The sequence below is a fragment of the Nelumbo nucifera genome, chromosome 8 (genome assembly GCF_055504915.1).
Source record: "Nelumbo nucifera cultivar China Antique chromosome 8, China Antique-T2T, whole genome shotgun sequence".
Classification (NCBI taxonomy): domain Eukaryota; kingdom Viridiplantae; phylum Streptophyta; class Magnoliopsida; order Proteales; family Nelumbonaceae; genus Nelumbo; species Nelumbo nucifera.
This window is the reverse complement of record NC_142656.1, coordinates 23,136,290-23,385,966: the sequence shown is the minus strand read 5'-3', so window position 1 is coordinate 23,385,966 and position 249,677 is coordinate 23,136,290. Positions and strand designations below refer to the sequence as shown.

Genomic DNA, 249,677 nt, shown 5'->3' with positions numbered 1-249,677 from the left:
AGGGAGTACATGTTCGTTTTAATACCACTTATTTTACCTTGTTCTTGTAGATTTAAAATAAGAAAGGGGATAAGAAGTCCTCTTGTAGGATTAATTTCCACCATGGGGGAGGCCTTAACCAAAACCCTGAAAGAAATAGAAGAAATTTATTGCCGAATCCAGCCTCTCCAAATGTCTCTAATCCCCTTCCTAATCATAATCTTATCAAAAAAATTCCGCTCCACCCTTGTAGGCCTTTGACATGTTCAATTTTAAAGCCATATATCACTTATTACTAATTGTATCATTAAGAACAATCTTCAATAGTATTTAGTATTTTCATTCTCGCTTTGCCAATTAACTGATGCATAGGCTCTATCAAGCCTTTCCTCGACAAGACCATTTCCACAGACATTAGCCCGGGTGTAAAGCCCAATTCAGCTAGGTTACACTATCGTACATCGTTTGAGCTTTCATTAGGCTTCTTTGAGAGGGGGTCAAGCCCCTTTTTTGTCCACTTGGGAGGTGATGCAATTCTAGTCCTCTATACACAGAATGGGCTTGTCCAAATTGGAAAACACCGTTTCCACGAAATTGTAAGAATCCCATCTGCTATTGTGATCAGGTTCTCCATAAGCCCAAAAGCATAGCCAAGCTTTATTATTTTCATCCTCAATCTCAGTCAAAATACCGTATTTATGATCAGAAATTACTCTTACCTTTACCCTGGGCCATGGGCTATGTCGGGTCGACTCCTAAGTTATCCCAGGGGAGGGCGGTATGGCACGGCCCACACAAAGTGCGGGCCACTCACGGGTCATGCTATGTCAGCCCAGCAAGGCCCGTTTTACACCTCTAATATTAGGTTACTTAAATTAAATTTAACAAGTTACTAGTTTAGAAATTTTTATTTAGTTAAAAAATCAGCCAAAATAATGCACATTACCTCTATTTTATATTTTATGTTATTTTAAATCTAAAACTACTTTATGGGTCTCACTTGACATTATTTTATAAAATTTGGACATATATGAAATTTTCTTTTATAAAATGGTTGTTGAGCCCTACGTAAAAAATTTTGGACATAATTTGTGGGTTTTATATGAAATTGAAGGTTTATTATCTAACATTTTTCTATATTAACATGAATAGATATTTTAAAATACATATGATATGTCACCACATTTCTTTTAAAAATGAAGATATATGAAAAATGTTTTCAAAAAACTAGTGGGCCCTATATAAGAAATTTGAACATAAATAATGAGTTTCACATGGAGATAAAGGCCTATTATCTAATGTTTTTATTAATATGAATAAGTATTCCAAAATATGAAAACATGTTACCACACTGGATTAACAAGTGGGCCAAAATCCTTACTCGTTTTTTGATACAAATTAAACAGCTTTCTATCTTAAATATCATTTTGGCACATTCATGCCCTATCTTGGAAAGAATGTACTAAATAGATCAATAAGCATTACATATGTATTTTGACTAAAATCATGTTTGGAATGATTTTAATACAAATATTTATACTTATATTGGGTTATGCAAGAACCACTTTTAGAGGAAATACCATCTAAACATTTCTTGTTGAAGATGTATTTTGTCATATGTGGCATTTAATGACAATTAGTGCTCTCATATGAATTAAAAGCTGACATACCATTTAAACATTCCCCATCTCCTAGTTCCTCCTCTTCACAGTATATAAAAGGTTCAGTTTGGAATGAGTACAAATATAAATGTATATGGTGCAAATACATACAAAATAATACAAAATACAAGGCTTAGAGTACAAATACAAATACGTAGAGTGAAAAACCTAGTATTTTGTATTATTTTGAATGTATTTGCATTGTACATTTTTGTATTTGTATTCCTTCCAAACTGAGCCTAAATGAAAATGAAGTTACAACAATGAAAGGTTAACATGTTATCCCAAGCAGGACGGACAGTTTTGATCAAAACTACCCTTGATGCTGTTCCCATGTGTCCATTGCAAACCGGTTTTCTATCCAAAAGCACATGTAATGAAATCAATGCCATCTGACGTGACTTTTGGTGTAAGAAGGAAAAAGGAAAGGGAGCCTATGTGAAAGCTTTGAGTACTTAGGCCATGTTTGGGAGTGCTTATTTAAATTAAGTGTTTATTTGGGCCATTAAGCAATTATTGGTATTTGGAAAATAAGCCTGATATAAGTGCTTATTTTAAAAATAAGGACTTATTTTTTAAGTCCAAATTTTCAGCTTTTTTTAAGTGTTAATATAATAAACACTTATTTAAGTTTTTTCTTTCAAAATTATTCCTAGTTGAATTTTAAAATACCACTTATAAAATTATCCCTAGTTGAATTTTATAAAAATACTTTTATGAAAGCACCTTTATAAAAGCACTTTTAAAAAATACTTTTATGAAAGCACTTTTACAAAAGTACCTTTATGAAAGTTTTTTTAAATGCACTTTTATAAAAATACCACTTATAAAATTATCCCTAGTTGAATTTTATAAAAGTATTTATGAAAGCACTTTTACGAAAGTACTTTTATAAAAATGCTTTCATAAAAGTACTTTCATAAAAGTACTTTTATAAAAGTGTTTTTGTAAAAATTCTTTCATAAAAGTACAAGTGCTTTTATAAAAGTACTTTCTTAAAAGTATTTTTATAAAAGTACTTTTATAAAAGTTCTTTGAAAGGGTATATTTTGAAAATTTGAAAGAAAATGAAGGACAGATAGTCATAAATGCTTATTTAAGTGCTTACTAGAGAAAAAGAATACCAAACGCCCAATAAAAAGTTGGATGTCAAATGCAAATAAGTGCTTATTTGAATAAACATTTGTTTTTAAGCACTTATTTTTAACTTAAGTACTCCCAAACATGGCCTTAATTTTCTAAAACCAAAGGATAGTGGGGGTTTTGGTATGGTTGACATAGAATGGAGGAACATTGCACTCATGATGAAGCTGGTTTGATGTTTCTGCACCCAGCCCCAATTTCTCTGGTGTAAAGTACTCTTGCAAGCAAAATATATACCTTAACATTGGGTACTTCTAGGAGCCTAATGTGAAAGGTAATCTCTCATACACGTGGAAATGTATCCTGAAATGTAAGGAACTCTTCTCTGGGAGATCAGCTTCGGTGCTCACAAGACCATGTTCACATCATTCATATATCCTTTTACACCATGCATTGGAAATACCTCCCTACTTGTAGTTATATGTTACTTTTCGTAGTGAGATATTCCCAATGCAAGGCTGCAAAGGACTGTATGAACAACGGTGTAAGCACTTAAGCTAATTTCCTCTTTTCCAAGGTTGTACATGGCTTATAGGAAACGGATGGTTTGTTCATGCTCTCTCTGATCATTGGGTACTGAATCACAAAGAATTATAGTATAGGTAGATTGATAACCCAGCACAATATAGGGTTGCCCACTTTATTATCAATCATGATTCCATGACATGAAGACTTGAGGCTCTTCATCAGATGTTCAATGTCCAAACAGTCACTAAGATTCTAAGCATTCAGCTTCCAGTCTAGGGGAGTCAATTTGACTGGATTTGGTCCAACCCAATCCAGTCCAATGTGAGTCCATTACAAATGGATCATGTCCAATCCAATCTAATGATATTTTGGACCAGTGCAATTCAATATCTAGACCGTCCAGTCTGTTCAAATATGTTTTAATTTAGATTGGTTGTATCCAAACCTGATCCATTGACACCCATATTTATCAATGGGCTAAATATCGGCTCAATCCAACCCAATCCAATATAAATTCATTATGGATGGACCAGGTTCAATCCAATCCAATAAACACTTTGGACCATTAAGCTTAAACTGGTCCAGTTCAATATGCCTTGTTGGTCCATCCAAATTGATTTGGTTTGGATGGGTCCAATCCAAAACCGGTCCATTGACACCCTTATTTTCATCCACAGCCCAGGATGTCCTTCCAATGACAAGCTGGTATGGCACCTTACCCCACAGAGAAAATATACAACATCATCAGGCTTGAAGATGTTGACTTAAGCATGGTGGGAGCACCCAGTTATCCCTCTCCACATTAAAATGTTCATTTGAAGAGCTATTGAATGGTTGATGATCCATATTGTAGTCTTTGTGGGGATGCTATTGAAACAATTGATCACCTCTTCCTATATCCTGCCCTTGTGTATGTCCAACCTTTCTGGTTTGAAGCATCTTGAATATCCATATGGACCAGCACCAAGGTATGAACCTGAGAGACTGGATATAGTTAATTGGTGGTCAATTGATGATGAAAGACCTCATTCAACTTATATATTTTGCTTTTGGGCACCATGATGATGTGGTTCATTTAGTACTTCAGAAACACAAATTAAAGATTTTTGTCACAAAAAGTTTGGTCCAACCTCAGGCGTTTTGCAATCTAAAGCTCATGCTGACACAGTGCTCCTCCATGCTAGATGATCAGCAACACCTCTGAGAATTTTGGCAACCAATAATCCCACCCAAAATCCTCGATCGTTGGACCAGATCTCACCACCAGTCGGTTAAAATTAACGTTGATAGTGTTGTTGGTCCAAATACAGTTGGTGTTACAGTTTGTGATTTTAAGGAGGTTGTTGACTTCTTTATCATTAATTATATATATACAATAACATCACATTTACTTTCTTATTTTTTGTTTTCTTCTCTTACATTATTATACACTATTTAAGGAGAAATTAGACTTAAATCAATAAAATCAATAAAAAATGATTATATATTAAAGGCCTATTTGGTGTGTCTTTTTGGAAAGATATTTTGGTAGTTTTGACAGTTAAAAGATGTATTGAGCTTTTATATAAAGCTTTGAGCAGCCTGAAGCACATTTGACAGACATGCATCTTTCCACATCTTTCCGCACGAGAATAAAACATGAAAGACACGAGAAGCTTCATTTGAAACTTCCCGAAATCAGCCCAAAATGAACTTTTTGCGTTTTTTTAACGTTACGTCATTTCGGTCTTCCCAATTTATAAACAATCAAAAGACCGCGTGAAAAGACATGCCAAACGGGCCCTAATTATATGAGGCAACTATGCTTAATTTATCGTTTTGTTTGAGATTCACCATTTATTCAATATTTTTAATTTGGGTTCTTTATTTATTTAATTAAATCAAATTCAATATCAAAGTGATAACCTATATCCTAAAAGATTAAGACCCTCCACATCATTTTAAGTCTTTATAACGATTTTTTTTATTTAAATTAGGAAATTAAATTAAAAATATTAATTCAGACCCATATCTTTTGAAATGTGTGCTGTTTTATAGGTAGATAGTACCTTTTTTTAATGTGAAGTTAACTACTTTTAGTTTTTCTAAGAGAGGGTATACACGTGGTTGAAGTTAGGAAAGAATAAGTTTTCACGGATCTACCACCAGTTTCGGGGCATGTGGAGAGACGGAGTGAGTGTTAGAGTTAAGTTTAGCGGGGGTTTAGATCGTAAAACCAAGTAGAAGGAATTATTGTTGATACCCGACCTAAACGCCGACCATCTCCATTAATGGTGGAAAGATATAATTTTTTTTTATTAAATTCTATGTGCTTTTTGTTATTACAACGACAACGATACATAGCCTCTTGTTCTTCTTCCTATTCAATTGAAAAATTCACCAATAGATGACACGGAGGGATTAGTTCCAAATCCATAATCCAAGGGAAGGTTTTGATCTTTGAAGCGGAGCCGAACAAAACAAAGAGATCGATTACAGATACAACGACCAATTTGAAGAATTATGTTATGTAAATTGCGGATCAATTTGAAGAATGAAGATTGATCACGATCTTGTAGGAGGAACCAAAAGAGCAGATCGAGCTTTGGTAGATGTATAGAATGAAGGTTTGAATATTAGGATCGAGAATTAGAGACGTATAGGAGATTGAGAGATTGTAGATGATTGAAGAGAATTAGTAGCAATTTCTTTTTCAAGGTTCAAAGTTAGGCCGAGATTTTGAGGTAGAATAAAGGATTGATCAAGAGAAAGATAGAGTGTTGAAATGAGTGGTGTCAAGCCAATGAAATTTGATGATGAACAACTTGCTGAATTAAGGGAGATATTCCGATCATTTGATCGGAACAATGATGGTAGTTTAACCGAACTTGAGCTTGGGTCGCTACTGAGATCGCTAGGCCTGAAACCAAGTCAAGACCAACTTGACAGTTTAATCCAGAAGGCTGATATGAACAGCAATGGCCTTATCGAATTCTCTGAGTTTGTGGCCCTAGTATCACCCGACCTGCTCTGTACAAAATCTCCATATACTGAGGAGCAACTCCAAAAGTTATTCCAAATATTCGACCGTGATGGCAATGGATACATTACAGCAGCAGAATTGGCACACTCCATGGCCAAGCTTGGTCATGCTCTAACAGTAGAGGAGCTGACAGGAATGATCAAGGAAGCGGACACCGATGGAGATGGTCGAATTAATTTCCAAGAATTTGCTCAGGCCATTACCTCTGCAGCATTTGACAACGCATGGAATTGAAAATGTTGGATATTACTGGTTTGTCTTCTTTTCATCCTTTTTTTTTCTCTTTTCACTGTTTTACACAACTTTTTTAGTTTCTTTGCATTGTTTGTTTCTAGTGTACTATCATATGAACACACTACCTAGAATTAATCAAAAGTCAATCAATTGTTTTAGAGAATGGATTGTAAGGAGTTGTGCAAATTCATTTTTAAAGTTTAGATGTTGATTTCAAAGATTATCTTATATATATCTAGAAGAAAATCTTGGTAAGGCAAAGATCTAATTTGTCAATCCATTTCCCTTATGTTGCACAAAAAAAAAAAAAAACATGTCTAAGAAAGAATGATACTATTGGAAAGTAAAAGCATCTACTTAAATACTTTTTCTTAATAAAAATAATATGCTATTTATGTCTTTATAAATAGAATTGTGGATACTCATAGGAAAAAATTATCAAAATAAAAAAGAGATATTGTATCAAGTAGAGAACAATAATTTTTGTCTATATCGTAAAGTATTTTAGTGTAAAAGCAAGTGAAAATAAATAACACTATTAATCATAAATAATATATGGTATTTGGATTATTATTTGTATATTAGAAAATAATGATAGATGGAAAAAAACTATTAGAATATATCCAAGGGAGGTATTATATTATTAAGTGAGAGTTTTGTAAATAAACTAATTAAAATTTATAAGGTGGGGTAAAGTGAAGATTTATCCAACTTTTATGAGTTCTATAAAAACCTAGGCAAGTATATGCTTTGTGAAGTATATATTTTCATTCAAAAAAACAAATAAAAATAAGTTAATTAACAAACATATAATATACAATATGTCTTCCTAAAAAAATTTCATTAATCTTACATATGAAAACATACATTTACACAATTGACTATGATAAAAAATGCATCGTTCATTTTTGATAAATTATTTACACGAATAAGTGTTTCCTAGGTAACACTTTTTCGAGTAAATATATTTATCTATATTCATTTAATTTAACTATAAAGTTTGTTAATATAAATTGGTTAATTCACCATATTTACCCATATATTCTATTTTTATAAGGGATAATTTTATCTTACTAGTGTGTTTCTAATTTTCCACTTAAGTGAAAAAGTAATTTATCAATCTATGAAAAGGGTATCACTTACTTGGAAATGTAATACACGTCAAATACCATTTAAGTGCACTTACCCAAATAAGTTGCTCATGTTTTTTCTGTTCCCGCATACAATAACTTTTTTATTCATAAAAAACTCATTATTAGAATGGGCAAATTTGTCTCATTATTTTTATCAATTTTTCCACAAAGTGGAAATGTTAATTATCCACATATGAGATGAGTAATACTTAGGAAAAGAATTTTAGTGTAAGGTCCAAAACTTAGCTAAAAATTTAACACAAAAATTTTGGTTAATGAGAACCACTTTTCTATTGGGATAAACATTATAAATCAAATGAATGCGAAAAATTAGTCAAAATTTTCATCAATTAACTTCTCCCTTAACCTATTAAAACCAAGCCCAATCCTAATTCTTTCCACAATAGTGTGTATTCGTTTATCTACATTATTGTGTTGTGTCTTAAAAATTAATTGTTTAATTCTAATGTCATGACTCATATAATACTCATTCAAAGGACTAATGTATTTACTTTTATTATTTATACTAATATATTTAAAAGTTTTCCTAGTTTATTTTAACTTGTATTAAATTCTTTAAATATTTTTAAGCATCATTCTTATATTTCATACTATATGTCTACATAATTCTAAAAGCATCATTTTTAAAAATGTATAACGATATAATGCCACATTTAGGAGTGTTTCTCTAACTACTTTTTTGTGCTTTTTCATGCTATGAAAGTCAAAATCTAGTAAAAAAACAGTTGATGAAAAAATCAAAATAGAATTTTTGCATAAAAACTCATTTGAGAAAGAAAAAACTATGATTTAGCTTTCAAATTTGCAAGAAAATATTTTGAAAAAAAAATATAGTAATTAGTTAAAGATAAAAATACTTCTTTCTTTCAAAATATTTAAAAAAAAAAACTATTCAGGTAAAAAATAAGTCCCAAATACAGTTTAGGAAGCATATGTTGCATGTATCGTGATGTATTAGAAATGGAATACTCAATGGCGGATCTATGTAAAACTCAGTGTGGGCAATTTCCCCGATTGAGATTTGAAAAAAGGTTTGATATAATTATAAAAATTATGAAGAAATTTATTTTTTTCACAATTGGCCCTAGTCAAATAAAATAATACAGAGTCAAATAAAATTTGTCTTCATAATGGGGGTCATTTTTTAAAAGGTGAATAGGTAAAAAAAGGGAAAATTCTCGATTAGTACCCTGTACTTTGGCTCAAGTGATAATTTGGTCCCCGAACCTTAAAATGCGACAATTCAATACCCGAACTTTCAAAATGTGACAATCTAGTACATACCGTTAACCAATCCGTTAATCAGCCGTTAAGTGACATTTGAAAAGTCAAAAATGCCCTTCGAATGCCATCTAATTCTCTTTATCAACCATCCAAACGTTGACAAAAAACTAAACAGTCTCAAATCCTAGCCTCTTCAATTCAAAAAAGTTGGTGACTATTTAGAAGAATCTAGAATTTGAGACTGTTCATTTTATTGTCAATGTTTTTATGGTTGATAAAGAGAATTAGATGGCATTCTTAGGGCATTTTTGACTTTTCAAATGTCATTTAACGACTGATTAACGGGCTGGTTAACGACAGGTACTGGATTGTCACATTTTGAAAGTTCAAGTACTGAATTGTTGCATTTTAACGTTCGAGGACAAAATTGTCACTCGAGCCAAAGTACAAGGTACTGATCAGGAACTTTCCCTTATAAAGAAAACGTATACAAGAATGACACATCTCTATTTCATATTGACCAAGTTATGAGGTTTGGGATCTAAGATTTTAACTTATATGTTTTTATGTCCTTTGCTTTTTTGTCAATTAACATCCCTCAACAACTCAATCTCATCTCTACTTCATTTCCTCTAACCTAGAGATGATAATTTTCCTTGTCCTCATTGGGTACCCATGGGCCCATTTTTGAAACCGAACCAGTATTACCAGTTTCTGGAAAATCTGTAATTGAAATCGAACCGAAGTCAATCGGTTAACCGATTGACCGATTTGGTTTGTTGGTTGTTTGGTTTTCTTATATTTACAAGATATATTATAAAAATATATAAATATATATATTTGTATATAACGCATATTTATTAATTTATAATATATAGAAAATATACAATATATATAAATATATATATATATAGTATACATAAAGATAAATAAAATATATAGAAATACATGTATATCAGTTAATTCGGTTAACCATCGGTTTTTTATATTGGTTAATTGAAACCGAACCGGTACTTTTAGTTTTTTAAAAATACCAAACTGATCGGTTCGATTAACCGGATTTTCGATTCGATTTGATTTTTTTTCTTGCTCACCCCTACCTAGAGATGACAATTTTCCTTGTCTTCATTGGGTACCTATCCTCCCTACTAGATACCCTGCCCCCACTGATCAAAGGTCCTAGATCTGCCGCTACATGTCTAATGTAATTTTTCTTGAAATATTCTTCAAATAGATCAATGTATTTACTTTTATGATCAATACAAATACATTTAAAGGGTTTTCATATCTTCCTACCTTTAGAATAAAATTGTTTTAGTTTTTTTCCAAAACATCTTTATATTTAATAGCATACCCACACTTTTTTATAAGTACTATCTATGAAGGTAATAATATAAGAAATATTACTAAGTGTTTTAACATTCTTAAGATCATTCACAATAGAATAAATTAATTCTAACACATTAATTTTTTTGGAAAGTTATTTCACTTTTATTATTAACTAAAAATGCAAAGTAATGATAATGAACTATGTCTAATGAAACAAATACAGAACACAACAATACCACTGCACAACAAAGTTTTGAATGTAAAAATCCCCTCAAAGTAAGGGTGAAACCATGTGATTGAAATCCAAAAATTTTCTACTATCAATGTGAACAATATAGTTATAATCTCTCTAATTTTCTTCTAGCCCCAAACTTTACTCCAAGTGTAGGGGTAGCCACCTTATAATTTTATTAAAAAACCACTATGACATGAATATATATATGGACCTCGCCTTACCCCAAACCAGAGATACAAAAGCTTTCTCTAACATTCTTAAGCCTACCCAAGGAAAAGAAAACACACTTATGCATTACTTGGAATAAGAAAACCATTACAATCATTGACCTTTGACCAAGTTTTTAAAGGCAAATCATTGATGTCCAAGAAAAAGAAATCGAAGGCTAAGCCAGTTCTCCAATTGGCAAGCAAATTAACTAGTCTATTTTCTTCTCTGTAGATGTAATGAAACATCACATTAAGTTGCGAAACTAGTTGCCCAATTTCATAAACCAAATACAGAACATTCCAAGGATGAGACTTGCCCGAATTGAGAAGATTAACTAAAGCAACATTGTCACATAGGGGTGGTCATGGGTCGGGCCGAGCATAGCACCAATGATAAGAGCTTTAAGCTAAGACCAGGCTCGGCCCAATCCACACCTTGGGCCTAGATTGCATGCCCAAGCCTGGTCCTACATAGGCTCGAGCCAGGCTTAGGAGCTTTCCAAGCCTAGCGAGTAATGACTTTGAGCCCATGACATCAAATAATAAATTTAATTTTTTTAATTTTTTAAATTAAATAATATGTAAATGTAATAGATACAAAAAAATAACACAAGCCAAAGCTAAATTGGGCTTGACTAGGCTTGGGTTATCTATCCTTTTATAGATGAAGGCAAGGCCCTCATTCCTATTTTTGATCAATGTGGGATTGGAACAACACTAAATAGTTAGTACAACCATTTCCCAAGTCTCATGTTGCTTAGGAATGAGAGTGAAGGCTTTGCCTTTATCTATAAAAGGCCTTAGGAGGACAATTCTTGTACTTGGATTGACTAGAGTGTTAACATGTTTTAATTCATAAATATTTATTTATATGTTAAAATAAAACTTAAAACTGTTATATTTAATACAAAATAAAAATAAAAAAACATTTATACATACATACATACATATGGGCTTGAAGTATTAGGCCCAAGCCCGACCTTGAATTTTATTGACTTGATGTGGGTCCGAGCCTGGGCCGGGCTATACACAAATATTTGGGCCCAGGCCTGGACATTTGCAGGCTGGACCAGATCGAGTTTCTTGGCTAAGCCAAGACTGATCACCCCAAGATTCCCCTGCCACCTCCAAGCCTTGGATTTTCTCTACAGGTTCCATTAGTATTTAGTTTAAAAAAAAAAAGGTAAAAGACTTAAACCTCCCTTGACTTTTCTCCTAAATGCTAAGACCTCCCCCCTCTTTTCATGATGGACTAAGACCTTCCGTGTTAAATGCATCAGCCATTATGTCCAACAAGAGTTAAAAGGTCTAATACCCCTTCTAATCAAATATCACAATAAAGAGAGAACCCATCGGCAATACAACAAACACCTACAAGAAACATTCTCAAAGCTGAAGTAGTTGTCAACTAGTCATTATGCAATTGTTAAGGGATGGCATTGCTCTTTGTGATAGGAATGGTGTTCCTATTCATCGGGATATAAGCTGAATAGTGTATTTTGGGATCGATGAGGGGGATCATTGAGACTTCATACCACACAGTGCTGGAGGTGCATTCGGGAAGGGATTACAATAAGAAAATCGATGTGTAGAGGTGCAGGGGCTATTACATGCATAATGTTAACTGGAATCATGTTGTTGTACTGTGAGTCTGCAGCAAAGATATTCAAGGCGGTGCTTCATGACAATGTCCACATTCCAACTCAAAGATGTTCAACTCAATTTCCTCGGTGGCTAAGGATCTTTTACAGAGGATGCTTTGCACTTTGCAGGGACGTTTCGTTTCAAGATTCTCTACAGAGCAAGTCTTAAGTGTTTTCTCGTTTCAACTTCTTGGCTGCTGGTTTACCATGAAAACACATAAATCTAACCAGCATATCATCTATCTCCTCCTGTTTTCAAATTTCACCCTTCAATTTATCTCAATTGATCATTGTTGTTCTTACTTAAAATTCCTACTGAGTATTTTCATAGGCATTCTACTTTTTGTTATTATTTTTTGGCAATTTTTTTGTTTATTTTCTGTCTCTCTTTGGTTTAAATTTGATCCTTAAATCTTGATAGACTTAAAACTTCTTATATGGTGCCTCTTTTTGAGATGTTATTTCTTTCTTTGGGCTTTCTGTCTCGTTGTTAGCTAGCTTTCCATCAGTTTGAGTGTGGTGTTTCATGGATCTTTACAACTGAAATCTTGCTCGAAGACTGATGAGCAATTTTTTTGTTTATTTTCTGTCTCTCTTTAATTTAAATTTGATCCTTAAATCTTGATACTTAAAACTTCTTATATGGTGTCTCTTTTTGAGATGTTATTTCCTCTTTCTTTGGGTTTTCTGTCTCGTTGTTAACTAGCTTTCCATCAGTTTGAGTGTGGTGTTTCATGGATCTTTACAACTGAAATCTTGCTAGAAGACTGATGATCTCCATGTGCTGTTATTTTTCTCATTCATTAATGGGAGATTTTGTGTTACAGATTGATTTCTGTTTTGTTTGGCTATTTCAGAACCAATCTCCATTTATTGTTATTTTGTCCATTCTAATGGGATTTTGTATTAAAGATTGAGATTTGTTTTGTTTGGTTACAGCTGAACCATATTACAAATTTTAATGGAAAAGCTTCTGTCGGGAGGTCTTCATTCAACGTAGTGATTACACACAGGGAAACTAAAGTGGTAATGTTGGCTTTTTGAAAATATTTGACCAAATGTGTGATCACATCCCACAGGATTTTGATGGATTCATAAAGGAGGGAAGGTTTTTGTTTGGTGACATCATCTAACAAGGGAGGTCTTAGTCCATTTTGAAAAAGGAGGGGAAGTCTTAGTATTTAGGACAAAAATCAAAGGGAGGTTTTAAGTCTCTTACCCTTAAAAAATTGTGGTGGATTGCCAATCTCATTTGATTCTTTGAAGGTAACCATTTTGATAGGAACATGGAGGCTCAAGGCCCATCTGTCAGTATTGTAATTGACATGAGGGGAGGACATTAGATTGTTAAGCTCATAGAGCCAATATTTATTTCAAAGAATTACTTGACTTGAAGCAATAGCTTTCCCCTCATAAATTCTTCTACATCTCTCATCAAGCCAAATTTCCCACAAAATGATAGATGGAACAATCCTCAAAATCTGATTTCTTTGACAGTGTGAAATACACAACCTCCACCATTGTATGACACGATCATGAATGTTCTAAGACCTATAATATGAATTTCAAAAATAGAGGCTAAGAAATTCCTAGGAGTACAAATACAAATATTTAGAGTGCAAAACCTTGCATTTTGTATTATTTTGTACTGTACATATTTGTATTTGTACTCTTTCAAAACTAAGCCTTTTGTACTCCTTCCAAACTGAGCCTTATAAGAAAAAAATAAAAAAGAAGATCAAACATCTTCTGGTGGGGCATCTACAATAAACATTTTGATGCCAAAAAAATTCCCTTAGGCTGTGTTTGTTTGCAATGCAAATGCAAATATGTACACTACATATTTACCCATTTTTTGGTTCATGAATGCAAACACGGTTCACATTTTAAACCATTTTTGCATTCATCCTGTTTGTTTGAAATTGGTGCAAAGGTGTGGGCTCATCATTAATTGCTCCAACTATCTTATGCTTCAATGCCTCAACTTTGGTCAAAAAGTTAATTATCAAATGAATACAAATTTGTATCCAAAAAATAGGTACAGTAATGCTCTCTTTTTAGAGTACAAAAGTGTTAGAAAATGCAATTTTACTTTGATAATCATTACTTTTTTACGTTTCAAACAAACACTCGAAACGCGAACCGCGGTGCATAAATACCCCAGTTTAGTGTTTGTATCGCAAACAAACACAGCCTTATTGTTTATAATGTGATCATCCACCGGAAGGAGATAGAACATAAATCTCCACATAAAAATTGAAATCTTGATAGGAAGACCCACCCTCCAAACATTCTTACTCCAATTGGCGCTGTTAGTAAGTGATCTTATTAAGTCCTAAGGCTGTGTTTGGTTGCAATGCAAATTTATTTGCACTGATGCAAAACTGTGATAGTGCAAATGGTTTGGGTCCAAATTCTGATTTATTTTTGTTTCAAATTTTACCTTATTTCTTTTGTTTCAGTATAAATGAAGTAAAAGAAAACCTGAAATATAATAAAGTGAAACCCAAAACAAGGTTTGCATTCTTTTCATTTGCACTCCCACATATTTGTATTAATGTAAATAAAATTGTGTCGCAACCAAACACAGCCTAAGCTAAAAATAATATAAAGTTTTCACTAGAGTTTACATGTCCAAATCAGCCGATCATTGTTACCTGTAATCTTCATATTAGAGGAGGAAGCCAACAACTTTATATCTTCTTTGACATTAATTAAGATGTGTTGGAATGTTTCAACAGCCTTTACTATTCAAAACTTCATTCAACTTAAAGTCAATTAAATTATCAACGTGAGTTTCATTACAAAGAGGGCCTACACCTTGCCAATTGTAAACCCAAAAAGACAAACTGTCATTACCAATCAGCCACCTGCTATTAGATAGAGAAAAATGCATGTTACCATTGGGTTAGATCTAAGATATCTTGAATGGAAAAGTTTAGCCCATAAACTTGCATTTTCAATTAACTAAAAACAAGCTTTAATTCTAAAAGATTTAGCAATATAATAGAGGGATCGAATCCCCAAACCACCTTCTTCATGGGGTTTACAAAGCAAATCCCAACTTAGCCAATGATGCTTGGGGCTGAACTATAAAGAACCCTAAAAAAATTGAGCAAACAATTTTGGAATAGCCACTGAATATAAAATATGTATGGGCATGCTTTGGAGTCTGGAGGACATGCTTAATCAACATCCCAGCAATGTGTAAAGAAAAGGGTTCGACTATGATATGGAAAAGATATGATATCCGTAAAACATCTCACCAATCAACTGACCGGAATCATGGACTTGATAGTGAATCAGGTGTTAATTATCAAAATTCATGGGTGGATTTTGATTGGTCAGAACTCTTTCCATATCATAGATTATGATTTTCCCTTTTTTCAAAATGTGGTATTTCCACGAAAGCTATATTATCATCATCATCATCATCACCAATAATCTGAGGAATGCAATCCAATAAGTATTCAAGTATTCATGCATGGTTCAAAATGCCTTCATCTAAAAATAAGCTTTTAAAAAACTGCACTGCATAGTCTTGAATTTAGCTAGTATCATTAGTTTCATTATCGTTGATATGCATTTCTTATGAGAGAATGATTATTCCTGGCAACCTTCATAGAGGTATGAAAGAAACAAGAATTTTTTATCTCCCTTTTTAAGCCACCTCTCTCTTAGATTATTTCTGACAAAGAAAAATCTCTTCTTGAAACAAAGTTTGATTAAGAGTTTCAATGGCGTTTAGAAGCAATTGCTGATTAGTAAAAGAATCATCCTCTATCACTACATTTTCAGCCTCAAATAGTGCTTGTTTAGCTTGATAAACATTAAGGAACACTTCTATGAATTTCTCCTTGTTTCATGTTTTAAGCATTTATTTAAGTAGCTTGAGTTTGGTTGAAAAAACTATTGGGCCTTGAGGGGGGGTCACAAACCATGAAGAGTTGCCAAAATCAGGGGCTTCGTACACATACACACGCATTAAACTTGTACACAAGAGATGGACACCACTTACAACCCAAAAGCCTAAGTTATTGGGTTATGGGCCACTCTTGTATATAAGCCTCTTGCACTTCTTGTGTCTTTCCAATGTGGGATTCTCTTTCATTCATCATTCCATACACCTGCTCACATGTGCATCCCAACAACAATACTTATTAGAGAATTGCCCTCAAAATAGGTTTTCCAAACCTCAACAATGTCCATGAAATTTGGGTGGATGGTCCATACATCCATTGGAACCTGAAAGGCTTAGGGACTTCCAAATAGTTGTTAACAATTTGTAAGAGAGGAGCATGATCTGGAGTTGATTTAGGTGATGTTTGGCATTAATGTTGTTGCTCTAGAAAACGGTGACACATCAGCACCACGTTGGAAAAATTGATGCTCCAAAAAACGGTAACATGTTTGGAACCATTTTTCCATAAAAAATTGTGCTCCAAACCACGCCTTGAAAATCGAGAAGGCATAGTCTGGGGAAACACCGAATTCGACGTTTTCTCAATTTCATTCAATTTTCTGATTTTCATATTTTATTCTATATTTTTCCATGTCTAGAATTTTTCTATATTAATGTATGATTTTTTTTGTTTGTTTTCATGTAATTTTCAGATTTTTTGCCATTTTCCTCATGATTTCCATAATTTCTTTTTTTATAGTCTATTCAAAAATTGGGACCATAGGATGAAATAGGTGTTTTTTTCCACCATTGGATGTAAGATCATATAAACATAGTAGAAGCACTGGATAACAGGTACCAATGCTGAAAACAAATACAGAGCACTAGTACCAAACAAAAGGTGGTGTTGTTGCCCTAGGAAATGTCCTACCTGGCAGAAACGTATCCAAACAAAAAAGAAAAGACATTGTTTTCTCAGAAAACAATGCTTCCAACCCACACAAATGGTGTTGTATATGCAACATCGATGCCAAACACATACTTAGATGATCAACCACATAACTGGGGAAACACTCCAACCAATCCATGATAGCTAATAACTAGTCCATTCTAGACCATGAAGGGTCATTCAACCAGGTAAAATCTGAGCCATTATCACCAAAATCAATTTATCCTGCCACATTAATAAAATTACTAAATTCTTGCATTGCCAGGGGATTGTAATTGGAGGCACCATATCTGTTAATAATCCTTTCAAAGTAATAGATTAACATTAAAAACACCCCAATGAGCCAGGTGGTTATAAGTCGTAGCTGCAAAAGATTCAAAAGGTTAGTCCACAAATCACCACTTTTAATACATGGCAAAAGACTTAAACCTCCCATGAGGTTGCTCATAAATACTAAAATGGTGTTTGGTATGGATGTAGCTTTTTGGAGCAACGGTGCCAGCTCAGCACCATAGATTCATTTAATAGAAAAATGCCAAAAAAGGTTGTTAGTTGAGTCATTTATCATATAAACGTCTCTCAATTTGGTGAGATCCACTTATAAAGAGGGTGTTTGGTTCTGTGGGAATTCATTCAATAAATGCTGCCACATAGGCACCACTTCAACAGTTCCCCTCTCATGCATCGAGAATAGCAAAAGGTGACTTCAGTTTCTATGCATGCCTACCATTTTGGGAAGTTATTTTTTAAAACTTCCTCAAATGGTTAGGTGTTTTTTCACTGTTATGCTGATGTGGTGCCTAGTGGCACCTAGTTGTCATAAACAGTTGTAATTATTACCTTTCTCAGTTTAACGAACAAATAAAGTACAAATGTTGAATGGAAAAACGTAAAGGGAATCAAACACATGCAAAAAAAAGCCAAATTATAACATTTTTCATTTTCAATGCCGTTTTTTTTTACTGTTTGGCTTATATGACGCCCAATGGCATCTAGTGGTGTCTAATGGTGTTGTGTGTCAAAAATGTTTAAAGTAGATTTTTCTCATTTTTCAAGACAAAATCATACAAAACATTTATAAAATAAATGTCATTGATACCAAACATCCTTTAAGACCTTTTTTATTTTCAAATTGGACTAGAACTTACATTGTGGATGATGTCATCTGACAAAGACCCCCCTTCCATTAGAAATTCATGAAGACCTGTTTATACACATCGTTATATTTTGTTAACTTTTTTTTTTTTTGAATTCAATTTTTTACCCATTTGTGTCCTCAGAAAAGGGCTTTCTTCTTTTTACCTATGGCATCAGTGCAATGACCAAAGAAGCCCCAAAATGTGAGATTTTCTCTGGATGCTATAAAAAATGCAATGGATATTTTGTCTTTTTGCTTCTACTGAAGTCTATAACAAGGTTCAAAGTATCGATACGTATCGGCCGATACATATCATGTCGGTGGCTTCCCGATATGCCCTTACAGGGGTTGTATCGGGTTAAACCATGGTTCAGACGATAGCCAAAACTTAAACCAACCCCTCTGAACCAGTTTTGAAAAAATAAATAAAACATAAAAAACCACTGATATAGGCTGATGCGCCCTACCAGTGTATCGACCTATGTCGATACTTTGAAACTTGGGCTATAAAAGGTTGGATGAGGAAGGAAGAAAAGATAGTTCCTCTCCCAAAGGAGTTTTCAAGGACTGCACAAGGAGCATATGATCAAAAACATATTAGACTCTAAAACATAATCACTTATCAAAGTAACTTGTCATTGGCATGATTTCTGACTACTAAAACACATCGAACAACTACACCACATGCCAATTTTACATTTCACAAGTAATAGTGTGATTGAAGCAAATTGTTGTTGATGATTAAGGGGCAAAAATCCTTATCAATAACTGGAGGAAATTAATGACTTCAATTTTCATAAAATCTTCTAATGTCTTTATCTATAATTGAAAACTCAATGAATCACACACTTAATTTTGTGTAAAAAATAATTCAAAAGCTATTCCCATACAAGCAGATGTTGTAGTCCAGGTTCTCAAATTAGTTTCACCATCGATCGCAATAGTCTCAACATAGCAATCACCTTGTGGTTCAAAAGCACCATGTAAAACGAGATCACATAGTATGATACTCCATCTTCTCACCAAGCCACCATATATTACCAACATGAATGTCTTGAGCTTGAATATCACTTTCAAGGTGTTTGCTTTTAGGTCTAGTAGACACCAATTTGCAGTCATCCCATAACTATTTTGATGGTGAGACTATAAAGATTAATAGAAAAAAACCCCAACATACTTGCAAGATGTATTGGATAATAAGGGGCCATAGTTGAAGGCATATAATAAGCAGAAAATATTGTTGGTTCATGAACCTACAAAATTATTTCTATATATTTTTCATTAAAAATTGTACAGTATATTTTTTTGTTTGATATTTAGTTTTATAGTAAAGATCTTGAGATAAATCATTGTTGTTGTCAATAACACACATTTTATTTTTATTCAGATTAATTTTGATCAAATGTTCTTCCAAGTTTACAACACCATCTAGAAAAGGAGAGGTGGCCATCCAAACGCATCATCGTAGAATATCTTCTAGACTTTACCCTTTTAGGTCTCCATTGTTCCACCACTATTGTAACCATGAAACCTTCATCAGTCTAGTGATCAAAGACTCTTAGATAGTTGTTGGGTTTTCTAAAGATTTAAAGGTCCAGAAGTAAGAGGTTGAAGAGATATTTAAGATTTATTAGTTGAGACTGAATGATTATATTAGATGTTTTGAAGGGTATATTAGACTTTTTAGTTTCCTCATTAGGCTTGGCAATTAAATGTTATGACTAGGGATGGCAATTTTCCCCATTTCCCCGATCCCCGTCCCATGAGACCCCTGCTAATATATATGTACATATGTATAGATACATCTATGTATGTATGTATGTATGTACGTCTAAATATGGTTGAATACTTATGATTATATTTGAATCTTTTTATTAGGATTGTAAACTTTAACTGTTTTACTTTTGAATTTTTTAATAAAATAAAAAACAAAATCAAAATGGTTGACATTATAAAAAATCACGAGGTGTGGGGACCCCCGTGGGGGACAGGGATGGGATAAATATGAAAGGAGGTTTAAGTCTTTTACCCTTTAATATAATCATATCTTGTGAATGTGGATGAAAGAAAGCAAGAAAATTTTGAGCCAGGAAAAGAAATTTCCATCATCAAGCATTTAGAAAAAGAGTTAACAATCCTAATATGAAACACAATCTTCCAAACTACCCAAGTTTTGGAAATTCCATCATGCTAATCCTATTCTTAATAGACAAAATATTGACAACATCATTCATGGATTCAAATAAAGCAACAAAGGGTAAGCTATAAATTTGGATTAATTTCCTTAATCATTGAGAAGATTTCTTGTTTTTTACCAGTCTAGGTTAGGTGGGCACATTCCAAGAAAAAAAAACCTTTGATCATTTTAGAAAGTTAGGGAATTGTCCTGCTCATCCTAATCAGGTATTGTGGCCTTCCTATTGCATCTAGAGTTAATTTGTAGGAAAATTGTTGACTAGTACCTTGTACTTTGGGTATGGTCTCACTTTGGTCCCTAAACTTCAAAAAGTGTCAATTTAATACCTAAACTTTCAAAAAACACCAACTTAGTACCTATCATTAACCAGTCGTTAAGCGGCATGTAAAAAGACATAAATGCCCTTTGGGTGTCATCTAATTTTCTTTATCAACCATCTCTTTCCAACCAGAAATCACAACTTTCATTTACAACAAATTTTGCTAGGACTCCCGGTGCTTTTCAACCAAAAACCCAAAGGTGTAAAGGTCCAAACTCGAGCACTCTTTCTGTTCTAGATGTCGAACGGTGACCGTTTTCCTAGTGAGCCATGAACGCTTCTCCGAAAAGAGATCTTAACCATCTGATTCATTGATCAATTCCCAAAGTGTCTCGATAGAAAACAAAGACTGTAAAGTCAGAGCGCATAACCCTTTCCCTTGTCTATTTAAAGAAATTGCCCACAAGTTTCCTGCAAATAGAGAAGTTAACGACTTAAAGCCCCTATAGATTTCATTTTTTCATTCAAAGAAAACCATTAAAAGTGATAGAAACATGAGGTCTTCAATCAATTGTCCCCAACTCCAAAAGCAGAGGAATATCAAGAAAAAGAGCATACTCTTCAAGAAATCATTAACACAAGCTTCAGTTCTTGATTCTGTAAAGGAAAAGATATGGGACCTAGCTGTCATTTAGAATTGCACTTCTACTTGGGTGAACTGTCTGGTGTATGCTTAAGTAACGGCATGCATGAGAAAGGAAACAAATACCTTGCTACAAAAATTTGAAAGAACATATGGAAATGCAATAGTGGGCCTCCTACACTTCCCTCCTCTTCGTTTCAGTGTGTGATAAACAAGTGTAAAGAAATAAACAACAAACCAGGAGAAGGATTCAAAACAATATGCATGACTCTTCCATAACATTTATTTTTTTGGTAATATTTTCCTTCCAAAATTCAAAATTCGAACTAGTAAGGACTCATCACCATCTCTTCATATCTCTTACTCTGCTTGTGTATTTCCTTCTACTAATAAGCATCTAATACTTTTTTTTTCCTTTTGTGGTTCTTTTGTTACTTTTTCTAATAGCTAATGCTCGTGTAGGCTTGCTCTTAATGGCGGGTAAGAAAAAACCCTGTTAATGTTTCAAATAAAAGAGTTGCATGAAAAAAAAATAAGCATTAAAAATTAGAGAAAAGAGAGGTCAACAGTTAATGGTAGTAAAGATTGCAAAGTTTATTATTTATACTCAAGCCATCAATCTAATATACGGACCCTCTATGAGGAGAAAATATGAATTCAAAGAGCCATGGCTTAGGGCTTTCAACACATTGATGTTTGGTCATTAGCCTCTTTCTATTATTTTTCCACACAAATACAATGTACAACCACCTTTCTTTTCAATTTAACAATTAGTGTGGGATTTTGTTAATAGCAAATTTAGAAAGGCACTGACCATTTGGCTAAGTGACTCTCTTTGGAGGATATGGAGATTCTTCTGAAGCTAAGGTCAATAAATTGAAACATGTGCTCTATTTCATCTTCTAGAGGAAGAAGATGGTGAACAATGTTTTTGAAGGGGAATTTTGACATTTACAAAAGTTTTAAGTCACACATGATGTTGCATGATACACATAAATAATGGATAGTTAAAGGTAGGTACTAAGTTGGCACATTTAGGAAGTTTAGGTGCTAGATTTTGAAGTTCAGGGACCAAAGTGAGACTTTGCCCAAAGTACATGGTATTAATATGCAATTTTCCCTTAATTTGTAAATGCCACAAAACACCTACAAAATCTGGTTTAATCTTTGGTTCATGCATTAGCCACCTTGGGTCTGAACTAATCTCCTTTGTGATTTCCAACAAATCTTTCTTACAAACCAAAGACTCAGGGACCACCACATCTTTGAAATCATTCTCTTCCACTCTAGTGGTGGAGGCTCTTTCAATATCTTTTGCAATATAGTTCTCTAGACCCTTTTGGAATTCTTTTAGAGATGACATAGTGTCATACAATAACTCATTCATAAACTTGTTACATTCATCAACAGAGTGATGAGGACGAAGATCACTTTTGGTTGTCAAGGGAAAGATAAAAATTTTGTTAAGGGCCTCCTCAATTGTCGATTAGATATCTTGAGTAGCTATCTCATTCCCACAAGTGATGATAATTTGCAGCTGGGTAGTAGAAACTTCAATTAGTTTATTTGGAGCTAGATGTCCAAAGCAATTCAATTCACCCCGATCTCCACTCAGTTCTGATCTACTTACAATCCTTCTTTGTAGCACCAACAACTTAAACGTTCTTCTCATTTTGAAAAAAAGGACCCCTTAAAAGGGTTTTCAAAGTTATTCCCAATCTTATCTAACTTATTAGCAAATGAATCACCAAGATGGTTAACCTTTGTTGTAGCACCACCATCCTCTACAACACGGGTCAGTTTCCTAGTTTATTTCATAAATTTCTTACAAACACTTTCGTTGTGACCTACTTTATGGCACCCATTGCAAAAAAAATGGGAATTTTCTCATAATACACCTTATAAAATAAGCACCCTTCCTTGCCTAAACCAATCCAAATTTTATCTTGACATGGCTTGGTGATATCAAGTTCCATGCAAACCTAAGCTAGCTTCTATTTCAAACGTACAATATAACATTGCTAAGGGCACCTTCAAGACTCTTCATTCCCAATTGGCAACGTTGGAATGGATGAGGGTTTCACCATAAAGGAAGATAGGAAGTTTGAGGAAGCTAATCCAAATAGAGAGAACTGAAGGATCTTCTCCCAATCTAAAATTCGATGACCATCTGAAAATAATGAAAAATAAATCCTTTAATGTAAATGATTTCCTTTAACCAAATGAGAAGAAAACCTTCTTCACTCTAGAAATGAAAGAGAAAGATGAGTATAGCCAATAGCAAAGATCATAAAATCTTTTTTTTTAAGGTAGAACGATTTAAGAGCAATGAGTTCACCTCTAGAATCAGTAGCTAACCATAAGAGCACTTTGCAACAAGAGAAAGCCAAAACAACTCACAAGCTTTAGATATTTCACCAAAGGTAAAGAATCAGGTCGGTTCACCTAACTAAGTAAAAGAAGGAGGCTTTATCTCAACTTAGAATTGTTCAAGGGCACAGGACTCATCAACTATAGCAATGAAAGACTTTCTAAAACCTAGCAACGAAGGATTGGAGGGTTGTAAAGAGATTCCTATTATACATCTTAGTTTCTAAAATAATTATGGAAATCTCCCTAGAATCAAATAAAGGATAACAACATCAATAGATATGAACCTCTTTACACAATCACCATTATAAAATATAGTGCAATCAATAAGATGGAAAAAAAAACCTTATTAAAGAATGATGCAAAACTCTTTCTAGAATAATCATCGAAGAGCCAATAAAACCTATTATGAACTTATTAAAATGACCTCAAAACTAGAAGGGGATTTAAAAAAAAACTTGATCCCCCTATGCCCTAAAATCTCCACTTATATTATATATGGTCCCCCCCATATAAGTTTATTTTCCTCCCTTTATTCATGTTATTGTCATCCAAAAAAATAAATAAATCCTCGCCCCACCCTTATACAAAACCATAGCCAAAATGTTGATCAAAGTAATGCTTTAACCTTGTAAAAATGATAAAATTTCTTATTTTCTTATAAGAAGAATAGCTTTCTAACACTTTTTACTAACATATAGAATAAGAATACCAAAATTGCCTTTTTACTCATAAAGGCTTCATTCTTTTCGGAACAAGGGGAAAGTTAGTTAATGGGAAAGTTGATAAACTTTCCCTCATTCTTTTGTACAAAAATATATGGTCCATGAAAAATGTATATTCCCTTAAGTAAATTTTTAGGTAACTTCTTAAAGTAAATGTATTCCTTTTTCCAAGTGATAAACCACTTTCCCATGGTAAGTGTATACACATTATACATGTGTGTAAAAATGGTAAGAGAGAAAAAAAAAACTAACTTACTTTAAACAATAATTTGTGAAAAAGAACATGGGTAAGGAAAATTATCTCACTTACTTAAATAAACCTTTTAACAAAAGAACATGAGTAAATGCATTTACCTGAGAAAGTATTATCTAGGTAAAATGTTATAGACAAAAGAGACTTGTAGAAAAAAAAAACAAGAGTAATGGATAAGAGTTAGATTATGAGACTCACAAAACATGTTCTAACACACACTTCCTACATTATTTATATGTGCACATCTCAAACATGTTTCATACTCATTAATGGGGTCATACGAAACATATTTGAAATGTGCTAACTTTAAATCATGTTAGAACATGTTTTGTTCGGAACAAATCCAAACTCAATGGAAAGTGATCCCTACTTTCTATTAACATAAAGTTAAGACAATATATATTTCTTTTGTTTCTTTTTCATTAAAGAGAAAACCCTAAGAGACATATAACTTTTTCCTTTTCTATTTAATATTTGTTTTAGCATTCAAATGATGAGTAAGAATCCATCACATAAGTGAGTTCTACCCACTTATAAGAAGAAAAACCCAACATTTATTAGATAACGTTACCATTAAGGCACATTTGGTTTTTAGTAACTCACATATCTAGGTAAATGGAGGGGGGAAGTTGTTCCTATTGAACAACAATTTCATGTTCATTTTTTAATAATTATGGATTAAAACATTATAGGACAAAATTGTCCTTTTAATAATGAAATTTTTTTGGTAAAATTGGTTAATTGTTTAACTTACTTGGAACACACCTTTAAACAAAAGAACATGAGTAAGTGCATTTACTCAAGTAAATAACCCACTAAAAAACAAATGGATCTAATGAAGTTTACTCGGGTAAGTTCATTTTGTATTAGCATTTTTTACGAAAAAAAATTATAACATTTAATCTTCACTCGACAAAGTTCATTTACCCAAGTAGGAGATGTAATACCCATGGAAAATGTGCTTATCAATGAAATCCACTATATTACCAATAAATAAGCATATGATTGTTGATCAATTTTCCCTCCATTTATCGAAAAGCACATGGAGCCTAAGTTTTACAAAACTAAACAAGATGCTTAATCCAAAGGTAAGAGGATCTTATTTGGCTTTCTGACAACTTGATTGTTCAAAATAATCAAAAAAGAACTATGAATATCTAACACAGTTGTCAAGGCGGGCACCTAGGTGACAAGGCGCCCTTGGAGTCTCGCCTTGTTTAATTGCCAAACAGTTTTCTATAGCGTGTTATAACAAACTTTTATATTCTTAACTTTTTTGAGGTTATAATTATAAAATAGACATTTTTAAACTAAAATATTCATTTTATGTGTTTATATACTAATTTTTTTTCATTATTTTCTTATTTATTAGAGTTTAATCAACACAAACATTGCTAAGTGTTTTATTGAACCCTCAAAAACTTCAAAACCTAAACCAATAAGTAATAAAGAGCATAAAATGTTACCCGATCAACACATTTTCTTCTTTTTCTTTTCTAATTTTGTGTTTTCATATACTATTATTCTTCTTTTTCTTCTTCTTATTCTTCTTCTTCTTCCACCTTTTCTTTCACTTTTTCTTTTCTTCTTTTCCTATAACTGAAATAGGGGCCCAGTCCTTATATTTTTCGAATTTTATTTTCTTTCTTCTTTTTCTTCTCATGAATATGTTGGAATATGTTGATTTTCTATACTTTAACACAGTTTATACTTTTCTTATGAAAATTATAGATATTTATTAAGGAAATATGATTATGGAACCTAGGGAACTACCCTAGGTTACATGTTTTTAATTAAAAAAAAAATCCATCGCTTAAGCAACTAGGCGATTAGACGCCCCCCGTTGCCTAGCCTCGCCTTGGCGCCTTGAAAACTAGGATAGCTATCTCATTAGACTATGCCTGTGTTTAGTCAACAAGACAATAAGAGGGAAGAAGCTATATTTGTCAAATCTATATCTATATATTAAAGTAATATAGTACACACTAAAGGTCCTTCCCTTGCTCCATTTCTCCATCTAAAGTTTTTCTTTTTTGGTTATTTTCATTTTTCTCAAATAATTTTCACCAACATATGTCTCTTATTAATTCATAATTATTTCTTTTTTATAAAGTTTAATTTCTTGAATTGTTTTCTAATTTTAAGAGAACCACAACATCTCATAAAGAAACACTGGGTTCTAATTTTCTTCGGATAATCATTTCAAATTTACTTTAATTTATCATTTCCTCAAAATCCCCTCTTCCACATCCCTACAATCTTTCCTCTTTTTTACTTTTTTTTTAATTTTTAAAAAAATTGCATCTCATATAGAAAAATAAATTTCAGATTATCTTACTTTCCTCATAATAACCTGAGGTCCACTTTACGAGCTGTTTTGTATTGTGGATGAAGCCATAGACAGCTCATCTCGGTCCACACCACACCTTTATTGGCATTCTTTAAGACTATAACATGGACTAGTCCATACTACACAATGGATTAGTCTACACTATCTTGCAATTTCTCATTAATGCTTACATATCATACATCAACCTGCACCATGATATATTCAAACATTTGTATAAAATTTTGTAATAAATGATTAAGTTTTTTTTTTTGTTAACAACACATTTACACCATGATAAAGATTGCTAGAAATATGGAATATGGTGCAATTTCAACTAGAGGTGGAGAGATGGAATTCAATGGAGCCATAGTCCCCATATGCTCCAAAGTTCTCCACTTATATTATGAATATAATAGACTAATTGTCTTTATGGTGGTCCCCATTCAAAATACAATTTGGTGATTGCATGTAAATATAGTTTGGTTGCTTCTAAAGTAATATATATATATATAACATATTCAATCACATGCAAAGTAAAAAAGTAACCATCCAATGTTTTGATATCTACCCATATGACTTCATTTATAGTTTAAAAGTTCTTTTTCAACTTCTTTCAAAGACCCAAGCAAAAGTTAAAATGAAACAAATGGCAAACCAACAAACCATTTTTCTCATTTACTTTATAGCAACTTATAAGATTTTGAATGTGAATTCCAAATGACAACATCATAGCAATTTGACAACTAGCAACAATCCAAGGAGGTTTTAGCAAGTGGACTAATCCTTGTTTTTAGGTATTTTTTATTTATTTTAAATTTTTGTTACTTTTGTCATAGAATTAGGATATTTTTTAGTTTTATTTTTACATTTTCCTTTGGAATTGAATTTATTAATATGTAAGATTAAAATGTTATTAGATTACTTTGTAAAATCTAAATTAATTAAGTAGTGTTGTTGTAATTATAAAGTTATAGTTTTATTTCAATATTACTTCTCATAGTATAAATCCAATATTTCAATCATAAAAGTTTAGTAACTAATTGATTTATAGTTTTTTATATTAAAACATGCTCAAAAGAAATATTGATTCATTCTTAAAGAGAAATGGAAAGAAATAATTTGTTGATCAACAAGAAAGGAAAGAAATATTAATAATTCATAACCTATTCGACCATTCTTCATTTAATATAAATACAATTCTTGAGCAACCTACTTAAAGTGATGACTATCTATAACAATTTCTTTGAATTTTTCAACAAGTGGATATTGAAATCTAGAGACAAATGATGAAGTTGATTCGAACAAGGTATGATAAGATTAGCAAGGATAGGGTCCAGTTTCTCCAAATATCAAGAAGTCGGAACATCTACAAACAATTGCTAGAAATTGTTTTCCTATACACGCTATTCAATCCAACTTTGATGTTGACTTTTTTAATAAAAGATTTATAATGAACTTACATGCAAAAACCTATAGTTGCAAGGAATGGACATTAACAAGATTGTCTTGTTGCCATGACATTTTATGTATTCAAATGCAGAAGGGCAGAATTTATAACTATGTAGAGTCATTATATACAAAACAAACGAGATGTGCTTAAAAGCATATGCCACATTATCACTCCTGTGCCCATGAAACCCAAAGTTAACAATTGATAGTATCTCAATTTCAACACTACCATTTTAAAAGCAACTTGAAAGACCAAAGAAAGCAAGGAAGGGCCCCAATAAAGCCAATAACGGGATCCATGTACGTAGAAGGTATAAAAGGATGAAGTGTATGGTTTGTGGGAAAGAAGCGGACGATAGAAGGGGATGCAAAGGTCAAGATTGAGGGAATCAAAGGTAGTACTATTGGATGACCATTTTCAGTTGGAAGGGGTAGAGTAATAGTACCACCAACTCAGCCATTGGAATTTCATTCCTAAGTTTTTCATTTCCATGCTTGCTTCTTTATTATGATGCTCAATTGCTTATTACCCAAAAATTGAGTAAAGGTAGGGCAACACCATCTCATCTAAGTAGGGGTGGGGTAGGAGTGGTGCCACCTACTCACATAACAAAAATTCATTCTTAAGTATCTAAGTTCCCTTTTTATATAATTATCTTGATAAATGGTTAAAATGTGAAGTTGGAGAAACTAACAATGATAATTATTTTGATTTTCTTACATACTAGTAAAGATGTTGTATTTGTATAAGAAAATCAGTCAAGCGTAGTTTTGCATGATAGGGGTAGGAATAGATCTTAAACATAATTAATATCACCACCTCAATCATCACAAGTTCATCCCAAGGAATCTATATATTCTAAGTTCCCTTTTTTATCTTATCTATAAGATCTCTTATTAATTAGTATCTTATACTTATTAAATTTTCATATTTACAGGACAATATACTGGTCACACCATCTTAGCAATATGCAACTATGCAAGTGACTGAAACTAACCATCTTAACTAACTTGACTTAAACTAGTTAGTCATTTTCTACTTAACACTTTAGCAACACTATGTTTAAGTTCACTTTGTTGCACTAGTAATTAAGCACATGCATTGCATGTGAGAAAATTTTCTTCATATTAATCACTTGAATTTGAGATATATCATAGTTAAGATAGTATTTGAAAATTAACAAAAGTAACAATATGATTAAAAGTAAAATTAAATATTTATTATTCAATTATGACATCATGGGTTTCGTTGAAAAGTTGGATCACTGACCCACCATCTAGATAAGAAAATAACTTTGCATTTGGATTAGTTTTATTAGGGAAAATTATAGTCGGAGTTGGTTGTACATTTAAAATTAGGCTACAAGTTGGTCCACAAACCAACAAAACTCTGACAACTGGCTCTACATTTCAAATTATAAAATCCCTCGCCATGTCATCGGAGGCTTATGTGGCTACTGCCAATATGAGAATCTTAATTAGACTTGTTCATGGGCTTCAACCTATTCTGGTTGGGAATCTTATTTTTGTGATTCTTTGTATTTTCTATTATTAAAAATTTTATTATTTGACTATGGCATCATTTCATTTCTAGGTAGATTTTGAATTTAACATTCCATTTTCATCATTAATAAAAATACTTCTTACATTTCATAGTTATTTATTTTAAATTTTTATTATTTAATTATGGCATTATTTATTAATCCATTTAACCCCAAATGATCAAATTGCTTACCCACCACCAGGAGGCAAGAAAATGGTTTTGTTTTCAAATTACTTTTCAAAATATTTATTTTTATACTATTAAAATTAATATTGTGGAATTAATTATAAGAATTTAATGATATAAAAAATATATCTTAAATATAGGATTTAATAAGAGAGAATAGGAAAATATTTTTATTTTCAATTGGTTTTAAGTTTTACATTCCATTTCCATCATTAATAAAAATATTTCTTATTTATCATCCTTATTATTGTTTAATATGTATGTTAAAAATGTTCCTTTTTTAATTAATAGAACTTAATGATGAGAAGAAACAAAAATGACTTAAATATATGATTCAATGAACATAAATGCAAGTTAATAACTTAAATGTTGGATTTAATGAGAGAGAATTAAATGCATTGAATATCTTTAAATTACCTCTTTTCAACTTATTTAATATCAAGAACTGACTGCCTATTTTCCCTCATTTTTTTAACAATAAATTTAAATATAGAAGGGTAAATTTTGTCCTTAGAAAATTCCAAAAATATTATTGAGGTCAATCGTGCTTTTTAAAGTAGTATAGATGTTGTTAACCAAGCTTCTACATTAGATAGATTAGTGTTGAGGAAGCAAATAAGTTAGTTAGACAAGTGGAAGCAAACCAAGTAATTAGATAGGTTTTAATGATTTTTTAAGTAACCAACCCAATACAACTTCAATTATTAGCATGGTTTTCAAAACCGGACCAAAAAAACCGAGAACCGGTCAGGTGATCGGTTCCATTTTTCCCCAAAACTGGATTTTTGCCAAAAAATGTTGATTTGGTCAACAAACCACTGACCCGGGTGGTTGAAATGTTTGAACCGTTCAACGGTTTTGACCTTTTTTAATTTTTTTTTATTTTTTGTCAGAACAGACTGACCATTCGACCCCGGAACCGGACCCCTGACCGGTTCATTGTCCGGGTCAGTTTTAAAAACCTTGATTATTAGCATGCTTTCATTTTTGTAACAGATCAACCATTTGGTTCTATAATTGAATTGAATAGGAAGTTTTAATCTTAAATTTTTTTTTTAATAAATGTGCAATAGAAGCACCTTTTTATGTTGTATCTTTATGTAATTATAGTGTGGTAGTAAATTGAACCATGTTATACAAATTCCAAATTGTAATCTCCAAAGTTAGATCACATAAATGTAAAGGTATACAAGAATCCATTGATTTCTTAGTCCTATAACCTGATAATACATTGGTTTCATTACAAAATCCCAAACTTAAATCCTTTGTATTACATTAGAACACAAAAATGATTTTATTATATATTTTTAAAGCACAAAATCAAATAAAATCCTATAACTTAATCGTATGAATTAGCCATGAATTTATAAAAGTCAAACCTTCAAGATGGAAGAGGCTTTAATGAGAGATAAAATATATATCCAACTAGAGAATGAGAAAGTTGTATGTAGTATAATCTTCTTTTATTCTATAAGTCTAACAACTCTGACTACCTATCAACTAATGAATTAGGCTCTCTGAGTCTAGCTAAATATCTATGCTTGGTTGGTGAAAAGTTTTGTGACTGCTGATCAATTTTAATGGACACTTAGTTCTACATTTATATATTCCTTAGACATGAGAGGTTACATAAATGGAGACTTGGTCCATGCTTATATATCACTGGAACTGTACATGCTTATATATCTCACCTAGTTCTCAATTATATTCTTGCTCTTAAACATGAAATCACATATTTCACTCATCTAAACTAACAATTGGTCCTTTTGTAAATTGGTGTAAGAGACGTCTTATGGAACTTCAGTTTTCTTTGCAAAGGAGTCATTGAAGTAAACATTTGGATCTTTGGGGTTGATCCCAAACTTACTTGATGGCCTTATGTTTTTTTTTTGGGTTTTGCAAGGCCTTATTTTGCCCTTTTTAATGAATTGTTCAAAGTTTATATTACCTCATTTTTTGTTGGTTTGCAAGGCCTATAATACCTTCTATTTTGTTAGTTTGTTTAAGTACTTATGGGAATTTGCATTTCATTAAGAGATTATGTATAATGGCCACAATAATAACATAGATTGTTAATAGAATTTGAATCTTCCTATTTCAAAAAGTTGTAGTATCATCTTTGAGCGTAGCATATATTCATTATCAATTGTTCCAATTGGAGACTACAAGGCTTTTGCTAGAAAAATAAATACATTAAGGTCTAAGCATTTGAAGCACAATTAATCTATTGTTAAAACTGTAAGAAGAAACGAATTCTTGCATTTAGCTCTTGAGCAGATGTGGAAGATATCAATTACCAGGCAAAGTTGGTATTGTAGGACATGAAAAATATTAATCACTTTTCTGAAATGATACCAATTGCCAAATTCCTACATTTTTTTGGTCCACTTTTTTATTCAAATTTCTATTTCAAAAAAACAAGGATATGTGCCAAAAAAATGCTAATAAATGCCATTTCAATCTAATAACAAAACTTGTAAAAGCATTTAATATGCTTAGCCCACTTTTGAAGAGTTGAATAACCATTCTCACCCCACAATAGGTTGGCACTCAACTCCTTTCTACTATAAAGAAGAATAGCATGAAAATAGATAAATCCTATTTCACCATGAGAGTTTTCATGAGTCCTATTGCAATTTTATCAATTTGAATCATTCCAAGTTCTAGTACATAATTTGAGGACTTTATTATATGCAATAAAAGCTTTCAAATAGTCAAATTCATCACTAGAATTTAAGTAAAGTTCAAAATAAGAAATCTACAACACCCACCTATATGTTACTTGTTAAATGCATATAATATAAGAAACCCAATTACAAATATAATTTTCAACATGTGCATAGTTTGCAATATTCCTTCAACAAATATTTGCTGATAATACTTCAGGACTTTGATAAGCGTTTTAATGATTTAGCATGCTTCTCCAAATCAACTACTAGCTTCTTGAGTTCTCTATCATCATTTTCTTGTATTTATTCCTGCTTCTATGATGAAGTACTTTCATTTGAATAATTGATTGGAAAAAAATTACATTGATTTCCCTACATACATGAAGATATGAAATTCAAGATAACTAACAAGGATAAATTATCTTGACCAATTATATAACAAATGAGGATATTGTGTGATACTTACAAAATTACTGGGGCAGGTACAAAATAACCTATTATGTAGATTAGCAGGTTTCTCAAAAAGTTTAATTGCACATTTCTTCCCATACAAAAAATATTTTACCGCATACTAAGATTGCAAGATGAAGTATATTCACACGTAGATTGTGAATTCATTGTTACCAATAATAAGAAGGGTATACATTAAAAAATCAAATGCAAAGTTGCTATGCAATAACTTTACCGATTTAAGGTTTTTTGAGATAACTATGCAAGAAATTGTGTGAATTCGTAAAAACACCCAAATCTACCAAGTTAGGACTTTCTTGAACAACAGTCTTAAGAATTACGTGTTAAGTTTTTTTTTTTGAATAATTGTGCAAGAAATTGTGTGAAAGCAGAAAATAACTCAAATTTACCAAGTTAATTTTTTTCTTGAATAATTGTGTGAGAAATTACATGAATTCAAACAATAACCCAAATATACTAAATTAGGGTTTTCTTGGATAATTATATTCAGATATGAATCTACCAAGTCGAGCTACCATTTAATTATTTTTGCTATGAATTTAGAAAATCACTTTAATAATAATACAAGCCATGTACATGTAGCAACATTACTATGCTTAGAGGGAAAAAGGGAATACACTTTAAGAAATAAGAGAAAAAAAAATGTGGCTCTCTGTTTATTATTTGAAGGAGAAGAGGAAGTAAGAAGTGTTTTTTTTTTCACAAAAATGTTAGGGAAAATACATGTCTTTAATTCCACTTGTTGGCAAACAAATGCATGTTAGGGAAAAAAGAAACTTCCATTCGATGGCAAAAATATAAAAGAGAGACATACCTATTGATCATTGAGGAAGAAAACTTTGAAAGAATGAGAGATCATTGGGCGTTGAGGGTTCAAAAGTGACGAAGAAGGCTTTGAAAGAAAGAGAGATGTGGAACATTAAATATATACACTGAAAGGGAAAAATGATCCAAAAAATAACAAGTGTATTTTCACAATTAAGAATTGTTTAACAAGCACATTCCAGTCAAATGGGAATCTTTTTTTTTACAGAACACTAACAGAAGGGGGTCTTTGTCACAAATGAAAGTTCAGAGGGTCTTTGTCACTGGTCTCAGAGTATAGGGTAGTATTCTGTAGTTTACCCTTAATTGCAAGAGTAAAATGATAAATTTAATGTGTAAGAAATATAGCTTCTTATTCCAGGTACAACTTTGGATCCTAAAGATGGCTATAAATTTTTCAAATCTGATGATATATGTAATTTGATCAAGAAGTTTTATCTTCTATATTTTTCTAGTCAAGAAAAAAATCATTTAAAATATCAATTGCTACACTATATTCATGATGTGCCCAAATTTATCTACCATTGATGATTTATGATGAGGATTGGTGGAAACCGGAAACTCAAAAGTTTATTCTTATATTAATAGATTGATTCAACTTATTCTAACTCTTTTGTTTCAACAACAACTACTAAGTGAGTTTTTTTTTAGCTATGAAAATTGTTAAAAGTAGACTTTGCAATAGAGTAAAGGATGACTTTTTTTACAGATTACTTGATGTGGAATTAAAAAGTTGAAAATAAGTTGAAGAAAAAATAAAATAAAATAAAATTTTGGGATGGTTAAATGATCTTTGGTGTTTATCATTTTTAGAATATATATTTCAAAGGAACGATCAAGATTTATTAGTAAAAGTATTTTGGTAAAACAATTATTTTGTCTCTTCAATTAACAAACCCATGATGGTTTGCGGTCAAAGATGATATAAATTATTAGGTAAACCTAAGGGGGAGCCTCATCATTTAATAGAAACCCTTGGAGAGATATAAGTACTTTTCCAAAAAAAAAAAAATAGTATTAGTCGCAAAAGATAATACATTCAGTAATATATGTTGAATTGGTGAAGATTGACCATCATGTTGTGTTTGGTTTTGAAAATGGACTTGTTTGTGGACTTCACCTAACAATTCAATTGTTTATGTGTACGTGAGACTAGAGTCTGGAGATATTATGGTTGTGGGGGCACCAAGGACCTTAGCATGCTTTACTATGCTTCTGAGGCTAGCTAAAATGAACATTCTTTGTATTATCCCAAATGATGGTTTCTGTGAATGACCATGGATTAGGCTGGTCTAAGTTTTCATAGGGTTATAAAAGCAAATACAATTGCATGGCCCAATCCAAACTTGCACCATGAGTAAGGATGGTCATGGGCTGGGTTTAGCATCTATACTAATGGGCTATATGGTTGGGGATTGGTTTGGGTTATAAGTCTATGATTTTAAATATAAAATGTGTAAAATATTTTATAATGTACTATATAAATAACACACACAGACAACCTAGGCCTAAGCCTAAGAAATTTTAGGTTGGGCTAGAAATGATCATCCCCCACTATTGTTTTCTCATTTTATAAGCAAAAAAAATGAGTTTAGGGGGAAGGGGGTGCAAATTTCATATAAGGTTTTCGAATGCAAAATTTAAACCACCTATAAATGCATATGAAACATAAAGAGCAATTTTTTCATCAAATAGGAATTTAGTACATAAAGTCAAGGTTCAAAGTATCAATGCTCTAGATAAGCAAAATTGTGTATCTAGAGTTTTAAACCATACTTTGCATATACTTTGCATATGCATCTCTCTCTCTCTCATTGGTAATTCAAATATAGATATGACAACACGAATATTTATGTTTAAACATATTAAAAGGATCTAAAATTCAGTATTTGTCATATTAGTGGCTATGAAAACTGATACATATACTTTGCACATGTCATAAAACAATGGATACAAATCTCAACAAGGTGTACCAACTAGCTGCATGGTTGGTAAAGTCTCTTCTTGGTTGTAGCAAAGACTTAGAATTGAACCCCACCTTCACTAAGGTTGGGCGGTTTATAGGTTTGGGGGATGTGTTGACATTTCTCTCCACTAGCATCTTTAATGCATCAAGCAATATCCCAAATCCTTATAAAAACAAGCAAAAAAAATCCTTATTATAAAAAAGTGTTCCCAGATGAGTCAGGTTTGATACAAGTTTGTCTTTACCCCAAGTAACCCAACCCTCCAATGCACTTCTAAAGTTCTACTTGAACCTCACCCTACCTAACTTAATAACATGCAGTTTATGAATTTACCTTGATGCTATAGGATTAAACCTTACCTATAGCTTTTAAATTGAGTTTTTTTATAACACAATTTGAAAATCCAAGAGCTATTAATTTAAGTTGAAATTTGGTTAACGGGTTTCAAGATGTCACTTCCTCCATAGTTAAAGAAGAAAATCCAAGACAAGTATAAAAGGAAATCTAAATCCCAAACATCAAGGGATATTGAAACCCAAGCTCATCTTAGGTTGGAGTGCTGAAACCCTAATTTGACATTCCTTCGTGCAAGATTTCAATGGATATTAACAAAATTGGAACAAGCTTAATGTTGCTTAGTAGTGTGATCTCCATGGGTCTAGCCTTATTAGTTAGGAGACTGGACTATTAAAATCAAGGAGTTTCCTTTGATCAAATGGCTAGTGCTTCATTTGCACTAGTGCAAAAGTATGGAAGTGTAAATACAAGAATATGGAAGTGGAAATGAGTTGAGTGCAAGTTCTATCTGCAGAAAAAAGAACTTTGATTCATTTTTGTTTTAAAATGAAAGGGAAAGAAACTTTATTTTTTATTATTTAATTCTATTTTGGTTTATTCATTGCCAAAAAATAAAGAAATTTGGTTTTATTTTTGTTTTATTCCTTGCATATAAAACATAGGGTTAATTACTTTATTACCTTGTACATTTTAGAAACTACTATATATATCTTGAACATTTAAAAACAACTTATATGTACCTTGTTGACCTTTTCAAGGTCAAATCTAACAGATAAAATGTAAAAGACAAAAATATCATTAATGGTTCATTAAGTTTTCAAAATATGCCATTTTTTCTTTCTTTTTCTTCTATATTTTCTCACTCATTCACTCACACTCTCTCTCCTCCTTATTATCGAAAAAATAAAAAATATTCAAACAATCAAATAATAACAATAACAAAAATAATAATAGATATACATATTTCTTTTTAGGGCTTGAAGCTCTGAGTCCCTCTCCATGTATATGAAAAAAAAATTATGGTTCTTAAATGCAATCACATGAGTGCCACCAACAGTTTCTTCAACACTTCTCCCAATTAAAAGCTACACGAATAGATATACATATATTTTATTTTTCTTTTGTACCAACATTCCCCCTTGTTTAAGCTTTTCTTAATCTTCAACTTCTAACAAAATTTGTCGACTTTCTTCTATTTATCGATTATTAACCTCAAACTACAAGAGAGTCGGCTTTTTGTCAACAAATGGTAGATAAAGGGGCTTTTGTGTGCATTGTAGGGATGAAGCCCTTGTACAAAATGCCATGGCCCCTGTGTGCTCTTTTCACTACTTACACTTGGGTTTTGAAGATAAAAGTTGTTTTTGAGTTTTGGGTTTTCTTCTCTCTCTCCCTCCCTCCCCCCTTCAGAAATTTATGTGTTGTGGTTTGAAAAGAAAAGAAAAAGAAAATGATTTGATGCTCTAGTTCGTTTGGGACAATGAGGAGAGAGGATATGATTTGTTCAACATTTTGAACATTTAGGGACAACTCTGGCATTATAAGTTTTTGGCGTAAGCTATTAACGACTCTAAAAACTAAATGGTGCAATGGCAAAGGACCTATTTGTGTTATGTGGGGCTAGTGAAAAACAAAAGTAAACTTGAATTTGCACTCTTATATACTTTTTATGTATTTGTACAAGTGCAAATGAAATTGCATTGCAAAAGAATATATAAAATTAATTTTTCTTTCTTTCCTTATACTAAATAAAAAGGGAAAATTTCTTAAAACCCTTATGTATTTTGACATACCCTCATTGTTTACATATTGTCTTAGAGTACCCTTATGTATTCTGACAATTGTTTAAAACCTCCCCTATTGTTAACTTTCCGTCACATAACATCATATGACCAATAGTTTTTGCAAAAATTCTGAAAATACCCTTTGGACGCATTGGTCCTCTCCCTCTCTCTCACAACACACACACACTCTCTCTTTCTCTCTCTCTCCTCATCTCCTTTGCACACAATCGACTATCAATGAAGTCGCCGCCGCCGCTGCAACCTTTGAAAGCAATGGTTCTTCTCCATAGCCAACTCGAGATGCCAATAAGTATCTCAGCAATGGCCATGCGAGCCGGTTGGCACAGGTCCGGTTCTTCTCTGCTGTCACCGCTGCAACCTTTTCTCTTTTCTTTGTTGTCCGTGGAGAGGCCAGAGACGATATTGGTCTCTTAAGAATCTATTCTTTATACTCTCATCCTTTCTGCTATATTATTACAGGAGAAACCTTCAATAATCTTCATCATTTCTGTAAAGTGCCCTTTTGTGCATTTTGTTTTAACTTTAACCCAAGTATTATTGCTTGTGGAGAGAACTAATGTGCCTAATCCAAACCAACTTTTGTCTCATGGAACAATTCAGGTTGGTCATGTGGATAGTTCATCCCCTTGGGCCCTACGCCTTAGCCAGTTAGCCTGCACTGGATTTGGACTAATTGTATTCTATTTTTCAATTCTTATATATAGGAAATAAAAGAGCTAGAAGTCTCTTTTTTCGACTTGTAGCATTAGTTTGTTAGGTTGAATCTTGGCATACTAGAGTGGCAAAAATGTGCACACCCACCCCATTTTGATTTTGATCTACCACCTGATGAGCTACTATATCACATGTAAACTGTAAAGAATCCCACGAGCATGTCAATGTTGTCTTATTATCTCAGGTGGCAACCCAGAATGTATTTACCTGTTTTCCATGTTACGCGATATGTTAGATTTTCAGTTTCACATCCATGTCTTACCTGGGAGAGCAACAACTCCATTTTCAGTGTGATAACATGGAACTAGACGTGGGTGTGGCTGATCTTGACAGCCCCTCATTACATTAATGGTGGATGTGTCCGTATTTTATTGGGGGCACAATTAGGAATGGCAACGGGGCGGGGATTATATTCCCCATTCCCTACCCTGACCCCCAAATCATCTGCCGGAGCTCGTTGGAAATCCAAATTCCCACGGACTGAGAGATTGAGACAGAGAAATTGAGATTGAGAGAGAAAAAGAGAGAGAGGACCATTGGGAGAGTTAAAGTTGGCGACGAGAGAGAGTCCGATGGGCGATGGCGATCAACGACGATAAATGAAGGTTAGAAGGACTGATGACTGAAACTCCTCTTTGAGTATCTCTTCTCTATCACTCGAGAAGGCACAGAAAGCTAGGGTTCTGAGTCTTCTGACGGCGATGGCGGTCGGTGAATCAATGAATCAGTGACGAAGAGTCGAAGATGAAGGAAGATGAAGGCACACAAGAAGCTAGGGTTCACTGGCTTAGCTGTTCCAAAGGTAGAGTTGAGAGTTCTCGACTTCTCTCTTCTCTTGGTCGAGTGTCGAGGGTTTTAGTTTAGTGTTTTACACTTTTATTGTTTTTAAAGTTTTAATAATTAATACTTTAAAAATGAATAATATTATATATATAAATATATAATATGTATACATTATATATATATATATATATATATTAAGCGGGGACAGGGATTGCATTCCCCGTCCCCGATCCCCGACCCCGTCAGGTTGGGGAGCCCGAATACCCGTGGGGGGACGGAGAAAATTACCACCTGTGACAATTCCGCAAGTTAATAAATAGAGGATTGAAGCAACATTAATGTTTCATTTAAAAAATTTAAAAGAGAATAATAGATAAAATAGTCATTTTAATATTTCTTTTGACGAATATACAACATAAAATATATCGCATAAAAATTTAAAGGAGAACAATGAGGTTTTAGGCAATACTTAAGGGCATTCTAAGTCAATATAAGTAATATGTAAACAGTAACAGTAGAATTGATCAATTAGCTAAACGTAATTTTAGAAATTTGCCCAATAAAACAGGCAACATAAAATCAGAAAAAAAAATAAGGCGATTTGTTGAAAATTGGCAAGAAAAAATCGGCTCGAATTGAAATTCCCGATTTTCTCCTTTCGGGATCTTTATTATTTATTATATTTGAATGCTGACGTGGAACGTTATTATTGGTTAAAATTGCCAAGATGTCTAGCAAATGCAGCCAATACCGCAATACGGAATAAAAGAGATTAAAAGCAAAAATTCGAATAAAGCGAATAAAAAACTGCGCGAATAATCGGCGAGGAATTGATCTACGCATTTGTTTTGGCGTAGGAAGAAAATGGCTAAAGCGATGAAGGGTGTGCATATGGATGGGGCATTGGAGATGCAGCAGCAATAGTTGCAGTGCTGGTGTGAATGTGGCGGCGGCGGCCGTGGCATCAGCATCTCTAGTCTCCTCCTCCCTCTCATCTCTCGTTTCTTCGAATAGAGCTTGCAGCAAACTTCTCGCCAGGGTTAGGGCTTGTTCGGGGACCCACTTAAGCTTCTTCTCTACTGCATCCGTGTTCCCTTCGTCGTTGTCGTCGAGCACCATCGCTGCCGCCTCTGCCATGCCGGGAGTGCAATCTCAAACGGTGGAGTGGCCTGCGAGCCGAGTCAGGGACACCTTTCTCAGCTTCTTCGAAGGGAAAGGCCATGTTAACTGGAATTCCAGCCCTGTTGTCCCTCTCAACGACCCCACTTTGCTATTCGCTAATGCTGGTTCGTTAAATTGTTTTCCCCTAACTTCATTTCTCAGTCTCTGTTATGATTCTGTTTGTTGATTGAATTCGATGAATTGGATGTATCGATTTTATAATCGATACTGTATTTTTTCTCTTTTTTTTCTGTTTAATCTATAATATATAGTTTCAAAGTTTTGATTTTTACGGGTAAAATTGCATTTTCTTTTGCGTACTGTACAAAAACAACACTAAACAATGTACAGAAGTTTGGGCTCTAGAGAGGAATGTAACTTGAAATTTGATGGTTGATGTAACTCTCCCATATTGTTACTTCCTTTGGTGTAGACAGATTCGAGGTCAGACATATGAAGTAGTAAACTTTGGTATTAAATAATGAGATTGCCATAGAAATGCTTTAAACTCAGTTGCTTGAAATTCTAGCAGATAGTTCCATATATTTTTCTATTTATGCATACAAATAAGTCCAACTGCTTTGGTACTGCACCGTGTTTTTTTTTTTTTTTTTGTAGTTTCAGCATCCTCTTGCAGAAGGAATGTTATGAAGGTGATTGGAATCCTGCCCCTTGTTTCCTGCCTAGTACTTCAGTCTTCAGTTTTATTTCCACAAGAGGAAGATAAAAGTGGTCCCTTGAGGAGAAAAAGTGGAAAACAAAATAAAGCTAAATTACTAGAAATGATTTCGATCTGTAAATATTTTCAAAGACTGCACTTGGTCTTCTGATTCACATATAAGCCATTTATTGTCTTTCAATTATCTTCTGAGGAATTGATAATTGCATTTGAATTTCCTTTTCATATCAAAGAAAATTTCTTCCTCTGTCCAAAAACAATAACTTATTTAAGTTTGAATGTGCTTCTTGTTTTTCATTGGCTTTAGATCCTTCTAAGGAGCATGATAATCCAGACTGGAATATTTTATTTTATTTTTGCAGGCATGAACCAGTTCAAACCAATCTTTTTAGGAACTGTTGATCCAAATACATCGTTGAGTAAACTCACTCGTGCTTGTAACACCCAAAAGTGCATTCGAGCTGGGGGAAAACACAATGATCTTGATGATGTAGGGAAAGACACTTACCACCATACCTTTTTTGAGATGCTTGGCAACTGGTCATTTGGAGACTACTTCAAAAGGGAGGCCATTGGATGGGCATGGGAGCTTCTTACACAGGTTAGAGGAGGTTAATTGGATGTTTTTATCTCTTCTTGCTTCAGTTTTCTTTTGACTTCAATTAGCACTTCTAACTACATAAACAAGTTGGAAATGACATTCTTCATAATTTGCTGAAGATTAAAACCCTCACCTGCTTGTACAAATGGATTGAGCATGGACTTTTTTTTTCCAAAGCCTGTTTTTTCTTTATGATAATGGGAACGATTTATTTTTACTTGATTTTTCTTGGTCTGATAATTACTTTTACTTCTTGATTTTGTCATCATTTATTTATAGGTGTATAAGTTACCTGCTGATCGGATCTATGCTACCTATTTTGGTGGTGATGAAAAGTCTGGCCTTTCCGCTGATGATGAAGCTAAGGAATTATGGCTGAAATTTTTGCCACCTGAACGTGTATTGCCTTTTGGTTCTAAGGTATGCCATTCTTGATTCTTTCTTTCCCTTATCCCAGTTCTGGTAACATTTCCCCATGCATCTGGAACATTTTAGAAACTTTTCTCCATTTTGTTTGCATATATGGTGAGATCATGCAACGTTTGAACAAGGCATGTAGACAACAACCATATTACTCTGCAGATTATACTGATGACCAACATGTGCTTTTATTTTTTCCTGTTAACATGAAAAAGGAGTCTGAATTTAGGTTGGGGGTAATTGATAATAAAAAAATTAGGTTGGGGGTAATTGATCAAAAAAAAAAGGTTGGGGGTAGGTCATAGGTGCTATTAAAATTTTTATTAAATAAGAAGAGGAAAAGAGGATACAAGATAAACAGGGACTGAAAAGAAGCCTACACCTTCCGCCCTATAAGGCGCTTTCCTTGTGAGGTGTCTCTGATTTGATATTTGCAGAATGGTTGTCAAGACGTTAGGCAATTCTGTGTGCATGTGATGTAGTTTTAGTAATAATATTACAATAAAGCATGCAATTTATGATTTTTGTCACCTATTAAGCATCTTGTCACCAAGTTCTGTGCCTGGTCCCCTAGATGATATTTTTTAAATATATAAAGTCATGACATTCAGTATAGATGCTGCACCAAGAGTGTCTTATTGCTTAGGTGGTGCTTTGATAACTATGATATGCAGCTGGAGCAAGAGAAAACATGATAGCACAGCTTGGTAGCTTACTCTCATGGTTGTACTTGACCTGCCTCTAGCCATATCCCAAATATTCTTGAAACTTGTTGGCCAATCCAGGCATGCTAGAGCATAACTGATGAAAAAAAAAAGATGAGTTGAAGTGCCAACAGCATTTTTCAAAAGGATTAACTTAGATTGTTTTAGGCTCATGTACACGATTTACACCTATTCAGCATAAAGAGATACCAAATAGTGTTTTGCCAATCATTAGAAAAATGGTGAAATTTAAATCCCGAAACTCACAAGCTTGATGGCCAAGTACTTATCTTCTCCACTTTTCCTTGGAAATTCCAACTTTGCCAAGATACCTGGACACTCGTAGAAGAGTACCATATCATGTTGTATACTTAATTTATAGTTTTGGTTCTTATTTCTGAAACAACATCTTGCCCAGCTGTGTCCTTGCCACATCTGGGTAACCTAGCAACTTGGGGCAACTTTTTCCATGCAAAAGACATGACTGTTTCTTTCTTTTCGTTTTTCACAAACTTATCATCCTTTGGTGAACCATTCATAGGACATGCATTTAAGTGATTCACTATCCCATGGTCTCATTCATTCTCACTGCGAAAGGCTTGTTGATGTGGAATAAAACCTTATATTAATACCCACAATGAAGAAGGAAGTATCGTATGATATTGATTCTTCCTTATTGTTTCTGATCATGGATGAATTCATGTCCAAAGTAGAGGCTTCTGATAAAGGGGGAAAAATCTAGACACTAAATGAGATGTTAGTATTTTTTTTAATCCAAAACCTGAGAGCTTGAAGAAACACATTATTGTGAAAGGCCTCCCAACATTGGGCTGATGGGGTTCCAAAAAGTAAGGTTGCTGGAGACTTGAGAAACCCCTGTTTGGGTCACATACTGCAGTTGAGCCTGAACAATAAAAAAAGGAATCTTTCTCCAATTCGATTTTTTTAATGAATTAAGTGAAAAATGTATTAATATATAAGGGAAATAGTAGGGAAAGGATACACCTTTAGGGCTTTAGGGAACCCAAATATTGAGCCATGATTTTTTTTTTTTTGATAAGTAATATAAAGCCATGGTTTTTTCCTTCTCCATTTCTGAAAACCCCTCCAATACCAGCCAAACATGGGTTTCGATGGCTGCAACCATCGGAGTTCAGCTTCACATTGCCTTGGTGACCATTTGATGAGGAGTGGAGCTTTAGTTGAGGAGGAATCAGCCTTCTATCGGTGCTGTTTATGAAGATATTGAGTTGGGACGTAAGGGGGTTGGGAGGGAAGATGAAGAGTTGAGGAGGAATCAGCCACTGCCTTCCAGTTTCTTATAATCAATGTTTTAAAATGTGGAGGCGTGATGCGAGGCGTTCCACTACCTAGAGGTGTGGGGCGTAGTTCAGAATGTAAGAGGTGTAAGCCTCCCGAACACAAGGAGGCTTACGCCTCCTTAAGAGGAGAGGGGTCAAGAGGAAGAAGGAAGAGGAAGGGGAGGAGGAAGAAGAGGAAGGGGGGATCTCATTTTTTCTTTATTTTTAATAAAATTCTTTTATATTAAGAAGAATAAAGATGCACGACACTAGTTGAAGGGGGGGGGAGGGTCTTGTCGAAGGGGCCAGGGGCAGACCACTTTCTTTCCCCTTATCTTTTCTTCCCTTCACTTTCCTTTTCTATCTTTTTTTTTTTTCCTTCTCTTTCTTTCCTTTCCTTTTCTTTCCCTTCCCTTAATTTTCTTTTCCTTTTCTTTTCTTTTCTTTTCTTTCCTTTTTTTTTCTTTTTTCTTTCTTTTTCAGTCTTTTTATATGAGGTGTGTATGAGGCACATGAGGCGTATACCTCCCACGCCTTTTAAAACACTGCTTATAATATCATCTATTAAGAAAGGAAAAAATCTCGATTATCTTCACATCTATCACCTCTTCGGTAATACAGCAAAAGCATCTGTGTGACATGGATTACTGTGATTTAAATTTATTTTGGTTATGCAAGTTGCAAGGTTAAAATTTCATTATATTGTATATGATGATTTTCTTCTTCACTTGCAACTTAACTCTATAGGGATAGTGCCTACAAATATTGTACTGCATATCATATTTTCTTGCGTAGATGTGGGTTATTAAATTGGCATTTGGCCTTTGTTCGTTTCTATTTTTATCCATATTTGTTCTAATTTCTGTTATCCTGTCATTGGCATATAGTATTGAGTTAATGGAAGAACATCCCTTTTAGTTTATATGGTTTCTGATGAAAAAAGGAAGGGCATCCTTTATCTAATTGCCCTATATTTTTTGTCTTTTAGGACAACTTCTGGGAGATGGGCGATACTGGTCCTTGCGGGCCTTGCACTGAAATCCATTATGATAGAATTGGTAACCGAGATGCTGCATCACTGGTCAACAATGATGATCCTACATGCATTGAGATCTGGAATCTTGTGTTCATTCAGGCATGCATTTCCCAATTTTGTATTATGATTTCTTATGTTTATTGGTGGTCCTTATGGTTTCTATCTATCATGGTATTTATTTTTTTTGCATCAGATTTTGACTGATCTATGGCCTGATTTTTCTTCTGCAGTTCAACAGGGAAAGTGATGGTTCCTTGAAACCTCTGCCGGCAAAACATGTTGACACTGGCATGGGTTTTGAACGATTGACCTCAGTTCTTCAAAACAAACTCAGTAATTATGATACTGATGTTTTCTTGCCCATATTTGATGCAATCCAAAAGGTACAAAATGTTTTAGGATATGTTCTTTACAACAATATAGTTGTCTCTGCTATGCACTGAATCAGATACAATTCATGTTGTATTTTGATGGGATTTAGGCCTTAGAAAAGGTTTTGATACTTATACCTACAGTTTTTTATCTGCTGAATTCTTTGGAAAGAGTTTATTTGGTTCCCTTTGATTCTGACTGCAAAATATGGTCTCATGGATATTCAGGCTCCTTATCTTGTTCTTCTTCTTTTTTCTGAAGAATAAAGAAAAAGAGGCTTTCATTAAGAATAAAAAGTAGTATGTTCTTGTTCCACTTCCTTTAAAGCCTTATCCTCTCCTTGTGCAGTACTCACTTTTCCTGCAAAGGAGGTGTGGATTGAACTGTAGGGCGGCGTGCATGTTGGGTTGATGTCAACCTTAATCCAATCTTATTTGTAGAACCCCTAACCCTCCTAAACCTAATCCAACCTGATGACTTCAGTTTGACCTGATTTCTTTAATTTTTTTTACTAAAAATGTTCTTATTTATTGGACTTGAGATTAGTGAACTAAGGTTAACTGACTTTAGCATTATTATATGAATAAGTAGGGCTGGCAATTTTCAAGTCAACTCGCTGAACCTGCCCAATCTGTGCCATTTATAACCTATCCAAACTTGCCCATATACTTAGCTGGTTGGAGATGATTTGAATGATCCAGTGTGTAGAGTTAAATGGGTTGGGTTGTTGGTACCCATTCAACCTGGAAAAAAAACCACCTTCATTCAGGTGGTGGGCCAACTATTCATCTATTCATGTTGAACAAGCCAACCTGTGATGTCATCATTAAATTAAAAAATACAAAAAAGGGTAAAATGCAAAAGTTACAGAAAATTTTAGGAAATCTATTAAAAAATGGGCATGTCTCTAATACTGTATATTCATCATATTAAACAAAATTTAGTGTGAAAAAAGTTATTTTTGTTAATGATGGAAATGGAAAAAAATATAATCAAATATCTAATTTGTGAACCACTAATTTAGTAAAATGGTTCAGTGCTTCAACTGGCTGTTTTATAGGGCAGTTGACAAGGTTAACTGGCCTAACCAGCTGGTCCAGCATGTGATTAGTATCAGTTTAGTCCACCAGATGGGTCACTAAGATGGTGTGGGAGTTGAATGGTCTGAACTCTCTGATTTGCTGAACCATTGGCAAGGTTAGTCAGTCTAGTCAACCAGTTGAATACGAACCAGCCAGTTTAGCATGTGTTCAGCATTGGACCAGTCCAACTGGATGGTCACTAAGATAGTGATGGAATTGAGTGGTGCAAACCAACTAGTTCATTGATCTGTTGGCAAGGTTGGCCAGCCCAGCCACGGGTTGAAAGCACACCTCTTCTAATGCTTGAGCTTAACTCCATTTAAGTTCCCTGTGTAAAAATTAATGCTCATAATGTGACTTTAACTTCCAATAAAAAACGTGACTTTAACCCAAAACACCAAAATGAAAGACAATCATTTTTATTATTAAGAATAACTGAATAAGATGGTTTTCAGAAACCTTTCCAAGAGGCCCCACCCCTTTCAGATTTGAAAACATGTGGCTCACACACCCAAATTTTGTGCGGGAAGTGGAGGGTTGGTGGAGGGAGGATTTAAGGGGGGTGAAGTGGAAAGGAGTGAGATTTCATAAGAAACTAAAAAGTTTGACAGAGAAAATTAAGGAATGGAACAAGGATAATTTCGGGAGAATAGAGGAACAAAAGGTCATTTTGATGTCCAAGATAGAGGAGTTAGATGAGAGGGAAGCTGAAGGAACCTTGATAGAAGAGGAAAGAGGATTGAGGTTTAGGATTAAGAAAGATTTGGAAGAAGATTTTCGTAAGGGAAGAGATCAGTTGGAGACAAAAGTCAAGGTGTAAGTGGTTGAAAGGTGATGATAACACAAAATTTTTGCATACTTTGGCAAATGGGGGGAGGAAAAATTTTGTGACCAGATTGGAGGTAGAAGGGCAAGAGATAACAAATCAAGATGAAATTGCTAGGATCTTTGTGGGCCACTTCAAATCAATTTTCAGGAGGCCCTTGGATCATAGATTATGATTGGAAGATTTTGAGTGGCCCCAAGTGGGGACTGAAGTAGCACAATGGCTAGAGAGAGACTTTGTAGAAGAGGAAATAAGGAAGGCAATTTTCTCAATGAATGGATCGAAAGCCCCGAGGCCAGATAGATTTATTATGGCTTTCTATCAAGACCATTGGGACATTGTAAAAGATGATCTTTGTGAGTTTTTCAATGAATTTGCAGAGAGGTTTATTGTGAGCTGAGGGGTGAACACAACCTTTCTTACTCTTATTCCAAAGAGCACTGATGCTAGTCATCCAAAGGACTTTAGACCCATAAGCCTAGTAACAAGCATCTACAAGATCTTGGCTAAGGTTCTCTCTTTGAGATTAAAAGTAATACTTCCTACCATAATCAGTCAAAATGAAGGGCCTTTATCCAAGGGAGACAAATAACTAATCAAATTCTTATCGCTAATGAATATGTGGAGGATATGAAAAGATCAAGGAAGAAAGGTTTTGTATTCAAATTGGATATGGAAAAAGCCTATGATTTGGTAGATTGGACTTTCCTTATTGAGGTAATGAAGAATTGTGGGTTTGGGGAGAGATGGTGTTATTGGATTTTTGGTTGCATTAATTCATGTCACTATTCTCTTTTGATTAATGGCATTGTGAGAGACTTCTTTCTAGCTTGTTGGGGTTTAAGGCAAGGTGATCCTCTTTCACCTTTTTTGTTCACCATAGTACTTGATGTGTTTAGTAGAATGATCTCGAAGGCGGATAAGGAGAATGTAATAAAAGGGTGGAAGATCGGAAGGGATATGGTTTTAGTGACACATTTGCAATTTGCAGATTGTTTCGACTTCTGCTACAGTAACCCGAACCCGTAAGAGGAAGAAGAAGAAGAGGAAGAAGAAGAGAAGAAGAAGGAAAAGAATGGACTGTCGAATCTAATGGGTAAACCCTATCAGTCGACCCCTTAATAGTAATTAGTCTCTAATTAAATTCTACAAAGACTAAACTGCCCTTACTTAAGTGTGGGGCAGAGTGTCTCTAATAAAACTGCCACATAAGCATACAACTTAACAAAGATATGATGACTAAACTACCCTTATTCGGCTCACTTTAACACTCCCCCTCAAGCTGGAGAATATATGTCATATAATCCCAGCTTGTTACATAGATAGTTCACTTTTCCTGAGCTTAGAGCTTTTGTAAACAAATCTGCCCACTGATCATTCGAGCCCACATGTTCTATGTTTATCTCTCCAGCAAGAACCTTCTCCCTCACAAAGTGACAATCAACCTCTATGTGCTTCGTTCTCTCATGAAAAACAGGGTTGGATGAGATATGGAGTGCGGCTTGATTGTCATAGTACAATTTCATAGGTTTATCCATGCGGAACTCAATTTCTTGTAGGAGATTCCTCAACCACACTTATTCACAGGTAGTGTGTGCCATGGCCCTATACTCGGCTTCAACACTTCTTCTAGCCACAACCGTCTGCTTTTTACTCTTCCACGTCACAAGATTTCCTCCAAGAAATGTGCAATAGCCTGTAGTAGATCTTCTGTCATTCACTGAGCCTGCTCAGTCTGCATTTGTGTACCCAACTACTTCAAGTTTTCCTCTTGGTTTATACAATAGTCCACGGCCTGGAGCTCCTTTCAGATATCTTACAATTCTAAGAACTGCATCCCAGTGAGATATACGGGGGTTTTGCATGAATTGGCTCATCACACTGACTGCAAAGGAGATGTCGGGTCTCGTGATAGTCAGATAGTTCAGCTTCCCAACTAGTCGTCTATACCTTCCAGGATCTTCAAATACTTCCCCTGTATCACTGCTCAACTTAACATTTGGTTCCATAGGGTTCTCAGCCGGTTTTGCACCTAACATGCCTGTTTCTTCCAGAAGATCAAGAACATATTTTCTTTGGCACAGATTTACACCTTGTTTTGACCTGACAACTTCTATGCCCAAGAAATACTTCAATGTCCCAAGGTCTTTTGTTTGAAAATGATTTTGCAGAAATACCTTTAGTTTGTCAATCCCCAATTTGTCACTGCCAGTAATAACAATATCATCCACATAGACGACTAATAAAATCTTTCCAGCCTCTGGGTCATAGCTGAACACTGAGTGATTAACCTAGCATTGCTTCATTCCAAAACTCTTCACCACTTCACTAAACTTCCCGAACCAAGCACGCGGTGATTGTTTCAACCCATAAGTTGCCTTCTTCAGTCTGCACACCTTACCATCCTCCCCCTGAGCAACAAACCCAGGTGGTTGCTCCATATATACCTCCTCTACGAGGTCACCATGAAGGAAAGCATTTTTGATGTCAAGCTGAAACAGAGGCCAATCATACATAACTGCCAGGGAGATTAGCACACGAACAGAGCCAATCTTAGCCACCGGAGAGAATGTCTTCATGTAGTCCACTCCATGCAACTGTGAGTAACCTTTAGCAACGAGTCTGGCCTTCAAACGCTCCACACTACCATCTGGCAAGTATTTAACAGTATACACCCAATTACAGCCCACAACATGCTTACCAAGTGGGAGAGTAGTGAGCTCCCACGTTTGAGTATGTTGAAGAGCAGAGAGTTCCTCCTCCATTGCTTGCCACCACCCAGGTGAATTAAGAGTTTCTTGGACATTGTTAGGTATGAAAATAGATGACAAAAGTGAAACAAACTGATGATGTGAGGCGGAAAGGTGAGATAATGAAACAAAATTAGAAATGGGATGGAGAGTAGAACTGCGTTTACCTTTCCGTAAGGCAATGGGTAGGTCAAGTTCTGAGGGTTCAGCAACAGGAGACATGACAGGATCCGCAGATAAGGTAGAAGCTGGAGGAGGGGCCGGTGTCGTTCAACGTGTATACACTTGCCGGATCGATGGTCGTTCAGTAGTGATCTGCACTGGATGAGGTGATAACAGGAACATCCGAAACTGGATCACTGACAGGAAGAGGAAGAGGAAGTAAGGGTGGAGACGAAGGTGCTTCAGGTTCTGAGAAGAAGGGGACAAACTCAAAAAAGGTGACATCGGGACAGACATAGCACTTTCGAGTAATGGGATTATAACACTTGTACCCTTTTTGAGTCCGAGAGTAGCCAAGAAAGACACATTTAATGGAGCGTGCATCTGGCTTGTCTATTCCAGGACTCAAATTGTGGACAAAGCACACACAACCAAAGACACGAGGAGTTAATGGAAATGGAGATAAAGTAGGGAACAAGATAGAGAAGGGGGACCGACCATGAAGAATGAAGGAGGGCATCCGATTAATGAGGAAACATGCAGTGAGTACAACATCACTCCAAAACCGTTTAGGAACAGTCATATGATGAAGAATAGATCGAGCAGTTTCAAGGAGCTGACGGTTCTTTCGTTTAGCCCCCCCATTTTGTTGAGGAGTGGATGCACATGAGGTTTGATGAATAATGCCATGCTGTTCTAAATACTGTTGAAATGAAGTAAGAAAGTATTCACGACCATTATCTGAACGAAGGACTTTGATTGGAACACCAAATTGTGTACGTATTTCAGCATGAAATTTTTGAAAAATGGAAAATAATTCACTTCTTTCTTTCATTAAGTAAATCCATGTCATCCTTGAACAATCATCAATAAAAGAGACACAATACTTGTACCCATTATAAGACTCTATTTTGATTGGGCCCTAAACATCGAAATGAACCAAAGAAAAAAGACTTAACATACGACTTTCAACTTTAGGACTGAAGGAAACACGACGAGGTTTCCCAAACTAACATGACTCACACTGTAAAACTGACAAATGACTCAAAGACGGAACTAATATCTTGAGTGCCTTGAGAGAAGGATGTCCCATTTGGTAATGCCACTGTAGAGGAGTAAGTGAAGTCTGAAGAGCAATTAAGGATCCACCACCATCAAGATAAAACAATCTACTAGCTTCATGCCCCCCACCAATCTTCTTCCCCGTCTTGAGATCCTGAAAAACACAAGAGGAAGGAAGGAAGGTAACAAAACAATTAAGAGTCTTGGTTAATTTACTAACAGACATAAGATTGAATGGAAACTTAGGTACATATAGAACAGATGATAAAGGAAGAGAAGCCATGCCAACATTACCAACACCACAAATGGGAGATGAGGAGCCATTGGCAAGTGTAACAGTTTGTGATGTGGAAATTTCAGAAAGAGAAGAGAACACACCTGGAGTTCCGGTCATGTGATCAGAGGCTCCAGAGTCAATAATCCAGGGAGAGGTTTTAGATGACATGCAAGCAATACCTGAGTGGGCAAGAGTAGCAGTGGTATGTTGTGAAGTGGTTTGAAGGAACCGTTCATACTCATCACGCGGTACACTCACCATCTCCCTCCCATAAGCAAATGTAGATGTGGAAGGAGTTAGGTCTGCCTGTTTACTGTCACTGATATCAACCTCACCAGCTACAACATGATTAGCCCATTTAGAGGGTGGGCCATGTAGATCATAACAGAAATTCACCGTGTGTCCTTCCCTACCACAATGAGTACACTTCCTTGCAGAGTTACTCTTTCCTTTGCCACGACCTCCCCCTGAGTCACGACCACCACCCCGACCAAACATGGAACTGCCACGGCTTCCTCGGGAGGCATATCCTCCCCCTCTTGTACCATGTCCACTTCCTCTAACTGTCACAAGTGCTGATCTATCAGACTGTGTGGGATTCTCTGTCTGTCCCAAAGAAATCCTACGAAGCCGTGCAAATACTTCCTCAAGAGTAGGAAGGGTAGAGCTCCCTAATATTTGGGCTCTAATTGGTTCATACTTCGATTTCAACCCCACTAAGAATCTTGTAACATCTAGTTGTTCCCTCTGCTGTTGTTGAATTTTAACATCTAGAGTGAGGGGATGATAAACATTGAGTTCATTCCTTATATTCTTCATGCAGGCATAGTACTCTTCTAGGGTTTTGTTTCCTTGTTGCAAATCAAAGTATTCCTGATAAAGTTGATATACCCTTGTAGTATTATCTTGTCCAGAATACAGCTTCTTAGCATGTTCCCATATATCCTCAGCCGTATCTAGGAACATGAAGTTGGCACTAATTTTGGGTTCCATACTATTTCATAGCCAGGTCATGATTTGAGCATCCTCTTGTTCCCAATCATCAAGCCCTGGAGAGTCAGCCGGTGGTTTATCTTCTTTTACATGCTTCACTTTCCTCTTTGCCTTGAGGAAAACTTCCACTAATTTGGCCCATGGAACATAGTTCTCTCCATTCAGTTTAATTGAGGTCATCTGTACACCTAAGTAGTCGGAGGGAACCACCACACTAGGTTTCTGATCATTATATCCATCTCCCATTTCTGCCATGGTACTCTTTCACCGTTGCCTCTAACCTGTATTCTTAGCTACAAACTGAGTGTTGTTATTAGGAGTTTGATGTTCCAGCACCTATAGCAGCCCCCAAACACAATAATAGGTACACAAGCCTTGTTCTTATTCACACTAGTACTGATTTCACACCTCCACGAACCACATAAACATCAATTCAACACTTACTAATCACATGCAAGCCCTCTTACAACCACTCAATAAAAATTGTGCATCACAAGCACCACCACATAGTCATATCTGTTACACCCGGTACAGACCTGTTTAACACCTTTAAGAGGGCACTACACGACCACAAGGAACTCGGCTAGGTCACTGCATTACACTTTACACCACTCGGCCACTTACAGCAGCCCTTACACCACCCTGCAACTTACAGCAGTCCCTACACCATTCGACTACTGTACACACAGCCCGTTCTTGGGATTTTCTCCAAGAACTAGGACAACAGTAAACCTAGTTCTCTAGGTTCAGATCAGTACTAGCAGGTTCTTGAAGATTTTCTACCCAGAAATACCAGCAGCACAAGGAGAAGAAATAACCGACCTTCTTTTGAGAGGCTCAACCAACCATTCACTGCTGAGGTCGTTTTTCTTAATGAAAAAGGTTATGCGCAGCAGAGAGAGACGAGCTGAGATGTTTCAGACCTAGGACGAACCAGTTTTCTCCATTGACAGCCCAGAAACGAAGAAAGAGAGGTCACGAACACTGCTGAGATGTTTCACGAACTGAAGTAGGTCAGGAACATGGCTCTGATACCATGTTTCGACTTCTGCTACAGTAACCCGAACCAGCAAGAGGAAGAAGAAGAGGAAGAAGAAGAGAAGAAGAAGGAAAAGAAGGGACTGTCGAATCTGATGGGTAAACCCTATCAGTCAACCCCTTAATAGTAATTAGTCTCTAATTAATTTCTACAAAGACTAAACTACCCTTAAGTGTGGGGCAGAGTGTCTCTAATAAAACTGCCACATAAGCATACAACTTAACAAAGATAAGATGACTAAACTACCCTTATTCGGCTCACTTTAACACAGATGATATCATAATTTTTTGCGAAGGGGGTGGGCATGGTGTGGTGAGGAACTTGAAGGAAGTGGTGAGGAAATTTGAGTTAGCTTCTAATTTGAAAATTGATCTTGAAAAGAGTTGTGTAGCAGGAATCAACTTGGAGGAAGGGGAACTAAACTTTGTTGCCTACACCTAGACTGTTTCACAGCTAGCTGGCCCTTGACCTACCTTGGCCTACCTTTAGGAGCAAACCCTAGAGAAAGAATGTTTTGGAATCCAATTGTTGAGAGGTGTGCAAAGAAGTTGGTAGATTGGAAGAGAAATTATGTCTTTGGGAGGAAGAATTACTTTGATAAAACCCACTCTTGCCAATCTACCAATTTATTTTCTATGCCTTCAAGATTCCCCAAAAGGAGGCTAAAAGAATTGAGAAGGTAATGAGAGATTTCCTATGAGAGCCGAGTGATGGAAAGAAAGATCATTTGATTAAATGGGAGGTTGTGTATAGAAGTCTACAAGAAGGTGGCTTGGGCATTGGAAATATAGATAAAAAGAACTCAGCTCTATTAGGCAAATGGATATGGAGATGGTCGGAGGAAAGAGATAGATTGTGGCATAAAGTAATAGCAAGCATACATGGGAGGTTGGGATGCAAGAGTATCTATTAGGGCTACATTGGCCTCTCCATGGAAAGCCATCTATCGCACTATGCCTCTTCTACTTCGGTTTGTCAGGTATGATGTTTGCTCTGGGCTTCTGTTAAATTTTGGGAGGATACTTGGGTTGGTTCTTGTTCATTGAAGGATCTCTTTCCTACCTTATATTTGGTATCCCTGTATAAAAATGAATGTGTGTCAAATTTTATTGTTCCTCTCTCACTCCCTATGGGTCCCAAATGGGACTTTGGCTTCCGCAGAGGTCTCGGAGAGAATGAAGTCTCAGCTTGTTTAGACCTTTTGCAAATCCTTCAAAACGTCAGCTTAGACCCTGAAAAACCTGATAAGTGTATTTGGGCCCCTCATCCCAAGGGTTTGTTCTCTTGTGCCTTTTTGTTTAAGACTTTGTTCATCTCATCAGACCCTCCTTCCTTTCCCTTTAAAGAATTCTGGTGTAGACCCATTCCACACAAAGTAAGACCTTTTTGTTGGGAAGGAGTGCATGGGAAGAGTAATACTCTGGATATGTTACAATTTACAAAAGAGAAAGCCTAATTCCTGTCTCCCTCCTAATTGGTGCATACTGTGTAAATCTAATAATGAGAGTTGCTATCACCTACTGATCTCTTGTCCCTTTGCTGCAGAGATTTGGATTTGGTTCTTCTCTTTGTTTGGGTGCAGGTGGACTTTACCATTTGAGGTCAATATGCTATTCAACCCTTTTTTGTTTTCGTGCCCAAAAAAGGGGAAGAGTAATGTGGAGATGTGTTAGAGCAGCCGTGTTGTGGACTATATGGGAAGAAAGGAATGCTAGAATTTTCTCAGAAAAAGAGAAGCAAAGAAGCTGTTAGGGATTGTGCAATGGTCAGGGTGGTCCATTGGATAAGGACGTTGGAGTTGTTCTCCCAATTTTCCTTAGATGATGTTTGAAGAATTGAGCAGTAATTGCCAAAAGCTCTTCAAGAAAGGAATGTGTGGAGATGCAATGGTGACCTCCAATGGAAGGCTTTGTTAAACTTAATTTTGATGGAAGCAATCAAGGAAATCTAGACTCCTCGGGTATAGGAGGGGTATTGAAGATTCAGAAGGTAAACTTGTAGCTTTGTTCTCCAACCTTGTGGGCTTGGGTGACTCTATCAAAGCAGAGTTGCTGGCAGCAATACAAGGGGTGCAAATTGCCAATGAGTTACAGTTAGCAAATGTGGTGATAGAAAGGGATTCAAAAGTGGTGGTGGGTTGGCTGAAGGACCTAGACTGTACAACTTGGTGCTACAGAAATGAAATGAAGAAGTTTTAGTGGATTACTAGGAACATGAATCTCAGAATACAGTGGGTGAGGAGATCTGCAAATGGGATGGCTGTTTTGGGCTCCTTTGTAATTTTCTTTGCTTTTTATTGAAAGGTAGCATCTCGTGCCTCTCTAAGGGATGCTTGTAAAGTTTTATCTTAAAGTTTAATAAAAGATCATCTTATTTATAAAAAAACTTTTAAGCCATATTTTTGTAAATTTAAAATTGTTAAAATGTTAAATGGTAGGGTCATGCCGTTAAGGTGTCTTTGGGTTGAACCCTACCCATTTAATTTTATTTAAATGGGTCATTAACGAGTTGGCATATTAGATGGATGAGTTGAAAGTTGAAACCAATGTTTTAAAACACAGAGGCATGATGCGAGGCGTTCCACTACCTGGAGGCATGAGGCATAGTTCAAAATGTAAGGAGGTGTAAGCCTCCTTAAGAGGAGGGGGTGAGGAGGAACAAGGAGGAGGAGGAGGAGGAAGAAGAGGAAGGAGGATCTTATTTTTCTTTGTTTTCAATAAAAATCTTTTATATTAAGAAGAATGAATTCCTCTCATCTTTCCTTCCCTTCCCTTCTCTTTTCTTTTCTTTCTTTTTCTTTCCCTTCCCTTTCTTTTCTATATTCTTTCTTTTTTTTTTCTTTTTTTCTCCTCTCGCTCTCTCTCTCTCTCTCTTTGTATGAGGTGTTCATGAGGTGCATGGCGTGTGTGCCTCTAGCACGCCTCATGAAAAAGGTGCATGAGGCGTACACCTCTTGCACTTGAGGCATACACCTCAGAGGTATCAATGTCTTGGGCATACACCTTAGGGTGTTTGGGGGCACCTCACATGGAGGTGCGCCTTTAGGCATATGCCTCCCACGCCTTTTAAAACAATGGTTGAAACTCAATCTGAACCCCACCCACCCAATTGCCACCTCTAGTACAAGGAGAAGTTGTGGTGCTTTAGGAGTACTGTACTTATCACAATAGAAAATTTATGCATTTGAACTTAAATTATTCTTACAAATATGTAGATTTGTATACTGATCAAAAAAATATATGTAGATTTGTATATTCACAGAATCATTGTTGCATGCATGCATACACACATACATGTATGTACAAACAAACAAATCTATTTATTTTAGGGTAATTGTCCAAAACCCACCATCACTTTTTCTGAATTCTCTTAAACTCACCACAACTTTTTCAAAATGTCCAAAACTCACCATGTCAGTGAGATAACGGTAACTTGACTAATAGACATTGTTAATTTACCATTTTACCCTTCATTATATTCGGTCCATTTTGAAATATACCAAAATTGCCCCTGTCATTCTTCAACCCAAAACCCAAGCATTAGCCATTACTTTCTTCCTCCATCGGCTGCTGCTTCCCCTTCGTTTGAGAACTTGAAGAACAAGATGCGTCTGAGAAGAAGAACAGTCCACTTCTCACCGGTCGCTGCTTCTCTCATACCTTCGTCTGAGAAGAAGAATGGTCGAACTGTCTGAACCAAAACCCTAACTGTTTGAGAAAACCACCGGCCGAGAATGGTCAAATGGTTGAACGATCGAACAGTCCACAACTTCTCACCAGTCGCTGCTTCTCTCATATTAGTATTGTATATATCAAGACTAATCCAGTATTAGAATTTCAACCGATGAATATGAATGTGATTAAAAATTTTCCGTATGGTATTGGCTGAAACCATCTTCAAAAGAGTCTCTTAAAGGTCAAACTGGTTGAGTTTGACAACCAGTTTGCGATAAAACAACCCAAACCGCAGAGCTGGGCAGATTTGATGGGTTTGTTATTGATTGGTGAATACAATATTAACATCTAAAAAGAGGGGATACTTTGGTTTTGGTGTAAAACAGGTGTTATTCATCAAAATCCTTTTGAACTTGGAAGTAGTTTGGGGATGAGATGCTAGAAATTGGTCATGGTAGAGCAAACCTCTTAAGACTTCCCGTTTGGAGCAAGAAAGACTCTCAGTGAGGAACCCTTCCTTGGACATTGAGAGGAAGAAGACCCTACCTTGGACGCTGAGAGCAAGAAGACCCTTCCTTTGATGTTGAACTCTGGGTTGAGAGCAAGAACACTCTGGGTTGAGAGCGAGAAAGACTCAGTAATGAATCTATAATATGAAATAGGATTGGGCACTTAAGGGCATTTCGGTCAAAAAAATTATTTAACAGGCCAACTCACCATTCAGGGGCAGTTTAGTCATGAAATATGCATTTAGGCTGACATGGACAACTTGGGTCATTCAACTTTAACGGTGTTATAACGGATGTTGAGTTTTAGAAAATAAAATCTCACTAACATAGTGAGTTTTGGACGTTTTGAAAAATTGTGGTGAGTTCAAGATAATTCAGAAAAAGTGATGGTGGGTTTTGGACAATTATGTATGAAAATAAACAAATAAGAATGGAATGGCCAAACAGGACTCATGCAACCAACCTCATATAGTTGGGACAAGGCTTAGATGATGACGACAATGATGATCATATACAAATAAGAAGACACATTGGGTTTGGGTTGGGTTGGGTTGCTCAAAGCTTGAACCCTTTCAAATCTAACCCTAACCCAAACTTCAACCCCAATCCAATTGGGCTAACCTGATCCAAGTTGCACCCCTAGTGGACTATCTCACCAATATTAGGGCCTCTTGTTGAAATCCCTATCATTCGAGCATCAATATATGTGAAACTCAAGGGAGAAGACCGAATTGGTGCCTCTTTCTACATGTTTGTTCTTATGTTATGTCTTGGAAGTGGAGAAATCTTTGGAGCTTTTCATAGATTACACTGTGGATGACATGTTGAGGAAGTGGGGTGAAATTGCAGGTTGCACACAAACTAAGTCAGCAATGAGTGTGGCTTGGACCCCTCCACCTAGTGGATTCGTGAAACTAAACTTTGATGGGTGTAGCAGGGGAAATCCGGGACAATCGGGGATTGGGGGTGTTTTTAGGGATGGAAATGGGGTCATTTATGCCATGTTCTCAGGCCCAATTGGAGTGGGTGACTCCCTTAGAGCTGAGATCTTTGCAGTTATGGAAGGAGTCCAAAAAGCTAAGGAGTTGAACATCAGGAAACTCTTAATTGAAGGGGATTCAGAGGTGGTGATAGGGTGGCTGCTTAAAGATCACAATGGCTTATGGAAGTACAATAATGAGAGGAGGAAATTCAAGTGGCTGGTGCGGGAGATGGAAGTTAAGATATGTTGGGTTAAAAGATCGGCTAATTCCCTAGCTGACAGTTTAGCTAAACAAGGGGCAGAAAGGGATTCACTTTTTTGGGCCAAGCTGTAACTTTAGTGTGTTTTCTTTCTTTTTTCCTTTTCTTGAGGTTCTTTGTTGCTCTTGGAAGATAAGCGTGTTTGTCTTCCTTTTGTAAATCTTCTATTGATGAATTAATGAAAGTGTTATTGATCAAAAAAAAAAAAGTGGAGAAGCTACTTACCACATGTTAATTTCCCACCTCATCATGGTAGATATAGCATATGGGAATAGTTCTTTTCTCTTTTTGGGAATGGATGAAATCTGCCTGATTTGGAGAGCCTTTTCAAATTTTCATTCTTTGCTTTACCAAGGAGAAGAGGGAAGATTATGTGAAACTACAAAGGGACAGCCATATTATGAACATTTAAGATGAGAGGCCTAGAGGGATGAACGAATTTTTAAGGGGAGGATGTGGTGTAGAAGTGTAACCCTTGAAGCAGCATGATCATGGTGACTCATATGATTTAAACATTGCAACTATTTAAAAATACATCTTTGGAGACTTCTCTAGACAATGGCAACACAGATGGGGGGATTCTTAAACTCTAGATCTTGCATTTCTTCTCAATGGAGATCACCTGAATCAAATCAGATCAAGCTGAACTTAAATGGCAGTAGCATGGGCAATCAGGGTTTGTATCCCTCAGGGTCTAGGAGGGATCTTCAGAGATAGTAATAGCTCAACCCTAGCTTTATACTTGGAACAGAATGGACATAGAGACTCCACTTTAGCAGAATTGATGGCTGTTCTTCAGGGCCTAAGAATGACAAGATCAGTGAATTATTCTAAGGTGGTGGTGAATCGGTTAAGGGACAACAGTAGAGTCGCCTGGTAACATCAGTTTATCACGGAGCCATGGATGAAAAACATTACTTTGGGAGGGGGAGGAGAAGCATTGTAATTGGGTACATCGGCTAGCTATATGTGTGGCTGGTGCATTATATAGACAGTGTAAACAGAACTTAGTTGTTTTTGGGACAGCTGAGAGATTTTGAGTTTAGTGAGAAAGGGAATGGAGAGTGTTGGCTTAGTTGAGTATGGTGCTGAGGGTTATTTTTTGTCCTTTAAGGATTATATTTCAGATTTGGTGCTGAGGGTTATTTGATGAGGAATATCCTTGAAGCTTTCAGTACTGATAGCCAAGAATATATAATACCCAACACTCTTCTGATCAGCTAATCCAAAGAGCTGCTCTTGTTCTCCAAAAAATTCTGAGGTTTCTCTCTACCAGAATTGTTCTTCAAAAGTCCTCTGCCCCTCCTGCTTTTGTTCTTCAATTGACACCAGCAGAGGTTTAGAACTCTGTAAAAGTAATTATATGCTTATTTTGTCTTCCCTGTGTAAGACACAATATACTTCATGGAGACTAAGTCCCATTTTTTCTAGGCTATCTCTTGTCAAACATTCATCCTGCACAGCTGTCCAAAGCAAGAATGGTACTTTGGATGGAATTTGAGGAAGCCAGATCTCTTTTGTGAGAGTTCTGGTTCTGCTACAGTGTTCAGTCTTTTAAAGAAAGACCTAACAGAAAAGTTACCCATTTTGTCCCTTCTCCCATCTCTTATCAAACATTTATCCAGCACAGTTATTTTTTCTCATCTAAGAGACAAAGACCCCCTTCTACTAAGACAGATGATGACTGACGGCCAGAGACTATTGGCCAACGGCACAATGGTTGACGATCAACGTCAGCTAAAGGGAAGGAGAGTGGATGATAGGTGACGCCTACGGACCAACCATCAAAGGCAGCGAGGCTTCCAGAAGACAGAAGAAAGGCAAAGGGGAAGAAGGACCTAATTCTTTTGCCGTTGGTCGGAGGGGGGGCAAGTTAGAATGAAGGCGAACAATAAATCCTTCTTCCTGGAAGTGGAAGGGGGGGAAAGGTGAAGGAGAGGTTGTTTTTTCTACAATCATGCCTGGTGGGTATGTTCAACTGGAAGGGTTTGGAGGTAGAGGAAGTTCAGGTGTGGGTAGACAAGGTTTGGAATTGCTCGAAGGGTGTTGAGGTGAGAAGGCTGGATGGGGATAGATGGCTTTTCTTCCTATCCTCCAAGGAGGAAGCTAGAAGAATCTTGAACATGGGTGAGATGTTGTAAAGGCATGCTACTTCATCTGGAGCCTTGGTTAGAAGAAACAGGAGTGTAGCAGAAAGCGGAGGATGTCCAAGGTTACCTCTGGATCAGAATTTACGGTTTGTCGCTGCATTTATGCAGTAGAGAACTCGTTAAAAGGAAAGGGGACTTGTGCGGGGGATTCGGAGAAGATAAGAAAGTTTATCTTCCTCTCTGTAATTCTTCTGTGATTAAGTAATGAAATGTTGTTATTGATAAAAAAAAATGACAATAAAATCTACAGAGAATCCTTTGAATGTGTATGAATCAAGGTGCATTGGAATGGGGTGCCACATCAAGCGGTTAATATAGTGGTGGAGGGAGAAATGTTTGTGGTCACACTTTGGCCTGAAATCAAGACAGAGAAAATGAAGACACTGTCAGATTTTAAGGATGCGGTGCTAATAGGTCTGACTTTTGTGCAACAGGTGTTAGCAGGGAAACCACCTGCAGGCAAAGGTAGAACACAATCGGATACTCTAGCAAGAGAGGGTAGATCATTTGGTACTATTGCAGTTGCAGTATAGGGGAGTGAGCAGATGGTGGAGTGGAGACCACAATCGTCGGAACCTCTGAGGAGGGGGGCTGGACTATAGTTGAACAAAGGAAAGGTAGAAGATGACTTCACAACCGTAGATTGACTGGGAGATCTAACGACCAGAAAAGGGATTTGTCAAAGGAGGGGCAGAGGTCAGCCCTTTTTTTTTTTTCAAATTTCAAATCCTTCGATCCCCAATCTGGTCGATGTGGTGCTTTTAGATAAGTTAGCCGAGGCGGTTGCCTTACGGCTGAAGCCAAACTGGGCCGGATCTCTAATGGTCTTAGAGGACCGCAGTAATAGTAGTAAGACCCACTTCCTAACTCAAAACAAACCAGGCCCAGTACGGTTTAAAAGCCTAGTGAGGAAAAGTGGTGTTGGGCTGAAGTTAGACTGGGTGGAAGGTAGAGGGAAAGGCAAGGCACTGGTGGAGGTCACTTCTGAATCTTTGATTGATTTTGAAGACTTAGTAGGAGGGGAAAGCTTGAGTTTCCTAGACACATGGGGTGAAGAAGGGCATAGGGCTTATGAGAGGGTCTCGAAGATGCACTCAGGGGACAAGGTGCAACCAATACTATTGTAGAGGGACAGGAGCGGGGATGGGGAGTCTTCACTATTTCCAAGTTGAGAAATAGGGGGGTCCATTGGCAGTCGAAGCGGTGCCTGCTTCAATCGGAGAGGGAGCACCGAATCAGGTTTCTGTGAAAGAGATTAACCAGTCGACACCTACACCAGTTCTCTCTCCCATAGACAGGCAAACATTTGGAGTTGCCGGTGATGACTGAAATGGCAGAAACCAATTTAGAGTTATCTGGTTTCCCCGCTCTTGCAGAAGCCTAGTTGCAGACGGCACTAGAACCACTAGCTGTTATTCTTCCGACCAAGGAGGGCCAGCAGATGTGATCTCTTCAGGTGAACTTAAGGTACGCAGAAGATAGTGAAATCTCTAATTGGGTTTTGTCTAAATTTCTCAGTTTTGGGGAGTTTTTGGGGGTTGCTTTTAAGGGCCTGGAAGAGGAAACAAAAGCCCTCTTCGTGGCCATTGAAAACCGGTTCTTAGTTGAGAAGGGGAAGAAAAATAGAAAGCAGTCTAAGGAATTGCTGAGACTTGCTTGGGGTCTAAATGACAGCGCAGGAAGTGCGGGGAAAAGTTTTAACTCCTCAAAAACTTTTTAATGGAAAGCTTAAAATTAATTTCTTGGGATGTTCGAGGGCTCAGCTCAGGGAGAAGAAGAATGGTAGTTGGGGGTTTTTTGAAAGAAAAGAAACCAGATTTTTTGCTGTTACAGGAGACAAAGCTTCAAAGCTGTCTTTCAGAGTAGTGAGAAGTGTTTGGTTTCGGTCCTTGTGATTGGCTCAAAATCCCTGCTGTGAACATTGCGGGAGGAGTAGCTCTGATCTGGAACAACAGCACTTTCAAGCTGATAGACAAATTTGTGTGGACCTCTTCAATTTCTGCCAAGTTTCTCTGGGTCTGGGAGGCTAAGAATGTGCAATTTATAGTGACAGGGGTGTATGGGCCGGTTGACTATAACTTAAAGGATGCTCTTTGGGATGAATTAGATTATGTCAGAGGAATATGGGAAGGTCCTTGGGTGCTAGGGGGAGATTTTAATGCAATTCTCAGCCCTGTAGACAAAAGGGTTGTTACAGACTGAACAGAGGTATGAGAAATTTTAGGGACTTCATCCAAAGGTGGGAACTGATAAACTTGCCACTAGTAGGAGCAAAGTATACCTGGACCAACAATCAGGAAAACCCATCTTTAGTCAGACTGGACAGATTTCTGATTTCGCCTGAATGGGATGAAATCTTTCCATTCACAAATCAGGAAGCACTGACAAGGGTAGTTTCTGATCACATCCCCCTGATCCTGAGTACGGGAGGCTTGAAAAAGAACCCCCATCCCTTCAACCAGCGAGTTGAATTTCTTGATTCATTCTTTTAACAGCACACAACATCCTTGGGGTTCTTCAACCAGCCCACCACTACCTCGGAGTCCCCTTCAAAAGAAGCAAGTAGTTGTTCCCTAACAGAATCTCCAAATCCAAGGGGACCCGAATAAATAAGAACTACCTCTCCAAGCTCATTTCTCAGAACCCCTCTCAGACCCCCTCCCCCCATTCCAGAGGGCCATGGATTGCCCAAGCTGCCCCCATCAAAATTCAACTTCAGTGAGCCTTTAGATGGGTGAGACCACCTTATAACTGCCTTATTCTTAATAGAGGAGCAGCTTGCTACTGCTGATCAGTTCCTCCAAAAATCATTAAAGGAGAGTTGATGGAAAAGTTTCAAGGTCTTTAACCAATATTGTTGGTATTTCAACTCCATACCTTGGATCACCAAGGTTTCTTCAACAAGTTAGGGAGGGTGATTGGTGGTGGTGGTGTAGGTACTGTAACACGTATTTAGGGTTGATCATTTCTGTCTAGACCCTGCCATCGCCCAACCATATGCCATCACAAATTCTTAAAGCAAGTAGTATGAATATAGCAAAATAAAAGCATGTTTGTGATAAATAGAAATAATAAAGCTTTAAAATAAATTTGTGGTTGACTAGGTCAACTAGTCATTAGTGACTAATTACTAACATACCTAGTTGATTCTTAATTGCCCTAGGCAATGGGGATTCATTAGTTGGCTAAACTACCTAGTCAATGGACTAGTTGACTACTGGTTGACACTTCTGTAACAATGCTAAGTTTAATGAGATTCATCCTCCCTATCTTTGTTTTGTCTATTTGTAGGCAACAGGGGCTCGGCCGTACTCAGGGAAAGTTGGCCTGGATGACGTGGACAAAGTTGATATGGCTTACAGGGTTGTAGCTGATCATATAAGAACTCTTTCATTTGCAATTGCTGATGGTTCTTGTCCAGGTAGGATTCTAAGTGATTTAACTTCAATTACATCTGCTTTTTGCTCTTTGAGATTTGTTTTTCATGAATCCCTTACATGCAACAAAAAAGGTAAAAGGAATCCAAATTCCACGAGCATTTTTCAAACATCCATAATAAGATCTTTATTCCACTTGGCAAAGGAAAGAAGAGAAGTAAATGTTGTTGTACATGGGTAATGGGAATTTCTTTTACTTGAGCTTAGCTCTGCCCATAGATTTATGTGTAAGAGAGACAAGTCATCAAATCCTTCTATTTCTTAAAGCATAATGAGTTGTTTTCTGAAAGTTGGATGAGGGGTTGGATTGGATAGAGTCAGAGTGTAACTGCAAGCATGATAAGATGATAGACACAGTTAATCACTTGTTTGAATTGAAGAAAACAATGACACAGTTAATCACTCTTCAACAGAGTGGAAGAACATGATGGATAGCTAGTGTTGGAGTCATATTCAACAGAGTGTCCTGCACTACAATGACTCTATTTATAGACTCAATTTATGAATTTGGATGGCCCTTTACAGACTCCAGTTGTTTTAAAATTGACCCAAATCAACCCCTAATTGCTTTAGAACTAAGACAAACCCATAGGGACACTAAAATAATGAATCCAACTCCTAAACATTTCTAATAACACTTTCCTAATCCTACTAACATTAATGTAAAGACACCATAAATTACTGAAGTAGTAAATTGCAAGTTTACTAAAAATAGTAATTTTGAAATAACAGTAAATTTCTGAAAAATTTTTAATCCTTCTTAAGATACTTGAAATTCAATAAAAGAATTGCATCTTTAAGAGTCTCCACTTGTAGTTTTGTCAATTCTCCCATGAAATTCCTTCAAGAAGAGAATGAGGCCAGAAGACTTTTTCAGGCCGTTTCTTCCTTATCTTCATATCTATTAGTTTTTTTTTTTTTTTGGGGGGGGGGAGGGGGGCTTCCAAAGAGGTTCAAATTGATCTAACCAAGTACACAGTACTGCATCAGAGAGGGCAATAAGGATTTTTTATCAACTTATCCCTATTTTTTCTCTTCTCAAAATCCATGGATGTTTTATATTTCAATATTTAAACCTTAAAACAAAACATACTAATAATAATATAAAATGCAGCCATAATAATAATGTTATAGTTAGGTGCTTTCTTGTGAGTTTTTCACCTAGGCAGATGCCTAGTTCTCTAGATGGGCACCTTTCTATCATAAAGCATTCTGACTAGGCACTGTCTTGACAACCATGGGAGTTTCTTGTCCACTACCAGAAAATGGCTTAGAATTACTTTTCATTGACAACTGTATTTGATAGCTGTGAAATTAAAGGAGCTTGTTTTTCTACATGGTCAGGTTTCCTTTGGGCTTCACTGTGTTTAAATTTCTATTTCTTTTTTATTTTTTGAAATTGTTGTCTAGCTTGCCATTCTTGTTCTTGGTGCTGTTCATTAAGGGTTTTGTCCTTTCAGTACCTTACTGTCTATTTTTAATTCTTATAATGATTTTCCCATTTCCACCAACTATGGTATTAGGAAAAACTCAACTTGTGCTTATGACATGATCCTGTTTTCATGTATAGGCAATGAAGGTCGGGAATATGTTCTTAGACGTATTCTTAGGAGAGCTGTTCGCTATGGAAATGAAGTTCTAAAAGCTCAAGAAGGGTTTTTCAGTGGGTAGGAATGATAAGTTGTTTTTTTATATTTCTTTTTTTTTTCTTATATTCCTCTAGTATTTAAGAGTACCATCTTGTCCTATTGAGATTTTCGTGGACAAGGAATGTATAAACCAAAATGTTATTGCCAATTATCTTTATTATAACTGATTCTAATAATTGTATCATACTACTGTCTAGGCTTGTCGATGTTGTGGTGAAAGTGATGGGAGATGTCTTCCCAGAATTGAAGCAACATGAAGTCAATATCAGAGACATTATTGCAGCAGAGGAGATAAGCTTTGGAAAGACATTACTTAAGGTAACAATTGTGATACATTAGTATGAATTATCAAGTTACATATTTGTTTTATTTGTAAGTAACAAATTTGTCTTTTTTCTTATTTGAATTTGTGACCATACTCTGGAACTACGTGGAGATTTCTCACTAATCTATCTATTTCTTTTGATTTCTCTATTTTCTTGTTATGCATTGTCTTTAGGATGTGGCCTGATTAGAGTCAAACCATGTGGGCATATTTGTAAATATTTCTTTTCCGGGGGCCTATTTGTATCTTTCTCTATATTCTTAATAACATTACCTTACCTTTTTCAAAAAAAAACAAAAAAAAAAACTATGTGGGGGTGCAAAACAGGTGGAGGTGGGGCCAACCTAACCCAACAAATCCAGTCCACGCTATATGTCAGGTTGAGCATGCAACTTACAACCTTATGTTGGGCTAATCCCAACCATGCGTGGGCTAATCCCAACATGTTACCAAATCAAACCTATATCTTTTTTTTATCAATAACAGTAAATTTCATTAAAGAGGAATAAACTTTTACAGAGGAGGGGAGCTAAAATAGCTTAACTCCCCAAAAATGTTGAGACACTCAAATTGAAAAAGAATAATTACAACTGAGTCCAGAAAACAATATTCCTATTCACCCCTTACCTAGCGAATCCATCTGCAAATGAATTTGCACTTCTCTTCACCCATGTGCATCGAACTTCAAGGTCTTTAGTTAGCCATTTAAATTTCCTCTTTTCATTGCTGTAGTTCCAGTGCCTAGAGTTGTATTCTTTTGACCAGCTCACTACAGTCTCAGAGTCTCCTTCTATAGTCAAGTTATTGACATTCATGTCTTTAGCCCTTTGTGTCCCTTCCAAAGCTGCTAATACCTCAGCCCTCAAAGAATCTCCTACTTCAATTGGGCCAGAGAACAATGCTGTCACATTCCCTTTTTTCATTCCTTAGAACTCCCTCAATACCTGAGGGCCCTGGATTTCCCATCCTACTACCATCAAAATTCAATTTGATAAATTTGAGAGGTGGAGGGTTCCAGTAGTGACTTGAGGCCTTGTTCACTGAGGCTGAACTTGCAATTTCTTTCCATTTTCTTAGCAAATCATCAATTGAGAATTCTGTAAACATATCCAATGTTTTAAGCCAATGTATTACCCTTATATGAGTCACTTCTAGCACAACTTCCAGGCTTCTCTCTCTTTATGAGAAACTCCTTGAATTTCTCTCTTCCCATATAGTCTAGCAAACAGCAGCCCTGACACATCTCGACATGATCATTGCCCTTTTTGTTATCCAGTCGAAGGGAGAAGAAGTAAACAAGCTTTGTACATTCATTGGGGAAGTCCACCTTCCCAAATAGATTTTGCAAAATGACATGGAATTAGTAAGTGGTATCCAAACTCATCATCAGCTTTACAAAGAACACACCAGTGAGGAGACAAACATCTATCGGGCCTTTTTCTATGAAGCAAATCACTTGTGTTAACTATTTCGAGGAAAGCTTCTCAACAGAAACTCCCAACCTTTGGAGGGATAGGTTGATTCTTTCCAGGAAATCAAACCTATATCTTATAATGGGCTTAACTGAATTGTATTTGGACTGTTAGATAGTGTATCACTGATTAGGTTGGGACTTGGGGTTACGCCTTGTAGACCCTAACACACCAAATTGAACCTTAGTTCAAAGTGCAAATCCTAGTTGTTCCAGGTTTCATCCTCGGTATCTCATATGACTATTGGCATTTGAGGATGAGAATATGGCACTAAACAGAACAGAATGGCTAAACAGGATTCATGTAACTGACCCCATATAGTTAGGATAAGGCTTAGATAATGATGATGATGACATTTGACTGACCATCTGTCTCCAGGGAATCGAGCAATTTAAGAAGGCTTCTCAGGATGTTCAGGGGAAGATATTGAGTGGACAGGTAAGCGAATTTCTATTGCATGGCTTATTCTTGTGTTGCTCCTATGTTATGGACATGCGACTTGCTCAGTACTTATTTTTTAATTTTTATTCAGTCAATGTATATATAAAAATGAGTCCATGCTATATACATTCTGTTTCCCTCTGTACAGCTTCTCATTGTATTTAACATGTTTATTTACATGTTATATACCAAGTATTTCTTATAAGTTTGGTCTAAGAGTGAATTGATACTCCTTGGACTTCTTTCAAATGGATGTATCTGATTCAATGCATTTTTTTTTTTAATTTGTACATAGTACCCACTGATAACACATCACAGTTCTTTGAAATGCTTTGTCTTTTTTCCTTGGGGTGCGAAGAGTGGCTTTTTTGGTAATAAAATAAAAGGTTTTATTGAAATAAATAAGAGTACAAGGGAAGGTGACCAGTAGTCACCTGAGAAAACACACACACACACACACACACACACACACACACTACAACTCCTACAGAATCAGCCTGAACCTAACCAAGCAAAACCATGCCTTCCTCACACATAAAATAAACCCACAGAAACACTCACCTAAAACAAATCCTGCACCCAATATGATAGAATGCATCTACAAAAGCTTTCTTTCATAAAACACACCCCTCAGCAATTACAATAAACTCCAACACCCCAACCAGCTACAACCCCAAACAAAACTCTGAAGTAGTCTTTTTCTCATTCATTGGTACCTCAACTCTAATTCCTGAAATAACTGTCTTGTAGCATCTTCCCCACCTAGAACCAATAAGGTCAGCTGCTTGCAAACTTGGGCTCCAGTCTCAACAGTCTTATCCACATCCACTTTTTTTTGTTTATTTTTTTCGATTGTTCTAACTCTATCAAGAACCATCTCTTCTCCTTCCCACTCTCCTTTCAGTTTCATCCTTTGAATCATCCTCCTCCCACAACCACACCTCCTCTTTTGGCACAGCTTCTTCAGGATGAGCTTCAGAGGTAGAGACTGTGTTGCATTACAACAGTCTGAAATTTGGGTTGAGGGCGTCTCTCCAATTTGCACTTTCTTCAAAAAAGTCTTTCATTCCGTTCCTCCTATGCACCCTTTTAAATTTACCACTTGAACCTGCACTAATGAGGCCATTTTTCAGTCTAGAAAAAAACCTTAGTGATATGAATCAACTGTTCAATATTAGGCCCTGTTTGGCAACGTTCTGTTAGAGCGTTTCTGCTGTTCCTGGCATTCTTGTGGAGCAGAAACATGTTTGGAAAGAAAATGAAAGAAACAAGGCATTCCCACATGAGAACAGCACCCAAAGAATGTGTTCTTTAGGAGTGACAAATTGATGCTCTCAAAGAACACGTTCTCTGGGAATGCGCGGTTCCCACAACATCCATGTCTAATAACGAACACGTGTGGAACGTTCTCACGTGAGATAAGGAATGCTATTGTCATTTCACGCAAAATATAAACTCAAGCCCTATATAGCAGTCCTCATTCGTTCAACCTCACTGCCGCTGCACAACCCAGAAGAGAGCTGAACTCCTGTGTCAAGAACTGGACGGCAATCGATAGGCACATCTCCGGTGAGGCAGCAAAAGGGGTTGCCGAACCTAAGTTGGAGAGGCTGCCTGAGAACGAGCAGCAAGTCAGCAGCAGCCGTTGAGTCTCTGTTGTCGGCCATCATTGGTTTCCTATGTTCAGCAGTCATTGAGTATCGATTGTTGGCCACCAACAGGTCAGCAACAGCAGGTCATCAGCAGCCATTGTTGTCATTCAACCCATCAATGTCGGAACCCATCATAAAGATCCGATCTTGGTTTCCTTCACCTTGAAGAGTTGCTATGCATGGGGATGATTTCAATCTGCTATCAGCAATGGAGGTCATTACCACCCAGAATTTGTTGTCACCATCGCAGGACAATCCTTGACACTCGTCCCTCTCCTCCACCAATGCAGAATGTTCTTCTAGATGTCATGTCTTCCTGCCACGTGACACATGTTTTTTTTTTGTTAATTTTAGGTTTAATGCAGATGGATTTGCAGAACTGATGTTAAGAAATAGTTTCATTATCCAAACACTGTTTCTGTTTATATAGAACAAAAATCCGTTCTCAAAGAACAATTTGCCAAACACCTCTACTATTCTTGAAGAACAAGAAATAAATATCTTGCTCTAGTACAGGAATTTCTAAAAGAATAGGAACAGGTGGGAGTGTTGCCAACCAGGCCCTTAGTGTCCTGTTTTTTTGGAGTTACTAGGACTTTGGGAATAGGCTCGTCCTGCCTCACCGAAACTTCCTTTTTCTGATTCCTGCCTCTTTCTACCGAATTCTGATTAGCTGAACGCGATGGCTGTTCAGCGGGCTGTGGAACCAATGATGAAGTTCCATGCCAGTAATAAATTCATGGGCCCCATTGTGAAAGGTGCAGGTCCCATGTATTTTATTACTGGCATGGAACCTAATCATTGGTTCCACAGCCTGCTGAACAGTCACTGCGTTCAGCTAAACCTTGCTCCTTTCTACCCAGATCTTCTCTCACCTTCCCCACAAGAACATCTGAAAAAAAAATGTCTTTTCCCCTACATCCTTGCTATTTTGAGTACCTCCATGAATGCACTCACAAGGTCTGCAGTGTGCGTCCTTGAGATTTTCAGCTCTTTCTTTTTCTTTAATCCTTATTCATCTCAGTCCCTTCAAAATATAACACTGCCACATGTTCTCCACCATAAGAGCAACAACAGTCTCTTGTTGAGATTTGAGTAAACCCATAAACCTGGAATAAATCTTCCTTTCCTTTGATGCCTCAATACCCCAACCTGTTTTCCAGGAAATGGGATTCAGTCAGTGCAAAGCCCGTTCAAACAACTATCATAGCCTTGCATTGGGAATATCTCCCCCATGAAATAAAGCATAGAAGTACGGAGATGTTCCCAATGCAAGGCTGTAAAGGCTGTTCGAACAGTGTCCAAACGGGCCTTACACTGATTGAAGCCGATCTCGTTTTCCAGACCGTTGAGCCAAGAATTCATTAACCTGAGCCTTTCCTTGGTGTCTTCTGAGGAGAGATCCTATCCAGGGCATCATTCTTTACCCTCTCTTCCAAGAGTGGTCTGGGTCATATGTTAATTTCACTGTGGCAACATTTCTCTTTTCCTGCTTGACAGTTATGGCCTAAACCAAAGTACATCTTTCTTTGTTTATAAAATGCTATGATAGTAGTAATCACCAAAGTGCAGCTTTCTTGTTTTCTTTTTATTTGTCAATTATGTAATAGTGATAACTTCTGTTGCAAAATAATCATCATTTTTTTGTTGGTACAAACACAAGCATCGTAATTATTATCACTACCACTATAGTTCTTTCTCTATCGGGCTTGTAAGTTGTAATTTGTAAATAGTTCCTTGCTTTGAATCACAATGGAGTATTTTGTGTATGATCAAAAAATGGCTGCAGTTGCAATGTGGCTTTATCCATAACTTGGCATGTGTTGTACCATAGAAAATCAATGCCCACTATTCTCTCTCTCTCTCTCTCTCCAATTCCTTTCAAAATCAATCCTGTTATATCCTTGAACCCACTCTGCTTCTATGACCCAGTGTTTTAAAAGCGAAAAGCGCACAAAAAGTGACAGGTTCTAAATGTGCCTGAGGTGCAAGGCGAGGTGCTTGCCTTTTTAAAAAAGGCGCACAAAATTAAATAAAAAATAAAAAAATAGAAAAGTCATGTAGAAATTCTAAGAAATCAGGAAAATTTCAAAAAACAAAGTTAATTACTTAATTGTTAGCTCAATTGGTTAGATACTTAGATTATTAGACATTACTCATTACTCATTAGAGGTAAAGTATGCAATCAGCTTGTCAGCAATCTGAAGTTAATCAGGAAAATATGCAATCATCAATGATCAATCTTGAATCTACAGAAATAAAAATTAGAGATAAACTGATAAAGTATGCAATCAGCATTAAATATAAAAGAATTATAGAATATGCAATCCACATTAAATATAAAAGAATTAAAGAATATACAATCAGCAATGATTCAATTGGTTAATCAGGAAAATATGCAATAAATCAATAGGCCTAAAATTCAAAGTGGGGGATGGTGGGAAATTGCGGTTTTGGTTGGACCCTTGGTGTGGGGATAGTGCTCTAAAAGATGATTTCCTGGCTCTATTTTCAGTGGCTGCAGATCAATCGGCATTAATAGCTGACTCTTATGTGGTGGGAAATAATGTGGTCACTTGGTCACCAGCTTTTAGGAGAGACTTCAATGACTGGGAGTTGGATATGGTAGCACATTTGCTTGAAGTCCTTCAAAATCATCAGCTGAATCTGCAAACCCAAGATGATTCAAGATGCTGGAAGTGGACAAGGTCTGGGGAATTCTCTGTTAAATCCTTCTATGTGTGACTTGCAGGAGAAGCATGGGATGTGTTCCCCAGTAAATCCATTTGGATAATAGTGGCCCCTTCTAAAGTAAAATTTTTCCTCTGGGTAGCTGTGTTGGACAAATGTTTGACAAAGACCATGCTAGTGAAGATGGGCTTCAATGCCTCTGGGTAGCTGGAGACATCCAGTCATTTGTTCTTGCACTGCAATTTCAGTGCTTCAATATGGAACTATATCCTTGCTACTCTAAACCTGAGTTGGTGTGCTCCAGGGTCAGTGAAGAACCTGCTAAAAGGATGGCCGGTCCAGGGTATGTCAAGGAAAGGGAAGCTGTGTTGGTCATCTGTCCCGGCTGCAACCTTATTGGATCATCTGGCTGGAAAGAAATAGCTGAATTTTTTATCAGAAACTTGTTCAGAAGCAGTGGTGATTAATGCTGCAGTAGGGTTCTTAAAGAGTTGGTTGGCTGCAGTGATTTAAAAGGTGCACCTCAAGCGTGCCTAGGCGCACAGGCGAGGCACATTTTGGGGTATGCGCCTCGCCCAGGTCCTAGGTGCACCTCTTTCAAAAGGCGCACGCCTGGTGTGCCTAGGCGTGCGCCTTTTGAAAATTTTGCGCTTTTTTCTTTTTTTTTTGCCCCCGGACCCCCGACCACGCCCCTCGATGCAAGCCCGAACAAGTCTGTGTTAGGGTGTGAAATTCTTATTTCTCACATAAAAGATAATGATTTTACAACTTTCATTGCCTTTTAAGAAGATAATTTTATTGCAATGAATGAATGAACAACATAGCACGCCCCCGGACCCCCTATTTGCTTATGTTGTTCATTCATTCATTGCAATAAAATATCTTCTTAAAAGGCAATGAAAGTTGTAAAATCATTATTTTTTATGTGAGAAATAAGAATTTCAGACCCTAACATAGACTTGTTCGAGATTGCCTCGAGGGGCATGCTACAAAGGCGACTCATAGAATCAAGAATGCAATATGTTTTACATCACATTAACTACTTGAAGCAATGCAATTAAGGATTTGAATACACTTTACATGTTATGTTTGTGTATTTTAATTTTAGATAATAGGTTTTTTAAATCATTTATTTTAAAATTTAAGTTTATATTTTTATTAACATTATGTTTAATATTTTTTAATTTTTTTGCATTTTTTTTTAATTTTTTGGCATTTCTTTGGAATTTTCTGACTTTTTTTATTTTTTAGCCTTTTTTTTGTAATTTTGCACCTTTCTTAAAAAGGCGTGCGCCTCGCCTTGCGCCTTGCACCTCAGGCACAAATTGGCCCTTGCGCTTTTTTTGCGCCTTGTGCTTTTAAAACACTGGTTGGCTGTTCATAATGTATTTAGAAATGATATTTTTTTTTCTTCCTTTTTGAGGGTGGACTTTTTTGGGGGTCCATTTTGGGTAGTCTTGTACAGTTTCTCGTTGTACAAAGGACCTTGATCAGGTTTTATTTCAATATACTATACTTTGCCTTTTTCAAAAAAAAAATGCAATAAGTACAGAATTAAGAAATCATCATTAAATAATTAAAGGAGACTAGACAACAAAAAAAATAATAACAGAACAGTATAACACATTCAATGGTTCAATATAAAAATATAAAATATAAATATAAAAGAATTAAAGAATATGATTATGAGGACAACCTATACAACATTAAATAATCAGCATTAACGAATTTAAAAGACACTTACCTCTTGGTATCAGTATCCTCTCCATGGCTCACACTGTCACACTCACACGTAACAAAATCAATATAAAAATTAATCATTTATTGTAATAAGCAAGTAAGGAATCAGATTTGAAAAATATTTCAAAAAACAAGCTATATATTAAGTATTTAAATATGCAATATCAATTTTCTAATGTAAAAAAAAGGTTCTTTCATCAATCATCACATCATTCACAAAGCACAACCTATACAAAAAGCAAGTTTACTGCCTATACAAAAACCTCAAAATCATATCTCATATGTCCATTGACTCCATTCGTCCATTCTTGATTCTTCTTTCCTCAAGATTCCAGCATTCATTCTTCCTAATCATTTTCCTCTTCATTTGGAAATTCCATATCATCTTCATACTCATCAGATTTGTAATCATTGATATTCTCTTCTTCTGTTTCTTCTTCTATGTCAAATTTATCTTCATCTTCCAAATGAAGTTGGGAATTTGATGTGCTAGGTCTTCTGGAATTGGTTGCCTTGGGCCACTTGGCTCGTAACTGTGAAGTTGAGCTTGAGCCTCTAGATCTTGGATATCTTAGTGGCTCTTCTACTCCATAAGCACGAGCAACATCTCCCCATGTCAGTGAATTACTATCAAACACCAAATCATCATCAACCCCATCCATCTCTCCCAATAACCACTCATTACTCTCATCAATATCTTTTAGAGAGATGGGATCGGTGTAACTGCGTGAATCAAAAACTCTCTTTCAGCATCTGGTTGAACTTAATAAACCCCAAATCATTTAATCGCTTTTGATCCAAGCGATTCCTCTTTTAGTATGAATCTGTGAATTCATAAAATAGCATTGAATTACTAAAAAATTTGAAATTTAAATGTAGAATATAAATATAAGATAAATTATTACACAAGTAAATTTATTAAAGACATACATGCTCAAACACACTCCAGTTTCGCTTGCAACCAGATGCACTGCATGTTAAACTAAGAATTTTGATAGCAATTTTTTGTAGATTTGGAGTTGAAGCACCAAATGCTGTCCACCAATCAGCTGAAAAATATAAATATTAACTAAATTAGAAAATTGGCTAAATAAAAATAGCAATTATTAAAAAAACTAAACACAAATATTAATTGACTATTTATAGCTAAACAAGGGGCTTCTCGGGTTTCTTTGTATTGGGCTACTTTATAAACTGCAATCTGATAAGAGTTTGGGTTTGGAATCATCCTTGAGGGAAGGTAAAGTATTTCATTAAAGAAGAGAAGGAATACAGGGAGCCTGCACAGCAAAGATGCTGAGCAGGAAATCAAAAAAAAAAAAAAAAAACTTTATACATCCCAATGGTGATTGTACCATTTCTAACCCCCTTTAATAAAAACATCATTCATTTATCAAAAAAAAAATCAACGAATAAAAAAACAGAAAGAATGCACAAATTTTCAAAAGGTGCATGCCTGGGCTGAAGCACAAGGTGCACCAGGCGACCTTTTGAAAGTGTTGTGCCTAGGACCTAGGTGAGGCGCATACCCTCAAATGCACCTTGCCTTGCACCTAGGCACACCTTTTAAATCACTGGGCTATTAGCAGACTTTGGGGGTCCACTTATAGCTTGTTTTCAACTCCTCTGCCGATTATATTATCTTCCTTATTGATGCGCCTATATATCCAAGAGCCTGCATTGTTTTTGTTAGCCAACACAACTGTTTTAGAGTTTCCTTCTACTGTTTTCTAACTCTACAAAGAGAATATGGATACTCTTGGTCCATATCCCTTGAAATAAGATGCTCAAAAGTGAGAGTTTTGTCCACTTTTCTGGCCACATGGAGATATTTCACCCCCCCTTTCATTTTAATTATATTGTTTTCCTTAAAGCTGATAAGATCATTATACTATTATTTATTGTAACGAGTAATTTTCATAGAACTGAAAGATACAGATTAGGAGATGTTTTAGTTTATCAAACTTGTTCAATTAACCCATATAGAGATGTACAGTCACTCACTGTATGGGGAATTTCCTCCTCTTTTACCACAGAAATATAGTTGTCATTTGCCTTTTCTCAAAAAAAAAACAGTATCATTAATTCTGAGTTTCTTCTGTACCTGACTATGCTAATCTATTAATTTCAGGATGCATTTGTCTTATGGGACACCTATGGATTTCCACTGGATCTGACTCAGGTATGTGGAGTACAACCATTTCTCTTGTTATACCTTTTCCTTGGGCTTGTATGGGTGTGAGTCTGTCACTTTCATATCTACTTACTCTTCTTTTCATCAGCTGATGGCAGAGGAAAGAGGTCTTACAGTAGATGTGGAGGGTTTTAATACTGCCATGGAAGAAGCAAGAAAAAGATCTAGGAGTGCACAGAATAAGGTATGGAATCATTACCTAATTAGTCTCTTCTCTATATTTGTTTTACCTTAAAAACTTTGGACTAGACTGATCTTTAGATGCTTTCAGATGGCATGGTATGTTATGCTATTACATAAGCAGGGTATCATTACCTCATTAGTCTCTTCTCTATGTTCATTTTACCTTAAAAACATTGGACTAGACTGGTATATTTTCCTAAAATACCAGGGAATGAATTCATAGTCAACTTATTTGGTTTGGTTAAATCTCTTTTTTTTTTGGGTTTTTTTTTTATGCTGTTTGTTGTTACATCAATTACTTGCAGCAAGCTGGTGGTGCAATTGTAATGGATGCTGATGCCACCTCTCAGTTGCACAAGAAAGGAATATCTCCAACTGATGACAGCAGCAAGTTTATATGGTTCCAGGTTAGTGAAAATACATGGTTGTGGATTTTACCTACAGGAATATAGGGAAATTGAGTCAACCTATCTGTACATATAATCAATGTTAACTTTCATCAATTTGGTTTGAGTCATTTTAATTGTCTTGGTTGGACAATTTAATGTTGTCTTGATGTCTTCCATGGCTAAGGTTTCTTGTGTTTAATGAAATGTTTGCTTTGACATGGATAATTCATCCCTTGAGCACAACTTAAGTTTGTCTTTTTTGAAATTCAGGATCATGAAAGTGTGATAAAAGCCATTTATACTGGAGCAGAATTTGTGGAGAGTGCCACTGCAGGTGACGAAGTTGGTGTTATTCTAGAAACCACAAGTTTCTATGCTGAACAAGGTGGACAGGTACTGTACGCCCTACCATGTAACCCTGTTTTGAAAAATAATGTGTTAGTTTAATCTACCCTGATATATGGTAAATAAGGATGTATATTGCAGAAGAGAGATGTGTGTGTATACATACATATGAGTATATATATATATATAACCATAGACATTTACTATGTACACATTCGCATCATTAGAACCAAATTGGAAATCCTTCAATGAGACCAATGTTTTAAAACACGGAGGCATGACGCGAGGCGTTCCACTACCTAGAGGCGTGAGGCATAGTTCAGAACGCAAGAGGTGTAAGCCTCCTTAAGAGGAGGGGGGTTAGGATGAGGATGAAGAGGAAGGGGGATCTCATTTTTTCTTTATTTTTAATAAAAATCTTTTATATTAAGAAGAATAAAGATGTGCATAACAAATTGGGCTCCATCAAAAAGGGGGCAGGCGGGTCTGGGGGGCAGGGGACAAAGTGGCAAAGGCAAACCACTTTCTTTCCCCTTGTCTTTTCTTCCCTTTCCTTTTCTCTTTTTTTCTTCTCTTTCTTTTTCTTTCCCTTCCCTTTCTTTTCCTTTCTTTTTTTCTCTTTTTTTTTCTGTCCCTTTATATAAGATGTGCATGAGGCATACACCTCTAGCACGCCTCATGAAAAAAGCGCAAGAGGCGTACACCTCTTGCACCGGAGGCATACGCCTCAGGACGTTTTGGGAGCGCCTCCAGGTGTACGCCTCCCATGCCTTTTAAAACACTGATGAGACATATAAGTTGGCAAGGGCATCCAGGGGACATTAAAATAGGAACAAAGATGAACAACCTGACACATGTAAAATAATTGGTATAGATATGTATGCCAAAGGTGAGGGTGGGCCTTGGTGCAACTGTTGGGTTACTCCATTGTGACCTGGGTGACCAGGGTTCAAAGGAAACAACCTCTCTGTATGTGCAGGGGGTAAGACTGCGTACTTCTGTCCCGCCCCAGACCCCACATTGGCGGAGCCTTGTGCACTGGGCTGCCCTTTTTTATATGTACGCCAAAGGTAAAGAATGATACAAATGAAAAAGATTTTGAGTTCGATTTCTGTTTTTTGAGTGTTCTTTTGGTTATTCTTCTGTGAATTCCTATTTTTAAAGAAGATAGTGTGCAGACAACACTGTCACTACGTGAAAATTACTTGATTGTAGAAGATAGTGTTTACTCTTATTATGCTCCTTCCTTTCTGAATGACTTTGGATGTTTTCTTTAACTCTTCATAATTTTTGTGAATTCTGAGGACCTAATGTCAGTTACCAATAATTTTAATATGAGAAGATTCAGGAATTTCCTTCTGAAGGACATGTTATTGTTCACTAGTTAGTTATGGCCATCTTTACTATATTCCTTTTACCCCTGCATCTTTGTCCTTTTACCCTGCTGACATATTGACTTGTGCAATATGCCTCAACAATCTGCCTTTGATATGTGTTGATTTGTTTTCAGATATTCGACACCGGATCACTTGAAGGGTCCTTTGGATCATTTCAAGTTCTTAATGTTCAAATTTTTGGAGGTTTTGTCCTCCACATTGGTTCTATTGCTGGAGGAACTGGCAGGTTCACTGTGGGTGATAAAGTAGTCTGTAAGGTGAAACATTCTATTCATCCTAGCTATCCTATTTTAAGTTTTCTTTTCTTTGGTTGTTGTAGTTGTCACCATCTGCAGTGCTTGATGACATGACCAGGTAGACTATGACCGGCGGACTCTTATTGCCCCTAATCATACCTGTACCCACATGCTGAACTTTGCCCTCAGGGTATGCCACAATCACTTCAATACGTGCATCTGAACTTTGGTTATCTGTTTGTATTTGATTCTCTACATTTTCTATGCTACGAATGCAGGAAGTGCTTGGTGATCATGTTGACCAGAAGGGATCTATTGTTCTTCCTGAAAAATTGCGATTTGATTTTTCCCATGGTAATAGTTTATTCCATCATATGGATCCATTCTAGTGCATAGACTTATTTCTGAAGCACCCTCAATATTTTTAACAGGCAAGCCTGTTCATCCTGATGATTTGAGAAAGGTTGAGTCAATTGTGAACAAACAAATAAGAGATGAATTAAATGTGTTTGCCAAGGAGGTAAACCTTGCTGATGCTAAACGTATAGCTGGTTTACGAGCTGTATTTGGGGAAGTAAGTTCCTTTTTTCCTCTCATCATTGTCCTGTTGAATTTGGCAAGAAACAAGTTAGCATTAGCATATCAGATCTAATTATTGATTGGTCTATCTATTTATTTCTGCTATGTGCTGATGTAGGTATATCCTGACCCAGTCAGGGTTGTGGCAATTGGTGGAAAAGTGGAGGATCTTCTTGCTAATCCAGATAATAAAGAATGGTTATCAATCTCAACAGAACTTTGCGGAGGTTAATGCCATTTCATAACATAATCTTCCTTTCATGTGATACTTTTTATTGCTCTTCATGGCATTTTTTGATGCATGTCAAACTCTTCACTTGGTGCTAGTGTCCTACAGGACTAAACTTGTCATTCTGTTGTTTTTTCCCTGTACACATGCATACAAGTTTGTAGTTGTGGAACCTTCGTACTGTGTAGTGAATTCCTTTTAATGTTATTTTGGAACCTGATTATGTGGAGATATCCAGGGACCCATATATCAAATACACGAGAGGCTAAAGCTTTTGCTCTTTTATCTGAGGAGGGAATTGCTAAGGGTGTCCGAAGAATAACTGCTGTTACAACTGATTGTGCTTTTAAGGCAATAGAATCAGCACGTTCACTAGAGCAGGAGATCAGTGATGCAGCTAAATTAGATGTAAGCCAGATGGAGAAGGTAGCCACCGAATTCCTTTTCACCCTAGAATGATATAACTATGCATTGCGGAACATTTTAGCCACTGAAATTCCTTTTTATCATGGAAAATATATAACTATACAGTTATAACTGTATGCTGTATTTCAATGTGCATTTTTCCTTTTTATCTTGTGTGGGCAGCATGTCATGTTTCACAATTCGCAAGAATCCAATTGATGAATTCTATTATTTCCTTTTTTTTTGAAGTTGATATCGAATTATCATGCAAACAGTCGAGATAAACCAACCTTAATACATTTTGAGATGTTCCTATGAAAATTTTATGGGATCTGTGTGGTCCACGATGATTCAGTGGAAGATGGATATAGATATAAGGAACTTGTAAGTATGCTACTAGTTGAAAAAATTAAGGCCAAATTTTAAAATTTTAGTGTCAATGGAACTACTGTTCATCTAAGAATAGGAAACATGGTTGAAATATCAGAACTGTTGCATAGAAATACACTTAGAAGTTATAGAAATATTGAAAACAATGTAAATCCTTGCAAATATTCTGTGATATTTTAAATTTTTAATAGATGATAAAATGTACAGTTATGAGAATTGTTTCTTAGAAACATTTTCTGTTAAAATATATTTAGTAATATCATATTTTCTGTTAAAAGTTTGTTTGGGGTGTAAGCTGGTAATCTAGGGCTCTAAGTATGCAGTTTCTTACTGTATAGGAGTGGGACAGACCTAATTTTGGGGGCCATGCTTATTGTATTCTCCCCGTCTTTCATTAATATGTTGCTTTTTTCAATTGAAATTGAAAAAAAAAAAAAAACAAATGACAACAGAAGCATAAATGCACACTTTTAAATTATAGTGTTATCATCAAGTATAATATAAAAACTAGGAATATAATGTAAATAGACAAAAGTATATTCTATTGGATAATCCAACTAAATACATATTTTGACAACAAATCACCAATTATGTGAATTTATACTAAATTAACTGAAGTAATGGAAGATTAGTTGTATAACAAAAAAATAATGGTAGATGTTGTTCCAATGTAAATAATAATGCCAGAATATACGTTTAAACGTATATTTATATGATGACCTTTACTAATCCACTCGTGTCTATTTATTTTGAAGTTTGTCAATAGGGCTTGAAACTGAAATATGTCAATCAACATTTCCAGCATATTTCAATGCTTGTACCCATGATTAAGGCCAATATTTTTCTACATGGAACTTTGAGAAGCCAAGCTTCTTTTGACCCATTGAAGATGACTTTGCTGTATGTTTCCTGTGTAAAGTCATGGCAGTTGATAGAACTAGATCACTTTTTATGTTTGGATGTATGGATCAACAAAAACCTGCCATATAATTTTATTCGTCCACTGTGTCCAACTCAAGGTGGAGTAAGTGAAAAACTTTTACAAAGAAGAGCTCATAGAGAAGATAAAGAGAAAAGTGAAGAGAAAGGAAATTCTCATATTTCACTTGACTCAGCACAAAAATAAAACCCTGAGTATGCAATTCATTGTACATATCCCACATTAAAAAGAAAAGAAAGGGATCTTTAACTACTACTAATTGTCTTTAAAAAATTCTTAATTGGATTTGAATATTTCACTTGTAATTTGAATAAAGAATCTAAATAGAGTTGGAATTTTCAACCTAGCTTAGGTGCCAAAATTGTAGCATTGTGGCATGATTTTATATTGTTGATATATTTATCAATAAAAGGAAGAGTATGTATTTAAGTCTCATCCAATATATCATTTTCCTAGCTAATACTTCCTACGGTAACTTGCAAAATTTCTTTTTCCTGTCAATTCAATGGATTTTTTAATGTTTGCAAATTTTAATGGTGAAATTTGTTATAATATACCATTTTTTCTGTCCACAGAATATATGAAGAAATTGGTAGGATATACTGTATGTAGCTAGAAGCTTCTGTGCGCAGTTTGTGCTGTTGGCAGTGTCAGAGCATGTAATATAGTAGGATTAGGATGGTGAAGCATTTTGAATGGTGGGAGACTGGGAGTTTCATGATGCCATTAGCAACATGGGCACAAAACTCACAATTTCCATTTTCCAATATATTAATGGGCTATTTTTGTTTCATCAATGTTTTACTTACACCATTGCCCCTTTTGTGTATACGTAAAGTGGATCCATATGAAGCCTCATTTAAGTGATAGGCCTCAATGGAGACTAAAACTCCTGTAGTTGACAAAGAAAAGTCATTCCATCCACATGAACTTGTTAAAAAGGCCACTAGTCACTAGAAAATACTTGTTTTTTTTTCTGAATATTCAAAAATGTCATGGACTATCATTAAGAAGTTCTTGATTACAAATAAATTGGACATTGGATTTTGCTACAGTTACCTTAATTTTGCTCCTATAAGAATGACAAAAATTTGCTTCTATCAGAACTAAAGGATCTATTTAGATGCAATTTTTTATTGATACCAGTCTTTAACTAGGCTAAGTTTCAAATTTTCTTCTCTGTGGACAACATTATGTATTCTTTGAAAATGCAGTCTGATTTGAATGTTTTCATGTTGCCAGAAAGTTGCTTCTTTGAAAAGTCGTGTACAATCGGCAGCTATTCCAGCAACCATGAAAGCAGATCTTGGAGCCAAAATTTCTCAACTTCAAGTAAATTTTCCCTTAAAATACTGCACTAGTTTCTCTTTCAGAGAGAATTTCTCTAGTGTCAGAACTCAGAACATCTTTAATTGCTAACTTTAAATCTTGGGTTAAAGGAAACTGTTTTTTTTTCCTTTTTTTTTATTTCAGGATCAAGTTAGAAAGGCAACAAAGAAGATTGCACAAGAAAATATTCAAAAAGCTACAAAAACAGCTGCTGAAATGGCAGATATTGCTGCTACTAATGGAAAAGCCTTCTGCATCTGTCGTGTCAATGTTGGTCTGGATGCAGCTGCAATTCGTGAAGCAGTTATCAAAACTATGGACCAGAAGGTTCTTGTTTGCAGCTTATGACTTTTCCATTATTTTTTGTAGAATTATTTTCAAAGATTGTCAGTGAAAAAAGCTAGGTTCGTTCTGAAAAGGTTGGAGAATACAAAGTCTTTTCCCTATTCTCATCAACCTTTACCACCAACAAATGTGTGGATGCATGCATGCACATGCACCAGTGGCATGTGGGAACCCCCCTTCCTCCAGCTGCTTGCTAGAAATAAAACAACTAAATGGAAACATGGTTATTCGATTCACAAGCATGTCTTAGGTTTATTGACTCCAATTTACTATCTTTGGATGCACAGGGTATGTCAGTTATGATATTCAGTACAGATGAGACCACGAACAAAGCTGTGGTGTGTGCTGGGGTTTCTGAGAATGGTAGTAAGAGCAAGGATTTAGATTTGTTAGAGTGGTTTACAGCTGCAATGGAGCCTCTCAAAGGACGAGGTGGTAAAGGAAGTGTTGGCAAACGTTTCTATGCTCAAGGACAGGTAAGTTCTTTCATATGGTTTAGGGTCCAATTTCTTGGGAAACATCATTTTTTTCACTTATGGTAAAAGGGATTTCTTCTATAGCTCCTGTCCTCGTTATTTCTGCCAATCTAACTGTATTGATGACTTTGTTTCAGGGGACAGATGCATCACAAGTTCAGCAGGCCATTGAAATTGCAACAGCCTTTGCATCAATGAAATTGAAATAACAAACACTAGTCATTCTGCTCTTGCCAGCAAAACTAGAAGTTCCTTTCATTATACTTGATGCTGATTGATAGTGAATCAGAAATTTGAAGCAATAGGGGAAAAGGGACCATAATGAAGAAAAAAAGTGAAAAAGAAAATATGAATTGTTTTATCTTGAATGATTATTATTTTTTCCTTGAATAGATTGTGAAAGTAAATATTCATGTGAACAGATGATAGCTTATATTTACAAAGATTTTGTTTTGCTAGAATTTTGAACTTAATTTACTGATTGGCTTTGATAATGAAGAACTGTGAATATTCTGTCAGGGAAATTAACTATAAATAGGAATAGATTTGTTCAGCACTTGGAGCTTGGAAAAAATGGCAACGAACTTAATTTACTGATTGGTTTTGATAATGAACTGTGAATATTCTGTCAGGGAAATTAACTATAAATAGGAATAGATTTGTTCAGCACTTGGAGCTTGGAAAAAATGGCAACGAACTTAATTTACTGATTGGTTTTGATAATGAACTGTGAATATTCTGTCAGGGAAATTAATTGTAAACAGGAATAGATTTGTTCAGCACTTGAGAGCTTGGAAAAAATAGCAAGTCACTGTATTTTCATGTTCGGTATTGTTGATATGTTGATATGCAGGTTGTTGATTTGGGGCATGCAATTTAAAATCGAACAAATATGGCCTTTGGATTGGGAAACAGTATTTCTGTAGTGGAGCCTGTAATGCTTAATAAACTAGTTTATTGATTGTAGAAGATCAAGTTATTGGTAGGAAGTCCTACCAAGACTGTTTTAAACGTGGATGGGGAAGTCTTACATGGCATAAGCCGGGGGGGAGAAGTCAAAATCTGAGCTATGTTTTGTAGCAACTGCTGAAAATGGCTTAATTGGATGACTTCTGATGGACATCTTAGTTTCAATAGATTTGCAATGGCACCTTTATGTCAGGTATATAACTTGTAAGTTCAATCAAATACAAAACTGAGTACAATCAAATAGAGTGAACAAAATCTCTCTTTGGAGTTCTAAATTCCCTCTCTGGTAGTTCCATTATTTTTTTTTTGTCCACATCAGAATGTACATAGACCTAAAGATTCAGAAAAGAAAACAAAGATCTCAACAATTGATCCCGCATTGCTTAGTGTCAGGGCCCTTAGCTTTTACCACAAATGGGTCAATTCGGACCCAGAGCAAAGAGAATATGGAAGCTAAAAGCACTGACCAGATGACAACAATAGTAGGAGTCCGGTTCTGGCGCCCCATGAGACCTTTGAGGAATGGGTAGAGATGGACAATCACCCAGAAGGCGAAGAAGAGCTTTCCAAAGAGTGGCCCCCATGACTGGTACCCATTGTTTATGGCGTCTGATATACCTGCAACTACCCCAACCAGGTTGATGATTAGGAGAGTTGTAGGAGGGATCAACAGGGTGGTCCATTTGAAGGTGTAGAGCTCTCCAAACTCTTCATCGTCTGAAGCCTTGGAAGTGACAGTGAAGTTGGTGTCAATTCCAGCCAAGATCTTGAGAAGACCTTGTACCACGGCGAAGAGGTGGGCTGAGACACCACCAATGACCCAGAACTGCTCGTTCCTCCACCATTCCTCAATGCTTACTCCACTCCATCTCAGCTCCAGAATGCCCGTTGCAAAGATTGAAATGAAGAGTGCAATGAAGAATAGACTCGCAAATGTACTTATCTGGATCACACAGAAAACAGATTAAGAATTTTGTTGCACTACTACAAATGAATGTATGATGATGTGAACAGTGAAATTGTTACCGTAGGCATGATGAATTTTCCGGTGAGCAAGCAAATGGCCGGGAGGGTACAGTAAGCGAGCAGAGGTAAGGAGGTGAATGGGTAGACAGTGGTGTTGATGTACGCAAAGCGCTCAAGAAACTTCAAGTTTCCACCCTTGTAGCCATACCAGAGAGGACTGTGGCGACTGAAGAAGATCTCAACAGAGCCAAGAGCCCATCGGAGAACTTGGTTGAGACGGTCAGACAAGTTGATGGGTGCAGAGCCCTTGAATGCAGGTCTCTTGGGCATGCAGTATATTGACCTCCAACCCCGGCAATGCATCTTGAAGCCTGTAAGAATGTCCTCTGTGATAGACCCATAAATCCAGCCCAGCTGCACATTCAAAACCAACCAAGAAGATTTATAATAAATCAAACAACCAATCCTATCCTGTCCTCTTTCTGCCTAGAAAATTCCAAGCAAAATGCCAAAACTTCTGGCCATGGACTCATGGGCATTACCTCGGTACCCCATTCTGTCTTGTCCTCATAGCCACAGCTAATAACATGAATGGCTTCCTTCAGAAGCGCTGCTGGACTTGAAGAGGGAGGGACACCACCTTCCTCCATCAGAGTTGAAGTCACAAATGCTGCCGACTGTCCAAATCTTTTCTCGAAATTCATTTGAGACATCAACAGTGCCGTGTCTTCCTCCAATCCTGATGAAAAGAAAACAAGTCATTCAATTGAACAGAAACTAGGATACAGGGGTTTCATTAAGAGGGCAAATGTCCTCAAGATTACCTTGTGCAGACCCTTCTCCACTCGTACCGCCATGCTTGGAATACTTGGGGAGCTTCTTCCGACGTCCGAAACATGGGCAGCAGTCACAGCTTACCATCTTGGGACGCTTTGGACCCTTTGGAGGCTCATATCCATACAAAGCTTGTCTTCTGAAGACACATCCGGTACCCACATAAACTGGACCCTGAAGTCCATCTAGACCTTTCATGTTAATCTGCAGAAACCAGGAACATGATCTTACTGATTTACTTCTTGGCTTCAGGTGGACTACAAAATGCAGTACTAAGAGTGTAGCCCAAAGGTTGGATTTGGAATGGGACTTACATCAAAGAAGACAGTGTTTCTGTTGGCATATCGATCATGCTTGTCAATGCCATCGAACCTCTGAGGAAACTGTACATAACAAACCTTCCTTCCAACCTGGGGATCCATCAAGAAACACATTGCCTCCCTGACGGCCTTGCTGTTGTTCACGTAGTGGTCACAGTCCAAGTTCAGCATGAAAGGAGCATTGGTAAGCACTGCAGAAACTCGAACCTGCAAAAAATCCAATGAGAGTTCTCACTGTATGTAATGGTGCAAAGTAGAAAAATCCAAAATCCAACAGCTTAAATCATTGATACCCACTTCAAGTTACTCAACGCAGAATTTTATTTCTTATGGAATTTGAACATAATCAGGGATAACTGTGTTGGATCCTTACCAGGGCATTGGTGCAAAGTAGAAAAATCCAAAATCCAACAGCTTAAATCATTGATACCCACTTCAAGTTACTCAACGCAGAATTTTATTTCTTATGGAATTTGAACATAATCAGGGATAACTGTGTTGGATCCTTACCAGGGCATTCATGGCTCCAGCTTTCTTGTGATGCTGAAAGCCAGGCCTCTTCTCACGAGAGACATAAACAAGGCGAGGTAGCTCATTGCCTTCAGAATCAAGACCTCCACTGTGACCAAGGAAGACTTGAATCATACCAGGATGATCTTTGATATTGTTTCCTGGCCATGGCGTTCCGTCCTGCATGATCCACCCTTCTGGAGGAACCTTCATGGCCTTAGCAACCAGAGCATTTATCCTGACCTTAAATTCTTCATATTCTCTCTGTCAAACAAGAAGAAATAGTGCAATTTCAGCACAAAAAATGATGGGTTTGAGCAAAATGCAGGCAGATTGTAAGAAAGTGAGAGTTGTCAACCTTCATGGCTCGACGCTCCTTGACGAATGTAGGCTGGACTTTGTCCTTGAGGTAGTCCACCTTTTGAGAGAAGTACATCTCTGGAGCTCTGGGCTCAATGGCGAATTTCTTGCAGAAGGGTACCCATTTCCGAGCAAACTCAGCAGTTTCAGAGAGTGATTCAAATGTAAGCATGGAGGCTCCATCATCAGAGACATAGCAAGAGATCTTGTCAACTGGGTAGTCCATGGCCAAGATTGAAAGCACTGTGTTAGCTGTAACCAGGGGAGGTTCCTTCAATGGGTCCACTGTACTCACAAATATATCCACCGGAGATAACATGGATGGTTCACCTTCTCTCTCATACCTGCATTATGAAACACAACCCAGGAACAGAAGTTCAATCTTAGCTGTTTCTATGACAGAATTACAACTAAAGAAGTCCGATTGAAGAACCAGGCAATCAACCAAGAACTATGAGAACTGTCATTCCTGGTTCAAATGGCTGACCATCTGGTCTGGTCCAAGTCTGAAATCACTCATGTGAAGTGCTCTGCTTCCGTGTAAGACTACTGTACCTTAGAGAAAGACGATCGAGGTAGGTCTCACGATCAATGGGGAACCATTTGGGGAATTGATCAAGGATCCAAGAGAAGGCAAACCAGATCTCACATATGACAGAGGTGAGCCATAGCCCAATGGCATCATGAACTGGGTTTAGAATTCGATAGCGAAGGAAGAATGCAAGGACAACCAGCCGGGTCACGATCACCATACGATATGGGTTGACCTTGCTTGATGCAATGGGTACTTTTCTTGAAAGTGGTTGCCTAGCTTCATCCATCCTGCAACGTGGAGCACAATAACATTGTCACATCTTACAAGTTACACTACAACAAGGGTAGATTTGTGAGGTAACTTGAGTGGGTCACTGTAATGTGGGCCCATCACCCAGTCTTTTCCAGTGAAATTTGAGGGAAAAATCATTGGTGGGCCCATCTTCTTGGGATCCTTAGCAATCATGGCATTCTTTATACCTTTTTTCCTATATCATTGTAACACTGAATCAGTGTAACAGTCTCAATTTCATCTTTATTGCCTTCTTGGTGACATTGAGACCAGAAAGTGGAAACCTAGAGTTGGGTCAGGTTAGCATGGAACTGGTTCTGCACAAGAATTGGGTTGAATTGATTGGGTCATTCAATCTGATTGGTTGGAATGAGTCATTCCTAATCCAACTGTTTGGTTGGGCTGAATCAGAATTTGATTCTCATTCTAACTAGGGGATGTTTGGAACCGTGGCCGTTTTTCAAAAAAATGGTGTCATGTCGGATCCACATAGGCGTTTCAACAAATGCCCATGTATCTCATTGTTTGGTTCAGCCGATTATTAAAAAATTGGGCATGTCTAGAAAATCGGGACCCCACCAATGCATGAAACACTAAATTTGGCGTTTCATGCATCGGTGAACCATTTCCCCCGACGGTTGACTGATGTGTATCCCATATGGTGCTTATCTGTCAGTACATACATGAAAAACGGTGATGAAAATTACCTTACCAAACAGCATAGTATTGCTCACTGCCTACGTGGCAGAAGCGTTTTCTTGTAAAAACGGGTCTTGGAAGCATAGACGTTTTTTTTTGTAAATCGATCCCAAAAAATGCCCATACTTCCAAACACCATATAGGATAGGAGATCACATTAACACTCTATGAGGGCGCCCCACATGTACATCTCAGTATCTCACTATGCATTGGAAACATTTTCCATACTTATCATGGGGAGATATTCTCAATACACGGGTGAGAGGTGTTTCCTCCCCCTATCTTGGGAATGAGAACTCGATTCTAGTTAATTCTAATATTGATTTCAATTCCCGTTATCCTGTATGAACCAAACCAAACAGGTGGAAGAGAATAGATCATTCCAATTCTGATTCCGAGGGATTTAGATTCTATTTCCGAGTGCAAAGCAAATAGACGCGGATTGGGATCAACTAATCCAGCCTTTGTGATTCTGTAGCTAGACCCATTGGTCCAACCAAATAGAATCGACCCAGATCCTTTTCCGGTCCATAGGACTCCTAAGTGCTGCAGGTTTGGACAAAATAACACATACAAAGGCATGTCCGGGTCGACCACATCGTCCGGGTCAGGACCCAAATTTCCTTGCTGCTTCAGTTTCCAGTCATCCATTCTCTCTTTCCAACCTCCCTTATCATCCCATCTCGTGCTTCCTGTGTATCAAAATTATCAAACAAAAAGAACAATCAATTCTCTGAAACTGGCTTTTCACATATATGAGGTTCCATGGAAATCAATCCCAGAATGATTTCTTACCAGGCTCAGAAGCTGGGTAAGGATGTATACGTTTATGGAGGGCAGATGACAGCATCTCTCCATAGGCGTGCCCAACCGGGAACTCCCCACTCACCTGCTTTCATGAAAATTGTATTATTAGACTTCATTCCAGAATTTCAAGGAACATTTGTTAGCTTTTCAAGTTTCCAGGTTTCCGGATTACTCACCGGCCGGGATCTCACACCGGCGATAACGGGTGGGTACTGAGTGCTCTCGTCGACGTCGGGTCCCCTCCCGTAGCTCATCTTCCCGTAAAGCATTGCTTCTGTGAGATGTTTCTGCTTGTTTTGCTCATCTTCGATATTGAACTCGTGCTCCAGATCATCCACGTCTTCTTCATCCTCATCTCCTTCAACCCTCGGGCTCCCTTCATTTATCAAAAGATAACAGACGTACAAATTAAGGACTAATTAATTAATGAACTCTGTGTATGCTTGTTTAATTTCTTCTGAAAATCCAGATAAATAAGCTTGATGAAGATGCTTTCTGCAAACTAAGTAGTCGAGAGACAGAGAAACTGAGAAAGAAGAAATTGTTGATTAATTACATTACCTTTGAGACGCTTGTATCTGGTTTTGCACTGGGGACACTGTTGGCTCCCTTCTCTCCTCTCATACTCATAACAAGGCCGGCACACCGGAAAACCACACTCGTTACAAGCCACAAACAGGTCGCCTTCGGCCGTGATTCCCACCTCATCCCCACATATCTCACAGACCTGACCATTTAATGACTTCAATTGCTTTGGCTGAAATGAGACAGAAACCGAAAAGGTTAGTATTGCAAATACATATTTGTATGGAATTTTCTTTGTTTTCTACATCTGAACTCTGATTGTATTTGTTTTCTTTTACCTCTTCATGGCCATGGATGACAACGAGTTCATTCCGGTTGTGAGATCCGGCAACCAGTCCAGCACTCGCCTCCATCGTCGTTCTCCGATGGATAAGTCCAGGGTCTCGGAGAATGCAGGTAGACTTCTCTGGTTGTTCTTTTTATTGGTGGAGGTAAGCTCTCTATCTCACTCAAAGTTTCTACGGCTGGCGCTGTTGGTTGCAGAGTCGCCATTGCCGTGAAGTCAAGCTACGTCCATTCAACCACCATGCATTCTCTCCTGAGCTTTCTCCAACGACCATTTTGACGAAATTACCCCTTATTTTTCTTACAATAGCCACCTAGTCCTTTAACCAAATAATTGATCTTTTAACTGTCTAGAGCCTTTTAGGGCACTCATTGCTCTTTTTTTTAGTGGATAAATAGGGGACGTTTGATAATGGATGAATTGAGTGACTTATTATTGCTCTGTGAGAACTTTTCTGAATAAGTGGGCTTCCATTGTGATAAACTTTTGCTTTGCAAAAAGTGTTTACAGATAGTAAGAATTAACTGCTTTTACAAATAACGCAAAACACTTATAAGCCCCGCACCACAACAACTAAAATTGAGTAATGGGTTTTGTGCTTTGGGGCTTTAAAGGCACAAATCAATGAAGGATATCCAAACACAGCCTTAGTTTCAGCCATTAAAGAACTCACAAGTCACAACCACAATTAATATTCAGACAAAGCAATAATTCACACTTAGAAAAACGACTTCTTATTTGTACCAAAAAAACAATAAATGGCTTCTTAATCTTAAACGAGGGTCCCTATGTGGTAAAATCTGATCCCTACAACTGGCATATAGAACTGGGGTTGAAAGCTGGAATCTAGGCTTCTTTGGGTCTCACCTAAAGCAAATCTTACGCCCAAAGTAAATCCAATTGGATTGTTTTCAACCAATTGACTTTAACCCGTTACCCTAGTTCCCATCTAGAAGATCCTTGACTCCAGAAGTTAGTTGCACGGATGGCTTTCTTTCCTTTTCTGACGGTTTAGATTGTGGTTACGGTACATAAGACTCATCAAAATTTGGAAAACGTGGTGTCGGTAGTATAGTATCGACCTCAGGGTAGGAGATCAGATGATGTAATTGTGATCCGGTTTATCTGTGAACTAAACTGATTGCGATGTGTGATATCGGGAGGAATTCTCCTCTTAATGAGCAACCAATGGCGTATTGCTGTGTTTTAGTAAAAATGTAGAATATTGATTGGTTTGATGGCTTGGTGGGTATGGAATGGAGAGGGGAGGATAAGGTGTCATATGAGAAAGAGACGCTTTGGATGGAAGGACTTATTAACGAAGTTGTGGAAAACGTTAGGTTGGTAAGTTGGGGCTTCCCCATCACCTCTCCACCTCACCTGGAGTGGACACAAACTGCCTTATTCCAAGTTTCCAACCTAGTTCTCACTAGTCCGAAGCTCTGCTTGGTTTATCAGAAATAAGAGTAATAGAAAGTTGAGGGAAAGCCATTAGGAAATAGGCAAGATTTATGGTGCATCGGCTATACCATATAGCAAAAGACGTGATTGATCGAGGCTGGATTCATCCGTGTATTGGGAACATTTTCATACTTTCTTTTTATTCATGGGAGATATTCTCAATACATGGCTGAAAAAGGGGTGTGAGAACAGTATGAGCACAATTCTGTGAGGATCAAATCCAATTTCTGATTGGTCAAATGTGATGGTAAATATATCTTACTAAAGGTAAAAGTTACTTGGACATGATTGGTTGAGTTCTAGATTTAAACTGCAGCTAATATTAGTGAATGCTCCATGGTTGAACTCTAAGAAATTATCATACAAGTCTTCAATAACTTCCCCTCAACTTTCTGTTTTCTCTTTAAGCCAAACACAGCCTAGAAGAACCTTTGGTGTTTGACCCAACTGATATTTACTTCCAGCCATCTGAATTTTCTTCTTTTTCTGTTCTCTCTCTCTCTCTTGTTTCCTCTCTTGGGGCTCATGCGTTGGAAGATAAGAAAGTTTGTCTTCCTCTATAATTAATGAATTGTGTTATTGATCAAAAAAATACTTATTGTTTGACCTTACTACATTATTTGAAGCATGTCCATCCATATAATATAAAGGAACCACTGAATCAGAATTCAGAAATCAAGAAAATGGATTGTATTGCCCACTTTTGTTCTTAAGAAGCTTCAATCATGTACTGGAAATTCCATCCACCTGGCTATTATTGTCATAGAAAAGCCCATCATTCATCAATTTAGAGATTTTGTGAATGGTTGGTCTATGGTCTGATACCACCTAGAGAGGAAAAAGATTGTCCATGTAGCAGAATATCAGAGAGCACTGACCAGACACTGTCTTAATCCTTTCAGCCGTGCCCAAAACAAAATTGACCTACTGATTACAACAACTTGGACTTTTTTGATATATGATTTTCACTTATGACCAGACAACATGAAATAATAGGATGATGGGGATTATCAATAATATACATTAATGAGTAGTGGCCATAAGGCCATTGAGATCGCTTTCCAAGTCAAGTTACCCATCAAAAAGTACAAGGAAAAGAATTCCGAATTTCATTTGGTAAGTAGGGGAATATGGTAGCTACTGTGTATATAGAAAGGCTTCTTCTGATATTATGGTAAAATAATACAATGTGGTTCCAAGGAAGATGTATTACAATAATATGATATACATATGGATTTCTACCCCCCTTGAAGAATAAAATGAAATTTACCAGCTCCCTCCAGAAACTATTCCTATGAAACATTGACTATGCTTGAACACCAGCCGAAACTTCAGTTACTGCTGGTTTTTCTCTTTTCTTTGGCTGTTCCTGAATTTTCTGTATAAGTGCTTTATTTGGAACCAAAACAATGAATATGTTTCTCTCACTGAAGTTTTTGCTTTCCTCTGTTGCAAGCTGCAAATGCCATGTCTATTAGATTGTAAACTTAAACAAGAGATAGATATAAGCTGTAAGATCCTAGATGAGTAATTTTCTGTTTTACGTCCAAATTGGAATGTGTATATGTTGTTTTATATTGTTATGTACAAATCCAAGATTCAGGTGACATCTAGTCACCATGAGCACAGAGCAGGTATGCATAAGATGGTCTTCCTGAAAGCTAAGGAGATTACCTTCGTTATTCTCAAAGATATGAGTGATTTCCTTTCCTATTACAATGGCACTCAGAGCAATTTGGCAAATGGACAAAGGGATTGGAAAAAATTGGTGCCTCATGATGTTGGTGTTATATATAGGTGGTGGAATCCAGAGTATTACTAATAAGATGGCATCTAAGATTAGCCTCTTGGGTCATGGAGGTTTTCATTCCAGAACCTGGTCTTGCTTGCCACCCTTCTAAGAAGGAAGGGTTGGTATAGCAGCAGTTGAGATGGCAGTCCTCCCTGATAATTTAAGACCAGAAATGAAAAGAACAGAGTCCAGATCGAGAAATAAAGTTGAACATAAGCTGATGCAGAAAGTGGCTCAGATGCATATCAAGATTAGAATGTAAAGATTAGGAAACAAGAATAGGAATCAGCACACAAGGAAAACTGGGAATAGCTATTGTGATAAAAAAAAAATACTAGCAGAGGGGCCCTGCTTCGCAGGGGCTGGAATGGAACTGTCGACCCGGTCCCTGACCAAAAACTGTTGAATTGGTCAATGGCCCATTGACCCGAGCGGTCGAACCATCGATCCGTTGATCCGTTCAATGGTTTTTGGCCGTTTTTATTTTTTTAATTGGGAACCATCCAGGCAAACAGTTCCATTTTATCCTAATCTCAGTCCCTGGCCAAAAATCATTGAATCGGTCAATGACCCATTGACCTAGGTGGTCGAACTATTGACTCGTTCAATGGTTTTTGGTTGTTTTTTTTTTTATTTTGTTGTCAGAACGGGCCATCCGTTTGAACCGAACAGTCAAACCGTCGACCCAAAAATGGGTGGCCAGAACAGTTCCGTTTTCAGGTCGTATGAGTCACACGCTCGAATGACATAACACGTATGGTACTGCTTAATGGACCTCTCACACAATTTTTTGCTTGTAATTTTTGTTGTCAGAACGGGTTGTCCGTTTTTTTTATTTTTTTAATTGGTAACCGTCCAGGCAACCAGTTCCGTTCTACCCCAATCCCGGTCCCTGGCCAAAAACCGTTGAATCGGTCAACGACCCATTGACCCGAGTGGTTGAGCCATTAGCCCATTGACCTGTTCAGTGGTTTTTGGCCGTTTTTTTATTTTTTTTAATTTTGTTGTCAAAACAGGCCATCCGTTGAAACCGGACGGTCAAACCATTGACCCGAAAACCAGTGGCCTGAACGGTTCCATTTTGGGGTTGTATGAGTCACACGCTCGAATGACATAACATCATGGTTTTTAAAACCGAACCGGTCAAGGGTCCGGTTACCGGATCAAACGGTCCGACTGTTTGAACCGAACAGTCGGCCTATTCTGACAAAAATAAATAAAAATAAATAAAGAAATTAAAAAAATAAAAAATGGTCAAAACCATTCGAATGGTTTGATATCTAGTTATTAACAATATTTATAATAACTATTATATATTTATATAATTAGATAATTATATATATATATATCTAATTATCTAACAATATTTATATAATTAGATATAATAGGTAATTAGGGTAATTAAATAATTAGATATAATAGGAAATGGGTTGCTCTCACGTGGCAATCTACTCGCACGAGTAGATTCCATTTCCTGCACGGAGAGAGAACCCCTATCCTATATATATATATATATATATATATATATATATATATATATATATATATATATATATACATATATAAAGATGGGATGATCCAGTCAATGGACAATCAAATCAATGAAGAGACAAATTGAGGACTTTAAAAGGAGAAGCATATGGGTGACTAGCATGAATTATTATCAAAAGGAGTAATGGGAGAACATCTGAAAACACATGCTTTTGATGGAAGAATCCAAGGCCGTTACCCAATGTTTTTCCCAGCTATTCAAGGTCTTGGGAGGGGTGGACTGGGTAAAGACCTAACTTTTGGCATATTTTGCACGAAGTGGCTGCTCTCAGACTCGAACTTATGTTATTATGCTTGTCAGCCTAAGATTATACTGTTACACCAAGCTTTGGTGGAAGAGTCTAATGATGACAACAGGATCCAAATAGTTGATTCCAGAAACTCAGGAGAAGATACTAATGATGACAATGTATAATAGTGCAGACTTAAAAATAATCCCCAACGTGTAGAATAATTGGATATAATTATCAACAGACCATTATACTACTGTAATGTCTGTCTCTCAGTTCATGAAAAACACAAGCATGTGATCAATACCTCCCCAATGTCATTCTGGAAACACCTGATAAGCTCAATGGCAATGTTCCTGAACGCATTCTCACGGCCTTTCAAATTCACTATGACCTTAACCTGCAGGAATTGACCTACTAATCACAGATTTGTAGTGACGAGACAAACTAGACCATATATGCATTAATAGTTGTACAATATGAGAAAGTTCTAGTAAACCTTGTCCCCATCTCTGAGAAATTTCTGAGCCGATTTCAATCGTACAGAATAATCATGTGAATCAATGTTGTACCTATCAAAAAGAAAAGCAAATAAATTTCCTACCCAAAATGTTATAGTATAAATTATAAATAGCATGGTAGGACTTCTGGAAAAAATATATATATACTTTATTCTCCGATGTATCCCTTCATCTTGTTCTGGTTGAGAGTATGGTTAAAAGAATAGCATTTTAGTACAGTAATGGATCTAAGGAATTATACAAGGATTATAATCTTACTGGTATAGCAATGCATAGATTATGAAACCAGCTCCAACCATATACAGTGTCTCAAATAAGATAAAATAGTTATCATGTAAGATACTTATTTTTCTGATATGTCATGAAAGATAGATCTTCTTAATTATATTTATGCCTTCATTGCCAACCACAAAATCCTATTTATATTCTATACTATCAGCATAAGTTCCCAATTTTTAATGAACTAAACCATCAACTTATGACAAAAGACTGAAAATTTACAAATGAAGCATTTGAATTATGGCTTTATCTATGATGCCAGAAAGGTATGATACTAGAAAAACTTTGACCAATCAAACCCCCCACATGGCGGATTTTGATGAATATGTGCTGATTGGTTACCACTTTTATTATATGCTTGATTGGTTATAAGTTTTTTAGATACAATGTCATTCTGGTATATAGTTGGACTCTTGAATTATAGGTGTGTATGGATGACGAACCTGCCAATTTGCTTTTCTCGAATGAGGCTGGCTAATCTAAGTATCTGGTCAGGTTTTCCCAACCTAGTCATAACCAAACAAACCAGATTTGTCTTACTAACACACCCAGTTTCCAAAGTTCCAGAAGAGAAATCTTGAACTCAAATTGCGTCAGATTCTGATTGACCTTGTCTCAACTTGAACCCAATCTGACCTAACTGACATCACACCCTAACAAAACAAAGCTTTTGTACAGCATGGAGGTTATAAAGGAATGCAAAAAACTATTTGAGACACTAAAACATTTCTCTTCAAAGGAAAAAAAAAGATAAAAACATGTTTACGTGTAAATGTGAAAAAGAATAAAGAAACATATAATAATAAGCTGAAAAGCAAAAGAAAAGTACCCAGATAACACTTTACAGGATGTGAAAATCCAATAAACTACTCTAATAGTTACCAAATCAGTAATATCTTTTGCTTCTATATTCTTGTGATTAAACAATCTAGGGTTCTTTTCCATCAATAAACTCCAGACTAGTTCAAGATCTGTGTTAACCAGGTGCATGGCAGAGATGTCAAGTGTTACTCCAGATATGCTATAAACAGGGTGTACAATGGGCTATGAAACCCAATCAAGAGTAAACATGCCAAGAATTTGTCCATCTGGCAACTATACAGATCACTGATATGTTCATTTATTATCGGGTTACATAGACCATTGTACATGTATTGTTTGTAGCAGATCCCAACCCGTCAAGTATCTCAGTTGCATAGGTACATGGCAAAGTTGCAAGTATCCAATAGGGATGTCAAGGGAAGCAGGTTAATTAGGATACCTGCCCTCCCTACATTTATAAGGACAAGTTTGTTATGTCCTTCAATCGGGCTTGGATTGGATTCGGGTTGTAGAATGGCAACTAAAACAGGTTAGGTCATGATTTGTTCTATTTCTATATCACCATGCCATATAGATTACAACTGGTTCTGTCTATTTTCCTCATTGTTTCTTTACATATTCTTTTTTTTCTATTAACATTTTCAATCTCTTATCCCATCCCACCTGATCCCACTTCATGCCCTAACCCTGCGTGGCCTGCTTAGTGCTCCATTCACAGGGTAGTGCAAGTTCAGATTGGGATGTAGTCAACTCAATTTGGTTTCAGGTTTGGCCAACTTCATACTGACCCCAGCCAGTTGACATCCTTAGTATCCACATATTCATGTTTGTCCAGCATGGCAATATCTAAATTTCAAAGCATGACATAGAAGTATAGAACCACATCAAAATTTTAAGACCAGAAACCAGAGTGCAAGTCAGGTACCAGATTTGAAGAATATTGGGCTTGAACCCTTAGGACAGGCCCATTCAAATTTTAACAAATGCTCAACCCAAGCCTAACCAAGTTGCACTCCTACCAGAATATAGTTCAATCTCTAAATAAAGGCACAAGAAGATAAAGAGAAACAAGGATGCTGTTGAGGAGAGGCATGAAAAATTAAATAGATAGTATTAATAATTAAGAAAATCATACCCCATTTTGAGTTCCTTCAAATCCATGCGATTTTCTGCACATATGGGAATATGTTAATATCACTTTCTTTTTGGAATACATGTTACACCTCAATCAAGTTACACACAGCAAAACACTAGAGAGAGAAGACATTCACCTGCACTTTTTTTCTGCTGTCCTCTTTTCTTCTTTTGTTGTTCATAACTGTATTTTCTGCAAGAGTAGGAAAATAAAATATAAATACACTTTTTTTTCTGGATATAGACCGAAAAATGCCAATACGAAGGAAAACAGTTTTTTTTAAGAAAAGATAAGGTAATTTTATTTGAAATAAAATATATTATAACAGGAACAGCAAGGGATCAGACAAACCCTGCATCAACCACCATCAGGCCACCCACAACATTACATTCTGCAACACTCCCCCCCCCCATCCCAACATTACAAAGGATAACAGATTAGTAAACTTCCAAAAAAGAAAATGTCAAAATGACAACATGACAGCCAAGTATATAGAAGTGGTTAAGAAAGTTACATAGAGACAGATATGAACATTAAAGAACCCTCCTGATAAGACAGCCCAGACTATGAAAGCATTGCCAAGATGCCACTGCATTTACTAAAAAAAGCCTAAATGGAGTTGTATATTTGACACATTAATCAGGATTTCAAAGTTTCAAGCACATTAATGGAAACCAAGAAATACTACTTATAATATATCCATGCAATCTTCCCCGGATATGGTACCTTATTTCACAAAGGGAAAGCAAAAATAAAAATTTATTTAAAGATTAAATTGTAAATCATAAATTTTTCTTTTATTGGGGGAGGGTTGTAAACTGTGCCATTATAATACTGATAAAAAATGGGCACTATTATGGTTGTTGATTCAGAAGCCTCAAACATTTATAAATAGAAAAAGATGCTAGGAAGGTTCTTGAATAATATTGAAAAAGATAACAGGAACAAATTTTAAACTTCTAAACAAGCAAATAAATACTACAGGGGATTAAAATAAGTCATACTTGTAATCCATTATTCAGACAACTGGTGGATCTGCATCTGGTGACAATATTACCTGCAAAGAAGGATATTTAAATGCCAAATTGAGTCCTCTAAAAGAAATAAACAGTGCCTTCCAAATAAAAGTGAAACTTAGTAGCCAAAGTTCAATACTCCTAACAATGTTAGTCATGTACTAGACAAAATAAAGCAGGTCTAGAAAAATTACTATAGCAACCAACTTCTTCTGTGATGTATCCTTTATAGACAAGAAAAGTAGGATGGACAAGGACCTAATAATTCCTTGTTCCTACATCAATCAAGATCATTTCTTTTGGGTGGTACTTATTTGGGAGTACTCTCAACTATGGCAAAATGTTAGTTGAGCTGCAACTAAGATTGGAGAATATTGAACAACATGATTAAAGGTGTTATGGCATAATGCCATCTTAAGCTTTTGCCTCTTGGAACATCTTGAAATTTGTTCATTTATTTATTTCCTTTTACAATGTTTATTATATAAGGCAGTTCAAGATATGCAAGTAGCAAATGACATTCAGATGGAGATATCATGCATCATTAGAAAACTCAGTTATGTGAAATCCTCTCTTGGTTTTTTAATGTAGCTAGTGATTTAGGGGATTCTCTCACCAAGCAGGAGGTCTTAATGGATTCAATGCTGCCTCAGCAACGCTGTGTAAGGTCTTGCTTTCTCCCCTCTCCTCTACCAGAGCTAAGGTTCCCTTGAATTTCTCCTTTTGCTTCCTAGTATAAAGTTATGCCATCTTAACTGTAAGAAGAAAAAGAATCAGCAGAGCATTTTGGATTCTTTGAGTTATGTTTTAGTTTCCCATCCACTTATTAGTTCAAGTCAGATAAAAAACTTCCCTATCCTCTTAATTTTGGTGAATAAGTGTAGGGTTAGGCAGATTCTTCTTACATCTTCCACAGACAATAATAAATTACTCCAGGAAGCAACATGCAAAATCACTAGCATCTTTGAACCATATTTTAGTGAAGAACACAAGGAATTCCATCACAAAGTACAACAGAGTATTATTAACTATTAAGATATAAAATGATGCAACATAAGCTGTTGTTTGATTAATTACCAGTAAGCACAGAGGATCTCGCATCTAACATAGTAATGCTAAAAGTAAGGTGTCAGATTAAAAAAAAAAAAGCATTCTTATTTTCTATAATGCACCTTCCAGATTGTTGATATTTTGGACCTCAAGCCTAGTGTCTTTACATTTTGCATACTGGACTCTCTAGGAAGCTTTAGAACACTACCAATAGCAGATCGAGACCTTGAGAAAGATTAAAAAAAGAAAAAATCAGCTTTTCCTTTTTTATAATGCAAAGCATCTCCATCATAATGATCCATCACGGCTGAGAATTGAATCTGATTTGAAAGAATCCATCAGTAATGACCTAGGGTTCTCAACCACAAGTCGGTATCAATTTCCTAGTAGCTATCAAGTTTTGGAGTCAAAACAGCCTTACCCTTGTTAGCCTGCAAACTTCTCCAGCTCCAATAATCTCCCTTAAAGAGCCATGGATTGTGAGTGTTCATTCACTTCCATTTGGGATGCTCCAGGATTTAGGATAAAAGGTAATACAAAATCCCAGCTTCTGAAGAGTCCAGTGAGAATGGAGAGTCTGTGAGTTTTCACATAGCAGTAGGAACCACTTTGAAGTAATCCATTTCTAGCATGCTTAACGTATTTAACAGTCTTGTTGATCAACCTAAAACAAATGCTTCTAGGTAAGTTGCAACTGCTTAGAGTGTCATACAACCAACAGAACTTGAAATCAAACAACTAAAGCAACTCAAAAATTGGTTCTTATGGAATCATACTGGTTCTTCACAAACTAAAACTACTAGAATGGGAAGGGAATAAATTATTTATGGGAAGTAAACCAGACCTATTAAAGGAATGGAACTAAATAAGCTACATCAAACAGGTGATTTCCCCTATTAGGTTTCCTTCTTTTCAGCAGAAATTTTTTTAAAGGTTCCCTTCTCTGTCCTTTTCAATACTTTTGTATATGACCATGGTGTTTGAAGCCTCAGGCTATCCTTCTTACTAGGTTACTTGAAGTTCCTTCATAACATCTGGCCCTAACCCTTTTGCCAGAAGGGTATCCCTTTATCCCATGGTATTTCGAAATAAAATCCTAAAGCTTGATTGTCATAACTACCTTTCTATCTTGGTCAGAAGGTTACTTTAACACCATTATCCTTCTCTCATTGGGTATTGTATTGATAACAACAAGAGGACTTCGCAGGAGATTGTCCAGACAACCCAAGACTTGTTGCACTCTCTTTAGTATAAAACCCTGAAATCCATTTTATGTTTTTAACCACAAAGGTGACCTGTGCTTCAAGACAATATTAATGCGATCCATGGACATTTAACAAAGACTATGACCTAGACAGAGAGGAATGGCACAGCAAGAGTATTGTTTCTCATCCAAATAGTTGGAATAAGGTTTCCCTAGAGTTCATTTATGTCAAATGGAAGGGAAAGTAGCAGAAAAAGAAAAAGAAAATTTTCGAAAATTAAATAGATAGGTGAAATTTTGATAAAAATAAATGTAGCAATCTATATGCAATTTGTCTAATAAAACATCGTCAGTAGAATTAAATTACAAGAACAAAAAACATTTACTTAAAAGAAAAATGGTATACCAGGTCAAGTTCAGCATCTTCGGCCATCTGAAGAGCTTCGCTTTTAGACACCACACCAACCTGGAAGAACATTAGTTGTAACAGAAACAGAATTAATTGAACTTATCAAAGACTTAACAACGTTGAATCCAAACCGTGAAAATTATAAAACTAACCATATTCTGCTGTTCATCTATAAGTCTTACGGAAGGCGACCTGATCCAAATCATTACAAGAACAAACAGACTCAGTGGACGTCTCTCACTGAATTCAAGTGGAAACTTGAATATAATACAGATTAATTTGCACGCAACAATACCTGATACTTGAGATATCAAGTGCGGAATCGGCTTCGAACTCGGCCTTCCGGTTGCCTCTTGGCCTCCTCGTCTCGCCGGAACTCCAGTATCCGCTTGACCGAGCGGTTATAGAGACCTGCGGAGCAACGGAAGACGAGCGGCTGCAATCGATTTTGGCCAAGTAAAGGTTACATAAGCGGATTCCACATAACTTGGACTCAAGCGAGGAGAGAAAGAGAATAGAAGGAGTCGTTCTTTCAGAGACGAGTGTTTTGAAAGGTAGACTACTGGTAATCCCAGCCATGGAGGACGCGTAGTTTAAGCACCCTACACTCCTTGTTGTGTTGATCTGGTTCTTGTTATTATTGGTGCTGTTCAGATTATGCAACCAGGGCGTATAATAGATGAGGTTGGAAGGGTTTTTAACTTTTTATATTCACAGCGACTCAGCGCAGCGAGGTGGACGATGAGATGACTGGACCTTATCCACACACGTGTTTGATGATGCGGACTTGCAGAGTAAGGAAGTTAGTTATGATTGGCACCAATGCCATTAAGGTTGTGTTTGGACTTTGGACTTTGAAAAAGCTTTTGCTTTGTGTTTTTGAGCAGCAAAAATGTGATTAAAGTCTTCTGATTTGCACTTGCATGCATTTGTATTGGTACAGATTACACAGTAACCAGGGGTGGGACATAGCAGGATATACGTGTCATAATTATGGCTAGGGTGTTATATGGTCTCTACTTTTGACTGAACTTAAGGAAACTGGAGGGGAGAATGACGGTTCAGCCCAACGTACAATTGGATAGATGCCAGCTCGAAATTGATGCTAATACATGGGCGGGTATTGATGCATAGGGTAGGGGTGTTTGACATTTTCAATTATTGTATGTTTACAGTAAAATTCAGAATTATGTAGTGAACTGCAGGGTATTTTTCCACAAATTGAAATTGGCGGTGGTTGGGTGCTACCATATCAGCATTAATGCATCATATTCCATTAGAACTCGATAGTTAAGTATGCTTGGGCAAGAATAGTACTAAAATGGGTAACCTCCTAGATAGTCCTCATGCTGCATCCCAATTTTTATTTGGGTGTAATTATATTAATACTAATGCTTTGAATCCCATCAGAACTCCGAAATTAAACATGCTTAGGCAAGAGTAGTACTGAGTGCAATTATACTAATACTAATGCTCGATATTGCACCCCAATTTTTGCTGCCTTAGACATGTATAGCACCTTTCTGTTTGAAAAAAAAATGGCAATTTGGTCTAGTCTTAACTTTCTAAATTCCACCACAATAAAATGGCCTAAACCTTATTAGAAACTGAGTCAAATCATAAAAAAATACTTTGATTTAAGATATTTTCCAAACCGAACCAAATTGGATTGTGTGTAAAGAGCCTATGGTTCTGTGGATTTGATCCCATAGGCTTCTGTACAACCATCTGGACTACTATTAGGTTGCTCATAAAAAAATACTTTGGTTTAAGATATTTTCCAAACCGAACCAAATTGGATTGTGTGTAAAGAGCCTATGGTTCTGTGGATTTGATCCCATAGGCTTCTGTACAACCATCTGGACTACTATTAGGTTGCTAGAGTATTGGCTATTACTTTTATGATACCTACTGATTGGTTATAAGTTTTTCCTGGTATCATGTTTTCAGTAACAATTTTTACTTTGAAGAAGCATGTTAAGAGAAATAGTACCTGATTGATAGGGATTTCATGCAATGGCTTTTGGCTTTGCAAAGTTGGGCCCACATAAAAAATCCTAAAAACTTTGCGAGATGATCCCACATGGAAAGCTTAGAATACTTCCATTGAGCTTGACTTTTTGGTGAAGCTAGTTCCTATAGCTTCTTCAATGGAAAATAGGATCTCATGAAAGCAAACCCATGTACACACCCAAAGAGCATAACATCTATTTGTACATAGCTTCTCATGAATTAAATGGTATTCCTAATGTGTGATTGGATGCCAAGATATCTATACTCTTTTCAATGTGGCTTAGTGCCCATTTGGGAATGCTTTCACACAACTTTTGATGCAACATAGGCTTTACATATAAAGTTGTGAAGCTTAGACCTGTTCATGGGTCGGGCCGGGCGTTTACTCTTCATGAGAAATTTGTTAGGCCCAAGCCCGAGTCTGGCCCGACCAACGGACCTACAACTTGGGCCCGAGCCCGGCCTTGATAAAAAGCCCGAAGCCCAAGCCCGGGCTTTTACTCACCGCCGGTGACTATGTTCGCTGGAGCTGAGTTCGCGGTGAGCTGCGATTTTAATAGTGAAAAGTGTGTCAGTTCACGTTAGAGAGAGAGAGAGAGAACTCACCGCCGCCGCCGGTGCCTATATTCGCCGTCTCGCCGGTGTTTGAGATTTGAAAGAGAAGTGAGAAGAGGAACGAGAGAGAGAAAGAAAGAGAGAGAAAGAGAGAGAGAGAGAGAGAGAGAGAGAGAGAGAAGGAGAGGACTCACTACCGGAATTGTTGCACCGGTGAATGTTCGCCGCCTCGCTGGTTGTGTGGTTGCTTGAGAGTGTGAGGACTGAGGAGGATGTGAAGAGAAGAGAGGTTCGGCTAAGGGGAAAGAGGTGAAAGAGAAGAGAGGTTCGGCTTAGGGTTTTTTAAGTTTAGTCTATAGGTCGGGCCGGGCTGGGCTATTTTGGCAAATCTCGAGCCCGGCTTGAATTTATTGCGGGCCAGGCTTTTTGGCCCGAGGTTAAACCTGCGGGCTCATTTGCATGTTCAAGCCCATCCCCCCGTCGGGCCACTCGGCCCATGAACAGGTCTAGGACTGAAGCTATGTGTGGTGAAAACCCCAAAAAATGCTTACATTGAGTTGAGAAATTGACTTTCTAATGAAGCTAATTTTGGTCGCTTCTTCAAAGCATCTTAGTGAAAGTAGTTGAAACCCTCCCAAGAGGGTTCATATTTTTGTTTTTTCTTTTGGGTAGAAAAATAGCTTCATTTAAAAAAAGATAAGAGACTACAAGCAAAACACAAATTGAGACAACAATAGATCGACCAAAGGGTAAACAACTAAAGGCCAGCAACAAGAGAGTAATATAAACAATACAGCCAAACAAAACCTATTGAAAACCAAAGAAAAAATAGAAAATAACATTAGCCTAAAAAAGACACAATAAACAAAAAACACAAAAAGGGAAACTATCAACCATCCAGCAGGTTGAAACATAACCACACTAAGACAACCTATGAGGTGCAACATTGGCTTCCCGTGGAATCTACTTGAACCCAACTTTCAAACCGTCACACCTTCAAAAAATCCTCCTTGATAAAGCCTAAATCTTGATGACAGTTATCCACCGTACCATTAAAAAAAGAAATCAACTGGAGGCAATCCATTTCTGCTTCCAAACATGAAATGCCAAGTCTTCTAATCATCTTCACTGCTTTAAAAAGTGCAAGAGCTTCAGCCAATAATGGAGAAAGAGCAACATTAAACTTGCATCCAACCCACCAATAAAATACTTTCATTGTCTCTTGCCAAAAGTTTGAACAATGCTTTATAGGGAGACAAAAATCTACCATCCGTGTTTAGCTTCAGAGTTCTAGTCCAAACTTGCTTCTATGATCTCTACCTTTATTAGAGGAGCTTTCCCACCCCTAATGTAAGGGCACAAATATCTTTGCTATCAACCTAGCAATTCCATGAATGGCCATATAAGTATTATCATTTTTAGTTTTAAAATAGAAATCATTTACATCCTTACAAACTTCCCAAAAAACAAATAGCAATTATCTTTGCTAGAGCCTCGCTAGCCTCTAAAATAGGGTAAATTGTATATTAGTACCTTATACTTTGGGGTGGTCTTACTTTAGTACTTGAACTTTTGGAAGTGCCTTTTTAGTCCAACACTAAGAAAGTTATTAAGGCTTAGTTTGAAAAGAGCACAAATACAATTTACCCTAAATTACTCATTTGCTTCTTCTTCTTCTTCTTCTTCTTCTTCTTCTATGACTATTAACAAATAAAAATTTCAAAGATGATAGTGCAAGAGAGTACTGGAGACCACAAGAAATGTGCTCTCCTATTATTTGCTTGACCCACTTGCTACTCCGATGACCTAAAGTGAGTTGAACGGAGATGAAAATAGATCAAAGCACACATTCTCTCCTACCTCTTCTCCATCCCTTATTTAAGTGAGGTTGCAACTTCTCTAGTGACTCAAACGATTCCAACATAGGTGGAGATAGCCAAGAAAAGCATAGTATTCAACGATTTAAATGATGAAAAAAAACATTAACAATGTATAAGTATAAAAGACCTACTACTATAGTACATAATGCCACTTGAAGGCAAGCTGTAACTTACATAGGAAATTTGATTTTGCTTAGAACTTAGATAGCTTCAAATAACCTCCGATTCTAACCTCAAGTCAACTTGGTTCAACACCATTTAACCAAGTCATTATTTCATAACCAATGATCAGGTGAGACTTGAGGCATCTCGTTCTTTATTGTTTATCAAATCATTTTCTTCATGCGGGTATGGTCATGTGGTCTCAAACGCCATTCATGAGGACAATACAAGGTTTTTGGTTTGCTGTTGGTGCAAGAATTGCTGCCCAGGATAGCTCAGGTTTTATTTTGTTTTTATTTCCTCCCATTTAAATCGAAATGCTTAGCTCACAACGATCAATTGGGTAAGTTAGAAGACAAGTTTTTGTTTCATCTAGTTCTTGTTTGTATTAACAAATTTCGTATCTGAATCTAGTTTGATTTATGAGGTGTAGAATCGATTGTTTTTTATTGATTTTGGCCTTGGATTTCTTGGGTTGTCTTAGAAATTTGTTGTGATCACATATTTTATGAATTGAGAGTCCATATGGCACCTTTGATGTCTAATTAGGTTTAGTTCGTTGACTTGCACTCAAACTGGTTTTTTGTTTACATTGTTAGTTAGTGTCCTATACTTTGGGGGCAATCTCACTTTAGTACTCAAACTTTAAATCGTGCCACTATAGTACATAAACTCTAAAAAATTGTTAATTCAGTCCCTGCTATTAATAGTATGTTAGTTATTTGTATCACGTGATGACATATGCAATTTAACACTCTTAAAAATGTCAAAACTACCCTTCAAAAAGAAGGCATTGTTTATCGTCTTCTTCCTTGAGATTGAATCAGAATAACAATTATCTTTCTTTCTTTCCTTCTTCCTTCCTTCTTCTTCTTATATGGCCATTAACAAATAAAAAATTTTGTGATGAGAGATAACATCATCCGTTAACTTAGGCCTTATTATTCCATGTGCTTATAGTTTTTTCCAATCTTTTAGGCCATTGCTTGATGTTCTTGAAGTCATTAGTGGAGGCCCTATTGCTTGAACATGACAAAAATTTGCATGCAAATGATGCTTTGCCCAATTCGGTCATGATGCAATTGTAGAAACTTCTACCCATGCTCTCTCAGAGTTATTGAGGATTTTATGCTTTAAGGTGAATGCCACTCTATAGCTGTATACGTGCATTAACAAATTTAGAAGAAGAAGAAGAAGCTCTTAGTGCATAGATAACGTACGAGCGAAGGGAAACGACAATGCGTTCATCATATCATGGTTGGGGAATTTGGTTTGCATTCTAGCTTCTAATGTAATGATGGAAACCATGATTGAAAATTTGAAAATAATGGTGGAAATTATTGATGTAAAGGGTAGTTTGGTAATTTTATTTCTACACTAAAATATTCATTAACAAACTAACAATAGGGGACTAAACTAGTAATTTTCAGGAGTTTAGATATTGCAATGACACAAGTATTCAAGTAAGAGTACCCCTAAAGTATAGGGTACTAATTTGAACACTGAAATTGGCTTCTATTATGGAACATGTTGAAATATAGAGAAAGACATTGCCCTAGTTCCATTGCTCTAATTTAGCCTTGAGGAAGGAAACAATGAACAATGTTTTCTTTTGAAGGGTAGTTTTGGGATTTTAAAATGTTCTAAATTGTACATGACATCATCACATACATCAAATAACTAGAGTTGTAATGTGGGTTGGACTAGCACGGCCCAACACGACAAGGGTCGTGTTTGGCACAACACGGTCGCTACAATACCATGCTATGTCGAGCCTAGGCTACGGAGGAGACCAAGCCTCCTAGGCACAACTCGACTCGACACTACCCATAGGACCAGCCTGACATGGATACCAAAATGACACGAGTGCGGGCCATGCAACTTGCCTCAATAACTATAAACTGCCACTAGGGGCATTTATGTATTTTGGATCATGGTGGGGCATAAATGACTTAAATGCCCCTTAAGGCCTTAATAGCTACCATAAACAACTAGTTTTGGAGTGTATTTTGGCCAAATTAGTCCCCTAATTCCTATAATCCCTACTCTCTCTCATTCTCACCACAACAACTCTCATGCTCTCTTACATACTCATATACTCTATCACTCTCTATAATGGCCAACTTTTCCTGAAATCCATTTCCTTTTGTTGATGAAATCCAATTCAATAATACCAGGTCCCACAATAGGAACAGAAGGAGCGAATTCTGGACTATGTTTGAAACTGTGGAAATCTTTAGAAAGGGAAGAAGAGCAACTTGCAATTAGACATGATTTCAGTTACTGGAACGATAATGGTGGCACTAGCCATTTGTTTAAACACATTGTCATGGGACTAGTCAACAAGGCCTCGTGCAGTGCTTGATTGGGTCGAGTAAGCCTATGAATGCAAGCAATAACACACAAAAAGCAACAAGAAGGAACATAAATTAGTAAAAAGGCACTTTATATTGCATTAAATATTGGCAAGCACAAGCACACAAGTTTGTGTTGAGGGGACCTTGTGCTTAACCTTTACATGATATTGGCACCACTTAACTACCTACCTCATCTCAAAGATTAAGTTAAGCTTTTGGGGGAGTGACAGAAAAAAACATCAAAATGGTGAAAAATCATATTAAGTATTTACAATAATGCCATTGACATTCCCCTCGTCCACACAAAATACATAGATAGCCCACCCATGACACACATAATGACATTCCAAAGGCATGTTGAAGGCACGGTGGATGGTGCATGTTAGCACGGTGAAAGAGTCACTTGTTACAGTTTCTCCCACACAATTCGATCTACGTCCTCAGAGATCAGCTTCAATTGGTCCCTTGGAGTTGCTGGAATGAAAGGAGGATTCTTCGACTCTTCCACAAACATGCTGGCGTCTAAGGCCTAGGTATGTACTTGGGTGGTTTGGTTGAAGTGGCTTGTGTTTGGGAATCCTATGGCTAAGTCCTTTCCTAACTACCTCAAGGTATGACAATGGATGGTTCATCTTTGTTATAGGTGGGCAGGTCAAGGTTAGAATGATGTTTTGGATTATTGGGGAATTGGGTCCCATGATTTTTTTCCCAAGGGTGACTACTCATAGGGCTACTATGTGGTTTGGCTTAAAGAATGGCACGAAAGTGGTCCCTAAATGGCTTGGGTGGTACTTACTTTCCCCTTGGGTCTTCTTCTTTGCTTGATGGCTGATGGTGGGTGTGAACGTTGCTACTGGAGTGTTGGGGACGGCTCAATGGGCTAATGTTTCATGCTGGCATCGATGTTAGCTTTAGAAGTGGCTTCTTCAGTTGTGGGTGTGGAGGTCTTCTCTGTTGCATACTTGTTGGCTTCGAATAGGGCTTCATCATGGAAAAGTTGTAATGATAATACTTGCTTCCTATGGACCCTAGTGAAAGTCAGGACTAGTACCCTGCATGGGGGGCATTTGACTAAGATGCATAATGTATTGATGTGAGGCATGAGGGCTGCTTTCGCCTACATCAAGAAATCTATTCCAAAACAACTTGAAAATCATCTAAGGTACCACTGATAACTTAATTTTGCTTGTCCAAGGTACAACTTGGAGATCAACCCCACAGGCCATGCCTTTAATAGCCTTGGCACCAGAGTTTACAGCCTTGAGCCACCTTGTCTCCTTGGCAATGTTCAGGTTAAGTCGCCTGGCCTCGATGACCAAAATGAAGCTATGGGAGGCCCCTATATCAATGAGGGCCTGAGTCGACTTTCCACCAAGGATAATGTCTACATATTCAGCCCCTTTTGGGCTTTCTTAGGCCGTTTAGGATTGACCTCTTTCTTCACCATGGTGTTAAAAAGTTAATGGGTGCCCACTCTTGGCGCCTACTCAGATTTTTCCTCATTATCATTGAGCTTGGTAACAAGGTCATTGATCTTCTTCCTTGTTGGGCAGTCACGAACATAATGCTTTTCTCCATAGATAAAGAAAGAACATGGGGGCGGGTCCAGTGGTTCTAGGCATGTAGTTGTGTTGGTGACCTTGATCTTCTTGTGGCTTTTTCCTATAGTCTTGGCTGGCTGGATTATTGAAGTTTGAGTTGTCATGAGGAGGGCATGATTGATTTGCTCCCCCACTCGAGTTCAAGGCACGTAGGCTAGTTGGCTTGGGGACTTCTTTGTTTGACAAGCTTATCTCGGTGAGTTGCTCTACCACAACCATTGCGGTGGCAAGGTTACGGCGTTGGAGCTCCAATTCTGTCCATAGCTTCAGTCCATCCATGAAGTTGAATAATAAATCCTTGTCGGACATGTCCGAGATCTCCAGGGTAAGGGCTGAAAACTCTCTGACGTATTCATGGAATGAGTCTCTGTGCTTGAGTCTCTTCAACTTTTTTCAGGTTAGGTACTCAATGTTCTCTGGATAAAATTGCCGCTTCAGTTCTCTCTTGAAATCAGCCCATGAGTTAATGGTACACATGCCTCATTCAATGTCTTGGCATCACCTACGCCACTACAAAATAACAATATCAGTCAAATACATGGTTATAGTACGAACTTGAGCCGTATCATCATTAATGCCAATAACAAGGCAATATTGCTCCATTTGCCACAAGAAGTTGTCAAGTTCTTGAGCATCTCGGGAACTGGCATAGGGTGTGGGCTCTTGAATCTTCACGCAAGCAAGGCCCAATGTTGTGGAGGGGCTAGGAGTATTGGCCATTGCTCTCTTTAGGAGTGTCATATCTCCTCTTATGTCATCTAGTTGTGCCTGGAAGTCCATAGGAGTGGCCATGGGAGCTTTCATGGCCACCCTCTCTTTCTTGATTTCTTCTAATTGTGCTTGAATGGCTATAGGAGTAGGCATGGCTCCCTTCCATGTTGACCACTTAGCTTTCATCTCATCAAGTTGGTCTTGTATGCTGAATTGTCGGGAGTTCCCTTCTTGTTGGGATGATGTGTCAAGAACTTCCTTGAGGGTGCCATTTAATATGTCTTGGACATCGTTTAAGATGCCATTCAAGCGTAGTTCTAGCTCCACCATGGAGCTCTCGATAGTCTCAACATTAAGGTGGATTTCTTCTACACGATTACACATTTCCTAAACTGTAAACTCACAATGAAGGATGCAGGCGTCAAAGGCAGCAAGCTTGTTAACCAATTTATCATGCTTGCTTGATTTGGATATGTGGCCCTTTGGGGCCTTCTCTACAATGGCTTCATTGCTTGGTGCCTCATCAGTCTCTTGGGCCTGGGTAAGGCCATGTTGTATCTCATTGGTGAGTTCTCGACTATACTTCATTGTGCCACCACTAGTGTCGTTGTGCAAGGGTCACAATGTGTTGAAGAGCAACCGGTTTTGGTACCAACTGTCATGGGGATAGTCGATGAGGCTTTGTGCGGTGTTCGATTGAGTCGAGTAAGCCTACGAATGCAAGCAACAACACACAAAAGGCACACACATTAGTCCAAAGAGTGAATTAAGCTTTTGGGGGAGTGACAGAAAGAAACATCAAAATGGTGACAAATCATATTAAATAATTACAATAATGTCATTGGCATTCCCCCTGCCCATACAAATACATAGATAGCCCACCCATGACACACACACAATGATGCTTTGAAGGCATGATAAGGGCATGATGGATGGTGCATGTTGGTGCATTGAAGGAATCACTTGTGACTACATGGCATTTAACCTAAAACAAGGAAGAGGAAGAAAGTAGCATGAATGATCAAATAAAGTAGGCCCGACCTGAGTTGACCTGCCATAGCCTGGTTCCCTAGGCTTAGCCCGACACAACCTAGCACAACTAGGAACCAGGCCTAATCTAAGGAGGGGGATCGTGCTACCCAAGCACGACCCACCAAGGCCGAGGCCCAACATAGCACGGCATGGATGGCGTTCAAGCTGCCTACAATTTATGTTGTGCTAGATGAAACAACCCACATTAAAAGTCTACAAATGACGGAATAATAGAAGCTGGACTAAAGTCACACTTTTTGAAAGTTCAAATTGTTTAAAAATCAGTTCTTAGGCCCAACCTAAAACCATATGCATTTGACCCTATCATAGAAAAATGAAGCATGGACAAGAGTTTCATTACTACTCTCACATCTAAAACAACAATGGGATTGAACAATATTTCTTTTAAAAAGATTTCCCTTAATTGAAAATGTAGCCTTTTTTTTACAAAACCAAGAAGGGTTACATAAGACAAAGGGTATCACATCCCCACAAATTAGAGAAACAAATAAAAGCTAAATTCCAAGGAAGCTTACTAAGATTGAGACAAACAGATCCTTGACGTGAAGAAAGAGTTTGATTGGTAAGCCAGCTCGCTGTTTGATAGGTTTTGTAATTTACCACTCTTCCAAAAAATTTCTTGCAATGACCGCAAATTTTGATGTTTCTAATTTTTGGAGGTTGCCACAAGATATACTTCCACATCTTTTGTTGATTGTCTTTAGTGGGTTTCATGCTAACTTCAAATGTTTCCATGTAAGATGATTGAGTTCTATGTATCACCACTTGGATAGGGGTTGACACATTGTTCAAAGTTTTCTCGTTTTTACTTTTTCGGGTATTCCATAGTATGAAAACACACTTTTCCCTCTCATTGCATTCTCCAATCAAGTTCTTACAAAATTTCATCCACCACTCCTCAAGAGAAGAATCTAAATTTTTTGGCCCTTTAACAGTGGGATTAATCACACCCCAAATTTGTTTTGCTACTATACAATTTTTAAATATATGATCTAAGTCCTCATTTTTCCTGCAAAAAACTATAACCTCCATCAACATTAAGTCCTCTATTCCGAAGGTGAATTTTTTGTTGGGAGTCTTTTATTAAGAAGAATATAAAGGAATACCTTCAATTTAGGGGGGTAGTTTAACTTCCAAACATTCAAATTCCACTTCATGGTCATCCCTTCATGTAAAAACATGCTACATTTCAAGTTATAATCTGACTTGATTGAGAACTTTCCGTTAGAGTTTAGTCTCCAAAGAATTTTATCCATTTTGGTCAAAAGGGATAAAAATTGATTTTATTTTCCCCCTAAATATTTAAAGGGATTAGGTTACATATTTTATTTCCCATCCATACTTTCCTATTCTAATCTATAACCTCACTAATAAGGAGATTATCATTATCAATCCTATCTGGGGGATGATTTGATCCAAGGGAACATCTATATCCCATCTATCCTTCCAGAATCTTATAGATTTTCCATTATCTATTTCCCAACCTAATCTCTTATTTAGAAGATCTCTACCCTTAAGGATTCCTCTTCATGTCCAAGATATGCCTTTCTTCTCTTTTACATTCCAAAAATACTTTGCTTTAATAGCCTTAATCCAGAGATTATCACTCTCAACTAAAATTTTCCAACCCAACTTAGTTAAGTTAGCCTCATTGACCCATTGAAGAGTCTTTAGCCCTAGCCCCCCTAGCATTTTGGAGTGCATACCCTTTTCCAACCAATCAAATGGATCGGCTTTCTTTAATTGGAATTTGTCTATAGGAAGTCTCTTCGACTTTTATCTAATTAATCTATGATGTTTTGGGGAAGTTTGAACGATCTCATAAGGAATTGATGCATCATATTTGTAATAGCATTCAAAAGTGTTAATCTACCTGCCAAGGAGAGAGTGTTCCTCTTCCAACTTGCTAGCTTATTGTTAACCTTTTCCTTCATATTCAAGAATGTGTTCTTTGTAACTTTGCCATTTATTATAGGGGACCCCAAACCCAAATAAATATCTAATTTTGCTTGAATTGGAATCTTCAAAATTTTAGCCAAAATTTTTTGGAAGCTATTTAGAGTATTTTTGGAGAATTGGAGTTTTGACCTATTGCAAATGTAGCTTTGACCTTTGAGGGGTATACCGTATATGACAAGATGATCATGGGCCGGGCTGGGCTTGTATAGTTTAAGGAGCTTAACCTAGGCCCGGAGGCCCAACCTCTACCATTTCATGCTCAGGTAATTCTCACATGGCAGTTACATCGCAGAAGATTCGGGGCGTACGGCGGCACGGGCAGCTTCTGTTTCGTCGTCGATGATCCATCTTTGAACTGAACGCTCTTTCAGAGCCGGCTCTTTTGAAACTCTCTTTATCTCAACCCTCCCTCCTAACAGCTATTACCAGAGATTTTGAAAACATTAAGCTCAACGTCGGCTTCTATCTTGAAGGTCAGTTTCTGTTCGTATAAAACCCCTCCACCTCTGGTTTGCTCTTTCCTGTATGTGCGAAACCCCTATTTACTACCGAACAGCGTCATTATCATAAAGGGCTTATCCAACTTCCATTGTAAAACCCCTGATTTGGCTTAGTTTCAGAAAGTTCATTCTTTCTTTTTCCCTGTGTAATGAGGCTAAATTATTTTCTAATTTATTGTATTTCGTTTTTCCTCATTTAATTTCTTCTCGGGTTCTTAGTTTGCCGTTATTTGAACTCCATTACTATTGAACTGGACCTCGACAGCTCTCCTGTTTGTAGTAAGCTGAACTTCATCAAATGCTTTCGAACTGTTTGAAGCAATGAATTTTAGAGGAATTCCAACCTTGTATTTTTAGCGCTGCCGCATTAAGTAGATATCATACTTGTTCTTTTCATTCTTATATGCAAATTGGTAAAATACAAATCCATAACCACTTAAAACTGGAAGAAACATGTGGACGTAGCAGAAAATTCTGTCAGATGGATTTTTTATTATGCCCTCAAATTCCAGGACTTGTGAATTGGTTCCGTTACACCATATATATCGTGACGGTTGAATATGAATTTTTTCTTTGTCATTCTGTATTCTATTCTCATTCATGTTTATGGTTTTTCATTGTAGTTGCTGTTTATAATGCCCAACAAGTGCTTTTCACATGTCGGGCCTGACTAGTGTTCACAAAAGAAAGGGAAGGGAATCTACATTGCACGGAATTTATTGCTCTTACTAGTTGCTACTTCACTCTGCTCACCCGCTTCATTCATCTAAATTTCAAACTTTTACAGTCATGGCATCAATTACATCAAAGTTGTATTCAGGTCTGTCTCTCTTTCTCTTCCTCCCTACATCCCTCCATTCTTCCATAAATTTCCCTTGTATTGTCTCTCTCGTCAGAAAAATTATCTTATCTTTTGTTTTTGTAGATGACGTTAGTCTTCTTGTGGTTCTACTCGACACCAACCCTTTTCTCTGGAGCGGGGAAAACACCACCACCAATTCGCTTTCCTTCCCCAAATTCCTCACTCATGTAAGATTTTTACGTTCCACTTAAAAGAAAAAAGATCTAATTTTTCTCCTTAAAAACCCTAAAAACTTTTTTTTAATATTTCTGTGAGCAGGTCTTTTCATTTCTGAATTCCATTCTCCTCCTCAATCAACTCAATCAAGTGGTAGTTATTGCCACTGGGCTCAATTCTTGTGACTACATTTATGATTCCTCATCATCGCCCACAACTGTAGAGAGTTTGGAGAATGGGAGAATGCCTGCACTTTGCTCCAAGTTGCTGCAGAACTTGGAGGAATTTCTGGCTAGAGATCAAGAGTTGAACAAAGACGAGTCACCACCTGGGATTGCATCCTCATTGCTGTCAGGATCATTGTCTCTGGCCCTTTGTTGTATCCTTTATGATGGTTAACTTTTCTTTTTGGTCTGTGTTCTAATATTAATGCACATCTGAGTGTGTTGGATTGACTTGTTGAATAGATATACAGAAGGTGTTCCGTTCTGGACCGCTTCATCCTCAGCCTAGGGTGAGGTTTCTATCTTATGCTACAATTGATGCAAAGACCTTCATGTTGTGGGCTTTGAACGTATTGAATTGCTAATACTTTATCCAGCATTTCTTTAACATGATACTTTGCACAGAAATCATTAATGAAAACCCAAAACTAGAAATAGAATATCATAGATGGTGCTTAGTTGGAATAAATCACTTCCTGTTAACATTGAAAAAATGGTCTTTTATGTTTGGCACTCTAAAACTTCAGGTTTGGATAAGTTTCTCATCCTATTCTATAAAATTTCTGGATCTGGTGGGGGAGGATGCTGTACAGGCAACATAGGCATAATTTCAGTTCGAATATTGGCTTTGAAAAGATCAACCATGCTAAGTGATTGGGATTGCATCTTTCTTCCGGCATCATAGTTGAACCCCATAGGGTTATTTGCGGCAGATAACCTCTGGAAAGAGGTTATCTCAATAGAGCCACTGTTAAGAGTCCCCATCTCCTCTATGCTGTCAACCTTGTCCCTTTATCCATGCCAGTAATCTCAATCACCATTTTAGTTATTCATATAAGTAAGATTTTTTCTGAATTTTTGTGGAATTCACCATCTCATTATTGTGCATCCACTCAGTTCTTCCTCTAACATGGAACTTACTTCCTACCAAACTATTTTATATCCTGAAACTAAAAGTTCTGCCCCCTTTGCCATCATTTCAATATATTATTGGTTATGCTAAAATATTCCCTCATCCCACCTTATGATGTAGGATGGTCTTAGAATGATTAATCCACCGAAATTATAATAATGAAAAAATAGAAAATCAAAAGTGCAGTATAAAAGAAGGTAGTTAGAGGAGTTAAACCTTTCTTCCGGAATCAAGTATGGAATCACTTCAGATTCAATATGAGGTCTTTATGGAGTCACACTAAAGATACCGATAAAAGAAATGGAGTCACACAGAAGGGAAAAAAAATTGAGCATCACAACTAAAAACCAAAAGGCATACTTTTATTCTCAATCTCATCATTCTCCTTATAAACAGTATTATGGGCCTTTACAGACTTATTTTCCTAATCTAATGACTCCTAATCATTTTCTAACTCATACCTACAGTTGGAACCACTTCAAAGTTGACCAAAACTCCTAGAACACTTTCTAATACTTGATGTTTTGACCCATTGTAAGTTTGGAATGAATTTTTGATGAGGAAACAACTATAAAACAAATACCCACCAAAATGAATCTTAAAACTATTAAAATATTAATTAAAAAACTTGAATAATCCAAAAAATTAAGATCTCACCACAGACTTGTTAGTTGCTTGTAAATCAACCATAAGTCCCTGAGTTGATATCCAAATTTGTCCAAATGTGGTCTTGTTATAGGTTATTAAATAACTTACCTAATGAGATCAAAATTAAGTAATGGACAAGTTTTGACCCTTCAAATTTAGGCTGCAACTTGAGTGACAAACCTGAGATAGTTCTCTTTGGTTTTGAGTTGAAGCCTAAGTAAATCATAACTTTGAATATCACTCCCTTAGCATCCCACATCACCTTAGTTAGCATCAAGTATGTTGGCTGAAATATTGTGAGCAAATTACTAGTTCTTTTGAAGGTTTTGAAGGTGTCTCCTTCATCCTTTACTCATTTATGCTGTTCTAGATAGTGTCACTCAATGATAGGGGATACTTCGTGAACCCACAAAACAAATTGTGCCATGAGAAAGAGTGCCTTTCATCCTTGCCAATTTGAATTATATGTAGCTGTTGAGATGCTTCCTATGGTTGTGTTCCTTGAGATCTGGTCCTCTTGTCACCTATAGGCATGGAAACCCAACCTCTTCCAAGAACATTTACTAATGTTTGCTCACCAAGTCGCCATCTTCCCTACTGATTTTTTATCTGAGTTGCATCAATTGGTGGCAGTGTTTTAAAAGCGCAAGGGGCATTTTGCGCCTGAGGCATAAGGGACTCTTTGGACTGTGTAAATGTAAAATTAGCTTGGATTCCTAGGGAACTAAATCATATAGCAGATGGCTTAGCCAAATGTGGTGTGTTTTTGGACCAATTATACAGCGACAAGCTTCCTCCACCTCTTCTTTCTTTAATAAAATCAGGTTAAATTCTTCTAAAAAAAAGGTGTAAGGCGAGGTGTGCCTTTTTGAAGCAAGGTGCAAAGATGCAAAAAAATAAAAAAATAAAAAAATAAAAAATAAAAAATAAAAATGCAAAAAATATTGAACATAATATTAATTAAAAATATAAACTTAAATTTTAAAATAAATGTTTAAAAAAACATATTATCTCTAATTATAATACATAAACATAACGTATAAAACATATTCAAAATGAAAATTTAGAAATAAAATCAAACATAACATATAAAACATATTTAAGCATGTAAAACTTTCAATCTCTATATTTTTTTTCCAATTGCATTATTTCAAATAGCTAATGTGATTTTTTTTTTGGTAGAAAATAGCTAATGTGATTTAGAACATATAAAACATATTCCACGAGTTGCTTTTGTACCAAGCTCCTTGAGGCAAGTCCAAATAAGTCCATGTTAGGGTCTTACATTCTTAATCCCTACAAAGAAAAAAATGATTTTATTTAATTGTCTTTTAAAAATATCTTTTATTGGAGCTATTTGCTAATGTTGTTCATTCATTTATCCTAATAAAAGATATTTTTAAACATTCATAAAAAATAAAAGATATTTTTAAAAGACAATTAAAATTATAAAATTGTTTTTCTTGTAGGGAGTAAGAATGTAAGACCCTAATATGGACTTATTTGGGCTTGCCTCAAGGGGCTTGGTCAGGGGTTTGGGAGTGGAGCTTCCGGTCCAGACACTAGGCTTAAAAAAGAGAAAAATGTACAAATTTTGAAAAGGTTCATGCCTGGCTGAAGTGTTGGGTGCACCAGATGCACGCCTTTTGAAAGTGCCGTACCTATGTGCTTAGGTGTGTGCCTTTTATATCATTGATTTGTGGTATTCTTGGACTTGATGTTTCCACATGATTTAAAGTGTAAGTCAATCTCTTCTATGTTATTTGCTATATGGAATAAAAGGAGATAAAGCTAACCCATGGTTTTTACATATACATTACAACTTACAAATCATTGTATACCTTTTATTTGATTAGAATAGCTGTAACTATTTCTTCTAGGTGATATATTATTAGAAATTTAGAATAACTTTAGCTATATGTGGCAAGTGAAAACATTATAACTTGTTTTCTGTATTTAATTCTGAATTGATGATCAATGCCTGTAGTTTAACCATTGTCAACCCTTTTCCTAACATGCAAAGACAGATTTTATGCCTGCAGGGATCCTCAGATGGACCTGAACAGTACGTTGTACTCGATTGTGTTATGGACCATTTTCAGCTTTATTTTTCAGTTGAGCTTGTCTGAATTTTGAACGAAAAATCTTGGCAGATATGTTGCAATAATGAATGCAATATTCTCGGCCCAACGTTCCATGGTATTGTATACATGATGAGGACTTGGTTATATTGGACACTCTATTGATATATTTCAGTTTTAGCTGAACTTAGGAAGCTAGAATTGTTTTGAGTTCAATTTTTCTGTTTTTTTTTTTTTTTTAATGTTCTACAATTTTTTCTTTTGAGGATTTGCACTTGACAGCTTATTTTTCCCCCTTGGGTAGATGGATCCAACTCTTAAGACATACTCTACCCAATACCCACATCCCTAGCTTTGTGACATGGTATGAATGTAAGAATCTAATGGGTGGATTTTGAGGACCTTATTTTTTGGTAAAATATTCTGAGGACCTGACATTGTAAGTTTTTTGGTGGGGATTGTTTTATGCTTGGAAACCTGGTGAAGAGAACAACCATAGGAATTCAATAAGTAGGCAAAGATTATTTGATTTTAGTGGGTTATATACCTATAGACAAGGGTGAGACGGGTATATAAGTGTGACTATGTTGTTTCTGCCACCTTAAAACTTCCCATTGGTTTGAGACAAACTATTCTTTATGTTTAACTTTAACATATATCGACAAGGCAAGAAAAGTACATAAGAAAATCCAGAAGTGTTGCACCATAATCTGTGGGATATTTGAACTAGAAATATGTGCAACATGGAGCTTCTTTTTAGTAGAAGAGTCCATGCAGCATAACCATGGACTTGTTCATCTCTACTGAAGCTGCAATATACACAGATTTTTTATCATTGATAAAGTCCTCTCTTGGTTGTGAAAATTTACCAGGCACATTTGTTTATGGACATTTTCTTCAAATTGTATCTACATCTCTTTTCTCAATCTGCAGGTTCCTATTGATGCATGTGTTATAGGGGCCCAACATTCTGCCTTTCTGCAGCAGGTGGTTATGTGAAAACTATTTTTTGTTTGTTTTGTGTGTTGTGTGTCTCTGGTCTTTATTGACAACTTTTGATGGGCATTATTGCAATAGGCTTCTTACATAACAGGGGGCGTCTATCTGAAGCCCCCACAACTGGATGGATTGTTTCAGTATCTTTCGGTATGTCTTTCGGGTTTTATGCTTCTAGTTGCCTATCTAGTTTTTATGGTGCTTACTTTTCCCCCCTTTTCTACAATTTGTTGATGTTGAAACTATTGTTTTGTTATATACAGACTGTATTCAGCACTGATTTACAGTCCCGCAGCTTCTTACAACTTCCCAAGCCTGTGGGAGTGGACTTTCGTGCCTCGTGAGTTGCTCTTCACCTCTTCTGTGATAATATTTTCTCCTTTTGGATTTCATGCATGTGGATTTCCTTGTTTCTTCATTATCTTTTAGTTAGGGAAATTAGGGGTGGGGCAGAGCAGGGTGCATCTGAGGTCCACTGATCATACCACAGAGAGCCTACAGTTATGTGAATTTGATCCTGTGCCTCCTATTTGGAGGGGTGCCAAGTGAGCATCTTGACAACTGGGTCATCAGTGGTTTGGATTTGATCCAACAGATTTTATCTTTGAGTCTGGATTTTATGCTCCTTATAGTCATATCTACTCATGCTTTCCATGGGACTGTAAAGGAGAACCTGTGGAGGAGAATCATATGTTGCAACTATGAAAGGACTACACTTGATTGGGAGACATTACTGTCCCACAACACCTATGTGTCAAACATTTGGAGGGGCATTATGCAAAACAGAAAATTGTTCTCTCAATACATCAATTTCAAACCAGGGAGTGACAAGCATTATTTTCTCTGGATTGACATTTGGTGTGACAAGGCCTCTGAATGCGGCATATCCTGCACTTGTACATTGCTCAAAACAAGCAGGCTGCAATAAAGGAATGTTATGAAGTTAGGGTGGACAGATTGGATACCTTATTTGAAATGTAATTTAAATGTATTGATAAAAAATGTAATTTCCATGATAAGGAAGCAGATTCCCTAATCACTTTCAGAAAATCTAAACAATTATCTTATCTAGAGAAAGGACAAGTAGGGGGATCTGTTTTGGGTGGCTTTGTAAGGGTTTATTTCAGATTGTTAGGGAAAACTTGTCTTAAATTTATCCTTTGTAATTCTTATGTATTAATTAATGAAAGTTATTTTTTCTTATAAAAAAAAAGAAAAAAAAAACTAGACAGGTATTATGTCAAAGTGGATATCCAAGATGAGAGATTTTGGTAGACAAATAGGTTACATGCATTCTTTATTTGATCTTTTTGTGAATCTTTGGAGGGCCCAGCAGAAGATGCCCTTGCAGGTGGATATGAAAGGTCCATGTTCCCTCCAAAGTCTTCTACTTTGGATAAGTTTTTTTTTTTTTTTTTTTTTTATAAGAAACAGTAACTTTCATTAGATAATTGAAAAGATTACAGGCTTACCACCTACAAAATGGATGGAAAAGAAAATAAAAAACTTACAAACAGGCCCAAAACAAAGCCTCCCTAGTAATTCCTTGCTTAGCTAAAGTGTCAGCCATTCCATTTGCCGATCTTCTTACCCAATTAAAATGCACTCCAATCTCCCTTGCTAAGTTAATAACCTCTCTTAGAGGCTGTCTAAGAGACACACTCTCAGGTTTCCAGTTCGCATCCACCCTATTACCAGCTTGGAGTCTCCTTCCACTTCTAATTGCTGCATTCCCCATTGTTTCACCAGTTTCAAACCTTGAAGTAAGGCCATTATTTCTGCCCTTAATGAATCTCTCACCCCAATTGGGTCCAAGTAAAGGGCCAAGACTTTTCCTTCCTCGTTTCTGTACACACCCCCAACTCTTGACTGACCTGGATACCTAAGGAGCTTCCATCAAAGTTTAGCTTCACCCTGAATTGAGGCGGTGGTACCCAACAAACTTGTACCATAGGGGAGGAAGGCTAGGAAATAGCTATAGCACTGCAATTTCTAATTAAGTCCACTGAGGAGAAATCCTTGAAGAGATGATGTACTTTCAGCCAGTGCATAACCTTGATGGTGACAACCTCCACAAGTGCTTCCTTGGATTTTTCTTGCCCTAGGAAGATCCTATTGTTTCTCTCTTCCCAAATTGACCATAGGATGGCAGCTCTTGTTATTCTCCACATTACCCTGCCCCTTTTCCTTGGTTGTTGGAAGAAGTTAGAGTCAAAAAGGTTCAGCACACCCGGAGGGGGGATCCATCTGTAACCAAACAAAGAAGAGAACCAATCCCACAAATAATAAGCAAAAGGACAAGAAATCAAAAGATGAGTCACCATCTCACCATTTCTTAAGCAAAGGTAACAAACATGTGGGGAAAGGCTCTAGTTTGGCCTTTTTCTTTGAAGTACATCCATAGTTCCATAGTATTGATCTTTTGAAGAGCCACTTCCCAGCAAAAAGCCCTAACCTTTGGCAGCACAAGAGAATACCAGATTTCTTTAGCAGGAAAAGAGACAGACACAGAAGAAGACTGAACTAAGGTGTTGAAAAAAGATGAACAAGAGAAAGTCTCTGAAGAGGACTCTTTCCAAATTCTACTATCTGGGCAGGAAAGATCTAGGAAAACTGAATTCAACACAGTGGTTAACTCATCTGCAAAAGCCAATTCCGAATCCCTTAACCCTCTTCTCAAACCCAAATCCCAAGTCCCCTCAGACACATGAAGTGAGGAGATGGTTTTGAATTTATTTAGGGAAAGAGAATACATTACCGGGAATCTATCCTTAAGGGGGTATTCCCAAGCCAAAGGTCCTCCAAAACAAAATTTTATTACTTGAGCACACATCAAATCTGATGAAAGGCTGAAAGGAAGATAAGACTCCAGCAATTGCTTTCTAAGGGGAGAAATGAGAAGCCCTAGGGTCGACGTCAGCATCCCATGCATTGGCTTCCATCCCATGAATGCTTTCCACCACCAAGTGCCACAAACTATCCTGTTCCAAAGGAAATCTCCACGACCACTTTCTTAACAAAGCTACATTTCTTAATCTGATATTGCCAATGCCTAGACCCCTAGCTTCCTTTTTCCTAGAAACTACTTTCCTCTTCATAAATGGTCATTTTTTTAGTCATTCGGTTCCCACAAAAAATCTCTCATGAGCTTTTCTAACTTATTGGCAACCTTGGTAGGAAGCTTAAAAGTAGATAGAAAATACATCGGAAGGTTGGCCAAAGTGGACTTGATTAAAGTGATTCTACCCCCTAGTGAGATATAATTTCTCTTCCACCTTGCTAGCTTCTTGGTGAATCTTTCTAAAACTGGGTACCAAAAGTTTTCTGTTCTAGGATTTCCCCCCAGGGGCAGACCTAAATATACTAGAGGCCAACCACTTACCTCACAACCTAATGCCTTAGCCACCAACTGCACTTCATCATCCTGTAAATTCACCCCCGTTACACAATTCTTGTTCCAATTGATTTTTAGATTGGAGTTCTCTCTAAATGCATCACAACCAATCTCAAACTGTCCATCTCCTCAATTTCCCCTTGACAAAAGAGAATGATATCATCCGCAAATTGTAGGTGAGTGACAATCACTTGTTGCCTCCCAACTCTCCATCCTTTCAGACTCTACACAACTCTCCATACTTTGGATAAGTTTCTCACTATTGATCACCTTTTCAGACTCTACACAAAAGAGATGGTTGTTGACCGCCTTTGCTTCCTTTATAGGCAGATCATTAAGTCAGTCCAGCATCTGCATCTTCACATATGGAGCATGGGCTCAATTTATGAACTTTGAAGCTATTTAATCAACAATGGAAAACTTTGGAAAACATTCCCAGGGTGATTTTATCATGGTCTGTAAAGGGTTATGAAAATTCTGTGGAATTTGTTACCATTTGGACTATGTTGGATAATTTGGACAGAGTGAAATACCAGGATTTTATTTTGTGCTTGGAAGGTGTTTTTCTTAATGTCTCTACCTCTAATTCTCAGGGGTTGATGCTCCTTTTTTTTGTGTGTTTTCTCATGTGCTTCACTGCTTCTTTCTTTAACTTCTTGACCTTTTTTAATCCAGTTTCTTGGGGTTTCCTGACCAAATCCATTTGGAATAGACCCATAGCACAAAAAATTTTGGCCTTTTTGGAAAGTAATTTATTTGGTGATAAACTCTTATGGAACATTGCAAAAGAGGACACCTAATTGGTATTTGTCACTAGGGATGATCATTTTCAGCGTGGCCGGGAAATTCCAGAATTGGACCTAGGTTTTGTGTTCAGGTGAGGCCTGACCCACAATATGTATAAATCCAGACTGTTTACCAAAGAAGTCATAGGTCCATAATTGTTTTTTTTCTCACAGAGAATCCATTTGACATTTAAATCTGCAACAATGGAAGATATTAGGGTTCTGTAGAGATTTGAGTTCTATGGCAGTCAAATTACACTCCTCTTAGCAAATACCTTGAAGAACAGTAAGTGCAATTGCATCAGCCACTTCTTCCATGGGACTGTTAGTGCATGTGTAGTAGTAGTGATGTTCTCCAAGTCTTTATTTGCAGAAAAGTTGAAAGATGGGGATTTGATTAATAATGGAGATTATTGGTTGCAGCAGGGGGAGGACAAATCAGGGCTTTGTTTCCATCAATTGGATTGCAGAGGCATTTGAGTTGGAATAGCTTTGGGGAGAGTTCATTGTCAAGGGATTATTACAACCAGCAGCTGAGGAGATTTACCAGTTGCAAGAAGATGGGTTTATGATTGGTGGCAGAGAGTTGAGGTTGAAAGCAATGGAAGCAGAAGGGGGGGGGGGGGGGATGTACATGAGGAGATGTATAAGAGAGCAAAAAGACCCCAAACCAAAAATGCAAGTATTACAGGGGTAAAGTACTAGCAACTATACAAAAAAAATCCCTATTCGCCCCATATTTGGGAAGTGATCAACCACTGAACTCATTCCTCTTGGGATCCATCTAAAGGAGCAACTCAGTGTAGATGAGAGATCATGAATCTCATGAAGAAAGTGAGTCAATCTCCCTGGACCAAAATTCCTATTAACTGCCCAACTCTCATGAAGGATTGGGTCTTTTTTCTCTCTTTGGTTGTAGGTGGTTTTGTCTTAGTGATATTGAATCCACCTTCAAAACCTCCTTTTGCAATCCAAGAAACAAAAGGGGGTTTTTTTTGAGGTGTATCAGGACTGCTACAATCTGGGAAGAAAGAAATGCTAGCATTTTTAGCATTAAGAGATCATTCAAGGAGACTATCATTAAAAGATTTTTTATTAGATCTGTTATTGAGTTGGTGTCTGGCTGGGCTTAGTGAGAGTATGTTTGGAAGGTTGTTCCTGCTGCAGTGGTTAGGACTGTGTGGACAGAAAGAAATAGCAGACTATTTAGCAACAGAAAAAGGAATATTGAAGTAGGGTCTTGGGTTTCTGTGGTTAAAGAATTCAAGCACCAGTATATGTTTCTGCTGCTGAACTTCAAAAGCTGTGGGATTTGTAATGTGGTACTTTGCCAGTTTGACAGGGTAGGGGCCCTCCTGTTCTCGGGGCTTGTTGACTATGTTCTGTGTTTTTTTGTAACAAAATTCTTGCCTTTACTCAAAAAAAAAAAAAAAACTCCATTTCCCAGAGATGGGCAATATGTGGCAAATTCTTCAACCTCAAGAACAACTAGACAAGAGAGTGGATCTATCTGACCATTGTTAAATCAAGTAAAACTTATTTTTTTTTACCAGAAATGGTAACTTCATTAATGAGATTTAAAATTCTGAAATACAGAAATCAACCCCTATTAGAATAGGTTGGGCCAATAGACATGAAATTACAGCAATGCCCAGTACAAACTCTCCCTTACAGTCCCTTGTTTTGCTAAGGTATCAGCTAAATCATTTTCTGATCTCCTTACCCACTTAAAACAAACACCCACCTCCCTTGTTATGTTAAAAATTTTCCTAATCAGCTGTCTATGTTGCCAAATTGCCAAATGCCCTGATTGTATCCACTCAATTACCAATTTGGAGTCCCTCTCTCTCTCCATCTGCTGTAGCCCCAATTGTTTGGCCAATCTTACTCCTTGATGTAGAGCCAAGATTTCTTCTCTTAAGGAATCTCCAACTCCTACTGAACCTGAATAAAGAGCCATTATCTTACCTTCATCATCTCTGAAAAACCTATTCCAGAAGGGCCCAGATTACCTATAGAGCTTCCATCAAATTTTAGTTTTACCCTTTGTTGTGCCAGTGGGGACCAAATTTCCTGTACCACAGGTTTGGATATAGTTGTGGTTGCCACAGCACCCCGATTTCTGTAAATGTCTTCAGCTGAGAAATTTTTAAACAGATCACATGATTTCAACCAATGGATGACCTTAATGGTTACTCCTTCCACTACCTTTTCCTTGGATCTAAACACACTTCACACCTTTGAAGATCCTATTGTTTCTTTCCTCCCATACTAACCATAACATAGCTGCTCTTGTGGCTCTCCACATAGCTCTTCCATGCACCTTTGGTTGCATGCAAAAAGATGGATCAAAGAGGCTCACCATACTTGGGAGGGGGGGAGTCCACCTACAACCAAAGAGAGAAGAGAACCAGGACCAAATAAAGCACACAAAGGGACATGAGATTAGTAAGTGTGAGATTGTCTCACCAGAACCCAAGAAGAGACTACAAACATGGGGGGAGAGGCACATGTTTGGCCTCTTTTTTTTGGCAATAAATCCAATGTATTGATTTTTTGGAGTACCACTTCCCAGCAAAAAGCCTGAAATTTTGGAGGTATAGTGCTACACACCTCCTTTGAAGGAAAATTCCCTGCATGGTTAGAGATCTAAAGAAGAATATTGTCAAAAGAAGAGCAATTGAAAAAACTAGAAGGGGAAGATTTCCAAATTCTGCTATCCCTACAAGATTGATAGACTGATCCAGAAAGACTACCCCTAATTGAGTATTGTTTCATCAACCATCCCCATTTCTGAATCCCTTAGACCTCTCCTCAAGCCCAAATCCCAAGAATTATCAACAAACACTGATGAGATAACTTTGCTTCAGGTGTCAAGATGACACCTAACTCAAAGCAAAACATACATCAAGAGCTTCAGTTCAGACTGAGCTGATTCACATTACAACTTTGAATCTCTAAAGTATTCCAAAAGTTTTCCACACAGTCTGAGGGACTAGATTGCTCAAATTCTGGAAGACACATAATCCAACTGGTGATGAGTTTGCCAACTGAAGCCACAATCTCTTCAGTACTCCTTTCCTTTCCTTAAAATAGCCTCCTATTTCTTTCCCCCCACAGAATCCAGCATACCACAAAAGGAATGCAGCTCCAGAGCATAGTTGTTAAGGCGACATCTAGGCGATAAGGCACCCTTTGAGGCTTGCCTCACCTAATCGCCAAGCAGTTTTGTACTATGCATTATAAAATACTTTTTTATTCTTTATTTTTTGACATTATAATTATAAAATAGGCACTGTTAAACTAAATTATTCATTTTGTGTGTTTATATACTAATTTCTTTTTATTACTTTCTTATTTGCTAGGATTTAATCAATACAAACATTGCTAAATACTGTATTGAACCCTCAAAGACTTTAAAACCTGAACCAATAAGGAGGAGCTTAAAATTTTGTCTAATCAACACATACTTTTTCTTTTTTTCTTTTCCTATAACAAAAATAAGGGTTCATCTCAAGTAAGAGACTTTTTGGTAGAGCCTAGCTCTAAGAGCATGGAAGGTTTTGTGGAGGCGACAAGGTGGAGGAAATCCTTGAAAGTGGAGGGTAAAGACTTTATCTTCAAAGAACTAAGAATTAAAGGGTGTTACAGCTTGAAGATAAGGGAGGTGAAAAAGGCTACAGTTTTGGTGGAAGGCTTAGAGATAATAGAATGGTTGAAGGACTTTGTGCAAGACGTAGCAACAAAAGGAAAACAGATATGCTGGAAGGAAAATAACACAAAATCGGGCAGAAGATGTGTGGTGGAAAGTAAACAGAATGCTAAAGGTACATTCATCTCTCTTTCAGAGTTCTTTGAAAAAGGGAAGAAACAGATGGTCTATTTTCCTGCTGGGAAAAACAGTCAAGGATGGCGAAAGTGATTGCGATCTTGACTGGCTTCATAGCTCAAAGGAACTCAGAGATGAAGAAGATGGTTGAAGCTGCAGAAGTAGATACGGGTTTTTCTGGGGGGAAGTCATCAGTGATGGAGGGGGAGACTCCTAACCAGGATTTTCTAGCCATGGCAAACAGTAAGAGTAATCCAAAACTGAATGCACATCCCAGCAAAAGCTGCTGGAACAATATGTTAGTGATTGAAGCAAAGAATCTGATTATAGATTGGAGGAGGGTTGCAGATATGTTGATTAGTAACTTGGGACTAAGGAAAACATTCATATCAACTCCGACAAAATGAAGGCAGTGCTAGATCCTCTTGAAAACACGCTGAATGTTGAAGCTCTAAGCATTCAAGAGGGCAAGGAGATCTTCACTGTATGCAGATGGTCTTCCTCTTCCAATTCAAAAACTTTTGCCATTGAAGGAGTGATAGTCAGGGTGATTGGGTTGTCGTTCCATCTTTGGAAACATGAAGTTGCAGCCTCCATTGCTTTGTTGTGTGGAGCTTGTCTGGTCTGGTGGGGGAGTTCTGGGGAGATTTTGAGATCTGCTGCTTTGATGTTAGATGGAGTCAAACCAGAGGAGATACCTAGGAAGATCACTCTTCAGGTTGAAGGACTGTCGTTACAGGTGTGGTTAGCTTCCTCCATTGAAGCTTCTCTATGGTCAGAGGCTAGACAGGAAGAAGATGTACGGGTGGAAGAACAGGCCCTACATGGCTCGCTAGGATTGGAGAATCAGAAGAAGACAGAAAGTTGCACTAAAAATAGGCAAGCAAAATTTCGGCTACTTAAAAGATAAGGTTAATTACGTGGGACACGAGGCTAGGGATTGACAGTAAAAAGATCTTTTGCTCAGGTGCTAATTTCTGGCGCCAAAAGTTCAAATGAGCTAGACCACTTAGTTTCAAAAGGAAAAACCAGACTGGCCAAGGAAACGGAACCGGTTCTTCAGCAAGCTGAACCGTCAGGTCAAGTCGTAGGGGGTGCCGGGTGGCCCTTTAAAAAACACGTGACTAAGCATTTAAGTGGGGCTGGGCCTATTATTTCATTTGAGCCCTCTCAGTCTCTTATTGGGCTGAAGGAAGCTGGCCCATGTTTTAAGTCCTCACATGCCTCTTTAAGAAGGCACGTGACTGAGGGGGGATCTATGTTAGACAAACCTAATCGTCTAGCATTGTCTCCATCGTCCTCTTCCATGGCTGCGAAGAAGTCGAACCAGTTATCAAGGTCGTTACAATGGGTTCCCTCGAAGACACTTCCCGACTCTCCAAAGACCGACGCAATCCAAGATCAGTTTGAAGAAGCGACCTTGAAAACTGTGAAGCAGATCTGTCATCTGAAGCTGAAAGCGACTCAAACTCAGATACAGACGATACGATCAGTATAGGGAGCGTGAATCTGCAAGATTCAAAGGATTTGTGGGAGGAAGAAAGTTTAAATACTGCTATTCTGTTCCCAGAGGAGGAATTATGTGCTTCCGAAGAACGTGGAAAAGGGGAGGAGCGGAATATGGTGGAAGAGTCAGAAGACAAGGCTGAAAAGCTAAAGACTCCAACTGATGCGCCACACACGGATGAGGGGAACTTAGCAGCAGCTATAGAGGATGATCAGGGTACATCTCTCCTTGCAAACAAATCCTTTCCAGAAAGCAGACAGGTAAATATGTTCAGTTTGGAGGGGCAGGATTCTACTCTAAAGGTTTACAAGAAAACACCCAAAAAGGAAAATGACCAAAGATTTCTTCGGTTGTAGGGACTAAAAAGGTTTTGATTGAACCAATTTTACCCCAACAACCAAATCAGACAGAGGGAAGGAGCTCTGGTCAGAATTCTATTACTGATATCCTAACATAACTTGTTGACCATTTCTCTCCTACTAGGCCAGGTATATTTGTCCATTCGGGTTTTGTTACTAATCTGGGTTTTGTGCCTGAAACAGGCACCTTGGCATCACAGCTAGAGAGAACAGCTGGAGGTGAGGAAGTAGAAATTGAAAGGGTGAGAGTGGAAGATCTGGATTGGCCAAGTCTATAGTCGTTGAGGTGGGTTGGCTGGAAAGGAACTTTGAAGAGGAGGAGATAAGGCAAGCTGTTTTCTCTATGGACAGGTTAAAGGCTCCTGGACCAAATGGTTTTACTATGGCTTTCTATCAAGAGTGTTGGGACACTATCAAAGAAGATTTGTTTGAGGTTTTTAGGGAGTGTGAAAACAGCCATGCGATTAGTCGTGGAGTTAATGCCACATTCTTAGCTCTCATCCCGAAGAGATTAGATGCCAAACACCCTAAAGATTTCAGACCGATTAATTTGGTGACTAGCATCTATAAGATTGTGGCAAAAGTGCTTTCTTTAAGGATTAAAATGGCCCTTCTCTCTCTCAATACTCAAGCCCAAGGAGCCTTTGTACAAGATAGGCAGATTGTAGATCAGATCCTTATAGCAAATGAATGTGTGGAGGAAATGAAGAGATCAAGCAATCAAGGTTTCATTTGTAAGTTGGACATTGAGAAGACCTACAACTCGGTGGATTGGAATTTTCTATTAGAAGTGTTAAGAAAATGGGGATTTGGGGATAGATGGTGTAGGTGGGTGAGTGGTTGCATAACCTCTTGTCATTTTTCAGTTCTAGTTAATGGAGGGGTCAAGGATTTTTTCCCAACATGTAGAGGGCTTAAGCAAGGAGACCCTCTTTCACCTTTCTTGTTCACACTTGTGGTAGATGCGTTCAGTTGAATGATTTCTAAAGCAGACAGGGAAGGGCTGATAAGTTGGTGGAGGATAGGTAGGAATAATGTCTTAGTGACTCATCTTCAGTTTGTTGACGATATTATCATTTTTTGTGAAGGAGGAGACTTGGGGAGAGTGAGAAACCTAAAAGATCTTATTAAATCCTTTGAGTTTGCTTAAACCTGAAAATTAACTTTGACAAAAGTTGTGTGGTTGGAATCAATTTGGAAGGTTGGGAGACAGAGGTTGTAGCAAGTTGTCTAGAGTGTTCTATGTCGGATTTGCCTTTAACCTACTTGGGTCTTTTGTTAGGAGCTAACCCAAAAGAAAGTCAGTTTTGGTATCCAATTATGGAAAAGTTTGAAAAGAGGTTAGCTTCTTGGAAGAAAAGTTACATTTTGATAGGGGGTAGAGTGACCTTGATTAGAGCGACTCTTGTTAGTCTTTTGGTTTATTTTCTCTCGGTGTTTAGGATACCCTCAAGGGAAGCTAAGAAGCTAGAAAAGGTGATGAGGGGCTTCTTGTGGGAGCCAGGGGAAGAGAAGAAGGATCATCTGATTAGGTGGGAGATAGTCAACAGAAGTAAGGATCAAGGGGGATTAGGATTAGGTAACCTAGTTCTTAAGAATGATGCTCTACTAGGGAAGTGGCACAAGGTGGTGAGTAGTATTCATGGTTGTTTGCAAAATGGTTGGGATGCCGGGGTATCTCGACGGGCAACTCTTGCAACACCCTAGAAGGCTATATGTAGAATCCTTCCCCATTTTCTCAATCTGATCAGGTATGATGTTAATTCTAGAAACAATGTCCTTTTTTGGGAAGACATTTGGGTAGGCAACAAACCTTTTAAAGACCTTTTTTCCCTCTCTTTACTCTCTTTCCCTTTATAAGAAAGAGCCAGTTTCCAGTTTTATTTCCTCCCTAGCTTTTTCTTTGGCCTTAAACTGGGATTTTGGGTTCCTAAGAGAGTTACGTGATGATGAAAGTGCTAGTGTTTTTGAACTATTGTCTTCACTTGAGTCTATTTGCTTAGATCCCCTCAAACCTAACACAAGAATTTGGACCCCTAACCCGAAAGGCTTTTTCACCTTCTCTTCTTTCTTCAAGTCCCTCTGATCCACTTTTGCACCTTAGAACTTCCCAGTTAAAGAATTTTGGATTAGACCCATTACCCCAAAGATTATTGTTTTTTGTTGGGAAGTTTTTTATGGTAAGATTAATACCTTGGAAAACCTGCAAAAGAGGAGACCAAAATGGTGCTTATCCCCTAATTGGTGTGTTCATTGTAAAACTCAGAATGAGGACTGTCACCCCTTATATCTCTTGCTCCTTTGTTGCAGCTTTATGGAATTGGATTTTTATGTTGTTTGAGTGTAGGTGGAACCTGTCATCTGATACTATCTTGTTGTTTAGTCTGTTTACCTTTATATGGCATACAAAGAGAGGGTGAATTATGTGGAAGTTCATAAGAGCAGCTTTGTTGTGTACTGTTTGGGAAGAAAGGAACACCAGAATTTTTTGTGAAAAAGAAAGGAGTTCCTCGGAAGTTACAGAATATATTTTGACAATGCAATTCAGTGGCTGAAAACTCTAAATCTCTTTGATGCATACTCTTTCGATGACCTATGGAGAAACTGGTTAGCAGTGGCTAACACTAATACTAGGAAGGACAGATATGTGGTTGAATGGATGCCACCTGGGGAGGAGTTTGTTAAGCTGAACTTTGATGGGAGTAGCCGAGGTTACCTTGGACCTTCAGGTATAGGAGGAGTGCTGAGAAACAAAGACAGTAGTATTATATCTTTGTATTCAGGTCCTGTGGGTGTGGGAGACTCTATAAGGGCCAAATTACTTGCTGTTGTGCAAGGAATCCAGATCTCAAACCAGCTAGGAATAGAGCATCTGATTATTGAAGGGGACTCCCAGGTGATTGTGGGTTGGTTGCAGGATCCAGACTCTGTGATCTGGGCCTATAGAGATCTTCTCAAAAAGGTTAAATGGATAACAAGGAATATGACAATCAGAATTCAGTGGATAGGCAGATCAGAAAACTCAATGGCTGATTCACTTGCAAAACAGGGGGTTTCTTGGGCTACTTTATTTTGGGCTTTTGTGTAATTTCTTTTGAACTTATAATTCTCTAACTAGTTTTAAAGGAAAGGTTGCACTTCGTGCCTTTCCATGGGTTGCCTATACCTCTTATTTGCTGGTTTAATAAAATCTTATTCATAAAAAAAAAGGGTTCAGCCCCTATATTTCTTGAATTTTCTTTTCCTTCTTTTCTTCTCCTGAATATGTTCATTTTCTACTTTAACATGAACTATATACTTTTCTTATGAAAATTATGAATAATTATTAAGGAAATATGGTTATAGTACCTAGGGAACTACCCTAGGATTTATGTTTTCTACATAAAAAAAATCCATCGCCTAGGTGACGCCTAGGCGACTAGGCGACAAGGCACCCCCTATCGCCTAGCCTCGCCTTGGTGCCTTGAAAACTACGCTCCAGACAAATTTAGCTCTCAAGCTGCCTCTTAATTTTGGCCATAAGGAGAAGGTTTGTGCTGAAGAAGAATGTTGAAAGGTGGGCATCCCAAATAGGAAATAGTAGAATCTCCAAATGAAATTTGCTAAGTGGCAGGAGAAAGCATAAGAGGCAAAATACCATTAATAGCTTTCCAAGGAGAACACTGAGAAGCCCTAAGATTGAGTCCTGCATCCCAGTCGTTATCTACCATTCCATGAATACTAACAATCACTCTTGACCATAATCTGTCATGTTCCGTCGACAATCTCCAAATCCATTTCCCTAGTAGGGCCGTATTCCTTAATCATATATTTCCTATTCCTAGGCCTCCATCATCCCTACTCCCAGAAACCACCTCTCACTTCACTAGGTGATCCTTCTTAGTGTCCCCTGGTTCCCACAAGAAATCCCTCATTAACTTCTCTTGTTGGTTTGCTACTTTCACTGATACTCTAAAGGTAGAAAGGTAATGAATCGACAAGTTGGCCAATGTTGACTTAATTATGGTTATCCTACCCCCTAGAGAGATGTAATTCCTCTTCCAATTTGCTAACCTCTTAGAAAATCTTTCAATCACAGGGTACCAAAAGCTATCTTCCATTGGGTTCCCTCCCAGTGGTAGCCCCAAATATTGTGATGACCAATCCCCCACTTCACACCCCAGTATTCTAGCTAGGGAACCCACCCCCTCACTTCACACCCTAGTACTCCTGCCACACAACTTATGCCCCAATTCACTTTAAGATTGGACTTCTTTTTAAACCATTAAAACTTAATTTTAATGGTTAAAATCTTGAAGTTCAGGATCGCCGGTAATAGGAGTTGAGGGACAGCTTAGGTCACTCTCTTTCTATCTACTCAGGGTCAATAGGAGGAGATTTGACATGTACCAAATTGAATGCTATTGTTGTAGAGGATGGATCTAGAGGAGTGGTGGGATGGATGAGAACATGGTTCAAAGTATTGATACATATCATACCATATTGTACAATATGCATTGGTTTTTAGGGGGGTTGGTACTTCAAATAATGAGATTTCAAGAGAGTTTAAATATTCAGATGTTAATATTGTACAGCAGTATTGATTATTAGAATAAACTACCACATAAAAGTTTAAAGTAGAAAAAATATTGAGGCTTTTACACACTCAATATTTTGCCTTTTGCTCTATCAAGAGTCATGTTTTCTGTCAAATTATAAGTTAAATCCTACTTATTTTGATAATGATGGGGTGTCAGTCAACCATGGGATTTACTTATATACTATAGTATATTTTGGAGTTGTTTTTGGCTTGTATAGTTGCAGTAGGATTAGTAGAATGTCATCAAAGTTATTTTAGGAGCTAGAATTCTTATTTTAGTGACCCAATGAGTTACCTATTGAGTTTCCTTTGTACTGAAGTGGTTAGAGGTTGTTATAGGTCAATTTTTGAGTTTAAATTGGAGTCTGTAATGGGAGATCCGAGTCCTTATTTGTAATCTATAAATAAATTCATTGCAATTGAAATTTTAGAGTTGAATGAATGGAATGGAAGTTTATCTTGAGGTTACCTGCAGGTAAGTTTGTGATCTTCATTTTCTCTCTTTCTCTATCTTTTTCTTCCTAAGGTACAACCTTTCTTCTCTATTTTGGAGATGGATCTTTTTTTCCTCATAATTCATATCCTTTATTTCTGTCTTCGTGTCACCACATTCATCCTAGTAGGACTTCCTCCTTCCTAACTTACATCAGCTGGGCTTGGGTTGAGTTGGTTGGCCAATTCAAGCTTTGGGTTGGGCCAGATCCAAGCCTTGGGTTCAAGTCTTAGGTTTGGCCTGGGTAGGCTGCAAACCCACCTCAACCTGTCCAAGTTGCACAATACCAAGAGATGCTATTCAAGTTAATATATCACACATTCCATGCCTTCAGTCCTTAACAGTGTTTTTTTGTGGACCCATATATCACCATGTGCTGAAATGTAGATAATCATGTTATAATTGGTGAATGCAGTATCTGGTAGTTGAGCCTATCATCACTATGATTATGACTGAAAAATGGGAGTCTGAGCTCTTGGTTGAGTGTAAGGGCACTCATTGTATAACCAAGTACATTTTTCCCTTTCAGATCAGGCTTTCCAAATGATGCATAAGCAACTCTCATTTACTCTACCTCACCAAACAGTCAAACTTTGTTGGCTCTTCCTCTCCCCTTTGTCTCTTTCTCCAAGTTCACTTCACTTTTCTCTCCATGTCCATAAAGTATGAGGTGATGTTAGAATCTATTCTTGCCAAAAGCACAACTAGAGAGATGATAAAACTGTATTCTGTTAGAATCTATTCTTGCCCAAAGCACAACTAGAGAGATGATAAAACTGTATTCTTTCCTTAAGTGATTGCGGAGAGAGGAGGAGAAGGGGAAGGGGTGCATGGTGATCCCTTATTTTCATATATGATATTAAGGGATTTGCTTTCAGTTGCAATTTATCACCGTCAACAACAACCTGTCAGGAAGGGGATCTGAAAACCAAAACTTATGAACATTTATCTTTTTGTTCATGCATGTTTAAGCCAAGTTTGACTGATCAACCTATTTACTAGGTTGAGTTTTCAGTCAGTTGACGTGGACAAGGTCAACCTTTCCAGGGGCTGACCCTGCCAGGTCCTTGGTCAACTTAATCTGGATCTGGTGATCCATGACCAGGATCATTGAGTTTTGAAAAACTGTCGATGTCTAGTTCATTACCTTTGTAAAAGTGGGGAAATCCTTCGCTTTTTTCAGTACAAATTCAAGGGAGGAAGATGAATGCAACAGCAAATGTTCTAGGTGTTTAGTTAGGTTGATTGTGGATAGGGATCTTTTGTATGGTGAAAGCTCAATGCTTTATGAGTTCTTGTCAGAGGTTTGGGCTGTTCAGGCATATGTTTTGTAAGAGGACTGAGCAATATAGTCATACTTTTGGATGTACCACTTACCTTCTAATAGATGTTACCATTGTTTTGTTTGGTTTTAGGATGTATACTTGATGCTTTATATACAGTCTCCTATGGTTTTAGCCTGAAAATTTTTTTCATGCATTTTTTACTTGTCTCAAAAACTTGTGTATTTTGTTTCTATTTGGTGTTTTTAAGTTTTCCTTTCGTTCCTGTTTTCTATTGCATTCTAACTCGTAAAAGCCTTGAAACTTGCAGGTGTTTTTGCCATAAAAAGACCATTGACATGGGCTACATCTGTTCAGTTTGCTTATCTATATTCTGTAAGCATCACAAGAAATGTTCAACGTGTGGGTGAGTAATTTCCATAGATACTGCTTCCATGTAATGTCACATCATAATTTGTACATTGAGTTATTTTATTATATTCACGTTAAGGCTTTATGGTGGGTTTTTGCTAAGCTTGTCAGTTTTTGGTCTTGCTTTTTTATAAAATGTTTCTACATCTCGTTCCAAAAAATAGGGTTTTCTATAGGGACAACACTTCAGGAGAAACATGGTAGCATTCAGAAGCTTGATTTTTCTTGCACATGCTTCAATGTCATATCAGCATCTTGTGAGAGAACTTTTTTCTATAACATTCCATGTTTCATTAATGCAAAACAGGGGTTGTTTCTTGAAAGATTCTCTCCTCTTGAACTAAAAAAAGAGCCTTGAGAATGGGTTTCCCCATTTTTACTTATGTGGCATAAATAAAATCTTGCAAAACACTCCCTAAGTTGTTTGAAAGTGTTAAACCTTTTCTGCAGATTCTTTGTGCTCTTTGATCCAATCACATATAACATTCGTTCATGTTTTTTTCCTGTTTTTTATGAATAACAAAATCTTCTAGTGCTGAAATGTTTATAATATTGTTTCATGTTGAGGAGGTCCTTTCGTATGCCACAACTTTATTTCATTCTGCGTTCATAGATTTCTAATTAGACTGCAGTTATGGCTGGCAATACATTTTAATTTCCTTGGGGCCTTTGACTTAACATTTATGAGCAATACATTTTTTGTATTTCATTAGGGGCCATTACTTGGTGTCATGTAAAATCTCAGGCTTTCAAGTGTGAGAATCCAGGTTCAAGTATGAGGGAAGCTGCTTTGTGCAAAAATATGTTGAAGGTTAGGACTATACCTAGTGTTCTTCTCCTAAGACCCCAGACATCTAGGGCCAATATTGGGTTATGACCTTTTGTGTTTTTTGTATTTCACTAGCAAATGTGCATGTGCTTTTGCATTTGGCAACTATACATGATGATGATGATAGTAAAAATATGTTTCCAAATTTTTGTACAATTTTTTATATTTCTCTGTGTATAAAAATAATTCTTATTTATCACACTTATTTTTGTTTAATTTGATGAATATATGATATTTGAGATGTATCCAAATGCTTTCTACAAAATTTTTGTAATGTTTTGTGTTTTATCCTTTTAATTTATATTATTTAATTATGACATGAAGGGTTGACACATTTGTTTGACTAAAAAGGTTGGAGTGTTGACCCACCACTAAACAGGAAAACAATTCCATTTTTAGGTTTAAATTTTGTATTTTATTTCCATCATCAATAAAAACAATTCTTCTTTTAATATGGTCATTATAACAATGTTAGAGATCTGCCCAAATATTTTCTACAAAATTTATGCATTTTTGCAATTTTTTGTGCTTTTATCTTTCTTTAATTTTTATTTTTTAATTATGACATCAAAGATTGTCATATTTGGCCTGAAAGGTTGAACTGTTTACCTGCCACCGAACAGGAAAACAACTTCAGTTTTGGGTTAGTTTTAGATTTTTTTTTTTCATTTCCACAATCGATTAAAACAATTCTTTTTTATCAGACCTAATTTTTTTAATATGATTGGTATTACATATTAGAGATGTGCCAAATGTTTTCATAATTTTTTGTGCTTTTTATCCTTTTTTTTTATTAAATTATGATATCAAGGTTGACACATTTGACCTGAAAGGTCAAACTATTGGCCCAACACCAAATAGGAAAGCAATTTCATTTTTGGGTTGGTTTTAAATTTTGTATTTTATTTCCATCATCAATAAAAACAATTATAGTTTATCAAACTTATTTTTCTTTATTATTATGATTAACATAAAATATTAGTGATTTTCTGTATTCTTTCGTATTTCTATGTTTTTATTTTTCAAGTTTTTATTATTTATTTTGACCTCAAAGGTTCACACATTTGACCCAAAAGGTTGATTGTTTACTCACCACCAAATAAGGAAATGATTTTATTTTTGGGCCAGTTTTTTTTTTTGTAGTCTTTTCCAACAAAAATAAAACAATTGTTATTTATCACACTTATTTTTCTTTAATACGATTGTTGATTAATATAAAGTATTAGGGGTGTGCCCAATTTTTTACAATTTTTTATTTTTATAATTTTTGTATTTATTTTTATTTTAAAAGTTTTATTAATTAACTATGACATTATGGGTTGACCCATTTGACCTGGATGGTTGAATTGCTTACCTGCCACCAAGATGGAAGAATGGTGTTTTTTTAGGTTGGTTTTAGAAAAACATGAGTTTTCTATTGTTAAAAGTATTAGATATAGATCTAATTGGTAGAATATATTGGTGAGGAAAAATTAGATTAAATATAGGATTTAATGAGAGAAGGAATTGAATGAGGTGAAAAATAGGGACCAAATTCAAAAATAGGGGTATTTTAATCAAGAATAGGATTGAAGATAGTGGGAGTTAATACCTAAAATATAAGGCTTAATAAGAGGGATTGAATGAGATGAAAAGTAGTAGTTCAAATTACATTTTTGGTCAACTAAAAGTTTCACATTATGGATTCCTGATTTTTATAAAAGTGCAATTTCTGGTGTAGGTTATTGATAAAAAAAAGGCAATTTCTGGTGTATTTTTTCTTTGATTTAATTGCAAGGGGAAGGGGAGTAATTCATGAATATTTTTAGCTCTGAGCTGGCATTGTAGGGAATAGGGGTGAGGATCAAAATATCATATGCACCGTTACCAAAAGTTGGGTATTGGCGCGTATTGATAGACTGATACTCTTGTTTATTTTTTATCTTATCAGCCTGAGAGTGATATATTTGTCATCCCAAACTTTTAAAACCCCCACACCCTGTATAAATTGGTGCATGCATGACCTTGGATATGGACATGATATGCTCAATATGGGGCATATCGTATTGATATTTTGATCCTTGAGTAGGGGCAAAGATATGCAGCTTATTAAGTACAATGGATGCCATATATTACAGTAAGTATGATGAGAAAGGCCCTTGGTTGATGACATTTCATGATCAGCATAACCAGAACCCAAGAGGATTGGCCAATTAGATTGGAAAAGCCTAATTGCCGGTTCCACTTGCCTACAGATACAGAATAACTTCTCAAAGCCAAGCTAGGGGCATCCCTACCTGATAGGTGGCAAGATGAAGCATATATGGTTTGTCATTATGCATATATAATCTTATATGTAATCAGCATTTTGAAAATTTAAATACTATTGCTAAGCAATATAAGGTACTGAATCAAATGGTTAAATCTGTTTTGTTTGTTTTATCAGATGAAGCATATATGTTTTCTCTTTCTAATTGGTTTACATATAACTAGTTGGGTAGGAGATAAGTAGAATGGGGGGAGAGAGGAGTAGAATGGACTAAAGTTTTGGGGTGATTTTTTTGATGTGAGGCCAATGCAAGTATTGGCATTATATTGTAAAGATATAAGTTCTTAAGTTAGTTATGGCCAATATTACCAAATAAAAAGAACTATTACCAACATGTTTACCTTTTCTGCACCATAAGCCATAGACATCATAAGTTTAAATGAAAAATGAATCCACTCATACATTGGTTCTTTAGCTCATTCACTAATGGTAAAAATAGAAATTGTCAGAAGCATGATTCCAATGTAATGAAAGCCCATCCTCTTAGCCCAGTGCATCTGTGTTTATTTTTGATAAATGTTGAAGAAAAATTGAATTGGGGGATGGGGGGAAGTTCAAAGATGTGTAAGAACATGGACATCTCCAAAAGAAGATTGAAACACAAGTATAAGGTGAAGATGATCATGTCATTTATCAAGGAAGAGAAGGCTTTACAATTATATGATCATTTTGAGGGCATTTGAGAGATGTGATAAAACCCAATTTGAATCTCACTGAATTACAGAGGAAGATTCCCCCGATTACTTGATTACAAGGAAAGAATGAAGAAAATGCAGGGAAAGAGAAAGGAAAGAGAGAGAAGGGGAAAGGAAGAAGAAGAGAAGTGAGAGGAAACTCAGATCTGGTTCTGTTATTCTTTGGCTAGCTATTTATACTCTCCCTTACAATGCATGACTCGTGAATGAGGCTTCTAATTAATTGAGCTGATGTGGCCTCCTGGAATATGCAAATCTGAGTGGTGGAGTTAGGTGCCTAATTCCTCCCTGGGCTGCAGCTAATTCCTTTGTAGCATGGGCCTCCCTTGTAGTCTGGGCCTGGACTGAGTTCTCTGGGCCTGGGTCAGAATGAGAGCTTCAGTTCCTATCAAGGTGTCTGATTGGTTTTACAGACCATGGAGGATTTGTAGAAAGTTGAACCATATCTAGTGTAGAGTGCAAAAGAAGCTAGGTTGTAGAAGGGTTTTAAAGATTTTGGAGGCTATTATATTTCTTACAAGAAAATGGATATAGGGCTTTCTCATGACTCTAGGCATTTACTCCTATGCAAAGGGGATTTATGGATGAAACATTTAAATGCAAGAGAAAATTGAGATCTATGCTTCTTTCTTTCTTTTCTTTTCTTTTCTTTTTTTTTTCAATGTTTCTAAGAATTCAAAGGAAAATGAGGATATTTTTGCATCAATTAGCCAAATTGTAAGATTTCATGATTTATTTCATTATTGTCCTAGTTATTATCTAACATGATGTCTGGTTCAGTTCTTAATTACTTCCAATGAATAAATTGGAAGTGTGCATGGCATCTTTGCCAACATATATAGAACAGTTTTATGGTTTATTAATCGACTTTTTGCGAGCTAGACCATACACCTTAACTAGAGGTTGAAAATTAGGGTTGAATGAAAAAGTTGTGTGGTTTAAGGAAAATGATCAAATTATTTCACTCTTTTATAGATGCATATGCTTACCTTTTACTGAATATCTGAGAGTTTTGACAATTGAATAATCAATATGTTCCAGTCATCTGTACGTAAGGTATTCAATTCTAGTTTATGCACAAAATTCATGAATCTTTTAATGGTGTCTTTCTTAATCAATCCCTCCACACCCCACACTGATGGTATTTTGAACAGAATTTCATCATCTTCAAGTCATATCCAATCTGTCATCTCAAATAATATATGTAGGGAATAAAAAAAAAAATTGGGCTTCTAGTGAATCTAGAGAAAGAATTGAAACAATGCTTCTGTAAGATTTGATTGCTGAGTGATAGTTATCTCCTGTTCTTATGGGAAGGCAACGGTTCTGTTTGTGCAAGTTTTGTCATGAAGCAATGTTGGCAAAAACATCTCACTTGGCACCCTTACAAGTGAGTCCAGGTCATTGGGCTGGTCCTCAGGGATCAGCTGCTGGAACTGGCTGATTGAATGGGTAAACTGATTTGTCGACATGGAAGAAGTGTTAAAAGGAGTTGACCAACATGAAGAAGTGGTGAACCATGACCTATGTTACTGACTTACTGATAAGAAAAAAAAAGTGTGACATCTGTTGGTGCATAAAGGAAGTGTCCACTAGAACAAGTGGTTTGGAGGTTGAGGATATATTTGGTGGTAGATCCTGCAAAATAGGGCAAAAAAAAAACATTATCTCAGTAACTAATGGAGGTTGTTATCACCTTATAATGACAAACATCACATACCTGCCCAGGAAGCAGAGTTTACATGGGGCTCAGTTTCAGTTTGTTTGTAGTGCGAATTTTGTTTGCACTTGTGTAAATGAATAGGAGTGCAAATAGGCCAAGTGTAAATTCTGGTTTTCTTTTGCTTCAGATTTGACTATCTTGCTTGTTTGAAAGAAAATGTTGTGGTCACTACCTTATACGAAAGGGAATGGAAGTAGGACTTGGGAGAAGGTTATTTGTTTGGGAGTGAGGTTGGAAGCAAGATATGGGTTCCCACTTTATATGAGATAGAATTGGAGGAAAGTGGTGCAAAGTTTGTATCTGTTTTTGGGATGCAAAATTTGCACTACCTGGTGAGGTGAGACAAAAAGTGCAAATTTTGTATCAGGTAGGAGTGCAATTCATAGTTGCAAACAAATGGATTCTAAACTGAACTGTGTGAAATTTGCATTCGGTTTAGTTTTGCATTGCCAGCAGAGCCAACTTTCAGACAGTGAGTGAAGTGAGATAATATTGGCTCAAAAGTAACACCTACCCACATCATAACAAAAGGCTAAAACCAGCGCCTTGCCTCAACCCCACAGGAAGCATGGCTGCTGGCATGAAGAATAAGAATCTTCCTTTCGGTAGTCTTGTTGATAGTCAGGTTTTAACTTGATTTCTGAAAAATGGAATAACATGCAATAGACATGGAACTCCTACTCACTGTGACTTAGGAAGTAAGGATCTTAAGATTTTTCTGAAAGAAGTATTTGTTACCTTCACACAAAATTGCCTATCTCGTTCCCTAAATCTTCATTTTCTTTGAAGTTTATTAGAAACATTGTCACATAAGGAACCTCTCTGAACAAGTCATTTCAAAACCAAACAAGAGTTCTATAAACCACCTCAACTAAATCAAACTTTGACCCTATCCTAGAAGGTGACCCAGCATGATGGTGTATCAACTGAAAAGCAACCTCAAAATACTCACCCAGAATCCCAATGACAATGAGATCCGATATTTTGTCCTTGTCATGCCAAACTCACTTACTGGTAACTGGTGCTAGACATGAACTAGTTCTTGGCATTGAGCAATTGCATAGTATTTTTTTTCTTCAGCAATATTCCAAAATGGTTCACCCCGAACTGACTTTTAGGTGCTGGATAGACTTGGACCAAAACTAGAATTGGATAGGAAAGACACTTGAATCTTTTCCAGTTCCGTACTGAATAGTCTGATTCTTCTACTGTCTCCAATTTATTTACTAATGCTAGGTTTTGATATCAGATGTTGGTGTCCATGATGCAGGTCTGTCTTTGGTCAGGCTCACTCTAGTGCTACTACAACTTCAGACAGGAAGAGGAAGACTACAGAATCCTAGTTCTATCTTGGATTAGGGGTATTGATCTTCCAGTTATTTATTAGCTTATGTTTAAAGTTCAATATTTTCTTTTTGGTAATTAAAGTTCAATTTATTTATTAATCCTTGTTTTTAATCTCCATGGCTGTCTCACGAGTTCCTCTGTTTCAACATAAACACTCACACTAGTTTGATTCAATTTGTGCAGCATAACAGGGTGAACTCCATGGAAAAAGGTGGCATATATATTTAATTACGTGGACTTCAAGTATCAATGGCCAGAGGAGTTTGACGAGTTTTGTGACCTCTGGCATCTTACGTGGCAAGATTTTAAATTGGAAACTCGTTCTCACGCATACATATATACCTAGCTGCAATATAACAGGAAAATAATGTTCATGGGTGATGTGATGTGGATTATAGCTGTGTCCTTTGTGCTTTTATGCCTTCTACAAAACATTCCTTTACCTTGGTATTTTGCCCTCTGTATAGCCACTTTTAATGCAGAGCACTGAAAACATGAGGTCACAAACCAGGCCTGTAATAAACGGTAAGGGCCCTTTTTTCCCAGTCCTAGCCTGTGAAATGAAGAACAGTGCTTCATATGACAAGAGAAACCTCAGCGGCTTAGCCCTTAGCCCCCTTTGGGTAAAACTATTAGAGGTTAGGTGTCAGACCCTTATCATTTTGACCCCGTGACATTAGGGATGTAAGGGAAATCTTTGCCATTAAGGAGGGTTATAGCAGGTCATTTTTGTTCCCCAACTTATGAGTCATATCTTTGAAATGCTATGGTTCTATGCAGGGTTCAAAGAATCAAACCATCGATATGTATTTGTTATGAGGATCATTGATATGCTAAATACAAGGATTTATAACAAGTGGCCTTATTTAACCGTTAATGCCCTACCCGGAGATGGCATGGTTCAGAGCTTGAAAGCTGAAAGCCTGATACAATTTCAATACGAGTATTGTGAATATTGATGTTTTGAAGTTCGAACTACTTTATGTATGTTTTTGGATCCATTAAGGATAAATTTTCTTTGGTGGCAAACCTAAAACCTAAGCCTAGTCAGGAGTGTTCACCAATGTGCATTTTATTTTCTGAAAGACAAACAAAACGAGCTGCTGCAAGAGCTAAAACAATACAAGTCAGTAGATAATTCGATTTGTTATCCCCTGGCCTGGGCAGTCGGATAATCAACCCCAGGTTCTCTTTGAAGATCATATTTTTTATGACAATTTTTCCCAATTTCCTGATCCCCGTGGGGATTTGTCTTACATAGAGTAGGGATGGGGATGGAGATAATTTTGTCCCTGTTAGCGAAGATGGAGATGAGAATGAGAGAGGCTTTTTATTCCCACCCTACCCCATTGCCATTCCTAAATTTTCCAAACCTGATGTGGGGCTTATTATATGAATTATCAATGAATTGGGTTTTAGCTAGAACCATGTGTCCTTATAACCCAATAGCTAAGTTGATCACTCGGTGTGGACTGTGGAGGCATGGGATTAAACCCGTGCGGTTGCAGCCTCTGGGGTAAGGTCATCGCATTTCCTCGTGCGTCTTGCTTTGTCTTATACAGAGGAATGGTCTCTTAGATGTTGATATTTAGTGATATGTCCCCAATCCCCCATAGGGTCCGTTTGGAATTTGGCCTCTTAGATGTTGGCATTTGGTGATATACAAGGGGATGGATTCAACCAGCATACTGCAATCGTCAAGGATTGAGATAATGGTAATAAACCGCGGAGGAGTATAGTTTTCCTCCAACAGGGATTTGATAATAGGGGATTTTACAGTTGGGGATAGGTGCCAGCTTAGAATTGATGCTAATTCACGGGTGGGTATGAGTGTTAATAGGGAATTGTTTATAATTTTGAGTTGTTGTAGATCTGCAGTTCAAATCAAAATTCTGAGGTAGAGTGCAGTCTAAAAATCCCTTGATAATATTAAGGGAGTCTCCCTCAAGAACTACATTTGAAAGGCCTAACTGTAAAGCCAATTATAAACCTTCCAAACAAGCCAATGCCTCTATTTCCTCAACTGAAACCCAAGGTAATCAATCCTCTTCTTACCCGGACCTACCACAAAACTAACTTTATAGTCTCTAATAACCACACCTGTTCCAAAGTAAGAAAGGTGTAGAGCCATCAACATTTATATATATAAGCCGTGAGGTCAAAAATCGACACGCATCATACAATATGCACCTATGGCTGAGTTTGGAAGGAGTACAAATGCAAATATGTGCAAAACCTTATATTTTGTATTATTTTATTTGTATTTATGCTGTACATATTTGTTTTTGTACTCTTTCCAAACTATATGTTTCAAGATTTTTAACCTTGATAAACATTAAAAATAAAAATAAACACAAATGGTGTTATAACTTTGATGGGAATGCACAATTTGTCACTGATCTACCTCATTTTTTAATAAAAGGGAAAATTCCCGATTAGTACCCTGTACTTTGGGCCTAGTGCCACTTTTGGTCCCCAAACTTTAAAATGCGACAACTTAGTACCCGATTCAAAACATGGCAATCCAATACCTGTAGTTAACTAGCTGTTAACCAGCCGTTAAGTGACATTTGAAAAAGATACATGCCCTTTGAATGTCATCTAATTTTCTTTATCAACCATCCAAACATTGACAAAAAATTAAGTCTCAAATCCTTGCCTCTTCTATTCAAGAAAGTTGGGATCACTAGAATGCTCATTCAAACATGACCCCAACTTTCTTGAATGGAAAAGACAAAGATTTGAGACCGTTAATTTTTTTGTCAACATTTAGATGGTTGATAAAGAAAATTAAAGGGATAATAGCATATAAGGGCAACTTTTGGGCCCTAATATTAGTAAAAGTATTATTTAAAAAAAATAATAAAAATATGTTAACTTTTGAAAAATAATATCAATTAAGGAGAAAAACATTATTCATCTTCTTCCTCTTGCAATCTATTCATCAGTGCCGCCACCCACCTTCATCCGCCATGCCTCTTGCAATGCCTCTGCCTATCTCCACCCACCTCTGCCTCCACCTTCATTAACATTGTTAGAGGTGGGCGGCGGCGGCACTGGTGATCATTCCTCTACCCAACGTCGCCACCTCCGTCCACCAGCGCCGCCGTCATCGCCTTTATCTCCACCCACCTCCAACAACATTGCCGGAGGTGAAGGCGGAAGTGGGTGGAGGTGGCGGCAGACGGCAACACTGGTGAATAGATTGCAAGAGAAAGAAGATGAATAGTTCTTTTACCCTTAATTGATATTATTTTTAAAAATTTAACTTACTTTTGAAATGTTTTTAAAAATATTACTTTTACTGATATTAAGGCCCAAAAGTTGTCTTTATGTGCTATTATCCTAAAATTAAATAACACTTGAAGGACATTTATATTTTTTCAAATACCACTTAACGACTGATTAACAACTGTAGGTAATAGATTGTCATGTTTTAAAAGTTTGAATACTTAATTTTCGCATTTTAAAGTTTGGAGAACCAAGTGACAGTAGCCCAAATTACACGATACTAATCAGAAAATTTCCTTAAAACGGAATCAGTTCGGTTCAAACACCGGCCCAAGTCATTTGTAGCCTCGTCAACCTTGCAGGATTCATTCAATTTTATGGTTGACAAAACTATATACCACGTGGCGAGTCATAACTCTTTAGTGGTAAATGTGATCTATACAGTACAACAAATAATCAAGTAATCAAGCAGTTAATGTAGGTTCAGATTTAATACTATTTGACACGTGTTCTTTATGAAGTAAGCAGGAACGAGATTTTCATTTCTAAGATAAGACCAAAAACTGTGGGCCCATCTTGACAGGCTGATAGACACGTTGACTCTGCACAAGCCCACTTTGACCCAGGTTCAGGAAACGTGTCAACTCCAAGCATCACCCCTGGCCCACCTCTCCACCTGTCCGGCTGTCCCTCCATTCTCCCCACCGCTTTAACTGCTACTCTATTCCCAAAGTTCTTTCTAGAATTGAAAAAAAAAAGGAAACCACAATATTCCCAAAATATCCTCCAATGAGATCAACCAAGCCACACGTAAACCGGGAATCTCAAAGCATCTCACATCACCTGCCTTCCATTGGCATCTTCGTAAATATCACGTAATTCAAAGGCTTTTACAAAAGTTTAAAGTTCCATGATGTACTCTCCAGAACTCTCTAGCTGAATCATCTCTTCTGTTTTCGACTCTGTTTTCTTTCCTTTCTCTCTGGTTTTTACAATCTTCCACTCAAATCTCGAACATTCTTGGCTAAACCTCCTTAACCCACCTATAAAAGTCTCACCTTTCTCCGATGAGTTTTGTGGAAAAATTACACATTAATCACCCAAGTAAGCTCTTTAGCTTCTGCTTTTGATCTCTGTTTCTCGCTTTCTTCTGGTTTCGACGTTGGATTCAGCAAGCTAGCGCCAGTAATGGCTAAAACAGAAGGCAAAGCGATTGGTATCGATTTGGGTACCACGTACAGTTGCGTCGGAGTGTGGCAGAATGACAGGGTTGAGATCATCGCCAATGACCAGGGTAACCGGACGACTCCCTCTTATGTCGCCTTCACAGATACCGAGAGGTTGATCGGTGATGCGGCCAAGAACCAGGTCGCCATGAACCCGTCCAACACTGTCTTCGACGCTAAGCGACTCATTGGTCGGAGATTTTCTGACCCATCTGTGCAGAGTGACATGAAGCTATGGCCTTTCAAGGTTATTTCCGGGCCCGGTGACAAGCCGATGATCGTTGTTCACTACAAGGGAGAGGAGAAGCATTTCTCTGCTGAGGAGATTTCTTCGATGGTGCTGATCAAAATGAAGGAAATTGCCGAGGCGTTCTTGGGTCAGACCATCAAGAACGCTGTGGTCACCGTGCCGGCCTACTTCAACGATTCGCAGAGGCAGGCCACGAAAGATGCTGGTGCGATCTCTGGGCTTAATGTGATGAGGATTATTAACGAACCCACTGCAGCTGCGATTGCTTATGGATTGGACAAGAAGTCGTCGAGGTCCGGCGAGCACAACGTTCTTATCTTCGATTTGGGTGGTGGGACTTTCGATGTTTCACTGTTGACGATCGAAGAAGGTATCTTCGAAGTAAAGGCCACCGCTGGAGACACTCATCTGGGTGGAGAGGACTTCGACAACCGCCTTGTCAACCACTTCGTTGCAGAGTTCAAGAGGAAGCATAAGAAGGACATCAGCGGCAACGCGAGGTCTCTCAGACGGTTGAGGACTGCATGTGAGAGGGCCAAGCGAACTCTGTCTTCGACTACGCAGACGACCATTGAGATTGATTCTCTCTACGAAGGTATCGACTTCTATTCTACGATTACTCGTGCTCGGTTCGAGGAACTGAACATGGATATGTTCAGAAAGTGCATGGAACCGGTGGAGAAGTGTCTTCGGGATGCGAAGATCGACAAAAGCCAAGTTCATGAGGTCGTTCTAGTTGGTGGGTCGACTCGAATTCCCAAAGTCCAGCAACTGCTTCAAGATTTCTTCAATGGCAAAGAGCTCTGCAAAAGCATCAACCCCGACGAGGCTGTGGCGTATGGGGCTGCTGTTCAGGCTGCAATTTTGAGCGGTGAGGGCAATGAGAGGGTCCAGGATCTGTTGTTGCTGGATGTCACGCCTCTGAGTCTGGGTCTAGAGACCGCCGGTGGTGTCATGACAGTCTTGATTCCGAGAAACACCACCATCCCCACCAAGAAAGAGCAGATATTCTCCACTTACTCCGACAACCAGCCCGGCGTCCTCATTCAGGTCTACGAGGGTGAGCGTGCTCGAACCAAGGACAACAACCTGCTCGGCAAATTCGAACTATCCGGCATTCCACCGGCACCCAGAGGAGTCCCACAAATCAATGTCTGCTTCGACATTGATGCAAATGGTATTCTGAATGTGACTGCAGAGGACAAGACGGCCGGAGTGAAGAACAAGATTACGATCACAAATGACAAGGGTAGGCTGAGCAAGGACGAGATTGACAAAATGGTTAAGGATGCGGAAAGATACAAGGCAGAGGATGAAGATGTGAAGAAGAAGGTAGAGGCCAAGAATGCATTGGAGAATTACGCTTATAACATGAGGAATACTGTGAAAGACGAGAAGTTCGCCGGGAAATTAAACCCAGCAGACAAGGAGAAGATTGAGAAGGCGGTTGATGATACGCTGCATTGGTTGGAAGCAAACCAGTTGGCAGAGGTAGAGGAGTTCGAAGATAAATTGAAGGAATTGGAGGGGTTGTGTAACCCGATCATAGCAAAGATGTATCAAGGAGCTGGTGGAGATGTGCCCATGGGAGGTGATGACGCTGGGTATAAGGGTGGCTCTGGTACTGGTGCTGGGCCAAAGATTGAAGAGGTTGACTAGGGCGGAGTCTGGAGTTGGGAGGTCTTTAGGTTGTGGGTGCTCTGTTTCAGGAATTTGGTTGCTTTGATATTGATCTTGCCTGTTAGGAGTTAGGATTTGATCTTTGTTCAGCTTTAATTCACTGAGTTTGTTCTGCTTTGGTTTAAAATATAATTAGCATCAACATATGCCAATGTTTCTCATATAATTCACTGAGTTTGATCTTTGTTCTGCTTTGGTTTAAAATATAATTAGCATCAACATATGCCAATGTTTCTCATATAATTCACTGAGTTTGATCTTTGTTCTGCTTTGGTTTAAAATATAATTAGCATCAACATATGCCAATGTTTCTCATATAATTCACTGAGTTTGATCTTTGATCATGCTTCCGTGCTCCACATTGAAATAGGGCGATCATTTTCAGGTTGCCCGGCCCAATAATTATGGGCTTGGGCTTAAGTTTATGTTCAGGCTTAGAACCTACATTAAGCCCATAAATATCTGGTCCATCATGTAATGGATTTAATTACTTAGATCCAAAGCCCGGTTCGGCCCATGGTCACCCTTGCATCGAATTCTGAAAGGTAAAATAGTGAGGGATGGTCGGCCCATTTCGGGGAATCCGGATCTCCTGCACAGCGTCACATGAGTGAAAGATTTGTGTGTGCAAAGTGTTTAAAAGATGGCTTAGCCGACAATGCACAGTTGTGTGGATTCTGAATTTTAAGAGGTTATTTTGTACTTATCATTTCTTATCCTCATTAACCCTGAACACCATTGTTCTCACGTATAAATTTCAATAATGTTTAATATTAAATTATTTAAAGATTTTTATTTAAACACGTGATAAAAGGTTTTTTGCTTCAAATTTTGACTAGTGCTGTAATTTGGGCTTAGGCCCAACCTGAGGAGAGACGATTTCATCTATTGGCCATGAATTAAATTTGGGTTGGGCTTACGAAATCTGTATATATTTAAGGGAAAATTTATAAAGACATCTCCGTTACTACAATTAAAAGCTTTGTTCTTTGTGTAAGGATCCAGCAACGCCCATAACATATCTAATGCTCTGCGTTCATATCCGCATTTGATGCATCTCTTCTAAGCAACTTTTGTACTTGGAACCTCAACGATATATCCTCGTGCTTCAGATGGTTGCATAGACGTAGAGCATCTCAATTACGTTCATCAAGCTAGAGAATCCAAAGATATGCCCAGAACGGTGGATTAACCAAGGTTTTCGGTCCGAATGGAAAAAAAAATTAAAAAACCCAAAAAATGGTTAGAAATTGTTCTCGGGCTGAATGGTTTGACAGTCCGATTGCCTTGTTGGGATCGATCAAATCAACCCTTCCTTCTTCTACACCTCTTCCAAGAAGATTTCCTCCAAAGTATAGTGAAAATTGAGGATGTTTAACCTGGGGAGATCCTCGTGGAAGGGGAGATTGTGGGGTTCAATCTTATCAAAGGACACGAAGGGGCTGACATAGTGCTTGAGGCCAATCTAGAGGTAGAATTGCTGGAACTACCCAGCACGAGAGTGGCAACGATAACCCCTAACTGTGAACATCCTTCCTCGTGACTATGAACTAGCGGCAACAATAACCCCCTCCACCTCCGACCCCTCTTTCTCTCTCTATCCCATTTTTCCTTTCCCCTCATTCTCTCTCTATCCCTTTTCTTGTATCGTCACTGCTGTTGCAACGACAAATTTGGATTGATGGTAACCGGTGGCAATTGACATGTTATCTATAAAGTGGTTTCAATCATGGGCGGTGATTCTTGCCTGACTTATAAAAGAGGAACGAGGGGCGAGGGGTTATATTGAGTTTTTAAATTATTTTATATGTCGCATGGTGGGATACTAATGATAGGGATAAATTTAGTCAATTGTCAAAAATAATAAAGCTGGTTTAAAACAATAATTAAATAATAAGAATATAGTTTATGAAGGTAATTTAAGAAATTAAATTTGCCATTTATAATTCAAAACGTTAGCCAAAACTATCAAGACAGGTTACAGGTTATGTAAGATGACAGTACTATTAAGATTCGTTTAAAGCCCTCTTGTCATCACCAACATAGCGTAAGACTGTATCTTCTGCAAATTTGCGATTATTATCATTTAGTGAAGGAGGTAAATAATCCAAAACAATTTGTGTTTGGTTGTAATGCAAATAAATTTATATTGGTGCCAAACCATGGCAGTTGCAAATGATTTGAATATAAATTTTAACCTATTTTTTCATTTGAGTGCAGTACAAATGAAGTAATTAAGACATAAATAAGAATAAAGTATAGTCCAAAACAAAATTAAATAAGAATTTGCATTTTTTACATTTACATACTCATACATTTGTACTGCAACCAAACAGAGTCATAAAAACGAAAAATGACAAGACTTACCAAAACAAAAGAATGGTTTTCAAAATTCGAAGATGAAACATCAACATGACCGCATAGCGCAGTGGATTAGCGCGTTTGACTTCGGATCAAAAGGTCGTGGGTTCGACTCCCACTGTGGTCGATTCGATTCTACGTTCATATTTAAAATTAAAAATATTTTTCCTACCTACACCCCATGCAGCCCCAAACAGTGGACATCTCGAATAGATTCTCCTAATTGCTGTCTTCATGTTTTGCTGCCCTGTAAGGGGCCATTTGGTAACGGCTTCGATGGACGAAGTAAACAACTTCTTACTTTGCTTTTAGTGGATAAAATAATTAAATGATAAATTTTTTTAGTAATAAAGAAAGAACTTATATTATTTACCCAAAAAATTAAAAAATGAAAAATTTATGTTGGTAAATGATAAGAAGTATAGGTTTCACTTGCAAGCACTTCAAAATCCTATGTAAGAGAAAGAGGTGGCTGAAGTTTGATGTCTAAAAAGTCAAGAAGCTATTATTCAGGTCTAAAGTCTAAAAAGAAGAAATTATTTTCTACTTTTTAAAGGCCCTAAACAAGATAAGATCGTTTGAGTTCGAGCAATTCTTTAACATATGAAATATTATTATTTATTTACATTAAAATGATATCATTTATTATTTTACAATAATAATTATTATTATTACTAATATTGTTAAATAAATATTATCACTGATATTATTATTTATTAAATAAAGAAATAATAATATTTATTAATTAATACTAAATATTTATAACAATATTGATTTATTATAATTAAACCATATTAATTAGATTATTAATAAACATATTATTATTAAATAGATGACAATAATGAGCACATTGATGTCATTTTATCATGTCTGAAAGGCATCTGATTTTGGTAAGACATGAAACCAGATCTTACCATTTTAGATTTGAATTTGTGTTTTAGATCCTCTAATTAAACATACACCCAAATACCAATGGGGTTTGAAAAGCAAAATTTTCAAACCTTAAATGTTTGAAAAGTGTTATCAAACACCACCTAAGAAAATGCTAATCTCATTGTTGCCTAATAGTAAGTTGATAGAATTGCAACGATATTTGCAAATCTCAATTAACAATTAACAAATCTCAATATCAGTTTACCTAATTTGGAGCGTTTATTGATTGAAATATCTTGGAAAAGGTTCTTTTTGAGGTGAATAGCAATCCAATATTGTCAACATTTTTCAGTGATGAAAGGCGAAATTTTCTTTGGCCTATAGTGAATCAATGGTGTTGGGGTGATCCAGAGATTGGGATCAATGAAAATGTATAATTCCTATTTTGTCTAGAAATGATTTTTGGTCATGTAGCCACTCTCACAAAGAAAGGTGATTATGTTATTAGAATCTAGTTGGAGATACTTCCAAAGAAAAAATGGTTCTAATAAAAAATAGGTGATAGTGGAAAACAAGAGGAAGAACAAGAATTCCAAATCCAGTTGGAGTACAAAAAATCGTTTTTGGTAAACAAAAGTGGAGCTATTTCAAGAGAGAAAGAAACAATAGGATATATAATGCGAGCTCCTACATGGGTGTCACGGTACCATGCCTTTAAATTATGATTTTTTTATCTGATTGGCGTGAGGACTTTATCATTGGTTCCACAACCCATTAAAGCTATTGTGTCTAGCTAATCCTTACTCAAATGACAAATGATAAATCTCTAAGTACAATTGAAAACTATGTAGGGTTTGGTTGTACTACTCAACCATGTTAGTACATGAGCTAACAAATGAGAAATAAAATTAATAGTCTCTCTCTATATAGTTAAATATAGATATCCAATTCAGAATGTTCATCAAATGGGGCCTTTTGGATTGCCTTTGTGTTGTCTTACTTATCATGTTGTTATTCATTCCATTGACAAATTTTCAAATATGTTGTTTGTTATGTTTGTTATATTTGAGATTGGGATTAGCATGAGGATTGGTCTATTTTCTTTTACTAATCTTCTTATTTTAGACATTCAATTATCTTTCAGATCTAGGAGTAGAATCAAATAACCTAGGTTCAACCTCTAGAGATTGGGATGGTTCAGCTCATTGAGTATTTGGCAAGAATGAATGGTGACCACGGAGGTAGCCATCAGTATGAGACTCCATTCACTGGAGTTCATCTTGGTCATGAGTAGAATATATACAAATATAAATGAAGTTAATAAAAAAAAGGTGAGGAATGGCCATTCAAGATATCGAGGTGTTCTCACAAGATACAGAACCAAATTGAGAAGAGTGATTGATTAAAAGAATAAATTAACCTAATTATAAAAGTGAAAAAAATAATAATAAAGAAATAACAAAGAAAAAATACAGAGATCTTAACTCAACTCGATAGCTATCTTAATAACACCCACATCAGTCGTTCAGATCAATGTTTTAGAGACTAAATTGGTTTAGATAAAGTTTGTCCCCCTGTCTAAGTCAATATAAAACTTAATAAAGAGATCTATCAGATAAAAAGAGAAATAAACAATTAGAGATCATCAATTGGAAATGAATCACCAAGTACATAAAGGGCCCGATCCAGCATAATGTATACAAGCAACCATAGATTTAATTTCCAACACTCCCAACTATGATGTGCTGGATGGACATAAACTGACTGTAAGGAAAAAGACTAGAGGTAGTCCTTTTACAACTTAACTGAAATAAACAATTATATTTCAAGAGCATGTTTTAATTTTTATTGATGTGGCAATTTGCAAAACAAATGGAAACAAAAACATTTGAAACATGGCATTAATTCTCAACTCCAAAAGCATTAATTTTTTATCATTAAAGAATGGTCCCAACTTCTTATTCTCCACTTCTTTCTTCACCAAGTCCAAAATACTACTACTTGTAGCAGATTCACCAAATCCACCTACCATCACCTCGGCATTCTACACCTCACCTGCAATTATAGTAAACTTCCCTTCATTTTTAGTGACTTTAATATCGCAAACAACATCTTGGGATTCCTATGCCGAACCTTCATCAATTTGAGAATGATTTGATTACTCCCTCAAGAATTCAGCCGCAAGCTATAGGCTGACTCATCTTAGCCTCCAAACTATTTTATCCAACATTTCTTCCCCCTTCACTGACCAAGAATCTTTCCCCATTGAAACTATTTTATCCAACAACACGTTGAGTGTCAACCTATGTTATCCATCTACCCCTATCATTTTTCTTCCTTGTTTTTATTAGTTTTTCTTTCTAGTATAGATTAAATCACATTAATCAGAAGAATACAACATGTAAATAAACCTGAAGTGGGTTGCATGTTTAGAACAATGATTACAACACAATATATTAAATCAAAAGTAGAAAAACCTGAAGTGGCTGAAATAAGAACCACGAGATTGGCAGGGGCGAGGCAGGGTTATGGAGTTGGCCGGAATACAGCACCGGCGAGGGATGCAGTGGCAAGGAGAGTTCTTGATGTGGCCAGAGTACAACAGTGTGTCGATGGAGAGAGAGAAGAACTACAAGAGAGAAACTTGAAGTGGTTTGCAGCGGTGAGGAGGGCTCCTAATGTGGTCGAAGTACAACAGCATGTCAGTGGGAAGAGAGAAGAACCACGAGAAAGAAACTTGAAGTGGCTTACAGGGACGAGGAGGGTTATTGATGTGGTTAGAGTACAACAGCATGTCAATGGGGAGAGAGAGAGAGAGAAGAATTGCGTGAGAGAGAAGAATTGCGTGAGAGTACAACAGCATGTCAAAAAATTAGTCTCTTGCGCCAGATATTCATTAACACCCCAAAAGAGTCACTTATAGAGAGCTGAAGTATGCACGTGTTTTGTATAAAGGGAAGCAAAAAAAACAAAAAGCTACAAGAAAGATGAACCAATGATTGAGATGACAAGAAAAATCAAGTAAAATTATTGAAAGCCCAAAACAAAACAACCAGCAATTATACAATGGAGTTAGTTATAGTAAGGTGGTAATTGAAAATATTCTAAGAACCACGAGCTTCTTTCCACTTCCTATGATCTCTATTTCTCAGCGAATTGGACACGTAAAGACGAAGTGTCAGTCTTCAAGAAAACAGAGTCAACTCCTTCTCCCTCACAATCTCATCCTACACCAGACCCCAACCCTTCATCATCTCCTCCAATCTCAGTCCGCCTTCCTCCAATTCCTCACATTCCTCTACTTTGAATTACTCCCCCAACACCCTCCACAAATGTTTCCACTTGAACACATCTTCATTACTACAATTGAAAACTTTGTTCTTTGTGTAACGATCTACCAATGCCCAGATCTGATGCTCTGCGTTCATATCCGCATTTGATGCATCTCTTGCAAGCAACTCTTGTACTTGGAACCTCAACGGCATACCCTCGTGCTTCAGATGGTCGCATAGACGCAGAGCATCCCAATTACGTTCATCAAGCTATAAGGAGAGGATCCAAAGATATGCCCAGGACGGTGGATTAACCAAGGATTTTAAAACCGGAATGGATAGGGAACCATTCTGGGGTCTAGTTCCCGGGTCAAACAGTCCGAACGGGCAACCCGCTCTGATAGAAAAAATAAAAAAAAAAATTTAAAACTCAAAAAACGACCAGAAACCGTTCTCGGGTCGAATGGTTTGACGGTCCAACTGTCTAGGTTTGACGGTCCAAAAAGCAGTTTTGGAGTTAAACGGAACCATTCAAGTGATCAGTTCCCGATTTTTTTGGTCTGACTGTTCAATTTGATTTGATTTTGAAAACATTTGGATCAATCACATCAACCCTTCCTACTTCTACACCTCTTCCAAGAAAATTTCCTCCAAAGTATAGTAGAAATTGGGGATGTTTAACCTGGGGAGATCCTCTTGGAAGGGGGGATCGTGGGGTTCAATCTTACCAAAAGGAAGGTAGATATGTTAGAACTACCCAGCACAAGAGTGGCAACGATAACCCCCGACTGTGAACTAGCGACAACAATAACCCCCTCCACCTCCGATCCCCCCCCCCCCTCTCTCTCTCTCTCTATCCCATTTTTCCTCTCCCCCTCATTCTCTCTCTCCCTTTTCTTGTATCATCACCGCCGTTGCAACGACAAATTTGGATCTGATGGTAACTGGTGGCAGTTAACTTGTTATCTATGAAAAGGTTCCAATAATGGACGGTGATTCTTACCTGACTTACAGAAGAGGAACTAGGGGCGAGGGGTAATATTAGGTTTTTAAATCATTTTATTTGTCATATGGTGTCACATGTATATAAATTTTGACGGAATGCTAATAATAGGGGTAGAGCTAGTCAAAATTGTCAAAAACAATAGGAGTGATTTAAGACAATAGTTGATAAGGATATAGTTTGTCAAGGTAATTTACGAAATTAAATTTTCCCTTTATATTTCAAAACGTTAGCCAAAACTATCAAGATAGGTTACAGGTTATGTGAGATGACAGTACTGTTAAGACTCGGTTTAAAGCCCTTGTCATCACCAATATAGCGTAAGACTGTATCTTCTGCAAATTTGCGATTATCATCATTTAGTGAAGGAGGTAAATAATCCAAAACAATTTGTGTTTGGTTGTAATGCAAATAAATTTATACTGGAGCCAAACCATGGCAGTTGCAAATGATTTGAATATAAATTTTAACCTATTTTTTGTTTTAAATTTTAGCTTATTTCATTTGATTGCAGTACAAATGAAGTAATTAAGACATAAATAAGAATAAAGTATAGTCCAAAACAAAATTAAATAAGAATTTGCATTTTTTACATTTACATACTCGTACATTTGTATTGGTGAAAATAAATTTGCACTGCAACCAAACAGCGTCATAAAAACGAAAAATGACAAGACTTACCAAAACAAAAGAATAGTTTCCAAAATTCGAAGATGAAACATCAACATGACCGCATAGCGCAGTGGATTAGCGCGTTTGACTTCGGATCAAAAGGTCGTGGGTTCGACTCCCACTGTGGTCGATTCTATTCTACGGTTACAAGTAAAATTAAAAGTACTTTTTCTACCTACACCCCATGCAGCCCCAAACAGTGGACATCTCGAATAGATTCCATTTGGTAACAGTTCCGATGGATGAAGTAAACAACTTCTTACTTTGCTTTTGGTGGATAAAATATTTTTAATAATAAATAAAGAACTTATATTATTTACCCAAAAACTAAAAAATTAAAAACTTATATTGGTAAATGGTAAGAAGTATAGGTTTCACTTGCAAACACTTCAAAATCCTACATAAGAGAATGAGGTGGCTGAAGTTTGTTGTTTGAAAAGGCAAAAAGCTATAATTCAGGTCTAAAATCTAAAAAGAACTTATTTTCTATTTTTTAAATGCTCTAAAAAAGATAAGATCATTTGAGTTCGAGCAATTATCTAGCATATGAAATTGTAAAATTTATCATTTTATCTTTAAAAATAGACTATTTGATAGTATTATAAATAATAAAATGAATATTAAATAAAATAGTATTCTATTAACAAAAATATATTACGATTTGTTAAAATAAATAAGTATTAGAGTAAATTACAAAGACCCCCTATACTATGGGGTCTGTGACAAAGGCCCCCCCTTATACTTTGTTTTATAACAAACACTTCACTTGTACTATGACAGTGAGACAAAACCCCCCTACCATTAGTCTTTCGTTCAAATAAACTGTTACAATATTTTTTTAATCTCCATATTACCTTCCAACGAGAAAAACACCGTCCATCTCCCCGATTGAAATCCAGAGTGCACTGTTCATGATACACTAACAGATCTGGAGGATAAAAATCCAGAGTGCAGTGGCATGAATGACTACAAGAACCACTCGGAATTCCCGACAGAACAGCAATTTGTCTGACACAACGAACTCAGCAAGAACCACTCGGAATTTTGGCTCCAATTCTGGCGGAACCTCCAGATCTATTTCTATGTTCTCACTAACAACCCTAAGAATCTCTTCTATCCTCCATTGCAAAGATTTGGATCAACGTGGCCGGTTGCAAAGATTTGCTTCGCTTAAGAGATCGTTATTTAATTGGGGATGGGAATGAGGTGAGAATCCTCCATGAACCTTGGCTACCTCATCCCGTAGAACTTCAACAAGTGGCGGATTTAGACTCTCAAACCACGGTGGACTCCCTCATCAGGTAGTTGGAAAACTGATGAACTAAACCTCCTCTTTGTCCCTCACACCGTGACCATTATATCCATGATTCCATTGTAGTCTCAGATTGTTGGAGTTAGGGATCGACTTGTGTGGACCTTAAACCCATCAGATTTGTTCCCACCACTAGCCAGTTGTTAAGAGTTCCATTAGCACTCCTGGCCCATTGTGTCGATAGACACCCCCACCTGGAAATTTTCTGAAAATTAATGTAGATGGTGGTTCTTCGAATGTGAAGTCAAGAGTCAGTGGATGTCGGCTACGATGAAGTCGGTGTCATCGGCTATGGACGAGAAAAACACCAGATCTGTGTATGGTGGTTCGAGGATGTCGGCTACGAGGAAAACACCAGTCGGTGTCACCGTTTTTCGTCTACGGTGATGTCAGCCTGGCGCTTGACGAGAAAAACACCAGATGTGCGTTAGCTTTGTATCACCTCTCATTGGGAAGGGTAAGAAGAGAGATAGGGGGAGAGGGAGAGAGAGAAAAGAGAGAGGGAGAGAGAAATTTGAAGAAATCTGAGGTAAATGAGATTAGTGCCATTACTGTTAGTGTATGGTGAGGTCGGGGAAGATGAACAATGTTTTTCTCTTTGAGGGTAATATAAGGATTAAAAAATATTGTAACGATTTTTTTGGATGGAAGGCTAACGGAAGGGGGTCTTTGTCTCACGGTCATAGTACAAGGAGGTGTTTGTTGCAAAACAAAATATAGGGGGGGTTTTGTCACAAACCCCATAGTACACGGGATCTTTATAATTTACCCTAAGTATTATTATTTATTTATTATTAACTAATAATAAATAAATATATTTCAATTATTATTAATATTCTTATTACTACATAAATTTTAATACCAAAACCTACCTAGAACTATTTTATATTATATAATATAATATATAATAATATAATATAATATGATATAATATACATTAGCATATATTAACAATTTTATATGTATTATGTTATATAATATAGTTTGGGCGAGGTAGACAAATACCGTTCCCATTCCATTCCTGACCCCTAGAGTTTTGGGTTTTCCCCAAACCTTGAACAGTGGTCCAAAAAACTGCCACGACCAAGGCAGGGCCCCACGGGAATGGGTCAAATTGCAATCTCTAGGTCCGTGAAATGACTCAATCAGAAGTTGTTCGCAGGTCATCTAGACTAAAGTGTTTTTTTTTTTTTTTTTGAGCTTTAGTGCCCCGTGCTTACTTCAAGGGTAAGGTCTCATGCCCCCTCCCCCTTTTGCTATTACTAAATTCCCCTTTTATTCTTAAATAGAAAAGGCAATTCCAATATTATCATCCATGAGCAAAATAGGAATTTCGAAGTGTTCAAAAGCATTTTATTATAATGTTTGTGTTAAGTTCTTTGTGCCAAATTAATGGAAGGGTATATTAGTAATTTTTTATATGTAAAATGCTGAGGGAGAAATTTTGAGAGGTAGGGGTGGTTAAAATAATTTTCATAAAACACAATGCAAGTTTAAGTAATTTGCACTTTAATAGATATATTTATAACATTTTATATTATATAATGTATTATAAAATAAAGTTTATGCATATATTATATCGTCATCATCATTATCCAAGTTTTATCTTAAGGTTGGCTTCATGAATCCTATGTCCGCATGTCTTTTTTTCTAAGACATTCTATTAAATGTCATATCTGTTGTTAAATTATTGACACTTAAATCTTTTTCTTAGACATCTACCCATGCACCTTTTGGGTTATCCTTTGCCATTGTAGTCCCTTCAACTTGTAAGAAATTATTTTTTTTTATAAGTATTGTTGATAGTCTTTTATACATGACCAAACCATCTTAATATATTTTATTTCATTTTATTCACTGTTGGAGTTACTCCGAAGTTCCTATGAATGATTTCATTTTTTATCCTATATTTTATAATTTTTCCATTAATCTATCTCAGCATGGACCCAATTCTACAATACTCATTACCTATACAATTAAATAGCCTTCCAACTGTTTTATAGATTTAAAAACCCAATACTTTGCTACATACAAAAATATTTGCCTTGCCTGTTCAGCACCTGAATGATGTGTAAATCATGGTTTTAAAAAATAACTCGGAAATAGAATCATTCTGACCGTCGGTTTTTAGGTTAATGGTTCAATCGTTCAATTTGAACGAATGGCCTATTTTGACAAAAAAAACGGTTAAAAATCGTTGAACGGATCAACTGCTTAGGTCAATGAATCGTTGACTAATTCAATAATTTTTTGCTAGAAACCAGATTTAAAATAAAACAGAACCAATTGACTGAATGATTTCTGGGCCAAACGGTCCGACAGTTCGGATCAACGACGGTTCAAAAACCATGGTGTGAATCGAACTGAATTACCTATGGAGACAAAGCTGCAAAAAAAAAAAGACGCAAAGCTCGTTTATTGGAGACGAAGCTGCATGTACGGCATAGGAAGCCACGAGATGGGCCGATACCGATACGTCCGGTGAAAGAAGAATCAAGAAGTGGCTAAAGCGGTTCGATGGGTCGTCGACATGCCCGGTTTCATACGGTTCAACCGGAAACCCTGGTGGAGCGAGATTTTCCGGCTTCTTTCGATAAATGGTATGTAGTAGACAGAACTCTGCAACGGTGTGCCGCACTGCCGCCCAAGGGCAAAACCTAAGAAAGTCTAATCTGCAAGAGAAAAATCGCAGTGGGTAGGATCAAACTTCAAAGAACGTATCTGAAGTTTCAAACTTTCACGTATGTATTTCTTCTTCTTCATTTAGTCTTCAGTTACATAGATTTTCTCTCTCCTGGGTGATTGGCATGGAGTCTTCTTTTCTCTTTCTCTCTCTCAAAGTTTTAATCTCTCATACCTGTTATTCTGATCCCCTCTACCTATCTCTGTTCTACTATTTTTCTTTTAACTTTTTCTCCCGTGAACTATTTGAATAAAGGTTACAGAATGTTAGAACTTGGAACCGGTTTTTTCCTCTTCATAATACAATTTCTGTTACAAATCAACAAATTTTCTTTGGTATGAATAATTGATTTGTTAACAAGCATGTTTTTAGATTGCAAATCGAGTAATTGATGAATTCTGTTAAGGGACTTGTTAAAGGTTAAATCAATTGGCTTGTGAACTGTGAATTTTTTAACATTTCCTCAATAGTATTTGCCTTGTGAACTGTAAATTTGTGATATGTTCATATTTATTTTTTTCTTCTTTATAGAAAGATGTTTTCTAGTTCGTATCATCCATAACGCCAGCAATGGTAACTTAACTGATATTGGATGGAAACATCAAACCTAGTTCTTTCGGTGGAAGTTGAAAATACAGAAGTTCTGCTCATGTTCGACCTAAAATAGATACTCAAAAGTCATCACAAATGCCTCAAGCCCCTAGTTTTCCTCTGCTTTTCATTCGTTAAGCTAATAGGTAAATATTGTATTATTATATCACACGAAAGTAAGGACTCCCTTCCCAAACTTTGTATTCCTGTAGGTTGTATTACTGAAACCCCAAAAACCTGAGTGATTAAATAGTGTATTGTGTTCTATTACTCCTCTGTTTCTCATTAAGATAGAAGTATAAAACATAGTTTGAGAATGATGTACTCCATCAACACCCTGAAGTTAGTAGGTAATGAAAAAGTTTAAATATTAGAAATGTACAAAAATGAGTGGTTTTCTGATAGTTTTAGATAAAACTAAGTAGATACTTCTGCATAAATGGTCTTTTACTAGGGGATTTGGGGTGTTTCATCCAGTTGCTTCCACATTGAGGAAAAATTGAATGTCTTAAAACCATTTTATAATGACCATGCTGAAGTAAAGGGGCATACTGTAAAGTCTTTTGTTAGTGAAGCTGGGGAATATAAAGAAAAAAATTACATATGCATTTGAAGGGTGGTTACTATCCCTCTTCAAATAACTCAACCCTGTGACATTTATCTCTTAATAAGATCAAGACTCAAGAGAACTGGGAATATTGTTCTGGTTGTTTGAAGGAGGTGGAATGTTGGTTTCTATACCTTATGGAAAGTGTGAATATTTTCTAGCCTGTTGCAGGATAAGATTGAAAAAAGGGTAGATTAGTTGTTAGAAAGAGAAATTTATCCTAATATGCTATTTTGTGGTCCATGATAATGTCTCAATTAGAAGTGCAAAGATTTTTAATCCACTGCAGAATTCAAAGGCATAAAGAGAGATATGATGTCAGAAAATGAACTATCTTAATGTGTTATTTTGTGTTATAAATTCTACATGTTTATATTTGTATTTGTTTTTTGAAAACGGAGAATCACTTATTATCCAAAACATAGTGGGCCTCAAACATTTAAAGCAATTGAACACAAGGTCTTTCTTTCTTTCTTTCTTTCTTTCTTTCTTCTTGGGGATTAGTCTCATTAGAAGATTACATGATATCATCCTTCTAATTTACATTCTTTAAAAATATATTTACTTTTCTTATTTGCCTGGTTTATAGGTTTTTGCTTATAATGGAAGCCAAATTTTTTCGCTTTCTTAAAATTGTGGGGGTTGGGTTCAAAGCCAGAGCCGAATCTGAAGGTCGCCTCTTGTATCTGAAATTGGGTTACAGCCATGAGGTTGAACTCACTGTTCCACCAGCTGTACGTGTATTCTGCTTTAAACCAAACATCGTATGCTGCACAGGAATAGACAAGCAAAGAGTTCACCAGTTTGCTGCTGCTGTTCGCAGTTGTAAACCTCCTGAAGTTTACAAAGGAAAAGGTATAATGTACATTGATGAAGTTATAAAGAAGAAGCAAGGAAAGAAGTCCAAATGATTTCAGCAGTGTAAAAGGACCTTGTTGGTTCTAATGGAAGACAAACTGCAATTCAATTTGTTTTCAGCAGTCCAACTTGTATGCTTAAAGATGTTAATTTATGGAAATTACTGAGAAGGCTTTTATCAATTCAATTTGTTCTCGAACTAAATACCACTTTCTACATTCAGAATTTTCTGCTGCAGCCTCAATGGTTATGTTGTGTGCACTGTAATCTCAAGGATTTTTATGTATATATTTTGCTGCATGTTTATCACCCTATATACCTGATGAGTTGGGTTGGAATTTGGAAATCTTCTATAGCTTCTAGATCATCATCATCATCATCACCTAAGCTTAGGTTACATGGATGACATTCCGTCCTGTTCAGCTTTGTTAAATAATAATGGTGTACCATAGAATCAATTCTCACTGTTTTAACCCATATCCTTTTTGGCTTGTCCCTACCCTAACTCTTCCAAGCTCCAACCCTTTCAACCTGTAATGGATCACTTTTAACCCCCCGTGGACACTGTTCCATGGATTTTCTTCTCTGCACATGCCCAAACTATCATAGATTTCTGGGATAAGTGGACTGCAATCCACCTCAGAATCTGAAGTTGTAGCCCCGCCTTTTGACCGTTAGCGTTATGCTTGCTTCCCCTGGTCGAAGTGTTTGAATCACATTCATGGGTGCACAGAACGCAGACTCGATTTATAGTCTCCTCTCTCTTTTGATCACCAATGACTTCTGAACGATGATCTTTTCTTATTCAATCAAGAGATATGTTGTATGGTTCTGCTTTCATTATTAAGGGTAATTACACCTTACTGTTGGGTCTAACAGTAACTAACTTAAGGTCAGTAAAGGCTCTGTTTGTTTGCAATGCAAATCTGAATCAGATACAAATTTGCACCTGTTGAATTTTATATCTATTTGTTAGTAATCATGATATGCATTACTGCCTAATGCAAAATTTATACTTTTGTCTCATTTGTACTCACTGGTAGTGCAACTTTTGCATCAGCCTTAGGGACTATTCCGTTTTTCTCACAAACAAACAAGGCCATGTCAAATATAAAAGAAAGTAAATCAGAATTTACAGTCTATTTGTATTTCTATATATTTACACCAGTGCAAATAAAATTCACAGCGCAAACAAACTGAGCTTAATAAAGATGGGCCAATGACTTATCCATCTTAGGAGACCTTCTTTGTTAATGTTGACCATTGTAATCATCCATAGTTTGGTGGTTTGGTCTCCTCATCAAAAGGATTGCATACGGTTTGAAGAGATACATATCAAAATGGGCATCATCTGAAGACATAAACCTATTTAAGTTCAGTGGCAGAATTTTTTTGTACTACATGAGATTGTGCCTCATAATCACACTGAAGTTAAATAGACTGACATGAATAGATAGATCTATTTTCCACGAATACTTTCTTCCATGAATTCCACAGGCCCTGTTCTTGACATTGCATGGTTTATTGCCAGTCACCTCAGATAATTCCACACCAAGCTCCAAACAGAGCCCTACAATACAACTCTAGCTAGACAATTGACAAAAAAAATGCTCACAGAACTATTTGAAAAAGAAACTAAATCCTTCCCTTTATTATGTGCATTACATATTTGATATTTCAAATGATAGGCCAGAGCAAAGCTCACTGCATCCAACCCACAACTCCACAAGCCTACTTTGACTCTGGGTGCCTCTACACTCAACAGAATTACAGAAATATATCTCAAATATACAAAAAGAAAGTCCAACCCAGAAGACAAAACGAAAAACAACTAATCATCTCAACAAAATCCAAGACCTAAGTAACTCAACTGCATTCAATCAACCTCCTCGATTTTAGGCCCAGCTCCTGTACCAGTCCCACCGTTGCTTTGGCCATAGCCATACCCTCCACCCGGCATGTTGGCACCACCACCCATACCTCCAGGCATGTCACCGCCACTCCCCTGGTACATCTTCGCTACGATCGGATTGCACAAACCCTCCAACTCCTTCTGTTTGTACTCCAACTCATCCACCTCCGCCAACTGATTCTTGTCAAGCCAGTCCATCGTCTCATCAATTGCCTTCTCCATCTTCTGCTTATCTGCGGGGTTCAATTTCCCAGCAAACTTCTCATCCCTGATCGTATTCCTCATGCTATACGCATAATTCTCAAATGAATTCTTTGCCTCCACCTTCTTCTTCACTTGCTCGTCCTCTGCCTTGTAGCGCTCGGCATCCTTCACCATCTTGTCTATCTCCTCTTTGCTCAACCTCCCCTTGTCGTTGGTGATTGTGATCTTGTTCTTCACTCCAGCAGTCTTGTCCTCAGCCGAGACGTTTAGAATTCCATTGGCGTCAATGTCGAAGCACACATTAATCTGTGGAACGCCTCTTGGAGCCGGGGGGATTCCTTTCAGCTCGAATTTGCCGAGGAGGTTGTTGTCCTTGGTCATTGGGCGCTCACCTTCGTAGACCTGAATTAGGACTCCGGGCTGATTGTCGGCATAGGTCGAGAATATCTGCTCCTTCTTCGTTGGAATGGTTGTGTTTCTGGGAATCAAAACGGTCATCACACCTCCGGCAGTCTCGATACCGAGGCTGAGAGGAGTGACATCGAGCAGCAGCAGGTCTTGGACCTTCTGGTCGCCTTCTCCGCTAAGAATTGCAGCCTGGACGGCAGCTCCATATGCCACGGCCTCATCTGGGTTGATACTCTTGCAGAGCTCTTTCCCATTGAAGAAATCTTGTAAAAGCTGCTGCACCTTAGGAATCCTGGTTGACCCACCAACAAGGACGATGTCATCGACCTGACTCTTGTCAATCTTAGAGTCCCGGAGGCACTTCTCCACCGGTTCCATGCACTTCCTGAACAGGTCCATGTTCAATTCTTCAAACCGGGCTCGAGTGATCGTTGCATAGAAGTCGATACCCTCGTACAGAGAATCGATTTCTATGGTTGTCTGTGTGGTGGAAGACAGAGTCCGCTTTGCCCTCTCACAGGCCGTCCTCAACCGCCGCAGAGCCCTCGCATTGCTGCTGATGTCTTTCTTGTGCTTTCTCTTGAACTCAGCAACGAAGTGGTTGACAAGACGGTTGTCGAAGTCCTCACCCCCGAGATGGGTATCTCCGGCAGTGGCCTTCACCTCGAAAATTCCTTCCTCGATGGTCAGCAGGGAAACGTCGAAGGTTCCACCACCCAAATCAAAGATGAGAACGTTCTTTTCACCAGACCTCGAAGCCTTCTTATCCAAACCATAAGCAATAGCAGCTGCCGTGGGCTCATTGATAATCCTCATCACGTTAAGCCCAGATATGGCTCCGGCATCCTTCGTCGCCTGCCTCTGCGAATCATTGAAATAGGCCGGCACAGTGATGACAGCGTTCTTGACTGTCTGACCCAGATACGCCTCGGCAATCTCCCTCATCTTGATCAAGACCATGGACGAAATCTCCTCAGCGGAGAAATGTTTCTCTTTGCCCTTGAATTGAACAACGATCATGGGCTTATCACCGGGGCCAGGAATAACCTTGAAGGGCCAGAGCTTCATGTCACTCTGTACAGACGGATCAGAAACCCTCCGACCAATGAGTCGCTTGGCATCAAACACTGTGTTGGAGGGGTTCATGGCAACTTGGTTCTTGGCAGCATCACCAATTAACCTCTCGGTATCGGTGAATGCGACATACGAAGGCGTAGTCCTATTACCCTGATCATTGGCGATGATCTCGACCCTGTCATTCTGCCACACTCCGACGCAGCTGTAGGTGGTACCCAAATCAATACCAATCGCCTTGCCTTCAGTTTTAGCCACCATCGTCGAAACTTATAGCCTTGAAATGGAAATGCGCTAGATGAATTGCTTGTCTCTACTAAGGATCAACAGACAAACAGAGGGATTCAGAAGCAAACTACGAAAATTTACAGAGCGCTTGTGCTTTGGAGTTCTTGATTTCGGTCTGAATTTGATAGAAAGATTGCGAGGAATTTATAAGCCTGTCATGGAGATTGTGCCGTTAATGTTGAATGTTCAAGAATTTTATGGAAAAGACTAGAACAAGAGTCGACTGAGGAGCGCCTCTGTAAATGTAAGGAGTTTCGAGAATGGATGTTGGGGAAGGGACCCACTGGACTCCGGAGACTTCAAATCTCTAGAACTTTAGAAAATGATCGTATTCGTTACTAGTGGTGGATCTAGGCCCACGATTTAGCTCCAGTCATCCTGTCAGGCCCATGAGCTCAATGACTTATTGGCTATAGTTAGATGTTGAACTCTTGGTTGGGGATCTAGGCCCACGGTTTGGCTGCAAACTATCGTATATCCCTTGACTTTCAATATATTTCGTAATTCTAGACTGTTGGATTTGGACTAGTAAGTGCCGGTTTGAAAGGCCCACCAGCTCATTGGCTATGGTTAGGCGCAATAATTTAAAATACGACTCGGAGCAGGAATCGCTCTAGTCACCGGTTTTTAGGTTGGTGGTTTGACCGTTCGATTCAAATAGATGGTTTATTCTAAAAAAATTAAAAATAAAAAATACAACTAAAATCATTGAATGGGTCAACAGTTTGGCCGCCCAGGTTAATGAATCAATGATTGATTCAGTGGTTTTTGGCCAGAGACTAGGTTTGGAGTAAAATGGAATCGATTGTCTAGACAATTTTCGGAATGAATGGTCTGACCGTCCAGTTCCATAACAGTTCGAAAACCGTGGTTAAGCATTACTTTTCTGAAGGCTGACTTTGCAAATTAGTTAAATAGTTCAATTAAAGCTGAAGCCCTCCCAAACGACTTCTTTGATTAGGGCCCGTTTGCCAAATAACAAGGCCATCAAGGTAGGGCAGGGTTACATATGCTACCATTGGGCTTGAAACTTACGAAAGGCCCATTAAGATGGGCCTCCCAATGTGGACCAATATATGGGCACCAATTTTTTCCTTCCAGTGGCCATTGATGGATTTTTGCACGCACGCACACACTGAGGAAGATAATGTCCTAGTTTTCTTTTTGGTAATACAAGGTATACTTGAAGAGCCTACTATTTCTCTTTAATTGGACGGTATAATAAATAAATAATAATGAGGAATTAATTAATAATTTATTTATTTTTATAAAAAAATATATTATCTACATCAAGTAGCAACTTTGCCCACGATTTAGTTTCATTAATATCATTTTTTTTTCATGTTGTATTATTGGACCCACACCAAGTGGGCTGGACCACTATGGCCAAACTCCGGATTGAGTAGGGGTGCAACTCGAGTTAGCCCAAGTTAACATCTTACACTGTTCCATGCTCGGGCTTAGGGTCAGGCCCATTCATATTCTGTCAAAATTCCAACCTTAACCCACCCAACTTGCATCCCTAAGATTAAGAGTTTGGATTCTAGGCCTAACAAAATGGATGGTACCTAAAAAAAAATTAAAAATAAATAAATGGGTGGTGGCTGGTGGCTGTTTTAATTTGATGGTTTGCTCAGTTTTTTTTTTTTTTTTTATCTTTTTCGTGCACTGGTGTAAAATGTAAATGCATAGGAGTTCATATAGGTTAGAAAGAGGAAAGAAGGGAGGTGAAGGGTCCATCCGTCCAAGGTCCTTTCAACTCTCATCACAAATCTCACATGGACCTCCTTCTCCACTTATTTTCCATACATGTGATTATTTACTTTTAGACAAAATGATTAAAAAATATAAAAAATCAAAATAAAAAACTCTTACTCTCATCAATAAGATCGTTCTTAAAATTCTCTCTCTTTCTCTCTTTCACACATACACACACACAACAACAACAACAATTAGATGGATTGGATCAGGCTAAGGGCCAAACCAATACCTTACCCTCAATCCAACTTGTCACCAAAAACTTAAATTTGCCAACCAAAATCTAATTTCTATTAGTTCACGCATTGCATTGGTTTGCTTGACTTTTGCCGATTTTATATGAAAGAGAATGGAAATTTATTTATTTGGGATTGAGGTATGAAGAAAGATGATGTGGTCCCAACTTTATATGAGAGAGAATTGTAGGAGGAAGGTGGTGAAAAGTTTGCATCAATTTTTCAGCTACAAAACTGCCAATGAGTGCAAATGAGATAAAAAGTAAAAAGTTTTGTATCAGGTAATACTATGGTGTAAATCATAGTTACAAACAAACAGATGCCAAATTGAACTCGATGCAAAATTTGAATCCAATTCAAATTTGTACCACAAACAAGCAACAGGTGGTCCTCAACAAAAACTGAACTGAACTGAGGAAACCAAACAAAAAAAATCGGTTTGTCAAACTGATCGATTCGATTTCAATTCATTGTTTTGCAAAAGCCAATGGTCTTGGTTCGGTTTTTGGTTAACCTAAGAGAATAACCGTTGGTTAATGGAACCAACTAATATATATATATATTTATATATGTTATATATTTTTAATTTATATTATATATAAATATAAATATATATTATATATACTTACAATATTTATAATATAATATATTGTATATATTTATAGTATTTATATTATATATTTATACATAATTTTTATAATATATATTGAAAATATAAAAAACCGAGAAACCGAAGAACCAAATTTGTCAAACCTATCAACTGGTTAACTGATTGATTTCAGTTTGGTTTTGGTTCACGGTTTTTCAAAAATTGATGGTACCAATCTGGTTTCAAAAAATAGCTAACCGAACTGTGTACATCCCTAACAAGCAGGGCAAAGATCCAAATTCCTTTTTATTTAATTTATTATTAATGTGTTATTAAAAGAGTTTTTTTTTACAAGCTTGCAACTATCTCATGGTAATATTGCACTAGCCTATTTTTAATAGGCTAATCAAGGGCCAAGCTTGGGCTGAGTTGAGTTTTGGGCATAAGTAACAAAATAAATTTTATGTATAGTATTTTATATTATACTAGCAGGTCCCCATGCAATGCACGAATATCTAATATGATGATGAGAGACAAAAAACCAAGTAGTCGTGATTTTAACATATTTATTCAATAGACGAAATTTTCAATTTTGTATCAATCTATTTATTATTTTATTAGTACTTTGTTAGTATTATTTTTTAGTATTTAATAGCTAATATCTTAGTATTTATTATTAATTTATTAATATCTTATTAATATTAGGGTTTGGGTTTTTTTTTTTGTCATGAGTTCTTTACTTTTTTACAAACTCTAGAATGGGAATCCCATTCCCATAAGGGGAGCTTGGAATAGAATTCTAATTTCCATTCTTGGCAGAATGAGATTCCAAACAAACAGTTGGAATTAGAACGGCCATTCCAATTCCAATTCTAGGCACCTATTCCAATGAACAAAATGGGCCTTTGGTTTGTTTGGTTTTGTATTGATAAATTTTGCATTATTATAAAATGTCTTTGGTTGTGCTGGGTACAAATACAAATCTAAAACTGAAATCTACCTTTAATTCTTCTTTAAAATGACCAACTTTGACATTGTAAGCAAACTTAGTTCCCATTTTGAATGCAAACATATCATAAAAAACAAATTTGTTATCATTTTCAATACAATTAAAGGAAAACATATTCTCACCAAATGCCTACAAAGTTGAATCAGAGTGCAAATTCACTTTGATTCAGCATTACCAAATGCAATAACAGAGGCTTACCAAATGCCTGCTATTAAAATCCCAAGTTGGTTTAGGAAAAGAAAAAGAACCCGACCATATAATCAATAGGTGGATTTTTTATGACCAATTCCTGATTCGTTAGAAGGATAGCCTAGCACTCTAAGATGGAGAAATTTTTTGAGCCAACATAAATTATGTTAAATGGAGTCTCAATCAAATCCAAAATCATTTGCCAACAAAATACATTCTAACACTCTCCTAACATATCTCACACCATACATCTCATACCCAAAAATTATACTTTTATGATGGATCCCAATCCCATGGTTTGGAAGGGTATTGGATCGTGTTTTGTTGACAAGTGATCCCATGTCAATCAACTTTGAAGTCTATACTTGTGCATTTTGACTCAGCTTATTTACTTTAGGGCACCCCTTGTAAATGCTCTTTCTTATTCTCTTCCTTTTCCACATGTGCAAAGCCTTTTTTTCAAATAGCCTAAACAGAAATACCAGCACCATAAATAAGAAAACAAAGAATAAGAATATATAAACCACTTGGGTTGTTGTTCTTTGTTGATCCCTCTTGATAAAATACAGCTCAAGGGAATATAAAAGACAGAAAATGGGCCCATTAAAGAACAATCCTAAAGGAATTCCAGATCTCTCTATATACTCCATTCGATAATTTCTTTCTCAACCAATATATTAAACTCATGTTTTTATTTGGTGAAGCATGATGCGTATGAGACTTTATTAGCTTTCTCATTTGTTTTAGTCTATGTTTTTAAGGTGTGACCGAGTATGGGGCCACAAAGTTGCTAGTTGGTGGTAGGGGTGAAAGTTGGGCGGGTTGGGCCAGGTTTATTGTCAACCCTGGCCCAGTCCTAAAATTTGGGTTTAAGACTTGAGCCCGAGGTCAAGTCTGATTTTTCCAATCCAAGCCCAGCCCGTACTGTAATTTGATGAACTCGGGTTAGACTCGAGCACAGGCCAGGCTTGAGTTGGTCAATGAACCTACTCTAAAGTTATATATATATGTGTGTGTGTGTGTGTGTGTATAGTTGAGTCGGGCTCGGGCTGGGTTCAGACTATCTAAGGGTTAGGCCCGGGTCTGGCCTGAAAATTAGAAATGTCCGATTTCTTAGGCTTGAGCCTAGTCCAAGGACCAAAAATCTAAGCCTAACTCATGTAAAATTTTATGTTGGGCCGGTTCGGGCTCAAATTCGCCCAAGTTGCACCACTAGTTGGTAGGCTTCATAAATTTCCTCATGGCACATATTCAGATAATCAGGAGCTAAACTAATTTTCATGTTATCTTTATAGCTATTCTTGGAGTAAATATATAACTTTTGAGTTTTGATCATGGCAACAATTTTTCTTTAAGTGCTTGTTTGGAAGTGTTTTAGTGTCGTGAGCTAGTGGCTTCTACCTTTACAAGGTGAGCCTTATCCGGACAACCCAAAAACAATGTTAGGTGAAAATCCCAAAATGACTTTTAAGCAATAAACGGGGCTTTATGTTGAAGCTTCTTATAAGAGTCTATATCTAGTGACCACAAGGTGATGTGCACAATACCCTATAGCCATACACTGCCAACATTCTCTTCTATTATTTATTTTCATTTATGCATGGGAGATGTTTTCAATGTGTAGTTTGTTATATATAGTGTCTTGTATACAAGATTTGGTTATTATTTGAAAATTAAGTGCTTATTCTAATAAGCACTTATAAATGTTTGGTGAAAATACTTATTTTAAACAGGGCTAGTATAGATACTTTCAAAATGATGTGGTGGGTCAAGATAGGCTAGAAAGGGAATAAACACTTAAAAATAAGCCTAAAAATTGAGCTTCTCCTAAGTGATGTTTGGCCTATTAGTCTTCATGTGAGACTCATTTGAATGGTGGATCCCATCCATGATAATGCAGGACAAATGGCAAGTTATGTTGCCTTAAACTGGTCACAGGTCTCTACCAATACCCTAGCCTTTGCATTGCTTTCAACTCCTCTACTACTAAAAGACAAAAAACCGTAACTTATCATGAAAGTAGCACAGAGCAGATTATGTTTGGTATAACCAAATTCAAACAAAGTAATCTAATTGCTTCACTTTGGGTTAATTTCAAATAGGTAGAATGGTTAGACCATCTGATCTGGTCTGCTTTTACAAGTCCAAACTCTCAAGCGAATGGAAAAAAAAAAAGATGGAATCTCCTAAAAGCAAAATTTGTGCACACACCTTGAGAGCATACATAGAGAGTATCTCCCTTGAATTTAATGCACAAGTACATGAAGTATTCCTGATGTGTGGCTAAGGCTGTGCTTAGAAACAACATAAATGTCGGTTTGGTGCATTACTGCAAATTTCGGTCCTGATTTGCACATGTTTGGAAATGATGTGAAATACCCTTAAAATCGGAATAAACTTGCAAACTCATCAGAATTTACTTTGATCTTGGGGTGAAAAATTACTAGTTTCACAAAATAAATATTCACACCCTTCTTCCATCGAGGGAAACATGTTTTACATCATTAATTGTTAAACGAAAAGAATGTAAAATAAGGTAAAAAAACCCGATCCCACTTTGCATGCACCTGAACCGGAGGTGTATACATGATTTGTTGCTTTTAAAATATCCCATCTCAAGGAAAGATGCCAATATTTGAAAATGACCAAGGGTGAGAGCATCCAAACACACCACCTCAGCCTTAAAACTCTCATGCATGTGAACCTTACCTGAGTGACATCAAATTACATTCTCCATCCGATAGATAATTACCACATAAAGTAATGTTGGAGTTAGGGTTATTCTTTTCTATCTTGGCCACATTGGTCAAGCGAGTTATGATGCAAAAGTAAGGTGGCTTCATACCATACTTTCATAAAATGGCCAAAACAAGTGATTAGTTTGAATAAAGTATATAGCACCGACCCAGGCTAGTCAAATGACTGAATGATTATTCCTTTGTCGAGGGCCATGTCCCAGAGTTGCACTTCTAGTCCAAGGTCATAAATCAAAGGAATGTTTCGGCATTAGAAAGGATGCACCAAAATACACAATTAATGGCTTCAAAGAAAAAAAAAAAAAAAAAACATAATTAATAGGGCTTGTTTGGGAGGGCTGAGACGCTTTCAACAAGTTAGTGAAGAGGCTTTTGAACTATGGATTTCAATGGGTCGGGTTTAGAAGGGTTTGGCTCAACTCAAATCCAACGCAACTAATCAAAGAAGAGATGCCATACCCAACCCAATCCAACCCCTCCCACATCACATATAGTGCACCTACAACCTACACTCGAACAAGGCTATATATGCAAATGCTTTAATGTTGTAATGTCAATCGGTTAGATATGATATGGGTTTGCTTTAAACTGAAGTTCGATTAAGGCTAACGCATCTTGGCGGTGCAAATGGATCAGATATCCAAAGTCCGAACATATTTTGTTGGATTCAGATATTCCCATTTCAGACTTTCAGTTCGGATCCAATCACCTCTATCCAATCTGAATGGATTTGGTATATATATGTATGTGTGTGTTATTTATTTATAAATTTGTTATTTATATTGTATTTTTTTTAATTTTTTATATTATTTATTGTTTTAATAAAAACACATATATATATATATATATATGACGAAAATACTTGAATAAATTCTTGTCGTTTTTGTTTTTTCTTTATTTAAAATGTTATATGGTTATCTTTTTAATAATTTTTTTAAAAAAATAAATCAGAATCAAATCAGATTAGATATCCAACATCATTATTGGATTCAAATTTGAATCAATATTTATGAGATTCCATCAGATTGGATCAACTCAGATATACCCTGATTTGAATCCAATCGGACCCATTTGCATCCTTAACCAATCTTTAGCCTACAAGGGTTTGGTCAATGAGAATTTACCACTTAACCTTATCCATTGATACATGGAATACTAGTTAAATTGCTACTAGGATGGAAAGGTATCTAGCTTAATCTAATTTTTGAGCCCTTTTGAAGCTTTGAATGAGTTACTTTCACTAAGTACCAGTTTGAGACGACTTTTGGCTTTGTGATATGCCCCATTTATACAACCCAAAGCCATGTTTGGTGAAAGTCTATCTCCACTGAAGCTTCTCTAAAGCAATTAAGTGAAAGCAGCTCAACCAATGGTTCAACCCTTCCAAACGAGCTTAAACCACTTTGAATAAGCTACTAAAAAGTTCAGCAGAAAGCCAATTTTTCTTCTAAAAGTGTAATCCTACTTTCTAAGATATTCACCAAGCATAGCCTGTAGGTTGTGTGGGGTCTACTTCACAAAGCCATAAGTGGCAATGTGAAAAGCCCTCTCAAATGGACACAGGACCCGATTGAGAGGGCTTCAATTTTGATTGAGCTACTTTCAACAAATCCCTTTGAATACATTACTAAAACCAATTTCACCAAAAAACGATTTCTTAATTGGATGAAAGTATATGTAAACTTTCCTGATTTTTTACCAAACATAGCTAAGCTTTTCGTGCAGGGTCCATCTTACATAACTATAACTAAAAGCCGCTGTGAGAAAGCCCTCTCAAACGGGTACCGAGTGGATGGTTGGATGGAAAGCCAAGGTTACAGTGATGAAGGCTTGTGTAGTTGTGTATACGGCACATGTTTATAAACTACACTATTGGCCGATCTTTGAAGGAAAGGTAGCACATCCACTTCAATAGGCGCACTGGGTTCTTGTCTCTTACAAGATCAGATGAAGCAGAGTACAAAGTTACCAATTTTGTACACATCTAAATCATTAGTATCAACGGTGTTGAACGAAAGGGCAACAACTTTTTACCTCTAAAAGGGAAAATATCACACCAAAGGACTATTCCAAACCATGCGTAAAAGAGAACTTGGAAGGTTACGTATGACACGTGGCAAATCAATGCAAGTCTTTTTCACGCTAAAGATTATGGGCTTACCACACTGGAACAGTAAAAGAAGTTGAAAAGTGAGAGACACGTTGACGTTGAAGACGCCGCTCTTGTTGGTGAATGGTGGGTGGCCTCTACTTGACGGTGTCATGAGTTCGTCGTACCTTGACAAGGGGCGGTCTGGTCTGGGACCCACGGTCACATATTTTTTTGGTAGAAACTAACAAGTTAAAGTTCATTAATAAAAACAAAGAGTACAAAACAAAGCATACGTTAAGGTTTAATTAATTCTTGGTTTCCCAAATCTTGGATTCACTAGGTAGATCATGGACAAACAATCCAAATTCTTTTAGACCTTTCATAGCTAGCATATGTTCAACAGATCTATTTACATGATTAAAAGATATTGCTAAATCTTTAGTTAGTAACTTAATATTTATGCACAAAAATTTTGCATCCCAAGCCATATCCAAATTTCCTGTCATCAGAACCTGCACCAAGGTTTGGCAGTCAGATTCCATAGCTATATCGTCCTTCTTGTACATACTCAAAACATCTAGACTATTGAGGATCGCCATAGCTTCTGCCTAGATGGGAGACGAAACTGTTGATTTACCAAAAACTGCAGCTATTACTGTTCCTACATCATTCCTTAGAATTGCATCAAAACCTGAATTTCCAAGACACAAGAAGCTCTCATCTACATTCATCTTGAGTTTCCCTGCTCTTAGTGCTTCCCAAAAAGAACATATCAGCTCACTCAGGCTTGGGTGTTGAGGAGAAGAATCTCGTAATTTGGCTTGGAAAATCATCACTCTCTCTCTCCACTTCCTGTAAGAAATAGCAAGGGTAACTCTAGGAATCGGGTCTACATTCTCAAAAATTTTACCATTCTTAGCCTTCCAAATATTCCATAGTAAAAGAAAAGAGAAAGAAACAAGTTCATCTTTTTTGTCTCTGTCTTTTAAGCACAAGCCCAACCAAGATGAGAGCCGATGATTGAAAGAAATAAAAGGTCCACCCCTTAAACCCAGAAAATTCATGTGGGAACCAAACCAAGTTGCTTTGGCATGTTCACAATCAAATAAGCAGTGTATGATGGTTTCAGTTTGTTGATCACAAATTGAATAGATGCTGTCATTAGAAAGTTTTCATTTATAAAGATTTTCTTTCACTGCTAGAGCATTTTGTGAGCATTTCCAAATAAAGTTCTTTATTTTTGGGTCAATTTTTGCTTTCCAGACTTCAGCTCGCTGCTTTTTTCCCATATCTACTGCAATGACAGGGTTTGAGGTCTCAATGGCTGATTTACTTTTATGTAATACTAAGGCATAGTACCCAATTTTAACGATGTATAACCCACTTGGATGATAGGTCCATTTAAGTTTATCCTCCTAGTTTCCTCTAGCTAAATTTAGCAATAGCCTCCCCAAAATTTTCTTAAACCAATCTTGTGTTCCATCTTCTACTATCTTCTACCATGAGGTCCTTAACCCAGATCAATTCTAAGTTATTTGTCTTGGGCCCCATAATTCTAAAAGACTCAATCTGGTTTAACCAAGGGTCATCCCATATTCTAACCTTAGTACCAGAATTCACAGCCCAACAAGCTCCTTTCTGGAGGACCTCTCTTGCTGCCACCATACTTTGCCAACCCCAGGAACCCCTAGTAAGCAATTTGTCAATCAAGAAACTTCTTCTCTTTAGGTATTTGGCCTTTATAATCTTAACCCATAAATTATTTTCTTCATTGCATAATCTCCAAGCTTGCTTTGCTAACAAGGCTAGGTTAAAATTATAAGGATCCCTAAACTCTAACCCTCCTGCACACTTATTTTTGCTAAGAACCTCCCAACAAACCAAGTGTGTTTTCCTCTGATCCTTTGTCCCCCCCCCCACCCCACCAAAACCTAGTTTGGATTTTCTTTAGTTCACTACTCTTCCTTTAAGGAGAAAACAAGACATTGTGTAATTTGGGATTGCATTGGTCACTGCTTTAATCAAAACTTCTTTCCCAGCTTGAGATAGTAAGGATTCATGCCATTTAGGTAGCAATTTTCCAACTCTTTCAATTAAGAAGTTGAAGAGGGTTTTCTTTGATTTACCGATCTTTGTGGGAAGCCCTAAATATATAGAAGGAGATTCTATTCTTTTCATTTTTAGAAAATTTTCCAATAGCCTTTGCAGTCTATGATGCAAATTTCTACTAAAAAACCTCTGATTTAGAGAAATTTACTTGCTGCCATGAGGCATCTTCATAAGATTTGAGAGCATCCAGTATACTTTGCCTTCCCCCATCTTTGGTTTAGAAAATATGTAATTGTCATTTGCCAAAAACAAATGAGAAAACAGTTGGATAGTTTCTGGTAATTGAAATGCCATTTATTTTCTTTTGGGAAGCAAGCTCTGTGAGCTTTGCAGACAAAGTTTCAAAGCAAAGTAAAAAGAGATAGGGGGACAGAGGGTCTCCCTGCCTCAGCCCCCTTTCTGGGGACAAACTTTTGTCCAGAGTTCATTGACTATGATCCTATAAGAGATAGTAGACACACATTTCATGACCCAGTTTACCCACTTTGCTCCAAATCCCATCTTTATCATAGTTTACTCCAAGAAATTCCACTCCACCCTATCATAGGCTTTGCTCATATCAAGTTTAATTGCCATCCAAGGGGTTCTCCCTCTGGCATTTTTCATAAAATGTATAATATCATGAGCTACCAGGATGTTATCATATATGTATCTGCCTAGGGTGAAGGCACTTTGATTTTCACTTACCAAACTTCCTAGTAATGGCTTGATCCTATTAGCTAGAACTTTTGCTATGATTTTATAAATAGAATTGCATAGGCTAATAGGTTTGAAATGAGCAGCTTCCTTTGGGTTTTTTATTTTTGGAATCAATGCTATATAAGTTTCATTAAACTCTCTAAGCAAATATCTGGACTCAAAAAAAACTTTAACAGCCTTAATCACATCATCCCCTACAGTTCCCCACAACTTCTGGAAAAAAAAAGATTTGGGAACCCATCAGATCTTGGGGCTTTCCTAGGAGCCATTTGAAATAGAACCTCCTTTATCTCTTCATCTGTGGCTTCTCTTTCTAAGAGATCTTTCTCATGCTCACTCAATTTTGTTGTTACACAACTGAGAAAATCCTCTTGCCGCTGTCTTCAAAGAGATGAAAATATTCTTGAAATGGTTTTCTAATTCCCTAGAAATTTCCTCTTTTGTAGATAACCATTCCCCATTTGCAGTTTTGAGAGTTGTTATTATATTCTTACCACTCATTCATTTTGCTACTGAGTGAAAGAATTTGGTGTTTTTGTCCCCAGCTTGCAGCCATGTCACTCTAGATTTTTGCAACCACATTAGTTCCTCCCCTCAACCAAGAATTAAGACTTGCTTCTAGGGAGTTTACTTTGTTTTGGTTAAATTCTTTCCCTCCCTTATTCATCTCCTCACTAAGTAGATCTTTGATTTCCTGAATTTTCTTTCTCACATTGCCAAAAGTTTATCATATTCCACACTTTGATCTAGTCCTTTAGAGCTCTACACTTTAATCCTAACTTCATTTGGTTGGATCCCCTACTACTTCTCCCCCAACTATTCTCCAACAGACCTTGGAACTCCTCACGGTCTATCCACATTTCCTCAAACCTGAAAACTTTCCTCCTTGTATTGTTATCGGAGTTAATTTTTAACATGATTGGGAGATAATCTGAACCTAATGTAAAGTTTTAACCCTGCAATTTGCAAACTGGTTTTACCATTGAGAGTTATAGACCACCTTGTCAAGTCTGGCTCTAATAAGCCTATTTCCTTCCCTTTTATTTGACCAAGTGAAAGGTTGGACCCTCACTATGAACTTCCTGCAACCCACAGTTTTCTAAGAAAGTCCTAAATTTCAGAAGTTGGGATTCGTTGTAGGTTCTACCACCCTCTTTTTTATAACCATGCAAAATAAAATTAAGATCCCCAATGCAAGTCCAAGGGCCTGTAACAAGCTTTTCTAGGTTGCTCCATTTATTTAGGAAAAAAGTTTCTTTAGACTTTTTTTGGTTCCCCATAAATGAAGGAGCAGTGCCATATCAGCCCCCTTTGGGTAGTAAATTCAACATGTATTATGTTTTTGTCAGCATATAGAACCTTTCCTTTAACTTCTTTTTTCCAAAAAAGAGTCAGACCTCCACTGAGGCCTATAGAATCCACCCCAACCTTTCCAATCTTTGACCCACCTAGCAGTTTTTTTTACATTTGAGGTATGTCGTCTTTGTTTCCATTAAAAAGATTACATCTACTTCAGAAATAGTGCAGGTCTCTCTAAGAGCTTGAATTGTCAGGGCCGACCCCAAACCTTGACAATTCCAACTTAAAATTTTAATTTTCCACTTGGGGCCTGTTGCGGGACAGGTCCCCAAACCCACTTATTTTCTTTATTTGTTAGTTTTGAAGACACTCCTGCTACTAAACCATGGTGGGCTTCCCCCTTGGTTCTGAAGGACCAGGCAGCCCAGCTTGTTGCATTCAGTTTAAATTTGTGACCCCTTACTTCTACTCTAATTCTTTGGGTCAGCCAGTTCATTAGAATTGTTCTATTTTTTCTGATAGTAGTCTCTTTCACCCTAAGAGCCACCAATTACTAGCACCTATTAAGTTCCCTTCATAATTTTTCAAGTGATTCTTAATCAATCTTCTCCTATTATCGGATTCAGAAATAATATTTTTAATTCTACTATTCCTTAGTCTGCCCTAGATTTTTTTGAACACTTCTATTGCAAAGGTCCAAGAAGAAGTCAGCCTTAATTTAACTCTGGTTCCAGTCAGAAGTACCACAAAATTAGCACCTTGAACTAAAGAAATTACAGGGAGAGAACGGGAAGTTACCTCTTCACCTTGCAGGTCGCCATGTCCCATCCTTCTTTTGACGTAGCTCATAGCATCCAAGTCCATATCAGCTGATGCCGCCTCCTTTTCATACTCATCATCTCCTTTAAAACCTTGCTCCTCTATATTATCGACCAACAAGTCATCAAAGTCACAGTCTTCTTCTTCCTCCCATTCCTCAGAGGCTTGTTGATTTCCCCATTCCACTTTCATCCTGTCCCAGTCTCCTTTCCTTGTTAACTTCAGTCTCTTTGTCATTCTAGCCGATTGTAGATCTGAATCAGAGTTTGAATCTTCTATCTCTCTGATCACCACCCCTTTCGTTCCTCTTTTCCTTGAATAAACTAAAAAACTTTTCATTTTCGGGGATCCTCATTAAAGCCTTACCTTTGCCTTTCTTTTTTCCTCCCATACTTGTCCCGCCCAAGTCATCATTGGCATGTATTTCATTTCCTTTAATGAAGTTTGCCACATCATCGCCCGGGTCCTTGTTCGTTGTGTGCCCGAAGCCATTCGCTCTGTGACTGATGCACCCCTATCTGTAGTAACCCACCTCTCGAGCTCCCCCCTGTCAATCGTCCCATCCTCATCATTACCTTCCTTCTTATCCGTCATCGGTTGCCGGCATGGCTTCCTTGGAGAAACAATTACAGTAAAGATCCCCTCCACCAGGAAAATGTTACAGCTCCCTGGATTGGTACCTATGTCCTCCTAGAACAAGCTCTTCTGGCATGATCCGCTCAAATTTGATCTCTCACTATGGTTTTTGACATGCTTGAGAGAAACTTCCCCAACCATAGTGAGTCCCAAGTTTGAGCGAATCCGATCTGATTCCGCTCTTGGAAACCTCATTTGTCCACCTGCATGCAGATCTACAGATGGCATGTTTGTGTTGCCTTGCTCAGCCAACTTACTCAGTTTATGAACTTAAACTCCTTGTCTAGCGATGCTCTGAGAGAAGGCCCATACCCAACCAGACCCCCTTGATTGCTTAGGTTTTCCTCCGCTAATCTTCCTGCAAGCTCCTCCATCATCTACATGTTGGAAACATTTTGGTAGACATGTTCCTCATGGCCAATAATCTTGCATCTGTAGCAGAACTTTGACAATTTCTCATATTGTAAACTATACCACACCTTGTTCCCCTCCCCATCCTCATCGAAGTTCCCAATCGCAAAGGGTTTACTAACATTTATTCTTACTCAGATTCTCAGAAACCTATCCCACATTGGCTCCACTCCGTCCAGAGCTTCCTCATTTGAGCTTTCGTCGCCGTCCGCCTCCTTCAGTGGTTCCCTCGCTACTGAGACCATCTTCGCGCCCCACTCCCAGCACCTTTTATCCACTGGTGCCTTCAGTATGTGAATCGTAATACACATTTCCACAAAACTTACTTGGTCTAAAGGAATGTTTGGACTCCATGTCTCAGTAGTAGTGGGTATCCATGTACAAGCCAGGGTTCCTGGTGTAGGAATCTCTTCGCCTCCTCCTTCTTGAAACTTATCCACAATAAATCTCCTTCTGGTCATTTCACCTTGTAGCTGCCATTTATCCAGAAGTTCCTAACTTTCTGAATGATTCCATGTGCATTCATCCTTCTATCTGCCACCACTTTACCATATAATGCTCTCCTGCATCTACTTTGAAGTGCTTTTAGACGCTTTTCTATACTACTCTTTTCCTAGTTGCAGGACTCCCCTCGTTCCATTTGTATGAAAGCCTCTCTATTGAGTTATTTAAAATCTCCTCGCCAAATAGACCTACTAACACTCTTCTGATCAAGAAAACGCTCTCAACTAAGAGCAACGCGACCAAGATTTGAATCCATGGTCACATATTGGGTATAAGATATTTTATTTTGATCTTTATCTTAAGAAAAATTGAATCATCGTTTTCTCATCAAGGGATCAAAAAATCATTGTTGTTTTGGTTTTCCTTTTTGTTATTTTTTAAGCTTTTTGCAAAATAAATAATAAAGCCTTTTGGGTTAAAAAAAATTAGTAATGCCTGAAAAATGTATTATAATTAATAAATGAAAAAAAAACTACAAATAAAATTGCACTTAATAATGACAAGGACATAAAGATTAGAATATTGATACGATATTTATATGATTTTTTTCCCAAAAAAAGAAGCAACTCCATTGATAGTTGGTGGTCCTATTGTAGGATATACCTATCTTTCTTTTGCAAGCTACATACGCTAGGATATGAGTGGCTTGATTAGCAAGCCTATTTACATGAACAAAAGAGGTAGAGTTGAAATTTAGAAGCAGTTTTGTCATGTGGTGCCCATAGAGATGCTTTATCCATTCACAAGGCTTCCTATTGCAAGACAAGAAATCTACTAAGCTTTTTGAGCCACTATGAACTGTGATACTGGGTATGTCCATGTGCAAAGCTGCTTTGAGCCCCACCACTAAAGACTTTATTTCTACGTCATAACTAGATGCTGCCCAGCAAGGTGCACCTTCTGCAAGGGTTTCTCCTGTGGAGAGTTTGATGATGAATGCCCTTCTTGCATTACCTGTGCACGAGTCCAAAGATCCATCAATATGTAAAGTGTGGATGGTTGTGGATGCAGTGCTTGGCCCCATGGTTGTAGATGGGATTTGACTTTGCATTGACTCACTATATTGGTCAACTTTTGTTAACACTTCTTGTAAATTCCATAAGGTATTCTTGAATATATATATTTATTTCTGGCTTTCCATAAAAAGTAGAAGATGAGGCAGCTTTTCTCAAATAGATGGAGACTTGTTGGCTTATTTGTTGTTTCTTTTAATGTGTTTAGCCACTCTATGATGATTTTATGGACTGGCTTGGGCCTTGCTCTCTTTGGGTTAAGTCCAATTTGTGCATGGCACCAAATTGATTTGGCATAGGCGCAAGTGAAGAATAGATGATTTGTTGTCTCCGCTTCTTGTTTACATAGTGCACATTTTAGCTCATCCTTAGGAAGCCAGGCTTTACATTTCTCCTTTGTGAAGACCCCATCCCATAGTAGTTTCCATGTAAAGGTTTGGAAGCGGGGTGGTATTTTCGTTTTCCATAATAGCTTCCACTTGAAGTGAGGGGAAGATGATGTGGGGGAGTTGGCTATTAATTGTCTGTAGCATGAACTTACTTTTGAATCCCTTGATGGAGTTTTCTTCCAAATAATCTTGTTAGAATCCAGTTCTGGGTTAGTCTGTATCTCCATGATTTTTTGGGCATCATTGGGGTTGAAGAACAGTTTCAGCTTTTTTTTATTCCAAGAGTTTTCCTCTGTTAGGAAGTCTTTTACCTTAATGTGTTGGTTTGCTAGAGAGACTTCGTTTTGGGGTGTGGGGGTTCCTTCATGGATTGATGGGATCCATGGGTCTTCTAAAGCATGGATGTTCACCCTGTATTTGATAATACACACCAAGTTTGGTTTTAGCTCTCTTAACAAACCATGTGCATGCTTCCACCATGAAGAGTTGTTGTTCCCTTTTCTTGCTCCAAATACACTGGAATTTGGGAAGTACCTTTCCTTCACATCATGAGTCTCCAAATTTGCTTACTGAATAGGGCTTTATTTATCTATAGACTGTCTTAGCCCCATACCACTCACTTGCTTTGGAAAACATAATTTGCTCCAAGCTAGTATGTGGAGATTTTCTCTTAGTGTTGTGCCACCAATAGTTTTTAGTAAGTCTTTAAAGCTCCTTGTGGGTCTGTTTGGAAAGAATGGTGGTTAACATGGTATAGACTATAATTGATTGAACCACTGATTTAACTAGGAATGCTCGACCTACTTGCGATAGAAGCTTGGAGCTCCATGAGTTTATTTTCCCTTCTATTTGCTCTAATAGGTCTTTGTGAGGGCACAGGTTTGCTCCTTGATTCCTATTTTTTCCCCTAGATATTTTGAGCCAGCAAGAGATTTTTTGATATGGAGAATGTTGGTAAGAAATTTTTGGTGATACCTTGGGACATTCTTGCTATTCGAGCTGATTTCCCATAGTTTACTTTTTATCCTGAAATGGCTTCAAAATTCTTTAGAATTTTAACCATTGCCCAAACTTGAGGGGGCTTTGCCTTTCAAAATAGAATCACATCATCTGTGAAGAGGAGATGGGTGATTGTTAGTCCATTTTTGCTTAGTGAAACTCCCTGAATGAGGCGGCCTTCATTACTTGCCTTGTTCAAGATGAGATTAGATTCATTCCTCACAAGACCATCATTACACCGTTTTCACTGCCTTTTTACAGCCATGCATTGGAAATATCTCTATATACTTGTATGCCTTTTTTCATAGAGAATTATTCCTAATGCAAGGCTGCAAGGGACTGTGATGGTCTTATGAAGGCCAAATCTCATTTCATTCAAGATACACCCATACATTCAAGATTTTTTTTTTTTTTTTTTTTGGGGGGGGGGGGAGGTAAATGCTTATGCCAATCTCATTTGATAGACCAATTGATCTCCCCTTTAAACAAGAAATACTTTTTTGTAGGACAAACATAAAGGCCCAATTATGATTCTCAATAGATAAAATGGGATATGGCTTTTACCTTTGGAAGAGAGAATGGTTCAAAGGTAGGAGATGAGAGTACCAATGACTCAATGATAGAGCTTCATAACCCATCTCACAAAGGTAAGAGATTTTTTGGCATGTTGCCTCGTTGGGGTAGCCAAGCTTGATATGCATCAAATTGATAGATTTCTAGCACCAAGACCTATCTATCATATTTTTCAGTTACTATAAAGTTGGCTAGTGTTGCTAATTCACTCCTTGAAATTGGAATTATTTATTCCCATAGTCTGTTTGGGTTAGACATGAATTGGAATTGGAATTTAAATAAGCTGGAATGAGATTTCATTCCCAAGGGAGGGGGAGGGAAATTCCAGCAGGAATGGGAATGGGATTCTCTCCACCCATCCAAACAGTTGGAATTGAAATGATCCATTCCGATTCTGATTCCATACCCCTATTCCCATGAACCAAACGGGCCCTTAAATCATTTCTTATTATTTTCATCCTAGTTCTTTTCGGTTTGATGATAATAATAATAATAATAATGATGATGATGATGATGATGATGATGATGATGATAACAATAACAACAACAACAACAATAATAATAATAATAATTAAATATTTCTCATCTCTCGAGAATCTACAAAACTCAAATTCAAACAAAATCGACTTTGAATTTGTAATCATCTTGTTGTTATTTGTTTTTAAAGATTCAAGCTCAAAACTCTAAAAGCTAACAGATTTTTGAGACAAATCGAAATGCAATTATATGGGTTTCCTTTGGGGGTATTTCTAATGGTGTTTTGCACATTTATTTGATGTAGCTTTAATTTGGTTTAGCCGTGGTTGTTGATGAGATTTTGTTTACAAATAACTGGTTGCTTTGGCTCTAGTTTTATATTTTTTGCATTCAACTTATGATTTGTTTGTCTTCTTTTTGGTTAGGAGTTTATGTGCTTCATTCTCAAGGGTAATTTTGTCTAACAAAGAAAATGTATACCTTGTCCCTTCCATTGATTTGAGTATTATTTTTCAAACGCCATTGATGCTGCCAATTCAACAAACTTTCACTATTCATATGTAAATGGTTATTGTATTTTTTATCTTAATGGTACAAATTCGTATTACCATTGAAGGTAAGCTGGTCATTAACATTGATAATTGTGTTCAAAATCTACTCATAGTTGCGGGCTCTTGATGGCCCAACTCTATTAATAATAAGGGTCTGTTTGGATTTTAGGATTAGGGGTCCAGAATCGGAAGCATAACGGTCTCAACTGTTTGGTTAGGCGGAATTGGAATCCCATTCTCATTACTGGTGTAATGGTATTTTCCCATATGAGGGAATGGTCATTCCCCATGAGTCCCTCCCCCTCCCATGGGAATGAGTATCCATTTTAGCCAATTTTGATTCTGATTTCGATTCTGGATTGAACCAAACAAGTGAAGGGAATAGACCATTCCGAATAGAATAGAATAGAATGGTGAGGATTCATGTAGCCACGTAGCTGACCCTATATAGTTGGAACAAGGCTTAGATTAAGGTTTTAAAAACCATCCCTAAACTGGAACGGTGGAACCACTTTTACTTATAGTTTCTCGATTAGTAGTTCAACTTATAGTTAATTGATTTGACCTTTGGCATCATAAAATAATGGGTTTCTTGTAGATAAGGGCAACTTTTTGCCCTTAATATCAATAAAAAGAAATATTTTTATATAATAACTAAAATAGGGTAATTTTTTTGAAAAAAATATCAAGAAAGGGCACTGCAGTTCGTCTTTCTCCTTTGCTCTCTATTCATGCGAATGATCATAACATTCCGACGCTCCACTAAACCCATTGTAGCCCTCCAAGTTCGCCTTCATGAACAGCACGAACGACACAAATACTCCCGACATGGCCTTCCGATAGTTAATACCATCTTCTTGATGCCTTCCATGACAAACCAAAAGGAGTGCATGCCAAGCGGAAGAGGGTCTATGTGCGGATTTAAGTCCAAAAGACTTTGTCATGCAGGTAGAGTGTGATAGCGGCATTAGTCGCGATGTTTTTTAGCCTTGCCTTGGTCCAGGCCATAGGCAGATCAGATGACTCCCGCTTAAAGATTGACAGGCGTGCTCCGATTCTGATTTGCTTGTGCGCCTGAGGGTCACGCTTCCGGCTTATCCAAAGAAGCCAACCTTGTGTTGTTTCGAGTTTCCGTTGTCTCCTACGCCATGGCCGTAGAGCTTTGCTTCTGAGTTCTTACTTCTTAGAGACGACTGTCACTGCTATTGTTGGTTTTTGATAAGGAAGTGAGGGAGTGATACTATTAACTACACCGACTGTCCACTGCTGTTTTGGGTTTCCGTTGTCTCGTCCGTGGGCATAGTTGTTGCTGGCGACCTTAACCTCCTACGAATACAGAGGCAGAGGAGGAAGATGAGCAATGCCCTTTTTTGATATTTTTCTAAAAAATTTACCCTATTTTTAGTTATTATATAAAAATATTATATTTTTTTGATATTAAAGGCAAAAAGTTGCCTTTATCTTATAGAACCCCTAAAATAAAATCATACATGAAATAGTACTGCCACTTGGGGGATTGATGGGAGAAAAAGAAATAAAAAGGAAGAACTAGAGAGTTAATATTAACAATCTCAAGTAAAGGAATATTTGCTCATTTTCTTCCTGTTCACTAAGGAAGTCTCAAAATCCATGGTAAAAATGAATGGAAAAAGAAAACATGAGAGAATTGAGGAATTTAATTTACCCCTCCCTTAATCCAACCTAAATCCTTGGGGTTGGCTACACGAAACAGTATTGTCACAACAATATGATGTGGTTGTAGAGACCTGTTCATGGCTCGGGGTCAGGCCAAGCTTTGTCTCTATATTAACATAATACAGTTGCATGAGCTCGAGCCCAACCCACCCATTGGGCCTAGGTCTTGAGTTCGAGCCTGACCCTCATTTATAACTTGAAGCCCTGCTAGAAAATTGAAAAAAATGGATTTTTCTTTTTTTTTTACTCAACAAAAAACTAATTTATTTATATTAGAAGACCCCAAACCCAAAAATAATAAAAGATCTCATTATGACTTAAAAAATGAGAAGAGTAACAAAGAAAAGAACATATTATATGTATATTTTTATTATATAAAATACGTTTGTTGCTACATAATATATTATCAAGTCGGGCTTGGTCTAGGCATTTTTGAGAATGCTCGAGCCCGACCTGAAAAAAAAAAGTAAAACCTAGTATTTTGGGCCTGAGCCTGAGGCCATGAACCTAAATTCATGTCCAAGCCCAACTTAGAATGGGTTGGTTCGAGCCAACCCACGAACAAGTCTAATCGTACATAGGTTGATTTGTTTTCCATTGCAACAATTGAGGTTTGATACTTTGAAGAAAGAGAGGATAGAAGAGGAGTTGGGAAGGAGAAAAGAAAAGTACTTGCATAATGACACAAATGAAAAATGAATAGAAAATAAGAAACCCTAATTATTTCTCTAATGGGTCATTTAGGATACAAATGAAAATAATTGTACAAATGAAACATGGTTGACATGAATTGCCGACTGTATAATAAAATTAAGAGTTAGGACAAAATATCAATAATAAAATTATGCTTAAAGTTCCATAGTCATTGATTTTTTTTTCAGTATCCTACACTTTGAGGTAGTCTCACTTTACTGCTTGAAGTTTCAAATGTGCCACTCCTGAACATTTAAGTCCAATTCCATTCAACTATAGTTATAATGAGAAATAAAATTACAAAAATGTCCATATTTTAATTCTCTTTCTCTCATTTTTCTACTTTAGGACTTCAAACACAATTTGGAGTTGATAAAGTCTCAATTCAATTGCTCTTTGACCATAGATTAAGAAAACCTCACTATTGGTTTGCATTCAGAGTAGAGAAGAAGATGAAGAGTGAGAGAAAGTGCAAACACCAAGTAAGATTTCTATTTGCGATTTACCTTTTTTTTGTTTTTTTTTTTTCATTTAAGTCACAATGTCAATGACAATGTAATAAATTATAGTGTGCATGGTGTTAGTATTGAAGGCCACGAATACAATACATGATAAACAATTTTTTCTGGTGTCGTGCATGCCGAAATTTTAAATGGTTTCCTCTTTATTTGTGTGTAATGCAATTTCATTTACACTCGTTCAGTTTGGAAGGAGTAAAAATGCAAATATGTAGAGTGTAAATTCTTTTAATTTGTATTATTTTTTATGTATTTATGTTACGCATATTTGTATTTGTAATCTTTCTAAATTGAACCATTGGTGCAAAACACATGGAAGTGCAAATAAATTGACAACATATTTTGACTTAATTTTATCACAACCTTTACTTTAATTTCTTGTTTACACTACAAGTAAAATGAAATGTGAGACAAAATATGTAAAACTCAAAACTAAATAAACCAAAATTTGCATTCTTTTTCAATTTTCACTAGGCTAAGTTTGGAAGGAGTACGAGTACAAATGTATAATGTGCAAAACCTGATATTTTGTATCTATTTGCTTTATATATATTTGTATTGTATTTGTACTCCTTGGAAGCTGAGTCTTATGCTCCATTTGGAACGAATAAGTACAAATACATACAAAATCTTATATCTTGTATTTCTAAATCTATATTTATATGGTACCAAACTGAGCCTTGTACTCGTTACTTACATGCTTAAAATCCTAATATCAATCGCATGGCATAGATTGGATGCTTTGCACCTTTCGAAAACAAGATATTTGGTTGGAGAATTTGCATCCAACGAGAAAAAGAATTAGGGTTTGTCGAAATTTTGATATAGGGAAAAACTGAAAGAGGTCAACATTATCATTTAAAAATTCCAATTCGTGTCAAACTCGAAAGGAGGGACATAAATTTAAGAAGTACAAGGACATGGACGTAATTTTACAAGTGCTGGAATATACTAATGGCAAAAGTGACGATAAATTGATAATAAACAAGAAATAGATAGAAATAAAAAATAAAATAATAATTTATACAGTCACCAAAGAAGCCATCAAGACATAAAAAGGGTTTTTCTCTCTCGGCCTCACCTCTCTTCCCCTTTCTTTTCTCTTTGCAGCAGCGAAGAGAGGTAGAGAGATTGAGAGAGAGAGAAACACGGGCCCTCTCTCTCTGCACAACGCTCCCTCCTTCTACCCTCCCCATTATTCAATAATTTGCGCTTCTGGGTCCCCTCGATTCGGCGTCTCACGTCGCCGGCTACCTGTGTTCCCTCACCCTTCTCTGTGATCCGGACGGCGGCGATTCTCCAGATAGAGAGTCAAGAGTGAGTTATGCAGCAGGCAGATCAGACAGTGATTAGCTTGAGGCCTGGTGGTGGAGGAAACCGAGGCAGCAGAATCCTTGCACCTCGTTTCGACTCTGCTTTTGGCAATTCCGGCGGTGGCGGTCTTGGTGGTTCTTCCGCGACATCTGTTTCGTCTTCCTCCGATCTCCATCTCCTCCGGCCTTATGGCGGCGCCCCTCCCACTTCGTCTTTCAAGGTCCGCTTAGAGCATGCTGGCTTCTTGGATCTAGGGTTTTCTTGCTCACCTTTGTCTTGTCTGTAGTTTCTTTGTGATGTTAATGTTAATTTAACTTTAATATTGAGCTAAAATTCTTAAAAGTTGGATCTTTTTCGATTTTGTGTATCGTTTCGTTCGCTTTTTGGGATCTTTCCTGATGCGAGATTGGGCGATTTCTTTAGATGGTTTGCCTTTTTTTGGTTCTTTTATTGGATTCAGATATTACTGCAATACTACTTCATCGATTACTCATGACATCTGATCCTTTGTAGATGGGTGGCATACCAATTTCTGGTATTCCATTGATCCTTTGTAGAGATATCATTGGTATCTCTATGGAGTTCCTGCGGAAAGGTTGATGTTAATATGCTCATAACTAAGATTAACGGTTTCCAGTTTCTAATTTCCCCCTTTCTTTTGATTGATATGATATAGCGATTCTTATCTTTCTTTTGTAATCTCAATGCTAAGATTTGTAAAAGGAGAAATAAAGCTTCTATGCAGAAAAAAGGTCGTCTTTTTTGGCTTTCCCCCCTGACTCTCTCAAAAGCTAAATTGAATAATGGTTATGAATATGATATTTTCTACCCCGGACTGGAACATAATCAATTGGAAGGAAGTTCATTAGAGATACATGTCCTAATTCTTGGTGGGTTGCTTGAGGATGCATTCCTGCTGTAAATATGGACAAACAGCAATTTATAAGCTTTTAGGTGGGCATGCTGTGAATACTAGGATGCCCGTAAAGAATTTTCATACATGGAGATTCCAACAGAGTAGACTTGTTTAAAAAGGAAATGTAATATATATTTTTTGGTAATTGAGTGAAATTATTATTTGTCATCCTCAATTTCCAACTGTTTCTATGGTCAGTTTGCCTGTAACCTGGGCAGAACGAAATGAATGCAGAATGCCACCTCTTGGATGGGGCATCGCTTGTGGACTGGTAGTCCTATTTTAAAGGATAAGTGTATTAGTGATTGTAGATCCAGTTTTCTACTTGTTAAGTTCTTTAAAATTTCTTTTTCCCCAAAACTAAAAATGAGAACTGGGAAGAATGATTTGAAAAGGCAAAAGAAATCCAAATCAATATTTACAAGTAACTGTCAAAATGCTAGGTCAATCTTCTCAAGACATAGTATCAACATCTTATCTGATATCCTTAACATTATTCTCATACATTAGTATTTAATCACCAATTGCATGCATACACAGAAGTGTATGCTTTCAGTTTATCTCCGATAGATTTTTTTTTTTTATTTAGATTATTTATTTAGCTTTTGCATTGAACAAATAAGGCATAGAAATGTCTTGAGTGATTCTGTTAAAAAAAAGTCTTTCTTGCTTTGAGTGGCAGCACTACATAGATGCCTAACATCAGAAGTTTTATTGGAGAAAGGATGGCATTAGAAAATCAGTTTGTGTTTTCTGTAATTGATGTACAGAATCAGCAAGTTACCTCTTTCATCATTGCAGCTTTGCCTCCAATCTATGGACTTGGGTACTAGGGACTTTTGGAGCACAGGGCTGTTTCCCAGAATCAACAGAGTTTCTGGAGGCCTGGCAGATTAGGGGTTTGAGCAGAAGAGGCAAGGTAGTATGGGGAATTATACGAACTGCAGGTTTTTTGGGCCATCTGGGGTGGGGGGAGGGAATATTTGTATCTTTGGAAACAAGCAAGCCAGAAGATGATGGTTGCTAGGAAGATTAAAGGAATGCTATCACTCATGGTTGGTCACACATAACTTGTTCAAGGGAAGATCCTACAATTCCTTTTTATTTTTGATCCAGACTATTTTTTTAATCATCTATATACTCTTTTTATATAGTATTCAATGTACAGTCCGTTGTTGTACATGGGTGATTGCCTTTCTCATTAATACAATGTTTTATGAGTTTCTCGGAAAAGAAAAAAAAAGAGACATAGAAATATAGGATATGGGGATGCCACCTTCCTGTGGGTTACCACCTCCGCATTTTGATATCAATCTCTATGTGTTTCACTTTATGTTATTAATTCTCGTTTCAATTGTGTCCCTTGCTTGAACCTGTAGGTTTTATTAATTACTGTTTGAATTATCTGATATTATATTTGTATTTTGTACATTTTCCCCAACTTTGGGTGGTTATGACAATGCCTTTGGCTTGCATGTGAACTACTGGTTTTGCACTAGCAATTTGTTCCTGAGCTCCAGTAGATGTTTAGTGTCAGAAAAAAATTATGTGCCAACTGATTCCCAAATAGAAGAAAAAAAGTTGGTGGGGACGTGGGGTGGGAAAATGCAGTACTCAAATATTTTTGAAGAGTTTCTAATCTTTTTACTTCGTCAAGTTTTGGGTTCTGGCTCTTCTAGATGATTCCATTGCTGCTAATGTCAATTTAATGCTGTCTTGGACTGCTAATTTCATATTCCATATAGAAGGAAGTTTACCTGATATTCTTTCCAAATTAAGTGACAAGGCTTTCCTTTCGGGTGCTTTCTTGCTTGTTTTTGTCTGAAATTGTTTGCATGAATAGGTGTTGGAATGGAAGTTTGTTCTTTATTCTTCTGTACATAAGCAACCTATTGTTTCCACTCGTGACCATTGCAGTGATAAACATCACAATACCTCTTTGTAGGCATTGTTATCTTGATATCTTAGAGACAAAAGACAAATTGTGTTGGTGAATTTTCATTATTGATGTATTGCTTTGGTATTGTTTACATACCTGGTATCATCTTATGATTGAGTGACATAGTGGTTGATGTATAGAATGGTTGGACATCTATTGACTCCTGTCTACTACTATTCTCTTGTTTTAGACTGGTGACTTGCGGTTTGAAGGTCGTGAGCGTGTTTGTTACACTCGAGACCAGCTGTTACAATTAAGAGAGGTAATTCTTTGCATTATAATTTCCTCCTCTGTGTGCATTGCAAAGCTTAATAATACTATTTGGCCTATGGAGGAAGGTACCCTATTTTTTTTTGTACTGTCCCCTCTTTTTTTTGATTGCTAAACAAGGAAATATCCTCAAGAGTTTTTGAACGTGTATCTGATGTCAGGGAATGCTTGCTTGCCTGTGTACAGGCCTGCACAAAGGAGATGCCCGACAGTTTCTTCATTCTCTTCTGCTCGAAAAATAATAGTAGAATAAGTTAAGGAAAAAACCTGAAAGGAAATGAGGAAGAGGTGGTTGAGAGACCACTTTCAGTTAGCACAGAGTGGACCTTGTTACATCAGTTGAAGTATCCACTCATTTCTATCACTGATACATCTTGGAAATGGAAAAAAGAATTATAGCTTTTATTCTTTTCTTAGTTGATCAAGATTTTAGGTTTTCCTTGTTTGTCTTGTATGGTGTGTTGCATGAATTATTTGACCATGTATTGAGAAAAAGGTTAGTATGACATTCTTTAAACAAAAGGGTTGGTGGTTGTTACTCATATGTAAACAAAATTTAGTATCATTTACACTGTGGAAAGGATTAGTTGGTGCACCATATATTAGCAAAGTTATGGTATCAATTTAGCATCAATATAATGCTGTTCCCTTTTCTATATTTTGGGATATTGCTAGTCGACTACTGGAGGCAGGTGCACTTGCTATTTAGGCATAGTTGACAGAGACTGTCCAATTCAGTAAAGTGTGCGTATGGCCATATCTGACTAGGTTCATGTCCACAGATCTTGGTACTGAAATTATACAAGTGGTGGGGAAAGATGGAGAGAGAGATTCTTATCGAAATGGCAAATGAATCATGCAGGGCATGCTCTGTACTGTGGTGTGTTCCAGGTCATTGGGCTCCACCATGGCATGTTTGAAATTGTAAGTTTTGGAACACACAACACCCCTTGTGATGCTCTGTACTGTGGTGGTGTGGTGTGTTCCAAGACAGGGATTTGAAAAATAGATTTTTGTACTAAACCAGAGTATAAAAAGTGTGATGTATTCTGGAACATGAGAAATAAGCATGTTCCAGAATTTGCAATATTTTGCATTCTGGAACCAGCTTCAGCCGATTCTAGAATATGTCATGGATTAAAAGGATGCATGGCCTCCATGGCGTGTTCTGGGACTGACTTAAATGAGTTTTGAACACGGTACTGAAAATTCTCTTAATAGCCATGCTTTGTTTCTTTCATTGTATTACCACCCTCTGGTTGGTTATCAGCATGCTGCAATATATTTCTATTGGAAACACAAAATCGCTCTCAGTATAACAATCAGGACAAGAATAACCATCAAAATGACCTCTTCATTGCTTTTGTTAGATATAAGGTGGGAAACAGAAACAAGATAAAACTTTGGTCTGATCTTTGCTCTTTGGTGGGGTGAGAGTGCCCTAGATAACACTTACCCTAGAATTTTAAACCTCTCCCAAACCTAAGAAGCCACGGTTTCTTTGTGTCTTCTTTCTTCAACCGCAGAAACCAATTGGAAACTAAACCTCAGAAGGCCCTTGAGAGAGGTAGAGATTTCTGAAATTGCAGACCTGTTAAACTCTCTTAGAGAGTTTACATCTCTCCTGCTACCCCTGACCAATGGATCTGGAATCTTAGTTCTGCTGGCAAGTTCTCATCTAAATCCTTTTTCAAGGCCCTAGTGTCGGATGAGCAGTGATCAAACTTCCCGCTTAAGAAGGTTTATCACACATCCCTCCTAGAGTCTCCTTTTTTGTGTGGGAGGTGTGTCCAAGGAAAATAGACACTTGTGACCTGCTTTAGAAGAAGAATAAAGGCAGACTGTATTTTCCCTCACGTTTACACTCTTTGTCTCAGTAATGGTGAGATGGCTGAGCACCTCCTATGACAATGGCAAGCAGAGGCTTATGAAGAACAGGAAAAATTTATGTAACTTTTGGGGTGTGTTGGAAGAAAGAAACAATAGATCTTTGAAAACAAAGTGAGGAATGTTGAAGATCCGATCTCCTTCATTACCATTTTATGTAACTTTTGAGCAGTTAATTCTCGAGAATTCAACTTTATCTCCTTGAATGATCTTCAAAGAAATGTAGTAGAAGTCCTCTACGCTTCCCCAGGGTGTGTTCTTACCCACAAACATTATTAAAGGGAAGAGTGTGATGAGACTAAACTTTGATGGGAATGCCCGAGGGACTACTGGTGCCGTGGGAATTGTTGGTGTAACAGGGGAGATAGGGGAATATCTGTTGGGCTTTCAGTGGTCCAATAGGGAATGCTGATTCTACAAAGGCAGAGATATTGGCTGCACTCACAGGGCTTCACGGCTTCATTTTGCTAAAGTGTTAGGTTTGTCCTCCCTACCAATTGAAGGCAATTCTGTCAATACTATAAACTGGCTAGGGGAAAAGGATGGTGGGCCTTGGAGGTTGGCTCACTTTTTGGACAAGGCTAGAGATATCATGGACTCAATGACTGTGAAGCTGACTTGGATTCCCAGGGAAATAAATGCTGTTGCTGACAGCTTAGCTAAATCTGGTGTTCACAGAGAAATTATGTTTTGTGATAGATCTTTGCTTATGTAATTTTGTCTCTGCCCTCTCTTGCTTATGATGTACATCTTCTCATGTATCTCTCTTATGAATAAATTCTCAGTTATTTTTTCTAAAAAGTGATTACAGTTACTACTTTCTCCTTGATGCCCAGAGGGGAACCAAATGCAAGATACTTATTTTAGAACATATTCTTTCTGCTTCTTTTAAAGGGTCATACTTTATATTTTTTACATTTTAATATAAATTGCAGCTATGTTTTAAGTTTTAATGGTTACTGTTAATGTTATATATCTATATTTCCTCTTACATTTCCTTAATTATTTATTAGTTTGTTTCTTAACATTTGAAAATCTTCATCTGTTCTCTGAGGTTTTTTTTTTGTAGATATTAGCATCTTATCCTTGTTATTTTTCACTCGTAGATTGCTGATGTCCCTGAAGATATCCTAAAAATCAAATGTGACATTGAAGCTGAATTTTTGGGCGATGATCAGAACTGGGTTCATGGAGATACTAATGTGAGTCTGCTTATTCATGTTGGTGATTTTTCTGCAGTTAATTGGTTATAGTAGTTTGGAAGGCTTTTTCCTTATGCAATATTTTGGATATGATATAATTTTGTTGTTTTCTGCGCACAGAACTTGCATATCACAAAATATATATTTTTTTCCTGTTTTCCATAGGTGCAACCTCAAACTCAAAGTCGTTATTCGGAGCCAGATAACCGTGATTGGCGTGGTCGATCAGCACAGCTGCCTAGCTCTGGAGAAGAAAGATCCTGGGAAACTCTTCGAGATAATAAAGAGCTTGCAGCAAGTCGATTAGATTCAAGACAGCAGGATCAATTTAATCGGCAAGACCAACTAAATACCCAGTTTTCAAGGGCTCAAATTTCATCTAACCAAGGGGTATTAATTTCTTTCCAGTGCTTATAGTTATTATGTCTTTAACTTCCTTTCTAGTTTCTTATTTGTTTTTGTGACATTGTCAGTCAAAATGATGTTTATGTTGTTTAGAGGCACTTTCAATATTTGGAATTAAATGGATTTGTTTGATGTCTACATTTTTTGAAGGGACTTCTAATGTTTGGAATTAAATATATTTTATGGTGGCTATTTAACATAAAATAATCTGAATGATTATCAATATTTAACTACAAATGTTTGATAGAGTAGAGGAAAATTGTTAGGTTTTGTTTGGTTCATAGGAATAGGGGTCTGGAATCGGAATCAGAATGGTCCCTTCCTATTCCAACTGTTTGGTTGGGCAGAATCGGAATCCCATGCCCATTCCTGGTGGAAAATAGGGAAAGTATATATGAATTGGAAAATGTGGAAATATATGAATAACTTGAACTGTTTAAATTGTTCATGGTTCAATGTCAATTCAACCTGGTTTTTAGACAAGGTCAACAATTTTAGTAGTAACCCAACAGGGTCATATTTGGGTCTAGGGATCAATAAAAACATCCTGTTCCAATTCAACCTGGCTGGTCCTGTCTGTATTGTTGATATTTGTTTGGGTGATACTTGAGTAGAGCTGTGAATGGGTTGGATATAGATTATTAATTGGTTTCTTATGACAGACCTAGAACTGTCCCATTTTTGAATTGGGACAATCGGGTTTGACCTCTGACCTGATTACACCCAATTATACTTGAAATCTATAATTACCTATGATAATAACATTTTAAAACATTATTTTTGATAGGTTGACCTTGACAAAAATGATTATGTTGATAAATCAAGTGTTTTAACCAAAATTATCTTAGATGCAATCCATGGAATGCCCTTTTGGACATAAAGCTTAACAAAAATTACAAGAAAACGAGGAGGCCTTTATATATGTTTTTAATAAATACAATTCATTAAATTTCAGTAGAAGTGAAGGATAAAAGTTTGTTACAAGCATCCCAATGGGAGGTGTGAGGTGCAGCCTCACTCTTTAACAAAGTAATAAGACAAATTTACAAATGGGCCCAGTGCATCTGATCCCTAGTTACCCCTTACTTAGCTAGTGAATCAGCAAGTGCATTAGCCTCCCTTCCTACCCATTGCATAGTTAAATTCATCTGTTGTGTTAGTCTGTTACCATTGAATTTCTTCATTTCATTTCTGTAACACTAAATCACTGAATCTGGGTCTTTAAGCCAACCCACCACCACCTTGGAGTCTCCTTCTATTACCAATTTCTCCACACCTAACTCTTTTGCAATCTGGGTGCCTTGTAGGGCTGCATATAGTTCTTCCTTTAAAGAGTGTTCATTTCCCATTGGTCCTGAAAGATGGCTTTTAAATTTCCTTCATTGTCTTTATAGCCCCTCCTATTCCAGATGGACTTGGGTTGCCATGACTTCTCCCATCGAAGTTTAGATTCAAACAATCTTCAATGGGAGGTGTCCAAACCATCCTGCACTGAGCTAGAAGCTACCAAAATCCAAATCCTTCAAATATCATCAAAGGAGAAAGTTTTGAACAGGTCTAGAGTTTGTAGCCAATATATAACCCTGGTCATTACACATTCCATAATTTGTTGTTTACTTGTTTCCTTCTCTTGGAAGATTCTGGCATTTCTTTCTTCCCATAATGTTTAGACTTCAGACTACTGCTGCTCTAGTGCACCTCCACATTATTCTTCCCCTTCTCTTCGGCAAAACAAAGGTAGATGGATCAAACAGCATGTTAAATTCCATTGGCATATTCCACCTGCACCCAAACATAGAGAAAAACCAATCCCAGATTTCTTTGGCAAATGAGCAGGAGATTAGTAAGTGGTAACAAGATTCACCATCAGATTTACATAGAGTGCACCAATTCAGGGAAATACACAGAGAAGGTCTTTTCTTTTGCAAGGAATCCAGAGTGTTAATTTTCCCAACAGCCACTTCCCATAAAAAAGCCTTAATTTTTGGGGGAATTGGCTGAATCCAAATTCTTTCCCAAGAGGCCTTTATATATTATTAATTATATAACCGATTCAGGTTTGAATCAGTTCGGAACAGCAAGAACCTGTCTGATCCAATTATTAATCAGGACAAAATTACAAAACCTGAACTGACATAATTGGTTCGGTTCTGTCATGTAGATCCAATCCATTGACAGCCCTTTACTTGAGAACATTGCAAAGAGGTTGTAGTCTGAGTTTCTTGTTTTCTGCATCAAATGACACAGTTACCATCTGGGTAACAATTGTTGCTTTGACTGGAGCATACTGAAAGTACTCTTTATAATGCTATTTATACTGTTTTTGTTTGACATCTTGACAATGTATATTATGAATTTATGATGCATGTGTTTCAATTCTGTAGCATAAATAAATGTTTGAAATCCTCAATTGACTTGGATGATGAGGTGTCTCAACCTGGAATAGTTCTTCATTTAGCTGTTTATGTATTTTTGTTGGATACCAAGATCAAATTATGAAAATAATAATAGTACAAGTTCCATCATTGTGAGGTCAGGGAGGACCAAACTGGGCTTGGCTTACACACACTAGAAATAGAGAAAAAGTACCTTCACTAGCCACCAGAAGGGGTCACCCATTTTTATGCGAATCTTACTACTCACTCCCTAGATAGGGTATTGTGCAGGAGTAAACTGATGAAATGTTCTGTACAAACAAGTTTCCTGGTTCAAACGACCAAGTGTCCATTCTATTATTGGAATTGCCATGGCCCATCCGTATAAAAAAGCATCCATTCTATGATAAATCAGGACCACTTTCTTCTGCCCACACTTTCTCTAGGCTATACAATATGCCTGCTCTTGTTCCCTGTAGTAGAGCCATGATCTCTGCCCTGATAGGGTCCAAAATCTACAGGATCAGAAGAATTTCTAGGAGTCTATCGTGGGCTAGTTTGTACTCATAAAAAAAGTGGTGGCTTTGGATGTGAGCTATGTACTGCTACTTAATATCTTAAAGTTCTAATTATTTTAAGTTACCAGTTACCTATAAAAAAACCTTCTATTTGTTTCCCTTCTCTGATTTCTATGCTCCCCCAACTCAAGATGGTCTATTTTGTCCAAAGGACAACTACAAAGTAGGCTGCATTATCCCCTGAGAAGGAGACTGCTCCTCTTTTTTTTTTTTTTTTTCTTTTATGAAGTAAAGTCAACTTGTGACTTGATTTGAGGCAATGGTTCAACCTGCATTTATTTGATAAACTCCACTTGCTGATTTATATGGGGGTTCAGATATTGTTTGTTTTCTTTTTTAAGGGTCATATGTAAGATGAAAGAAATATGAGGGAGGGATCAGCAGGAAAGACTCGGAAGCTGTATAGTCTGTTTTGATAGGTAGATTTTTCAACATGTGTTATTGTATGTACATAGTAAGACAGGATACCAATATTGCATGCTAACTTCTAGTATTTTCCCAAATTCTTAATGGTTCTCATATTTATTTTCTCAAAGAAATGTGTAAGTGAAATATATAACCAAATGCAAATTCTAGTAGGCCCCGTTCATTTTTAAAGAGGCCACTTGGGTAACTGCACTTACCAGGTAAATGTTTTCTGGGTAATACTTACTCGGGTTAGTTCACTTTCCCATGTTGTTTTGATTCCCAGGTAAGATATACAATAACTTTTTTTTTTTTACATAAAAATCCATTGTTGGAATGGGCAAACTTGTCTGATTATGTTTTGAAAATTTCCCCCCAGGTGGGGAAGTTACCCACCTGGGAGATGGGTGCCATAGGGAAAATAACTTCACTTTGGGGCCCACAGCTTACCAAAGTTAAAACATCAGCACCCATGTGCAAGAAAGTACTTTACAATGAAACCAATGTACAGAAAAGTCTCTTTTTTCATCCTTGGAAAAGGTTCACTATTGAACATTTTTTAACTTGTTTTGATTCTTTAGGCCAACTAAACATCTTAATTTGACAATGCAACTTGATAATTGGTTGATTACTCCAATACCCAAAGTAAAAACATTGGAACCACTTTTTATGCAAAATTCTTAGATACTCATGCTCAAATAATTGGCATCTTTATTTCTATCAAGTAATGATCTTGTGTAATTGACAGCTTGTTCAAGTGTCCCTACAGGAAGGTCTGGCTGCTATTTCTTTTGATTTTTTCTATTGGCATCTAATCTTTTGTAGTTCATATAGGTGCAATTGGTAGCTTTATGGTCTTGGTTTTGATATTTTGTGATGCCTATTAAATTTCAAATGTTAGTTGATATGCCTACTTCCAAATTCTGACATGACATGTGGATATAATTAATTTAGGGGGTTCTCACCAATATGTATGATAGAATTTTTCAGAAGAGATATAACTGCTATATCAGCAGAAAATATTATTTTGTTCTTGAAAGCAAAAACAACTGCACATCAGTAAAACCATGTTTTTGCTGATTTGCCATTTTTGTTTTGAAAAAAAACCATACATATTTGCAAACACGCCCTTGGTTCTTTTGTTTATTGCTTTTTCTTGGTTATGGATTTTATTTGTTGTTTTATTACATGGTTTGATGTTTGCTTGCATTACTCCAGTTTGACATTAATTTCGAGCTTCTATTTGTTGACATTTGAATCAGGGGCCTGCTCCTGCTCTTATCAAGGCTGAGGTGCCATGGTCAGTTCGAAGAGGGAACCTTACTGAGAAAGAACGTGTCTTGAAGACAGTGAAAGGGTAATTAATAATGAGCATCTCTACTTTAATCTAATAACATTTGGCTTCTGCTTTGTTGCAGAATTTGTATCTTCAATGGTAGCCGTCAAGTCAAACCGTCTTCTATTAGGAATTCTAGTTTGACGTTTTTAACCAAAAATGTTAATTGTTCTTTTCAACCCATTGGACCATTATTGTTGTTGCTTATCTCTGCCTATTGCAGTCAGCAAAAATTAATCCTTAATTTGTTTGCAGCATATTGAACAAGCTGACACCAGAGAAATTTGATGTCCTAAAAGGCCAACTGATCAACTCCGGAATCACAACTCAAGATATCTTAAAGGTTTTCATGCTTTAGTGATGTTTCATGTGATTTGTTAGAGTCCTTGCTTTCCAGCTGCTAATGGAACTTAGAGATTTGCTTGCCTTGCAGGGTGTCATCTCTTTGATATTTGAGAAAGCTGTGCTGGAGCCCACGTTTTGTCCTATGTATGCTCTTCTTTGTTCTGATCTTAACGAAAAGCTGCCACCATTCCCTTCTGATGAGCCTGGTGGGAAAGAAATCACGTTCAAGCGTATTCTGTTGAATAATTGCCAGGAGGCATTTGAAGGTGCTGACAATCTCAGGGCAGAAATTAGGCAGATGACTGCCCCTGAGCAAGAATTGGAACGTAGAGATAAAGAAAGAATGGTGAAACTGCGCACCCTTGGAAATATCCGCCTTATTGGTGAACTTCTAAAGCAGAAGATGGTGCCTGAGATAATTGTTCATCACATTGTTCAGGTTCATTTTCAAGCTTCATTCTACTATATCTCTTTGAAACTTCTAGATGGTTTGACTACCTTGGGAATCAATCACGTTTTCCTTTTGCAAAACAGGAGCTTTTAGGACACGATGGCAAGTCTTGCCCAGATGAGGAGAATGTTGAGGCTATATGCCAATTCTTCAATACCATTGGTAAGCAGCTGAATGAGAGCCAAAAATCCCGTCGTATCAATGACATGTACTTCAACAGATTGAAGGAGCTGACAACAAACCAGCACTTGGCACCACGGTTGAGGTTCATGGTCCGTGATGTTCTGGAACTGCGGGCCAATAATTGGGTCCCAAGGCGTGAAGAGGTATTTGCAAAGGTTTATCCTCTAAACATGTTTGAATTCTAGTTGCCATTGATTTTCAACCAGCCATTTTTTCTTTCCAGGTGAAAGCGAAGACCATCACTGAGATCCATTCGGAGGCGGAGAAGAACCTTGGGTTACGTCCTGGTGCAACAGCAAACATGAGAAATGGCCGTGGTGCTGGTGCTTCAGGAGGTATTGGCCCTGGAGGTTTCCGACCTGGCTCTGGGGGGATGATGCCTGGAATGCCTGGAATGAGGAAGATGCCTGGTATGCCAGGGATTGACAATGATAATTGGGAGGTTCCTCGAACCCGGTCAATGCCAAGGGGTGATGGTTTAATATCTATGCAGTCTTCTGGACGTGTTCAGACCCCACTTGTCAGCAAGTCAACATCCATCAACTCCAAGCTGTTGCCTCAGGGCAGTGGTGGTCTGATGACTGGTAAGACCAGTGCATTATTACAGGGTAGCGTTCCTCCTGCACGTCCATCGAGCCTTGTTTCAGGCATGGATCCTGTAGCTCAGAGCCCTGCATCTGCACGGCCGGTAGTGTCAGCACCATCTACAGTGCCTGTTCCCGTGAGACCAGCTGCTTCTGTCACAAGATCAAACCCTGCTGAACTTGAGAAGAAAACAATCTCTCTTTTGGATGAGTACTTTGAGATACGTGATCTAGATGAAGCATTCAGGTGTGTGGAGGAGCTGAAGGATACTAGCTTCTATCCAGAGGTTGTCAAGGAAACAATCTCCCGTTCGCTGGATAGGAGGGTCCCATGTGTAGATCTAGCTCTGAAGCTCCTGGACTTCTTGTTTGCTAGGAAGCTTCTTTCGGCCAGAGACATGGGGACTGGCTGTCTTCTGTACGCGTCAATGTTGGATGACATTGGCATCGATCTGCCGAAAGCACCAAGCAATTTTGGAGATGTCACTGGGAAGCTGGTCTTGTCTGGGGCTCTAGATTTTAAGGTGATCAAGGAGATTCTGAAGAAGGTGGAGGATACCTATTTCAGGAAACTCATCTTTGATGCTGCTATGAGCAGTCTCGATTCTGACCCTTCTGGCCAGAAAATATTGAGTGTTAACGGTGCTGAAATCCAGACCTTCCAGAGCATGCTTTCCTGATCGGGTCAAAGCCATTCTTAGTAGTCAGTAGGTTTTGAATTTCTGTAATCATGAAAAATCAAACATTTCTGTTGTTTTCTTTTATTTATATTTTTTTAATTTCCTCCTTTTACCCATTCCTGAGGCAAGCAACATGTGTTACAATTTGTGATAAAAGTCGAGCTGCGAAAAACTGGTAAATCTATTGAGTTTGTATATTTTTCGAGGTCATACGAGTGTGTTGAAGCGATAAATGAACAAAAAAAAAAAAAACATGCGATGAATGTTTCACTCTCGGCCGTGCCTAACTAATTTTGCCCCTAGATGATGCTCATCATGAACCAGGCTATATGATCCATTTATTATCTATGTTTAATCAGTTTTGGTGAAAGCCCACTTTATAGTTTTTCTCTTAGTTAGTTAAGCTTTGATTCTTTTTCGTCTCGTCAGGTTGGTTTAAGTTGACAATGTGGGATGATTGCCTGTGCTCTTTTGGGGTCATTGCAAACTGGGTCAACGATCCTTCTGTGGTGATTGAACTAGCAGACGTGCACTCCCTAGGTGGACGTGGAAGCACATAAAAGCCTCTTCAACTGAAGTGTTTGAATGCCATGATCCATGGGCTAATGGATTTTCACTTAACAATGCTTATGGTCTGATCTGATGACAGGATGGACGTATGACTGGCGACATTGTCTTGCACATGGTTTTCAAAACCGGACCAGCCTGGACGGTTAGACAGGAAAAACTGCCGGTTCTCGCCAAAACTGTATTTTGGCCAAAAACGTTGATTTGGTCAGCAAATCATTGATCCGGGCGGTTGAATTGTTTGAACTGTTCAACGGTTTTAACTGTTTTTTAATTTTTTAAATTTTGTCAGAATGGGCTGACTGTTTGACCCGGAAACAGGACCCCTAACCGGTTCGATCTCGGGGTTAGTTTTAAAAACCTTGGTCTTGCATAGTCCTACTGCATCTAGTCATGTGGGCAACCAGGTGTTTGTCTGCATGCAGCAGTAATGCATGGAGTGCTGTTGGTGGCTTGGTGCATTGACTCCTTGTCTCCTTCCAGTACAGTATAATTGTCGTTTGGTTGCATGCTGTTTGGCCAACTGAACTGACCTAATCGGATCGGGTTGGGGAGTTGGTTACTCAAAATTGACCGTTCATTTGTTAAAATTGGCCATCTTAGGTTGTATTAATTTGGGCTGATTTTTGGTTCAAAAGATATAAATTTTTATAAAACTAAATGTAAATTTAAAAAATTACAGTGGTATTATTAAAGAACAAATTAAAATTTATAATACAACACATTTTAAACTAGAAAGTATGAGAAATTTCTCACTTTTTCATATTAAAAATTTAAATTTAAAATATAAAATATTAATATATCAATAATCGATTTGGTTAAGTTTACAAATGACTAAACCGAAACCAACCTGACCTGATTAGGTTGGAAAATTGTAGAACCAAAGCCGATTGGAAATATAAAAACCCGACCAACTCAGGTTGAGTTAGCTTGGCCGGTTTCCTTAATTTGATGAACAACCCTAGTGTTTTGCATACGTAGTGCTTGTGTGGTTCCTGATTACTGTTAATTGGATGGGTATCTAAGCTTATCCTTTGACAAGGTCAGTTGTCTCTGAGCTTAGGGACAGGCTCAGTTTGTAATGCGTATTGCATTAGTACTGATGGAAGTACATGAGAGTGAAAATAGGCTGAGTCTGAATGTAAATTTTGGTTACTTTTGCTTTTAATATTTGGCTTTATATTATTTGTTTGTGAGAAGTAAAATGATATAGTTCCCATCTTGAAAGAGAATGGAGATATGAAAGGGCTATTTGTTTTTAGGAGTGGTGGGAAGCAAGATAATGTGATCCCTACTTCATATGGGAGAGAATTGAGACAGGAAAAGTGTGGTACAAATTAGGGGTGCCAAGTTGTCTGGGCTGGGTCGGGTTTATGCTCGACAAAAGTCCAACCCTAAGAGTTGGGCCTTAGGCCTGGGCCTGTACTTAGTCGGGGTCAAACCCGATCTAACCAATTGGGGCCCAGTCCACATTTGATGCACCCGGGTTGAATGGCAGCTAGCCGTGTGTGTTTATAAAAAAAACATGCATACAAATATGGGTCTTCTATGCATACATGTATATATAGTTGGGCTGGGCTGAGTTTGGCCAATTGGCCCTACCCAAAATATTAAAACCGAAACTTCAAACTTTTGGCTTCTGGTGCAGTCCAAGTAAGGGTGTCAATGGACCGGTTTTGGATTGGACCCCGTCCACTCCATAATCAATTTGGACGGATTGGATGGGCCAAAATATTTATTAGATTGGATTGGACCTGGTCTGTCCGTAATAAATTTATATTGGATTGGATTGGGTTAAGCCAATATCTGATCCGTTGATATAAGATAAGAATATATGTGTCAATGGATCAGATTTGGATTGAAACCAATCTAAATCAAAATGAATTTGAACAGATTGGATGGTCTAGACATCGAATTGGACCAGTCCAAAGTGGTCCATAACATTCATTGGATTGGATCTGGTCCATTCATAATGGATTCACATTGGACTGGATTGGATTGGACCAAATCCAGTCCAATTGACACCCCTAAGCCCAAGGACTGAAAATCCAGTGTAAAATTTGGAAGGCAAAATTTGCATTACCAGCAAGTGCAAATGAGAACAAAAAAAAAAAAAAAATGCACTGGTTCTAAGGTAAGCGTGTAAATCATAACTACAAATAAATAGATGCCAAACTGAACTAACAAAATTTGTATGGTTCTTATTTGCACTGCAAACCAATAGAGCGTAGAAGGCACTGGGATCAAACTTGAAACCGTTTTGGTCATTAGGTAATGGGTCAAACGGTCCAACCATATGGCTTACTCGTACAAATAAAAGAAGGTAAAAAAGTGTAAAAAAAATAAAAAAAATGCTTGTCTACGTATTTGAGATTAAACCAATATGCAAAATGGAAACACATTGCATCTCTGGATTTAACATAAATGGGCTAAATGGTTTAAAATGGGGCATCCAAAGGGTTGTACATGGGCAGATCCACCCTAGTCTAGATCCACATCCGAATTTAGAAACGGGTTCAACTACTTATGACTTTATGAGACATTGAGATGGACCCTACCTGATCTATTTTACGCATTTGGGTCGGATTACAGCTGGATCCTCTGGAAGAGTTCATATGAGGATTAAGGAGGGGTCGGGGTTGACCTCAATCTAACTTAACCCGGCCCGACTTGCCCCCTAATAAGAAGCCTAACTCAGACCGGCCATTACTCTGGCCGTGGTTGTCCGGTCCGCCCGAGTTACCGCTCCTCGTGAAACTGAAAAGGTTCGCGCCTTTTTCAGTTTTCTTGAAATACGCACTCTGAACTCTGAAGAACCATGGAGAAAACACAGAAGGAGATCATGGAGTCGGATCAGTCGCTGAAACTTGCTGTAGCAATCGCACTCGTCCGATCGAAGCTACTCGGGAAGTCATCTTCTGATTTATCTTCTTCTAATTCGGAACCCGACGCTCAACGATGGAAGCGAAAGGTTTCTTGGAATTCATTTGGTTCATTCCTCCTCTATCGCTTCAGTTTGATCAAATAAAACCTTAATCTCGTCTCCGTTTCTGGAGTTTCAGGCGAAAGAAAGAAAATGGGAACTTTTGAGGCTCAAGGAAGAACTTAAAGAACTTGAAGGTTTCGTTTAAATATCTAGCTCTTTGTTCTCCATCGTAGCTCTTTCAGTGGAAATAGGAGAGCATTGGCTTTGGAAGTTTCTCTTCTCTTTGTTTCAGATGGAATACAGTACGATTTGTTCCCGCAGAGTGCGTCATGTAAATGCTATTTCTTTGATAAATTGGGGGAATTGAATCCTAAGCGATTGCATTTGGAATATGACTCCGATCAACGAGTCAATGAGGTTTTGCGTCGGAGATTTCTAAGACAAGGTTTTGTTATTTTTTTACCCTTTCCTTCAGTTATCTTCTTCTTCTGAGATGCTTACCTTGAATTTTCTTTTCCTTCTATTTCTTCAGTGCGTTTGAACGAAAGGAGGAGAAAACCAGATGACTCTGTACGCATACGACGTATTTTGGGTACAAGAACATGACATTCCATGAATTCAACTAGTAATTGTTTTCCCTCCTGCATTTTTGACATAGCATTTCTTAGGAGTTGGGATTAGTGAATACCTTTTAGATAATTTCCTTTTATGTGGTTTCTGGTGATAACTGTAGACTCAAACAGTGGAGATGAGATAGAGCAGCTAAGTACTTCAGTTGATTTTCTGGTGGAGCTCTGCGACTCTGTTTCCCCTGTCAGTGTGCATAAGTTTTGTTTAATATACTTTTCTTCCACTAATCACGTATGTCCATGAAATATTGTCTTGTTTTCCTCCCTTTATGTTGTCCTCAGTCTTCAGTTTTGTTTTGCAGCTAAATGACACCTCCTTCGCTAATTTGTCACATCAAGCTGTAGACTTCATTTTAGGTAGTGTTCTGGTTAATAATACTCCAATTTCTAATTTGAATTTAACAATTTTGTGAAATATGCTGAAGTTGCATAATCTATTCCACTAACAGTTTATGAAATTTATATAGAGTAAATAATTAAATAGTTGGGGTTGTGCAGTTAGCTCTAGCATTAGAATTACACAACCAATAGTATCTAGTAAAAACATAGTAGATATGCAATCAACCACAAGTCAAACTAATTTCCTTTTTCTGTCAACATGAGATGCTTGATTGTAAAACAAAAGCTGGTTTAAGGGGTCTTGGTTAAAATTGATTATAAAGGAACTTTATTTCTCACATTAAGTAGTTAAAGGAGGTCTTTCAGAAGTTCTTTTATCATCTACTCAACTGAACCAAACTCTCTATTAACAATTTGAGGATAGCTAAGCATATTTTTCTTAGCTGGCAACTTCTTTCTAAGGCCATTTCTTTTTTAAACCATAGGTTCTCATTTCTCTTCTTGGCTTTCACATTTTAGAGCTTTAAACTTAGTACATATTACTGATTTTCACTGGTACAATCAACCCTTAATTGGTCTTTTGATACACATGACAGAACCATGTAAGTTTGGTTTTTCCTCATATTGCCACCTATTGAAGCTAGCCTTAGATTCCCATGACTCCATGAATGTATTCTTTCCTCATATTGTCACCTATTGAAGCTAGCCTTAGATTCCCATGATTCCATGAATGTATTTTTCCCTCACATCCATTTCAACATACCTAATCTTAGGTTATGCTTAGTCTATGCATGGTATTTGTTAACTTCACCATACCCCATGCAATTTTCTGGTTATTATCTGTCTTGTATCTTTGTTTTGTATTTATTAGTCATACAAGGCTTTAGATGCACTTCTCTACATTGTTCACATTCTCTTAATAAGCTAAGACTTATGCTTTCTAGACTTGTCAATCGACATCATCAACGACAATATATGCCATGGGGCTTCAACAATTATACCCACTTATAGATTGGGTTTGGGCCTATTGTGTCTTGTAACCGGGTACCTTTATGGTGATTGGAAGCTTTCTTATGTGTCTCATTGAGGTACTCTGTGCTGGTCAGTGCCTCATTATTGGTTCTTAGTCGAATCAACCTATCTTCATTTAACTCTTTCCTTACGAGAAAACCCTCCATGTTATCTCTTTGGGTTCCCTTTCTATGCCTATTACCAGATAACTCAGTCTTCGTGACATAAAGCCAAAGTCATTTTTCTTACTAGCTACTATGTTTTATCTTCTTAAGCTAAATTATCTTATCGTCATTTTTCTACTTTTTCCTTTTAACAGATAAAATCTTTTTGATAGATTTTTTTAATTATTCATAAATTTATAATTTTTTACCAGAATTTTGACAAGTAACCAAAGAAGACCTTGGGGATAATCTTGGGAAAGTGTTGGGGATTCAAATGTCTAATCTGGATTGTTTTGTTTGGATATGTAATTGAGTCGTTTTTGACATATTACCTGGTCCGTGAATGTTGCCTTAACACCTGGATAGGATGTAACATTTTTCTTTTCTAATGAAATTTTATTTTACTATAGAAAATTATAATTCTTTTGTTATGCTTTTGTATAAACAAAAGATTCATAGAAAACCAGGATTAGAATCTATAAATTTCATTAGTTCCGGCTTGATTGGCTATAAAATTTTCAGCTTATATTTATATTGACCATATTATGATAGTGTGAGAATTATCACCATACAATTTTCCTGTCCATTTCTTTAGTGGGATGCATGTTAGAGTTCATTTTTTACTACATATTCAAACTTATCATTAATTCATTACCTAGTGAAAGGCCATAAGGTGCACATAAAGTTATATTTTATAAGAATTGAATCCTTACTATCTTGGCTTGGCTCCATGGACATTATTACTGTTTTAATTACGAGCTTGGCAAGTTTGAAATGCATCTTGTGTCGTTATTTATTTGTATATACTTTTTGGATTGCATCCATGTGTAAGCATATACCTATCATATTTGGTGTTTTAAAAGGTGTTCGTTCTTTGGCTCAAAGGTCCGCAAGACTTATTTTGTTGGGTGTCTCGCCTAAACCCAGGTGTACTTCACCTGACTTATTACAATGTTGCTATCTTATAATGAATTATTATTGATTTGATGTTGAGTATGTAAGCTGCTACTTGTAGGTTGTATCTATTATGCTTAGAGTTTAAACAGTTTAGCCTATGTAGGACTTGAAAGATGAATGTACAAGGCTACTACGTTCATGTTAGTAACACCAATAAATATATTAGCTTTTTTGAACTATTTTGTTTTCTTTTGTAAATTAGATTTTCATATTTTTGTTCATCTATCTTTTTTCTTTTGTTTTTGTTTTTCCTAAAAGTGAACCCACCTTATTCAGGTTTATGCCTCACCTTGCATCTTAGGCTTTAGAAATCCCTTGCACCTTAGCTCTACACTTGCGCATCTTTTAGAACAGAGGTTATAGTCAGATATTGTCAAGGACACTGCTGGATTTCATACACAAAATTGCATTAAAATTGAAGTATCCAACCCAAGTGGGCATTGATGCAGAGGTATCTAGGTACTATAGGTGTGAAGTTCTGTAAATTATTTACTACAGATTCATGCTGTAAAGTATGTGTTCACTTCTAATGAGAAAAAAGTTCAGATTTTTTCTTCTTAGCAAGTTAGCCCCTAAAATTTTATCCATTTCATTCCTCTTCACGTTTATAAAGGCATCTTAGTTAATCTTGTTCAAGGGCTTGTCAAGGTATTTTCTTGTTTTCATAGACTTGCAGGGGTGCTATATTGGATCTTGTATTCATAATTGTATATCTACAATTGCATTCTTTCATACTATAATTTTTAAACCTTCAGATTTTTATCAAGTATCTTTTATACTTGATTCATGAATTTATCTTTTCTTAATATCTATTTTTTTCTTTTGAAGCTTCACTAGAGATTTTGCTATCCAAAGGAAACAATAAAGAAGCTATTGAAGGGATTATCAATAAATTGATTATGCGATTGGTCAGAAGAATGGGTGACCCCTCACAGAAAGATGGTAAATATACTTAAATTAATGGCATTTTCACATTCCTATGTGTGCATATTTGAAGTAATGACTATATTATGACTTGTTAGTTATTTGAACAGAGATGAAACTCAGATATTGCAAGGACAATGCTGCATATTTACCACAACTCTCCCTGGTGTGGTGCTCAGCACCATTATCTATCTGTATTCTAGAAGCGAATATGTTTACCATAGTTTTTCATACTAAGCCTTTAATAGACCATATTTTAATTTATTCTTGCTTCTTGGAGAGACATCCGTGATTTGTCTGACAAATACTAAATTACTTGGTAAATACATCTGTGAAGATATCTGACTGGGGGACTTAACCGTATTCAAAGAGACAAAATGAACTGCTTATTTACTCTTGCCAGCTGGTTAGCATCTCTTAATGGATAAAGTTGTTCATGTCTTTTGACTATCTGGATTTCCTTAAATTATCTCTTTTGGTAACCGTGGTCGGATCCATACTTCTTCAAATACTCATTTTAGTTTGATTAATCTTTGGAGAGTTTCATATTTCATTGTTGCTACTATTTTGAGCTTGTACTGTAGTATTTCTGTATTTGCACTATTTTTTTCCATTTCATTTCTTTTTATTCATTGTGTTTTAAATTGTTTGATTACAGAATCATCTAATTCTGGTTCTTATCTGCAATTCTATGTTCAACACTTAATTCGTAAGGTTGGACGGAAGTCATACATTGGCCAACGTGCAATGCTTATGGTTTCTCAGAGGATTTCTGTACTGGCGGACACTTTGCTTTGCATGGATCCATTTGATGGTGCTTTCCCTAATATGCACAGCTGTATGTTTATGATGTAAGTACCCTAAAAATTGATTATATCAACAGTGAGTTACTTGTGTGAACACTTGTGGATATTTAATTAATCTTTTGGCAGTTGAATTTTTTGGTGATGCCTGTATTAAAAACTTAGCTGCGTAGCTGAATTAAAGACATGACTAATTTTGTTTCTTGTGATCAGTTGTGAGGGATCCAACTGGTTACTTCATATATCAGATCCCCTATTTAGGGCTTTGCTAGCTGAGCAATACTGGTTACTAATAAAATAAATTTACTGCATCTGACACCTTGACACTGTTGAGTGTATGCATGGCATTATTTTATAGAAGGGTGTTTCTTGTTTTCTCTGGAAAAGTGCCCTACAGATGTGTTTTGGCCCCACCACTTTCCATGTTTCTCATGAAGATTGGAATGGAGGTGCTGGGTTGCCCAATTTGGAGAATTTCAGCTAAATAGGGCGTGGGTTTGGGGTTGGGCCTATTCAAAATTAAACAAATACTCAACCCAACCTGACCCATGTTGCACTGAAGCTACTATCAAATGGCTCCGACCTAATAGATTGCCCACGCCAAGATTTGTAGCTATCTGATTGATGCACCAGTTTGGAGCTTGTTGGGTTGTCAATACTTTCTTCCCGACTGTTAGATTAAGTATGGTAAGGATATTTATTTTGCCTAATATAGAACTCTTTTTTTTTTTTTTTGCAAGAAAAGAAAAAGAGCAGCTTAATTTATTTACTGAGAACTTTACATAAGTTAATACATAGATCATGGAAAAAATGAATACGGAACAAAGCATTAGCATGTCTTAAGTTCTAAAGGTCTTTACCATGTTCATAAATGCTAGTTAAAAGAGCTAGCAAATTTAGCAGAGCATTGATATTGGTGATTTAATGTATAACCCTTTAGGTAATATGTTACATGTATACACAAGATATCACGTACCATCAAGGTTCAAAGCATATTGATATTGGTGATTAGGGTAATATATTACATGTATACACAAGATATCAAGTACGATTAAGGTTCAAAGTATCGATACACTTGATACGCACGAACATGCGTATATCAGATGTTTTTATACTCTTAAACACTTTTTTTTTTTTTTTTTTTTTTACTTTTTTATTCTTATATTTTCATTGGGGGGGTGGGTGGGTGGTGGGGTGGGGGTCGGTTTTAAGGGTATCACTTGATAAACCAAGTTACTAGAAAAACCTTAAAAAAGGTGTTTCGGTCAGTAAAAGTTACGATACGTATGTGCATCTTGTTATTCTTGTATCGATCAATAGAGAACTTGTGTTTATCAATGCTAACTGGGAATATACTCATATGTAGTGGAGAGAATCTGAGTCTCCACTTTTGGTCAATAGAAGAATTGGGTCCAATTGATAGGCCTTTTCCAAAAGATCTATCTAGAATTCTTCCCATTTAATGAGGCGTAGTAGGGGTAATTGCCTGGAATTATGCTAAAAAAATATCTATAGCTGAAATCAAAGGACCTCTAATCCACTTACTGAAGTTTCTATAAATTCTATAATGGGTGCTGGCGTTTATTTCTGCTTTGCTTTGTTGGTCTGTTTCCTGAATGGATGTATTAAGTTATCAGCCAGAAGAAAATATTTGCTAATTCTCCATATAGTTAGGATAAGGCTTGGGTGATGAATCAGCACTTAACTATTTAAATGACCATTCACAATGTTGCTAAGTTTAGAGTGATTAATTTCCTCATTGTATGCATTTATGCATGTATTTGGCCTTGTTAGAAACACAAATCATGTATGATATAATAAATTGGGTTGAACTTGTGGTATTAGCTGGCATGTGTGCTTGATTTAGGAATTATTAGGTTAGACTTTTTTTAACACAATGAAGTGGCTACTTGTGCCAAACTCTGTCGGTGTCATTTGGAGTTATAAAGTATAAATTGGATTACCAAGTAATAGGACTTGCAGTTGGAAATTTAAAATGTTTCCATACTTGCAAGGATGCTTTATACTTGATGTTTGAAATCATTTTGGATGCTTTGACCGGGAAGGTTGATCTCTGTCCTTGAAACTACTTTAATCATACAGACCACTTCACCATATAGGAAGCTTACTAGGAGTCTCAATGCTTTTAAACTCTATGAGATAATACAATATATTTCACCTCAGTATTTGGTAGGACAGATTCATTGCAATCTGAATACTGTGCATTACCTTTTGCCTGATTTATCTATGTGGATGGCAGGATCCAGCTTACTGAGTTTCTGATATCGGATTATACCCAGACATGGACAACTGATGAAGGTTTTGAAAACAGTAAGTTCTGTGCTTTAAACTTTACTCTTAATTAGATGATCCATCTCAAATTTATATTTAGCAGTTCATAAGATCCATTTTGTCATGAATCTATATCATGTGACCCACCTTATAGCTTCTACCTTTAGACCCAGTCAAACCTGTTGGCGGTCTTGTCACCCATTTCAAAAAGGTTTTAGAAGTGGATAAGGTCTGATCTGGAAAGGGTTCTCTTATGTCATCTAGTTTCTATATTATGTGGAATGCATTCAACTCGGATAACCCATACACTCAAGTACCATACGAATTTTCCTGATATTTTATCATTACGTGAATCTCTTTACTATCTCATATACTATTTTACATTTGGTGAGACAGAACTGTTTGAAGAATGGGTGAGGTCAGTTATTCACGCCCGTAAGGCATTAGAACTCTTGGAAAGTAGGAATGGGCTTTACATGCTGTACATGGATCGAGTAACTGGTGAGTTGGTTAAACAAGTTGGCCGGGTTTCTTTTCTCCCGGAACTGGATCCAGATATTCTTGATGGTCTGGTCCGCTGACTGTTGTTTGCAAAATAATCGAGTTAGAAGCAGTTGTTTCTGTTCACTTTCATTAAACTGATGAAGTTGCAGATTTGCAAAAGTTTAGATTTTCACTCTCTCTCTCTCTCTCTCTCTCTCTCTCTCTCTCTTTCTTTCTCTCTCTCTCTCTCTGTCAATATTCTGAAGTCCAGATGGATGTTGAACAGTGTTAGTTCGGATCTGCCAAATTGAGAATAAAAAGGAAAAATGACAAAAAAAAAGAATTTAAATAAAGGCAAAATCTATGGTGCATGAACTTCATACCTTGTAAAAATTTGATTTTATGTGCAGTAAATATTTCAAATTTAACATAGTTGGACTCTTAAATATCTAATAGGAGTATATGCACATCTGTCTTTCGAGTGTTTTTTTTTTTTTTTTAGGTTCCCTTGAATTTTCTGCACAATGCTCAGTTGTCTGGTCGTAAAATATGCAAAATTCAACCAAACCAACTGCAAACACAACTAGAGGAACATTGGTAAACTCAGTTAGCTATTCGATCATGGTTCACGTGGTTTAACCATCTGATTCCCAGACTTGGAAATCAGCTGTTGAAGCAGTAGAGTACTTATCTACTCAACTATCCAACCTGATGATTGGTCCATCCTTTTTTAGGTCCTCACATAGAGCTGTAATGTGGGTTGTGCCTGCTTCCATTGTAGCGGGCCGTGCCTACTTGGCATGAATGTGCAAAGAGGGAAGCTTGGTAGGGGCCCAGTTGAAGGGATGAGAGATCCATCATATGGATAGCCGAACCCTCTAGGAAGATAGGGCGAAATTTCAAAAATTTCTCTCTCCCATGTGGAAATCATATTCATTGTTTTAGAAAATTACATTTTCAATGATCAGTTTTGAACTCTAAATTGAACCGAATCTAAAATCAAAAGGTAGGAGAGAGATATACCTGATACAGAGTAGTAGTAACTTCCAATGAAGGTGTTCACGCCCAATGAGATCTCCAAAGACTGTTCCCACTGAAGATGACACAGTGTAGGGTGGAGCAGAATCAGTAGGGTGGTTCTTCAGCAAGAACCTGATTCTTCACTAAGAATCTGATGGAGGGCGAATGAGCACAACTTCAGATCAGTTTTTCTCAAAAAACTGATATCAAAAACACTTCTTGATCACTCCTACTGGTGGAGAACGAACTAGCAATGGTGGCAGCAATAGAGGGAGGCAAGAGCAGAAGAAGGCGTCAGTCTTATTGGAGTTGTCTTCTCTCTTGGATCTGAGATCTTGTTGGGTTTAAGTAGGGTTCGCCCTCCTCCTCTATTTATAGCCTTAAAGAGAGCAACTCCTAATCTCATTAGGAGTTTCCTAATCCAAATATGTATTTGGATCTGGACTCTCTTTAAGAGATAAGGATAAGCCCTTACCTTATCTGCAGATTAAGATCAACCCTCCTAATCTAATTAGGAGTTTCCTAATCCAAATCATTATTTGAATCTGGACTCTCTAAGTGGATAGGGATAACTCCCTATCCTATCTGCTGATCTAAATCCTAGAACCGCCCATCTTTAATTAATCAAATTAAACCAGTTCAATTTAGGCTTTAGGCCCATTAAGTCCATGTGCTCATTCAACCTCCAAACTGCTGCCCAGTTGGGTATTCTTGTATGGCGTGGGACCCAAACATTGATCTACACATCAGCCACATGGGTTCAGCCCAGTCTCTATTACAAGGCCTGGCCAAATTCACTGTAGGAAACAATGAACCCCTGAGCCCATCACCATGGGCTCTTTATAAAAACCCAAGGACTGTGGGCAGATGCAAGATTAGCCCATCAGGTATTACCCTCAATGGTTTTACACTTAACCTCTCAGCCCATAATGATCAAACACTACCAGAGGACCTCTCCCTCGGCTACAAGGAACAGTGCTGCACTCTCTACTCACATGGATCCCGGGAATTAAAACATTTTGCAAACATTTTGAAACCATAATATATATATATATATATTATATATATATATATATATATATATATAAATATATTTTGCAAAACAAATTTCAATGATTGAAATCGGCTGCCGACAGTTTTGGTTTCCATCAGAGAGAGTGCATCCCCGATCATTACCTTTGTTCAATAAAGGGGCTGATCCTGTCACTATGATCACCCAATCGGATGAATTCTCAGACTGTCCCAACATACCTAGGTTTTGACCCCTCTAAGGATCTCACTGATTGACATATCAAAGACAATCCAATCCGACACCTAGTGCAGTATCATTTGAGATTTAACATTTATAATTGATCATTGGACTTGTCCATGGGTTGGGCTTGAACTTGGCTTTTGCCAAAATTTGAATGGCCTGGCTTGAAGCTGGCCTAAAGCCATGTAAATTTGGGCTTGAAGCCCAGTTCGTGAACAGTAGTGAACAAATCTATTGATCATATATGAAATAATAAAATTAAATTAAAAAGGAATTACAATGTAATTAGAATAAAATAGTATAATAACATTGAAATTAAAAGTTTGCAATGAGATTGGAAAACATCACAAACAACTTTTAAATAAAACTAAAACTCAAAATTTATAATAATATTAAAATATTATATAATTATTAAATATTCAAAAAAATATTGGCTTCAAATTTTTCTTTAAGTTCTACCTCCATCTCTCTTTGCTCTATATCTTTTAATGATCTATTAGTTGAAGTATCATGTCTTTTTCAATCTTGTAGTATGTCTTCATCATCAAACCAATCATTTAGGCATATGCACATCTCTAGAGTTTCATCATTCATGCAACTTCTTCTAATATTATATTACTTGCATTAAAACAAGATTTTGGTGGAACTATGAATATGAGAGGGGTTAGTAGATAATGTGCCTTAGTGGTAAGTACATTACATCTATAGGATGTAATTATCTAACATACACAGTGTGGAATTCCACATGTGTTGATCCCATATAAATCTTTTATATTTTTATATTGATGATATAATTTTTTAAATTATTGTTTTCTTCTATTAGAAGTCTAATATATAATACAATTTCTAATTTTTGAAATATGTGGTGAAATAATATTTAAAGTTTCTTGTATACGTTTTAAAATATGACATGTAATATGAAATAATTTTCTACTTAAAATTGGTTTTAACTGAGATTTTGAAATATTTATAGAAAAATCATTGTTATTAGTATTATCGAATAAAATATGACATGTAATATGAAGCAAATTTCCACTTAAAACTGGTTTCAACTAAGATTTTGAAATATTTATAGAAGAATCATTGTTATTAGTATTATCGAAACTAATAGAAAAATTTTATTTTCAATATCATAAATATGTAAAGTATTTAAAATACTTTCTATAATTGCTAAGCCAATATGTGGCCATTCAAGTTTTGTGAAACTTATTATTATTATTATTATTATTATTATTATTATTATTATTATTATTATTATTATTATTATCATTATTATTATTTGCAAAAACCATGATTCATCAATAAAATGCCCATTAGCGTAAATATAACTAATATTGCATTTTGAAGTGAAATATTATAAGTAAGGGCAGTTTTAGAATTAAGATTTGAAAGAGTAAAATTTAAATTTTATTTATATGAAAGAAAAAAATTTAAAGCATTCATTTTTTGTAATAGTTGTAGAAACTTTTTAAATTGAGGATTTATAAATTGTTGTAAAGTGTAAACATCTTTTTTTTTTGGTAAATGAAAATCTATTAAAGGGAACTGATAAAAACATTAAGGATACATTACTATCCCCACATAAGATCTGTGGGCTCTTGCTATTCTAGCTATATGGTGAGCTTTCATGACCACAGGTCTATTAACAAAAATCAGTTCAATGTTAACATAAAAAGAAAGTAAATGTTTGATGTGTTCCTGAAGGGCCTGGACATTCCCATTAATGTTTGCTCCGGTTCCTTTTAGAGATGAAAGACTAGCTTTGGCATTAGAGAGAAGGGTCGCTGTGGTAATGCTCTGCTTTAGTAGATATCTTAGTCCTCTTGCAATTGCCCACATATCCGCTACAGCTGGGGAAGCGGCCAGGCATGGTTGTCCTTCTGCAAAAGAGTGATTCAAAGTATGAGAAATGAAATAAAGTCTTGTGGAGGTTTTCATAGTGTTCGGATTCCAAGATGTATCAACCAATATAAAATCTTCATGCACATCAAAAAGATTAATTAAGTTCAGCTCCTAGCCTGGAGTTTATTGTTCTAATGGGTCAGCACACTACGACTTGTAGTATTGGTTGGCTCTTCTGAGAACAGCCGACGGGACCGATTTGTCGTTTGTGAAGATTGCAGCATTTCTAGTATCCCAAATGGCTCGGAAGATAGAAATGAGGCGAGTAGATAATGTTTGCAGTCCTCTTTCTTGATGGCATCTTTGTTATAGGATGACCACCATGTTAGGATGTCTCTTGAGTTTGATTGCAAGAAGGCTTTGGGCTTGCAACCAGACAACTTGCACAAATGGGCATTGGAGGAAGAGATGATTTTATGTCTCCGGTTCGTCACCACAGAAGGTGCAGCTTGTGTCATTACTTCTGAGAGCTCCCCATGTGTTAGTTTTTGTTTTTACAGCTTCATGGAGAAATTTCTAGACAAATAGCTGGCATCTGTGTGGGGCTTTGTTAGCCCAGACTTTTGACCATTTAATTTCCTCCACTTCCTCCTGTTGTTTTGTAGGAGGATAGAGTAGGCCGATTTGACTGTAAAAGTACCATTGTTGGATGCCATCCATAGAAGATGCTCCTTAGATGCCAAGCCATTGATGTGAATGCTTTGGATAGCTTCAATTGTCTCTGGCCCAAACCATTCTTGTAGTTTGTTAGTGTCCCATGCTGAGTTTTCCTGCAGTAGGTCTTTGACCTTCAGGCTGGTTTGAGGAGGATCTACCCTCGACCTTGGGATGTTGCCTGGGATTCCAGGGATCTAGGGGCCTCTTAAGGCATCGACAGTAATGCCATTGCCAATTTTTTGGCAAGCACATGCCTCGAGATCTTTTAGTACTTTGAGCGAGCATTTCCACCACCATGAGTTAGTTGGCCTGGTTTTGCTGTTGAGCAGATTAGTTCCTTTCTAGTATCTTTGTTTGAGTTGGCTGGCCTATAGTGAATCCTCTGAATTTATTAGCTTCTAGATTTGTTTGGAGAATAAAGCTTTGTTGAAGGGTTCCATTAGCTTAAGGCTGAGTCCCCCCTCCTTTTTGCGCTTACAGATTTGGCTCCATTTTATGTTGTGGCCTCCATTTTTTCCTAAATTTCCATGCCACCAGAAATTTCTTCGCATTCGGTCAAGCTTTTTGTAGATTGCTGTGGGTAGGAGAGTGTGTAACATGGTGTACATGGGTATGCTTTGAGAGACTGCTTTGAGAAGGGTCAGTTGTCCTGCCTAGGAAAGGAATTTGGCTTGCCACATGTCCAACTTTTTGTTTACCTTGTCTATTACTTCATTACTTGCTGCTATTTTGTTCCTGCATTTGAGAGCTTAGCTCCTAGGTACCTTGAGTGGAAAGACGCTAGTTTCATGTCTACAAGTCGACTGGGAAGCTTTTGGTGTACTCTGTGGGTGTTTTTGCTAAATAGGATTCTAGATTTTCCCTTGTTGAAGTGCTACTCTGATAGCTTTTCAAATGTGATGAGAGTGGTCTTTATGTCTAGTAGGGCTTCCGGGGTAGCTCTACTAAAGATAATGCAGTCACCGGCAAACGAGAGATGGGAAATTGGAGCAGAGTCTTTGGCAATTTGAATTCCTTTGATGCTTCCATCTTGTTCACCTTTGTGAAGTAGGGCTGATAGAACCTGCATTTTTAAGATGAACAAATAAGGTGAGAGTGGGTCTCCTTGCTAGAGACTCCATTTTGTTGCAAAGTGTTCATGGATGTTGCCATTGAGCTTAATGGAATAGGAGGTTGTGGATATGCATTGCCATGCCATTTTAAGCCACTCCTTTGGGAATCCCATTTTCCTCATTACTTGGATTAAAAAATGCCAACCCATTCTATCAAAGGCTTTGGCCATGTCAATTTTAAGCACTGCCCATTTCTTCTTGCCTTTTTGGGTTTTCAATTTATATATGACCTCCTTGGCTAAGATGATGTTGTCTGTTATACTTCGGCCCTCAATAAATACTATTTGGTTATGGTCAATTAAGTCATTTAGAATTGGTATGAGCTTGTTTGCCATTACTTTTTCTATGGTTTTGTACATTCTAATCCATTCCACCTGTGCCTGTAATTTGTTCCTTGGTGGAAGAATTTAGTGTTTCTATCTCCCTCTAGCAAACACAATTCCCTTGACTTTAGTCTCCAGAGTTGTTTTTCATATTTCAACCAGTTGTATTATTGGTCCTCTAGTTCTTTGAGCCTGCTGCCTGAGTGTTTCCTTTCCTCCAGAAGTTCAGCTTTTGTCTTTTTTAGAGTGGTGGTGATTTCCCAAAAGGTCATTTTGTTCCAAAGCCTTAACCCCTTTTTAATTGCTTTTAACTTGGTTGCTATTTTGTATGTTCCCTCATGTTTTGCCCACATTAGTAGGAAGTGAAAGGGTTTCTTCCCCTCATGGTAGGGAGGGGATGTGGTGAGTATGAGGGGGTTGTGATCTGAATTTATTACAGGTAGAGCATGGAGCTTGGCGTTTTGAAACCAGTCTAGCCACTGTGGGCTTGCATAGGATCTGTCAAGCCTTTCATGGACTTTTCTGTTTGTCCAAGTGAAGAAAGGGCCAGAGCACCCTAGATCAAGGAGACCGAAGTGCTTTATGAAGTTCTGTAAAGGTTGTGAAGTGTGAATTTTGCTACTTGTGCCTTCATAATTCGAGGTGCAGGTTATATCATTGAAGTCTCCAATTGCTATTCATGGCCTGTCTAGTAAATAAGCTTTGGATGTGATTAGGGAGTTCCAGTAGTTCTGTCTATCTCCTCTACTGGGATGTTTGTAGAGAAGTAGGATGGACCAGCTATGGTTTTGGGGGTTTGATTCGACTCTCAACTCTGTGTCTTTGGGAAGAGTCAATTATTTTGATGGCTATATTCTCTTCCTTTCCCCCCTAATGTTTTAGGACAAGATTCTCATATTATTGTTTATTAAAAGGAGATGCAAGTTCAACTAGTAAAACAGGATATAATAGTAAGATTTCAGTGTAAGTAAAATGGACAGAATTATTGCATAGAAGGTGTTGAGTACCTTGACCAGTACAGATATAATGGGAGTGGCTTGCTTAAGGCAGGGTCCTAGTTCTCGGTCCATGTGGCATCATCCAACATGTGGAGAGGTTCCAGTTGTGATGGGTTTTACTCACTTTCAGGTTCCTGTGGTTGGGCCGGAGTCATAAGGACCGAGTTCTCTTTCTTGAGGGTAGCTATCTAGCTTCGGATGTAGGCCCCACATGTCGCCAGTTGTTCTTCATTCTTCTCGATGTTGCTTGGGTCATGATTAACAAAAGTTGGGGTAGAATTCATCATTGCAACTTTATAACACGGTAATCGCCACCATGCTGGGCATGGATTCCAAGACCCGACTTTCTTTCATCTTTGCCCGAGTCATGGATTGAGTCAACTCAACACGCTTTCTCTTTGGCATTTCGCCTCCTTCGACTGGCTTGATCTCCTGCTTCTGGGATGCCATGCTTCTTTGTCGGTTTCTTTGACCTTCCGACGCCTCTAGTGCCTTGGCCTTTTCTCTAGGAGTTCGTCTTCCGAATCCTTGTCTGAACTAGAATCTCTCAAGATTATCTGTGACTGTTTGCATGTAGTTGGTGTAGCTTGGTAGGTCAAAATTTTGAGTGGTTTCTCCGGTTTAAATTCTGCCTTTAACCATTCTCTTGGCGCTTCTATTGAATGGTTCTCTAATTCAGTGAGAATCTCTTCGTGGGAGATGCCTTGTGGGATTTGCCTGCATTTCTTCCATTGATGCCCTACCAGGCCGCAGAAAGAGCAAAGACGGGTGAGACCTTCATACACAAAGCGTATCCATGTTGGACTTCCTGAGTGCTTGAGGAAGAATCCTCGGAAGAGAGGTTTCCGCAGGTCAACCTCTACCCACATACGGACCATTCTTCCTCGAGAGGGTTTCCCTAGGGTTATGGGATTTGGGTTGTCCAACACCCTTCCAACGGCACTGACAATCAGCCTGCAGTTCTTCTTTGAGATGTGGCTGCGGGGGATGTTGAAGAGCTGGACCCAAAGGTTCTGGTGCCATATTTTTGTTTTCTCACTTGAGGATCCATCTTTCCACTTGTCTAGGAGCATCCAGCTTGAACGAATAAACCACAGTCCTCCTTTCTGTATGTGCTGCAAGTCTTCTTCCTTGTCGAAGATAAAGACCCATCCTCCACTATTGTTGTGGTCGATTTCAACTCTAGCGCTCAAGTTCCATGTGTTCTTTACAAAAGCCTTAATAATTTCCTCATTTGTATTCTTGGGAAGATTCTTCCCCTGAGTGTGTGTGCCACCATGTCAAGGGCTTCTGTAACAGGTTCAATGTGGATTTCATAGACTGTACCTGATAGGGTTGCATGTTGCGCCAGTTCCTCACCCAGTTCTTTAACTTTCCTATATCCATTGAGGTTGACGGAGTTTCCATTTTCTGCTTGTTTGCAGGGCTTTTTGTTTCCGCCATTAATGGACCACAGAGCGTTTAAACAGAAATGAAGGGCTTTGGTTGAGGTAGATTGAGTTGAGAGTGATGGGAGTGTTTTGAGTGGTGTAAAGGAAGAGACTGATTGCCTTACCGAGCCAGTGGTTTTGGGACCCTGTGCCTCTTCACTGCAATAGTAGCAGCTCGTAGGCTAGGTTGATGGGACCTATTGCCTCATCTTATTGGAAACTAGTAGCAAGGTGCAAGTTTGGATCAGCAACGGAGTGTGAAGGATTTGATTAGCAATGGAGTGCGAAGGATTTGTGGCCTGTGAACTAGCCAAAATCGAATTGCTTCTTCCTGTTGGTCCTGGGAGTTCTCTTCACCAAAAGAAGTTGAAGGATCAATGTGCTGGAATTGAGTTGTTCTACAGAGGACGAGAGATTATGTTTTGTGCTCTTTCAAGCTTAGGATCTTCAGAAAATAAAAATAGTTGTTTAGCATGTACAATATATTTTGTTAATTCTTATCTCATTTTTACATATGAATATTGAAAATTACCAAAAGCATTGTGTGCAATTTGTGTTTGGTATACATCATTTTTTTTTTCACATGTGATGCCATGTGTCTAGCTAAATGGTTGGTGCTGCCACTACTTTAGTAGTTAAAATTATTTTTGCATTTATTCGCAAATTGTTCTCTTTCCCTTTCCTTCAACATCTTCTCTAGTGTATTTTCCGATCTTGGGAAGAACTGACTATTTTAATAAATGTAAAATATTAAGACCATAAAATTTAGAAAAAAAAATTAACTATTACTTACCCAGTCTATTGGTTTGATATCCCAACTTGATTTCAATTCATGGAGCTTTTAAACCTACCAAATTGCTATCTTGGATTTATGGCATTGGGTCAATGGACAAGTGTCCAACTAGGTAGGATTTTAAGCCACAATTTCTCAACTACCTAGCCAAACCTTTGACTGTGCCAAGAAGGTTCTCTATTGACATGGCTAAAGCTTGTTTCCAATCGAGGGCCTTTGGCCACTTACCAACAAAACTTAGAATAAAGTTGAGAAATAGAGATTAAGAGAGTGTATGAGAGTTGTGATGAAAATGAAAGAGGGTAAAGGTATTTATAGGAGTTGGGAATTATTCAATTGACCAAAATACCCTCCTAAACTAGTTGTTTATAGTTGTTGGAAGGGTCTTTTTGATCTTTATAAAGTTAATTTATCACTTTACCAAGATGCCCCAAATTAGACTAGTTGTGTGGAGGCATTTAAGTCATTTTTTGCCTTTAAGGCAAAATACATAAATACCCTTACAAACTAGTTGTTTATAACTATTGAGAGGGCACTTTGTTAAATTTGGATCCATGCTAGGCTATGCTGGTATGGGCCATTTTCTCGGGCCGAGACATGCTGGCACGTGGGCCTCAACCCCCTCTGCCCAACACGGCCTAGGGTTATAGGCTGTGCCTATGCAAGGCTAGCGGTGGCAATTGGGCGGGTTGGGTTGGGTTTGGTTTGGTTTGGGTTGAGCTTCAACCCAATCCATCTAACTCGCCAACCCATTAATGACCCAATTATATAAAATTAAATGGGTTGGTTTCAACCCAAACCCACCTTTACTTAATTCAACCCGCCCAAACCCATTCGTTTTATATTTATGTACTTAAAAGTTAAAAGTAAAAACTAACTCCTACTTAACAAACAAGTTGGTCATAGCTTAGTGATAATAATGGTTACTATTTACACAAGTGGTGAAGGTTTAAATCACATTACATATTTACATGCATATTAGTTTTATACAAGTGGTGAAGGTTCAAATCACATTACATACATATTATTTTTACACAAGTTGCAAAGCCATTGACTATGTTTGGGTCAGGTTTGACCAAACCACTTAGGTTCAAATTGGTTAGACCAACTTGAACAATCTAAGTGGATTTGTCTTCAAACTAATAACACCAAGAGTAGTTAAACCATTTGGATTAGGATTAGTCTGGTCGGATCAGATTGGACCAGTTCAATCAATAGCGGATTGACTTAGGCCGGCCCATATTGGATTGTGCACGAGTATGGGACTGAGCCGACTAGTTCTAAGTAGATTTGTTCATGGGCCGGGAGCCGGGCTCGGGCCGGTCTTTTACTCATCATTAATGGAAATACGCTAGGCCCGAGCCCGAGCCCGACCCAACCAACGGGCCTATAACTTGGGTCCAAGCTTGGCCCTGATAAAAAGCCCGAAGCCCGATCCAATAAAAAAATTACAACTTTCCCTATTCAAATTAGAATTAAAAATTCAGGTGATTTTTTTTTTCTATTTAAATGAACAATGAGCTTACAAGATGGTTTTTTTCCCTTTCTTTTACGTTTTAAAACACAATTTTACATTCTTAAATCAAAAAATTTATTCAAATGGACATAATCACATAACCCATTTTAAGTATAATTTTAGGTCGGGCCAGGCTATTTTGACAAAACCCGAACCCAGCTCGAATTTATTGCGGGCCAGGCTTTTTGGCCCGAGTTTAAGCCCGCGGGCCTATAAACATGTTCAAGCCCGTCTGGGGGCCGGGCCGGGCCGACCCGTCGGGCCACCCGGCCCATGAACAGGTCTAGTTCTAAGGGCAGGGGGCATGCCGGTCCAAATCCGGGTCGGGCTGCACCATGTTTGGGTTGGGTAGGTCCAACCTGAAACAAGCGGGTCGTGTCACTTTAGGTCGGATCGGATCTGGACTGAACTGGTTTACCTGTGACTGTTGCGGAACCGGGTCGGGTCGACCTGAAGTGGATATGAAGACGAGTGGTCCGTGTGGCTTCGGGTTGGATCGAATCTGGCCCGAACTGGTTTTGTTCTTAACTGTTTGTGATTTGGGTCGGGTTGCATCGGAACATGCCGATATAGGTGGGTTAGGTTGCTTCAGGTTTGATCAAACCAGATCTGGGTTGAATCGTTCCAGATTTGAGTCAGATTAGATCTCTCCATACTAAATCGGGTTGAGTTCAGAGTAGGCTGATCGACCCAAACGAATCAAACCGAGGTGATTAGGTCTGTTCATATTCAGACCGGGTTGAATTGTTTCAGACTGGTCTGGACTCGGGTCGGGTTGATTTGGATTTATGTTGATTCGGGTGAAGTGTGTTGATTCGAGGAAAACTAATATTAGTAATTAATTAATGCATTAATTATAAATTATTTCACTCAACTGAAGAAAATTAAAAAGAAAAAAAGCTAAGGAATTCATACTTGTATCTTTAGTGGTTAACCCAATGGTTATCTACAACCCAACCCAATCAAATCCAAGCCATTTAAATTGACCCAATGGGTGATCAACCCATTTCCAACCCGCCAAGTAAATGGGCGGGTTGGGTGGGTTCAATGGGTTGGATGAAAAATTGCCACCCCATGCAAGACTGGTACCATAACACATGGGCCATGTTGGCACGGCCCTGATCGTGGCTGGTCGTGTTGGCCTACTGGCAGCCTGGCCCGTTTTACATATGTACACGTAATGAATAAGGAACGAGCCTAATCCATATCCAATCCTCACAATTCACACTATCAAGAGGATTCTTTGATAGTGTTGAATGGATCTATTGGTTTTGCTACACACTCTTCTTTGGATAGTCATGCGTATGTGCTTTTTCTGTCTGAAGCATTTCTTTCCATCTTGAATAATAATTCATAAAGGAAAGGAATTGCTTGCAAAATAGAAGACCCGCACGTGCATTTAAGAGAACATTTTCAGCTTGATTTCAAATCCTGGCCTTTTGATCTCATTCTTTTTAACTGTGATTGTTTCAGGAAACTAGCGAGTAGCATCCTTGGAATTTTTTTACTACCTCGAGCTTAAATGTTCAATATTCAGTATTACTCAGGCGCCATGCCCAGTCCAGTAGTCTAGTAAGATTAGGAATGGTATTCTGATGGGAGACGTTTAGATTTGTAATTAGTTCAGCATAAGTAGAGATTTAGGGTGGTAAGAGAACCGGATCTTTTACACTGTTTTCCTACACTTTCATTATCATGTATATTGGTGTTTACACACGTAAAAGAGACACTTGCCACATACTGAATGGAGCTGCAAAAAAAAAAAAAAAAGTGCAGGAGATACCGAATCCATTGATAGGGCTAGTTGCAAACAAGGGTTTATCCTTTCTTCAATGACCAAAAAGCATGGAATAGAGTAGGAAGATTTTTATGTCAAAGAACAGATCTTTTCCTTTTTATTATTTCCCTGATTCAATAATAAAAATTTGAGTTTATTACTAAACTAAGTACGTACAAAGGTAATAAATCATAATAAGTACAAAAAATTTGTAATTATTAAATATTACAAATAACAAATGAACCAAAAAATTAACTAACTAATTATTTTATATTGGATGAATCATGAAACACTCTTCGTTTTTTTTTTTTTTTTTTTTTTTGCTCAAGAAAACACTCTTCTTAACTCTTAAGAGCTAACATCTCATGTAATATTGACTGAATGAGTTGTAATGACCCGAGTTTTTGTGAATTTCCCTAAGTCATACTGAAATTGCTGAAGTGAGTGGTATGGGCCGAGTTAACAGCCAGACTCTACACAAGATACACTTGAGAGTTTTGGAAGTATGATGTGGAACGTCCTCTTAGCTGTAGTAGCCTGTAGGTTAAGCTAATTAAATGTGAGATTTCCTCGGTATGTGGTCTGAGGCCGTAGTGGCCCATCCAAACCTTGGGGAATGGGGAGAAACTGAACAGTGAGCAACCAAAGTGATGGTAGGTGTAGATGCTTGATCTAGATTGATTACCACATCCACCATTTTGGGCAACTACTTCCACCAAGCACCAACTAGTTGGCTTGAATTTGTAATGGGATTCAACTTCAGCCATCATTAAGTTCTTAATTTTCTCTGTAAGAGATGGGGAAGAAGATCACATGCAATGGTTGCATTTCATGTGGTCTGTCTATTAAAAGTGATAGCCCTCTCTAAGCCATCCTGCAGGCTTTTTTTTTTTTTAACTTTTCATGTTAACCAGTACTGTTAAATACTGTTAATCAAATCTTCTTCAATCTAAATACTGTTTTGCCCATCTTAATAGCTTTATATTTAATTCTTCCCTTAAATCTGAAATTTGAAAACTTCAAAGTGGAAAGCTTGATAGTCTATCCTTGTGCTTCATCTTTATGAGAGAATAGATTTTTCAAAAGAAAATCAGTTGGGAGGTCTTTCACGTGCTGGGCTTCAGTGGTACTTGGAAATGTAAGAAACTGTGGATTATCTTCTAGAGCTTCCTCTGTCCAAAGAAAGCATCTTTCGTTTCCTTTTGACTAGTCTATTAAACTGTGGAGAGCTGGGGTCCTCGATCATTAATTTCTTGCAGTGTATGGTCATGTGAATGTATATCCCCTAGGCCGATCATTAAAAAGAAAGCATCATAGTGAAGGATAAATCAAATCAAATCAAATGTTGTATTCGATATTATATGGGCACAACCCTTTGTTGATAATTGATAAAGGGGATATACCCCCGATTAGTGATTAATTATTATTCAAAATAATGTCATTAGAATATCAAAGATGCCTCTATCTATTCACTTTTAAGCTGTGTTTGGCTTGAAAGAAAAGGTAAGGAAAGGTTTGAAAGAAAAGATAGGGAAATCCGGTAATTCTCTATCTTTCCCTTCCTTCCCTAACTTTTCTTTCAAACCAAATACAACCTTATTAAAACAAATGGTGCCGTCTTTATCTTTTATGTGCCTAATTTATCAAAAAATGGGGTGTGCCCAAATCACTCCCCAAACCAAAAAAAAAAAAAAGAGTAGACATTAGAAGCCTTTTACCATAAGGTACAACCTGGTCTAGCTTGCTATCAAGAGTACTTTTTGGGAAGCATTTTTCCGGTATAAAAAGGAGTGAAAAGCAAAACTCCACTCTAGAATGAAAAGGGACATCATGACCTCATGCCCATGTTGTTGGATTGGAATCTTTTGTTAGAATTAACTAAGTTATTAAACAATAAAAAAGTTTAAAACAAGTAAGGTAAATATCACTATTCAACTATGTTTAATAAATCTAAGAAAAGCAATTCTTATTCAATAGGGTTCATTCCATAAAGCAGACATACCCAGCAATGAAGAGAAAGAGAGAGAAGTGCTAACTACTGAGGATAATTCCTTTGTTTTATTTTTCCCCATTTACATATCTAAATACCTAACTTTACTTTTTGGTAATACCTAACATTACACACTTGATGAACATGAAATGAAGGACCCAGATGGACCACGGACGGCTAACTGCCTGGACTAATTTGCAGCGAAGACTCTTATCTTACACTCAAATGGAAACTCTAACCAAGTAAATTTGGATCAATTCTATAAATTATGGCAGGACGATAGGGGCCTGCTATCTGTCTCAAATCTCTGTCGTTTTCAAGCCCTCATGGTGAGGATCGCACCCAGAAGGCAAAAACACACGTAGACATGGATAATTGAGTTTCAGGTTTGCTCATGTAAGTTAGTAGTCTGCAGGCCACAAACACCAAAGCTTCCCCATCTCCAGAGAGGAAGCTTCTTAGCTCGAAACAGATGCCTGAGATGAGATTGTTACTATCTGTTACACTTATCACCTTACTGCTATCATTTCTATTCCCTCTATGTTCAGCCCTTGAACGTGTCTGGGTTCCAGCACATGGAGATTCTGGTTCTCTTACCCAACAAGAAGTGGAAACAAGCAAGGCATCGTGGGTTCTTCATGTTGCAGATGCTGACAGAGAGAGATTAAATGCTTATCGTTTCTTCCATGCCCGGAAGCTTGGCGTCCACAGGAAGAGAAAGGGGCGGTTGATACCTGGAGGCCGCACAAGATCTTCATCCGGATTCCGACCATCAGTATCTTATAGCCATGTTTGTTCTGTTATTGCTTCTTTCATTGTCATTAATTTCTTCTGATGTTAGTTAGTTAATACTTAATACAGTGATTTAATTGACAATATGCAAATAATTACAAGGAAGAATCTCTGTTATTCTCTCTCAAAAGAATTACAAATGGAAGAATCTCTGGGCTACTACTTCTGAGTATGTTTTGATCGTGGAGGCCTGGGGGGCTTCTTCTATGTCTAGTCTCTAATCTCCTTTATCTTTTTGCTTTTCTATTATGTTTTCTGGGTATAGTGCAAAGGCTATAGACCTCTTTCTGGAGAGAATCGAGAGATCCCTTCAAACCACTCTTGTTGTTGATGGGCAATTCGGCCGGGCGTAAACGAGTTCATATATCCTCTAATAATTGGCTTGCATCCTTCTTGATGACTAAGTCGTGTACCAGACCAGTTCCCCATTTATGCAGATGTAGTCAGGCTTCTTTCTAGCTTTCCCTCAGTCCGAGCTCTATTCATTTACTTTATCTTGGCTGGATTTCGTAGCTTTAATTTAAATTCTGATCAGAATTATTTTGTTCGGTTTGATACTTTGGTCTTTGATGTAAGAGATTGTGGCCCATCCACACACCTTTAGATAAATGCATGCGTTAGGTCATGGGTGTTTTCCCTCTGGCAGCAACCAACAAGTGCGCAACCAAGCGATGACTGTGGGTTTCCACCAAAACTGATGACTATCTCTTTTAAAATTTATTGTTTTTCTAAAGGGTGTGATGATGCTGGGCTCATGCTCAGTAACTCAGTAGCCGTACCTTGTTTTTATCACTTACTGGTCCGAAATTTTAGAAAATAAGCTAATAAAATTCTAAATATACATTAGTTTTTGCCTTTTTTTGTCCAAGGACTGAACATATAAAGGGTCCAGAGTTCTGCAGTTTATTCTCAGTGAACGCTCCCTTGTTTTCATTACCCACTCATTCTTTCTAATATGGGATGGTGAATGAATGATTAATTCATTAATTATCCTCCACTTTGTACTAGCTTTTCTCTTTCTGTCTAGCTAGCAGCTTAATTAGCCTCTCATTAGGGAAATGAATGATCAATATTCACATACTCAACATAAACAAAATGGTTAGTTATCATATGGAATCATATTGTGAAAAGTAAAAACAATCTGTACTATTCATATTTGCATAGCTTCCATGATCTCTCTCTCTCTCTCTATATATATATATATACATATTGCATAGCTTTTTCTCTTTCCACCATCATATTTCTGTTACCTTTGGTTCCCCACCCACCCCAGAACCAAAAAGGAAAAGAGAAACTCAAATGATATGAAAGGAGATTCAACAAATAACATATATGGCCTGGATGCTAAACCATTATTTTATTATTATACTGTTATCGAAGAGAAGCCTTGGTGTTACTTTAATTTCTCTCAGTGTGGGATTTGTATCTCCGAGAATTCATATGGGAAAAGTACTACTAGTTGTACATGTTGCACATCAGGGTTGTAAATATTTCATCCATTTTTGTAGATTTACAGCCTGAGTGTGCAAAATAGAATGCCTAATTATTAGTATTGAAGTCCATGGTACTGGTACTGCAAGCATATTCTGTAGTATAAGTTTGATCAAGAAAATGCTTGATCAATAGTGAAAGATAATTGAATGCTCTACATTCCACAAGAAACGGGAAAGAGAGAGAAAATTAATTGGGACACACTAAGGATTGCTGGAAGCCTGTCTGGAATAAAATTGTCATCCTTGCCGAAAGTTGGAGTTTCTTTCTTTTTTTTTTTTTTAATTTAAAAGGGGAATTTTTCCTCATTAATTAAATTATACCTAGCTATAAAGTGGATTTTCTCTAATCTTCTTTTTTTTTTGCTCAGAATTATATCCAAATCTAGAATCTGTCTAAATCTCTACCCAACTTTAATTTCAAAAATTAGTCTGATAATTGTACAAAGAGTCAAAGACATTAAATATTGCCCCTTAATTTCAAGTTGTCATCCTTGCCGAATGTTGGATTTTCTTTTTTTTTTTTAAATTTAAAAGGGAAAACTTTCTCATTAATTAAATTATACCTAGCTATAAAGTGGACTTTCTCCAATCTATTTTTTTTTTTTTGCTCAGGATTTTCTCCAAATCTAGGATCTCTGTCTAAATTAGTCTGATAATTGTACAAAGAGTCAAAGACATATTAAATATTTCCCCTTAAAACAAGTGATTTAACTGATAAGACCAAGGATTAGATTTTATCCATTTGAATGCACTTTTTAAGATGTTTTCCCAGAGACAGGAATACATAATTATCTTTTTTAATATCACTACTTTTAATTCTAAATTCTGAATATTAAAATATTTCAATAACCTTTATAAGTTAAAAAACGTATTCTTCATGCATCAAATTTGAAAAATCCATGTTGAAGATTGTACAAAAAACAAGGCTTTTAATAGCTTTTAGTTAAGTTTCTTCTCAAAAAATATACAATTTATTATGATTACTTAAAAAAGAAGAGATCATCTAAGTTTGGGGACCTAGAACCTGCATTTTCAATTTTGGATTGCCATAATGTGCAAAGCTTAGAGGATTGCGACAAAACATTTGATGGATATCCCACATAGGGGAAGATCCATGCAATAAAACAGGGCCATTACTTGGTGAAATGGTAAAGTCTTAGGCTGGAGAGTGTGAAAATGTGGGTTCAAGTCTGAGGGCAGCCATTTTATGCGAAAAAAATGCCTAAGGTTAGGACTGTATCTAGTCTACCCCTCCCAAGACCCCAATATATATCTGGGACCAACATTGGATAATTGCATTTTAGATGACCTTATAACATACTTTTATTACATTGCTTTTAAAGAACAAATACATAGTTTGGATAAGATATTAGTTTATTTTTGCACATCTACTTTCCAAAGTCTGACCTGTTGATTGGTAATCTTGATCCTATAAATATGGAACAAATTGTGGCAAGTTATAAGGACCCAGACGGTTCAAACAGCTCCTGTCCCTATATCCATTCTTTTGCTAATTAAAGTAGAAGCCTATGAATTTAGGTTGTAATTTAACCATATAAACAATAAACCTTATAGAGATAATGAACATGGGATTATCTTTCTTTAGCTCAATGTTAAGGAATATTTGTCATAGCTAAAATTTCAGGTAAATCTTGACAAATTGAGGATAATAGGCTGGTAAAGAGGAGAAATTGTTGGATCTTGTGCTGATTTTATTCTTGGTGTTCTTGAAAGATTGACGAATGGTGATAGTTGGGTGAAGGCCAAACCCCATCTTTCTCTTAAGTACTAAACTTCAAGATTTGGTCCCAAATCTCTCATTCTAGATCTATGTTTTTAAAATCACAAAATACAGCTATGAGACTTATAATGTTCCCATGTATTCAACATATCCACAATATTGAAACTTTGTTGTAATTAACTTTAGTAGTGGTAACAAATCCAATATTAGTGCTATTAGTTTGTCTATATATATATATATATAGTTTTGTTATTGTATGGTCTATGAGACCCATATCTTAAGGTGTGGAATTTGACTTCTTAGTGCTCAGTTCCCCATAATAAACCAAAACCCTTAATTGTAGTAATTAATAAAATTTAATCTGTTAGTTCTGAAGTTTTGCAGTGCAAGTGTTCAAAATCCTCTAATAGGCTTTGGGAAGATAGACCTTTTAAGTAGTTTAATAGTTGCTACATGAAAGGAACTGAAAGGGAAGGAGAACAACCCCCTCAAATGATCATTGACCACCCTATCATTATTGGCATAAACTATTAGATGAAAGGAACTATTATTGGCATGAAAGGAACTTTTAAGTAGTTTAATAGTTGCTACATGAAAGGAACTGAAAGGGAAGGAGAACAACCCCCTCAAATGATCATTGACCACCCTATCATTATTGGCATAAACTATTAGAGTCAACACTTCAATGGTGTTGTTTGGATCATGGAAGAAACAAATAGTGAAAAAGGATTAGCAAGATCCACTTCACCATTCAACTCTAAAAAAAGGTGAAACATAGAAAGCAGTGATTTTTTAGTTGTGGTGGCTGCTGAATTGGCATGATGAAGACTTATTTTGGTTGCCTAACTATGAATTTCACTATATCCACTTTGAAATCCTTATAATTCATGCTTTGATATATATTTTTATCTAAATAATACTCAATTGATTAGCGAATCGATTCGTTCACCACAGCATTGCTAATGCATTTCCCAATCAGCAAGATAACATGTCCCGAGTCACCCTCGTGTTTAATGCTGTAAAAGCTTTGAGGCATTCTCCAAGAAGAAAGGTAGGCATCCTATTCTCTTAGGGATTGTCCAACTAGTAATGAGGTTCATTAACAAAGTGCTAATAGAAGTTGGCCCTGTTGACTGTTGCACTTTCAAAGGAAAGATCTCTTTATCTCTTTTCCAGTCCCCACAAGAGGGGCCTGCATTCCAATATTCTAAGATGCCTTTCTCTCCATGAGATCTTTCTTGAATGTTTTTTTTAACAAGTTTAAAATATCAAGGACATAGGTTAAGATAGTCATCATGGTTTAATTTGGAGGTTCATAAACAGTGAATATAACCTTTGATAGGGTAGAAAAAGAACATTAGTGTTGTAACCTATATGGTTGGGATAAGTATTTGTTGAATTGAGTTGAGAATTGAGATGCCTTGATCATATTGATCAAAATTAACTAACACTGCTACACTAAGACAAGAAAATTATAGTTCCAGGTCCATTCAGGTGGAGTCGAATAAGAATTAGATGGTAAATCAGCATCTCAAACAAAATTGCATAATCTTGAGTACTTTCTATTTTTTAGAGATAAATCTCCAGCTTTTCTTCATTTTCCAGAAGAATTCCCACTTTCTTTGTGCATAGCATTGCTTATTTTGTCAGCTTATGGATACCACACACTGAGATTTATTAATTTTTTTCTTGGTCTTTTTTTTTTTTTTGGGACCACCTGTTTCCTGTATTTATAGAAACCATATACTTCCCAAATGAAAGTAAGACTCTTCTGAGTGTTGTCCAATTGATTACTATAACACTACCCACCTCCCCTATCCTTCCCATACGTGAAATAAAACAAAAAGAAGAAAGAAAAAGCTCAAGATGAATTTGCTCACACTGGTTTTCTTCATTTTATACTTTCAAGCTTGTTGGAGTTCAGCCAATGAAATCAGTGTCACCCCAAAACAAGCATGTCCAGAGATTTCGAAACATCTTCTACAAGTGAAAGAACTTCAAGGTAAGATTTTATACGTTGAAGCATTTAGATGCTCGGAGCCTGATTTTGTTTAAAATAATGAGGAGAGAACAACATAAAACTGATTTTGTTTAAAATAATTTTCCTCGTATGTATGAGTATTTGCAGGTTCAAATGATACGATTCCACTGGATGGAGAAAGTAAGCCAATAAAACATGAGGCGAAATTAAACCTGCAGACTGTGGAGAGAGGCAAGAAAGGAGGGAGGGGAGGAGGTGGTGGTGGTGGTAATGATGCGAGACCACATATACGAAATAGTGCAACTTCCTTCATGGCAAGGCCCTCTTCATACATCTCAACCAACCTGGTGCAAATTTTCATTGGAGTGCTCATTATTAATTTTCTTGTCTTCTTTTGAATAGTTGGTCTGGTTTCCTTGTTTAAATTTGGAGAATAGCTTCTGTGTTTCTCCTTTTGGTTAAACACTGGTATAATTAGTTATCTAATAATCATTCACCAATTAGTCCTTTGGATTTAAAAAATATTGTCCTTATTATATGGTGAATCTAATCATTCTCTCCATCCCTCCCTTCACCCAACGAGGAAATATTATGCTTCCAATACCACAGGTATATTCAATTCAAAATAACAAAACTACATACTGGGAGAGGCAATGGTTCCGGTCAGGTCTGGTAGTCATCCCAACTTGACCAGTTGGGATGGGTTTGATACGTAAAACCCTAAAACCAGTCATCGTTCAGGCTGGTTTTCAAAAGGGGTCGTTTATGAAAGAAAACTGGAGAAATCCTAATGAGTTATCCGGTTATTTGTCAAACAAAAAGGGTTTTTCACCTGTCCAGGTTTGTAAAAGGAAACATAGGAAATAGAGCCAAGTTGGTGTTTGCTGATGAAAGAGTGAGCTTCGTTGGAGTGATTTGAGAGGAAATTTAGGGAAGGAGGGTCGGGAGACGCCACAACCTACTGTTACTGACCTACTGCAGCTCTTCTCCTATATTTTCTTGTCGGTAGTTTCAGCTGTTGCAGCAAGATCTAGCCAAAGCTAATAACCTAGCAACCAAAAGCAGTTTCGTGGGGACAAAAATGGATAAAGTAGGTCAAAATAATAGCAGGAGCTAGAAAATTTCCCTATGAAGCGAATTTTGAATTTTAAAATTTACAAGCTAGATGGATATTTTAGGGATTTTGTGGGGCAGAGAGAGAGAGAGAGAGAGAGAGAGAGAGAGAGGAGAGTTTGCTAGTGTGAATGGGTAGGCTTATTTGATATTTACGGAAACCTACTTGTCACCGTATTTCAACTGATATTTCTGAAATCTGTATACATGATTCCGGACGGGTTGAAGTTGAATTGCATATGGAGTATGGGCACTTAGCTTCCGATCGCCACTAACATAATATTTGATCCTTATAGCTTGTTTACTATCGACTTGTTTGACAGACTGGTGACCGGAAGACATGAACGACTGCTTTTTCTAGGGTTGGAGGACATATGCATGCGTCCAATACTATGCGTTTCACACTTTGATTTAGGGTTTAGAGTTTAGAATCTAGGGTTGGGTTTATATGAAAATCGAAAGGTGGTTTGACGCTTTCTTCCAAGTTCCGACCATGGTAGGAGCGATCGAAGTAGAGCCCAAACATGAACGACTGCTTTTTCTAGTTGATGCATGAATCGCTTTTGATAACTACAGGCCAATGCAACTTCAGAAGGAAAACAAATTTAATTCAGTACTACATAGGATTTAAACTGGGTTGAGATTGAGAATAATCAATCGATTCCAATCTCAAAATAAACTGTTCTCTGATAAAGCCAACTTATTATTGTGAAAAACTGATCCAGATGCATGGGGGATTTTGATTTCATCGGAGTCAAAATATCTAATCCAAACCAAGAAACTGAAACTTGGGGATTGTAGCAGGTGGAATGAAGAGCTTTCAGGGTTATTATAATCCATGAGCATCCAATTAACTACATTGGCATTTCCATAGCAATTGTTGTCAATTAATGTAAACGACTTCCTGGGAAGGTTGAGATAAACAAGAAAAAAATTAATTTGATTAAAGGTACGCAGTTAGGTTTTAAAGAGGAGCGAACCAAAAGGATTTGGTTACATCAAGGTGCAGAAGTGGAATAGGAAACGGATAAAAGCGCAAAATTTTGAATCTCACTGAAGAGGGGAAACCAAAATGACTACGCTCCTCACGGATTACAAATCTGACCTAAAAGTGTAATTCCAAAATGACCCACCTTCCTTCCTAGGGATTTTTAGTTTTTTTAATCTTCTCAAAGTAGATGCAGCCACGCTCCTTAAAGTTCGCCAGCAGCCTTCATCTAGGGCAAATAGATTGAAATAAACAAATAAATTGTGCAACCTCTCTTTTTGAAAAGATCTAGTGGAATCAGCCCATTTAAACTTCTCTACTGTTTCAGATTTTATCCCTGAATCAGAAGATACTGTCCCTGATCAGATTTGATTTCTCGTCCAAGTTCATGGGGTTGAAAGATTCGTCTTGTAGGTAAAGATTTTCTCCTCTGCGAATTGGAACCTGCTTCAATTCGACTCCCATGAGTCATAATCCCCAGTTTTGGTGTTCTGGTAAATAGAATCAACAAAAGCAAGGATGAATATAAAACTTTCTTAATCCAATTCCTGTGAATTTTTATAAAGGTTTGCATCATCGATGAAAACCTTTGCTAGGGCATTTGAGGTTAATTAGCCAATGTGGATGAAGACGTTTATTTCCTCATTTGAGGTTGCTAAAGCCCTTTGCTAGGGCTATTAGAAGGTGAGATATGAAACCCTAAAGATTTATAACTAAGTACTCGTTAAGAGTTACTTTGTAGCCACTCGTTAGTTAAGTTTGCTAAACCCTAGAGATTTATTTCCTCATTTTGCAAGGCCGTTTTTTTCTCATTTCTGGTAGTACGCATACAACTTTTATGGAAAAGCAAAAAACCTACTATATACAGAGACAGACACAAAATAATTGACCAGAAACAAAGACCAGACAGAAAAGAAACAAACCAGATACTACCCAGACCACACAGTCAAGGAGGCTCCTGCCCGAGACAGCTTTGTCCCAAGCTAGTTAGCACATTTTGGAGCCAGGGTGCTGCAGTTCTGGAGTTCCCCCCTCAAAACCCCTTGCTGCAACCAAATGAGCAGCACCCACCCTTCACTATCAACATAGGAGAAACGACACCTGCTATAGGGCTCCCTTTTGAGAGTTTCAAAATATCCCTATCTGATCGATCATGAACAACAAGGCTGGGCTCTTGTTTCAGGAGTCTCGTGGGGCATCTCTAGCTAATTGATATTAATGGGTTTCAACCCTTCATGGAGTAAATTGATTTATGGTATCTATGACTGATGATGACCACCTCGTAGGCTCGTACAAATCCATGCACGCCAGCCTGTACTGCTTGACGTACACCAAACCCAAGCCAAAACCACAAATATTAGTCTGGGCCACGCCGGGGTAAATGCACACCAAAGGCAAAAATACTGCATGGGTGCGTGGCATATGGGGCAGGGACCCACGGTAAAGCTTGGCCACTCCATCCTCTAATTGGTTGTTCCTACGTACTTCAGCTGCCTTAGACCAGTACTGTTCTTCATTTAGGACCAAAACCTTTTGGTTGTGGAGGAGTCTTATGGTTTATCTTCAATCTTGATCTGTATGCACTTAATCACCTTTAGAGCAACGTGGGGAAAAATTAACTTAATCAGGGTCATGGAGTTTCAATTTTGTTCTTCTCCCCTAAGATTGATTGCCATGGCGGGTGAAGCTAGCTACTAGAATTGTTCTAGGTAGACAATAACCTTCATCTTCATGGTTTAATTTAATTTGATGTACAAGCTTCAAGCTCTTTCTTTAGAATCAAGCTATATTTGGGAGGGTTTACCCAATGAAGTGATACAAAACCTAGCTTATATTTTGTATTATTTTGTATGCATTTGTACTCTTTCCAATAAACTGAGCCTTAGTTTCAACTTCCATACTAGAACTGCAAAGGATCGGCTTTGAATTGGATTGTGTGTGTATATATACATACATATAAAACAAAAAAAAAAAAATTAAAAATATTATCAATAAAAAACTAGAATGTATAACATCCAAACCAATTTTACTAATAAATCTGAATTTTGTGTAGATGTATACATATGTATTTAAATGTTATCAGTGTATATCAAATCGAATGCTCCAATATTAATAAATAGATTAAAATTGGGTTGCCTTAATTGGGTCGGGTTTCAAATTTGGAGCAGCCCTAGCATGATCTGTCCATGGAAAGTGGTACACTGTAATAAAATATCATATTTACATTGTAGAATCATCCTCTCTCTATCTGCATAATGGCTACACTCTCTGTATCTGTATGTATGGCTTACCCTTATAGCAACTGTCCGACATCACTCTATATATAATTTCATTCCAAATTGGGAGCAACGACCAAGGAATTGAAGTTGATTCATTTATCATTTTAACCAAAACCTCGGACTCGGAGTCCATTTTAACCCAAACCCTCGTCAGACCCAGTTCATCACAAAGTTTCAAGCCATCTAAAAGAGCCTGAGGCTCCTCTTTAATGTTTGAAACCGCCATATAGAAATTTGTAAAAGCTAAAAGAGGCTCGCCATCATTATCTCTAATTACTCCTCCCCCACTTCCAAGGATTTTCAATACTTAGATTTAAGAATGTTCAAACCAAGTTCAATACATTTACCACGTTACACCTAATTTTTAACTTTATACATTTCCTTAATTATAAGGGTTTTATTATGTTAAAAAGGTTATATAAAAATATTTTTAAGTCTTAATTTCTAATAACCAGAATATCCTAACTTCTAGCAGCTACAAAAGAAACTGAGAGATCGTATGGTAACAGCTAAAGTAGCTGAACTGAATGACTCATATACTGCTTTGTCTTTGAGTGAAGTGGTTATTTAGGAGGTTCTAAGCTCCTCATCTATGGCTGAAGTTGGATTGATTATATATATTCTCGAATATTTTATTTATTTATTTTGTCCATCAAAAGACTAAGATATAAGTCATTAAATTCATTATTCAGCCACTTTAGCCATTATCAAAGGACTCCTTATAACATTAAAAAAATGATCAAACAAAATCAATTACACATTAATTATGACCTTATCCTTTTATATATATGGATAGATATTATTCAGGAGAGTGGATTGACTAACAGATCATCCCTAAGGCTATGTTTGGTTTGAAGGAAAAAGTAGGGAAAAGAAGGGAAAGGTAGGAAAACCTTTACAAACCTTGTATAGGTTTCCCTGTCAATCCCTTCCTTTCCCTACCTTTTCCTTCAAACCAAACATAGCCTTAAATGTCTTGGGGATCCTCAACCCACCCTTGATCCCAACTATTTGGGATCAGCTACAAAAAATCTTGTCTTGCCAGTACCAAGAGCCATGTAATTTCTATCATATTATAAGTTGACGTAAGGACTTCATTCACAAGACAAATTTCAGTCCTGAAGCAACTGCTACATGCCAATCCGATAGATCCTTCTTTATGGGGCAAGTTTTAGATTAGAAGGTTGTAACTTAAATTTTTTTTTGAGAAAATCACCAATGCAAGGTTGGTATAAAGTTGATGCTGACTGGAACATCGAATACCTGGACAATCCAGAGAGTAGCGGAAAGTTTTGATCTGCCACGCGCTTCATCACTCCCTGTAGTTGAAAGAGGGTACATCATGTAGAGGAATGCTTTGTACTAGACCGCAATAAAAGTTTTTTTTTTTTTTCTCCATTGTTATATGCTATGCTAAAAATTATCAATAGAATCCGAACTAGACCTGTTCATCTCGGCCCTGGGCGGGCTTGGACAAATTATTAGGAGGAAAGAGTAGGAAGATGACAGTGGGCTAGAATAACTTGGTTAAAGGAAGATGACAACAACACAAGCTTTTTTCACAGATATGTGACGGGTAGAAAATAGTAGAAGCCTTTGTAAATTTTTATCAAATTCTCTCCACAGAAGACAGAAGTTGGAGGCCGAGTCTTGGAAATTGTATTGGTCCAACCTTACCTGAGGAGAACAGATTGTGGTTGGAAAGAGAGATTGAAGAGGAAAAGATCAAAGCAGTGGTGTTTGAATTAAATGAGGACAAGGCACCTAGCCCAGATGATTTCCCTTTATGTTTCCATCAGGAGTATTGGGAGGCTATACAAGCTGACCTGATGGAAGTGTTTAGAGATTTTTTTCCATTTGGCCATAGTTAATAAAGGGGTTAACTCTAACTTCATCTATTTAATTATCCTAAGAAGGGTGATGTGGTTGAAGTAAGTGAGTTTAAACCTACAAGCTTAACTAGCAGCCTCTACAAAGTCATAGCCAAAGCATTGGCAGCTCGCCTACAAGAAGTTGTTAGGAGGTTATACCAAAGGCGTAATGTGCCTTTGTTAGGGGAAGACAAATTACAGATGGCGTCCTAATTGAAAGTAAGTGTGGAAGATAGAAAAAGAAGTGGTAGGGTAGGAGCAGTGACTAAGTTAGATCTTGAAAAAGTGTATGATAGGGTAGGAGTAGTGACTAAGTTAGACCTTGAAAAAGTGTATGATAGGGTAAACTGAAATGCTTTGGAGATGATTATGAGAAAAAGGCTTCAGAGAGAAATGGGTCAAGTCGGTCATGGGTTGTGTCAAGAATTTGTGGTTCTTAGCTAGTAAATGGGGAACCTAAAGTGTACTTCAAAGCCTCGAGCGGTATTAGACACGGGTGTCCATTGTCACCATTCCTTTTCACTCTTGTCAATGACATCTTCAGGTATTTGTTTGATAAGGCAGCTAACTTATAGCTTCTCAATGGTTTCAAAACTGGTAGAGATAGATTACCTTTACTGATCATCTATAGTATGTGGACGGCACTGTGTTGTTTCTTGAGGCGGATGCAGAAGGGGTGGAACAACTAAAGAGAGTGATTAGTTGTTTTGAAGCCATTTCAGTTTAGGTCTTAGCATTAATTTTTCAAAACTTAGTTTAGTTGGAATCAATACTCTTTCGGAATCAACATTAATGCTGGTTGGAATCTTGGGGTGCAGGATTGAGGATTGGCCAATTGCTTATCTGGGGATGCCGTTAGGTAGAAATCCAAAAAAGCCTACAGTTTTTGGAACCAGTAGTGAAAAAGTGTGAATATAGATTAGCTTTGTGGAAGGTGAATTATCTTTTAAAGGGAGGAAGGCTAACCCTCATCAAGGCAGTTCTAACAAACATTAATTCCTTCCTATTTTTTATCGGTGTTCAGAGCTCCAACCAATGTTCTCAATAAGATCGAAAAACATCAGAGAGATTTACTTTGGGAGGGTGTATCAGCAAGTAAGATCACTTGGAGAAATGGGAGATGGTGTGCAAATCCATAAAAGGAGGAGGTTTAGGCGTGTACAGGCTAAAATTCAAAACTGGGCTTTGCTAGGGAAATGGTTATGGCGGTTTTCACTTGAAAAAGACAACCTGTAGACAAGGGTGATCATCAACAGATTTGGTGTTCACGCCAATGGGTGGGACAGTGGTCTCTACTCAAATAGAGTTCATTCTAGTCGAGTTTGGAAAGGTATTATAACTCTCTACCCAATCTTCATTACCCATGTTAGATATTCTGTGGGGGATGGTTCTCGAGTCAAGTTTTGGGATGACACTTGGTGGGGCAACAAACCTCTAGCTGATTAGTTCCCTCGACTTTTTCATCTTTTCCTACACCTAGATGACACTGTGACCAGTTTCAGGACCAACCCAAGTGAACTTTTCGGGGTGGAACTTTACTCGGTGTTGAAACCTTAGAGATAGTGAAATCCTTGAGTTGAATAGGCTAGAGTCCTGGCTTTCTGGGGTCTATATCTCTCATTCTAGGTCTGAGAAGAGAGTGTGGGCAGCTCATTCCTTTGGCTATTTCTCTTCCAATATTATTCAGGACTCTTAGTTCGAAACCTCAAAATAGTTCTTTCCTGGTTAAGAAAGTTAGGAACTATAGAATTCCGAACAAGGTTTGATTCTTTGTTTGGGAAGCTTGTTTGGGCAGCTCATTCCTCTGGCTTCTTTGTCTCCTGTAGTCAGGTGGATTTCTAGGGAATTTAACTCAACTGTAGATAGTTTAGCAAAATCGGGCCTTTACAGAGAAAGCCTATATAGTGGCACCTCTATTCCTTGATTGTAGACTGTGTTTTTGCCTATTTTGGCCTATTGTTCTTCCCATATTTCCCTCTTTATATTAATATAACGTCTTGTTATCTTGCCTCAAAAAAAAAAAAAAAAAAAGATTTACAGCCTTACAGTTCTTTTGTAGATGTAACATGCATGTTTCCATATCATAAAATTACTATTAAAATTTTTGGAAAAAAACTTTAGTTCACAAGATCTACAACTTCACTTCATATTGATCTTGGGATGCAACAATAATGTAGTTTAAAATTATCAAGAAGCACCAAATTATTTGCAAATAATAAGACAAGCGGGCTTTACGTTTAATTTCATTAATGGATTTTTAACAGCTATTTTGATTAGTGAAGTACTATATAACCATTGGTTTTTTAGTAGACTTCTAACGGTTAGTTTTACATTAAATACTCCAACAGCCAATTTTTATTTTTCTGTACAAAATCCTAAGCATGAGGCATTCAAGCTTTTATATATCTTTATTTGTAAAGCTAAATGAGTTAAGAGAATCCTATCTTAAGTGAATGAGTCCCTAAATTTGTTACTTCCATGTAATTCACATTTTAATAATAAAATTCCACCCAATTCTTTTCTATCTTACTTCTTTGAACGATTTCTTAATTTTTTTTTTCATTGAGCCACATCAAACATTTATACCTAAGCATACAGGAGTTATAGCTTTAAAGCTTGTAGTACATAAAACATCTTTCTACACCATAGACTTAACTCTTTAAACAAATTTAAACTGCATTTTTCATTCAATACACATCTAGTAGTGATGTAAAGGAAATTTATGGAAATAACTAATTTGGTTTGATAAGAAAATGCCCTAAGGGATCCATATTTTCAGGTTCATTCGGCTGTAGGAGGTATTGAAACCTATTTTGAAAAATTAAATACATTAGGCTGATCAGTTTGGGAAGAGTGCTACAAGGTTTTGCACTGAACATATTTGTATTTATACTCTTTTCAAACTGAGCCTTAGGAGAAATATTTGATGCATTAACTTTCAACACACTACAAGTAGAAATGAGAGCAAAGTAAGAAGCACAGACACAAATCAGGCCAGACCATATGGGGAGGCATATGAGTATAGATGCCACAGGCACGGTTCTGTGGCACAGATTGTCCACAACAGTTGTAGCAATAATTATCCTTACTCTACTGCACCTGCTCTTTGTTTTTGTTCTTGTATTTACTATAGAGAGCTAGGGTACTGGAAGTACATATTTTAGTTTTTGAAGGAGTGGTTGTGTAAACTTAATCATTCAAGTAAAGAAATTTTTCTCCAAGATAATTTTAGTTTGTTTTCTTTAGAAAATTTTGAACCCCAGAATTTTATAATGAGGAATGGGATTATGATTTGAATTGCTAAAATATTTTGAAAAGAACATATTTAATTTGTTAAAATTTTAAAGTTGACACTTTGTCCTAGGTGATTTGCAAAGGCCTCTAGAGTATATAACTAGCATCCACTGCCATGGTATATAAAACCTTTTATTATTTGTTAAATAATGGTGCACTTTATTATAAAGTTGGATTTGATTCCTATGATTAATTCATCTTTTCCAAAAGTATGGTTGTGCTTTGGTCCTTTTCTGTTTTGTACAATTTAACTAACCTTTTTTTTCTCTTATTGTCTAATATAAGTATATAACTTATCAATAAATTAAAGGCATCTTGTAAAGACTTTTAGGAGTGAAAGACAAACAAGTCATGGGCCTTTGATTAAAAATACTAAAATTAAAATTCATTCAACATTGATGTGGATAAAAAATATTGCTGAAACTAAGATAATCCTTGATGGAGAGAGATACTCGGTGAGACTTTGCATCTGGGCAAAATAATCAGTGAAATGGATTCTCTTCTCATCGTAGACATTCCTCTTGCCAAAAGATGAGAGTTGTCATGATCAGAATTTGGTGCAGGATAGGGGTAGATTTGAGTTTTATTTTAGCTAGAGACTTGAGCTCAAATTCATATCGGCTCAAAAGCTCGCAAGTTAGAGTATGGCTTGACTTAAAATCTTTCAAGTTGGAGCTCGGCTTGGCTCGAGCTCGACTATGAGCCAAACTTCCTATAAAAATAAAAATGATGCATATAAAAATTGTTTGTCAATTATTTTACATACAAAAAATAAGAATTATAAAAGTTATTTATTATATATAAAAATAAAAACATTATATATATAATATTATTATACGTATAATATAAATTATTTATTATATATATGCATGCATGTATGTATGTATGTATGTATGTATGTATGTATGTATGTATGTATGTATGTATGTACTAGACTCAGTTAGGCTCGTGAGCCTTATGATTCGAGTTTCATTGGACTCAAGCTCAGCTTGAAGCTCGATCTAAATTGAATAAAGGTGTCTCTCAACACAAATTTGTTGTGTCTGTGTTGTTCATAAGTGTGGCTTAATATGATAAACCCAAGTTAGCAATAGTGCTTGTTTTTCATTTTCTTTCGGCAAGGCTCTACATAGCTCCATTTTACTATTTTTACATTTTTATATGTGGAAAGGTTTGTAGAGATTTAGGGGTAGGGTCAAGCCCCTACCCAATTAGATTGTATTTTCTCAGTTATATATATAAAATTAAAGGCCTTAGACAATGGTTAAATTATAGGATAAATAACCATATGACGATTACTACCTAAAAATGTCCGATTATTCTCAACTATCTGATAGGTGAATTTTTTACCTAAAATATTTAATGCAT

General features: G+C 37.1%; 10 protein-coding genes, 1 long non-coding RNA gene, 3 other non-coding genes and 1 pseudogene across 19 annotated transcripts; 11 read left to right on the top strand and 4 right to left on the bottom strand.

Moving 5' to 3' along the window:
- Positions 1–5,879: 5,879 nt before the first annotated feature.
- LOC104609214 (putative calcium-binding protein CML18) lies at positions 5,880–13,380 on the top strand. Its single transcript, XM_010275469.2, has 2 exons — positions 5,880–6,525; positions 13,241–13,380. The coding sequence occupies exon 1, from the start codon at positions 6,016–6,018 to the stop codon at positions 6,505–6,507; it is 492 nt and encodes a 163-aa protein (XP_010273771.1). The 5' UTR covers positions 5,880–6,015; the 3' UTR covers positions 6,508–6,525; positions 13,241–13,380.
- A 27,220-nt stretch (positions 13,381–40,600) lies between these two features.
- ALATS (Alanyl-tRNA synthetase) lies at positions 40,601–85,119 on the top strand. The gene is made up of 23 exons (XM_010275366.3): positions 40,601–41,060; positions 41,977–42,215; positions 42,495–42,635; positions 45,629–45,775; positions 45,907–46,059; positions 65,106–65,235; positions 66,822–66,918; positions 67,098–67,218; positions 69,076–69,135; positions 77,353–77,403; positions 77,504–77,599; positions 77,904–78,005; positions 78,258–78,380; positions 79,843–79,986; positions 80,084–80,155; positions 80,244–80,319; positions 80,397–80,539; positions 80,663–80,771; positions 81,012–81,199; positions 83,751–83,840; positions 83,982–84,164; positions 84,470–84,658; positions 84,796–85,119. The coding sequence occupies exons 1-23, from the start codon at positions 40,670–40,672 to the stop codon at positions 84,865–84,867; spliced, it is 3,117 nt and encodes a 1,038-aa protein (XP_010273668.1). The 5' UTR covers positions 40,601–40,669; the 3' UTR covers positions 84,868–85,119.
- A 677-nt stretch (positions 85,120–85,796) lies between these two features.
- LOC104609138 (cellulose synthase A catalytic subunit 7 [UDP-forming]) lies at positions 85,797–92,284 on the bottom strand. Its single transcript, XM_010275365.3, has 13 exons — positions 91,813–92,284; positions 91,511–91,706; positions 91,126–91,325; positions 90,938–91,031; positions 90,717–90,834; positions 89,173–89,439; positions 88,616–88,961; positions 88,258–88,521; positions 87,742–87,954; positions 87,418–87,631; positions 87,136–87,332; positions 86,654–87,007; positions 85,797–86,570 (listed from the first exon to the last, which is right to left on the bottom strand). Exons 1-13 carry the CDS (start codon positions 91,885–91,887, stop codon positions 85,989–85,991), a joined length of 3,120 nt encoding a protein of 1,039 aa, XP_010273667.1. The 5' UTR covers positions 91,888–92,284; the 3' UTR covers positions 85,797–85,988.
- Positions 92,285–94,426: 2,142 nt separating this feature from the next.
- LOC104609136 (translation initiation factor IF3-2, chloroplastic) lies at positions 94,427–103,977 on the bottom strand. Its single transcript, XM_010275364.3, is given in 9 exon segments — positions 94,427–94,737; positions 97,162–97,254; positions 97,354–97,426; positions 99,612–99,645; positions 99,748–99,803; positions 100,616–100,668; positions 103,288–103,347; positions 103,443–103,482; positions 103,586–103,977. Coding segments are annotated over 9 exon segments (843 nt in total). The 5' UTR covers positions 103,870–103,977; the 3' UTR covers positions 94,427–94,587.
- An 11,735-nt stretch (positions 103,978–115,712) lies between these two features.
- Positions 115,713–145,953, top strand: LOC104609135 (basal transcription factor complex subunit-like protein). 5 transcript variants are annotated; one of them, XR_016079507.1, is made up of 14 exons: positions 115,713–116,054; positions 116,705–116,901; positions 117,007–117,110; positions 117,202–117,478; positions 117,567–117,613; positions 120,912–120,949; positions 121,038–121,083; positions 121,899–121,952; positions 122,043–122,111; positions 122,225–122,301; positions 138,501–138,565; positions 139,315–139,412; positions 145,427–145,517; positions 145,687–145,953. XR_016079507.1 is itself a non-coding variant. In XM_010275362.3 (13 exons), the coding sequence occupies exons 2-12, from the start codon at positions 116,871–116,873 to the stop codon at positions 145,513–145,515; spliced, it is 897 nt and encodes a 298-aa protein (XP_010273664.1). In that variant the 5' UTR covers positions 115,713–116,054; positions 116,705–116,870; the 3' UTR covers positions 145,516–145,517; positions 145,687–145,953. The 5 variants fall into 5 exon arrangements, 2 of the variants coding, with proteins under 2 accessions (XP_010273664.1, XP_010273663.1); XR_016079508.1 differs by having other exon boundaries at positions 138,501–138,596; XM_010275362.3 differs by lacking the exon at positions 139,315–139,412.
- A 3,527-nt stretch (positions 145,954–149,480) lies between these two features.
- On the top strand, positions 149,481–152,056 carry LOC104609134 (heat shock 70 kDa protein). Its single transcript, XM_010275360.3, has one exon. The coding sequence runs from the start codon at positions 149,923–149,925 to the stop codon at positions 151,867–151,869; it is 1,947 nt and encodes a 648-aa protein (XP_010273662.1). The 5' UTR covers positions 149,481–149,922; the 3' UTR covers positions 151,870–152,056.
- A 2,248-nt stretch (positions 152,057–154,304) lies between these two features.
- Positions 154,305–154,378, top strand: TRNAR-UCG (transfer RNA arginine (anticodon UCG)). The gene has a single exon. It is a non-coding gene; the product is annotated as a tRNA-Arg (tRNA).
- A 3,973-nt stretch (positions 154,379–158,351) lies between these two features.
- On the bottom strand, positions 158,352–159,755 carry LOC148789740 ((S)-8-oxocitronellyl enol synthase CYC2 pseudogene; annotated as a pseudogene).
- A 372-nt stretch (positions 159,756–160,127) lies between these two features.
- On the top strand, positions 160,128–160,201 carry TRNAR-UCG (transfer RNA arginine (anticodon UCG)). The gene has a single exon. It is a non-coding gene; the product is annotated as a tRNA-Arg (tRNA).
- Positions 160,202–163,970: 3,769 nt separating this feature from the next.
- Positions 163,971–166,326, top strand: LOC109115548 (large ribosomal subunit protein uL6m-like). The gene is made up of 2 exons (XM_019199732.2): positions 163,971–164,124; positions 165,854–166,326. The coding sequence occupies exon 2, from the start codon at positions 165,867–165,869 to the stop codon at positions 166,173–166,175; it is 309 nt and encodes a 102-aa protein (XP_019055277.1). The 5' UTR covers positions 163,971–164,124; positions 165,854–165,866; the 3' UTR covers positions 166,176–166,326.
- A 1,418-nt stretch (positions 166,327–167,744) lies between these two features.
- Positions 167,745–170,234, bottom strand: LOC104609133 (heat shock 70 kDa protein-like). The gene has a single exon (XM_010275359.3). The coding sequence runs from the start codon at positions 169,979–169,981 to the stop codon at positions 167,999–168,001; it is 1,983 nt and encodes a 660-aa protein (XP_010273661.1). The 5' UTR covers positions 169,982–170,234; the 3' UTR covers positions 167,745–167,998.
- A 22,839-nt stretch (positions 170,235–193,073) lies between these two features.
- LOC104609132 (eukaryotic translation initiation factor-like) lies at positions 193,074–207,102 on the top strand. The gene is made up of 9 exons (XM_010275358.3): positions 193,074–193,556; positions 196,382–196,453; positions 199,455–199,550; positions 199,716–199,940; positions 204,576–204,670; positions 204,905–204,992; positions 205,083–205,433; positions 205,529–205,771; positions 205,852–207,102. The coding sequence occupies exons 1-9, from the start codon at positions 193,347–193,349 to the stop codon at positions 206,890–206,892; spliced, it is 2,421 nt and encodes an 806-aa protein (XP_010273660.1). The 5' UTR covers positions 193,074–193,346; the 3' UTR covers positions 206,893–207,102.
- LOC148789739 (small nucleolar RNA snoR103) lies at positions 194,235–194,340 on the top strand. Its single transcript, XR_016079973.1, has one exon. It is a non-coding gene; the product is annotated as a small nucleolar RNA snoR103 (small nucleolar RNA).
- A 3,169-nt stretch (positions 207,103–210,271) lies between the features above and the next one.
- On the top strand, positions 210,272–218,285 carry MPS1 (multipolar spindle 1). Its single transcript, XM_088893859.1, has 10 exons — positions 210,272–210,430; positions 210,522–210,579; positions 210,678–210,830; positions 210,918–210,977; positions 211,119–211,198; positions 211,317–211,371; positions 214,314–214,427; positions 215,068–215,260; positions 217,473–217,543; positions 217,901–218,285. The coding sequence occupies exons 1-10, from the start codon at positions 210,278–210,280 to the stop codon at positions 218,083–218,085; spliced, it is 1,122 nt and encodes a 373-aa protein (XP_088749985.1). The 5' UTR covers positions 210,272–210,277; the 3' UTR covers positions 218,086–218,285.
- A 14,642-nt stretch (positions 218,286–232,927) lies between these two features.
- On the top strand, positions 232,928–239,306 carry LOC104609131 (uncharacterized). 2 transcript variants are annotated; one of them, XR_737216.3, is made up of 3 exons: positions 232,928–233,547; positions 238,520–238,785; positions 238,912–239,306. It is a non-coding gene; the product is annotated as an uncharacterized LOC104609131 (long non-coding RNA). The 2 variants fall into 2 exon arrangements; XR_002023310.2 differs by having other exon boundaries at positions 232,935–233,547; positions 238,693–238,785.
- Positions 239,307–249,677: the final 10,371 nt, after the last annotated feature.

What these genes read in the sequence shown, in the direction of transcription:
- LOC104609214 (XM_010275469.2), top strand. Translation starts at nt 6,016, where the DNA reads ATGAGTGGTGTCAAGCCAATGAAATTTGATGATGAACAACTTGCTGAA.
- ALATS (XM_010275366.3), top strand. Translation starts at nt 40,670, where the DNA reads ATGGGGCATTGGAGATGCAGCAGCAATAGTTGCAGTGCTGGTGTGAAT. An exon ending in TGCTGATGGTTCTTGTCCAG is followed by an intron (nt 65,236 to 66,821) that starts GTAGGATTCTAA and finishes TTTCATGTATAG; the next exon opens with GCAATGAAGGTCGGGAATAT. An exon ending in GTTTCTATGCTCAAGGACAG is followed by an intron (nt 84,659 to 84,795) that starts GTAAGTTCTTTC and finishes ACTTTGTTTCAG; the next exon opens with GGGACAGATGCATCACAAGT.
- LOC104609138 (XM_010275365.3), bottom strand. Translation starts at nt 91,887, where the DNA reads ATGGAGGCGAGTGCTGGACTGGTTGCCGGATCTCACAACCGGAATGAA. An exon ending in CAGATACAAGCGTCTCAAAG is followed by an intron (nt 91,326 to 91,510) that starts GTAATGTAATTA and finishes TGATAAATGAAG; the next exon opens with GGAGCCCGAGGGTTGAAGGA. An exon ending in TTACCCAGCTTCTGAGCCTG is followed by an intron (nt 90,835 to 90,937) that starts GTAAGAAATCAT and finishes TTTGATACACAG; the next exon opens with GAAGCACGAGATGGGATGAT.
- LOC104609135 (XM_010275361.3), top strand. Translation starts at nt 116,871, where the DNA reads ATGGCATCAATTACATCAAAGTTGTATTCAG. An exon ending in GATTGTTTCAGTATCTTTCG is followed by an intron (nt 122,112 to 122,224) that starts GTATGTCTTTCG and finishes TGTTATATACAG; the next exon opens with ACTGTATTCAGCACTGATTT. An exon ending in AAGAAATGTTCAACGTGTGG is followed by an intron (nt 138,597 to 145,426) that starts GTGAGTAATTTC and finishes TCCATGATGCAG; the next exon opens with GTCTGTCTTTGGTCAGGCTC.
- LOC104609134 (XM_010275360.3), top strand. Translation starts at nt 149,923, where the DNA reads ATGGCTAAAACAGAAGGCAAAGCGATTGGTATCGATTTGGGTACCACG.
- LOC109115548 (XM_019199732.2), top strand. Translation starts at nt 165,867, where the DNA reads ATGGAAGCCAAATTTTTTCGCTTTCTTAAAATTGTGGGGGTTGGGTTC.
- LOC104609133 (XM_010275359.3), bottom strand. Translation starts at nt 169,981, where the DNA reads ATGGTGGCTAAAACTGAAGGCAAGGCGATTGGTATTGATTTGGGTACC.
- LOC104609132 (XM_010275358.3), top strand. Translation starts at nt 193,347, where the DNA reads ATGCAGCAGGCAGATCAGACAGTGATTAGCTTGAGGCCTGGTGGTGGA. An exon ending in CTCCCACTTCGTCTTTCAAG is followed by an intron (nt 193,557 to 196,381) that starts GTCCGCTTAGAG and finishes CTCTTGTTTTAG; the next exon opens with ACTGGTGACTTGCGGTTTGA. An exon ending in GGGTCCCAAGGCGTGAAGAG is followed by an intron (nt 205,772 to 205,851) that starts GTATTTGCAAAG and finishes TTTTCTTTCCAG; the next exon opens with GTGAAAGCGAAGACCATCAC.
- MPS1 (XM_088893859.1), top strand. Translation starts at nt 210,278, where the DNA reads ATGGAGAAAACACAGAAGGAGATCATGGAGTCGGATCAGTCGCTGAAA. An exon ending in AGAACTTAAAGAACTTGAAG is followed by an intron (nt 210,580 to 210,677) that starts GTTTCGTTTAAA and finishes TCTTTGTTTCAG; the next exon opens with ATGGAATACAGTACGATTTG. An exon ending in TCTGCGACTCTGTTTCCCCT is followed by an intron (nt 211,199 to 211,316) that starts GTCAGTGTGCAT and finishes TTTGTTTTGCAG; the next exon opens with CTAAATGACACCTCCTTCGC.